This window comes from Stenella coeruleoalba (genome assembly GCF_951394435.1).
Source record: "Stenella coeruleoalba genome assembly, chromosome: 1".
In the NCBI taxonomy this organism is placed as follows: domain Eukaryota; kingdom Metazoa; phylum Chordata; class Mammalia; order Artiodactyla; family Delphinidae; genus Stenella; species Stenella coeruleoalba.
Window position 1 is genome coordinate 78315501 of NC_137169.1, and position 288358 is coordinate 78603858.

The 288358-nt window shown below is 41.7% G+C and overlaps 4 protein-coding genes and 1 long non-coding RNA gene across 9 annotated transcripts in view; 3 read left to right on the forward strand and 2 right to left on the reverse strand.

The window, feature by feature from the left end:
- The first annotated feature begins 2006 nt into the window (after nucleotides 1–2006).
- On the forward strand, nucleotides 2007–76237 carry LRRC8B (leucine rich repeat containing 8 VRAC subunit B). 2 transcript variants are annotated; one of them, XM_079904310.1, is made up of 6 exons: nucleotides 2007–2146; nucleotides 36848–36956; nucleotides 41892–41947; nucleotides 52420–52522; nucleotides 55023–57187; nucleotides 72723–76237. In XM_079904310.1, the coding sequence occupies exons 5-6, from the start codon at nucleotides 55049–55051 to the stop codon at nucleotides 72993–72995; spliced, it is 2412 nt and encodes an 803-aa protein (XP_079760436.1). In that variant the 5' UTR covers nucleotides 2007–2146; nucleotides 36848–36956; nucleotides 41892–41947; nucleotides 52420–52522; nucleotides 55023–55048; the 3' UTR covers nucleotides 72996–76237. The 2 variants fall into 2 exon arrangements, with proteins under 2 accessions (XP_079760436.1, XP_079760437.1); XM_079904311.1 differs by lacking the exon at nucleotides 36848–36956.
- A 27466-nt stretch (nucleotides 76238–103703) lies between these two features.
- Nucleotides 103704–104166, reverse strand: LOC307177291 (small ribosomal subunit protein uS8-like). Its single transcript, XM_079904343.1, has one exon. It carries the CDS (start codon nucleotides 104132–104134, stop codon nucleotides 103781–103783), a length of 354 nt encoding a protein of 117 aa, XP_079760469.1. The 5' UTR covers nucleotides 104135–104166; the 3' UTR covers nucleotides 103704–103780.
- A 3712-nt stretch (nucleotides 104167–107878) lies between these two features.
- On the forward strand, nucleotides 107879–200311 carry LRRC8C (leucine rich repeat containing 8 VRAC subunit C). Its single transcript, XM_079904331.1, has 3 exons — nucleotides 107879–108875; nucleotides 166342–166483; nucleotides 193796–200311. The coding sequence occupies exons 2-3, from the start codon at nucleotides 166346–166348 to the stop codon at nucleotides 196064–196066; spliced, it is 2409 nt and encodes an 802-aa protein (XP_079760457.1). The 5' UTR covers nucleotides 107879–108875; nucleotides 166342–166345; the 3' UTR covers nucleotides 196067–200311.
- A 13040-nt stretch (nucleotides 200312–213351) lies between these two features.
- LOC307177299 lies at nucleotides 213352–253653 on the reverse strand. The gene is made up of 3 exons (XR_013825017.1): nucleotides 253597–253653; nucleotides 220267–220370; nucleotides 213352–213551 (listed from the first exon to the last, which is right to left on the reverse strand). It is a non-coding gene; the product is annotated as an uncharacterized lncRNA (long non-coding RNA).
- A 30592-nt stretch (nucleotides 253654–284245) lies between these two features.
- The window catches only part of LRRC8D (leucine rich repeat containing 8 VRAC subunit D), a 114182-nt gene continuing 110069 nt past the window's right edge, over nucleotides 284246–288358 (forward strand). Inside the window, exon 1 of one of the 4 annotated variants that reach the window (XM_079904257.1) lies at nucleotides 284246–284384. The gene's annotated coding sequence lies outside the window, so the exon portion shown is untranslated. Of the gene's footprint in view, nucleotides 284385–284694; nucleotides 284827–285186; nucleotides 285263–288358 lie in introns of those variants that run through there. The other 3 variants (XM_079904258.1, XM_079904260.1, XM_079904261.1) reach the window with 3 other exon arrangements.

Below are 288358 nucleotides of genomic sequence, written 5' to 3' on the forward strand. Positions count from 1 at the left end.
TGCTACAGTTTCAGAGGAGGATTCCCAGAAGCAATATATCACAAAATCAGAAGCCCAATTTCTTCAGTGTCAGTAATAAATGTTGTCACCATGGAGAGTGATTTTGTTAATGAGAATTGGAATAAATACATTCATAAGCCACATATCTGAGATGAACCCAGAGCTAATACAGTTTTAATGAACTTGAGCACTTTAACTTCCTGCTAATGGTGACTTGGGTTACCAAGCATGGGAGTCACTTTTTTATTCATACCCTCATGGCAATTGGAATCTTAACAGATCATCTAGTTTTTAATCTCTTATTTTATAGAGGAAGAGGCTGAGTCCCAAGGAGGTTAAGTTACTACTCCAAGTCACACAAGTAGTGATATTGCTGTGATAGAAGAATGGATTCTCTGTTCGCGGTTTTGGAAGGGGAGACAATATGCCTTTCTAAACATTCAAAGACACATATGGAAAATTAGACATTTAAAAATTTTAATGCCATGACTTTACAACCAATCAGTATTTCTCATAGCACTCATTTTCCTCATTTCATATTTAATTCTGAATACTTTCTATCTTCCTCTCCAGGTTGTAAGCAGTTTGAGGACCAAATTCAAATCTAAATTAGCTTAACAGATCTGTACATACACAGTGTCTCACCCTCAGAAGTTCGATAAAGACTCTATCAATGACTAAATGAAGAAATGCTCTTTCAGCCTTTCCTCCAAGACAGCCGCCAACCCAGAATGGAGTGGACAAGGAGGGAATAGAGCAGTGGTGTCACGAAGACAACCCTCTTATTCCCTTTTGGGGTAATTTAAATTGTAGTCCTAATCTCAACAGTCTCTGTCTGACACCACTTGGTCTCATATAACTCAGTTGTTCCATTTTCTTTACTCCCATTTATACAAAACGATCAGATATGCTCCAAATGCTGAGCCTTTTATAGTCTTTATTTTATTCCTTTTGGAGGTTCCCATACATTTGTTTTTAATGGTAATGTGATTGCCATAGCAACTCAAAGATATAAATGTTGCCTAATTGAATCGCAGTGTTGAGGATGATAGTCTGCAAAAAGACTGACTTAAATCTGGGGTGGGGATGAGAGTAGGGGGTGAATGAGGATGATAAAAATTTTGTCCCCCGAATTCCTGGGTTTGGATTACTTTTTCGTTTGTTCTGTAAGGCACATTGTAACTTTTCCCACTTAACTGTAGAGGGAGAAGAGCGGGTCAGTAGATAGGGTAGACCGGCAGTTTCTTAGCAGTAAAAGCCTAGTTATGAGTAAAGCGAGACCCCTCTATCACGTTGTTCCCTCCGCATCCCGAGGATAACGACATATTGAGAGAGACGGATGCTATTGGAGGCCCAGAATCTTAAGCCGCTTAGTTTGGTACAACTGTAAACTGCCAGACAGGGGCTCGGCCCTGCATCTTAAGTACGCAGTATAAGGAAAGGTAAAGGGATTTCCCGCAGCTCCACCCGAGCCTTCCCTTCAGGTTCAAAACACGTTATGTAAATAACAAGTTACTCTGGGTGCACATGTGAGAAGGCAGTGGTCCGACACATAAATGTACTTCCAAAGTCCCTTGCATGTGCACCTGGATAGCCCTAAGCTCCTCTGCCGTCTCTTGAAAACAGCCCCCCGCTTTTCTAGCCCCAGCCGAGCGGGCCGGGCGGCCACATGGCGCGCTCCCGGGGTGATGGCAGCCGCGCTTTGTTTCCATCAGCAAGGGGTGAGTCACAGGCCCCCGCAGTCCCTAAGCTGGGCAAACACTCGGGCCGAGGCTGCTGCAAATTTAACAGCAGGAGCAACTACCGAAGCAGCTGCTGCCCTCTTCTCCCCTTCCTCCTTCTCCTCAGCCGCCACCGCCGCCGCACGGCCAACGCCTCCGCCTCCTGCCTCCGCCCAGTCCCCTCCTTCTCCCCCCGCGAACTTAGTCAGCGGTTCGCGCCGCCGCGCCCCGATTGGCCGGCGGAACACGCCGCGTCACAATGGAGCCGGTTGGAGGCGGTGAGCCTGGCAGCGCTGGGGCTTCCCGCTGAGCCCGCAGCAGCCGGCAGCAAGGAAGTGCGGGCGCGGGGCCGCCGCCGGCGCGCCCGGAGCGGCGCGGGGCGCACCCCGCGAGGAGCGCCGGATCCCGGGGCCGGAGGCACGCAGGTAGGTCGGGGCGAGACGCCCCTGGTCACCGAGGAGGAGCCGAGCCGACCCAGTCGGTGGGGGCGGAGGACCGGGTGAGGGGACGCAGCAGGTGGGGGTGGCCGAGCAGGTGCGGTTACCTGTCCGCGCCTCACCTGCGAGCCGGGCCTGCGGGCAGGTGGCTGGACTAGAGAGATGAGGCGCGGTTTTGCCACTCCCTCGTCTCTGGGCTAGAAGTGATACCCCCGAGGGACTTCTGGGTGCTGGGATCATTCGGGGCAGGAGGAGTGGGCGGCGCGACGGTGCGGTCGCATGTCTCCCCCAGCAGTCACGGCGCCGCACCTGAGTGTGAGTCCTCAGGGTGGTGCGGAAACCGGGTTCTGGTTTCCTGGGCTGGAGTCTCGCCCTCCCTAGATGAGCAGACCTCTCCGGAGGGCGTCCGCGCTTGGGTCGCTCTCCTTTGCCCCCTGCCCTGGCGCTGTTGGTTGGCAAACATTTTCTGCGCGTGGGAAATCTACAATTGTTCGCCTACAGTTTAACGGTGGTGTTGGCATTCGTTTGTTTGAAGGAGAAGGGAGCAACCTATACCCATTTCGAGGGAGTAGCTAAGAGTTTCCCCTTACTGGGCTGCAGTTGAGCAGGTGCTGAGAGGTCAGAAGGGGGGAGGCTGGGTGTTGGCTCATCACTCTGTGTCCTCACCTGACTTCCCAAAGTCCATAGGTTGCCTTTAGTCAGATGACATTTGTGGAAGACTTCTTTGTGGTCAGAAAGACTCCCTCTCAGCAGCCCCCTTCCCACCCCCCCCAAAAAAAGGATAAACCTGATTTAAAAACGAAAACCTACCTGTGAACTTCCTTGAATAAATTCGCCTTGCCAAAAACTGTTTTTTTAAGTCCGTAAAAAGATATCGGTATGAAAATTTTATTTATTTATTTTTATTGATTTTTTTTGCGGTACGCGGGCCTCTCACTGCCGTGGCCTCTCCCGTTGCGGAGCGCAGGCTCCGGACGCGCAGGCCCAGAGGCCATGGCTCACGGGCCCAGCCGCTCCGCGGCATGTGGGATCTTCCCAGACCGGGGCACGAACCCGTGTCCCCTGCATCGGCAGGCGGACTCTCAACCACTGCGCCACCAGGGAAGCCCTGAAATTTTTAAATTGCAAATAGTTAACCAACTTAAAATAGGCAAAGTGTACACTGCTTTCTAAGAGGAAATGAAATGGTATGTGCCTTTATCAGACTGTTAGGTCTCCTAAAACCTAAGTGTCAGGTTGTAGTACACAGAAGCAATCAAACTGCAGTATAATTGTTTAAAAATTCCAGTACCCTCCACTTGCTGAGTTTCCACCTCCTGAGAACCGAAAGTGCTCTTTGATTTGTGAGTGCCAAGGTGACTTTCTTTTGCCCCTGGCTTCCCTAGTCAACAGCTTCACCCTTGAAGGAATATAAAATGTCAGCCAATCCTACAAGTGCCTGGGCCCCTAACATATCAGACGTTACTCTTAGTTCAGGTAATGAGGGGGACAGTGTTGTTGCTGAGTGTACAGTTGAGTCATGATACCTACTATCCATCTACTACATGTTAGAATTAAATTTACTATTCTTTGAAACGTTCTTTTTTTCTTAAATTGGAAAAGTGTTCCAACATGTCCAGCCTAACAGGAAGATTCTCACATTGGGAGTGTTTTCATTTGACTAGTTAAGATTTGCTTTTTAAAGACCATTCCCCTCCCCATTGCTGTTTCATTCCTCCGAATCCTCAGAATGAAAGCACCAACGTTAATTAAAATGAAAAGGGCCCTAATCAATATCACTGGAAAAGAGTACCAGGTCTTTCAAGTTTTTTTTTTTTAAATAGAATTTATTTTTTAGAGCAGTTTTAGGTCCGCAGCAGAATTGAGAATAACTGAGTTCCCATGTACCCCCTGCTCCCATTCATGCATAGCCTCCCCCATTATCAACATCCCCCACCAGAGTCAGTACACTTGATACAATAGATAAACCTACACTGAGACATCATTATCACCCAAAGACCATAGTTTAGATTAGTGTTCACTCTTGGTGTTGTACATGCTATGGGTTTGGCCAAATATATAACAACATGTATCCACCATTATAATATCATCAGAGTATGATACTATATCATATTATCACTGCCCTAAAACTCCTCTGTGATCTTCCTATTCATCCCTCCTGCCCCCCCAACCCCTGGCAACCACTGATATTTTCACTGTGTCCACAGTTTTCCCTTTTCCAAAATGTCTTATAGTTGGAATCAGTCTGTAGCCTTTTCACATTGGCTTCTTGCACTTAGTGTTATGCATTTAAGTTTCCTCCATGTCTTTTCATGGCTTGATAATTTTTCTTTTTAGTACTGAATAATATTCCGTTATCCCTCCACATTTTTTTAGGCTGTGTGGGTATTTTCCTGCAGTGGTTTGAAATTTGTGATTTTTTGTTTTGTTTTCTGGAGTTGAAGGTTGGAAATAATATGTAGAAGATTCTTGCTTGAGCCAAAATTTTTATTTATAAAAAAGTTTTTGTAATTTTAAAATCTTTTTTGATGGTATCCAAGTATTTTTATGTTCCTTTTTGATTTTTTACTGCCCATAAAAAATAGCCTATTTAATATCTGATGTTCATTTAGTGTTTCTCAAGTTGAATTTCCAAATTTATTTTTTGCTTCTCTTTCCAGCATCCTTCTAGCTTACACTGATATTATCAGAAACAAATGTATGCTGAATCTGTCGTGTTAACTCCAGACTCGGTGGCATGGTTTTCATTGCCTCCTATATAGCATGTCCCTCGCTGCTCTCCTGACGCAGGGAGTATTGCTTACTCTGCAAACAGTACAGACCTGCGACCACTCATAGGAATTTGGGAGGCCCAATTATAGTATAGAATTTCTTTAACCAGTTGTAAAATGCATTCTAATTTCTGTCATGTCTGTTTTCATATTGCTGCCTTTTCTTTTATTGCTATTGCCCACTTGCATTTTATTCCCTATCTATATTTTCGAAACTTCCTACACGCCTTTATTATGACTTAGGTTTTCTTCTCGTGTTTAAAATAATGTCTTTGGCAGACATAACAACTTATTTTTCCTTTTCTGGATCATTAAGATTGATCTTAAATAAAATTAGACCTAACTCCAATCACTGTATCTCTCTGCTAAGTTCTTTTCAGTGCTGTTCATTTAGAAATTGAACAAAGGGTGATAATAAACTCCCTGTTCTATGACTTCCTCTTATTTAGGATTCTACTCAATTGCAACACAATTTAAATTCACTTCTGCAATGCTGTTGTGAACCCATGTAAAGGAAATGAATTAAAATGAGTTGTCAGAGCTTCAACCTTGACCTTTACTTTGGCCTTTTTGGTCTTGATATGGGTCATGTGATTCTGCTTGATATGGATCATATGATTCTGCTTGTTTCTTTCCAGACTGTGTATCTTTGAACTTCATCTCCTGCTTCTTCAATTTCAGGATTCCTTGTAATTCTTTGTTGTTTGTTTCATCCTGTGGCCATTTTCAGGGCTGTATTCTTCAATGCCCACTCCTCGGTCAACAGCATCTTTCAGAGACATTATCAGCTACACAGCTTCTATTTCTCTTCTCTTTCCAGCTCCATGCAGGTGACTGAGATCTTCCTCAGTCCATCTACGATGGAGACTAAATTTTTTACTGTCGAGTAGCATATTCCCTTTGATTGTCTCAGGTGTGCAGATTTGAAAGCATATTCAAACCTTCCTTCTTATTTCTTTCAAATTTTTTTCAGCATTTTTACATCTCCCCCTCAAGTCTATTGCAGATTATAATCAGGAGTTCTTCAGGCTTCTGCCTAAGAGCGTGAACTGTGCAGACTGATGAGCCTGGGTCTGAACCCTACGCTATCACTTTGGATGGGTTGCTGGATTAGTTAAGATTAGCTGTCAGTTACAGAGACCTCAAAGAAAAATTGCTTAAACAAAGTGATGTTTGTTTCTCTTTTACATTAAAAAAAAAAAGCTTATGGAGAGACAGTCCAGAGCTGGTATTATGACTTTACAGGTCCTCTGAGACCTAGGCTGGTTCCACCTTTTAGAACTACCAAACATCAAATGAGGCCCTCAATCTCATGGTCCTAAGCGGAACTTCAGCCATCACATCCAGGTTCCAAGTGTAGAAGGGAAGATGAAAGGAAGGGAAGAAGATGGGAAAAAGCAAGAGCCCAGGGTCTCTTAAGGAAATTTCCTGGAGGCTGTCATACATTTCTTGTTAAATCTCATTGACCAGACTTTAGCAATATGACCTCATCTAGCTGGAATAGAGACTGGAGAATATTGTCCTTACTGGAGACAACCTTATGCCCAGCTAAAAGGTGGGATTTTCGCATCCTTAGTGAGATGGGGGAAAGGAACATTGGAGTAGTCGAACACCACTGTTATTCTACACCTTTTTTTTTTCTTGACTATTGTTATCCATCTCACAGGATTCTTAGGATTAAAAGAACTCTTAACATGAAAGCATCTAATCCAGTATCCAGTATCTGGCATAAAACAAGCTTTCAGTAAATGTTAGTTCATATTCCTCCTTATTCCTTGTTCATGAATTGTCTCATTTCTCTACTACCACATCGTTGGCATCCAAATCCTATTTTAAATACTGGCCCCAATCGATGGTACTAGACTGTAGTCTTGTACCTTATCATGGGAGGGAGCAACGCCTTATTACTCAATGTCACACCTATTTCTTAGCTTATAGTGTGGCTTAGATTTAAGATATAGCTCTTGGAATCAAAACGATCTGGGTATGAATCCTGGCTCTCCCACTTACTCAGTATGCCTCTTGCATCCTCAATTTCCTAATCTGTAACCTGGGGGTAAGATTCAGATATGAGGAGTAAATGAAAAAAATGTATGTAGATTACCTAATAAACTGTGCCTGATGAAGTAAGTGGTAGCTTTTCTTTTTTAATTTGGCCTAATCTAGATGAACCTTTTTGAAAATGAGCTCTTATTCCATTAAAAAAAAGTTTTAAAATTGGTCACCTCCATACATATCCAAATGAGTATTGTTAAATTGTTAGTCAGACTTTTTGAGAATTGTCCCCAAAATCAGTTTAAACCTAGCAAAGTCTTTCCTGTATGTGTGTGTGTGTATATATATGTGTGTATATATATATATATATATACATATATATATATGTATATATATATATATATATACACATATATATATATATAAACCAGAATAGCTCAGCTTTAACCTTTTCCAGCGTTGATTTGAATGATTTTTTGCCACATGCACTCTCAGAAGCAGAAACGTTCCACCAATGAGTATATTTCATAGTATTTTTTTCCAGCAGCTATTTGTTAAGCACCTACTGTGTGCCAGACACCGTGCCGGGTTCTAGGGACACAACAGTAAGCAAAAATGCACGTGGTCCATACCACCATGGAGGTTACAGGTTACTGGGGGAGACAGGAGAATCAATCACTGCAAATACATGAAAAATTGCTACTACCAACATTATTAGGAAGGAGATATACAGGTGTCGTGAAAGTATGTGCAAGCGTCTTATGGTTGGAGGTTGTATGGTGACTTTAGGAACAAAAATTGGCCAGGGAGCGGGAGCAGAGATGTTGTGGAAGTGTGGCTTGAAATGAGCTTGGACGTGAGATGAGCCTGCCTTAAGCAGGGATCAGAGTGTGCCACAGGTTTCCAGCACCGTTCCAAAGCGGCCGTAATGTTTGGAGTCATCTTTAAGTGTTCATAATATATAACTTCTCCATGTGATCCTCTGAAAGGGGTCACCTAATTCAGGAACAATTTAATTCTTTTCTAATTTATTCATGCTATATTGACAGACTTTAAATTCAGCTACTTTTTTCTTTTGGATACACCAAGCAGATGCATCTGAGAAAACTGGCTGTAAAGTAGGATCTTTTCAAAGAGGGTCAGAGGGTTGATCTGCATCACCCTTAGCGAGGGGAATTTGAAGGCATTTGGCTGAATGGGGGCACATGAAGGAATGTTGGCAGAATAGGTAGACCACAAAGCAGCAGTGGAAGATGACCACAGGAGGGGAGGCGTAGGCAGTGTGTGCCAGAGAGCTGGCTGGACTGCTGTGCTTGGGATGCGCGTCTCAGAGCCAGCAGGCAGCCGAACATCCGGTCTCTCCAAGGCTTTCAGGCTCTCATTGACAGGACCCAGCTTGGCACCTTGGCACTGGGGTACCATTTCTCCTTATCCTCTCCAGCTGAGCTCATGGGGCATCCTTTGGGGAAAATGTTACCTCTCTAGTCCCTTTGAGGGCCTTGGAGGGTGGCTGGGAGGCTCTGCTCCCGTGTAACATGTGAGGACATGACGGAGCCTTGGGGGCAGAATCGCCTGCCATTGGACTGCAGGTTATTTCTTGCTCTGAGCAGATGAATTCTGTTCATCTGAAGATTTTAAAGTTCATCTCTCTAGGCAAAACTAAGTGAGTTTGTTCCTGGCCCTATTTCAATGCCGAAATAGGCAACTGAGCAATGACTTGTCTTCGAAAAGTGTGAGTCATGATGCAGTTTCTGGATGCACAATGCTGTGCTTGGTGGGCAGGTTCCCAGAGTATTTATGCTCTGCTAGCACTGCCCTAAGGGGGCTCAAGGCTTTCACCTCCGCCCTCCCAGGAATGCCTTTGGAGCTGGGGCTTCCTGTCGCTCACCACTTGCCAGTATTTGGAATTCCTCCTCCAGGGCACACCAACCTTGTTCCTACCTCTGGGGCTTCTCAGTTGCTGCTCTCTGCCTGGACGCTCTTCTCTTATGAATCTGCGTAGCTGCTTCCTTCTCAATGGAAGGCCAGCTCCAATGACCTCAGGTATAGTTTCCCTGATCACCTCAGATAAAGTACCCTTGCCATTCTCCGTCCTAGCCTTTCAGGCTTTGGTTTATTGTTTGCTGGCTTGTTTATCTTCTGTTTCCCTCCCCGCCCACGCCAGAATACAAGTTACGGGAAAGCATGGATCTTGGCTCGCTTGTATATCTGCCCTTAAGCCTGGTGTGTCCTGGACTCCCCAAACTGCTACATGTGATTTGGGGCAAAAAAAAAAATTACCCCTTTGAACTTAAAATGGGGATGATATCACCGGTGCTACCTGCCTTATAGAACAGGAAGGGCCTGGAGTTAGTGTACCAAAGATACCTTTTCCCCCACCAAAACTTGCTAATCATCTTTAGATTCCATATTTTTGCAAATAGCAATACCATTTACCCAATTACATAACCCTAAAATGCGTAGAACTCACTCTGGGCTTCTCTTTGCTTTGTTCCCCCCTTAACTGCTCCTTAAAGGATGGTGACCAGTTTGTCCAGAGGCCACACCCTTAAGGTACCTCCCAACAGTGCCCTTCCTTTACAGTCTCTTGACTGCCTTGAGTCTTTTCCAGGACTGCTGCTAATTGCCTCCAAATGGTAGTTCAGTTTGTAGTCTTTCCTATCTTCCCCCCACAAAATTGGCTGTTCACACAACAGGAAAATAATCATTGTGAAAGGCAAATTTCATACCACGACTACCTGGTTTAATAATCCTTTAATGACTTGCTTTGCCAAAGGATGGATTCCAAATGCCTTGGAGAGCCATATAATACAGTCTTCCTCCGTCTGCTTCTACAACTCTCCAGCTTCACCTCTCACTGCCCCCCGCTCCCCCCACCCCCGTCATTTCTAAATCACCAACGCGTGCACCATGGACACAGCGTGCACAGTAACACCCCCATGCACCAGCCATCCTAAACTGTCTGCAGTGCAGAGGAAGGTACAAGGTAGCCAGATGGCTTCACTCTGTGGCTTTTTTTTCCTTTTCTCTCTCTGTGTTCATATCCCCTTGTCAAACACCTGCCCATCTTTCAAGAGTCAGTTCAAGCATACCTATTGTGAAAGACCATTCCAGACCCTTCCCTCTGCCTACCACTCGTAGGAGCTCCTGAATCCCTTCCCTGTGTTGCCTCTGATGCTTGTGCATCTGTTATATTCCCTCTGCCAGAGAATGCCTCTGCCTTCTCCTAGGTGCTCCTTCATGATAAAGGATGAATTTTGTTCATCTCCCGAGTGAGCTTCCTGAGCCAGGCATTATACCTGGCATGTAAACTGATATGTGGGAAAGAATTAGGCAATAAAATTCAGTATACTTATTATCTAGTCCAGGGCTTTGTTTCAATAATGTACTTTTGACTGGTATTTGGAAATCTGAAAGATTTCCTTGAAGGTTAGAAGTAGGAAGAAGAGTTATTGTATATATGCTGTTAATAGATATCAGTTGAATGACCAAAATATTTTGTTAATGAGCTAGTGTTTACTGAACGTTTACTGTGTTTAGAGTTCTGGATTTGGCCATTTGCAGGGGATGCTTGACTCAGGGGTTGGACTTTACTGAAATAATTATGGCTCTTTCTATTAGAAGTCAAAAGTTTAGATGGTCAACACAGGTTCTTGGCTTACAGGCAGTTTAGGATCCCCAAGGGTGCTTTCAATTCCAGGCTTTGGGGACTAAACTTGGGCACAGAGGACAGCAAGATAGAAGCAACTTTTTTTTTTTTCGGTACGCGGGGCTCTCACTGTTGTGGCCTCTCCCGTTGTGGAGCACAGGCTCCGGACGCGCAGGCTCAGCGGCCATGGCTCACGGACCCAGCCACTCCGCGGCATGTGGGATCTTCCCGGACCGGGGCACGAACCCATGTCCCCTGCATTGGCAGGCGGACTCTCAACCACTGCGCCACCAGGGAAGCCCCCTTTTTTTTTTTTAATCTGGCTGCATGGGGTCTTAGTTGTGATATGTGGGCTCTAGTTCCCTGACCAGGGATTGAACCCAGGCCCCCTGCATTGGGACCGTGGTGTCTTAACTGCTGGACCACCAGGGAAGTTCTTAGAATAAAGGAATTTAGAATAAAGTGTCTGATAATGATTTTTGTCCAGTACCCCCTAAAAGGATTTTGAAACACTGTGTCCTCTCCTCATACATTTTAGAAGTTAATGTCTAAATTTTTTTATAGTTGTAAAAAATGGCACTTCTGATATTATAAATATTGATTTAAAAAAACACTCTTTTTAATGTACCCAGTGGAAGCTAAATTAAATACCACAGTGATTTCATATCTACCGTGTCATCCATTTAAAAAACACACAAACAAGCTGGTCTAGAAAAGCTGGGAATTTTTACATAGTTGTTTCCCTTGTGGAACTCATTTCATTCTTCTTCTATATAAGCTAATCCCCATTTGACAGTCTTATGTTTGAAAATCTTTCATTGATTACCTTATCATACTCTTGTGATGCACATATATACACACTATATTTTTTTTAAGTTCTTGTGACAATAAGCCTCTAAATGTTAAACAAAATTTCACTTGGATTGAGTTTTTATGATTTTGACTAATATACGATTGACCAGAACAAGTATATTAGAATTTTGGTGAATAAGTATTAAGCATAGGTAAAATTTTATGGAAAATAACTTCTCAGTGAGATGCCTGGGGCTTAAAAAGAGTTTACTTATGCATAAGTAAACTTATTGCTAAAATAAGATAGGCTTCATAATCAAGGCTTCTTTTTAAGTGTCAATGCTTAAGACACCTTACCACATATATAAGTGCATGGGAATGAAGGCAGTATAATTCCACTCTATTTTTTAAACTCCTGAGGTGTATGACAAAAGTTACCTAGTGATTGATCACAAAAATGATTTTCCATGTTCTGTTGTCTTAACAACTTGATTGGGTCTCCGTCCAGTGTTGTTTGAAGCAAAGAAATGGATACGTTCCCCAACTCCCAAAAGGATTTCTCAGTCTTGAAAGTCAATCACTTTCTTAACATCTAGAACCCTACAGGTATTTCAAATGACCCTCAGCTTGGAGCCCTGGAGATTTTTACTCCCCAAGGCAATGCACCACAAGCAGACTCCTGAGAAATGAGATGTTTACCTTTCTTGTGGAACGTGGGGAGCGGATGACTGTGAAAAGGGAAAAAAGGGAGATGGCCAGAAGGAACCAGCTGGACATCAGGTGTTCTGAAGCACATACTTTTAGACGAGGGTTAATTGGTGATCTGGAAGTAGATTCTACCAGAGTGCTCCTCCTTTCCAAAAACAAAAAGCCCCCAAACCCCTTACCCCACTTTGAAGATCAGCTGGTTTGGGTGCTAAAGAAAACTTTTCAGTCAAATTCGCTTGTCAACTCTAAGGAAAAAGGCCCCAATAGGCCAATTTAAAGATTTCTTCTTGGTGGACAAAAACATTCAAAAGGGAAAGAACATGGTTAGAGCTTATCACTCTTTAAAGATTTGATGGAAGCTAATTTGATACCAAAGTGATAGAATCACCATTATCCATTTTAGGGATGTACACTCAAACTCTCCTAGAATATTTAGAAATAATACATAATTTTTTATACGCATTGTTAGACTATATACAAATAGAATGTTGGTAAGGATCACCAGGTGCTTGACTGACAGTCACCTAGGTCAGTGGGTGACTGATTTCTAAGAGCAAGTCTTAATCCCATTGAAAAAAAGTTTTCTGCAGTGTTTTATCAGGAATGCTAATTTCTTTCCAAGAGGAGGTTGTGAATTACATGCAAAAAAGTTTGGTCCCAGGCTAGGTTTGGGACATTTTTTTCTTTACAGAGTAATGCATTCTGAAGGGAGAGGAGTTGAGCCTGGCTATCATTCCCATTGATTAGTAAGTCTTTATTGGGTCCTCCTGGATCCTGGATGCTCTTGACACCCTGTATGTAAGGACACTGTACAGATGTCCCCTGTGCTCTTGCCTTCTCCCAGCAGCTTGTAGCAGATCCTACTGAAACACCTTACAGGGACCCCCCACCACATTGCTTGCTCTATTATACATTTGTACATCACTTCTAACATACTGAAGCATTTATACGCACGTTTATTCTCCTGATGACCTGTGGGAGATGGGGCAAGTGTTATTCCCAGGGTACAAATGTGGATACTGAGTTTATAAGGGGATTGTGGCTTGTCTCAGCAGCCTCTGCAAGTTAGCTGTAGATCTGGTACCTGATGAAACAACTTTTTCTACAGTATGTTGCCTGCCTCCTTTTCCCAGATGTGTTACTTTATAGAAGGCTCTAAAAATTGAAAAGCTTGCCTTAATGTGATCATATGAAGATTAAGGAAGACAGATACGCTCACAAAATGCTTAGTAGAGTACATTGCTCTTAGCAGGCCCCCAGATTTTTTTTTTTTTTTGCGGTACGCGGGCCTCTCACTGTCGTGGCCTCTCCCGTTACGGAGCACAGGCTCCGGACGCGCAGGCTCAGCGGCCATGGCTCACAGGCCCAGCCGCTCTTGCAGCATGTGGGATCTTCCCGGACCGGGGCACGAACCCGCATCCCCTGCATCGGCAGGTGGACTCTCAACCACTGCGCCACCAGGGAAGCTCCCCCCCGCCAGATTTTTTAAAAGAAAAAAAATGTATTTGAATTTTGGGTCTGCCATGCTTCATTTTGTGGATTAAGAAAAAACTTATTCAATATTTTTTGAGCACTTAATATTTGCCAGGCACTGAGAATAAATCCAACAATGAAGAAAACAGCATGGAGCGTACATCCTAGAGGAGGGAAGATAGACGATAAGCAAATCCAACATATAATATCATGTACTGAGTGCTCTGATGAACAGTGAAGCAGCGTACAGGGCTAGAGAGCGGTTGGCGGCTGGTAGTGGTTGGTGACACAGGGTGGTCAGGGAGAGCGTCCCTTGGGTGAGGACTTTTGAGAAGACCTGAGTATTACACTCACCTGAGTCTGAGCTCAAAGCCTTGAGTTTATTTGGGTAAGTTGATTCAAGTCATGGTATTGTAGAGTTGTGTGGAAGAGATCTTACAGAGTATCGATTTTTAACCTTTTTATATTATAGGTATCCTTGAGGGTCTTTCCCAGAATACTACACACATATGCATAACATTTTAACATGCCTTGAAATCATCCTTAGAACACCTCAAGTTCATATCCCTGTTCCATCTCAGTTTTTCTTTTTACTGATAACACATTAAGGTTGAAAAAGGCAAAGTAAAAATCATCCAGTGTCACAGCTAGTTAGCGGCTGAGTCAAGGACCTAAGATTCCCATAAAGTTGTCCATTGCTTTTTCTGCTAAACTCTCTAAGTTGCTAGTGTTAAACTCTCTCAATTTGGTCCATAAAGCATCTCTTGTTTTTTCATACATACACCATTTTTATTTACGTAGAAAACCTCCCCAAGTAGCTTATGTGGCCAGTGTGGCTCCTTGTTCTATTTCCTGACCAGTAACAATATAAATAATATCCCAAGCATTCCAAATGTCCTAGAAAATTATGAACAAGGAGGACTCAGGCTGGCAGTAGAAAAGGAAAAGACAAACAAAAACCAAAATAGAGACCTTGGAGTGTGAAGATGTTCTTACAGACAGCAGAGGGCCTGGAGGTGGGAAAGGCCTTGTCCCAGTTTTGACGGGACGGGGACAGGGACTCCCTAGGGTGAAACAACAGTCACCCTCACCGCTCCACCCAGTGATTTCCTCTGGGGATATTTTGTACAAAAACTTGGAAGATAAACTTGTCACTTTCAGGAAAATGTTCATTGTATCAACTTATCTTCCCAGCCACACTTCCTTAACAGATGTCTCAACTTTTAGTACAACAAAATAACCAAAAATTTTAAGTAGTAATCATACACGCTGTGGAACTAATGTGTAATTTCCAAAATTGGATGCTGTGTAAAGATTTTGATTTGCACACAAGATTTTCTAATAAAATAGACCTGGCTTTAAAACCTCCAAAAGTTAGCCACTCTACCTCCTACAAGCACTGATATTTATTGAGTTTTTAGGCTGCTTTCTGTTGTTGCAAAGAAAACCTACTTTTTCCATTAGAAGTGCCCCGTAGTGTTGTGTTGATAGAAGAACTCTAGCCTTTTTCTCTCTTAACCAGTGAAAGGCCCTTTCTTCCATAGTCCCCATCCCCACCCCCATTTCTAGGTATTTCTAGCCTACTTTTCCATCTGTGTGCCTTGTTGCTATGGTGATGGGCACCGTAGAAATAGAGAACAAAGCAGATATAATAAGCATCTCCTACATGGTTCACAATGCTAAAAAGGGATCTGGGTTTTTTCAGGCATGGGTGGTTCTTTATTGGTGGTAGAACTGGACCAACCCAACTGGGAGGGGGCACTGGGGTTATGAGCTGATTCAGGCCCTACTTTTCCCATTGTTCTACACTTCACCAGACCTTTCTTTACCCATAATCATGAAGGTGAGCAAAGGGCATTAGAAGCCTGTGGAGGGGATGTAGTACAGAAATAAATGCCACAGAGTCACCCCACTGCAAAAGACAAATCTACTGGAGCATATTACATGGGAGGAATCTTGGTCTGGTTTTATGGTTTACCAGTTGTTAATCCTATGCTTGAGTTAGTATTGTTCAACTTAATCATTCAGTAGAGGAGATTTGCCAGCTTAGGTTTTCCTCCCTTCAAAGTATTTATCAGTATTAGACTTTTTAAAAAATTAAATACAAATCTGTCTTGATTACTGATAGCTTGCAGTATTTGCTCCCATCCATTGAATTTTTAAAAATAAGTGGTTAAACTAATGTGCACTTATTTTGTGCTTGTTTTAGAATTACAATTAAATATTCTCTCTATATTATGGAAATTAGTGTTTTCCATAAGATCTGGGAGAAGTTTTTAACCTTCCCACATGTATGTTCATTCTTTCATATATTACATCTTCAAGTATCAGGTTCTTAGACACCCATAATGAAATACCCAAAGATTAAATAAAATATTCCAATTAACCAATTCCAATTTCCAGACACTTATTTTTAAATTGAATATTATTATTATTAATTTATTTTTCTTTTGCGGTACGTGGGCCTCTCACTGTTGTGGCCTCTCCCGTTGCGGAGCACAGGCTCCGGACGCGCAGGCTCAGTGGCCATGGCTTACGGGCCCAGCCGCTCTGCGGCATGTGGGATCCTCCCGGACTGGGACACGAACCCGCGTTCCCTGCATTGGCAGGCGGACTCTCAACCACTGCGCCACCAGGGAAGCCCCGAATATTATGTTTTATAATCACTTATAAAACACTTACGCATCACTTATGTTTTATGTTTGTGTTTTATGTAGAGGGAAAATAGTTTTTAGCACAATGTTTTAGTATGTAAAGTCATGGGATGTGAATCAAATTTTTGGAGCTAAAGTAGGTGAACATTCTATGTGTCTGTTGCATTGTGGCATGAGGGCCTGAAGTTCTTTTTGGCTCTAAATTCTTGTTTCTTTGGCCATGTGGCTCCTTTCTTTTTGCCTGATGAAATAGTATTTTGCCAGTTTTATCTGCTATAATGTCTCTTACACTGATGTGAAAATATGCTTGGAATCAATCTCACACTTTGAGTTTTTTAAATATATACCCAGTGTAGCCCTCGCTGCCAAAGTCAGCTATTCCCCTTTGTGTCATGAATGCAAGAATGAGAACGCTGGAGACTAGAGTGGGAGTTGGAACTCCCAGTGCTGATTCTGGCTCAGCCTCTGCCTGGGGTGGCCTTAGAGATACATTTTTAACCCCGTAAGCAGCACTCAGCTTCATCAGGAGGAGCCCAGGAGCCACAAGGAAGGTTTTGAAGCAGAAGGTAACATCAGATTTGTTTTGGGAAGTGATGCTGGCCGTTATGTGGAGGATGTGTTGGAGATGTGAGAGGTCATGTTGGGAGACCCAGTAGGGCAGTGGGGATGGAGCAGAGGAGGCTCTTATGAAAGAAACTTGAGGAAGAGGTCATAGGAGTACATATTCTCATTTTCTTTCATCACAAGCATCCCATGGTAATTACATAAGTCCATCTATGCTTACTGAAGTTTTACTAGTTTTACTATAATTTATAACTTTTCAGTTTTTTGTAGAAGGAAGGGACTAAGTTCCTTCTGATTATTTATGGAGTCCCCCAAATCCTCAAATTTCAGGTTACCAGTGAATGTACTTATATTAGCACAACTTTAAAAATCATAGCTTTGCTATAGGCTGAGTATGTCCCCCGCAAAATTCATATGTTAAAACCTAACCCTTAAGGTGACGGTATTGTGGGGGGGGTGTCTTTGGGAGGTAATTAAGTCATGGGGGTAGAGCCTTCAAGAATAGGATTAGTGCCCTTATGAAAGAGACTCCGAGAGCTCCTTGCCCTTCCAACCATGTGTGGACACAACGAGAAGAGGTCCTTCTGTGAACCAGCAAGTGAGCTCTCACCAGACACTGAATCTTCTGGCACCTTGGTACTGGACTTCTCAGGTTCTAGAACTGTGAGAAATAAATGTTGTTGATTGAGCCACCCAGTCTATGGGAGTTTGTGATAGCAGCCCGAATGGATTAAGACAGCTTCTAAACATGAGTGTCTTACTAGAAATGAGAGAAGACTTGGGAGAAGTAGTGTGTGTTCTGTGGGAAGAATAATGACTCTTTTTGCACAGGAGAAGTCTGTGGAAAGCAGGTAATCACTCCACACAGGACAGTTCCTTGTTTCCCAGAAGGCTTGAAAACTGTGGGCACGTTGGGTAGGTTTTATGGGGGGAGCAGGGCTTGTATTTGCCAGGAGTTTCCTCCTTCATGGGCAGTTGTTTTCTGAAGCCTCCTGGGCGAAAGGAGTATCCATTGCATTTGATGTTATCATCAATGTGAAGGGAGAAAGGCCAGGTAGAGCTATGTCTATTTTTACGATTAAGCTGGTGTTCTGAGAGACTGTGTAGCTTAGCTCGCAAATAAGGTAGATGTTAGTCAGGATAAGAGTTCACTCTCCTTAGTCATTTTGCTGACTCCTCCTGCTACACCCATGACTGAAGGAAGGGGTGAATGAACGAATGTACGTTTAGTGTGCTGTTCATTTTATTGAGCTGAGCTACTTTTTATTCCCCTCAGAGATGTCTTTGAAGATTATTCACATTCTTGCCAGTCTTACGAGTTTACTGGTTGTGCAGGCATAGATAAATCCCATAACTCTGTCTCAGTTGCCTCATCTGTAAAGTGGAGATAACCTCATGGAGTTGTTGGGAGCATAAATTAGTTAATGGATATAAAGGGCTTAGAAGAATATTTACATGTGGTTGGTTATCTTGTGGTGAGTGAGCATTAGCTTCCACAACTGAGTGTTACAATATACTGAGCGAACTTGACTACTTCATCCTCACATCAGCTACTTGTAAGGGCCTCACAAAACACTGGGCTTGTTTTGTCTTATCTACCTAGGAAGAACTATTAGGGTAGGTTCCACTTGATTTGTCTTTTGATGATTTATAATTTGTTGTTTCAGTTAACTAGACTTAAATGGACTTTTTCCTGGTTATTTTTAGAGTCAAAGTACCTAATGCTGGAAAATTAGGCTTTTATATAGTTATTGATTGTACAGGAACACTACAAATTAGAAGAAATTATAGCTGTCCCAGGACCAGATTGGAAAAGCCTCTAAGTTTTTGTTATAGCCTGAAATTTGTTCAATCTTCACATTCTCTGAAATTCAACCTTGAATTATTCAGCAAATGAACAAGTAAAAAACGTATGGTCCTTCACATTTTTAATGCATATTTTGCGATGTGTAGACTTTAACTTTGAAAAGTCTTTCATGATAATTGATCGGCATGGGTAACAATACTCAGAAGCCACATAAATCTAGAGAGCATAAAATTCTCATTTTTATCTGTTAGAAGCCTTGGAGCTCCTTTGTTTCTTTTCCTGTTCTGCATGAAGGTGACTGAATCAGTGACTGGTAGTTTCCTTATCTTAAAGTGATCTAGACGAGAGAAAGTTTATTCTAACAATATGATCTCATTTTTGAAAAATGATGATTTTTTTTTAAAATCTCTGTATCAGTGTTTTTGTGAATGGAGAATGAGTTGTAAGGATGCAGAGAGTTGCCTGGTGTGTGCATTGGAGAATGATGAGAGGGGAAAGGGAACAGAGGAAGGAAGCTGTTCTGTAGTTCACTCTTGATTCTGTGTTTTTCCTCTCTAGTGAAGTCCTCAGAGATGTTACACATGGTGCAGCAGTCTTATAAAAAAAAAAGTTCTTTCTAAAACCATTTCCTTTCCTAATGAGATTTCACTTTGGTGCTTTGTTGTCAGTGTGCTGGGAGTTTTGAAATGTTCTCTGTATTTCTGTGATTTTTGACCTAATAATCTCATGTGGGTTTACCAGGCTTAGCAGCTGTTGTTTTTACCAACTATTGCTAAATTCTGTTAATGTCCAAAGTTGAAAAACCCTTTTTTCTACATTGGCCTAGATTATCCAGAGTTTTAAAAAATTTAAGCCTTTTCCTCACCCCTTGTAATTTTCGTTTACTTGCAAGAAAACGTATAATATTAATATTCTAATGGATGGTTTAGATAGGCTGAACCTGTCTCTCACAGGACTCCAATGACAGCTAGCAGCGTCAGTTGCAGAACAGCATTTTTTTGATAAAGCCATCTATCCTCTTTTCTGCTGGAGGAAGGAGAGACCTCAATTCTATTGTAATTTAAGTAGTGTTTAGTATAATATGATAAATGTTTGCAGAGTGATAGTAATGATTGTTCTTTGACAAAGCAAAAGGAAAAGTTGAGAAGTCAAAGACTTTGAAAATGTCCTAGGAGAAAATAAATTCAGAATTATAGCCATTTTGGGGGATAATTCTGCAGTTTTATTTGAAGGAGGGCATCAGATGTTGAATTTTGCCTTTTCATTTAAGTAACGTAACAGGAATTTTTCTTAAATAGCTGACGGTATATCTTGCTTCCTTTGCAGTCTCTTTTTCGGGGTCCCTTAATTGATCTGTTTTAATTATAAGGCAGTGGTGTTTGAACTAGAATCCAGGTATGTTCCTGAATTCCTCTAGGGTTAATTTTGTTGGTTCTAAATCCCATCTGATCTCTGTACTATCTTTCACATTCCCATTTTCCCTGTTGAGAGCTTAAATTTATTCTCATATATGCAGGATCCAAAGCAATAGTTTTTCTTATTATCAAATCAGATGGCCAGCCGTTTCTGCATTTACCGGTAATGATGTGTATCAACAACATGCTTTGTAATTACAAGGCCATCTTTACATACATAATCGCATTTGACTCTGACAGTCCAGTGAGAGAGAGAGAGATAGAGAATGGCTACAGTTAATTCCTATTTTATAGGTGAACTTTGAGCAGTCACTCAATATAACCCAACATGACACACAAACAGAAGGACTAGGAGAAAAGCTAGTTCTTTTAGCTTCATGTCTAGTGTTCTTTCTGGCCTGTCATACTTTGTGGGCACACCCTGTTCTATGCCATGAGACATTTGCCATATAAGCAATTGAGTCAATATGCTGTGTGAAATTGGTGTACCAAATTTTAATAAACTTTCTAAAACCAGGTTGTTATTCTTTAGTACTCTTCCTACTAAGCATTATCATTGCACTGTCTGTGTAGTGAGAGCAGTTTCCTGCTTTCCAGGCTAATGACATTGTGAGTATACAGCTTAGGAGGTACAGAACAGCAGGACAGCAATAAGAGAGATGCCCAAGGAGACATATAACTAAGTGACAAGTTCAGTGGAAACAATGTAGGAAGTGAGACCCAAACTGAGCCTGGCAGGATGAGATAGAATTTGGAAAGGTGAAGGGGGTGGAAGGGAAATATCTGAGCAGAGACGTACGGGACAGAATGTATGCAGTACTGAAATAATTGTGAAATGATACGTCCAGGATTTGCTTCAAAGTAATCCTGGGCATGGGTGTGATATGAGTTGATAATTGTTGAAGCTGAGTGAAGGGTACATGGGGCTTCCTTATACTATTATTTATACTTTTGTATTAGGGAGTTTTCATAATAAAAAGTTTAAAATATAAAAATGGTACGTAATATTTTTGGACGGTGGGTAGGCTGGCCTATCTGGAATAAAGGGTTTGTTCAAAGGCGCAGTGGGAAATGATGTTGGAAAGATAGTTTGGAAACGCATTTGGTGGTGGGAGGGAGTTCATGAATGTACACTCTGGAGTCTGGGTGAGTGCCGGTAGACACTAGTTCATTTACGAGACTTAAGTTGGACTTGACTATGAGCTGAAGGTGGGGTCACAGTGCAGCCTGGCATCCTCATCAGGGATGACAGCAGACCCACTTAGGGGGTGTCTTAGCCGCCACCACACCTGACATGACGTATTCAGTTCTGGAAGGCACATTTAAAGAGGGCTTTTACAAACTGAGTTTCAACAGTGGTGTGACAGAAGGTGTCACATCTTAGGAATCTTTCTTGTAGAACACTCCATCATTTTATGGTTGTTTACCTGGAAAGGACTTATTTTCCCATCTGCCAAGTTCCTTCTCTACTCCTTTTTAAACTCTCTCTCTCGTGTGCCTGAGAATGGGCAGTAAAAGCGAAATAAAAACACTGCTGATTGCCCAGTAATATAGAGGCACATATGCATGACGGCACCTAATTTAACCACCTGGAAACAGCCTTTAACAGCAGACAGTTACACACAGAAGCACCCAACCGTTTAGAAAGCCTAACTCTTTGCTGTAGCTTTCTGAAGCAAAGTTCCCTCTTCCTTCCTGCTTAAAATGTTTCTCTATTGCTGAGGAAAAATAGGAGAGAAATTTGGATAGTTGGTAATATTAAGGAATTATTAATTATTTGGATGTGATTCAGTGGTATGCTAGAGTTGACGAGAGACGATTGTTATGTTTTCAGGAATTTTGCAAGCCAGTTGTTAAACACAAGCATTAAAAAATTACACAAACTTGAAGTATTAAAATAAAAGTAACACCCAAAATTTATCACTTCCTACTAATTTTTCTATAATTTGCTGTTATCTGTGCTCTTAAGGTTATTTATAGCTAATGTCTGCATAGTCGAGGTACTGAATGTGTGCTGCACGTTTATTATCAACCCCACGGAAATTGGCAAAGACTACAAATCAGGGCCATCCCCCTCCTCCCTCCCCGCCCCCCTGGCCAGAGAACTGGTTGTAAAATACCTATCAGCACACTACTGGGTATGATTATGATATTGTGGTTATATTTTTTAAACTCTTTACCTTTTGGAGATGCATACTGAAATAAGCCAGATAAAATATAATGTCTAGAAATTGTTTCAAATAATCCAGTTAGAGTGGGTATCAGGACTGTTGTATCAGAGTGATGGGCACATGGGCTTCATTATACTACTACTCTCTCTACTTTTGTGTATGTTTTAAATTTTCCATAATAAAAAGTTAATAATGAAGGAATGTTACAATATAAATAAATAAGTTGCCTATACCCAGGAGGCAATCTGGTACCTGTCTGTCCCTCAGACTTTGATGCTAACATTGATAAAATATTATTGTCTAATTTTAGAGACCTTATTTGTAACTGGTTGACATAGATCATTGAGCTTAAATGTCTGTTTCTCATTAAATAAAATCAAGGAATCACTATGTGCAGTTTACCATACCTGTAAGTATAAAGGAATCCAACACGGGCACTGAAAAGCTCTCTCTTCACAGTGGGGCAAAAATGCATTGTTGGATTGCAATCCTGTTTGCAGAACCAGTTGTACAGTTAGGGAAAAATGAATCAAGTTATTGCTCAGAGGACTACTTTGGGCTGTATGACAGCTGTGTACCCTCTAGATTTATTTTCAGTCTAACTGATTTGAGTCATTTCTCAAGAAAGGAGTGCTGTCAAGTGAATTGTCTTCTCTGCAGATGAAGAGAGCCTTTCTAAACATTGGCTTGCTGGTAGAATTGATGCGTTTGGAATTGTTGGCCTATGAATTAAATTAGACCCAATCCAATGACTTAAAGCACATAGCCTAGGTTGTATACTGACTACATCTCACAAAAAAGTGCAGAAGTACAGTATTTTTTCTAGTATATATCTAGACATCAAATGGATAGTTTGTAGCATAAATTTGTAGCTTAGAACACATCTCTTTTTTTCTAAGTTTGAAGTCCTTCTAAATTTCATTCGTAATATGCATCTGGAGAATGGTAGTGGTTTTCTTCGTGTCTTTGATTGTATAATAATTCCTACTTACCAAATGTAATTGACCAGAAAAAAAATTTATATAGAATAAGGAATGCAAGTGGTCACGGTGATTAGCCCATCAGACAGAGTGGTGCGGAAATTATTAGATTTATAAGGGGGACAGGGAAGGGCAATAAGAACCTTGAGGGGAAAGTAGTCTATAATATCTTATAATTTTAAGTTATGTGAGTTTCTAGGCTGTGTAAGAAATACAGGCTTAGACCATTCTCTAGGTTTAACCCCCCCGCCCCCCCCCCCCCACAAAATCAAAATGTCAAGCAATGAAAATAACAGATGTCAAACTCAGGTAAGCTGGGGTCAGAATACCAAAGGGAAGTCTAGCTTGAAGCAGATGCTGAAAACAGGAATTGAGATCAGGAAACCAGAAGTCAGGGTAGGAGGGTAGAAGAATCATAACTCTTCCTTATAAGACAGAACTACGCAGAGGAATCACCTGGAGAACCTAGGAGGTTTTGACACTTGGCTACAGTTTTCCCCATGTTCATTTCTTTGTACCAATAACCTTCAATGCCCTGCAGGATCCCACCATGATACAGGTCCTAAAAGAATTTCTCTGGAGTATGTAAATAGAAAGCATGGTTCAAGAAGAAGTTAGAACATGGAGATTGAGTCATGATTGCTAAGGAAAAACACGTCAAGTTCTTGAAGTACAGTAATCACAGGACTGTGATTTATTCACTCAGCAGTTATTTATTGAGCTCCTATTATCTGCGTTAAAAGCTGGGGATACATCATTGAACCTTACAGATAAAAGGTCTGTGCTCTTGGAGCTTACCGCCTAGACACAGAAAATAGACAAAATAATTATATAGTACATTAAACAGAGATAAATTACATAGAGAAGAACAAAACAAGAAGTATTCTTCAGAATTAGATTCCCCAAGGATACATTTCCCAATTCTAACAAAGCTAGCAAAGGAAAGATTGATATTTATAAAAATACAAAACATACCACATCTGAAATTCCTTCCTGTTTCTATTAACTCTGTTGATGAGCTAAATATATTCACTGTTCCTACAACCAACCAGCAGGTTTAAAGCACAAAATGAAGTTTAACTAGCATGGGAGAGCAGCTTTTTTACACTGAAGTACAATGAAAAATATGCCCTTACACATTTTGTTAGAGAGTTGGCCATTCATGATCAGGATGGTAGTGAGCACCTACAACAGGGAGCCTGGAAGTTATTTAAAATCTTCCAGTCCTGGGCTTCCCTGGTGGTGCAGTGGTTGAGAGTCCGCCTGCCGATGCAGGGGACACGGGTTCGTGTCTCGGTCCGGGAGGATCCCACATGCCGCGGAGCGGCTGGGCCTGTGAGCCATGACCGCTGAGCCTGCGCGTCCAGAGCCTGTGCTCCGCAACGGGAGAGGCCACAACAGCGAGAGGCCCGCGTAGTGGAAAAAAAAAATCTTCGAGTCCTATTTACCTCCAGTTGGGCAGACAAGTAGAAGCCACACAAAGAGATGTGTGTGTGTGTGTGTGTGTGTGTGTGTGTTTTATAACATATAGACATGTTTTAGTCAACTTGATTGCCTTCATAAAAAATTAAATTGTCTCATCTTTAAATAGAAATATTCACAAAGGCAAGTATTAAGTGAACTAACTCCTTTATGCAGGAGATGGACTCAGTCTACGTTTACTTCTCTATTCCAAATTACCAAGTGCAAGCCTTGAAATCCAACATTGGCCAAGGTCAGCAGCAAAAACGAACAGTCTAACAAACACATATGTTCTCCTCTCCCCAGGCTCCAGTTTATTTCCAGCTGCCTACTAGACCTCACCACCTAAATGACCCACAGGTACTGCAAACTCAGTGTTTTTAAAAACCACATTCATCAGCCTCCACTGACCAATTTTCACCATTGACCTTGTGGCCAAAACCAGGGTGGTCTTTTGTCCTTCAGCCTTGGCTTAATATCTAGTCTGCCACCAGTCCTGATCAACACCTGAGTAACTCTAGAATCCATGCCCATAAACTATTTAGCAGAGTACCTGCTTGAAAGTACTAAAGAATGATGGTACTTAAAAGTGCTTAAAAGTATTTGCTTTTATCCCCCCTTCTCCTCATGCTTAGTCACATCTTAGTTCAAGCCTTCTTTCTTGTTTTTATCCCTTGGACTATTGATCTGGTCTCTTAACTTATATCGTACATTCCCCCTTCTAATGAACCCTCCATGCTGCTATCAAAGCAGCAAATACTAAACTTCTAAATTTGAAATTTGACACTGACCAGATCATTTCACTTCCTTGTATAAAAACCTTCATGGATTCCATAGCATGGTACCCAAGTCTCTTTATGATCTGAACCTAAATGGCCTTTTTACCTCACCTTCTTCAACTTTTCCATGGGGTTCACTCCCAAGAGCAGTACTTGGTCAAAACTTAGCTACACCAAATCCCTAATAAAGGTATAAAACCTTAATTATGTTAGTAAATTATCCTTGATTCATAGTGAAAGAGCAAATTCACCAGATTGCTCATTGATCTTCCAATGAATATTGGAATATTAACTCACACTTTATGATCAAGCCTTTCACCCAACTTTATTCCTATTTCCTTTCCTCATCTCTCCCATCAGCCAATAGTGTCCGATTTTTTCTGTTACTGCTACTTAAATTCACTCCTGTCATTTTCACTGACACTCCCCTGTTCAGGCCCTGACTACTCAGTTATTGAATTACTGCAGTAGGATCCTACCTGGTACCCTTGCCTCCATTCTGCCTCCCCTCCCTTCTCCTGCCCCAGTGTATCTCCCATGCCCCACTAGGTTACTTCTCCTAAAACATTGCTTGCATTCTGTTTTAGAATCTATAATGGTTCTCTTTTGTGAGTCAGGTCAAGCCATACTCTTCATTCTGGAATCTTAAGTCCTAACTGTCCTAAGTGCCTCACTTATTTGTGAAGTCATCTCTGGCTATGAAGATTCCCTCCCCAGTGGGACCTGCTGCCTCATTGCTCTTCCCCACTCAAGACTCCCTGCTCTTGCCCTTCCTGATCTAGCTCCTGCATATCCCGAAAGGCTCAGACGTACATCAGCTGTGCTGCTTTCTCCATTCCCTGAACTATAATTGTTGGGCTTTGTGAGAGGCAGCTTCTGATGGTGAGAACAACACGACATTTGGTGTCAGTTATGGGATCAAGCTCTTGTTCACCAGACATCTGACATAGGCAGCTTATTTTTTTCTCTCTGAGCTGGTATCCTTATCGTAAAGTCAGGTGAGTGATTTAAATGACTTATGGGAAAAAAATGCTCCATAAACTTGAAAGCATTATGCAGAGGTATCTCACTGTTGTCTCAACTATGCTGTTTAATTCTTGATTATATGTATTCCTGTTCCCTATTCATTTTGTGTATGTTTCCCGTCTCCCTAACTTTGAGTATTTTAAGGGTAGATATGAGGTGAAATGCAGAAGTAAAATAAATTGTCATTTAGTGACTGTCATTCCTTCTTGTCCTATTTAGCCCACACCACAGCAAATGTTCAACAAATTCTCCCCCGTCAAGAGAATCCAGTAATTACAAGCATAAAGTATCAGGCACTAGAGTGAAAGTACAGGGAGTGAGAGGGTAACCAGGAGAAAAGGAGGTGAGCAGAGGGAAGGAGACGGCCTAGGCAGCTGGCCTGCCTCCATACTGACTTATGGGTTCATAGCCGAGCTCGTTAGACCCAGAGGCAGTCTCTTCAATCTGTTTACGCGATGGCAATATTGCCTCATCTTCTTAGGAGTAATACACTTCTTGCACAGAGTAGGCTAGCAAATGTTTATCGAATTCCCTACCCGCATGATTATGTATACTATTATGCACACACACGTGTTTATACAGGCACATGTACATGCCAATGGATGTCACTACTTACATAGGTTTTTTTCCCTTTAAATTTCATCCTCGTGTGTAGCAGCAGTGTGTCTGCTTTGTTTGCAGAGTAGCACTGATGTTCGCATTTGCGTTGTGTTTGTGCAGTGTCTGACAGGGGGTACCTGATTACTTGCTGAAGTCATAAGTAGTTTAGGAACTACCTTATTTAGATTGCTAAGAAATACCCGTACAAATATTGCATTATTTCTCATATTAAGCTTACTCAAATCCTGCTTAAAATCAAAAATAAGAATAAAAAATAATAGTGAGACTTCATTCTGTTTTTGCACAGGTATCTTCTAGCTGCCTCTTCCCCAGGCATCCTTCTAGGAATGAGGGATATGGTGGTGGAGTGCAGGGATTTATGATTCTGACTAGAAGGAAAATATGAACTGTGACGAGTCTTGTTTGATGACACTATCCTTGAACAATAAGAATAAGAATAATAATAAGAATAATCGTTATATATTTATAACTCTTGCTATGTCTGGGTCACTGAGTCTTCATACTCAGTTAAAAAACAATCTAATCCAACTGTAAAATATGGTTCCTGTTTTTAAGGAGTTTATAATTTAAAGTAAAATACAGGAAATGACAGTAATCCCAGCAAAACAATTAGGAGAAGTGGGATTTGCTTGTTACCTTAGAAGCAAAAGGTACATTTCTCCAAAGTAAGTCATTAAAGACTGTGATTGTTTTGTTGCAGGGCTGACTTAGTAGCATGAAAATGATAGCTTAACCCTGTTCTGCATTCACCAGGTAAGCGCTAGCATTTCAGATGAGCCAACCTGGCCACAGGAAAAGGCATTCGCATTGAGGGAAATGGCCAGACAACAAAATGAAGACTTCTGCTTTTGCAATTCCTCTTATTACTGCTTTAATTAAATTGATGTTTCCAAGGGATGAGTTTTTAAATGAAATCTTAATAGTGCTTCAGCTAATTCCAAATGTACTCTTTCATTTTACTCTGCTTTCACAATATGATCATATTTGGTTTCACTTCCCGGTTTGTCCACACAAGGTTGTTGCTGGGAAATATTTAAACAAAGTGTTTATGAGACATGAGTATTGTTTTTTAATAGATGCATTTTGGTTTGATTTAGATTTAGTTCATGTAGTAATTTTTATAGAAATAAGATTTCTGATACCTAAATTGGTAAGTCAGTTGCTCAAAGAAAACTTAAGGGGAAAAAAAAAAACTTTTTCCACTGAATTTAATTAAGTTACCTTGTGTTGAAGCCTACAGAACTGTTTGATTAGGCACCAGCTGTGAATCAAGTGAAATGTAGGCCCATAATTAGAGTAACTGTAACTTGATTTTAAACAGAGATTTGATTGGATGGTGAGTGACATAATGCCTAATGATTTTTCCAAAAGAAAGGCCCGGTATACTCTTGGGCTGATGGCTTGCATAGGGTGTATCTAACATGGCCACTAGTGTATCAGGCACCATTGTGTGTGTGTGTGTGTGTGTGTGTGTGTGTGTGTGTGTGTTTTAAATGACTGTTCTTATGTGTTATAACATTGCATGAAATATTTGGCTACTAATTCTAAAACTGATATTTTTATCCCAATGCATCTAATTTCTACCAAAGTTTTCAAGTACCATCTAGTGTAGAAAACCTAATCAAATCCACTTCTCTTTTGAAAACATCAATTAAGACTTTTAGGAAAAGTCTGCTCCCTCAAAATCTAATTGTTTTGTCCAGTTGCATCATTTTACTGGCTAATCTGAAAGCGTAATTTTTTTAAGCATAACTACTTTTCTACTTGATATTTTAATTATGAAGTCCTTTATGTTTTATTTCACAAGGTGATCTGATATATACCCTAATTCTATATATATATTCTATATATTCTATATAGAATTCTATATTCTATATATTCTATATAGAATATATTCTATATTCTATATATTCTATATAGAATATATTCTATATTCTATATGTTCTATATTCTATATTCTATATTCTATATAATTCTATATATAGAATTAGGCTTCCTGCTCTCATTCTCAAATCCCTTCCAATGAATTCTTCCTGATGCTTACAAATTAATTTCCCTAATATACACTAATATGTCCTTACATGTATTTTTTTCCATCATTCCTCTGCTCAGATACCATCAGTGATTCCCTACTGCTTGTATGATCAAATCTAAATTCCTTTCTGCTCTCATAAAAATATATGACTGTTAATTCAACAAGTGATATTTTTATTTCAAAACAGTTATTTCTCAGGTGCCTGTTATATGCTAAGGGCTGAGCTGTGTCTTGAAAACTTCTTAGCCTGACATTCTAGACTTCATTTGACCCAAATCTACTTTCCACTCTTATCTCCATTATTACTGTCTCAAAACTTCCATTCCACCCACACATGTCTCTTCACTAACTCCTTAAATTCACCCTGGCTTCCTCCTACCTTCTTTATTTGTTCCTCATTCCTTCACAAAAAATATTAATCCTCCCTTCTACCCCTCATCCCTTCACCTTCCATTTATATAAATCCTATGCATTTTTCTTGGTCCAACTCGTAACACCTGTGCAATGACTATTATTTCTTTGGCATATATTGCCTTAAAACATAACTGTGTAATCCATTTGTTTGATCTTTCTTGTATTCACGCTTTATTTACCAAAGCATAAGATCTTTTTGAAGTTCATGTTTGAGTTTGACACCTTTCTGTCCCTTTCAAAATCTGGGATGATGATGCTTCGCACCCAGCAGAAGCTAGGTCATGATTGTTGAGGACACTTAGTGGATGCAAGATGTGACAGTCCTCCTATACTCTCTCGGTACCCCATCTCTGGCCATGACACAAGTTGGTGGCACATAGGGCCCTCTTCATTTCTATCTCTGTTCAACTAACAGTGACTAAGTTGTTGCCTTCCTTCAGTGAATAAGACTTCCCACAATGGAAACACAAGATGTTGTCAAATGTAAATAGAAAAATGTTATTTCTTGTGTAGGGGTTGGGGGAAAAAAATGGAGACAGGAAGAAAAGACACCATTAGCTTTCTTGCTGCAATCCTTCTACCTTCAAGTCTGTTGCTAAGAAATAACCGTAGATTCATTTGCTGTGCACAAAGGAGAAAACTCGGTCACTGACAGGAGAGGATGCAGGCTGTGCAGCTGGATTTGTCCCTGAGCCACACCAAGCCCCACCCTCGTTTAGAAGTCATGTGTTAAACTTCCAGACTGGGAATGTGGCTTTTGTTTCCTGGGAAGCCATCACAGTTCCAGAGAGAACATGGCTTCTCTTCTTTGCTAACACCAAGTGAAGCTGCAGAGTCCTCTGAATTCTAAAGCCCAAGGCCAACCCAATGTGCAGAAACCCTACCACTCACCTTCTTTGGAATGTGGACAATCTACCTGATTCCTATTAGTTCTTTGTGGGTTCTTTTAGAAGGCTGACCTTACTCTTATCACTTCAGTATCCCCAGAGCTGCCTCAAATTATTCGTAAGGCCATGGCTAAGCTAAATCTCTTTTCTCTTTTTGATAGGGCTGGAATAGAGACTTTATCTCCTAAAGGATTCAGGGGCCTTTGCATGTCTTGTGGAATTAGGTGATTTGAAGATAAGATACTGTGGTCACTATAGGAAGTTGTTCTGGTCTTTGCTCCAAGCAAGGGGGGGGAGGGGGTTCTAATTTTAATTCTTTTAATGTTCATTTAATATTTACTAGCAGCTTCTGCCTACTAAGCCCTGGGGATACAATGATGAGCATGAGACATGTATATGTCTCTAAAGTATAGAGCTTATACTTTAGTGGGAGAGAAGTAAACCTTAATCGAACAATTACACGAAGGTGTGTGCTAAGTGCTGTGAAAACAAGGAATAGAGAACTAAAAGAACACATTGTGAAGGGCCTGGTCAGAGAAGGGGTCCCTTAAGAAGTAACTTCTCTAAGTCATTAACTCAGGACATCCGTGGCTTAAATGACTGCCTGCTCTATTTGGCCCTTGCAGGTGAGCTTGGCCTTCTAAGTGGACTGCTTGGCACTGTTGCAAATTGCAGCTAGTTTGAATAAGAATTAGCCCTCCTGTAAGACTATTCTCATGCAGTGGGAGTCTATGAGTGGTATAATAAGAAATACATATATATTTGGTCTTTGCCCTCAGTTTCTGGCACAGAGCTCCTAACACCCTTGGAATTTCCTGGCACGAGCATCTTTTATTACTCATGATGAGCCCCTCTCAGCCCTACCTGGCTTTATGCTAATGGGGTGACTCTGGATGGGCCCCTAGGGAGCTTCAGGATGAGGACTGGTTGCCAGAGGGACCAGCCAGGTGACTAGAGGGTTAGAACTTTCAGTCTACCCCCTGACCTCTGAGGACGGGGGAAGGGCTAGAGATTTTCAGTCTCCAATGGCCTGTGATTTAATCAATGATGCCTATGTAATGAAACCTCCAGAAACACCCCTAAATGACAGAGTGTGGGAGCTTCCAGGTGAATGAACATATCGAGGTTCTGGGAGGGTGGCGTACTCAGACGGCGCATGAAAGCTCCACACCCACCACTCACCCTCCCCACACACACCACCAAATACCTTTCCCTGTGCATCTCTTCCGTTTGACGGGTGCAGAGTTGTATCCTTTACAATAAACCTGTAAACCTAAAGTGTTTTCTGAGTTCTGTGAGTCATTCTAGTGAATTATCAACCTTGAGGAGGGGGTTGTGGGAGCCCCTGAATTTGTAATTAAGTTGAACAAAAGTGTGGGTAATCTGAGTAACTGGGACTTGAGACTGGCATCTAAAGTGGGGGCAGTCTTGTGGGACTGAGCACTTAGACCTGTGGAATCTTGCACTAACTTAAGTATCAGGATAGGATTGCATCGCAGGACACCCAGGTGGTGTCAGAGAAGGTAATGTCGGAAAAAGAGACAACTCACTATGTTTATCCTAAATGGAGACCAGACATTTTTCTGCTCCAGCAGAGGAGCAAATGAAAACCAATGTTTTTGACCACCAGCAGCCATTAACCAAGTTGCAAACGTGAAGCACTGATTTAACACCGAGGTGAAAGTGGACTTTTTACCTGAAACACCGATGACACAAGAGCTGGTTTTTTCGAAACTGACCTATTTCTCTCTTAATTCTCTTGCTCAATCCTTTACTTCCCACACCTTCTTCCAGCGAAAATAGGAGCTGCAAGAGATAAGCAGTCTTGGCTGACCGTGATGTTTTCAAAGTCTTCTCTGGGTTGGGCAGACAGGCATGGCTGCAGTTCATTGGCACTGTGAGCCAGAGCTTGCAGGTGTTGTTTTTTTCTTTCTTTTTTAAATCCCTAGTTGATAGTGTGAATGGTCCATTTTCAGTCCATCATTGCAAGGTGGATTTGGAGAAGAACTTTCTGCTCGCGTTATTATCTTCTCACAGTGAGGAGACTACTGCCAGTTTTGTGTTTTGGTCACATATTTCTACCTGGACCCCTGTGCCTTTTAAAAAAATTCTTTCTGACTTTGTAGTAGGACTTAAGTGTGAGGGGGTGTCAGTGACCTTGTAACACTTGCCGTTTTGTTTCCTTGGAACCAAGATGGTGTAAATAAGACTCACTTCATGGGTTGTTTTTCTTTGTTTTGTTTTTTGTTTTGTTTTGTTTTGTTTTGCGGTACGCGGGCCTCTCACTGTTGTGGCCTCTCCCGTTGCGGAGCACAGGCTCCGGACGCGCAGGCCCAGCGGCCATGGCTCACGGGCCCAGCCGCTCCGCGGCATGTGGGATCCTCCCGGACCGGGGCACGAACCCGTGTCCCCTGCATTGGCAGGCGGACTCGCAATCGCTGCGCCACCAGGGAGTCCCCCATGGGTTGTTTTGTTTCAGTTTAGGATAATGCCCCAAGGCCAAAAACATCCTCTTCTAAAATTACTGGCAAAAAAAAAAAAAAAAAGGTTTTCTCTAATGAGTTCCCCTTTACATTTATGTGCACCTTTAATGATTTCAGAATGCTTCCACAGTATTTCTTTTACCACTACTGTCAGCTTAGGGCCAGTATGATTGGACACGTTTTGAAGTCGAGGACATGGCGGTCTGGACTTGGGCGAGTGGTTTGCTTTAGCCCATGCAGATGGCGGTGGAGACGGGCCTGGGAATCGTTCCAGTGCATATTTTCCACACCGGGAGCAGAGAAAACCAGCCCCTACCTCTTACCCTCACTTGTGGGGGGAGTGGAGAGTTAGGGGAACAAAAGATATGAAGATAAATAAAAAGTGGGCAGTTTGCAGTTACCTAAAGCAGCTCCAGGACATCCACAGAGCAACATCTCAGCAGGAGGAGTGATCACGGCTCTATGCTTCCAGAATTGACTGCCCTAGCAATGACTGCTGCTGTCCAGGAAGCAGAATAAAACTTCTGTAAAAATGCCTGATCTCTGGGAGCATAGACACCAGTAACATGTAGATGAAAACAGAGCCAGAGGCTTTAAAAATTCCTTCCTCTCACAGCAGTAGTCCAAACTGTATCAGAATCCATGACGCGGGCAGCATGAGCTGAAGTTAAAGGCAGCCATATCCAACTTGTGAGGTTGTGTGCGTGCCCAGGGTGAGCCATGTGGCCATGTGGTTCTTCCTATTCCAGCTGTCCTCAAGTGAGTGATCACAGAATATGTCCAGTTTGCCCAGCCTTTTGCGGTCAGACACTAGCATTCCTGGGAAGGAAATAGCAAGAGCTAATAAAACCACAAGAGAAGCTGGATAGCACTCGTTTCCGTCGTGTTCCAGTGCCAGCTGCTGCCCCCCACCACCTCCCTGAGACATTGTCCTTATAATAACAAATAACCACATCAGGAGGTGATGTGTTTTAGAAAGAGCTCTCTGGCTGCAACATGGAAATGGGACGAAGGAAGGGAAGAGAGGAGAATATTTCAGCTGTCTTCCTCAAAGATGAGGCAGCCTCCACCCAAGGCAGTGGTAGCAGGGATGCAAAAGAAGGGAGTAGTTTAAGAAAAGAACCAATTGATTTCAGAAAATAGAGGAAAAGAAGGTTTGGGGTTAGGTGCCTGAGCTCTTGATGTTGCTGTCAACCTTCAACATCATTCAGCTCTCAGTGTTAATGTTGCTTCCAATACTCAGGCACTCAGGAAGAGCAGGTTTGGTGTGGGTGTGAGAAGAAATGGCAGGTTCAGTTTGGGACATGCTGAGTTTGTTTTCTACACATCTCAGTGTATAGCTGGGAAGATAGCGGGGAGATGATTCTGCAGTTTAGGATCAGGGAGCTGGGCTTGTCATATAATTTTGGGGAATCATCTACAGGGAGGTGGTGGATAATTCCTTTATCTTCTTTTTTGTTAAATTTATTTATTTTTGGCTGCGTTGGGTCTTCGTTGCCGCGCATGGGCTTACTCTAGTTGCAGGGAGCGGGGCCTACTCTTCGTTGGGGTGCACAGGATTCTCATTGCAGTGCTTCTCTTGTTGCAGAGCACGGGCTCTAGGTGTGAGGGCTTCAGTAATTGTGGCTTGCGAGCTCTAGAGCGCAGGCTCGGTAGTTGTGGCGCATGGACTTAGTTGCTCCGAGGCATGTGGGATCTTCCCGGACCAGGGCTTGAACCCATGTCCCCTGCATTGCCAGTCAGATTCTTAACCACTGCGCCACCAGGGAAGCCCTGGATAATTCTTAAGAATAGAGGATGTCATCCCAGGAGAGCATGTGCATGAGCAGAGAAACTACTGGTCAGTGACTGAATCCTGGCGAATCCCGCTGCCTGAGAGATGGTAGTATTAGGACCCTTCCAAGGTTCCCTCTTATCTTTTTCCCTTCAATTAAAATCAATGCTTTCCTCATATGCTTGACCTGATGACCTTCTTTTCTTGCTATGACCCACTTTTACTCTTTTTGGCAAGCCCAATTTATTAGTTTCCAATTGCAGATCATTCAGTGTGCTCTCTTTCTAAGGAAACATGCAGCAGCCATCTTCGGGTTAATGCTTTTCCTGGTGCTGTCACCTTCTTCTTTCAAAGCCCTTCTTGATTCGCACCACTCCGTAGGAGTTTCTTCAGATTGGGTCTCCCTTAGCTCCAGCAGCAATTAATCAACTCGCGGGATAGTGGATTGCAGGAAGTGGAGGGTCCAGCTATCATTTGTCTGTCTCTCGAACACGACAAGTGAGGGAAGTCAGGTCAGATGATGTGAGATGACTTGCCCAACACTATACTGTCAGTTAGATGTAAAGTAGAGAGTAGAAATCGGGTCTCCTGACACTTAGTCAGGGTTCTTTCTGTTAGGGTGTGATGCCTCATAGTCGTCTTCTGTGTGCCATGGTGATGGTTACTTTCCTTCATTTAAACATCCTGTTTCATTACTACATTCCCTCATCCTTCTTCAGTATAGCCCTACAGAGAGGCAGAGCAGCTATTGCTATTAAATTGTCTCTCATTTGATATGGATCACTACCTTTATTCACTCGTGCCTTGAATGGACATTTCTACCACACATAATCCAGAGACCAAGGAAGTAACAAGGCAGTCCTACAAAAATACGTGTTATTGTGAAAGCCTCAGGGATTGATTGATTGACTAGTGTAAGTGCCTGATAAGTATGTCTGCTATGACTAAGGTAAAGGATTATGCTGGCTCTTCTCTAACCACTTACACACACACACACACACACACACACACACACACACACACACACACACACACACACACACACACACCCACAATCTCTCTGCCTTACCACCAACCTCTCCCTCACCCCAACTCGCACCCTGTAAGGCTGTCCTAGATGCTTTCTGCTGAATTGACCTCTAAATAAAAGATTAACAAGAGGATCAAATATTTTGCAAATTCATCTCAAGTTATTATTGATTGCTGTAAACATGTGGGTGCTTCAGTGGTTATTTTAGGAGGAAAAAAAGATCTCGTGTGTGTTTACCTAGCTAGTCACTAGAAGATATTTGAATGTGTTAGCTTCATATATGGCTGTTTATCTAGTATAAAAGAGACCCACACCTTTTCTAGGCAAATTAGTGAGAACATATCTCCCCCACCCAAATCCTTCCAATTAAAGGTAAAAAAAATTGATAGTGAAATATTTAGTATTTATTCTAATAACCTATGAATTATGGACAAAGCAAATTGGACACAGTAAAATAATATTTGTATGTGTTGGTATGTTTTCTAGTACATGGGGGCCCACTGTATATTTATTTTGTGTAATCCATTTGTGTTCATTTTAAAGCAGTCAGAACAGTCTTCCTGTTTTACATGATAGATTTTTTTTGTGTGGTAAAATATATGTAATATAAAATTTACGATTTTAACCATTTTGAAGTGTACAGTTCTGTGGCATGAAGCACGTTCACATTGTTGTGCATCTGTGATTATAGATTTTAAAATATGGCCTTGGGTGATACTGGCTATATCGGACTTGTCTGCAGCATGAATCTTGATTGGGAAGACAGGCATTGCATCAAAAAGTAGAGGGTACTTGCACAGGTTAACTTTTTAAAAATGTTGCATCGCCTTGTATTGTTTTGGCTTCACGATACTTGGTCTTCCCTGTGTGTCATATATTAAATAATTGAGGTAAATTACATTTATATTTATATTGCACAACACTTTCTAGTAACTGGAGTCATGTGACACATTGCAAAACATGGCATGGAAATCTCTAGCTTGGGTGGAAAACCAAACCCCCTAATATCCAGTCTGGTTTCTCTTTACAGGATAATTTAAAGCCAACCTTTAAAGAATTCACTTTAAATAAACCTACTACTCAGTTAATAAATTGTCATTTTTGAGCATTTACTTTGTACCTCCTGCTGTGCTAAACATTAGATTTATAATTATCTCATTTAATTCTTGAAACAACTCCATTATTATCTCTATTTTACAGATGAGAAAATTGATACTGAGTTTACCTAAGATCAAGCAGATGGTAAATGACACAGTCAGAACTTGATCTTAACCATCCTGCTATACTCCCTTCCTCCTAAGAGTGTCAGGTAAGAACTAAGCCTAACAAAGTAACTAACAGATTGAAGACATGCGATACTTCTTTATTAAGTCATTCAGAAAGAAGGTCCTATTTAGGTGATGTGGCATAAATTTAGTTTAACCACATTTTAATAGGAAGGCCAGGAAGAAAACCCATGGAAAAGATCATTTAAATACAGATTAAACTTGGGTTATTCCTCTTGTCGTTACGGGGTGGGTGAATGTTTCTCTGTAAGAGGTTGTGCCAGTAGGATGCACTCCTGTTCACGCTGATCTTCATTACTTAATAGAGGCAAGCAGGATGGAGGGAGCAGTTGCTGATTCTGTTTCACTAGATGGAATACTGAGTAATGAACAGGGAAACTATATAGATCTGATTTTTAGATTGTGCCTTTCAGTTTCTCTAAAAGATATTGTCGGTGTTTTTTTAAGCGATGTCACATTCTATGTAAAACTCCTTTTAACATAGCTTATTGGAGAGGTGGTGTAGCAGATGGTGTGAATTCTTCTCCTTTGTGAGCTTGAGCCTGAGCAAGCTTCTTAGTTCCTCCCATCCTCACCCTTCCTACCGTTGAGTTGAGGTCATAATATGTACCTCACTAAGTGCACAGTAAAATGGTAGCTTTCCCCTTTCCACCTCCCACCACCTTTCTCCATTCAACAGACAATTACTGAGAACTTCTTGTGTGTTAGCTCCTGTCTTGCACACTGAACTCTTCTAAGAGCTCATAGTGAGAGGCAGGGAGGCATCTGACCAGCTATTTGTGATGCAGTTTAATAGAAATGGTAGAGCACTCACCATTCCCTCGATGCCAAAGAAGCACCAGGTACGGAATAACTACTTGTTGGGGGTGGGGGGAGGGGGTTGAGTGAGTAGCAGTGTTTATTTTAAACATCTTTTGTGTTTAACGGTCATTCAGTACTTGGTGAACCTTAAACTTTTGTGTTTTGTGGTTAGAAATGAGCTTGATGTAAACACTAGTCTGATTTGCAATGCATGGCAATTTGATTTTTGTCGTTGGGTTAGCAATGTGGTAGAGCAGATATAGCATTCCTTATAGTGATCACGATCAGAAGTTACTGGTTTTATGAGACTGAAACCATCCCTGTACCTGAAATATTGTTAGCTTGATAATAGCATACAGGGTTGCAGAACTACGACACTTAGGGAGCATCTCATATGTGGCAGGCCCTGGGTGACAAAGTCCTTACCTTCCCAGAGCCTGTGGTCTTGGGGGAAGGTGGACTGGGCAAGAAATGGGCACAGAACAGCATGGTACACAGTATCCTTGTTGGGTGGTATCTTGACGCTTCTGCCGGTCCCAGCTTTATTCCTGTTGCATTATACTGTTAATTTGTACAAAAGAAGAATTTTGAAATCATAATTTGATATGATATTAAGGTCATTTAAGACTGCTGTGGCATTTATGCGTTGGTCCGTCACTGATTCACGTTGACTCACTGTCATTATAATGTAGCCGGTCAGGCTGGGTTTGGCAGCGCTTCTGCATTCAGACTTGTGAGATGTCATGTTTGGTGAGTAAGCTGGCACATATGAAATTTTCTCCTTTCTTTCTGAAGGGTGAAGGCTTAGCCTCTGCCTCTGAATCTCAGCAGGTGGCAACGCCCGAGGCTCTGTCCCCACTGCTTTGCTTATCACCCTTCCAGGCCCACCGTGTCTGTACAGCAGATGTGTGCACAGGTCTTCCAGAGAGCCAGGCCTGCTCCTCCATACCCTTGGTTCCTAACTGGGTGGGGAAACCTGATCTGGTATTATTGGTTCACTCAATAATTGCTTACTCAATATTCACGATGAGCGCAGGGGCAGGACTGAGACATGGGAGCCCCCTAGGTGGGCTATTAACTTGTCACTCTGGGCAGGCTAACGATTTGATGTCACTTCAGACTGCTATTCTTTAAATATTTGTTCACAACATTTTTTGTGTTTTTTTTTTTTTTTTTTTTTGCAGTACGCGGGCCTCTCACTCTTGTGGCCTCTCCCGTTGCAGAGCCCAGGCTCCGGACGCGCAGGCTCAGCGGCCATGGCTCACAGGCCCAGCCGCTCCGTGGCATGTGGGATCTTCCCGGACCGGGGCACGAACCCATGTCCCCTGCATTGGCAGGCGGACTCTCAACCACTGCGCCACCAGGGAAGCCCCACAACATTTTGAAGAGAAGCCAGGAGCTGTATGAGAGGGAGGAGGGTAGCCAAAGAGCCCCTCTAGTTCCCCCTTCTGCCAGTTCCCAGGATCTCAACTGACCAGAAGTCTCTTTGTCTTTCCTTCCAACCACATTCTGAACAACCCCTGAGAAAAGTCTGGTAGATACTATTTTAGTTTAATTTAGCTAACTTTCCAAAGATGTTTCAACACCCCATTGATGAATTGGTACAGGGAAGCTGCCGTAATATCGAGGCGCTTAACCTAGCCTCGGAAAGAGATACTGGGATAGATCCTGAGAATATAGGTAAATAAGATTCTGCCCCAGTCCTCAAGGAACTTGAGGCAGTAGCTTATTACATGTCATAAAACAGTGTGAGAGAACTATTGATAAAGTATTCCAAGAAAGCAGATGGAAGAGCAGTGAACGCAGCCTGTGGAGGTCAGCGTGGCTTATGGCGGTGATTCATGGAGTGATCCTAGGGTGGGACGGATGGTGAAGTGAAATGTCCCTCTCTTAAGTAAATCTGGTATTCAGAGTTTGAACCTTTCAAATTGATGAAAATAGGATACTTTAATTTTACGCAACCTAAAGCCTTAATCTTATGGAATTGCACAAGGCAGGTTGAATAAGTGTGACATTGCAGGGATTCTTGCCATATTGATCTGCAAAGATTCTTGACTTCTTGCTAAATCTTAAAAGGAATCTAGGGCTTCCCTGGTGGCGCAGTGGTTGAGAGTCCGCCTGCCGATGCAGGGTACAGGGGTTCGTGCCCCGGTCCGGGAAGATCCCGCATGCCGCGGAGTGGCTGGGCCCCTGAGCCATGACCGCTGAGCCTGCGCATCTGGAGCCTGTGCTCCGCAACGGGAGAGGCCACAACAGCGAGAGGCCCGCGTACCGCAAAAATAAAAATAAAAATAAAAAAGGAATCTATCACTGAAAGACAAATTCTCCCAAATGGAAAGCCTTTCTCAGATTCTAAAATTTTATAGTAGGCCTTTGCTTTTACTACAAAGGAGTTTGTTTTGTCAGTCTCCACTGTCTCCACTGACCAGAAGGAAATAAGAGCACCCAGACTTCTCAGTTTTCAAAGTAAAAGCCTTTTGGCCTTTTGTTTTTCTATCAGAAAGCTGATTATCCCCTATTGCTCCTTAATCCACAGTCACTTGGGAGCATTCCCTTCTGTGTCCCTCACTGGGAACCTTCTGAAAGGAGCTCTTATTTGAGAAAGGGAGCTCTCAGTGCTAGGCTTGTCATCTCCAAATCTTCCAGGATATATTTTTTTAGGTTATCTTGGAATTGAATTTTTCAGTGAAAATACACATCTTGTGTCTTGCCCCTGGGGAGAGTAAATGTTTTTCAGAGGGTAGGTAAAGCCGGTTTTATAACACCCACCCAGCATAGCTAGCTGGGGAGCCCACTGATGCTTCCTCAGCAGCTGGGTCTGTCACAAGTACTGTGACAGTCCAAGTCCTGTTTTGATCTTGCCTAATATGGACTGTTTATTTCTATTCTTAGAAGCGTTGCCATTTAGTACTTTCACATTTCATTCTTGCAACTTATACTTTGGTTCGCTGCTGGGGAGGAAGAAAGGTGATAATGTTTGCTGTTGTTTCTAAAATTAGTTTGAGTGATTTTAAGCTGGATACAGAAACTGAGCTACATTTTGTTTTTTTACTTGGCAGCAATGGCTGCACTCTGAGATGACAAGTTGTCATTATGAGAGAGCGTTCATTAAGTTCTGCATTTATATCTTCTCAGCAAAATATTACTCTGGTTTAGGTAAATGTGAAACAGAAAGGAGGAATGAAACTCATTGTTAAAACATGTTGGGAAGCATTCAACCCAATTCAAAGAAATGCACAATAAAGCAACAAGATCCTTTTCATGTGTGGAATTAGCAAAGACTTTTATTTTTAATGATGATTCCCACATCTGGTGAGAGTCCTCCTCATATTGTTTATAGGAGAGAAAATTAGTATAATCCTCTTGGGAAGTAATTTGATGTTATATATCAGAAGCCTTAAACTGTTCATGCTCTTTGATCTATTACTCTTACTTTTGGAGGTCTATGCAAAGGAAATCATATGAACAGAGTTAGAGATGTTTACAGCATTATTACTAATAAAGAGGGAAAACATAAGGTTCAGTAGGGAAATGATTTTGTAACCTATGACATAGCCATGTATGAACTACTATGCTTCAGAAATGATGTTTCAAGAAACTACAACAACATCGAGAAAGCCTATGAGAAATGATGAGGCAAAAAGAGATCTCAATATCATAACACTGAACTTTATAATGGCATAGTTGTGTAAAACTAGCAGGCCAGCAAAAACAAAAACAAAACTGGAAGGGGAAAACGATCCTAAACATTAAGTTGTTTTTTCCCCATGTTTCCCTATTTTCTGTAAGAAGCGTAGATATTTTCCATGAGTTTTTCTATCTTTTATTTATAAAATGAGTGGTGCCTCATAATGCTTACCTCTTTCTTCATTAAAAGTTTAAAGGTCATATTTTATGCCTTGTAAATTGCCATGGTGATGGGAATGTGTAGCTTGTGACAGTGATTTTGTTTGTCTCCCTGGGTTTTAGTTGACACCTTTTGTAAGAGGTCAGAAAGTCATCTCTTTAACAGCAGTGGCTTTTTAAAAAAGTTATCTTTTATATGTTTCATAAAGTTATTATAGATGTTTGAAACTTTAGAACCACATAAGTGGATAAATTGTCTTGCAGTCCTATGATGCATAAAATATAACAATATGTTTATGATTTCTCTTTAGGAATTTTTCAAATAGAAACTAATTGCAGAGTTTCCGGTTGACCAGGCATTCATAGGGTAAGATTAATATTCTGAATTGTGAACACATGGTAAAGATAATTACTATTACACTGGTAGCTTGGGGCAAATAAGTACTGAATACTTAGTGTGTAAAAAGAGATTACTATTCTTACAGATGTTTTGAGTAAAGTCCTTTTGATGTTTTTAAACCAATTAAACAGAAAATTAAATCTGTATACATTTTGGTAAAATGTCATCTTCCTATCCTTTGTTAGTTTTGTATGTAGGAAAGGATATGTGTACGTGTTTGATATTTGTCATTTTTTAACATTAAAGATCTAAGGAATATAATAAATGTCTATGAGAGACTTAGACTCCATGACTCCATGTCTATATTTTTCTGATCTTTGTTTAAGGTAACATTTTTAAAAATTAATTAATTAATTAATTTGGCTGCATTGGGTCTTCATTGCTGCGCATGGGCTTCCTCTAGTTGCGGCGGGCGGGGGTTACTCTTCGTTGCGGTGCACGCTTCTCATTGCAGTGGCGTCCCTTGTTGCGGAGCATGGGCTCTGGGCTCGTGGGCTTCAGTAGTTGTGGCATGCAGGCTCAGTAGTTGTGGTGCACGGGCTTATTTGCTCCGTGGCATGTGGGATCTTCCCAGACCAGGGCTCGAACCCATGTCCCCTGCATTGGCAGGCGGATTCTTAACCACTGCGCCACCAGGGAAGTCCCTAGGGTAGCATTTTTAATGTATAGAATTGGTTTGCCATGTTTCGGTAATGAAAACATGGCCATGCTTTCCTAGAGTAGGTAAGTCAGAAATAAACAAGTTCTATATCCCGTTGCTTCCTGCAAACATCATTCATCTTTTACAGTTGTGGAAGTTTAATCTTGAATTAGCTCTGTGGCAGAGCTTTTGACTTTGACATGATGAATGATTAATCTGTACACTGTATTAAATTGCATGGCTCTCCAGTGTTGTGAATATGACATATGTCTTAAAGCTGTGTCACCCAGCTCTGAACATATAGTCCAGGTAAAGCAGTGGTGAGGACAGTAGATCTATCCCCTGCCGTATTCTGAACACCATTCTTTTTACAGATGAAGGTAGATACTTGGACTTCTCGAGTATATCCGCATTTCCCTGCTGATTCATTGAGTTGACTGTGAATTCTTAAAAGCTAGTAACAGATCAGCTACTTTTCTCCTTATGACTCTTCAGTGGCTCTTCCACCACTCCTATACTACTTACTATCCAAACTCTTTATCTTGACTGCAGGCCCTCTGTTACTGTACTTTCCCCAGGCTTCTGACATTCCAGCCAGGTGTCCTCCCTTCTGATCTGCACGCATCCTAAGCTTCTTGCTCCTTCTCCCTGGAATGATCTTCCCCCGTATCATCATCTGGTAGGCTCCATTTAGATCTGTGTTCTAATGGTAGTCCCTCTAAAGAGGGCTTTCCTCACTCCCCAGTCTGAAGTAGCTATGTATTCTTCATAACATTTCTGATTTTATCATGTGTGTGGATTTGATTTTCTCTCTTTCCTTACTACGCAGTAAGGTCCCTGAGAGCAGGGATCTTGTGTCTTGCACATCTATATTTCCCTAACACTTAGAACTCTGCCTGGCACATAGTAAACATTCTAAATATTTGTTGCATGAACAGACTAAATCCTGACCTTTGTTTGACAAGTACTGCTTTACCATTCTCAGTAATGTTTCACCCATTCTCTTTGGATATTTTGTTTGTGTAGAACCGAATGCACTGCTTACTTTTGGCCATCATCCCACTCATTTTGGCACTGAAATGACAGTGTAAGATGGTGCTGCTAACTCTCAACTATGTATGTCTTCTCTCCACAATAGGATTGTAAATCCCATGAAAGCAGAAACAAGGCCTCATATTTCCTTGGTATGCCTTTGTAGTCCTAACCTCCATAATTGAATGTATATAAATGTTAACTTTAGAGAAAGGGTTAAGACTAGTGGCTTAATCATATGTTTAAGTATTTCTAGAATACACTGGTTTGTGTGTCCCAGAGCTAAAAAAAAATCTCATTTTGATTTATAGTTTTAAAAAATTATAACACAGAAATGTTCTGGACTATTTTTGCAACTTCATGTTCCAAAACCCTGTTTTATTTGGCCTATTATTACTTAGGGTAGGTGACCAGAAGCAATGCTTTCAGCCTCCCAGTTCTTTTCAAATTAGGCAAGGTGGCCTTGAGCCCATGTTCTACTACCCTGTGACCCTAGAGAAGCTGCTTGAACATCTTTGAAATTTAGTTTCCTTATTTGTGAAGAGTTAGACTCTGATCTCTGCGGTTTCTTCTTGGGTTAAATAGTCCATATGATTCTGCTCCTGTGAAAGGTAGGTCACCTATGGAAGAATTACTGTAGAAGCAAATGGGCTGATGATCAGTGCTATCAGCTAGTCATTTGAAAGGAGAGCAGGTGTGATGCCCCAGGGACTGCACAGGGACTGGGTTTGGCTCGACTTTATGGCTTGCGACTCTGGGGTGATGGGAGGGGGTCAGGAAAACGGTTTTATAAACAATGAAGATGGCGGAGAAGGGTTTGAGATTGCTGTCTGTTTACACATTCTAGGAATTATGTAGCCACTGGTGGCTTATGCTCTAGTGTTAATATTACAGTAATGGGACTGCAGCTTCTCTTCATTTTAAATGTATTCTAGATAATTTGGTAGCTTACTTAAAGCATCAAAGAATTGAGAGGTCTTTTTCTAAAAACACAATTACCATCTAAATTAAATGCACGATGTATTTCGTAACCATCAGAAACAAGGAATAGTGAAACAATGTTCCTTAAAGTTCAACAACTCCGATTAATTAGGATTTCTAGAGCTGTTCACATGCTCTTAATTGTCGTATTCAGTAACTTTCTCCTGGGACTTCAGATGATATGGGTAATTTTTCTAATATTTAGCATATTATTTGATTGTTTCACAGATCCATTTCCACTCTACGGCTTTGTGTTAGAAGCTGCAGAATGATAGTTACATCACTATTCTCCTTTGGTTTCTCTGTTTTGACTATGATGTCAAACCCTTTGACTTCTGTGCTCCAGAAACACTGTGCTGCTTTTTCACCTCACTGACCCTGCTATTCTATCCCCCTTTACTGTTCCTTGTCTGATAGTCCTTCCTCATCTGATATGTTATAAAGGGGAGAGAGATTCTATTCTTCACTCACTAAATGCTTTCAAAGAATTAATTCATTTCTGTGGCACCATCTACTACTTAAATGCTCTCAACTTCCTATAGTGGATTAAAGATGGCTGCAAATACTTTGTGATTTTTCCCATCAAGAGATGGAGTCTATTTCCCTTCCTTTTGAATCTGGGCTGGATCTGTTTCCTTTTCTCCCCATCAAAAGGAAGAAATGGTGTGGAGTAATTTCTAAGGCTGGACCTTGAGGAGATTTGTAGCTTCTGCTTTTGTGTGCTTGTAACGTTCCTACTTAGAACTTAGTCACCTTGCTCCAAGGCAGCCTAAACAGCCATGTGGAGGAGTGGCAAAGCCCCTGGTCATTAGCTCAAGCTGAGCTCCAGACCAGCAGCCAGCCAAAATGCCAGCCCTGTGACTGAGGCATTTTGGACCTTCTAGCCATCACAGCGTTCCAGCCAACACCATGTGAAACAGAACTGCCTCATTATCCCACAGATTCATCAGAAATGATGAATGGTTATTTCAGCTGCTAAGTTTGGGGATGGTTTGTTACATAGCAGTAAGGAACCAAAACAAAAATTGGTACCTAGAAGGAAGGTGTTGCCACAAGAAAACATCTGGCATTGGCTTTGAGGCCAGGTAGCAGTGAACCTGAAGGGGAAGTAAGAAGATTATTGGACTTCCCTGGTGGCGCAATGGTTAAGAATCCACCTGCCAATGCAGGGAACACGGGTTCGAGCCCTGGTCTGGGATGATCCCACATGCCGTGGAGCAACTAAGCCCGTGCGCCACAACTACTGAGCCTGTGCTCTAGAGCCCGTGAGCCACAACTACTGAGCCCGCGTGCCACAACTACTGAAGCCCGTGTGCCTAGAGCCTGTGCTCCAAAATAAGAGAAGCCACTGCAAAGAGAAACCTGTGCACTGCAATGAAGAGTAGCCCCCACTCACCGCAACTAGAGAAAGGCTGCACGCAGCAATGAAGACCCAACGCAGCCATAAATAAATAAATAAATAAAAGTTTTAAAAAAAGAAGATTCTTAATGGTGGCTCGAAGAGCAGTGAGGAAATTGCTATTGGAGGATATAAAACGGTACCTTTGTTATGTATTGACAAAAAAATTAACAAGATTGACACAGTAACATGGAAGATAAAAAATGAACCTAACTGATTTGTGGATCTAGCTTAGATTTCCCATATTGGAAGTACCAGTTGACTTTTTTAAACCACTTATGACCAAAGTATTGTAAGAGAGAGATTAATTGTAGAAGAAATGGTTCAGATTTTAAGTAGACTTTAGAGGACATATTTCCAATCCAGAATTTTCTGGGGTCGTGAATAAAACTGTTTCTTTCAAAGTAAGAAATGGCCTCAGGTTGAAAGATCAGATCCAGAGTGGCACTAGTGCAGTAAAACTTGGTCTTAAGGTGCAAATAAAAGCCAGGGCACAGGTATAGGACCCTGTATTAGGACTTCAAAAAGATTTAAGGCAGTGCGTCTTCTCAGCTAGATAGAAAGGCTTCTAAGAATCTTAAGGGTGTTGTCCCATAGCATCCTGGACATGATTTAGAGGACAAGATCCTAGACTTCAAGCCTGAACTTGATGCCGTAGCAGAATAAAACTTCTGGGGGACTTGGCAGAGGGTGAGGCTTTCATGTGGGAGGAATGTGAATCATTTGTGGGCAGAGAGTAGACTGCAGTGGATTAAGCACGGCTGCACATTCTTTGCCACTTTTCCCACTGAGAGGAGGCATTTGCCTCCTTGAATCTGGGCTGGTACCTGACTCCTCTGACCAACAGAATATAGTGGACATGACACCGTGTAGCTTTGAGAGCTATCCCATAAAAGAACTGCAGGTTTTATCTCTTTGCTTGGAATGCACTATTTTAGAACCCAACCACCAAGCTATGCGAGGACACTCAAACAGCCACAAGAAGTCTCACACAAAGTACCAGCCAGCAGTCAGCACCAACTACCAACCTGATGAATGAGGACATTTTGGACCTTCCAGCCATCTTTGTGCCAGCCAACACCAGGAAATAAAAGAACCACCCACAGAATCACAAGAAATAAAACTATTTTAAGCTATTAAGGTTTGGAATATGCAGAATAGTTAGCCAAATCCTTCCCATCTATATGCTTCCAAGTTCTAGCCTCTCTGTGGAAAGGCTTAATCACCTTAGATACACCCTGCCTAACATGTGAACGTAATATTCTTCGGCCTTCTGCATTTTTGTACGTTCAGTTATTTATTGTACAAATACTTACTGTACACTATGTGCTATAAACTGTGGAAGATCCTATAATACCACAGGATCAGAATCGGAATCCTTTGACCCCGTTTCTCCATGGACCTCTCTTAGGACATTTGATGTTGCTAAGTGGCATTGAATTTTCATTTACAGTGACTATTTCATTCACTGCCTTCTTTTCAAATATATTACAAAAGTTTTCCATATTATTTCTGGCCCACGTGATTGAAATAGCCTTTCAAGCCCCTTGTTTCTAATCCTTCTCGTCAAATCCATCCTGCAAATCTCTCTAGTTCAGTGACTCAGTATTCCCCCACCTTACACCTGAATCTCTGAAGGTTCCTGTAGTTGATGGTAGCTGTTACTTTGTAGTTTGTGGGGAGCACTCTAGACATCTGAAACTTCAGGAAGACTTAAAAGGTAGGCATTTTCCCCAGATATTTCATTGCCAATCTATCTTGTGAGTTTTCTCCTCCTGGGAGATTTGAAAAAAAAAAAAAAAATTGCTGGCCTCACCTAGACCAACTAAAGTGTTCTTTAAGAGTGGCCCTGGGTTTAAGTTTCTTATAAAAGTACCCCAGGTGATTCTAATGTGAAGCCAAAGTTGAGAACCACTGTCTTAGATTTGTGATTCTCAAAAAGTGGTCTCTGCACCAGCAACATCAACTAGGAATTTGTTAGAAATACACATTCTTGCGGCCTAATGCAGACCTAATGAATCAGAAACTCCGAGGGTGGGACCTATCACATTGTGATTTCATAAGCTCTCCAGTGATTTATGAACATTGATGTTAGAGAAACACTTTACTAGATGAATCCTAGTTCCCTTCTAGATCTCAAAACTAGTGTCTGGCTAGTGATCATTTAAGTGCTTGCAAAATGCTAAGTAATTGTCATCAGTTCTCTGAAGAGTGGTTCAGGGGGTTATTTATAATAGTATAAAGCAAAGGAGCAAATTAATCCTGGATACTGATGCATCGTTTCTCAGAGAGAGAACTCAAAGAGCTCGGTGCTTTGTGACCACCTAGAGGGGTGGGATGGGGAGGGTGGGAGGGAGACGCAAGAGGGAGGAGATATGGAGATATATATGTATGTATAGCTGATTTATTTTGTTATAAAGCAGAAACTAAGACACCATTGTAAAGCAATTATACTCCAATAAAGATGTTAAACAAAAAAAAGAAAGACAAAAAAAATTGCAGTTAGATATATGTTAGAACCAAGAAACATCTTTTTTTTTCAATAAATTTATTTTTATTTATTTAATTTTGGCTGCATTGGGTCTTTTGTTGCTGCGTGCGGCCTTTCTCTAGTTGCGGCGAGCAGGGGCTACTCTTTGTTGTGGTGCACGGGCTTCTCATTGCAGTGGCTTCTCTTGTTGCAGAGCACAGGCTCTAGGCACACGGGCGTCAGTAGTTGTGGCACGCGGGCTCAGTAGTTGTGGCTCGTGGGCTCTAGAGCACAGGCTCAGTAGTTGTGGTGCACGGGCTTAGTTGCTCTGCGTCATGTGGGATCTTCCCGGACCAGGGCTCGAACCTGTGTCCTCTGCTTTGGCAGGTGGATTCTTAACCACTACGCCACCAGGGAAGCCCAGAGCCAAGAAACATCTTGATGAGAAGTAGGACTAAGCATTTTGAAAGGATGTAAGGCGATTTTAAAATCAATTTTCAGTGAGAGTAGTATAGAGAAACCCCATTCTGTATTGTTTGGCTGTGTCCCTGCCTGGGGCCAGAGACAGAGAGCTTTGAAGTAGCATCCAGTTCTCATCATACAATGACTCTAAATACCATCTGATCATCATTTGTTTATTTTTTCACTGGTTGTTTTGGAAATGCTTTCAAAGTAAAACAAGGACTAGTGGGAAGTAAAGACTGGCTAACTTGAGTGTTGTTGTTCCAGTCTTAGAGACTTTGGGGTGAGATTGTCAGATGAATTCATGTGCTTTGAGAAGCTTTTATGATTTTTTTAACGAGGTTTAAAAGCTAAAGGAATGGGATTAGGACCATAAAATCCTTTACTTTTAACATTGTTTCTTTGAACTGATTTAGTGCATTTGTATATTAGAAATAGAGATCTGATTTGGATTGGATCCTCATTGTTTGCAAAAATCCGGTCTGGAAAAAATTTCCTGGACACACAAACAGTATTAAATTTTGTAACGACAAAGGGCAGCTATGCTCTAACTCTCCAGTTAAGCACTTCAATTAGAAAAATTAACATCATTTAACATATAGGAATGCTTGAGACTTTTCATACATCATTAAATCCAGATGCTATATATTTATATAAAGTCTTAAATTGTTCAGTGGAAAATGTTCAGTAGAAAAAGTCTAGCTGAGAAAGCAGATTATATAGTATGTAAATGGAGACATTGTGGAAAGCTATATCCTTTGTATCCTTGTCTTTCAAAGATTAAAATGGAACCCAGTTATAATGCAGATGTTGGGGTAAGTTGATGTCTTAGTCCCTTCAGGCTGCTATAGCAAACTACCACAGACTGGATAACTTAAACAACAAACATTTATTTCTCACAGTTTCTGGAGGCTGGGAAGTCTAAGATCATGGCACCAGCAGATTGTGTCTGATGAGAACTCACTTCCTAGTTCATAGATGGCCACGTTCTTGCTGTTTCCTCACATAGTGGAAGGGGCAGGAGAGCTCTCTGGGGTCCCCTTTATAAGGGCACTAATCCCATTCACGAGGGCTCCACCCTCATGACCTAATCACCTCCCAAGGCCCCACCTCCTCATACTATGACATTGAGGGATTAGGATTGGATTTCAAAATATGTATTTTTCAGGGACACAAACATTCAGTCCGTCGCAGTTAGGTAAGGGAGTTAAATATTCAACTTTTTTTTAGCTTTTGAAAAAACTCAGACTGGCTTAATTGGATTAAATGGTCTGGACAGTGTGGTCTGGTGTGGACAAGCCCTAAGATTTTAGCCTGAGGACCTGGGTTCTAGTTGTTACTATTTCTTGCCAGTTTCGTCACCTTGGACGAGATAACTCCTTTGGGCCTGCCTTATTTTCCATGTTAATAAAATGTGAAGAAAAATATTTATCTTAATGGTTTGTTGTAGGTATGAAACAAATTAATGTAAATGAAAGTGCTTTGAAAGTAGGAAAACAGATATTAGATTATTAATAACAGATTTTTATTTGTTCTCTGATTGACGAGGAAGTCATCAAAGGAAATCTGAATTAGATGATTAGAGGAAAAGTTTATAATTCTTAAAAAGATGAACAGGAAAAATTCTTTACAAATAGTTCTCAGTTAGAATAAATATGGCAGGGCTTCCTGGTGGTGCAGTGGTTAAGAATCCACCTGCCAATGCAGGGGACACGGGTTCAAGCCCTGGTCCAAGGAAGATCCCACGTGCCGTGGAGCAACTAAGCCCATGCGCCACAACTACTGAGCCAGTGCTCTAGAGCCCATGAGCCACAACTATTGAGCCTGCGTACCACAACTACTGAAGCCCGCACGCCTAGAGCCCGTGCTCCACAACAGGAGAAGCCCCTGCAATGCAGTGAAGAGTAGGCCCTGCTTGCCGCAACCAGAGAAAAGCCCACACACAGCAACGAAGACCCAACGCAGCCAAATAAAAAATAATAATAATTAAATAAATAAAATAAGAACAAGAATAAATATGGCGAACTTGTCGTCAGTTGTGGTTTGCTAACAGGTTAGTTATAGTAGTTTCTCATTCTGATTATTTAAAAATATTACTGTAGTTGGAGGTTTGTGACTCTTCTTTCTTTTTGTGCTTAAAGTAGAAAATATATTTGCAACATCTAAAGGAAACTGTATTGTGCAGGAAGTATCATGACAGCTGGGTAGCATTCTGGAGTTATGCAATAAATTCTTTCCTGGCACATTACAGATGCAATGCAGTAGAAGAATATGTAAAGTGTTTCAAAGATCAAATGTCTTTATTGTGCTTAACTACACATAAATGCAGTTGTGTATCGTATGTTGTCAGTCTTTTAAAAATGAATTGTGAATAAGAAACTCATATTCCAGTGGTGCTAAGTATGAATTAATACATGCTGAGTTGTCACACACTAACTGTGCTTTCTGGCCTGCAAAATAATTTGATCTTCAGTAGTAATTATAAAGAAGGCTTTACACATGGATTGGTAAAACCAAAGTAAATTTCAGACATGCTAACTCTTTGATCTTTGAAAATGACAAGGTTGCAAGAGTATTGCTAAAAATACCTTAAATACAATTTGGGGTCAGTACTCTGAGCCGGATTTTGAGTACTTAATAAACCAAAAAAGGATTGTGTTTTCCAGGCAAATATATAAACCTTCTCAACAAGTTTTCAGAGGATACATAGGCACTAAAAAATGCAATTTTCACACCCAACTAAAAAAATTTTGTGTGTTTTAGAATGTTCTCACATTTCAAACTAATCAGTATATATGTAATTTAAGCTATTGCAAATGATTGAAGTAGATGCTAAAAATGACTTATATTAATCTATAAGGTGAGAAACAAAAACCAATAGGTTTTAATATAAAAGGTAGCTACATTTAATAATGTCATAATTTCAGAGAATTTCAGTCATATTTCTGAGCTGTGTCTTAAAAAGTTATTGACTTGTAACTGTATTTAATGAATCAGTAGGCTAAATTTTAAGAGCACTGAGTCTCATTTGGATAGATGTATCATAAAGTGCAGAAATTATATGGTTTGACAGGCCATCTGATGAATGCAAATAAGACCAACTGTGTATGAGGATTGAATGAGCGAAATTAGCATATGCAGACTGCTTGGAAGAAGCTAAGTGTTCATCTAAGTGTTGTAGATACAGCATTTTAAAATATGTTAACATCTAAATTTCTGTAGAAACTTCTCTGTAAGTTAAGGAAGGTCAGAGGCTGAGTGCAATCTGGTATGTGGATGGGGTCTTATATAAATAGCTTTGCCAGAATGTCTCCCAGTGTGAAAAGTAAACTGGTCTATGAAAATCCACTTGCCATGTAATGTTTTATGATGGAGAAGGTCTCTAACGACAGTATCTCCAAGTTTGTTTGTTTGTATGACCACAGCTATTTCAAGATATCTATACTTTCTCACAGAATGAAGACAATCACAGAGATGGTGTGTCTAAGAAATTTCAAAAGGTGTAGGCCTCCTGACTGAAGCACAGTCAACTTATTGGATTTATTTTTTTTCATTATAGTAAGTATAAATATTTAAAGTATATTGTTTTGGCCAATGTTGACTTGTGCTCTTTGTTGAATAAATATTTGCTGTCTGTCAAATACCCTCATCGTTAGAGCTGTTTGTGTTTACATTCTTCTACAATTTCAGTTGTGTATCTGAAATGAATATAACTCCCAGCATCTTTGAGGGGACAAACAAAGCCATAGACTTTGAGCTGGCAGAGCCCTTAGAGATGATCTCATTCACTTTCTTTATCCATTACAAGAAATTCCTTTGCAACATCCTTGACGGATGGTCATCTTATTCAGGTCAGCCCAGGTAGGAGAAGGGCCCGAACTATTTCACAGAACTATTTCTATGGATGTTCTACTACAGATTAAATCAAAATGTCACTTTCTAAAATGTGCACCCACCTAGTTCTGCCTCTGGAACAAATCCACTTATTCTTTAATCCAAGAGGTAGTCCTGCAAAAATGTAAAGATAAATTCTCAGGTTCCCCTAGTCATCTTTTATCTCAGCTGAGTATCATCAGTTACCTGTGTTCCTCCATAGGAAATGGTCCATAGACAAGTAGCTCCTGATTATTTTGTTGCCCAATTAGTTTTTAACCTATGACTGAATGTTGGGTTCCAGGTGTGATCTTACCAGGCAGACACAGAAGGATTGTTGCGCCTTTATCTGGGTTCATGATTTAATATGGCCGCAGATTATAGTCATATTATGGCTATATTTAGCATAAAGATAGCATATAGCTATATTTTGCATAATAGCTATGACACAATTAGCTTAATGCGTGCATTCATGTCAACTAAAATCCTTAGGTATTTTTCACATGTTCATCCAGCAATGATTTCTGCCCTCCTTTCCTCCCATCATGTTGATGCTATTTTGGGGTCTAAGCCCAGACTTTCTGTCGCATATAATCCTCTTGTTTTTGGTTTTTGTCTTGTCTTGACACACAGTTATGATTAACTGCAGTGGATTGAAGCAGAAGGGGAGGAGTTGAGAGTTAGAAATAGACCCACTAAACTAGAGTAAGGGAGGGAAACTCTGGAAAATTATTTAATCAAGCCATAGGTCCTAAGAGAAAGTTGAATCCATATAATATGATGATGGCCAGAGAGGACGCAGGTGGAAAGTGGTGCTCCAGATTAGTAGTTAAAATCAAGGATCCTGGGATACCTTAGCAAGGGGGAGAGCATGAAGGTATAGGGTTCAGAGTCAGATGGTCAGGAATATGTTAGGGCTGACCAGCAAAAGAAAAGACAGTTATTCATAGGTATCAGAGCCTCTGTAATGGGATTCTAGGGTTCAAGGCAGGGTACCAGTCCCTTGAAGGAAGACTAATGAGAGCAAAACAGTTTTTCTTGGGGGTGCTACCAGTACTAGGGTATCTAGAAAGAAACTCAGACCCAGAAAAGATAAGACTTAAGACTCAAAAAAGTGTAAGAGAAGTCCATGGATGAAGGTTGCAGCTGAACCACCAGCAAAGATGCTACTGTGATTTTTTTTAACCAGAATTGTTATAAATCCAAATATTTCCTTTATCTGTCTTACTCTGTGCCGTCCTATAGGTGGTCTGGATTTTACTAGTTAACAATTTTTTAAATGATTTAGGTAAGGCTGAATACTACATAAATCATTTCTGTAAAGAGCATTGTCTGAATACTTTAAATACGAAAATGCAAAATCCACCTTGTTTTTGAAAGCAAAAATAATAATAGCATGTGCCCTTAATCATTTATACTATTAGTACTTTGCCATCAAAACATTAAACATGAGAGAGAGTCCCTTCCGCAGTGTTGTAACTGGGGCTTCCTTCCCCATCCATTTTTTAAGCCATTACCATTTTGTGCCAGCTTTTAAGTATTCTAAGTTGGATGCAAACGTAAGTTACAAAGCAAGAGCTTGGGGGGAAAGGAGATAATGTATTAAATCACAGTTTGTTCTGAACATAGAACTGGTACATCCCTCTAATCCTAAGGGATAATTTTATAAAGCAGTGCTTGCTCAAAGGAAGTTCCTTGTCATGGTTGAAACACAACTCTTAGGTTGTACCCGACGCTCCAGACTTGGGAGTGGAATGTGAAAGAGAGCTTATTCAGACCATTTGGAAGGTACAAAATGTGGCTGTTAGAAATTAGTAGCATAAGAACAAGTTTTCCTAATGTTGATTGAAGAAAATTCGGCTTCTGGTTTTTAGTAGCTTAGCATGAAGTGAAGATGCAGGAGGAAACTAGATAGTTGCTTCACGTCCTGCACCAAATAAATACCTTTACAGATCCAATCTGGCTGTCACCAAATGGTCTCTCATCTAAGGGAATTTACAGTGCTCAGTTGGCATAGCCTAAGGTTTCGAATGAAACCAGGAAACTTTGATACCTTTTGATCATCAGCCCTGCTTCCCAGGTTTTGCCCCTGAGTTAAATCCTACTTGGTTATGTACAAGCCTTAGAGTTTAAGCTTATTTGGGGTACTTGCTTCAGTGGTTTTTCTTTTATTTTCCTCCTCCAGTTTCTGTCCTCCTACAAGGGAAAGTCATGATTACACTAACAGAGCTAAAATGTTTAGCAGACGCCCAGTCGTCTTATCACATCCTAAAACCGTGGTGGGACGTCTTTTGGTATTACATCACCCTGATCATGCTGCTGGTGGCCGTGCTGGCTGGAGCCCTCCAGCTCACACAGAGCAGGGTTCTGTGCTGTCTTCCGTGTAAGGTGGAATTCGACAATCACTGCGCCGTGCCTTGGGACATCCTGAAAGCCAGCGTGAACACGTCTTCCGATCCCGGGACGCCGCTTCCGCTCCCCCTCAGAATCCAGAACGACCTCCACCGACAGCAGTACTCCTACATCGACGCCGTCTGTTATGAGAAGCAGCTCCACTGGTTCGCAAAGTTCTTTCCCTACCTGGTGCTCTTGCACACGCTCATCTTCGCAGCCTGCAGCAACTTTTGGCTGCACTACCCCAGTACCAGTTCCAGGCTCGAGCATTTTGTGGCCATCCTTCACAAGTGCTTCGATTCTCCGTGGACCACCCGTGCCCTGTCAGAGACGGTGGCTGAGCAGTCAGTGAGGCCCCTGACACTCTCCAAGTCCAAGGTTTTGCTTTCTTCCTCAGGGTGCTCAGCTGAGGTTGATTCCAACAAGCAGTCATTGCCCTACCCGCAGCCTGGCTTAGAGTCAGCTGGCATAGAAAGCCCAACTTCTAGCGTCCTGGACAAGAAGGAGGGCGAACAGGCCAAAGCCATCTTTGAAAAAGTGAAAAGGTTCCGCATGCACGTGGAACAGAAGGATATCATTTATAGAGTGTATCTGAAGCAGATAATAGTCAAAGTCATTTTGTTTGTCCTCATCATAACTTACGTTCCGTATTTTTTAACCTACATTACTCTTGAAATTGACTGTTCAGTGGATGTGCAGGCTTTTACTGGATATAAGCGCTACCAGTGTGTCTACTCCTTGGCAGAAATATTTAAGGTCCTGGCTTCATTTTATGTCATCTTGGTTATACTTTATGGTCTTACCTCCTCCTACAGCTTGTGGTGGATGCTGCGGAGTTCTCTGAAGCAATATTCTTTTGAGGCGCTGAGAGAAAAAAGCAACTACAGTGACATCCCGGATGTCAAGAATGACTTCGCCTTCATTCTGCATCTGGCTGATCAGTACGATCCCCTTTACTCCAAACGCTTCTCCATATTCCTGTCGGAGGTCAGTGAGAACAAACTGAAACAGATCAACCTCAACAACGAATGGACGGTCGAGAAACTGAAAAGCAAGCTTGTGAAAAATTCCCAGGACAAGATAGAACTGCATCTTTTCATGCTAAACGGTCTTCCAGACAATGTCTTTGAGCTGACAGAAATTGAAGTGCTAAGCCTGGAGCTGATCCCTGAGGTCAAGCTGCCTTCTGCGGTCTCGCAGCTGGTCAACCTCAAGGAGCTCCACGTGTACCATTCATCTCTGGTGGTCGACCATCCTGCCCTGGCCTTTCTAGAGGAGAATTTAAAAATCCTCCGCCTGAAATTTACTGAAATGGGGAAAATTCCACGCTGGGTATTTCATCTGAAGAATCTCAAGGAGCTTTACCTGTCAGGCTGTGTTCTACCTGAGCAGGTGAGTACCATGCAGTTGGAGGGCTTTCAGGACTTGAAAAACCTGAGGACCCTCTACTTGAAGAGCAGCATCTCCCGGATCCCACAAGTCATTACAGACCTCCTGCCTTCGCTGCAGAAGTTGTCCCTCGATAACGAGGGGAGCAAGCTGGTTGTATTGAACAACTTGAAAAAGATGGTCAATCTGAAAAGCCTGGAGCTGATCAGCTGCGACCTGGAACGCATTCCGCACTCCATTTTCAGTCTGAACAATTTGCATGAGTTAAACCTCAAAGAAAATAACCTTAAAACTGTGGAAGAGATCATTAGCTTTCAGCATCTCCAGAATCTTTCCTGCTTAAAGTTGTGGCACAATAACATAGCTTATATTCCGGCCCAGATTGGGGCATTATCTAATCTAGAGCAACTCTCTTTGGACCATAATAACATTGAGAATCTGCCCCTGCAGCTTTTCCTATGCACCAAACTACATTATTTGGATCTAAGCTATAACCACCTGACCTTCATTCCAGAAGAAATCCAGTATCTGAGTAATTTGCAGTACTTTGCTGTGACCAACAACAATGTAAGTAAATCCGTTCTGCCCTTTATTTGGCCAGTCATTTGAGCATCTGCTGTTGCAGTGTGTGATGTAGTTAAAGATAATGGACTTTAAGTCATACTAAGCATCCTGAGCTCGGCCTGACTACCACTTCTAGACATGTGACCATGGACCAATTATCAAAACACTGAGCATCAGTTTTTCATCTAATTTACAAGTTGTCATGGAGATTTTATGAAAAAATATATAAACATTTGGCACAGTTCATGGCACATAGTAGGTACTCAACAAGTGTTCTCTTTATCCTCTTTCTCTGTGTTTTACATAAACGTTACAATTGAAGTGTTTTAAACTAATTAATTAGTTACGGCAGGGCTTGCTTTCATTTCGGAAAAGTCTTAAGTATTTAGAAAGTTTCATAAAACTTTTCAGCTTTCCAAATCTGTCATAGGAGGACTTTTTGTTAAAAATACTGTGATCATGAATTATTCATAAGTCTTTTTTGTGATACAGTAAGAAAGACTTGAAATGTCCATGCATGTCTAGAAAGACAATTCAAAATGAAAGGCCTGGTTCTATAATGCAACACTAGGGCTCCTTAGAAGCTTTTTCCAGCATCTGTGCTTTAAAAATGAACCATAATTTGCAACAGTAAAGCCAAGTTAAGGAAAAGTTAACTTTGCTGAAACAAGAAAAAACAAAATAAATGAGCAGTTTCCTAGGTTAAAATGTGAAGGAGGAGGAAAAAGACAAAAAATCATGCGGGCTGAAAGGGCAAGAGAATGACGGTAATATCCATACGGGAAAAAGAAAAAAAAATCTGTCAGAAATCAGGTCTGCCAAAAGATGAAAGTGATCCTCCTCTAGTTAAAAATGGGAACCGTTTTCTTCTGCTCTACCCAAAAAGGTACTATCTCCTGGACTTTTTATAATTCATATTTCATGCTAAATATAGCTACCAGCATAGTGTTGGCTAGTAAACATGTTAATCACCAGACAGTATTTTCAGAAACCATGGATTGTTGGAAAAATACCAGAGAGGTGGGGAATGAGGCACAATTCATACTGACTTTTAGAATGCTATGATTTTACTCATACGTAAAAGGATAGAACCCACTATACAATAAACAAAACATCTTCATGTCTTAAAGGATCAGGAGGTTTTAAAACCCCTTTAAGGTTGATCTAGATTAGCAGTTTACATCAGAATTACCTGAAGGGCCTGTTAAAACACAGATTGCTGAGCCCCACCCCACAGTTCTGATTCAGTAAGTAGGTCTGCAGTTTGCAGTTCTAAAAATCTCAGGTGAAGTTGGTGCTGCTGCTCTGGTGACCATACTTTGAAAACTACAGGTCTAGAGATTTATCAGAAGTGTTGTTTAATTATGCAGTTGATTAGTATTAGTATTTTGGTTATACTTTTTCTGTTGTTAAACCTATAATAAAAAGTATAAATAATTCTTTTGAAAGGCATTGGTTTCACCAAGTTGCTATACAGTTAAATCACTCCATAATTTTTTTTTTCTTCCAGTGTGAACAGATTAACACGCTTTTATTAAGCAATCTCTGAATATATGTAGGAAGAATAATACCCCAAGACCCTTCAGTTCTGCTGCTTAGGGTTACTCCATGAGACAACAACCCATTCTTTTTTTATAACAAAGTGAATCAGTTATACATGTACATATATCCCCATATCTCCTCCCTCGTGCGTCTCCCTCCCTCCCACCCTCCCTATCCCACCCCTCTAGTTGGTCACAGAGCACCCAGCTGATCTCCCTGTGCTATGCGGCTGCTTCCCACTAGCTATCTGTTTTACATTGGATAGTGTATATATGTCCATGCCACTCTCTCACTTCGTCCCATCTTACCCTTCCCACTCCAAGTCCTCAAGTCCATTCTCTACATCTGTGTCTTTATTCCTGTCCTGCCCCTAGATTTGTCAGAACCTTTTTTTTTTTTTTTAGATTCCATATATATGTGTGAGCATATGGTATTTATTTTTCTCTTTCTGACTTACTTCACTCTGTATGACACATTCTACGTCCACCCACCTCACTACAAATAACTCAATTTCATTTTTTTTATGGCTGAGTGATATTCCATTGTATATATGTGCCACATCTTCTTTATCCATTCATCTGTCGATGGACACTTAGGTTGCTTCCATGTCCTGGCTATTGTAAATAGAGCTGCAATGAACATTGTGGTACATGACTCTTTTTGAATTATGGTTTTCTCAGGGTATATGCCCAGTAGTGGGATTGCTGGGTCGTATCGTAGTTCTATTTTCAGTTTTTTAAGGAACCTCCATACTGTTCTCCAAAGTGGCTGTATGAATTAACATTCCCACCAACAGTGCAAGAGGGTTCCTTTTCCTCCACACCCTCTTCAGCATTTATTGTTTGTAGATTTTTTGATGATGGCAATTCTGACTGGTGTTAGGTGATACCTCGTAGTTTTGATTTGCGTTTCTCTAATGATTAGTGATTTTGAGCATCCTTTCATGTGTTTCTTGGCAATCTGTGTATCTTCTTTGGAGAAATGTCTATTAAGACCTTCTGCCCATTTTTGGATTTGTTTGTTTGTTTTTTTGATATTGAGTTGCATGAGCTGCTTGTAAATTTTGGAGGTTAATCCTTTGTCAGTTGCTTCATTTGCAAATATTTTCTCCCATTCCAAGCGTTGTCTTTTCGTCTTGGTGATGGTTTCCTTTGCTATGCAGACTTTTAAGTTTCATTAGGTCCCATTTGTTTATTTTTGTTTTTATTTCCATTTCTCTAGGAGGTGGGTCAAAAAGGATATTGCTGTGATTTATGTCATAGAGTGTTCTGCCTATGTTTTCCTCTAAAAGTTTGATAGTGTCTGGCCTTACCTTTAGATCTTTAATCCATTTTGAGTTTATTTTTGTGTATGGTGTTAGGGAATGTTCTAATTTCATTCTTGTACATGTAGCTGTCCAGTTTTTCCAGCACCACTTAGTGAAGAGGCTGTCTTTTCTCCACTGTATATTCTGGCCTCCTTTATCAAATATAAGGTAACCATATGTGCGTGGGTTAATCTCTGGGCTTTCTAACCTGTTCCATTGATCTATATTTCTGTTTTTGTGCCAGTACCATACTGTCTTGATTACTGTAGCTTTGTAGTATAGTCTGAAGTCCAGGAGCCTGATTCCTCCAGCTCCATTTTTCTTTCTCAAGATTGCTTTCGCTATTCGGGGTCTTCTGTGTTTCCATATGAATTTTGAAATTTTTTGTTCTAGTTCTGTGAAAAATGCCATTGGTAGTTTGATAGAGATTGCATGGAATCTGTAGATTGCTTTGGGTAGTATAGTCATTTTCACAGTGTTGATTCTTCCAATCCAAGAACATGGTATATCTCTCCATCTGTTTTTGTTGTCTTTAATTTCTTTCATCAGGGTCTTATAGTTTTCTGTATACAGGTAGTTTGTCTCCTTAGGTAGGTTTATTCCTAGGTATTTTATTCTTTTTGTTGTAGTGGTAAATGGGAGTGTTTCCTTAATTTCTCTTTCAGGTTCTTCATCAATAATGTATAGGAATGCAAGAGATTTCCGTGCATTAATTTTGTATCCTGCTACTTTACCAAATTCGTTGATTAGCTCTAGTAGTTTTCTGGTAGCATCTTTAAGATTCTCTATGTATAGTATCATGTCATCTGCAAACAGTGACAGCTTTACTTCTTCTTTTCTGTTTTGGATTCATTTCTTTTTCTTCTCTGATTGCTGTGGCTAAAACTTCCAAAACTATGTTGAATAATAGTGGTGACAGTGGACAACCTTTTCTTTTTCCTGATCTTATTGGAAATGGTTTCAGTTTTTCACCATTGAAGACGATGTTGGCTGTGGGTTTGTCATATATGGCCTTTATTATGTTGAGGTAAGTTCCCTCAGTGCCTACTTTCTAGAGGCTTTTTATCACAAATCGGTGTTGAATTTTGTCAAAAGCTTTCTCTGCATCTATTGAGATGATCATATGGTTTTTCTCCTTCACTTTGTTAATATGTTATATCACATTGGTTGATTTGCGTATATTGAAGAATCCTTGCATTCCTGGGATAAACCCCACTTGATCATGGTTTATGATCCTTTTAATGTGCTGTTGGATTCTTTTTGCTAGTATTTTTTTGAGGATTTTTGCATCTATGTTCATCAGTGATATTGGCCTGTAGTTTTCTTTCTTTGTGACATCTTTGTCTGATTTTGGTATCAGGGTGATGGTGGCCTCGTAGAATGAGTTTGGGAGTGTTCCTCCCTCTGCTATATTTTGGAAGAGTTTGAGAAGGATAGGTGTTAGCTCTTCTCTAAATGTTTCATAGAATTTGCCTCTGAATCCATCTGGTCCTTGGCTTTTGTTTGTTGGAAGATTTTTAATCACAGTTTCAATTTCAGTGCTTTTGATTGATCTGTTTGTATTTTCTATTTCTTCCCGGTTCAATCTGAGAAGGTTGTGCATTTCTAAGGATTTGTCCATTTCTTCCAGGTTATCCATTTTATTGGCATATAGTTGCTTGTAGTAATCTCTCATGATCCTTTGTATTTCTGCAGTGTCAGTTGTTACTTCTTTTTCTTTTCTAATTCTATTGATTTGAGTCTTCTCCCTTTTTTTCTTGATGAGTCTGGCTGATGGTTTATCAGTTTTGTTTATCTTCTCAAAGAACCAGCTTTTAGTTTTATTTATCTTTGCTATAGTTTCCTTCATTTCTTTTTCATTTATTTCTGATCTGATCTTTATGATTTCTTTCCTTCTGCTATCTTTGGGGGTTTTTTGTTCTTCTTTCCATGATTGCTTTAGATGTAAGGTTACATTGTTTATTTGAGATTTTTTTTGTTTCTTAAGATAGGATTGTATTGCTATAAACTTCCCTCTTAGAACTGCTTTTGCTGCATCCCATAGGTTTTGGGTCGTCGTGTTTTCATTGTCATTTGTTTCTAGGTATTTTTTGATTTTCTCTTTGAATTCTTCAGTGATCTCTTGGTTATTAAGTAGCGTATTGTTTATCCTCCATGTGTTTGTATTTTTTACAGATTTTTTCCTGTAATTGATATCTAGTCTCATAGCATTGTGGTCAGAAAAGATACTTGATACGATTTCAATTTTCTTAACTTTACCAAGGCTTGATTTGTGACCCAAGATATGATCTATCCTGCAGAATGTTCCATGAGCACTTGAGAAGAAAGTGTATTCTGTTGTTTTGGATGGAATGTCCTATAAATATCAATTAAGTCCATCTTGTTTAATGTATCATTTAAAGTTTGTGTTTCCTTATTTATTTTCATGTTGTATGATCTGTCCATTGGTGAAAGTGTGGTGTTAAAATCCCCTACTATGATTGTGTTACTGTCAGTCTCCCCTTTTATGGCTGTATTTGCCTTATGTATTGAGGTGCTTCTATGTTGGGTACATAAATATTTACAATTGCTATATCTTCTTGGATTGATCCCTTGATCCTTATGTAGTGTCCTTTTTTGTCTCTTGTAATAGTCTTTGTTTCAAAGTCTATTTTGTCTGATATGAGAATTGCTGCTCCAGCTTTCTTTTGACTTTCATTTGCATGGAATATCTTTTTCCGTACCCTCACTTTCAGTCTGTATGTGTCCCTAGGTCTGAAGTGGGTTTCTTTAGACAGCATGTATACAGGTCTTTTTTTTTTATCCATTCAGCCAGTCTGTGTCTTTTGGTTGGAGCATTTAATCCATTTACATTTAAGGTAATTATTGATATGTATGTTCATATTAAGACATATGTTCATATTAAGACAATATTACCATTGTCTTAATTGTTTTGGGTTTGTTATTGTAGGTCTTTTCCTTCTCTTGTGTTTCCTGCCTAGAGAAGTTCCTTTAGCATTTGTTGTAAAGCTGGTTTGGTGGTGCTGAATTCTCTTAGCTTTTGCTTGTCTGTAATGGTTTTAATTTCTCCGCCAAATCTGAATGAGATCCTTGCTGGGTAGAGTAATCTTGGTTGTAGGTTTTTCCCCTTCATCACTTTAAATATGTCCTGCCACTCCCTTCTGGCTTGCAGAGTTTCTGCTGAAAGATCAGCTGTTAACCTTATGGCGATTCCCTTGTGTGTTATTTGTTGTTTTTCCCTTGCTGCTTTTAATATTTTTTCCTTGTATTTAATTTTTGATAGTTTTATTAATATGTGTCTTGGTGTGTTTCTCATTGGATTTATCCTGTATGGGACTCTGTGCTTCCTGGACTTGATTAACTATTTCCTTTCTCATATTAGGGAAGTTTTCAACTATAATCTCTTCAAATATTTTCTCAGTCCCTTTCTTTTTCTCTTCTTCTTCTGGGACCCCTATAATTCGAATGTTGGTGCGTTTAATGTTGTCCCAGAGGTCCCTGAGACTGTCCTCAATTCTTTTCATTCTTCTTTCTTTATTCTGCTCTGCAGTAGTTATTTCCACTATTTTATCTTCCAGGTCACTTACCTGTTTTTCTGCCTCAGTTATTCTGCTATTGATCCCTTCTAGAGAATTTTTAATTTTATTTATTGTGTTGTTCATCATTGTTTATTGGCTCTTTAGTTCTTCTAGGTCCTTATTAACCATTTTTTGGTATTTTCTCCATTTTATTTCCAAGATTTTGGATCATCTTTACTATCATTACTGTGAATTCTTTTTCAGGTAGACTGTCTATTTCCCCTTCATTTGTTAGGTCTGGTGGGTTTTTTTGCTCCTTTATCTGCTGTGTGTTTCTCTGTCTTCTCATTTTGCTTAACTTACTGTGTTTGGGGTCTCCTTTTCACAGGCTGCAGGTTTGTAGTTCCCGTTGTTTTTGGTGTCTGGCCCCAGTGGCTAAGGTTGGTTCAGTGGGTTGTGTAGGCTTCCTTGGGGAGGGGACTAGTGCCTGTGTTCTAGTGGATGAGGCTGGATCTTGTCTTTCTGGTGGGCAGGTCCATGTCCAGTGGTGTGTTTTGGGGTGTCTGTGACCGTATTATGATTTTAGGCAGCCTCTCTGCTAATGGGTGGGGTTGTGTTCCTGTCTTGCTAGTCGTTTGGCATAAGGTGTCCAGCACTGGAACTTGCTGGTCGTTGAGTGGAGCTGGGTCTTGGCGTTGAGATGGAGATCTCTGGGAGATTTCCCCCGTTTGATATTACGTGGAGCTGAGAGGTCTCTTGTGGACCAATGTCCTGAAGTTGGCTCTCCCACCTCAGAGGCACAGCCCTGACTCCTGGCTGGACCACCAAGAGCCTGTCATCCACCCGGCTCAGGAAAAAGGGAGGAAAAAAAAGAAGGAAAGAAAGAAAGAAGAAGATAAAATAAAGTTATAAAAATAATAATTAATAAAAAAATTTTAAGTAATCAAAAAAAAAGAAAGAAAAAGAGAGCAACCAAACCAAAAAACAAATCCACCAAGGATAATAAGCACTAAAAACTATACTAAAGGGCTTCCCTGGTGGCGCACTGGTTGAGAGTCCGCCTGCCAATCCAGGGGACATGGGTTCGTGCCCCGGTCCGGGAAGATCCCACATGCCATGCAGCGGCTACGCCCGTGAGCCATGGCCGCTGAGCCTGCGCGTCCAGAGCCTGTGCTCTGAAACGGGAGAGGCCACAACAGTGAGAGGCCTGTGTACCGCAGAAAAAAAATATATACTAAAAAAAAAACGGACAGACAGAACCCTAGGACAAATGGTAAAAGCAAAGCTATACAGACAAAATCACACACAGAAGCATATACATACACACACACAAAAAGGGGGGAAAATATATATATATGTATACATATTGCTCCCAAAGTCCACCTCCTCAATTTGGGATGATTCATTGTCTAATCCGGTATTCCACAGATGCAGGGTACATGAAGTTGATTGTGGAGATTTAATCTGCTGCTTCTGAGGCTGCCAGGAGAGATTTCCCTTTCTCTTTTTGGTTCACACAGCTCCTGGGGTTCAGCTTTGGATTTGGACCTGATTCTTCATGTAGGTCACCTGAGGGTGTCTGTTCTTCGCTCAGACAGGATGGGGTTAAAGTAGCAGCTGATTTGGGGGCTCTGGCTCACTCAGGCCGGGGGGAGGGAGGGGTACGGATGCGGGGCGAGCCTGCGGTGGCAGAGGCCACTGTGACGTTGCACCAGCCTGAGGCGTGCCGTGCGTTCTCCTGGGAAAGTTGTCCCTGGATCACAGGATCCTGGCAGTGGCGGGCTGCACAGGCTCCCCGGAAGGGGGGTGTGGATAGTGACCTGTGCTCGCACACAGGCGTCTTAGTGGCGACCGCAGCAGCCTTAGCATCTCATGCCCATCTATGGGGTCTGTGCTGATAGCCGCGGCTCGTGCCCGTCTCTGGAGCTCTCGGCAGGTCCAGACTTTTTCCCGGACTCCCTCCCAGCTAGCCACGGTGCACTAGCCCCCTGCAGGCTGTGTTCACGCCGCCAACCCCAGTCCTCTCCCGGCGCTCCGACCGAAGCCAGAGCCTCAGCTCCCAGCCCCGCCCGCCCGGCGGGTGAGCAGACAAGCCTCTCGGGCTGGTGAGTGCCGGTCGGCACAGATCCTCTGTGCGGGAATCTCTCCGCTTTGCGCTCCGCACCTCTGTTGCTGTGCTCTCCTCCGCGGCTCCGAAGCTTTCCCCCTCTGCCACCCGCAGTCTCCGCCCGCGAAGGGGCTTCTAGTGTGTGGAAACCCTTCCTCCTTCACAGCTTCCTCTCACTGGTGCAGATCCCGTCCCTATTCTTTTGTCTCTGTTTATCCTTTTTTCTTTTGCCCTACCCAGGTACGTGGGGAGTTTCTTGCCTTTTGGGAGGTCTGAGGTCTTCTGCCAGCGTTCAGTAGGTGTTCTGTAGGAGTTGTTCCACGTGTAGATGTATTTCTGATGTATGTGTGGGGAGGAAGGCGATCTCCGCGTCTTACTCTTCCACCATCTTGAAGCTCCTCCTGACCACTCCATACATTTTTGAAAGTTGTGGCTGGTTAAATTGTCAGCGGGCCATGAATTATCTAAATGTACAAGCAGGTTAACGGCTTTCTGTAGTTCAATGTTAACTTTAAGATCATTGGTACCTTTGACCCCAAGTTTACTGACTTCTTGATTGTGGCTAAAAGGGAGACTAGGTGTTAGTATCAGACACATTTTGTCTTGAAGGGTACTTTGTAGCATATGAAAAGTCTTATGCTGAAGAAAGTTTATGGCCAAAGTACAACGGTGTCTTTGGCTGTGTTGTCTCAGAAGTGGGCTAGCCAGCAGTTGTGGAGCGCCCTCCAGGCCATAATGATGACTGTGACACCTTCGAATGGGTTAGGATCACTTCATCAGAGCTATGAAGAGACTTACCTGCTAAGGATGTGGAGAAACTGGAACTCAGAAGACAGTGACCAGACAGATGAAACGTTCCTCTCTGATGGTATAGTGTATCCTAATTATAGGAAGTACTGGGGAGGGAAGGGAGAGAGAATAGTCCACAATATTGGTCTTCGAATATTTGGAAGACCTTACATAGGAAAGAAAGCTTATTGGGAGTAGCTGTAAGTGTTAGAGCTTGGACAAGCAGGAGATTTCTCATCTTTCCCCAGAAAGCTGTCCAAAGACTGAATGAACATTTGAGAAGGGAGAAGTGATTTTCTTATTAATAAAACTGTCCAGATATAAATTGTCAACCACTTGGTAGGAATATTGTTAAAGGGATTTAAGGATTCATGTTTCATATAGGGATTTAACTCATTTCAAGGTTCCTTCTTGAAACCTTGAGGTTCTCATGAGTCTATGAAGTAGACCAAAATATGTATAAAAATTAGAAAATAAAACATCAAACCTGCTGCATAAATACTTAGATGTGCATATACTCAGAAACGTGAGTTGATTCCTCCACTTGGAATGGAAGTTGGTAAAGATTCCTGAAAGAACAGTTTTTAAAGACTTCTTTTTTTTTTTAAACAGCTTTATTGTAGTATAATTGCTTTACAATGGTGTGTTATTTTCTGCTGTATAACAAAGTGAATCAGCTATACATATACATATATCCCCATATCTTCTCCCTCTTGCGTCTCCCTCCCACCCTCCCTATCCCACCCCTCTAGGTGGACACAAAGCACGGAGCTGATCTCTCTGTGCTATGCGGCTGCTTCCCACTAGCTATCTATTTTACATTTGGTAGTGTATATATAAGACTCTTCTTTTTTAAAGACTTGGGCAGTGTGTTAGGTTTATAGTTGGAGGTAACAAATACTAACTCTGGGGCTACGCAGAAAAGACATTTATTGAAAGGCTGTCATGTATCTCATCACTGAAAAGGCTGAAGAATGAAGCTTGGAAAACAATCAAGCACAAAGTTAGATAGCGAAAGAAATGCAGCCCAAATCATAGTACAAAAGTCAAATGAGGAAGATACCTTGACACTGACCATACCAGCACTGCACACCAATGCTATCCTGAAAACGATGCTGCTGCTACTGTGGCCGTTGCCCTCCCACAAAATCGGTTCTTCATGGTTTCTGCTGCTTTGTGACACAAGGCCCACCTCTGAGCACCTGATAGAGCTTAAGAATGCTCACACTTGAGCTGTAAGTTATCTGGGAACACAAGGATCTTGTGTTTGCAGTTCCTCTAGTTGGAAGTGGGCTCTGCTTCCCACCAAGAGTCCCACCAAGATAAGGTAGGGAATTCTCAGGACATAGAAGATGTGGGGCAGCCCCCCAAATGACAGACATTCACTGAGAGGGCACTCCAGAGTTTACTCCACTGAATAGTAATAAGTTTTATCACAAAAAAACATTAAACATTTTTGAGCATATTTTTGCTGCAGGATTCCTCAGAGACGTTAACATATGAACATGCATCGTGCTTCTCCAAGAGGGAGATACGGTGTGCGACGTTTGCCGCACATAGTTGAGCAAGGCGTTCTTTTCCATGGTAATTCTTGAGAAGAGTGTTCCTGAGAACATTGACTGGGGAAATGTGAAAGGACTATAGAGATCATGCCCAGAGGATTGCAACAGGCATCGGCAGATGTAATAAGAGATGGAGCCTTTAGAAGGTGGGTCAGGGTGGAGAGTGCCTTGAATTCTACCAGTCTAGTTCAGGTTTGAGTCACTGGATAGTAGCTGAGGTGAGGCTTGAGCCTGAAAGTGCCAGTTAGCCTGAATCAGTACCTTCAAAGGAGGCTCTGGTTGTAGCATACACAAGGGTTGGGAGAGGACAATCAAGAAACAAAACCCAGTGGAAAGGTTTAATCATTATGATTTAGAAGTAGGAATATAGATTAAGAGACTCTTGTATCTGAAAGGAACACTGTGGGTCATTGGTCCTGAGGTCAGCAAGCTACAGCCTGGGAGCCAGATCCTCCCACAGCCTGACCTAAGAATGGTTTTTAAATTTTTAAGTGGTTGGGGGAAAAAATCAAAAGAATAATAATAATATTTCATCACATATGAAAATTATATGAAATTCAAATTTCAGTGTCCATGAATAAGTTGCATTGTTCTCCTTAGTGGGCCTGTATTACAAAGAAATTGTACTCAATTGTGTTATTGTATTTTTAATTACATCACTTAAATGTATGAAATGTTTTCTCTTTTGTTATTGTAAGTACCTACAGAATATTTTCAGTTTTGCCACTTGCCCTGCAAAACCTAAAATATTTACTGTTCTGCTCCTTTAGAGAAAAACTTTGCCAATCTCTGTTCTAGTCCACCGCTTTCACTTTACTGATACTGAAACTGAGGCTCAGAGCAATTTGACTGAGGTCCGAAGCTTCCCAGCGATGGATCTGGGATGGAACCCATGTTCCAGCTCCTGCTCTAGTGCTCTTTCTCCTACAGCTCAGATGCATCAGTCCACATGATGTTCCACGGGAAGCAGTGGTGTGTGTAGATGATGGGAGAGGAAGAGGCAGCATCCACCTCTATCCAGTGCCAAAGTGTAACTGGATTATGATGGTGTTGAATGTGATGGAGAAGCACAGGAAAGGGGGAGGATTTAATAACCTCCCTCAAATCTTAAAAACCACTCCAATTTGCACCTAGGTCTTCCAGTTTCTCCATTTCAGCATTTAATGCAACTCAAAGACTTTAGCCAGAAGGTGAATAATGTAGAAATTCCTTCTGCAGATCATTTATGTAGCAGTGCTCCTTGTTGGTTTTGATATTACCACTTAGATATGGAAGTATTCAGCTTTGCTTCTTGAAATGATTGGATTTTATAGATTCAGGTTGACATGTTCTGAGATAGCATGTGTCAATGGGCAGAAAAATAGGAAATCTGACACTGAAAAGAATTCTGAAATGAGGTCCCAGCCTCAGAGAAACAGTGGAATATTTAATTATCAATGTCAGCCATGAATGTAGGATGAGAACCATCCTTCCTTTGATGTTCTGGGGGCTTCAACACATTTTGTTGAAAGTATTTGGTTGCCAGAAAATTCTAGGATATAGAGTGATAATGTAACCATAGTGAGTTTTTTTTCAGTTTATTTCATAGTTTGTTAAATATATGTAATACAGTTTATTCTATAAAACCATTCTGTTTATATAGTTTATCATCTGATAGTCTGTAAACATTTCTTTTGATTTTTGAGAAGAAATCAGTGGTCCACTGGGGAATTTTTTTCCTTTCTGGCTCATGTATTATATGGTTTAAGAAAGAGCATGCTAAATGAATTCAGTATAAATAAATGCTATCTAGACATTTTTTTTTAATTTATTGGCTCAGGTAAAATTTGTAAGTCGATTTTTCAAGATAAAACTGCTGACTTGAAAGAAAGTCTTGAGTCTCTAACACAGCTCCCCAGCCTCGTGAGTTAAGGCCCTGTGCTTGAGCTGCGTGATGATGCTGGGAGAAAGCCCCTGAGACGGATACTTACCGCTCAGGAAGTGTGCTGCTGACCACAGTCCTTAACTCACTTTTACGACACAACTGAGGGGCCAACCCCAGAGGCTCGCTCTCATTGCCTGGTGAAATCCCTCGCCTGTACTCTGGGGGCTGAGAAGAAGCTAAAATCACAAATTGAGAGAGATGAAAGAAGATGGGTGAGACATGGTAGTGTTGACAGCCAGACAGAAGGAGAATGAGGACAACGGCTTTAGGGTCTTCATTCAGTAGGAAATCAGTACAATCAAACAAGGCACCTGCTGGGGGCCTGGAAGCTGAATGAGGAAGGGAGATTGGGATTCCTTGATGCAGCCCTGGTTAAGGCACTCTTCTTCCTAGCAGCCGTTGTAGACTAATGATTTCTATAATTGTTTCATATTTCTCTCCCCCTTTAGACCGGTGCTTCTCAAATGGGGGCAGTTTTACGCTGTGGAAGACATTAGTCAAGAGACATTTTTAGTCGTCACAACTAGAGAGGGGAGTGGTGCTGGCATCTAGTAGGTAGAGGCCAGGGATGCTGCTAAAACATTCCACAATGCACAGGACAGCCCCACAAAAAGAATTATCCCACCCCAAATGTCAACAATGCCAAGGTTGAGAGACCCGTCTGTCTTGCTCACTACTTTATCCCCAACACCTAGCTGGGAACCTGGCACAAAATGAGGCTCCCAGCAGGCATTCACTGAATACAGGTGAGCCAAGTCTTCCCTCTTCCCAGCCTCTTTGCCTAAGTCACTCCTTTCGCACCAGCAGGTACTCTCAACCCTGAGCACATTGCACAGGACTGATCATTCCCTCTACTTGTACGTCACTGACACTACTTTTGAGCTGCAGACAATCTCTAATCAGAAGGAGGTTACATTTCTTCTGTCTCTCATCTCTCTCATAGCTCTATACTGAAATTGACATATCTATGGTTTTTCATCTGCATTCTTAAGAAGGAGTGAAATAAAAGGGTAGATATTTTCCTTTGCTTATACCTAGTATTTTGGTGTAGAATGATGAGCTATAATGCATGGCTGACTTAGCAACAGTGATCATTAGATTTATTTTCAAGGATAGCCATCACTGAGAGTATATGTGGGTGATGGAGGAGAAGGCAATTTCCAACATAATGAGCATTTTTGAATGCAATCTGACCAATTTTTTATGCTGTATAGGGAATGTTTATCCTTTGGAAGAGACAGTTCTGGAAGGCCCCGGAAGTTCCAGCAGAGAACTGGCTCCGTGGGGCTACACTAGCCCATCAGAGGAACAGATTGAAATGTGCAGCGCCCCTTTCATCCCTGTTTCTAACAAAGCCGCTTCTGGAACAAAGGAGCCTACATTGTTTCATAGTTGCAAAGATGCCTGGTCCAGGCCTGTATAAATATGGGGAACGTTACAGGGTGGGGTGCATGCAATCCACCTCTTCCTGGAGCGCGCTTGCCCCTCAGTGGCAGGATGAGAGCTGAGGACATTGAGTGTGCTCAGCCCTTCTCTGGGTGTCTTTCCCCAATAAACCCTATTTCCTATACATACTGTGGCTCCATTAGAAACTCCAGTGCAACCTTCCCACCAAATAGGGGAGCAGTTCAGTTGAGCAGTTGTAGGAGTTGACCTAATTGCAGGCTCTTCATCGTATTTTAAATGATTTCTCTGTGTCGTATGACTTAATCGAAACTCTCAGAGAGCAGGAAGAAGAGTAGATACTCGTGAGTGTGTATGTAGAGGGGAGTGAAATGTGCATGTATAGATTGTCATATCTTGCATGGATTGTATATCTATAGATTGTGTATCTATATCTATTGTATATCTATAGATTGTATATCTATATCTATAGATTGTCATATCCTGTATAGATTGTCTGTCATATCTTCTTGTCTCTACTCCTGTCAGCTTTTTTTTTTTTAACAGAATAAAGTTTTCAGTCTCTACTGTGAAACCCTAAAAAATAGCCTTGTGTCTGTTGTCGGGATGTTTTTGAGAGTATAGCTCATTATCCCACACAGTAAACTCGTTATGAGGACTCTTGAGATCCCTGATTTCTGACTAGGACTCAAGAATAATTACACTTCTCCTCAGTCACTGTTTTGTTTTGTTTTTTTTAGATGTTGGGGGTAGGAGTTTATTAAATAATTTATTTATTTTTGCTGTGTTGGGTCTTCGTTTCTGTGCGAGGGCTTTCTCTAGTTGCGGCAAGCGGGGGCCACTCTTCGTCGCGGTGCGCAGGCCACTCACTATCGCGGCCTCTCTTGTTGCGGAGCACAGGCTCCAGACGCGCAGGCTCAATAGTTGTGGCTCACGGGCCCAGTTGCTCCGCGGCATGTGGGATCCTCCCGTACCAGGGCTTGAACCCGTGTTCCCTGCATTGGCAGGCAGATTCTCAACCACTGCACCACCAGGGAAGCCCACTGATTTGTTTTTTATCTCAGGGACAATGAGTATGTAACCGATTAGGTTTCCTTTGAGAATTGAGAGTTGCTTGTTAGAATGTTCAGAGCCAAATCTGTTGCCCACGCATATGCAGCAGGGGTTTATAGAAGTTCAAGGTAGCCTCAATCCTGACTCCATGTCAGGATGTCCGTATTTTTCCTTTATCTTTCCCATCTACTTCAAGTGTATCATCATTATTATATGTACCTCTGTAAAATGTCTAGAAATGTTTTTGGGAAAAGGTAGGGGTATAGATAAATAGATGTATTATGGTAGGCCATCAAAAAACAGTTTTACTGGCTTCTTTTTTTCCCTTTCCAGATTGAGATGCTACCAGATGGGCTGTTTCAGTGCAAAAAGCTGCAGTGTTTACTTTTGGGGAAAAATAGCCTGATGAGCTTGTCCCCTCACGTGGGTGAGCTGTCGAACCTTACTCATCTGGAGCTCATTGGTAATTACCTGGAAACACTTCCTCCTGAACTGGAAGGATGTCAGTCCCTCAAACGGAGCTGTCTGATTGTTGAGGAGAATTTGCTCAATACTCTTCCTCCCCCTGTAACAGAACGTTTGCAGACATGCTTAGATAAATGTTGACCTAAAGAGGAAAATAATTTTTAAAAGTACACTCCAGGGCTTTATCTGAGAACTCAATTTACCTAAGTTATAAAGATGAACAATGGATAATTATGACTAACTATAACCAAATGTCTTATTAAAGCAACTCAGTGTCTATCCCTAAATTAAACAGGTAAAAAGTATTAACACTGAACTAAAGTTTTGTGAATAATTGATCTTTAACTTATGGAAATATAAGAAGTACGCTTGGAGGGTGGAATGGGGACAAGAAATTATTGAATCTCTACATTGCAGTTTGTATCTTTTGAAGATTAGGTATTACTTATTTGCATACTTGTTTTAACTGACTTCCTGTTTTGATATTTATCACCTAGACCATAAACTCATCAACATAAATTCCCTTGATGTGTACACTGAGCACTGTCTTTGATTTATGGTCTTAAATATTTTTAGGCAGGGTACATTGTGCTAGGCAGAATTCCTTCTGGCTTAATTTTTACTTCCTGTCCCAGCTTGTTTTGAGTCTTCCTCCATCTGATTTTCTCTTAACAACAATGATGAACCCTGAGAAAGTGCCTGCCTTTGGCCTTTGCATAGAACAGGAGCAGGGTACTTAGGACATGTCACCCTCGGGGCATCCTAAAAATTAATGTATACTCAAATTTTTTCTTGTATATCATCAAAGCCTTTTTTATTTGCTAATCATTTTTATATTAAATGTAAACATACAAATATTTTTATTGTATAATCTTGGATTCAAAATCTGTGAGAATAATTTTTGTAAGGTACAGAGAAACACATCCTTTTCTTTAAGAATTTACTATTAATATACTTGGTTTTGGCTGCGTATGATTCTCATATTTGTGCACATTCTGTTCCAAAATGTTTTTGTACTCTGCAACTAATTACTTTTGGATAACAAAAGCCTTGTGTTTCATGCCCTAAAATATTTGGGGGGTTTCCTTTGTAAGAGGATGGCCACATCATCTACCTCTCTCTTCCCTAGTGCTGTGCTATTGTACGGGTACAATTCTTAATTACTTCAAAAACTGTGATGGAGGGGAGAGGTGCAGATTTGAATCTTTAAAACTGATTTTAAAGCATTCTGTAGAAATTAAGTAAGAGTTAAGCAAAATACTTTCTTCTCCATCTGCATGATCTCTAGATAGGATTATAATGTAAAACACTCAGCTTAAAATTCAGCGCTTAAAATGAGTTCTCAGAGCTCACAAAGAAATAGATCTGGTTAACTGAAATTCATCTCATGCCTTTGTCTAACTTTTCTGGAATACATTTTGCTCTTTTTTATAAAGAGCTTTGTGTTTGGCTTTTTATTATCATACATATTGTAAAATGAATAAAATCGACTGACTCGTTTTGGGGAAACGTACATTTTCAATGTGTTTTTCTCTAATGGGTCTAGGCATTGTGATGCTGTCTCATTTTGGATGTAACTATGAAGTAATCTATTAACTGCACCTAGACAAAACTGGAAAACACTATGGGTAAAGAGTACTGTAAACATGGAATTGTGTTGTATGGTATGTTTTTTCTTGCTTTGTCCCTTCCAGAAAGATGAAAGTCTAAATGATGGCAAAATGTAGCTTCCCTCACCTGCCACACACCCCTGGACTAACATTCAGAGAAAAGAGTTGTTCACATCAAATGAAATTTGAGTAATAGCTATAAAAAATAGAAAACACCAAAGGCTGCCTAAAACATTATTGTTTATTCTGAATGACAAAGAACAGTGTAAAAATGCAATTCTTACCAAAACTTGCCTTTAGTCAGAACATTCAAGTTCTCAGGGAGCCAGGCATAACTGATGAAACTTTCTTGTAGGATTTCAGAAAACAGGTTCTGACCATATCTAGGGTTTTATGTTATTTTCAATCTTTTGAATGTTGAGTTCTTTGTCATTTTAATGTTTCACATCTCTGTTGCACAATAGAATTGTCATGTGTACCGATTCCAGTGTTGGATAGGATTATCTTACGTTTGGAACATGAATATGATACATGGAAATATGTTTAAATGTTTTGGGCCATATAATTAGCCATAATGTGTATGAAAGATCTTACCCCCTTCTATAAGGAAGAATTTTTAAAACAAATTTCAGATTTGCTACTATTCCCCTGACAAACTACAACTCCTCCCGGCTAGTCACCAGTTCTGTTCACCTGCAGAAGTCACTAGCCAAACCTTCCTTATCACCCTTCTAAATTTCTGGAAGCAAGTTACTATCAGGATCAATAATGAGTTTTGTAAGCTTCTTTCCAAACACTAGGGTTTGGTTACTAATGCAAACTCTGTTGTTCTTCATGCCATAGTTTTTAGGTTTACTTTTTTATTTCAATCCTACACTCCAGTGTTTAGGTAACTTTTGAAATGATGCAGCACTGAGGCCATGAACTCTGAGACCACCACTTAACACACAAAATTGTGATGTTTGATGCCACCTTTACTGCAGTGTTGGAGCAGATATTCAATTTGGAAGAGGATTTTAAATGAAGAAAATTAAGTTTATTCAATTATAATTTTAAGACTTTAGTTGATTTCCAAGAATGTGTAGTGCATTTTCCAAAAAATAAATATGGATGTTATTCAGAACAAAGTTGAAGGCTTATGCTAGCATTGGTTCATTTTATTTACATACACACACACAGATACACAATGATGAGCTTGCACACACACACAGACACACACACGCCCCATGTATACAAAATGTAATTTATTAGTTTTGGATATGTTTAATATTTCTCCAAAGTTGTAAGAGGTTGTAGGTTAATGCTAGGATATTAATTCTTTTTTATTCCTTACTTGTAATCATGGAGTATTCTGTTCTCTTAGTTGTAATGTTAAAACTAAATGCTCAAACTTGGTCAGCGACCTAAGTGGTTTTGAGCATTCCTTGTAAGGTGTGGTGTTCCTTCACTAACATACATCAGGGTATATCTGTGTGGCACATAGATACAGTGTTTTCATTCTTCATCCTCAGTCTTCATTGTTCCTCTGATATCACCATGTTTCACTGTCACTTAGCAAATGTTTGTGTTAAACAGGGTAAATAGAGATCCTCAAGGTCTCATTGTTGTGGCATAGCTCCAATGTGTGTGCTGTGGTGAGCTGCAGTGAGTTATCTGCATAACATTATTGTTTGATAGTGAAAATATTTGTTTCTGTTCTTCAGTGTCTCATGATTCAAATTTTGTATGTTGAATTAAAGTATTGCATAATATTGATGGGTTCAGAAACCATTAAAATAATCAAACAATTATTCTGTGGACTTATAGCTTTATTTCCTTGTATTTTCAAGCAAATGCTCTTTCCATCGTCACTTTCTCTTAGCATTGTCCCATCCACATAAGGTATTTTGTTTTCCCTCTCCACTCACCCATCTCCTTAAATTTATATAGTAACAAAATATATTTGTGCTAGAGAACTTGCGATACTACTTGAGCGTGTATTTATTTGGGGGGAAGCCAGAGCCTGTAATTATGCCTAATTGAATAGTTCTCCTTGACCCATCCCTGCAGTGTTTAGAGCTGATCCAATGATCCCTCATCTGTACCAGCAGCATGAGCATATAACTGTAAATCCACTTTGTTTTCAGGAACTGTATATTGCATCAGAATCTGTGTTTATTTCTTTCTGGAAACAAGAGGAAGGCTGGTGGGAGAGGGGAGGAGTTATTTTGCATCCTGGTTTGAATTATGAAGACATTATATACATGAAATGGCCTAAACTAGTAACTGTTGCAAAATGCCCTGGATATAATTATTTCTTATCTTCAGCTGGATATGAAAGCTGAAGCAGTGAAAAAACTGCAGTCCTATTTAATTGGTTTCTTCCTGTTTTTGGTCCATCACTTCTACATCCACTGGGAACTATCTACTAAGTACCTTTGGTAATGGACTACATTCTCTTCAACTTTTTTTTTTTATATGAACAATTTCATCAACCCTAAAGCATTAACATAGAACATATGAACCAAAGTACTGAGTCGAGCTGGCTTCTGGTTGAAATTAATTCATATTTAAATTTTGCATTTGTCTTGTATAGAACACTGCTGCTGAGAAAAAACAATTAGGAATGCCTCCTGCATGTTATATATTATCTCTAACAGAGACGGTGCAATTTAAAAAATACAAAGGGGCATGGAATTAGAATGCATGTGTTTGTGTATATATGTGTTGTATATAAACCTAAATATTTATGCTTAAATATTTTAAAACTCTTCAAATGTTTCACTCTCAGCAAAATAATGGGCCAATCCTGAGTAGAGACATTTTCTTTGATTAGCTTCACAGTGAAGGCTAGCATTTGTTTTTTTGTCTTTGCCACATGTTCTGAAACATGTACATAATTGGTTTTCGCTTCTGATAATGGATTACTAGAAAATGTGAGATTGTTTTGAGTTGAATGATTTTGGCCCTCAGGTTTACCATGTAAATCTGCATTTTGGTGGTAAATCCCTCTGCCTGAGATTCAGTAGGTTTTGGTAAACTTTACTGTTTTTAAAATAACTTTTGTGTAAAATAAAGATTCAATTTTTATAGTAAATGGCAAATAAAAACAGATTCAGTGTTGGAAGAAGTCGACTGGACTAATTTTACCTGTATACACGTATCAGTGCCCAAGTTTCCAGAAGTGATTCCCTCCCCTTCTCAGGGTTTCCTGTGCAGTTGTACTGTTATATTGTTCACCAAATGATGGAGTTTAGATTTACATACGAATCTCATAACAGTAGTAGGAGTTTTCAATGTACACTACAATGGCCACAAATTATCGAGTCCCTGAAAACTGTTGAATTGATCCTAGAATGCACTGTGGGGGAGCGTTGAGGGTGTGGAATCTGTCACTCCTAATAAGTCCATCTGTCGAATAGTGTTCATCCTTGGGGACTGATGTTCACAAACCAACCCATCTCTTTCCCTCTCTTCCTGGCTCCTGTTTCTCTATCTACTGTTAGTTTCGCACTAACATTGAATAGTGGACCAGGTAAATAAAAAGTAAAAAACTACAAGACAAGAAATGTTGTGAAGGTTTAGTAAAGGGAGAAAACACTCGAATTATCGAGTAAATTAGGCACCTAATAGTTTGAACTTTTGGATAGAAGACTCTCTCAACCACATACACAGTTTCGGAAACACATTAGAAAGCAGATAGTAAGAACTTTTCTCTGCTGGAGGACAGAACTCGTTATAGACTGAACCAGATGATGAAGGAAACCAGATGGTCCTATTCTTCCCAGGAAATGCATACCTCAGGCAAGGCTTTCCCTCACCCTAAATGCCTCAGGAATGGGAATATGTTGAGGGAACGAAGCCAGTGCCTGACCTAAGGCGTCACTGCAAGGTGCTTTGGGCGCTGGGTCCTGTCTAACAGGCCACGGGGCAGTCACCTGCCCCCACGAGCATGGGGACAAGGGTGGCTCCACGTTGTTCAGCACTCGCCTCCACTTTCCAAAATCACTCTTCAAACATGCGGTGAAGGGGGCCTGGCTGTGCAGACAGAGGCTGTGTCGGTACTGTTGAGGCCACCGTTTGATGCTCTGGAGATGCAGCTCGTGTTTGAGTTTCTGACATGAGTGGATTCTCTGAAATCCAGGTTCCTAGCTTGTTTTCTGTGTCCCTCTCATCTCCGAGGTCAGAGGAAAGCAGTTTATCCAAAAGCGCAAAGCCAGACCTTGAACTCAGCCCCATATTTACAGAGGAATATGTATCTACTATGCCAACGAAGGATCAGAAAAAAGTCATTTTTCAACATGCGAAAAATGCAGTCATTTTTCGACTTGGAAAATACAAGTCTCTCTTCACCCTGTGTTGTCTCATCATGATTTAGACAAGAGTTCTAAGTCTTGCCTCCTAAATACCAATGATTCTATAGAACTGCCTGTGTGCTGCTGAGAAGCTTTTCAAATTATTTCTTGTAACAAATACCTTAAATTTTGTTTGCCTTTTTACACAGGCCTGTTGTTTATTCATTTAGGGCTCAGGCACAACGTTTTTTACTCTCTGCCTCCCTCTGCCGCTGAGATGAGAAGAAATCAAATAGAAGTTCGCCTGGTTCCTATTTCCTCCCCTTTTATTCAGTTTGTCCTTGCCCTGCCTTTATAAAATGCAGCCCCCAGCCCCCGCAAGGTAAGATCTTGAGAATTCAGTGGCCCTCACTGAATCTCAGTGACTCCATCTCAAATGAGATGCACTTAGAAAACCCCATGCAGTGCCCGGCACCAGGACCAGACCAGACATGCAGGTGCCCTGGGCAGGTAACAATTTGTCACCCCTTTAAACATGCTTTGAATATTCATTCAATATGTACTTGGTAGAGATGCGGGAAGCTGCTTTTCTATTAGTAAAAATCATGAACCTTTATGTCAGCTGTCTATATCCTTCTCCAAAAGCAAAACTCTCACAAGAGTAAGGTAGAGCTTAAAGATGATTGAGCAGAGAGACAGGTGGAGGTAGGGGGTCCTCATAGCATTTCTGTCAAACACTCCCAGTAGACAGTCTCATTTCCCAGGCCTCATGAGCAGGCCTCTCAGCTGCTGGGTCTCCCCTCTCTTTTTCCCCCTCAGAGCGTCCTACTCTTTTGGCCCTTCCCAGATCTGAGGCCCTACACCCTCCAGTCTCTCTCTCTGACTGGGCTGTTTAGCATTGTCCTAACCACATATTCCAAGCCTACACAAATCACCCTTTACTAAATCCCAACTTTGAGAGTATTAAATGCCCATCATATCAAGGGAGATGTTTTAGTTTGTACTCATCAAAATAGATGTCTTTCAAGGGGACTGCCCTGGCAGTCCAGTCGTTAAGACTTCACCTTCCAGTGCAGGGGGTGCTTCCAGTGCAGGGGGTACGGGTTCGATCCCTGGTCAGGGAGCTAAGATCCCACACGCCTCGTGGCCAAAAAACCAAAACATAAAACAGAAGCAATACTGTAACAGATTCAATAAAGACTTTTAAAAAGTGGTCCACATCAAAAAATATCTTAAAAAAAATAAAAACTAAATGTCTTACAAATCACAGTGTCCAGGGGAATGTGATTGTCAGCTGGCGAGGTGTGCTTGCAACCTTAGGACCTGAGGCAATGGGATTCTAGTAGGGAAAGGATGGTTTCTCAGTTACCTCAGGTTGTGGTAACTTTATCAGAAGAGGAATAATCGATTTGGACCATTGCATATAACATGCTGAATAAAGTCAGAATGTATTTGGAAAAATAAATGTCTTTCAGTTATCAAGATTCTCCCTTCAAGGTGGTTTCCTGTCACAATTTTCAAATTCCAAATAACAGACTTATTCACTATGCTGAATGGAAGTAGGACCAATTTGCATTCCTTAGGCTGGTAACCTAATGAATGGCATGTGAAAACCCGCATTAACTGGTCCTGACCTATTACCACTTATTCCGATAATATTTGGTGCTCCTTGTAAATTAGTACCCAGGCAAATGTTTAAACACTGCGGGGGACCACCTATGTGAAGAGAGTTTCCTTCTAGTCTTTCCTTGAACTGGATTAGGATTCACATCCTTGTCTTATTGCCTCTATAGTATTTCATAAAGAAACTACTCAGATCATTATGAGGAGAAAAGAGCCATTCTGTCACTCTTTTCGTAATAGTCTGAACCAGTCTCAGGCAACTGCTCTGTGAAAAGGGAAATCCTGAAGAAGTAGCCAAGTGAAGGAGCATTGATTCAGTCTGCATTAAGAGGCCTGAGGGAAATTTGCTGGACCTGTGATACCTGGGCAGAACAATACATCATAAGCCTCATTAATGGCTTCAAACTGAGGAAAGATAAAAATCTAATCATTTCATCCCTGCTGCTTCAGCTTGGAGTCTGTCACCTCGGGAGAAACGTCATATCGGGGGAAATCCATTACAACAGCAACATTATTTACCTCCTGCTACGGGCCAGGTGCTCCCCCAGGTTATTCATGCGTGCTGTCTCAATCCATCCAACAAGGTTTTATTTGGTGTGTTATTCCCATTTTACAGATGAGAAAACAAATGAAAAAATAACTTTCTCAGGCTTCCCTGGTGGTGTAGTGGTTGAAAGTGCGCCTGCAGATGCGGGGGACACGGGTTCATGCCCCGGTCCGGGAGGATCCCACGTGCCGCGGAGCGGCTGGGCCCGTGAGCCATGGCTGCTGAGCCTGAGCGTCTGGTCCGGCGGAGCCTGTGCTCCACAGCGGGAGAGGCCGCAACAGTGAGAGGCCCACGTAACGCAAAAAAAAAAAAATTAAAATAATTAAAAAAAAATAACTTTCTCAACATCTCATGACTGTTCAGAGAGGAATCCTGTTTAACCTACAGGTCTGCAAAGCCGTTTCTTCGGAGGTTTAGGTAAACAGCACCCAAGATTAGCACTTTACCCCCTCTCACCCACCTGGGTGTTTGAAGGCTCACAGATCATGCTCTGGTTTTCAGAGCTCACTGATCTCCTATCACCTTTACGCCCAGCGCTTCCTCCTATTCCATATCTATCCTAGTTTGCCTTCTCCTGAGCCAAAGAGTCACCTCCTATCCTTTTTATTTTCCCCCTTCATCTCCTAATGTAATTCTAGAATTGTGGGACTTTCCAATTGGAAGAAACCATGGAGACTTTTTCCGAAGAGGAAAGCCTAAATGGCTTGTCCGAGATCACAAACCCACTGTCTGAGGGAGGTGGTACCTAAGTCTGCATGTCCCCCTGTTTAGTGCTCTTTCCACTCTCTGGTCTGGCTCTCAGGAGCACGGATAGTCTATAAGCAAAGCCTAGTGGAAGAGCCCAGGCCTTCTCCCTAACTGCAGGTCCTGTGCCTTCTCTAACAAGGTGCATTCATTTTAGTTACGTCCTGCATCCTGATAATAACCCTTCCTGTGCCCATGCAGTACTGGGCTCAAAGCAAGTGAGGCTTCTTTCCCCATTTCACTTGTAAGAAAACTAGACTCTGAAAGGAACCATCGGTAGTTACCATTACTGAGAACTACAAAAGCATTTGTCATAGTAACAATCACGAATGTTTAAAATGCTCCATTTTATAGAAAAAAGAAATTGGTCCAGGATGGTTAAATGACATATTGGGTTATATGTTAGATTATATAGCTAGGATGTGGCAGACCCAGGTTTGAACTGGAGACCCTGTACCACCAAGTTTCTGCTTTTTGTATAGTGTACGCTCCCAAGGTCATATGACAAGCAAATGATGGTGGCGTGAGAACAGCCTAGGGTTTCCACATCTAATGCAGTATTCTGCCCTTTAGACTGTGCAAGGCATTCTGGGAAAAGATTGATATGCATGCAGATACATACATATACACAAACACACAGTTTTAAACACCCTTTAGTATAAATATAACAATTTCATCCAAAGGACTAATGTAATTTTAAACTTCATGGTTATTTTTGAAGCAGCAGAGTTTTTATTTCAATGTCCTAACCTAAACTATGAGCACATGTGCTCTCATTAGAAGAACAGAGTGCCATTCTGAACTTCAGACCCTGTGGGAGACGATGGATGAAGAAGGTACAAATGGGGCTCCCAGTCGGTTTGGGTTTTATGCAGAATTGCAGTTCTCGTTTAACTCCCTGAGAGTCTTGATCTATTATAGGGAGAGGCTGGCAGACATTTTAGACTTGCAAAATGACTACCAATCACAGTTCAGGCTGAATTGGTTCTAAATTCGTTCTGCTGATGTAGACGTTTGGAGAGTGAGGAGGAGGGACGGGTGATGCTGTCCTTATTGAATTCCTCCTGTGCTACAGATAAGAAGCTGTGCTCCTCACCCTAAGCAGATGGTGTGTCCCTCCCTGGCTCTGCCTATTAGCTGAACACACACTGCTAAGCATGGAGAAAGCCTCACCTCAAGCTCTAAGAACCCACTCCCTGAAGCACTGGTTCACTTGGCATTTCCCCTTGGTTTTTACAGAATGCCTGCCCTTCAAGACAAGGGGCATGTCAGACCCACTGTGAGCTGCCCAGATCAGCCGCCTCCAAGGCCCTTCACACAGTGGGACTGCAGCTCTCACATGACACTCCACCCCTTCACCAAGCTTGTCTCAGGAAGAAAAGATGACTTACCAAGTGACTTTGCACCATTACATTAGCTGCTTTTTATATTCTTCTAGAAGATGAAAGAAACTGGCCCGCCTCCCTTTTTCTTTCTGGTGGTGAGTCTAACTCCTCCAGCTTAGAAAAGACCGCCCACAGAAAATTATTTTTGTAAGACTGGAAATGAGCCAGATGGCTGGGGTGCTGCCTCAGATAATCAGCAGAGGCCCCAGCTGAGCTCCTGACCGGAGGGGCTGCAGGAAATCAGCTTCTCGGGGTGAGCTGTGGCTCGGGAGTTTGGAGATGCTGATGATGCCAGAGGCCAGCTCATAATGGGAGAGAATATGGGGTCCTTGTGACTTCTAGGATTTGGCATTGGCCCTTGCTGCTGCCGTTTCCAGTGTGATCTGAAGACGCCAGTGTGCTCAGGGTCCCCGTCTAACAGAGGCTAATGAGAGGATGAGCTTAGGTGTTCCCTGGTGTGCCTTCCAACTCCAGTATTCGGATCTATATAAGATGCTCAGTGAGTGGGAAGTGTTGATGAGGGTTAATAATGAGTAATTTTCTTAAGAGCTTGAGCATGTCCTACATTTATTTTTTAGCTTTGTAAATGACTCAGTTTTATGACATATGAACAAGTCTTTTATTAGCTGAAGAACTTAAAGCATAATAGCCAGTGAAGGAGGATGGGATGGTTTTCAAGTGTTGCTCTGCCAAGCACCCCACCAGGAGAGCCAGGTGTGCGGTGAAGAGGAGCCACGTAGGGCAGGGCAGATAGGAGCATTCCCAGGAGGGCCTTCATCAACTCTGGCTACATTTCCCTTACTAGGAGAAACGGCCTCAGGTTGCACAGGTACAAAGGTGACCTGGGAGGTTCTCTTGGGCTTTAACACCAAAGTGTGAAATCTGAGGCTGATCTGGGACCAACAGATGCCTCCAAGTTTTCAGTTTTGGGTTTCTGTTTCATGGGACTCTGGGCCTAAGTGTTTGGTCAGCTAATAGGTTCCCAGTTGGAGAGACACACCTCCAGGCTTGGGTGTACTGAGAGATGTCAGCTCCTCCCTGAATTTAGGGTAAAGCCCCAATTGGGTACCAGCTCAAGGGCAGACTGTGTGCCCATCAGGCACCAGACCCATGGTGGGCTGTCCTGGAGCTGTGTGCTGTGTACCTGTTCTGTGCTCTGGCGCCCAGCTCAGGACTTCTCCAGGCTTCGACCTGGCTCTGCTGTGTCTAGAAGAAGAGGAGAAAGCAAGTCCATTGTCTTAGAGCTGGGCTGTCAGCCAGCTGCCAGGAAGGCTCTCAGCTGCATCCTGGGCTGGTGTCTCATCTCTACCAGTAAGATTTGGGTAACCTTATCTCTCTGAGCTTCAGTTTCCTCATCTGTAAAATGTAGACCCTATTCTACAAATATTTAGTGTCTGCTCCTAACCAGGGCCTGCCTTAGGTATTGAGGATACAGTGGGATCAATGGGAACAAGACAAACAGGGTCCCACCATCATGGAAACAAACCTCTCGGTCTCAGGAGTATCCCAGGAAATTATGTACATGCTTAGCATTTTGTCTGATCCCCAGTGGGTGCTCACTTCGTGTTAGCTCTAATGAGTTTTCCTCCAAAGGTGGTAAAAAATCTTTTAAAATACGCTCTTTTCCACCTTGCTCTTTACACATGTATTTCTTACTGCCTGGAAGGCTCTTCCATGCTCCATTTGTCGCACTAACTCGGGTTCACCCACTTCTCCAGTTAAATGCTCACTTCCTCACGGTAGCACCTGCCTGACCAGATTTACATTCCCCCATTGTGCGTTCTCATGGCAACTGGCACTCTACTTTGAGACAGTATTACCTTGGTAATACTAGATACCATTACCTTGGTAACTACTACTTGTTTAACATCTGTGTTCCTGACTAGACTGTAAACCTGGTGTAGACAGCGTCCATGGCTACCTGAGCCTCAGCACAGGGCTTTGAGGTTCTCTGTGAATGTCTGACCATCCTACTGGCTGACATGTGTGAAGGGCGTGTTCTCCTCCAAATGAGAAAAGTACACCAGACCAGGACAAGAAGAATCTGACCCATCAGGAGCACATGGGCCCTTTCTTTCCTCCCTTTCTTCTCTCTTCTAATATGAAGAGGAGGGGCAACCAAGAGATGGCTGAGAAAACCATGCCCTGGGAAGCATCCTAATCTCCGGGGGAACAAACAGGTGAACAAGTTACGGTGCAAAGGAAGGCATGTTGGGTTTCCCATTGGTAAGAAGCATTTATCCGCCAGCACTGAGGGCACTGCTGAGAACAGGGCAGTCAGAATCTTCTTTGAGAAGTCAAGTCACACTCTTTTTTTTTTTTTTTTTTTTTGACATGAAAGTGTTTTACTGTACCAGGAGTTCACAAATCTGTGGACAGCACACCCCAGTGAGGATTCCACATCATTGGGGAGGGCAGATGCAGTGGTGCTCAGCACCTGGACAGAGACACAGACAGAGCCCTTGGACCCACTGTTCACACAGCTTCACATGGGGAAGGGTAGGGGGAGAAGGAACAGGCAGGGTCGGGTGTAGCCCAGCTGTGGGTTTTGGAGAAAGATTGCATAGCTCGTTAAACCTTGTCCTTTTTTTTTTTTTTTTTCACTTTGCCCTGGGCAACCAGGGTGCCTGGCCAGCACTTGGACAAGTCAGCACCCCTGCCCTGTTAGGGGTTCTGTCTTCCCCTCCCAGTAGGGCCATTTCTGATGGGGAGAGGACCAGGGTGGGGGGAAGCTTGGGGGGGGATAGAGGGAAGGCCTGTGGACAGACCACAGGGGGACAGGGAAAGGCCCTGCTCCTCACATATCCCCCCCTCCCTGGTTAAGTCACACTCTTGTCTGTTCTCTCACTGCCAGGCAGCGCGATTAAAAGAAGTCTTGGGGCTTCCCTGGTGGCGCGGTGGTTGGGAGTCCGTCTGCCGATGCAGGAGACACGAGTTCGTGCCCCGGTCTGGGAAGATCCCACATGCTGCAGAGCGGATGGGCAGTGAGCCATGGCCGCTGAGCCTGCGCATCCGGAGCCTGTGCTCCGCAGCGGGAGAGGCCACAACAGTGAGAGGCCCGCCTACCGCAAAAAAAAAAAAAAAACACGAAGTCTTGCCTCTTGTAACTGTAGAGAGAAGAAGGTTGAGAAAATGAAATCCAAGGCCACATGACGGGAATGACGTCAGCATCAGAGATGTAACTGTGTTGACCCTTTACTCTGTAGCCCAGTATGGAAGAAGCCCCCCATCCCCACTTAAGTACCTTGAGAAAGAGGCAGTCATTTACATGTGACTCACTGGAAATATTAATGTTCTTGCCCTTTGGTGCACTGTGGGATTTAACAAAGCAGCCATGTGACCTGACCCCAGTGGTTTGCTTTTGGCCAGATTCCAAATCCTCGGGGCAGTGCTGGACTTCCCATGTGCATTCCTACAGGCCCAGCGCAGGGAACGGCGTGGCAGTCCTCTGTGCCAGGCCTTTCCAAACCTCCATGCCTTTGCCCATGCTGCTCTCTAAATCAGAGGTCCCTTCCTTCAGTATAAATTTGGAAGACTGTCTATCATCTATCTATCTACCTACCTACCTACCTATCTACCTGTCAAACTTCCATTCATTCTTTAAGACTAAGACAAAATATTTTGTCTCTGACCACCTTCCTTCCCCCAAGCTGAAGTTCAGTGCTTTTATTCCTGAACTTTATAATAACGTAGTGAAGTTATTTATAGATTTCTTCCTCAGTAAATTGACAACAGAAACCAAATCTTGTTCGTCTTTGTATCCCCTTCAACTAGTACAGCGCCTAGCACATTGTAGGTACAGAATGAATGAAAAGCAGAAAGCCAGGCATTGGCAAACCTCATCCCAGGGCCAGTGGGTCAGCCAGAAAGCTTAAGGACAAGTGTATGTGCCAGAAACTGCTAGTGGGTACTTCTGTGGACAGACTGTGAAAGAATAAGTTGTCGGAGGCTTGTGGGCAAGCTTGAGGAAGTTTCAATAGAACTTGGGGTACATGATTTGAGGGTATAATGGGTATGATGAGGTTATAGCATAAAAATCTTATGTTCATTCTACAGATGAGAGAACTGAGGCTTTGTTAAATGTTTCACAAAAACACACACAGTTAGTAAACAAAAAAATCTGGTTTAGAATCCAGATCTGATTTCAGAGTTTGTGTTCTTAGATACTATGCAAAAACTCAACCAAGGCTACAACCACAACCTGGACCTAGTGTCCTTGAGGTCTTCAGGGAACATTCCCCCAGCTTGTTAAGTGACTCCAGAATGTCACTAACCCTGACTAGGCCCACTTCGGTTTCCTCTTCGGTAAAATGAGGAGCATTGAGCTAGGTGACTGTTAAGGCCAATTTTAGTCTCTGAAATGTCATGATTCTCTGTGGAATACAAATGGACTTCCTACCCTGGAAATCAGCATGGTCAAAATGTAAGTGCAGGGCTTCCCTGGTGGCGCAGTGGTTGAGAATCTGCCTACCAATGCAGGGGACACTGGTTCGAGCTCTGGTCAGGGAAGATCCCACATGCCGCGGAGCAACTAGGCCCGTGAGCCACAACTACTGAGCCTGCGCGTCTGGAGCCTGTGCTCTGCAATGAGAGGCCACGACGGTGAGAGGCCCGCGCACCGCGATGAAGAGTGGCCCCCCACTCGCCGCAACTAGAGAAAGCCCTCACACAGAAACGAAGACCCAACACAGCAAAAATAAATAAATTAATTAAATTAAATAAAAATTTAAAAAAACCCATAAGTGCACTCATTTATTGGCCCTGAAAGACTTTCACAGTTTGCAATCGTGACTCCAAAACACAACAAAGGCTATAACATATTACCCTAAGTATTATCTTAAAGGTTTAATTATTCTTCCCGAGTGGGCATTTAAAATATGCCCAGGCACTGAAGTATGACTCTTGAATTCACAGAAAGCATCCATTTCCATGAATAGTCATACTTAACTCACAGCAAAGTTTTCACTCACTCTCCACGGCTTAGGGCCTTTATTCTACCTGTAATTCTGTATCATACTGAAAGAAAGTTCAGCATCACACTACCCGGACCTGCGGCACCCCGCCCCATCACATAAGTCTCCATCAGACATACGTGCACTTCTCTGCCTTCAGGCTGAATTTTAGGGTAGAGCGCCTCTGAAAATGTCTGCGTGGTTCAGAATGAACTCTGAAATGAAAAGTTCCCACCCAAACCACTGAATAACATTGTGTTGTTGTTTTCATCAAATCTATGCCGTCGCTCCTTTGATTTGGCTTTCATTTGGAATGATCTGTCCGATGCCATTTTTTCTGAAACATTCAGAACAAGATACAATCTCATTATGGTCAGCTACATAGAGTGGACCTTTCAGAGCATAAAGAAACATCTGTCCTCCATCTGTGGTGTCTAAAAAATAGGACTTTCAATAGAGTACATTGTAGGACTCTAATGTTTTTAAAGGGCAAGAAATCCATTTTTGACTAAAATCTCCATAAATATGTCTAACAGAATATTTTCATCTTACATACTGTTTTTCAAAGAGCATTTCAAAGGCCACTAGTGCAGAGCATTTAGTAAGAACATAATCTTTAGGTTCAACCAGATCTGGTTCAAATACTTGTTCTGTCATGCAGTAGCTATGTGATCTTGGAAAGTGACTTAATCTTGATAATTTTAGGTTTTCTCATGGGTGTAAAATAGAATAATTGTACCTGTCCTAGGAGATCATGTTTTCAAAGAGAATGACACTTAGTAGGGCACTAAATAAATGTCAGTTGTTGTTCCTGCTTCACTGTTGCTGTTGTTAATACTTGAGGCAGAGTGGCCTGATTCCTCATGCAGCTGAAAGAACACGGGATTTGGAATTAGAAGACCTGAGTTTGCACCCCACTGCTGCCACTTACTAGTTGGGTGACCTTGGGGAAATCACTGAATCCTTCTCAACTCAGCTTCCTCATCCCTAAAACAAGGAAAATAAAAACTAACTTACCAACAACATATGTGAGGTGTAAATGAGGTGATATATGTGAAATTTCTGTGCCAACTGCCAAACTCTGTATGCATGCATTATTGTGTCATTGTTAATATTATGGACTCAGTGTAAGCGTCCCCTCCAGAATGCAGATGTTGAAACCCTAACCCCCAATGGGATGATGTCAGGAGGTGGGGCCTTGGGCAGTAATTAGATTTAGATGAGGTCATGAGGGTGGAGCCTCCACAATGGGATTAGTGTCCTTATAAGATGAGAGAGTGTGGAGCTCCCTTTCCCTCTCCCCATCTTAATTCAGCTGTTACAAGCCAGGAAGAGGACCCTTAACGAGAACTGAATTGGCGACATGTTGACCTTGGACTTCTGGCCTCTGGTACTGTGAGAAATAAATGTCTGTTGTTTAAGCCACCCAGTCCGTGACATTTTGTTATAGCAGCACCACCACCAGAACTGAAGAACAGATATTTTTTTTCAGGAATTTTCACTTACAGAAATCTTGGTTATGTGCTCAAGTGATGATAACTGATTTCCACTTAGCCTCTGAAGTGAAGATTCTGGGGATGGAGTAAGGCAGCACCGAGGATAGACCGTCTATCTTCCCCAACAAAATGTCACCATTATTGGGTGCTTGTCTTAGAGCTGACCTCTGTGAACATTTAAAGTCCACAGGTCTGAAGAGGTGCTGAGACAGAGAAGGGTTGTTGACTATGGTCTCTTCCTATTGTCTGTTGTTTTGATGTTATAATTGTTAGTTTCTCAGATCTCACCTCCCAACCCCTCCCTGCATTTATTTTATTTTACTTTTATTTATTTATTTTTGGCTATGTTGGGTCTTCATTGCTGCACGGTGGCTTTCTCTAGTTGCGGCGAGCGGGGGCTACTCTTCGTTGCGGTGCGTGGGCTTCTCGTTGCAGTGACTTCTCTTGTTGCACAGCGCAGGCTCTAGGCACGCAGGCTTCAGTAGTTGTGGCACATGGGCTCAGTAGTTGTGGCTCGCGGGCTCTAGAGCGCAGGCTCAGTAGTTGTGGCGCACAGGCTTAGTTGCGCCACGGCATGTGGGATCTTCCCAGATCAGGGCTCGAACCCATGTCCCCTGCATTGGCAGGTGGATTCTTAACCACTGTACCATCAGGGAAGTCCCCCTCCCTGCATTTAAAACAATTGGCAATCCAGCCCCTCTCCAACCTCCTGGGTACCTGATCCCTTTGTCCTCCCCCTAGGGTGGAAGTCCTTGGGCTTGGGGCTTTGAAACCTGCCAGACTTAAGTCTGAATCTTGCCTTCCCAACTTTCTAGCTGTGTTACCTTGGTCAAGTCACTTAACCTTTCCACACCTCCATTTTCTCCTCTGCAAAATGGGAGAGAATAACTGGTTGGGAAAATTCAGTAAGACAGTACATTTAAAATTCTTAGAGCCACGTCTGTCAGCCAGGGTCACTCACCAGCTTCACCCTCTTCCCTTGAGCTCTCATCTTACCCCCTGCTTGCTTCTTTTACCTGATTACTGACACCTCTCTGGGGCCTTTGCTGAGACTGATCACCAAGAGTCAGTAGCTATTGTGCACCTGTAAGAAAGTGTCCTTGGGAAACACTAATCAATACTGTATCTCAGTAAAAACAATAGACTCAGTTGAATGCATTTGCTGATTGAATGTTTGAAAGAGAGAGTGTGTAAGCTTGGATATTCACAGTATCTCTGGTGGATACACACACACAAAAATGATAACACTGTATACCCTTTTCTCTGCATATCTTCTTGTATTTTCTTTGAATTTTGCATCATGTACATGTAATACCTATTTAAAATTACTTTTAAAATGTCAGTGATGTTGGAATACATTCTTGGCTTAGAAACTCTAGAAAGAGTTCTCCAATGCCTTGAATGTTAGCATAGACTCCAAAACTTTCTAATATATGGACAGGGGAAATTGTGGTTCTTGAAGCTGAAAACCACTGTCTAATAATAGCTTGTTAAAGGCTAGAAGAAGAGAGTCTAATCCTGCGGCCTCTTTGCCTTAGAACATCTGTAACCTCTCTCCTCAAGATTTGTAATCATTTGTCACCAATAATAGTAGTAATGTTTATTGAGACCTTACACTGTCAAGCACTGTTCTGCGTACATTTCACACACTACCTCACAACAATCTTGTTAATCTGTGTGAATCTGCACAACAGTCTTGTGAATTGAGACATTGTTATTCATATTTTACAAAGTAGAAAGTTGAGTCTCAGAGAGTTTGCTAACTAGCAAGTGACAGAGCTGAGATTCAAACCTGTTAGAGGTTTTCTAATGTTTCTTTTTTTTATTATTATTTACTGGATAAATTTGACAGATAACATTTTGTAAATTTAAGGTGATATTTATTTATCACATTACATACTTATAGTACAGTATTACTGTCTCTATTCATGAACTGTACATTAGATCTCTATGGCAAATCCACTGCTCATTACAAGTCTGTACCCTGAAACACCATCAATCTTATCCCCCCACCCCTGATCCTCTAACCACCATTTTATTTTGGTTTTTGTTTGTTTGTATAGGTCAAACCTGTTGTAGCTTTATAATAAGGGGCATTGGACTGTTATAAGGATTAAATTAATTAATACATTCAAAGTGCTTAGAACAGGATTCCTCGTAGTATTCCTCCCCATTAAGCGCCAATATTAACATTCTGGAGTCAGGGAGGAATTCTGTAAGTTAGAAACATGAACAAGTCAGCAAAAGTACATGAGGTCGTTTTTATAAACTGAAATGTAAGTTAAAGTCCCATTTATTCTGTGAGCTCTATGTTATTCAGGATAGTTTTCCCTTTGTTTTTATTTCCTATGTATGCCATTGCCTAGAAGATCTCCTGCCATAAATTTTAAGTTATTTGTGCCCCCCTCCAGCATTTTTATGTTTTTCATCACAGAGATTTTTAACATAAAATCAGAGAAAGGCAGTATTTTTAAATGTAGCCATTAGGATGACCACCCACACCAGCAGAAGCTTTGTGATTGGATCTTCCTTCGTGGTTTTGATTGGGGTGTGTTCCTACCTGTGGGAGGTAAGAACAAGTGAAGCAGGAGACTTGCAGGGCAATTTGCTGTTCCAAGTGGTTAAGGCATAAAGACACTTTGAGATCCTGTTTGCAACATGTACAGGAGAGGGAACCACATAACTGCCTGCTATATAAAGCAAAGGAACAAGTAATATCTGAGTCTGACTGACAAAATACACCACATTTCTACAGTCAAACGCCAGGCTCATAAAAATATAAAGCAAGAGAGGAAAATCCCTCCATTTTGCCACCAGAACTACCCTGTCCACCAGCCACATGTGGCCACTAAGCTCTTGAAATGGGGCTACTTTGAATTGAAATGTTCTCTAGGTATAAAATATATGCTGGATTTCAAAATATTAGTGAAAAACAATAAAACATACCAATAGTTTTATATTGATTACATGTTGAAAGGCTATAAGTTGAGTGTTTAGGGTTAAATAATGTAATTAAAATCAACTTCATTGCTTTCTTTTTATTTTGTAAAACGTGGATACTAGAAAACTTAAAAGTACCTGTGTGGCTCACATTACGTTTCTACTCGGTAGAACTGCTCTAGACAGAAGTCTGAACTTTACGCTGACCTGACCCTTAAGTCTCCAGTACCTTAGTACCTTAGAACTATATAAAGTGACTAAATTCAAATCTAGAAACAAGTAAATTTATTGTGCACATATTAAGAATACAAAGATTAACAATACAGAGTTCTTGTCCTTAAGATAAAGGAAGTAAGTTTCACTGGGTCCTACTTGAGGTCCTGGGCACCCTTGCAAGCTAGATATAATTTCCACTGCACAACTCAACTCTAGCTTCACAGTCTTCTCTGTTTGGAGGCCCAGAAAGCTTCTCCAAACCGATACGTGCACAGATATTCTCTTCCCCATGATCTTTCTTGACACCCTTAGTCACAAATACCCTCTTTCCAACTCTAGCCTATGTGTCAGTCCACTCAGGCTGCTATAACAAAACACCATAGGCTGGGTGGCCACCCTGGACTTCTTGCTACTCCTCAACAACAGCAGGTAATCTCCTTCTCAAGGCCTCCACCCAAGTGCTCCGATATCAATGTGGCTCATTCTCACTCCTCCTTCAAGCCTTTCCTCAGCTGCTTCCTCTCCAGTGAGCACTTCCTTGACCCACATACTTTAAACTGGTAATTGCTCAGCCCAGATACTCCCTTCCCCTGCTTTATTATAACCCTTATCACCCTTATATTATGCCTCCTACTCTTTTATTGTTTATCTCGCCACAATAGAATCTAAACTCCACAAAGGTGGGGACACTATTTTGTTCACTGCTGTCTTCCCAGTTCTTAGAACAGTACCTGCCACAGATGTTCAATAAGTATTCAGTATTTGCTAATGATTGAATGAAATTCTCAGAGCAGGATAACGAGGCACAGAGAAGCTCAGTTTTAAGGTCACAGGACTAGTCTGTGCCAGGGTCAGAATTAGAATTCAGCCAGCGCTCATTTCACCCTCTCAATCTGGTTCAGCAACTGAAAGGGGGCTCCCCATCGAACCGCAAGAGCTGGCCGGCTGTGCTGTGCTGCAGGGGAAGCACACACCAAGGTTCAAACGCAAATCCTGCTGGAAGGACTGAGCTGAAACAGAACCAAGTCTTTTGGCAGCACCGTTGACAGTCTCTGAGATTAAGGAAAGTCATTTGAAGGCATATGCTGAAGCTTTCCAGTTTTAAGACTGGCTTTAACTGCTTTTCTTTCAGCTGTAGCTTTCTGGGATGATGAATGTACCATATGTCTGTATCTCCAGGTTCCCATACAAATTAGGAAACTAAAAATGCCCGATGATTACAACAGATTTCTGCTTGTTTCCATGGGAAATCAACTGCTGTGAAACCTTAGGAAACGGGAGGGAGACTGTTCAGCTCTAGGTGCTGTCTGGGAGTGGCTACACTCTGCCTAGGCTCCAGTCCAGTCTGTTCACAATTTTGGACAGGTGAGATGCTGTCCTAGGCTACTTGCCCTGATTGTGGCCAAGTGCCACCGTGAAGATCAGTGTGTCTTGTCTGACTCCTTTGAGCCTCTGCCACCAGTGGACTGGGCACTCTACTCCAGGCCCTGCAGTGTTAGATCCTGAGCCAACCATACTAGGTAGGGCCCCTTCCTAACGACAAATAGACACTGAACAGTGCCGAAACCTTAGCCTCATCCTCCCACTGTGGTTTCAGCATGTGTTGAGCCCACTAGCAGCTCTTCTGGTGGACAGAGGGATGCACCCTCAAGGATTCTTGCTTGCAGACTCACTGCTGGCTACTCACAAGTAGGCAGAGTTAATCTGGGGAAGAGCGGGGTGTGTTCTAAACACAAGAAGGGGTCCCTGGGCAGCTGCACCAAGGACGTCTCTAGGAGGCTGTGATGGTTGCTTGTTGCCACCTGTCCCAGAATTAGCACCAATTTGCCTAAAAGAGAGAATGCTGAGAGAAAAGTTTGCTAAAAGAGTTCAGTGTTGCTTACCAGCGGCAATCTTTGACTTATCTGGGGAAAACTGGCTCAGGTGCTTACTATAGCCTAAGTTGAGGATTGATTAAACCACCTCCACTCTCCTCTAACCTCCAGGCAAGTTGAGGGTGAAAAGATAACCTTTCTCTGCTTTCCTAAACCATAGTGTAACTCAGGCTGCCAAGGTGAGGCCCAAAGCTGGAAACTTGGCAGTAGAGTTGAGTGTAGAGTTTAAATTTGCATCCAGTCGGCTTACTAACTCACTAGCTGGGAGACCTCAGGGAGCTCAGAGCCATAGTTTGAGAGTCTGTAGAGTGGAGATGACGATACCTCCTCCTCAGCGAGGTTACCAGGATGAAATAAGCTAACTTAAGTGAAAGCACTCATCCTGAGCCTGGTAGGCGATAGGTGCTCAGTGCCTGTGGCTTCTCTTTTTCTTTCCCTTTGTTGCTATATTTTACTGGCAAAATTGGAAACAGATAGCTTGTTGAACAATAAATAGGCAATGCCTTCCCTCCTCCCATAACTATTACTACCAGCAGTAGCAGCTCGATTCTTCTCAGAATTACTACTGGGGATGCAGACAGTACAGAGAATTCCAAGTCCTGGTACATAACACCCCTATTTACTTGTAACTCATCAGCCAGGCTTGGTTGTCTTGCCTAGGTGGAATATTTCTCAGAGACACTAAGTGGAAAAGGACACTTATGTTGTCTTCTGCCAAAATAAACCATTGGTAGGACCTTGTGGAATTAAGACCATAGATCACAATGCATTCCAAATGCCTTGCCCTAGGCTGGTCAAAATATTTGGACTCCTCTTTAAATGACTCACAGGCATGATTCTTTACCATGAGGCCATCCTAACAGGTTCCAGGTAAGCCAGATTAGAGGAAGCAGAGTTATCATTTTGTGGTCCTGGGGAGGCCTTTAGTAAATCAGTCTTTCCATTACACCTAGGATGTACAAAATCATGCTCTGGTAACTTGATCTGTTTCCATAGATTTCCAGGAATAGCTTCTCAGTACTGTAGGCTCTCTTTCTACCCCAACCCAGTCCTGACACTGACCACCCAGAGTTGGTACAGACTCCACAGGTTAAGGGCAAAGTCCCCCGCAGGACCGCCCTCACTTCAGATGCCAGCCGTGAGTCTTGGGAGCTCGCGAGGCCACCCACTCTTCTACCCAACTGGCTACAAATTTGGGGGTTCCATGACTCCCTTCATTTTGAAAATTCACTAGAATGACCCACTGAGCTCAATGATTACAACTTTATTGGATACAACCAAGAGCAGCCAAATGAGATGCGTAGGATGAGGTCTAGGAGAGAGCACACAGCTTCAGCGTCCTCTCCCCATGGAGTCAGGGCATGTCACTCTCCAGGCACATCTGTGAGTTCATTAACTGGGAAGCTCCACTGAGCTCCAGTGTCCAGGGTTTTTATTGGGGTTTCATTGCATAGACATAATTGATTAAATCATCAGACTCATGATTGAACTCAATCTCCAGGCACCCCCAATCCCAGAGGTCAGCCTGGCCCAAAGTTCCAACACTCGAATTACATGGTTGGTCCTTCGGACGTCCAGCCCCTATCCTGAAACTATCTAGAGGCCCAGATGAGTCACCTCATTAACTTCACAAAGGCACTTCATCACTCAGGGAATTCCAAAAGTTTCAGAAGCTCTGTACCAGGAATAGACAAACACCAAATATATTCTTTATTATACCACAGTCTTTTATTATTTACAAACCATCAGGGCTTTGAGTTTAAACTTTTTCCTTTGTGCAGTGGGGACTTACTTAAAGCAAGTTGAAGTTATCATGTATTGAGCAGCTACTATGTCCAGCCATTCATAGTATTTGGGCAATAAATTGGGCGATTGCATGGACAGTGGTCTGGCTGAAGCTAAGACGGGAAAACTGGGAAAGAGGTAGTAGCCGCTGTGTAGCCACGAAGTGGTGAGAGCTAAACTGGCAGAGCAGAACTGCAAATGGAAATGGAGGAAAGGGAGGAGTTGAGAGAGATTTTGAAGGAAGCTTTCGACTTATCATTTAAAGTTTTGTCTCCATTATAAGAGGCCACACAATGGACTGAGAAGTTAGAACTACTTGAAGAGTTAAACTATCTTCTAAAGATATCCAAGTAATATTGACCAAGTGGGTCCCCTGTGATTAACAGAACTTTGTATTCTAAACATTAAAAATTCAACTGTACACACTGCTATATTTAAAAAGGATAACCAACAAGGACCTACTGTACAGCACAGGGAACTCTTCTCAATGTTATGTGGCAGCATGGATGGAAAGGGAGTCTGGGAGAGAATAGATACGTGCATATGCGTGGCTGAGTTGCTTTGCTGTGTACCTGAAACAATCACAACATTGTTACTCGGCTATACTCCAATATAAAATAAAAAGTTAAAAGAAATTCAACTAACATTAAAGATCTTAATCTTCACTTCTTGAACAAGTTTCAGGCCCCCTGTCCTGATCTTTAACGCCATATTCCCATTCATTCTTCTGAACAAAATATGTGGACTCCTCTTGTCTTCAAATGGAAGACTGTTTCTGTTCTAAAATGAATACTGTCAGTTTTTACCTTTCAAACAACTTTCTGAAATGTGTTCACTTCTGAGTTCAAGGTCCTTCCTCTCCTGTAGATCACAAATTCATGATGTATCCCTGTATAAATCATGTATAAAAGAGAACCTGTAATATTGTTGTGTGAAAAACCAGCTATTTCTTCCCGCATACAGATTTAAGTAAACAATAAAAGTAATATTTCAAAATTCTCAGTGTGTATTTTCTTTCCACACTAATTATTAAAACAGTGAATCGCTCATATCAGAGGAAGTACTGCAATATGACAAATATTTCAGATAAGAATTTTTCCAAAAAAAATTTAATGGATTTAAATTTGGGGGTGAAGAGATATGATGATTATTTTAATGTATCATGGGTGATATGTTACACTGAAATAGAAATGAAATAGTCAAAATTATATATAGTTTACTCAGGCAGTAAGCACTCATTATGCTTACTTTAAAATTTTTTTATTATATATCAAGTTAACAAGTTGACTTTTAAGAAAATTGGCAACTGGCAACTCTTCATGTTTGTCAATATACTTAAAAAACAAGCTTGATAGAAAGACTCCTCCTTTGACATTTTATTAAAATAATTAAGTGAACAAGTAATTTTTGAACATCAACTATGTGGGAAACAGAAAAAAATGTAAAGTGTCAAAAAAGAAGATGTAATTAGCTGTTGAATATTAATGAAAGTTAACATTTATTGAATGTTTACAATGTGTCAGGCACTGTGCTAATCTAATCATCACAGACACACTATAAATTAAATACTATAACTATCCCTGTTAAACTATGCCTGAAGCTCAGAGAGGTTAAGCAGCTTATCCAAGTTCTCACAGCTATGGAAGATAAAAAGATGATTCATTACTGTAAGAGTTTACAGAAAAAGTGTTTTTTAAAAAAAACTTTATGGAGAGAGAATTTGAATAGGACATTTTAAAAGGCTGACAAAATTTGGAGGAGAGTGGAGAGATGAGAAAAGAGAAATGAGAGAAAGCAGAAGGTAGTGTGAAGACCTGTACAAAATCAAGGTGGTAGTAAAGAGTTACAAAGGCATGTGCCAATGGGATGAGAGTGTCCCCTCAGAGCAAACAACTGCAACACTTCCGAAGGTGATTTGGCCAAAAAATGTTGGATCCATAGACATTCAGTTATCATATTAGTTACAAAAACACACAATGCAGATTAAAATCCAGATAAATCCAAATCCTTTTAGTTAAGGGATTACACTATTTCTGTGCAGCTACTTGAGGTCTCACAGAGGTCAGGAGATGGAACCACACTTGTGTTGGGGGAGGTCACTGAGAAGACGTGACCACTGGTTTGACCTGCAAGCTGGACCCGAGCAGTTGGAGGAATCCCACCGCTCCCCTGTCCTTGGAATATGTGCTCCACTTGCTTCCGCCATTCCCAGAAGCTGCCCCAAGAATGAAGCCTTCAAATAATAACGTGGTAATGAGACTATCTAGACTGTGTACGCGACTGAACCCAGTTAAGACCTCAATATAAACTCTTAGATTCCAGCGGGCAGGTGCAGAAATCTACTTGTCCTGCATCTGCACAAGACAAGCCTTGTAAGTAAATCTCCGTATGAAGCCTTGCACCTACCAATCTGGAGTGGTCTGCTTCTTTCTTCTGTCTCTCCCTGCCCTCCCAGTAAGGAAGCCAGCAGCAGATCACAACCAGGAAGCTCCCAAGGAGCTTTGTGAACCATCAACTCACTCCTCTTAAACTTCTAGATTCACTCCAGATTTGAAACTTCTTCCAGTCCTCGACAGAAAGAAAAATACCGACCAATCTCCACAAAAGTCGTTCCACAAAGACCATGATGACTCCTGCATTTTCTTCTGAAAATGGTGGCAGGAGATGCAGAAGTGGATCTTGTTCTTGCGGCTGAAATTTGTGCCACACCATTTGTCTTCATTAGCCAGACACTGAACAGATCTAACCTTGCAGAGAGTTTCACGTGAAACCTTCCTATCACAAATTTTCAGAAATCATTTTGGAGTTCCAGAGGCTGGCCAGCAATCTACAAATGCTGTATATTAAATGATCTCATCAACCTAAGTAGTAGTCAGCCAAGATTTTAAAAATTCCTTTCCCCTTAAAGCACTTAGAAGTCCCCTATTATTGCCCACCTCCATTCTCCTTGGTAGATTAGCTGGGATAAGCCGCCAGTCTGATTTGAAGAAAAGTACTGTGATGTGATGTGATTGTTAGCCTAGACAGGGTCACAATGTGTCCATCTGGGGACTGTGGCAACCGTGGGTGATTTGGGGACTGGTAGTAGCACCACTCCTGATCATGAAAAATTAAAGTTTGCCCAAGTAAAGAACTGGTAACTTTAAAAGTATTGCTACTTTTTCTTCCTTCTCTGGATACAGACTGAAAGACAAACACTCAAAATTTTGTATTTGTTTTAGATTATTAAAAGATTTTTCGAATGCTTCTTGTATCAGGAGTTTAAGGTGCATCAAAATAGAACATTTCAAGGTGGCTTAATTGGAGTGTGTCCCTGCTCAAAATGAGCTACACAATATCTCTCTTCTCAGTCAACATGGGCTGATGTTGGACATAATTCATCCTTAATGGTGGTCCTGACATATATTCATTACGGAGAAATGAAGGACAAAACATTATATCTGGGAAGATAATCTACAGATAAAACTCCAAAGAAGCAAGGAAATTGATGTTTATTTCCCTTAAGCATTACAGGAAAAAAAATCACATTTTCTAGAAGTTTAAAAAATTCTGATGTTATAAGGCAGAAAGGAAGTACAAGAGTAGAGTAAGAGTGTAGGCTTGATTCCATTGTAGGCGCCTTGATTCTATTCCTGGCTCTGCCACCTACTAGCAGCATGACCTTGGGCAAGTCACATTACCTACTTGTGCCCCCAGGTTCCCCATCTGTGAAATGGGGACAGTGATAGTACCTACTTCATAGTGTTGTTACATGGAGTAAATGAAATCATACATGTAAAATGCTTTAGACCCTGCCTGGCAGAGAGCACTTAACAAATGTTAATTTACTACCCTATTTGTGGCATTCAAATCACTGTAGCAAGTTATCAGACTACCTCTTAAAAATTCCAGACCAGGTTGCTCACAAACCTATTATTGTTATGTTCTAAAGTTCCTGAAACCCTTTTGATCAGAAAATATTTGTTTCAAAGCAACTGGTCAAAAGCATAATTACAGAACTCATAATTTTGAGTTCTGGTTTAGCCAATGAAATCAACAGTTAATATGAAATGACATCAGATAAGGTGTAAATAGACTGTTGTAGGGAGTATCTTACAAACTGAAGAATGTTGTTGACATTCAAGAAATCTGGATGTTTTCAGTTTCTTAAACTTGGTCACTGTTATTTTCATGTTATGGTAAAATCATGCTGCCTTTGGCCACGTGAAGCAATTTATCTTATCCAAACTCTAGTCTTTTTTTTTTAATAAATTTATTTATTTATTTATGGCTGCATTGGGTCTTCGTTGCTGCGCACGCTTTCCCCAGTCGTGGCGAGCAGGGGCTACTCATCGCTGCGGTGCGTGCGGTCTCATTGCAGTGGCTTCTTTTGTTGTGGGGCACGGGCTCTAGGCATGCGAGCTTCAGTAGTTGTGGCACGCGGGCTCAGTAGCTGTGGCTCGAGGGCTCTAGAGCGCAGGCTCAGTAGTTGTGGTGCACGAGCTTAGTTGCTCTGCAGCATGTGGGATCCTCCCAGACCAGGGCTCGAACCCGTGTCCCCTGCATTGGCAGGCGGATTCATAATCACTGCGCCACCAGGGAAGTCCCAAACTCTAGTCTTTTCCTTTATCTACATTGCTTTTGGAAGAAGTCAGTGCAGTTAACTCAGAAGTATCCACCCCTCCCGCCCTCAGACACATACTTATCCATTCTTTACTGTAAGATGGTACTTCCTTTTCACTGAGGATTAATTTTTAAATTCCTTTAAAATAAGATAGAAAGCAAGATAGTTTCTAATCATTTTAATGAAATATTATCATGCCGGACAGAAATTCATTGTGCCTTTCCTTGATATCCCATAATCAGAGCACATCACTTCTATCAGCCCTCTACTGAATGTTCCTCAGAAAGTGGGCTGGACAGCTATTAATGTTACAACAGGCCTACAGAAGCACTCATAGGAGAGTATGTTCACAGCACCAGGGAGGGAGAACACCTAAGGACATGAAGTTATTCCACCACTGTCCAATTCATAAGAAGGAAAAAGCCAGTTACTGTTAAGGACTGTGAAAAGCCTGAGACTTTTATTATTTGCAAGCTAAAAAATCAGCCTGCTCCAGTTTCTTGGATTCTGGTAGAAGACATGAAGCTCCTGGATCAGAGATGGAAACATGTTCATCCCTCACAGCAACAGCAGTAGCCAGAAGTATCAGCATTTTTTATGTGTCCATTCCTTGAGCTCTAACACATTAACAGTAGGTTGTGTTATAAGAGAGGGGACCATGAGCTCAGAGAATGTGAACCCTTTATAACGAGTGTGTCTGCCTGTCCTTTGCTCTGGAGAGAGACATTACCTTTATTATACTGGACAGTAAGTATGCATGCCCTTTGCTCTAGAGGCAGACATTATCACCATCTTTAAAGGCTGTTCACTATACAAATATCTTTGAAAATCTAGTCTGGAAGAAAGGGCAGTGAGTGTCTTGCTCATAAGATGTACAGAAATACTAGAGACCCATGGAGAGCTGTCTCCCAGTGGTCATTGATAAACTATTCTATGATACCTCTTCGAGTGCACAGAATGAATGTGTTTGTCTTATACCACTTTCAACTATTTCTAAAAGAATGTCAAAGAACCTGGAGGCCAGTACAAACGTATAAAGGCAAGGGAATATTCCTCAGTGTAAAGGAGCAAGGTTACACTATTACCAGTGAGAATGGGGGCTCTTTGTCCTATTGAAGACAACAGGCACTTTATTGTGGCTGTTTGTAAGGAAAATGCCTGCAGATCGCATCTATCAAGAGGGCTCATCTTTGTAGGCATTCATTAAATTAGTTAACACGGCCTATAATTCCCTTCTCTTTCCAAAGGGAGAAAACCTTACGACTGTTCTGAAGTCTTTAACTCTAGAATAACAATTCAAACATTCTATTCTGAGAGAGTTTATTCTTCTTGGAATGTTGATAGATATGACCAAGGAAATAGTTCCACGGTAAATGAAGTTAGAGACATGCTAGGTTCAGCAAAGTCAACAAGTATTTTTAATGCAGGACTTCTCAGAGCCCTAAGCATGTTAATATGCATTGTGAATCTCCAAGAGGAATATAGTGTTGCCCAAACGACTTTGACCACAGACGCCTATTTCTCAGGGTACTCAAAGGTTCTACAGAATGCTACTTGGAAATGCCTCAGTAGAGGAATGGCTCTGTCTCACTGGTAATGGATAGTGGAAGACAGAGGTGCTTTGAGAAGATGTTGCCTGATTGGTCTGCCCTGCTCTAGACATATTTCCTATAGATAACAGCACTGGATGCCTTCTTGGATTTTTGGTTACATATTGGTGATTATATGCATTACTGACTGAAATCTAGGGAGGATAAATATGTACCATTTTAAGATCAATGTGAAAAGTTCTAGCACTGAATAAATCCTAAAAAATCACCTATTCCAACCCCTTCACTTCAGATCAAGAGAGCAAAGATCCAAAGATATTAATAGGCTTGTCCTAAGTCACACAGTTAGTCAATGACAGAACCACACCTGGACTCCAGTCTCTTAATCTCGGTTTACGCTCTTTTCACTACTAGCAATAAACGTGATCATAAATGATCATTATCATTGATACTGAGAAAGCTAACCAGGCTTTCTTGTTGATTTTTTCCCAGAGAGGTAAACAACATGAGTAAATTCAGGAAATTAATAAATGAACTGAAAAAAGGCTCAAGAAAATGTGTCTTGTGTCAGTATGGGTGGAAGCTTTAAGAAGAGAGCATCCAGGCACGCTTGTAGCATCTTCTAAGTAAACAAAGCACAGTCCATGATACTTTTCCAAAGAGAGAGTCATGTTTATGTGAGTAACAAGGGCATCTTCAATTTCACTACCCTGATAAGGTGTCTTGAGCCATGGATCTTCATGCCTCAGAGAGAGAGAGAGAGAAAGAGAGGCTTTTTTAGTCAAAGGAAAGAAGCAATTCCTTAGGCCTGAAATTAGGCGCTTTGTCAGGGCTGATGTCACTGAAATTTGAAGCAAGTTGATGTTAAAATGTGATCTGAGATGTTCTAAGGTACATTCTACGTGCATAATGTGATACGGTATTGAGAAAAGGCTGAAAATGTTGAGTCCTGGGGAAAAAATGAGTTTCCTTCCATAAGAGGTAAATCCTAATGTATTTTGTTTAATAACTACGGAAGTTCTAAACCCCTTAAGAATGTTTCATTATCTTTAAATAATTTACTTCATGGACAGAGCCAGTCATTTGTAGATTTAATTAATGAGTTAATACATATAAGGTTCTTAGATCAGTGGCTGTACATGATTAATAAACAGGAGCAAGCAAATATTATTTAGTAATGCAGTGATAGCAGTGATATTTGGGTACAAAAAAGTCACTCCTGAGAATGTCAAACTCATTTTTTTTTCCCCCCTCTGAGGCATTTTATTTGCACGTATGTATTACATCCCTAGAAAAAGAATCCAAGGATTTTCCCTCCTGTGTGTTTTCATCTTGCTTCTTCATGGTCCATGATGCCAGCTGAGGTTGTCAGTACAATGAAACCAAACTGACGGGACGGGAGCAGGTTATTCTGCCATTTTTCTAGATCTTTCAGTTGCACATCAAACCTGGGGCTGATCACTCCACACTTATTTAGCCTGCCTGTGAGGTTCACAACAATTTTCCCAGCCCTGTGATCATCGATGATTTCAAATTCGCCAATGTAACCATGCTTCATCATCACGGTGAGAAACCTGACGATGACTTTGGAGCACGGCCTAATAAGAACCTGGCGTTTGCCTCTCTTTTCGGCATTGTTGATACTCTTGAGAGCATCAGCCAGGACATTCATGCGCACCATTATGGCGGCACGGAAAGATGGCGGAAAGAAAGCAAACTCACTTTTTACTTTAAACTTCTACTACATATCTATCACGTGAAAGTTATTCATCATTGGCCCATATAAACAATAATTCTAAGAATGAGGCTCTCTGCCTGGTATCTTTCATATTGCCTAAACTCAGAACCACAGACACTTCATGATCTTTCATTAAGTTTGCTTTCAGTCATAAAATGCTTTTCAATTAAAGAGTAAGCTGTGAAATCACCCCAGGAAGGCACATTTAGGATATGAATACATGATTGAGAAAAGTACAAATGAATGCAATTTCATAAACTACTGAAAAACTACATTGTTAACCTTACTGAATATACTTCATGGATTCACTTTAAAAATAAATATTCCTTTTCCATGGATTGAGTAGTGGTTAAGCCTGAGAACTCTGCAATTAGACTCACCTGGGTCCAAATCCTAACTCTTCCACTCATTGGTCATGTGACCTTTGGCTAGTTACTTGATTACAAAGTGCCTCAGTTTTCCCCTCTCTCAATAGCAGAAAATAACACTGCCTACTAGTGGATGACGACAGCGACTAAATGAGACAATATATATAAAGTTAGTACTTAGCACATACCATGTACCTAGTAAGTGCTTATTCATTATTATTATTTCCAAAGAATATCCCACAAGTTAGTGGTACCAACCACTTCCAACGCGTGTGCATGTGTGTGGAGGGAGGTGTATAAATTATACAGGGCTGATTTTAGAAGAATTTGACCCAAAGTTTTCTAGAATTCTATTTTTAAGTCCTCAATGACACCACCCTCGCCTCAGGCACAAGTTCTTCTGCCTTTTTAGGGTCAAGACCACATTTGACCACATTACCTCTTGGGCAACTTCCTGCTCACACGACTTTTTCTAGGGAAGGTTTCCCTAGCATTTTTATTGGCATGGAGTCAAGGATTTCAAAACTGTTGCTAAAGGTGGGTTTTATCTTGCAGCTATTAATTCAGAAAGTGGTAATGGTTGCAACAATGTTAACAGCTGAAACTTAAAACAACCATGTTTCCTGTTAGCTCAGGATCTTTCCCACAAAGCTCAGAAAAGGTCTGGGGAGCAGATGTGCACAGAGTGGGTAGAGAATGCTGAGTAAAATCCTGCTGGTGGTTTTGGTTTAGAATTTAGATTTTACTTTCACTATTACTGGAAGGATCAACTGACATCACAAAACAAAACAAGCATAGCAGGTTGGTCTTAAAGAATAAGCCCAGCATTGAAAAATCAAGGTTTAAGCAGATACATGTTCAAAATACATAATTTTAGTATAAACTATGAGCAAAAGGGTTCAGGTTTTAGAGCCTGCAGTTTAATACAAATTATAGTGAAAGTCAGAACCCATACAAGAAATTGAAACATTTTTAAACTTGTTCTTTCAAAATTTAATGCCAGGCTCTCTGCTAGGTGTTGATGTAGAGATGAATATACAGTAGAGAAGCAAAACATAAAGAAATAAATGGCAGGACACCAGTTAAGTTCTGAAACAGAGGTTCAAAAATAAGTGCTGTGGGAGCATAAGGAAGTGAGAATTACACTTGGCTGGAGCCTGCAGAGCTCCACAGAGAAGGCGGCTTTTGAAATGTGATTTAAGGAATGATATAGTCCAGCCTGCTTTTTCTTGTAGCTAACAAGACAATGTAATATAATCACCATTTCCATACAATCCACCGGAGCGATTGCAGATATTCTAAGCCTCACTAGAACCTTCAAAAGAAGGTATTGCTATTCTAAGAGACAGATGGGGAAACTGGGCTTCAAAGATTATGAAGCTCAGGGTCACATAGCTGGTTAGTGGTGGACACAGGATTTGAGCCCAGATCTACATCATTCCAAATTTCTTATCATGGTCATGCATTGCTCAGAAAGGTCTACTTCTGCTCCCTATTTGTCAACCAGTACATAGTTAACTTCTGTGTGGAGTCTAAGTATGGAAACTCACTCTGGAAGCCCATTTGGAATGTCAAATTTTGGCCTAAAGAATTGGGTATTCAGTGAAAGATCAAGATGGTGGCTCTGGCCCACAGTTCCCTCTCCTTTCTCTGAACTCCAAACACATTTAGTTAAAAATGGTTTATTTTGACTTATATGCATGCCAGATTCCCTCTCATGCTCTGTGAACACCTTGAAGTCAGGGAATAAGACTTACACTTCTTTGAGACCCTCAGGGTTCAGCCTTCACAAAAGTTGGCTGATTGCTGATTCATCTAGTGTTTTACAGAAGGCTTGATAAGTGTGTGTGTTGACTTACAGTAGGTTGACTGAAGTGAGGTGACTAGACTTACAGCTTACATTCTGTAAAATAAGGACACCTAAGCAGTACAACATAGCGGCTTTCAGACTAGCGCCTCTCAGACTTTAGTGTGCACAGGAATCACCTGACTACACGCAGAACTGTCCAGTTCACCCTACTAGAAAGCAGGCACAGAGTAGACAAAAGTATCACAATTAAGCAACTGTCGGGGATGGGGTGGGAGAACTCAACTTGCAGGGATTCAAATCCATCTCCAAACCTCCTTTCTGTTTCTGGTCCTTTTGTTCTCAGGGCAATGAACTATAGTAAATACAACAGCTACCATTTACTGAGTACTTATAAAGTGCTTGGCCCTGTTCTTGGTGATTTAAGCATGTTATTTAATTCTCACAGCACTCTATAGTACTAATATTGTTGATGGAAAAAAAAATGTAGCAGTAACTTCCTTACATTTACACAAGAAGAGTAGGGACTTCCTCCTGGTTCACCTGTGTCCAAAGTCTAGAATTGTGGTTCCTTGACACTGGGTAGTGTGGGAGCATTTCAGGGATGACTAAGCTTGAGTCTAGGGTGCCAGTGGCACAAGGAAGATAGAGGTGCACTCAGAAAGCCCTTGGAGAATAAAGCCCTCCACAGGACATTAGTGCCCTTAGTACTCACCTCACTGTGCATTTAAATCCCGGCAAGGCATTGAAGAGCTGGAACTACCTCAGCTAGTACCTGGTGGCCTGCAAGGTACTCAGTACTTTTTAGCAAATTGCTAATCAGTCTCTGTCTTTTCCCCAGGAAACTTCCAGGAATTTTTCTGCCTGCTACCTAGGAGAATGGCTCCACTCTAGAATTTTGTGTTGATCTAGGTTAATTAAGGCTAGTATTCAGGTCATCTCCTAAGGCCTGAGAGGGTTTCAGGTTGTCTTCTGGGGAAGACACCCAACCACAGTACTGGAATTGGAAAAAATGTAGGAGTTTGCCAGAGGAACATGGAGAAATCAGTAAAAAGCCTAAAAGGACAACTTTTGGACACATTTTAATTTTGGCATGGGGTAAAAGGAGGTGCCTGCTTTCTTAAGAACCAACCAACCAACTGTGTAAAAACCAACCAACTAGTGAAAGAGGACTAGTTGTCTATGAATTCCTCTTTCGGCATACACCTGTCTTTCCCTGAATGCCAGGACAAAGCAATAGTTTAATTTTTGGTGCTCTTAGAAAAGCTCGTATTGGTAATGCATCCCAGAAGACCCTATATTACTTAGTAATCTTTTCTGGACACTTTTCCACTGGGCAGATTTTCCATACAGATAACTGTCAGCTTTCAAGAAGGCAGAGTTCGCTTTTCATCCTGAAATTGGGTAGGGAAAGGTGGAGAAAAAAATTGTTCAGATCAATTTAAAAGAAAAAAAAAAGGGAAAACCTCTCCCCCATACTCTTTAGACAACAGGTGGTTTTGACGTGCCTGGTCAACTCCTTCATGCACAGCACGAAACTGTAGGCAGAGCGTTCAATTCCAGCGTCCCTGGAACCTGCGGCTGAGAGATCCAGGCGCCCTGTTGTTAAGGTCCGGGAACTTGGGGGTTCCTGCTGGACAGGAAGCTCAGGTGTCAAGCGACCGGCTCATGGGCTTTATGGTCCAGAAAAACTGGTTTTTGCCTTTGTCCTCTGTCTCCTTCGGTGCGTCCCACCACCCCTTCCCACCGTTCTGTTCTTCTGTGCGGGGAGGATGATAATGAAGAGGGATTATCTCTATCCTGACCCCGGTCCTTCCGAGGAGTTCCCAGAGGGCTATTTTTAGGGGTAGCTGCTCCCCTCTAACTTACCCAGGGGAGGAGCTGCGGTTGTGGAGCGAGCGCCGAGCGCAGGGAAGCCTCGGGTTTTCCGCGGATTGTTAGGGATGGCGGAAGGTATTAGCCCCAGCCGATTCCCCCGGCACTGGCCGCAAGGTGGGCGTCATAAAGGCCGCAGTGGCCCCGCCGGGAAGCGGCGGGAGATTTTCTTCCGTGTTCTGAAGGAAGTCCCCTTGGCGGCTGGCCCGGGCTTGGGGTGGTCTCCGCGGGGGAGGAAGTTCCCGGGCCCGGTGGCCTGCGTCACAGCGGGCTGGGACGGCGGAGCCGACCGGTGGGCGGCGCGGCGACCCCGTGGCCGGGCGCTGGGGGGCGCTGGCTGCCGCTGGCCCGGCTGCTTGCAGGGCGGCGCTGGAGGCGGCTCCATCCGCGGCCGGGGAGGCGGAGGGGCGGAGGGCTGCGAGGCTGGGGCGTTAGCTGCGTCCCGGCTCGGAGCCCGCGAAGAGGACTAGGAGGAAGGCGCCTCCGTGGCCGCAGCCGCAGTGCTCCGAGCGCGACGAGCCATGAGCAGCGGCCCCGCGAGCGACCCCGCTGTCGCTGGCCGCCGCTGAGCCCGGCCGGGGGACGGCTCGCCGCTCCCCAGCACCCTTTGCAGACGGCACCCTCTCGCCTAGAGGTAAGGGCGGGGACCGCCGAGGGATGGGATGGAGAGGGACGGCCCGCCGAGGACCGGCGGCTCAGTCCGCTAGGTGCGCTGGGGCCACGACTCGCCCCGCTTCGCTCGCGTCCCTGCCTTTCCCCGGCTCTCCGGAGGGCAGACTGTAGTCTCCTGCCCAGCGTGTGGTCCCTGGAGCCATACGCTGCTGGGGCTCGGGGACCCGCCAACCCCTTCCCCACCCTTCCCCACGCCAGCCCCAGCGTCGGGCGAGAGACCCCAGCCTGGCGCCAAGCGCAGCGCGGCAGGTTCTGCGGACTTGGGGGGATGGGGCCAGGGGACCAGGAGAAAACGGGGCCACGCTGGGAGCGATCGTCGTTCTACCTTAAAAACTCCTGAGACCCCAGGGCCTGCCCCTTCTGGTCTGCTCTTCCCTTGCCGCCCCCGAACCCTGAAGTTAGCACTTTCGGAGAGAGAGAGGAATTAGAAGGTCTCCGAAGGGAACGAGAGCGTGATGTCTGCTCCCCAGCAGGACCCTAGGGGAGAGAGGGTTTCGCCGGATGGCGCGGGCCCCAGAAGCCAGGTGTCTAGGCCGGCGGTCGAGGCCAGGACCGCTGCCTTCGACCCAAACCCAGGCTCGCCGGTCTTGCCCTTTCCAGCTGGTTCTCAACGACGAGATGGTGAGGGATGGAGTTAGCAACTCAGCAACCTTAGGATGTGCTCTGTAGACCCTAATTCCTTCTTCTCTCCCTCCGCCAGTTCTTCCCTCCCCCACCCACGCCTGCCGGGGTACATCAGATTCCGGTCCCTTCAAAACCTCGCTCTGTACCTAGCTTTGAATGCCACGGACACCTAGCCCACATCCCAGGACGGATATTTCAGAGGGTTAGGGCCAAACTTCACTTTCGAATTCTTTTTAAGCATTTTAAACTCCCAGCAAACCAGTTAGGAAACACTTTCAAGTCCCCATCCACCTTCAAGTAAAAAGTAAGACCCGATCAACCTGTGTGGGAGTGCCGGTGTTGGGCAGAGGGAGACTTGAATGACTATTTCATGCAGCCTTATGGGGGAGGAATAGGTAAAGGAAATGGCAGCCCTATTTTAGTCACACGCTTCTTACAAGCCATCGGTAGTGTAAGAAATGTAGCCTTAACCAACGGTCACATTTCCGGACAGGTATGTAGTGGTTTCCTAAGGCATACCTGAGGTTTCTTCATGGACAAGTCATTAAAATGCCATCAAGATGAGAGATGAGGACAAGTGGTCTTAACCCTGTCGGCACAATACTGCAGAATCGTCAGAGCCAATCAGCTTTATGTGTTTTTCTTTCTATTTTTTAATGATTTATGTAAGCCCCAAAGGTAAGCCGAACTTCCCAAAATTTGCTCAGATTCATAAACCATGTGTTGGGTGTGTGGACATAGATAACAGATTAGATGTATACAACTCTTATCTGTGATATTTGCATTTCTTGTGACTTGCTTAAATAGGGAAGACCCTGGATGTGACCCTGATTTGCTTTACTTTCGAGTGATTATATACTCTTTAGGTCAGTGTGTTTGCTTTTGAGGGAGAGGTGGGAAGCAGCTTTGCAAGGATGGATGTTTTTCATGGTTCACATAATAGACTGACCACAGATAAGGCCCACTAACCCAACAACCATATCAGAGATAGCAACCATGTTTAACAACTTTCTTATTAATAAAATTATCAAAGCCTTTGTTAATGGTACTAGTCTCTTATTTCTCAGATTGACTAGGCACTTACCTAATGAAGTGTGTGTTTAGAAGGGAATGCTTTTAGTAAAAGTAAAAAGTATGAGGAACTGTAAGAGAAAAGAATGAATAGTTTTCCACTTATAGGAAGTTTATCTTTTAAAAAACTACAAAGTTAGCAATATTTTTAATTTCTAAGGTATCTAATTTTTACCAAATTTTTAATGATTCTTAATAGTCTGTAGTATTTTTAAGTTGTAGTCATCAATGACTTTATAATAAAGCCCAAGTTTAAAAAGAAATAGAGTGGAAACACACACTTATTTTGCCAAGTGTTGTGTTAATAATTTAATATGGAGCACCACTATAATACGGTCTAGTTGCTGTAGGTGTCTGACACATTATCTCAGAATCTGACAACAAACCCTTAAGGTAGATGGCCATTCACATTTCACAGAAGAAAAAGGCTCAGAGTTTGTGACTTACCCAAGACTCTACAGCTAAGTTAATGCTTGAACGAAGCCAAGCCTCTAGTATATTTTTTAAAAGTTTTATTGGGGTATAATTGATTTACAATGTTGTGTTAGTTTCAGGTGTACAGCAAAGTAAATCTGTTATACGAATACGTATATCCAAAGCCTCTAGTCTTAATGATTTACTTTTTTTATCCAAAGCTGCCTCTTTTTCTTTTTCCTACATAAATTTTTGTTAACTTACCATAATGACTGTATGAGGAAATGGAGATCAAGGAAGTTTAAGTCACCTGTCCAGAGTTTTCCATGTAACTTGTATACAGCAGAATTCGAATTTGGAATCAGGGCCGTTTCCCAAATTCCTGTTCTTGCCACTGATTTCTATTAAATGACTGATTTAGAGCTTAACCTAATGAACATTTCACTCCTGCTCATCAGCTCTTCTCATCCACATGATAATGATGGCCTCATGGGCTGCAACACACTCCCAAAGACTTTATACTCAGTCCCTGGAGTGCTGGCTATATCTCTAGCCCCAGAACACTCATGAAAGCATATTGCAACCAATATGTGAGGTGACATCACTATGCACCTCGAATTCACTTAATTTCTCTTAAAATGTAAATCATTCTAGACTGGCATAGGGTAAAGGGCATGGCCTCAAGATAGGAAAAGCTGATACAAATTCTGGCGCTATTGCACAATACAAGTGCCAACTAACTCACATTATTGAGCTTCTCTGAGCCCCATATTCTTTGTGTGTAATGGGGTTATTAATAAAACCTACCTAGCTGGGTCACTGTGTAGATTAAATGTAACAATACCTGTGAAGGACAGCTCCTGTCCACCTAGTAGATGCTTAATAAATAGTAGGGGTTACTGTATTCTAGCATGGATCGAAATTTCTGCTTTATTTTACATTTGTGTATTTTATGTGCATATAGCGATTAGTCGATGTTGTCAGTCGATGTTGTCAGTCGATTAGTCGATGATTCACTCTTTTGTATAAAGACCTTATCTGGTTTTTAGCATCTTTACCTTTTGTATCATGTCCTTTTTTTGTAATCTTGACTTATAAACATTTACTCACCTTATGTAGTTTTTCTTTTGCTCACTCTGCACATTTTTTGGAACATTACTAGCCATATTTCAATGGGATGGAATTTGTATTTTTTGGCAAATGCACTATCCTGTTTTCTGCCTCTCCTGTGTGGCCTTGAACATCTAGAACATTAATATACTCCCATTTGCTCCCAGTGCTGGCACAGAAGGGCAAGAGGGTAATCTCAGAGCTTTTCTTAAAGTAGATGGTTTGGCAGGTATATTGAAAATTTCCTAAACATATTAAAAGATAGAGAATAACTGAACTCATTTCCAATATCAGGCATGAAACAAAAAATAACTTGGGCTCTTTACTTAGAACTGTAACACACTGTCACAAGTTCTGGGAGTGAATTTAGGATCCCTTTCTAGTGTTGGATGGGTGTCCTTTTAAAATATTCTATAGTCTGTGAGTGGCAGTTGGTAGAGACATGGTAATATTTAGAAAATGAACAGAGTTAAGAAAAGAAAAGAGGAAATCGGCGAAATTCAAAAAACAATTTTAAGAAAAATGCTGTAAAGCTTAGAGAAACAACTGAAAGTGTTCCAGATGACTGAAGTATTTGGGGTCAAAGGCATCCAGGAGAACTATATGTTCTTTAAAGAACCCTTCTAAGAACTCAGAAGAACCCAAGCTCTGCCCATACTGGAGAGGGGTCCGTCGGAAGAGCAAGGAAGAAAATTAGTTTGGCTAAACCCAAACACTGCCCGAGGGCTGGAATCACAAGAGAGAATAAGGAAGCTCTTAGGGAAGCATTTCTCAATCTTTAGTTCATTACTACCCTCCCTCCAGAGTTTTTTTTTAGATACATTGTAATGCCACAGATACACTGGTATACCCATTTATGTACTGTGGCCTGTTGGCAGGCTACAAACCTGAAGATTGGTTTACCCTGCCCCACAGACCCAATTTTTGACAGGGACAGGATTGCCCCCCTGTTGAGAACACATGGTAGAGCATGATTCTGGATTATGTTTGAAAACCATAAAAGAGCCATATGGAACTAAAAGACATGAAGAATAGTATATACGTATACATTTTTTTTTCCTTTATAAAGAGGTATACTTTATTGGCTCTCAAGCTGAAATATGTTTGTAAAAATATGTCTTCCAATTGTCCCAGTTTCATCTTGGCAAAATTATTAAATTCATTAAGTTATCTTCCAAAACCACCTCTACCTGTGTTGTTTTGTTTCTGGGTGGGAAGCCCTCCCCAAACTTTAAATACTCAGCATCTTTTATTTACTTACTTCTATTATGCCGGGAAGGCTCTGATACTAAACATTCATTCTTGTGACTGGTCAATTACACATGAGTATAAATTAGTTTGTATTTATTAGAGCATTTGCATTTTACAGTAGTTATTTATTATTATGAAATACTATGTTCTCTATCTAAGAGATTTTAACTCATAACAAGTAGCTATTTGGGGGTAGGGGTGGGGCTTCTGAAGTCACTCAGCTTTTTCATGTTCGGTTCCTTGCTTTGGTTCCCTGGGGACCATGAGCCTGGGCTTTTGATGTGGAACCTCAGAACTGTTAGGGTTAGAGGAGCTTGGCTTCTTTCAACATTTGGAGGCTCTCAGCCTTTGCATGCTCCTTCCCCGACAACAGCTGATCCTCTTCTTCAGCTTCCATTTTAACCATATTGTTCTTTTCCCTCTCCTTTCCCCTCAAACCTCCAGAAACATCCTTGTTTTTCAACATCTTTTCTCTGTTTGATTTTTGGAGCTGCACTGAAAGTCCCACGGGGGCAGAGGCCATATAGGCCATTTCTGTCTTGCTCACTTCTGTATCCACAGCACCTGTACAGTGCCTGGGACAGAGCTGCTCAAGAAACAGTTGTGGAATAAATATTTAATGGTACATTTTACAGTAAAGTTTCTAACATCTTAGAGTGTATCCATTTCCCTTTCTATTATTTTAAATTCTAGAAATGAAATTTGAGAGTGTAATTAGAAGTTATTCTTCTCAATAGGGTCATGAAATATGTATACAGAAATATTTCTATATGTAATTGGAAATTTGGAGTACTATATAAAATATGAAGTCAGAACATCAAAACCAATCCTAGATAAAAGTCACTAAATAAGCTAAATAGATGAAAGCTTTTGGGTCCTGTGTTCTCCCTGTATATATGACGAACTTGTCAAATCAATAAAAATTACTAACTACTCTTCCTCATATACCTTAGAGATTTATAAAAATTAGAAACAGGTTCAAATATCTTTTTTTTTTTAAATGGGAAAGATATAACCTATAAATCCAACTCCTGGAAAAATACAATAGGGGAATTTTTAGCTAATAACACCTTGATTTTTAAAAATAACTATGAGGATAGCTTCGCTAGGAAAAACCAGCAAGCTAATTTGTATTATCGCCCTTGAAATTAGCAAGGTCCAGGATAATGTTCTTAAAGTCAGCAAAGTTAGGAAATACTGTACAGAAATTAGCAAGGTCCAGGATAATGTTCTTAAAGTCAGCAAAGTTAGGAAATACTGTACAGCATACAAAAAACCTTTCTAGTTAATGCACAGCTATGTGGATCCCTGTAACCAGAAAATGGTTAAAGTTGAGGAGGTAGCAGCTGGAGGTGTGTCTAGGGTTTGGATGTGTGTTGAGTGTTTAAGCATTTTATCTAAGGATCTGGATAACATAACGTGTTATATTTCTGTGAGTGGCTCCACAGTGGATAGAGAAGTACAGTGTTGAAGGAAAGACTGGAAATGAGCTTGGCAAAATAAAATAAAAATGAAAGGAAACAGTCAAAACTGAGCAGTGAAATTCATTTAAGGGAAGTATAGAATTGTAACTTGAAGAAAACTAAATAAACCAACCATACAAATATACTAGATTTTTGTTTGTTTTGTTATGTTCATTTTTGTATCACCAGTATTTAGAGCAGTATATGTTAGCAAAGGACCAGTAAATATTTGTTGAATGACTACATGAATGAAATGCAAGATGGAGAAAGACTAGCTACATGCCATTAGGGCAAAAGTAAAATTAATCCTAAGGAGATGGTGATAGATAACTGTGCGACTGAATAGACTGTTAGAAAACACTTTTTGGACAAATCATTTATGACTATGTGTTAAAGTTTTACTTTAGTCTTACATATAAGAGAAAAGATTTCTGGTAGGTCAGTTTTAAAATTCATCCTGACTAGGGACATTTTATAAGCATATGACTGGTTAGGTATCATTGTTAGGTTAAATAAAAAAAATGTGGGTTCAAGGTCATTAGACTCTTGCCTAACAGTTGACAGTTAACTGATTACCTCTTTAGCTGGTTTCCAAGGACAAGTCTTATCCCCATTCAAGATCATGCAGGAGGCTAGCCAGTGCAATAAGGATGAAAAAACTAAAGACATAAAGATTGGAAAGGAAGAAGTAAAAGTATCTCTCCTTACAGACTTTGTGTTTGAAATCAGGATTCCATATCCCAAGGAATCTACAAAGCAGCAAATAAAGATAAATGCCACACTAATCTCTAACGGACATGTGGGTATTTAAAATTTACAAACAAAATCTTTGAAGTAAATCTGTTGACAGTGACTGTTTCAGTCAGCCCTTGTACCTGAACTTGAAGAAGATTTTACTTATCCTGAAAGGGTATCTGATAACATAATCACATCACTAACATTTTATCTAACTTTTTTTTTACTTGACAGCTTTCCCCTAATGTACTTCAATAAGCAGAACAGCCTACTGTTGACCTAATTAAGGAATTTAAGGAGCAAATCAATTACAACGAATTATTTCCAGCATCTTTTTTACTTATGAGTGCCACATCCTGGATTATAGGAGAGGGAGCACACCTTTGGTGCTCCCTAGAGGCTGTCTAGTGTGTCTCAAACATGTTTTGAATATTAAAAAACTGCTCCTTTTTCTATTGCTCCAAATTTGAAACAATCTCAAAGCAACATTTTAAAATGTTGCCAGATAAGAATGTAGATGCCCAATGATAAAAGAAGGCCATATTGATGGCTGGCTTATTAACTACAACTAAGAAAGTGTTTAAGAAATCTCAGAATTTTAATTTCTCTAGAGGCCAGGAATCTCTTTATTATTCCTCTTGTTTGTTTTCAGTTATTTATAATTTTGAATTATCAAAAATCAGCACAAAAGCAGGAAAGCTAATTGCCCCTTCTGAAAGAACACATTTGGTTTGGGTGAGTGAAAAAATATCTTTTAGCAACTAGGTAGACTATATGGTAAGTAAATAATTTTACAGCTTCATATTGAGAAATTTTTTTTTCCTCAGTTACCAGTTACCTATTCTATTAAGCTAATTAAAAATAATTTTATCTCAATATGTGTTATTTATCATATAAATCACATAAACTAAAAACATGGTGGATGACAGCATTTAATGTGTTATGCTTTGGTTTTTAAGATAAAATTAATTTTATAAAGCATGTTATATAAGACAATTATCGTATTATTATTTAAATGTTATGAAGAACAAATTATATTTATGTATAGATATGATACATAGGTTAAAACCATCATATGATAGTATTTGCCAAAGGTTATTCATTATCTAATTATAATATTAGTCCCAGGTCTTAATATTAATTATGTTTAATTACAATTTACATTGCCACTTAAAAATGATATAATCACAGTTCATATTAAAAATGTATCAGGGAAATATGACATTTCATGGTTTCATATTACTGCAGGAGTATAACAAACATTAAATAAATTGGCACTAGTTATAATTCAGTGTTGTTGAACATATATACAAAGACTTAAATCTTTAGTGTAAATAATGATCTAGGGAGCAGTCTCTTAGAACTATCTGAGATGCTGTGTCCTCAGTTTTATCTGCCAGATAAAACATAATTCAACAACAACAACAAAATGATCTGACCTATGAGACAAATATCAAGAAGTTAGTAACTTCCAATTAAATAGGCATCCTATCAGAGGACAGATCAGTCATGCATGAACTAAAATACATTTTAACAGCTTTATTGAGGTATAACCTACCTTCTATAAAATTTATTTGTTTAAAGTATACAATTCAGTGGTTTTTAGACTAATTACAGAATTGTACAACCATTACCGTAATCTATCTTAGAACATTCTCATCACCCCACAAAAAAGCCTGTAAGCATTAGCTATTACTCCCCACCATACCCCTACTTCTTCTCCCAAGCTCTAGGCAGCCCCTAATCTATCCTCTGTCTCTATGGATTTACCTATTCTGGACATTTCATGTAGATGGTATCACACAATATGTAGTCTTTTGTGACTGGCTTCTTTTACTTAGAATATATTTAAGATTCATCCGAGTTGTAGCATGTATCATTACACCATTACTTTGAGTTGCCAAATAATATTCCATTATATGGGTATACTGTATTTTCTTTTTCCATTCATCAATTGATAGACATTCAGGTTGTTTCTACTTTGGAGTTATGAGGAGTAATGCTTCTGTGAACATTCATATACAAGGTTTTGTGTGGGCATTTGTTTTCATTTCTCTTGGATAGATATGTGCAGAAGTGGAATTGCTGGGTCATATGGTGTCTCTGTGTTTAACATTTTGATATAAATGAAGTATAATTTTTTCATCATCTCCCAAACTAGAATAAAATCAGGGCTAAGACATTTAACTGTCTTCTAAATGAAATTTAACAAAATAGTTTAACTTGTCCAAGTACTCATTATCAGGAATATCAATTGAACTTTGAATTTTATATAATTCAGTCATAGTTTGTGAAGTACTGTTAAAGTACTACTGAATCTCTTTGAATTAAAAGTTCTGATTGAGAAATATAGAAAGAGCTACTGAAGGCTGACCAGAAAACTATTTGCATATTTTTTTAGTTCCTTATCATTAGTGACCTGGATACCACCACTACCTCCAAACTTCCCTTTTGTGCATTTTTCTTCTTTTTGTTGTGGGACAGTGGTGAATATTTTTCATATTCTCTTATTCTAGATATACATATTTATTATCTCCTGCTTGGAATATGTGAATTCATTCCTTTGAGTCTTTACAGTCTTGTTAATTTCCCTCTGGAAAGAGGTAAAGGCACTTTTAAAAGTAAAACACCTTTCATTGGCTAACATTCTTTCAGGCACTACTCGTTTGCCCAGGATGGTGATAGAGGGACTATCTTTTTAAACTGTAGATTCTATCTGTTTTGGTCTATTAGAACTACTCTTTTAATTCACTATCAGACCTAGGAGAAATTTCCCTTAACTCTTTCCTACACACTCTTATGAAATCACCCAGGCAGATTTCCCCTTCTCCCTTCATTTCAAAGTGAATCTATTTGTTAAGGAGGTGTTTTCCTAGCACACACAGGACAAACTTCTGTGACCACTTAACTTTCATTCTTAGAGGTATTCGAAGCAAGGGAGAAGCTATACGTCTAGTAGGTGCCCGAAGAAATCACTGACCACAAAAAAACAGAGCACTATAAATAACCACTTACAGAAACAGGCAAATATACAGAAAACCTCTGAACCAATTCCTACGTACATTTTTAAGTTAGACAAATGCAAATACAAGTGCAAGTATATACACAAACCTACTATAAGCAAAACACAATAAGACTTCTGTGAATGTTGTCAATGGGTAATTTTCGAAAAGTTAAACATGACTCAAATATAGAACGAACATGTCAAAGATTTATTCAACTCCTTAATGAAGGAGCTGGCAAGATGGCAAACCGTTTGGTTTAAAGAGCATTCCAGGAACTATTTTAAAAAGGAATGTTAGGGCTTCTCTGGTGGCGCAGTGGTTGAGAGTCTGCCTGCCGATGCAGGGGACACGGGTTCGTGCCCCGGGCCGGGAAGATCCCACATGCCACGGAGCGGCTGGGCCCGTGAGCCATGGCCGCTGAGCCTGCGCGTCCGGAGCCTGTGCTCCGCAGCGGGAGAGGCCACGGCAGTGAGAGGCCCGCGTACCGCAAAAAACAAACAAAACAACAACAACAAAAAAAAGGAATGTTAGAATAACATTGCTAGGTTAGATACAAAACTAGGTAACATCCTTCAGGGCAATAAAAAACATATGTTTTGGGTTTTCTTCTCTACCGAACAAAAATCTGCAAGTCTGGAATGTAATGAGTAGTAATTAGCAAGTCAAAAAAAAAAGATATTTCCCTAAATTATCCTTGCGTAGGCCAGTTAAACAGTTCTTCAAGATAATAATAAAAGGATATTCTGCCCTCCCTTTGCCTCACTTCCAAGTTTTAGATACCTTTTTCCCTAAAAATGCATAGTTGCTCATCCTAAACTTACTTTATAAGGGCTTTGGTTTTTCTTAGTACAATAACAGACATTTGGCCATTGAATGAGTCAAATTCAAAACACTGGCCATGGAAGTTCTCAAATTTAAAATATGGGTTGGAAACTTTGGGTTCTACACTTGACTTCCCTTCTTGGGAGTTCTTTATTTCATTCAGATATCAAAATACCTCTCTGATCTCATCCTGGGGAGGAGTTCTGCTTTAACTCCAACCCCAAGTTTAACCAATTCTTATGGCCCAGCCTACTCTCCAAGCTCTCAACTTAGATAGTAAATCACCATAAGCCCAGTAGAACAGGAGTGCTTTCAGATAGCCACTAGACTTTGACATTCAAGGGCTCAAATTGCCGTAGATCAGCAAAACATCCCAGGCTCAGGAAGAGAAGCAAGGGATCTCAATAGCGTACATGTCATGAAGTTCCTTGATCCAGCGGCTGCTCTGTTGAGATGAGCAAATCTCCATGGGACCTCCAAGAACCATTACAACAGAAGTCAGCAAACTGTGGCCTGCATAGTTTGGGTCTGCAAGCTGTTTTTGTATGGCCCACTTGCTGAGATTGGTTTTTACATTTTTGAAGGGTTGTTTAAAAAATTTAAAGAATATGCAACATAGACCAGATGTGACCTATAAGGCCTAAATATTTACTGTCTCTCCTTCTATGGAATAAGTTTATTGATCCCTGCATTTGAAAAACAAAAAACAAAAAACTTTGTACTTAGCATGTATCAAAGAATTACAATCGATTTCCTGTTTAAAAAAAAAAAGCTCTCTAGTAGGCTAATTCAAAGATTTGCACTTGGTAGGGACATTTTATAGGAAAAGAAAATGGTTAGAAAAGTGTTAGATTCAACATCAAAAGAAAATAGTATTTGGTTAAAGGCTACTAAACTCTTGGTTGACAGTTTATCAACTGCTTGGGTGGTAACTAAATTCCCAGAATTTCTTAATGTCATTAAAGTTCATGAGAATCAATTAATTAAGCATTGTATCAGGAACATTAATTTCTAGAAGGAGGTTGCAAGTTCTATTACACAAACAGATTTGGAAATTTGTTTTTTATAAGGCAACGTATTAGTATGTATTAAAAGCATACAGTACGTTATAATAAAAGAAAAGTAGATTTGGGTTCTTTTGATGTCACACTAATACACTTTAATTTACGACTACACAAATAAATAGGAAGATGAAAAACTTGGAAAAGAGTCAAAAGACCATGACAAAGAGGGTTACAGCATTGAAAAACTGATTCTATGTGGAATAAATGAAAGGAACTGGGATATTTCAGCTAAGACAAGGAAGACAAGCAAAAATTTAATTACTTCCAGTGATGTGAAGGGATCTCCAATGGAATCTAAAGAGTGATTGTATATATCTTCTGAAAGGAGATAGAAGTTTAACTTACAGCATATGAATTTTTTTTTTTTTTAGATTCTATATATATGTATTAGCATATGGTATTTGTTTTCCTCTTTCTGACTTACATCACTCTGTATGACAGACTCTAGGTCCATCCACCTCACTACAAATAGCTCAATTTCATTTCTTTTTATGGCTGAGTAATATTCCATTGTATATATGTGCCACATCTTCATTATCCATTCATCTGTCAATGGACACTTAAGTTGCTTCCATATCCTGGCTATTGTAAATAGAGCTGCAATGAACATTTTGGTACATGACTCTTTTTGAATTATGGTTTTCTCAGGGTATATGCCCAGTAGTGGGATTGCTGGGTCGTATGGTAGTTCTATTTTTAGTTTTTTAAGGAGCCTCCATACTGTTCTCCATAGTGGCTGTTATCAATTTACATTCCCACCAACAGTGCAAGAGGGTTCCCTTTTCTCTACACCCTCTCCAGCATTTATTGTTTCTAGATTTTTTGATGATGGCAATTCTGACTGGTGTTAGGTGATACCTCGTAGTTTTGATTTGCGTTTCTCTAATGATTAGTGATGTTGAGCATCCTTTCATGTGTTTCTTGGCAATCTGTATATCTTTGGAGAAATGTCTATTAAGGTCTCTGCCCATATTTGGATTGGGTTGTTTGTTTTTTTGATATTGAGTAGCATGAGCTGCTTGTAAATTTTGGAGGTTAATCCTTTGTCAGTTGCTTCATTTGCAAATATTTTCTTGCATTCTGAGGGTTGTCTTTTCATCTTGGTTATGGTTTCCTTTGCTCTGCAAACTTTTAAGTTTCATTAGGTCCCATTTGTTTATTTTTGTTTTTATTTCCATTTCTCTGGGGGGGGGGGTCAAAAAGGATATTGCTGTGATTTATGTCATAGGGTGTTCTGACTATGTTTTCCTCTAAGAGTTTGATAGTGTCTGGCCTTACATTTAGGTCTTTAATCCATTTTGAGTTTATTTTTGTGTATGGTGTTAGGGAGCGTTCTAATTTCATTCTTTTACATGTAGCTGTCCAGTTTTCCCAGCAACACTTAGTGAAGAGGCTGTCTTTTCTCCATTGTATATTCTTGTCTCCTTTATCAAAAATAAGGTGACCATATATGCATGGGTTAATCTCTGGGCTTTCTATCCTGTTCCATTGATCTATATTTCTGTTTTTGTGCCAGTACCATACTGTCTTGATTACTGTAGCTTTGTAGTATAGTCTGAAGTCCAGGAGCCTGATTCCTCCAGCTCCGTTTTTCTTTCTCAAGATTGCTTTGGCTCTTCGCGGTCTTCTGTGTTTCCATATGAATTTTGAAATTTTTTGTTCTAGTTCTGTGAAAAATGCCATTGGTAGTTTGATAGGGATTGCATGGAATCTGTAGATTGCTTTGGGTAGTATAGTCATTTTCACAATGTTGATTCTTCCAATCCAAGAACGTGGTATATCTCTCCATCTGTTTGTGTCGTCTTTAATTTCTTTCATCACTGTCTTATAGTTTTCTGTATACAGGTAGTTTGTCTCCTTAGGTAGGTTTATTCCTAGGTATTTTATTCTTTTTGTTGCAGTGGTAAATGGGAGTGTTTCCTTAATTTCTCTTTCAGATTCTTCATCATTAATGCAGAGGAATGCAAGAGATTTCTGTGCATTAATTTTGTATCCTGCTACTTTACCAAATTCGTTGATTAGCTCTAGTAGTTTACTGGTAGCATCTTTAGGATTCTCTATGTATAGTATCATGTCATCTGCAAACAGTGACAGCTTTACTTCTTCTTTTCCGATTTGGATTCCTTTTATTTCCTTTTCTTCTCTGATTGCTGTGGCTAAAACTTCCAAAACCATATTGAATAATAGTGGTGACAGTGGAAAACCTTGTCTCATTCCTGATCTTAGAGGAAATGGTTTCAGTTTTTCACCATTGAGGACGATGTTGGCTGTGGGTTTGTCATATATGGCCTTTATTATGTTGAGGTAAGTTCCCTCCATGCCTACTTTCTGGAGGGTTTTTATCATAAATGTGTGTTGAACTTTGTCGAAAGCTTTTTCTGCATCTATTCAGATAATCATATGGTTTTTCTCCTTCAATTTGTTAAGATGGTTTATCACGTTGATTGATTTGCGTATATTGAAGAATCCTTGCATCCCTGGGACAAACCCCACTTGATCATGGTATATGATCCTTTTAATGTGCTGTTGGTTTCTGTTTGCTAGTAATTTGTTGGGGATTTTTACATCTGTGTTCATCAGTGATATTGGCCTGTAGTTTTCTTTCTTTGTGACATCTTTGTCTGGTTTTGATATCAGGGTGATCGTGGCCTTGTAGAATGAGTTTGGGAATGTTCCTCCCTCTGCTATATTTTGGAAGAGTTTGAGAAGGATAGGTGTTAGCTCTTCTCTAAATGTTTGATAGAATTCGCCTGTGAAGCCATCTGGTCCTGTGCTTTTGTTTGTTGGAAGGTTTTTAATCACAGTTTCAATTTCAGTGCTTGTGATTGGTCTGTTTATATTTTCTATTTCTTCCTGGTTCAGTCTCACAAGGATGTGCTTTCCTAAGAATTTGTGATTTTCTGCCAGATTGTCCATTTTATTGGCATATAGTTGCTTGTAGTAATATCTCATGATCCTTTGTATTTCTGCAGTGTCTGTTTTTACTTCTCCTTTTTCATTTCTACTTCAACTGATTTGAGACTTCCCCCTTTTTTTCTTGATGAGTCTGGCTAATGGTTTATCAATTTTGTTTATCTTCACAAAAACCAGATTTTAGTTTTATTGATCTTTGCTATTGTTTCCTTTATTTCTTTTTCATTTATTGCTGATCTCATTTGATGATTTCTTTCCTTCTGCTAACTTTGGGTTTTATTTATTTATTTATTTATTTATTTTTTGCGTTATGCGGGCCTCTCACTGTTGTGGCCTCTCCCGTTGCGGAGCACAGGCTCTGGACGCACAGGCTCAGCGGCCATGGCTCACGGGCCCAGCTGCTCCGCGGCATGTGGGATCTTCCCAGACCGGGGCACGAACCCATGTCCCCTGCATCGGCAGGCAGACTCTCAACCACTGCGCCACCAGGGAAGCCCAACTTTGGGGGTTTTTTTGTTCTTCTTTCTCTAATTGCTTTCGGTGTAAGGTTAGGTTGTTTATTTGAATTGTTTCTTGTTTCTTGAGGTTGGAGTGTATTGCTATAAACTTCCCTCTTAGAATTGCTTTTGCTGCAACCCATAGGTTTCAGGTCGTCATGTTTTCATTGTCATTTGTTTCTCGGTATTTTTTGATTTCCTGTTTAATTTCTTCAGTGATCCCTTGGTTATTTAGTAGTGTATTGCTTAGCCTCCACGTGCTTGTATTTTTAAAAGATTTTTTCCTGTAATTGATATCTAGTCTCACAGCATTGTGGTCAGAAAAGATACTTGATACGATTTCAATTTTCTTAAATTTACCAAGGCTTGATTTGTGACTCAGGATATGATCTGTCCTGGAGAATGTTCCATGAGCACTTGAGAAGAAAATTTATTCTGTTGTTTTTGGATGGAATGTCCTATAAATATCAATTAAGTCCATCTTGTTTAATGTATCATTTAAAGCTTGTGTTTCCTTATTTATTTTCATTTTGGATGATCTGTCCATTGGTGAAAGTGGGGTGTTAAAGTCCCCTACTATGATTGTGTTACTGTCGATTTCCCCTTTTATGTCTTTTAGCATTTGCCTTATGTGTTGAGGTGCTCCTATGTTGGTTGCATAAATATTTACAATTGTTATATCTACTTCTTGGATTGATCCCTTAATCATTACGTAGTGTCCTTCTTTGTCTCTTGTAATAGTCTTTATTTTAAAGTCTGTTTTGTCTGATATGAGAATTGCTACTCCAGCTTTCTTCTGATTTCCATTTGCATGGAATATCTTTTTCCATCCCCTCACTTTCAGTCTGTATGTGTCCCTAGGTCTGAAATGGGTCTCTTGTAGACAGCATATATAGGGTCCTGTTTTTGTATCCATTCAGCCAGTCTATGTCTTTTGGTGGGAGCATTTAATCCATTTACATTTAAGTAATTATCAATTTGTATGTTCCTATTACCATTTTCTTAATTGTTTTGGGTTTGTTATTGTAGGTCTTTTCCTTCTCTTGTGTTTCCTGCCTAGAGAAGTTCCTTTAGCATTTGTTGTAAAGCTGGTTTGGTGGTGCTGAATTCTCTTAGCTTTTGCTTGTCTGTAAAGGTTTTAATTTCTCCATCAGATCTGAATGAGATCCTTGCTGGGTAATCTTGGTTGTAGGTTTTTCCCCTTCATCATTTTAAATATGTCCTGCCACTCCCTTCTGGCTTGCAGAGTTTCTGCTGAAAGGTCAGCTGTTAACCTTATGGCGATTCCCTGGTATGTTATTTGTTGTTTTTCCCTTGCTGCTTTTAATATTTTTTCTTTGTATTTAATTTTTGATAGTTTTATTAATATGGGTCTTGGCGTATTTCTCATTGGATTTATCCTGTATGGGACTCTCTGCGCTTCCTGGATTTGACTGACTATTTCCTTTCCCATATTAGGGAAGTTTTCAACTATAATCTCTTCAAATATTTTCTTAGTCCCTTTCTTTTTCTCTTCTTCTTCTGGGACCCCCTATAATTTGAAGGTTGATGCGTTTAATGTTGTTCCAGAGGTCTCTAGGACTGTCCTGAATTCTTTTCATTCTTTTTTCTTTATTCTGCTCTGGAGTAGTTATTTCCACTATTTTATCTTCCAGGTCAGTTATGCGGTCTTCTGCCTCAGTTATTCTGCTATTGATTCCTTCTAGAGAACTTTTAATTTCATTTATTGTGCTGTTCATGATTGTTTGTTTGCTCTTTAGTTCTTCTAGGTCCTTGTTAAACGTTTCTTGTATTTTCTCCATTCTACTTGCAAGGTTTAGGAACATCTTTACTATCATTACTCTGAATGCCTTTTCAGGTAGACTGCCTATTTCCTCTTCATTTGTTTGGCCTGGTGGGTTTTTACCTTGCTCCTTCATCTGCTGTGTGTTTCTCTGTCCTCTCATTTTGCTTAACTTACTGTGTTTGGAGTCTCCTTTTTGCAGGCTGCAGGTTCGTAGTTCCCGTTGTTTTTGGTATCTAACCCTGGTGGTTAAGGTTGGTTTAGTGGGCTGTGTAGGCTTCCTGGTGGAGGGGACTAGTGCCTGTGGTCTAGTGGATGAGTCTGGATCTTGTCTTTCTTGTGGGTAGGACCGCCTCCGGTGGTGAGTTTTGGGGTGTCTGTGACCTTATTATAATTTTAGGCAGCCTCTCTGCTAATGGGTGGGATAGTGTTCCTGTCTTGCTAGTTGATTGGCATAGGATGTCTAACACTGTAGCTTGCTGGTCGTTGAGTGGAGCTGTGTCTTAGCATTGAGATGGAGATCTCTGGGAGAGCTTTCACCGTTTGATATTACATGCAGCCGTGAGGTCTCCCGTGGACCAGTGTGCTGAACTCAGCTTTCCCACCTCAGCGGCACAGGCCTGACACCCGGCCAGAGCACCAAGACCCTGTCAGCCACACGGCTCAGAAGAAAAGGGAGAGAAAAAGAAATAAAGAAAAAAATAAAATAGTTATTAAAAAGTAATTATTAAAAATAAAAATATTAAAAAGTAATTTAAAAAGAAAAAAGAAAGAGAGAAAGAAGATAGTAACCACACCAAAAAACAAATCCACCAATGTTAACAAGCGCTAAAAACTATAGTAAAAAAAAAAAAAAAACCGGACAGACAGAACCCTAGAACAAATGGTAAAAGGAAAGGTCTACAGACAAAATCATAGAAAGAGGCATACACATATACACTCATAAAAAGAGAAAAAGGAAAAAAATATATATATATATATTTAAAAAAGGAGGATGAAAACAACCAAATCAATAAACAAATCTACCAATGATAACAAACTCTAAATACTAAACTAAGATAAACATAAAGCCAGGAACAACTTAGATGCAGCAAGCAAACCCCAAGTCTACAGTTGCTCCCAAAGTTCACCGCCTCAATTTTGGGATGATTTTTCGTCTATTCAGGTATTCCACAGATGCAGGGTACATGAAGTTGATTGTGGAGATTTAATCCGCTGCTCCTGAGGCTGCTGGGAGAGATTTCCCTTTCTCTTCTTTGTTCACACAGCTCCCAGGGGCTCAGCTTTGGATTTGGCCCTGCCCCTGCGTGTAGGTCATCTGAGGGCGTCTGTTCTTCGCTCAGACAGGACGGGGTTAAAGGAGCCGCTGATTCGGGGACTCTGGCTCACTCAGGCCGGGGGGAGGGAGGGGCACGGATGCGGGGCGGGCCTGCGGCGGCAGAGGCCCACGTGACATTGCACCAGCCTGAGGCACGCCGTGCGTTCTCCCGGGGAAGTTGTCCCTGGATCACAGGACTCTGGCAGTGGTGGGCTGCACAGGCTCCCCGGAAGCGGGGTGTGGAGAGTGACCTGTGCTTGCACACAGGCTGCTTGGTGGCGGCAGCAGCAGCCTTAACGTCCCATGCCCGTCTCTGGGGTCCGCGCTGATAGCCGCGGCTCGCTCCCGTCTCTGGAGCTTGTAAGCGGTGCTCTGAATCCCCTCTCCTCGCGCACCCCAAAGCAGTGGTCTCTTGCCTCTTCGGCAGCTCCAGAGTTTTTCCGGACTCCCTCCCAGCTAGCCGTGGTGCACTAGCCTCCTTCAGGCTGTGTTCACGCCGCCAACCCCAGTCCTCTCCCTGCGCTCCGACCGAAGCCCGAGCCTCAGCTCCCAGCCCCCGCCTGCCCCGGCAGGAGAGCAGACAAGCCTCTCGGGCTGGTGAGTGCCGGTCGGCACCGATCCTCTGTGCAGGAATCTCTCCGCTTTGCCCTCTGCCCCACTGTTGCTGCACTCTCTTCTGTGGCTCCGAAGCTTTCCCTCTCCGCCATCCGCAGTCTCCGCCCACGAAGGGGCTTCCTAGTGTGTGGAAACCTTTCCTTCTTCACGGCTCCCTCCCACTGGTGCAGGTCCCATCGCTATTCTTTTGTCTCTGATTTTTCTTTTTTCTTTTGCCCCACCCAGGTACGTGGGGAGTTTCTTGCCTTTTGGGAAGTCTGAGGTCTTTTGCCAGCGTTCAGCAGGTGTTCTGTAGGAGTTGTTCCACGTGTAGATGTATTTCTGATGTATTTGTGGGGAGGAAGGTGATCTCCACATCTAACTCCTCTGCCATCTTGAAGGTCTCTCCTGCAGCATATGAATTTAAAAAGAATTTTTTGACACCAAGTCATCAGACTTTCCACAAATGTTCACAGAGACTGGGTCTTTGTTTTCAAAATTTGAATAGAGTTGGGGCTCTCTGCCCTGCGTTGAGTATATTCTTTTCTGAAGGTCTAGCCGGATAATCCCTTGAGTTCAGCCCTGTGTTTTCAGTTCAGGACCATAACTGGGTGCAAACCACCACCAGATCTGCTCTCCTTTGAGGAGATTAAAACCCAGCCACTGTCCTCGGGACATACTCTGGGACAGGTGGGGTAGGGTAAACAAATATATGTGTGGCAAAGATAAGAGGTAGCACTACCATAGAAGAACAGGGAAATATTTGCAAGTATTTAAATATCTGGAAAGAGAAACAACAAAAAATATGGCTCATAAGGCAAAGACCTGGAGGAAGGGAGGGAGCCATCCATATCTGAGGAGAGAACAGCAAATACAAAGGCATATCCCTGGCATGATGGGGCAACAGCAAGAAGGCCAACGAGGGTGGAAGGCACTGAGCGAGGGGAGAATAGTAGTTATTAGGAGAAGGTACTGTAGGCTCATGAAGTGTCTTGTCCTCCTCTACTCCGACTGGAGCCATTAGAAGGTTTTAAGCAAATGAGGGTCATAGTATGACTTGAGTTTTAAAAGGATCACTCTGGCTGCAGTATAGAGAAGCCATTAGCCAAACTTTTTGGCCTCAGGGCCTTTGTAATCTTAAAAAATTATTGAAGACTCCCAAAGAGCTTTATGTGGGTTATATTTGTAGATATTGACCATATTAGAAATTTTAAACTGTTAAGTATTAACTTATTTTAAAATAATAAGAAAACATGTTAACACAAATAATATATTTTTTATGAAAATAACTATATTTTCCCCCAAAGAAAGACAATGACATTGTTTTAAATTTTTACATATTTCTTTAATGCCTGGCATTCAGTCTGTTCACTAACATCATGTAACCTCCAGAAAATTCCTCTGTCCATTCACCAGAGAATGTGAGTTAAAAAGGCAAATCATGTGTAGTATTCTTATGAAAATAGTTTTGACCTCACTGACTTTCTAAAACAGGCACACTTTGAGGAAAAAAATGGTAGAGACTAGACTGTAGGTGAGAAGGATGGAAGCATGGAGACTAGTTATGAACCTGTTGCAGTAAACCACATGCGACATGCTGGTGGTTGGGATGTAGCAGTATAATTAATTAGAAATGGTCAGATTCTAGGTATATTTTAAAAGTTAAGCCACTAGGCTTTGCTGACAGAATAGACCTGGGTGCAAGATAAAGAGGTCAAAATGAACTCCAAAGTTTTAAACCAGAGGAACTGTAATGTAGAATATTGTGGGAATAGCAGATTTGGGGTTGAAATAAAGAATTGTGTTTTGGACTCACTACTTTTGAAATGCCTATTCAACATCTAATTGTAAATGTCAAGTCAGCAGCTGGACGTGTGTCTGGATTTCCAGGGAGGAACTTTTTATTGCCTTTACATCCCTCAGTAGTTTTAAAAGAAAGAATGCATAAAGGTGAGTTTTCTGAGTCTTTCAGTGTCTGAAATATATTATTCATTCTACTCTCAGATTTAAAAGTTATTTTGGCTGGGTATTGAACTCTAAATTGACAACGACTTTCACTAAGAATTTTAAAGGCTTTTTTTTTTTTTTTTTTTTTGCGGTACGCGAGCCTCTCACTGTTGTGGCCTCTCCCGTTGCGGAGCACAGGCTCCGGACGCGCAGGCTCAGTGTCCATGGCTCACGGGCCCAGCCGCTCCGCGGCATGTGGGATCTTCCCGGACCGGGGCACGAACCCATGTCCCCTGCATCGGCAGGCGGACTCTCAACCACTGCGCCACCAAGGAAGCCCAAAAGGCCTTTTTTTTAAACAATTTTTTTTAGCATCCAGTAAGTACTGTTATTGAGAAGTCTAACAATATCAGTGGTTCTGAATTTTGTTTCTTCATATATGCCCTCTAACCCCCTTTATCTCCCAGAAGCTTTCAGGATCTTCTCTTTATCCTTGACGGTCCAACACCTCATGATGATTTGGGGCTTTAGTTATTCCTCATGCTGGACACTTTGGTCATCCTTTTTAAAAATATTGAGTCTAATATTCTGCAATTTGAGAAGATTTTCTTGCAGTATTTTCTGTGTAATTTCTCTACTCACTTTCTCTTTACAATCTTTATGAAATTTTTGTTTTTCAGATATTGGATCTGTAATCTATATATCTATTGTTTCTTCCCCATTTGCCTTTTTGTTTACTTCAAGATGAATTTTCTCAACATTATAATCTAACCCTGATGTTGACATTTTAATTATCTTATTTTTAATTTCCAAGCTTTTTCTGATATGTTTATGGACACAATATCTTCTGCTAGCTCCCTGAAAAGACTAATTATAGTTTAGAGTTTTTTTAAAGTGATTTGCTCTTTGCTTTGCATGTTTCTCCTGCTTTAGGCTTTTGTCTGTGTTCATTTGCTCCTTTCATTGTGTATTTGTCTTCTTTATATCTCTCTTATAAAGGCATTTATATGTGGAGGCATTCCCTAAGTAGCAGGTAATTTATAATTGTCTTCTCATTTAATAGTGAACCATAGAAAGTTGTTTGGGAGTTCTGTGCAAATTGTAGAATTTTTCCACTAAACAACTTCACAATAGGTTGCCCAGGTAGTGAGTGGCCTTTTTTGGGAAGGCTTCCACTTGGATGTCATTATTCCTGGATTACAACTCCTAGCATCTCATTGCCTTCCAAGATCATGTCTAAGTCATCTTTATCCCCCATGCAACCCAAGAGTGTGTGTGTGTATGGATATATATATATATATATATATATGGCAGTGTGTTGACTGGACACATAGACATGTGTCTCTGTTTCATAAACCTAAAAGCACAGAGCAGCAGCAGGACTTGTCTCATATAGTATAGTCAGAAGTGGAGTTGAGTCTAGAACCTTGGACTTGTAGTTAAATATCCTTTCTACAACTAATACACCTCCTACTTTCCATCAGAGCCTCCCTCAGGATAGAAGAGATTTTCTGCTTATTTCAGGAACCTGGAATAGAGCTAGAAATATTCTGTCTGCAGCACCAAATTTCATTTATTATCTTGTATTTTAACTTTCAAAAACATATGAAACCATGTCCCCGTTGGTTTCAGTATAACACTTTTAATCCAGAATCTTTGAGTAAAGTCTATGTACCTAGAGAATACACATGTATATCTTATGGCTTCTCACACTCCCCACGTGGATGCATTCACCTACCCCAGTGTGAGCACTGCCACATGTGGCTAAGAGTTATGAGTTCAAATGATGTCAGAGATACCCACCCCCTCCTCCTAATAGTGGCTTAAACAAGAAAGTCATTCTTTCTTTCCCATACCAGTAGGAACGTGATCATGGGGGTATATAATGGCAAGGGTTCCACCGTTGCTATCGTGTATCCCTTGTTGGTCTGATTGAAGTGACATACCCTCCTCAGAAGTGAGGATGAGGGTATGTTGAGGGCAAGCTCCTTTCCTTTAAGGACACAACTCAGAATCAAAGATATCTTTTCTATTTCACTGGCTAAGACTAAGTCACATGGTCACACCTGCCTGCAAGGGGGCTGGAACAGGCACATAAAAATCATCTTGTAAAAAGGAGACACTGGATACCAGGAGACAGTAAGTGATCTTTCCTACCGTGGTGTTGCCATCTTATAGCTCAGGCCACAAAGAGCACAGGGCCATGGTAGCACCTTGCAAGGAAGATTCAACATGAAGGCTCTTTCAGTGACTACTCCTGGAAATAGTGACTCAGCTTCCAGGAAGTCTCCTGTAAGGGGACGGATCAGTCCTGCAGCTGCAGCTGCTGGCCATCCTGTACACCCCAGAAAGGCAGCGGTGTTCTTGGATGGCAGCAGTCAGAGGAACTGCCTTTCCACGGTGGTGTGATTTTCATGCTGGCAGGTCTAACCACCTGAAGGTGGGGGGTAGGGATGGGTACTTGTTCTTAGGAACTGCTCCATTGGCCTTATCTTTACTAGTCTTAGCTATTGAGGTTTCCTTAAAGCTTTGGGTCATGCTCCAGGGATGCTAGGTGCCGAGGAAGCTTCAGGAACCACATAGTCAGGAATGGGGTGGGGAGGATCTAACAGATTTGCATATCTGGGACCTCTAAATTTCCAGATATCTAGTTCAAGAGTTGGGGTAGGTTGGCATGTTCATGGGTTTTTGTTTCAGTATATCCATGCAGCAAAGACAGGTAAAACAGGTAAATTAGAGGTGGTTGATTTGAAGAAACTGGCCTATCTTGAGGTAAGTGGAAAAAATTACCAGATGTTTTAGAGGACACCACAGTTTGGGGGTACTTTTAGGCATATTCCATGAACAGTAGATATAGAGAAACATACAGTAAGTGGGATTTTCAGAATTCAGAAGCTTCCCAGGAGAGAAGCCTAGCTAATATTTTCTTAATTAAATAATGAGGTTGATAATTGTCATATTTACTGCCAAGCATTTTTCTAAGTGTGCATAATTTAAAGAGATTGCCACAGACCTAGATTTCAAACCTAGGTCTTTCTGGCTGTAACATTTGCATTTTAACCACTGCATTATGTTATGTTGAACAAAATGGTAAGTAGAGATAACTTACTTCCATTTTTAGTTTAATGTGGCTGCTTATGACTAAACTTAGAGTTCTCAGAATACAGATGTTCAATGACGTAACATATACCCGTAAGGCAATAACAGGAATACTTTTATTAGTTTTACTGTTGGCATATATTGCTTTGGACTAAGGATTTCATATCAGCCTAAATGTACAAAACTAGAATCACTTCATAGAGAAAAGAATTTGCACAAATTACCCTGAGGTTTTGTATTAAAATGCTATTAATATCTCACTGAGGCCATAAGAAGGAACATAGCCCACCTTTATGAATGATTTTGCCTAGTAAGCTCAGTCAGCAGTGGCCATTGTGGTTTGGAAGAAAGATGCTTAGGATGACGACAGTCTGTTTCTACAAAATTTTCAGGAGACCTATTCTTCAATAGAAGGGAAGAGAATATTAGACCCAAACTGGAGCCGTGCACAAAGGACCGGATCACATTAGAATATTTGATGTGCAAAACCAAGAATGTTTTAGGTGAGGCAACAAGGTGTGTTATTGATGTTAAGCGGCAGACATATTTATAGAGACTGAGGAATGTGAGTGTCTGACTGCGAGCAACTTTACGTTCACTCAGCTGTATTGAGATTTTTTTTATTAGGTTGAAATATACCATGCTTTCAAAAAGCCCCCTTGTGCCACATCCAAATAAGAGCAGAATAGGTCCCTTATATGAGGAAACCACAAGTCTTGAAAACAGTGGTGTTCCTTGATGTTCTTTGGCCGCACTACTGTTTGGTTTAACTAGCATTTCTGGTAATGGAATTGCTTGAGTCTCATAATTAGTTTGCTTAGAATTTTGTTTCTGCCAGACCTCTTCCTGTTGACACATTCAAACTGAACCAAAATTATTTGTATGACATCATAAGCAGTGTAGGTATAGCATTTGAGAACAGTCTAAGGCTCTGATATATTAGTTAATCTATTTGGGTGTGTTTGCTTGGAAACCTGGAATGAAGCCTGTTTTAAAATATGTTTGTTTTTAGACTATAATCTGAGAAAGAGAAAATTTTTCATCCCTATGACATTTTAAGAGAGTCATTCCCAATCTCTCAGCATCGCATACTCCAACTAATTTATTTAGTGAAAGTGGGGAGAGTAGCAGAAACGCTACCTAAGCATCGTCAGTATTTTTATATCAGAATCACCTATGAAGAAGGTTAAAGAAATCTTCATTATCTTTCCTAAACTAAGTATTTGACATAAAAATTGAAACTGTGTATTATCTTTCATTATCAAGTAATAAACTATAAATTTTTATTAAAAATATGGATGTACAACAGGAAAATAGACTAGCTGTACTCTCATTTAGCTATGCGATGAGATTAGATTCTACTCTTAAAATTCTTTAAAATTATTAAGTGCTTGACCAAGAGACTGAAGAGCTAAGAGATTTAAAGCCAAAAAGTTAGGAGTCAGCACCAATGGAAAAGCAAACAGAAAGTTTAAAGATAACATCTCTTAATATGTTATACTCTGAATATAATATGAATTTAAAAGAAAGCATCTCTGATATTATAATGTAAGTTAATAGGACATGTTAAGTAGTAGCACTCCCAGTTTTTAAGAAATCCTTCTTTAGAGTAAGGGAAAACACCCTTTCCTGCCAACTAATTCCTAAATTAAATCAGGAAGAAATTCAATTTTCAATTCTGTTATCCATGAAATGTTAGGTTTAGTGACTTACTTAGAATAATTGGCTCTAAAACCAGATCACCTTGGTTGCATCCAGGCTCTTCTACTTACTGCTGTGTAACCCCTAGGCAGGACGTTTAACCTTCCAAGGTCTCCGTTTCTTCCGTAAGGGTACCTAGAGCCTAGGGATGTTCGGGGATTAAATAATATGATACATGTGATGTGCCTGACACTGTCTAGGCACATAGTAAACCTTAGCTCCTGTTGTGGTGGAGATGGGATTTTTCTTTATCCATAAAGAGATCTTTGCTGGTAAGACCCACACTCACTGTTATTCTAAAATAAAACACCTGTAAAGTAAAAATGGACCCCATCAAAACTACAGTTCTAGTGTTCGATGCATCATCCACATTAGAAAATGTCCTGGAGGGGTAAATCATCGCCATGCCTGTGGAGCTCCTTGTCATTATTCCTCAGACAACGAGGTCAGAGGCTGGGAGTGCCAAAATGCGCAAGGCAGCGTCTGCCCTTACAGAATTTATAGTGTGGGCGGGGAGATGGATTCATATATAAATAACCCCGGGGAGTGAAGGAGTGAACAGAGCAGGTAGGGAGAGTGTTGATCTTGGACTGCCTATGAAGACACCCAGCCACAGCCTTCCAAAATAGGACACTGCAGTTATGGTCATGACCCCGTCAAACGTTACCCTCTTCCCACAGGAGGGTGGGCCACCTGGGGAAGCCTGTCATTCTGATGTGGTGATCGGGGGAGAGGTGAGGTACCTATTAACTACAGACATGATACGAAAATGTGAGTTCATAGAGTACTGAAAGCATTTTAAGTAAGTGAACTCTGCTTTGGTAGGCACAGATAAAGCTCCAGTTTTTCCTTAAGACATCACCTGGTTCATAGGGTTACTTTTTAATCACAAAAAGAGGAAGTACGAGGTTTCTAGGGAAATAGATATCAACCTCAGCTGCATGTTGGAATCACCTGGGCACCTTTAAAGAAGAAACTTCATGCCTGGGGTATGTTCTGATTTAACTGGACCCGGGTATTAGTATTTTTTGAAACTTTCCAGCTGATTCCACACATTGAGAGCCACCACTCTATGTCCCCTGCGTTTTGTTTCCCCCAAGATTTTCTAATAAATTTCAGGAGCCCGGCTCAGCCCAGATTCTGTCAACAGGTTTTGCAGTGGGTAATTCCTGATTGAACACCAGTACATGTGTTTCCCCTTTGGAAGCACATGGCACTCTGCTGTTTCAGTAAGTGATGTTGGCTCCTGGGGAAATACTCACCTTAGGCTCCGAGCAGAGCAGCGGTGGGCTTTCCCACCCCCAGAGAGCAAGTCGCACCCATTTTTCACATCTCAGTGGCATGACCAACCCACAGGTTTTGTTCTAGAACCGTCTATTGAATAATGTAACAACAGGTTCTTCCTGTCTACCCTGAACCTCTCATGCCGCCGTTTGAGGGCCTGTTTTTACATCTGAAATTGAAGCACTTTGTAGTCGGTACCTTAGTCTATCCATATACTTCTAGGTTCTTGAATCATCTGTTAGACTTATATATTCCTTTGCTTGTCTCGATTTAGGTAACCTGTCTCCTTAAATTCTGTTTCTCTTGCTTTATTCTTTCAATCAAAAAATACCTACTGAATGACAAATATGGGTCAGACACTCTCCTGGACATTAGGGACAAAATAGTGTCCAAATCTGACAAAAATTCCTGCCTCCATGGGACTTACGGTCAAGGGGGAGGAGACAAGAGAAACACGTAAGTAACTAAAATGTGTAGCGTGTTCAAAGGTGCCAAATACTATGGAGAAAAGTAAGGCAGGGCAGGAAGAAAGGGAGTGCCGGGGCTGCGGTTGTAATACATGAAATCAGCTTTGCTGTATTATCCACACGAGAGCTGGTGAAGGCTTGGCCCAGAGTGGTAGTGACAGAAATGGTGAAAAGTGGTTGGAATGCAGATAAGTGCTGGTATCAGGAAGAGGAGAATTCCAGGCAGCGGGTACAGCACATGCAAAGGCCCTGGGACAGGAGTGAACCTGGGATGTTGAAAAAACTGCAGGAAAGACCAGTGTGGCTGGAGCTAGCAAGAGTGAAGGAGGCTATGACACTGGTGCTGAGCGTGGGAAGAGTGCAGACTACATAGGGCCTAGTAGGATTTTTGTAAACATTTTGGCTTTTTCTGAGTGAGACGGAGTTGTCAGAAGGTTTTGAGCACAGGAGAAACCCAATATTTTAATAGGATCATTCTGCCGCTCAGTTGAGACAAATGTATATGGGTCAGTGGTAGAAGCAGGGAGACCAGTTGTGAGGCTATTGCAGTAATCTAGCTGAGAGATGATGATGGCTTGGACCAGGGTAATAGCAATAGAGCTGAGTTGGAAATATTGAAATCTGGATATATTTTTGCAGGTGGAACTTGCTCTTAAATAACTGTCTATGTAATATTTTTCCACATTCCTCTTGAAAGATGGAACTCAGACTCCAGTAAGGGACTGAATAATGCTAGTTATAGCAAAAGGCTGACTTACAGGCTCTTCTTATCACCAGTTTAGTATCATGTTTTTTGCAGAATGATGGTAGATTCACCATGGCTTCCCACAGTCCTGACTCTCCCATCCTCCTGCACTTGTGCTTTGCCAGTCATTTACCATTGAGAATTCTGACCCAAACTATCAATGATCACTCTTGCCTGCCGTTGCTTAGTAAGTACCTGTCCTTCCCTTCTTGCAGTCTTTACCTTATTCTATGGTAGGTCCCTGGAAGGTGATTTAGACAGGCAATGGAAGTAGAGGAAAGAATATGATACTGCTACAGTTATTATCTAGGAGCCCAAGTTCAAAATAAATCAGGCCGAGAACCTCTCTTCTCCCACTCCTCTCCTATCTTCCCTCTCCCAACTCCCTGAACAAGGCAGAGAAAGATTTTCCTTTTCAACCTCCGCATAAATCTCGCAGGTGGCCTTTCATACCTTCTTTGCTTCTCCTCTGCCCTGAAGCAGAGTGTGGGTATCATGAGAAGATGCAGAGTGTTGCAAAAACAAATCTGGTGGTTCTCTTCTTCAAAACTAAGTGCACCTAACTCTAAATTCTGGTATTTACAGAAATATTTCTGTTATACAGGCATACCTCACAGGTGTTGTGTGTTTGATTCCAGACCACTACAATAAAGCAAATATTTCAATAAATCAAATCACACCAAATTTTGGTTTCCCAGTGCATATAGAAGTTATGTTTATAGTACACTGTAGTCTATTGTGTGCAATAATAGCATTATATCTAAAAAACAATGTACATACCTTCATTTTAAAGGACTTTATTGCTAAAAAATGTTAACCATTATCTCACAATGTAGGGTGGCCACAAACCTTCAATTTGTGAAGAGCAATAAAACAGGTATAATAGTTATTCATTTTTAACAACTGAGAGAATTTCAGAATACGTGTATACTCATTCTTCATCATTCATTCATCCAGCAACTATTTACCGAGTCCTTTTTATGTGCCAGGCACTGTTCTGCACACTGGGAGGTACGAGTGAACAAAACAAAGTCCCTGTTTCTTATGTGTACCTTATAATGCAGGAGACAGACAAAAACACTAGTAGACACGTATGTAGTACATCTGATAAAGATAATGCTGTTGATAAAAGTCACTTAGGAGAATGAAAAACTGGCATGCTTGGATAGTGTGCCACTGGTGGTGACAAGTTAGTATTAATATTTTAAAGAGGGTCACCAGAGACAGTGTTCCATTATCATGTTAATGATAATATGACATTTTCACGGTAACCTAAACAAGTGAGAAAGTAATTCAATCCCACATCTGGTGGCAAAATGCTCCTTGCTGTAGAAGTCCTTAGGTAGTTTTCTTCTCTCTGTATACTTCCAAAGTGACTTCATACTGTCCCATGGCTTTAATCACTTCCTATACCCTGATGACCCCCAAATTTATATCTCCAGCCCAGATCTTTCCTAACTCTAGCCTAGTATATCCAACTGTTTCTGGAGTCCCTCCACTTGTTCGTCTTAATAGATGTCTCATATTTAACATGTCTCTAACCAAATTCCTCATCCCCCCCTCCCCAAATTTACTCTTTCTGTCGTTTCCTTCTCCCTTCAGAAAATGTCACCTCTATCCTTTCTGTTCCTCAAGTCAAAAATCTTGGTGTCATCTTCTTCTCTCTCAAACCATACATCTGATCCATTAGATACATCATGAGTCACTTATATTGGGGAAAACAAGAAAAGGAGGAAACTTGGGGAGTTGGGATGAAAACATTAAGGTTAAATATAAATAGAAAGCAGAGCACTAATAGAAGTATATGCAGGTTGTATTTGATGATATGAAGAAAAATTGAAGCTAAGGGAACATGTACCCTAGAATTCAGGTTGACATGAAATCATATCGTAAGTCAGATTCCCCTAAAAGAGCTACAATTTCAGAATGGTCTACATGTTTGGGTATGTCTTAACATCAAGAATTAGTTGTTTGTCTTTTTCGTATTGAGCTGCATGAGCTGAAGACCTAAATAGACATTTCTCCAAAGAAGATACACAGATTGCCAGCAAACACATGAAAGGTTGCTCAACATCACTAATCATTAGAGAAATGCAAATCAAAACTACAATGAGGTATCACCTCACACCAGTCAGAATGGCCATCATCAAAAAATCTACAAACAGGGCTTCCCTGGTGGCGCAGTGGTTATGAGTCCGCCTGCCGATGCAGGGGACACAGGTTCGTGCCCCTGTTTGGGAAGATCCCACATGCCGAGGAGCGGCTGGGCCCGTGAGCCATGGCCGCTGAGCCTACACGTCCAGAGCCTGTGCTCCGCAACGGGAGAGGCCACAACAGTGAGAGGCCCGCGTACCGAAAAAAAAAAAAAAAAAAGTCTACAAACAATAAATGCTGGAGAGGGTGTGGAGAAAAGGGAGCCCTCTTGCACTGTTGGTGGGAATGTAAACTGATACAGCCACTATGGAGAACAGTATGGAGGTTCCTTAAAAAACTAAAAATAGAACCACCATATTGACCCAGCTATCCCACTGATGGGCATATACCCTGAGAAAACCATCATTCAAAAAGAGTCATGTACCACAATGTTCATTGCAGCTCTAATTACAATAACCAGGACATGGAAGCAACCTAAGTGTCCATCAACAGATGAATGGATAAAGATGTGGCATATATATGCAATGGAATATCACTCAGCCATATAAAGAAACAAAATTGAGTTATTTGTAGTGAGATGGGTGGACCTAGAGTCTGTCATACAGAGTGAAGTAAGTCAGAAAGAGAAAAACAAATACCGTATGCTAACACATATACATGGAATCTAAAAAAAAAAAAAAAATGGTTCTGAAGAACCTAGGGGCAGGACAGGAATAAAGATGCAAATGTAGAGAATGTACTTGAGGACACGGGGATGGGGAAGGGTAAACTGGGACGAAGTGAGAGAGTGGCATGGACATATGTACACTACCAAATGTAAAATAGATAGCTAGTGGGAAGCAGCTGCATAGCACAAGGAGATCAGCTCGGTGCTTTGTGACCACCTAGAGGGGTGGGATAGGGAGGGTGGGAGGGAGACGCAAGAGGGAGGAGATATGGGGATATATGTATATGTATAGCAGATTCACTTTGATATAAAGCAGAAACTAACACACCATTGTAAAGCAATTATACTCCAATAAAGATTAAAAAAAAAAAGAATTAGTTGGCAGAACTAAGGCTGCCAACCTTAGTTCTTCCCAATCAACCCAGGGATTGGGAAGAGACTTCAGGTACCTATGGGAATTTTTTACGTAAAGTGCACCTGAAGCATTTTCTGTCCCCTGCTTCTGGAAACATTGTGTGATCTGAAACTGGAAGCAAGAAATTGAGAATCATAATTTTAAAATGACAATGGGGCTTCCTTGATGGTGCAGTGGTTGAGAATCTGCCTGCCAATGCAGGGGACACGGGTTCGAGCCCTGGTCTGGGAAGATCCCACATGCCGCGGAGCAACTAGGCCCGTGAGCCACAACTACTGAGCCTGCACGTCTGGAGCCTGTGCTCTGCAGCAAGAGAGGCCGCGATAGTGAGAGGCCTGCGCACCGCGATGAAGAGTGGCCCCCGCTTGCCGCAACTAGAGAAAGCCCTCCCACAGAAACGAAGACCCAACACAGCCCCCCCCCAAAATTAATTAATTAATTAATTAATTAATTAGAAAAAAAAGACAATGAACATTTGAACCATGTTTTAGAAAAACAAATCCTCTGTAGACATATCTGCAATAAAGCAAAACACTGCTGAAACATCAAGAAAGGGAGGATCTGATAATTTTCTAGGGGCAAGAGATGGTTAATAGTTAAGTTTCTTGACCAAATTAACTTGAATAAGAACAATGAAAAGGAAGTAAGTAGTCACTGTCCTTCTATTTTCATTTGGTATATGCTTCCCAGTATTCAAATTCTCAGTACAGAAGGTTCTTGCTGTTTTGCTGCACTGAGTTCCTGAAAGTCACATGCAGGTCCCCCTAAAGGAGATTGGAACAGTGTGAAATTGGGGGATTGCATTCTCCACCCAAGGGTTTACCATCAAACGAAAAATAGGTGTAACCAAGAGTATAACATAAAAGATATTCTGTGGTTCTGGTAAAATTGTGTTTTTCTCTCTACGTACGACAGAAGTGTAAGTGCGATACCAGTTACCCCCTCATGGAGAGAAGCTGAGTCCTTTATAAACTTTTAAAAGATCTTTCCTCAGACTGGATTTCTCTCTCAGTGCCAGACTTTAGGCTAGAGTTTTGATTGCCCTGCATTCAGTCCTCAGATAGCTAACTCCCCAAATAGGCTTTTTGGCCAATGGATAACAAGGCTGAATTTCCCATAAAGGAGGTTGTTAGAGACTAAAATAATTTCTCTCATGAAGTAGAATGAGTTTGAGCATTGGAATCTGACAGAGTGGAGTGGGAAGTTTTGGTGTGCCAGTCACAGGCTTTGTAACCTTGGAGAAATCATTCGTCTCTCTTGTACATTTCTTCTTCTGAAGAGCTAAGATCATACCTGCCTCATGGGTTTCATGTGGAAGCTCAACAGATAACTTGTTTAATGCCTGGTATTTAGTAGGTATAATAATATTAACTATTCATTGTTAGATCTTTCCTCTCCCTTTTAACAAAAACGATCTTTCAAACCTTGTTTCTTTTGTTTTATAAAGAATTGTTTTTAGTTTGATACCTCAAGTTAGAGCTGAAGGCCCTAAACACCAAGAAATTCTTATTCTTAATAGTAAACTCCCTATCATACTTATCAAACTGGATTGTTAGCTCTATTGATAATATTAGTAGTTGTCATATATGAGTGCTAATTTCCTGCCTAGTACAGCAATTAGTGTTTGCCAGAATTACCTCTTATACACTTCCCAGAAACCCAGTGAAGGAAGATACCATCCTTTTCCCCATTTTAAAAATGAGGAAACAGAAGGATTGAGTAACCTGTTCATGGTCACCCAGCTCACAAGTGGCAGAGCCAGGATTCAGACCTGGACGCTTTGACTTCAGTGCCGTGTCCTGAATACTATAATACTAGAGTAATCCTTTAATACTGCAGTAGTACATTAATATGAATGTCTCTTCTTGCCTTAATCGCCAGGGACATAACTCCTCCAAAAAAGTAGAGATTGGGCATGGAAAATTTAACCTATTCCTTCTGTTTTTATTTCTTTTGCCTTTTCCTATAATAAAACCAGAGGTCTAGACTGAGTAGAGATTCTATACCATTTGGGGAAAAATAAGTGTGTGAAAATAATACATTAAGCTGAACTTTTAAAATCATTTAAGACCACATGTCACTGAGGAAAGTCTCATTTGATCCCTGCAGACCCTTTGCCTTCCCCCTATTTAATGCTGTGAATTAAAAGAAAAGAAAGGTACAGTTTATTTATTAGATCAGCTTTGTCTTTATTACCGTGCTTCCACTCCCTTGGATATTTTTTCTTTAATCCGTTTACATGTTTTTTGCCTGTTGCCATGGTAAAGCTCATTCCATGATAGGAGAGATCTTGGTGCCAAAGGTTTTCCTAGTGTTAAATCCTGCATTTTCACTTCCACATTTTTATCTTGGTGTTACTAGGGCAACCCAAATAATTTCATTTTCTCTTTGAAGTTGATACCTTTTAAAGCTCTTATACCCTTATGCTGACTCATTCATGTTCTTACCACTTTTTTCTAGTTTAATTCCTGCAGCTACTTTCTTTCCACACACGTTTTTCTGCTCTTCTGTAGTCATAACAGCTGATGTACTGCAGTGTAGTGGTTAAGTATTTGGGGGATTACAAATCCCACTGAGGATTAGAAAAGCGCTATGGACTTTCTCACCAGAAAGAAGCACCAGTTTAAGAAAAAAGGATGAATAGACAATGGGGAAAGGATTGTCTCTTTAATAAATGGTGCTGGGAAAACTGGACAACCACATGCAAAAGAATGAAACTGGAACACTATCATATACCATACACAAAAATCAATTCAAAATGAGTTAAAGACCTGAAACCATAAAACTCCTAGAAGAAAACATAGAGGGTAAGATCATTGACAGTGTTCTTAGCAGTGAGCTCTTGAGACCCAAAACAAAGGCAACAAAATCAAAAATAAACAAGTGGGATTACATCAAACTAAAAAGCTTCTGTACAGGAAGGGAAACCATCAAGGAAATGAAAAGGCAACATATGGTATGGGAGAAATTATTTGCAAGTCATATATCTGATAAATGGTTAATATCGAAAAAATATGAAGAACTCATGCAACTCAATAGGAAAATAAAAAACCCAAACAATCCAATTTTTAAAAATAGGCAGAGGATTTGAATAGATATTTTTCCAAAGAAGACATACAAATCGCCAACAAGCACATGAAAATGTGCTCAATGTCGCTAATCATCAGGGAAATGCAAATCAATGTCTGTCATCAAAAAGAAGAAATAACAAGTGTTGGTGAGGATATGGAAAAAGGGGAACCCTTGTGCACTGTTGGTAGGAATGTAAATTGGTGTAGCCACTATAGAAAACAGTGTGGTGTTTCCTCAAAAAATTAAAAATAGAACTACCATATGATCTAGCAATTCCACTTCTGTGCATTTATCCAAAGGAAACAAAAACACTAACTGGAAAAGATGTGTGCACCCCCATGTTCATTGCAGCATTATTTACAACAGCCAAAACATAGAAACAACTGAAGTGTCCTTTGATGGATGAATGAATAAAGTAAGCGTGGTGTCTATATACAATGGAATATTACTGAGTCATGAAAAAGGAGGAAATCCTGCCATTTTCAACAACGTGGATGGACTTTGAGGGCATTATACTAGGTAAAATAAGTGAGACAGAGAAAGACAAATACTATGTGATCTCACTTGTATGTGGAATCTTAAAACAAACAAAACAACTCATAGATACAGAGAAGAGACTGGTGGTTACCAGAGGCTGGGCGGGGGGTGGGCATGGGGGTCGTGGCTGAAATGGGTGAAGGCGGTTGAAAGGTACAAACTTCCAGTTATAAGATAAATGAATTCTGGGGATGTAATGGACAACATGATGACTATAGTTAACAATGCTGTATTGTATATTAGAAAGTTGCTAAGAGAGTAGATCTTAAAAGTTCTCATCATAAGAAAAAAAATTTGTAACTGTGTGGTGATGGATATTAACTAAACTTGTTCTGGTAATCATTTCACAATATATAGTATGTCAAATCATTATGTTGTACAGTTAAAAATAATACAATGTTATATGTCAGTTATATCTCAATTACAAAAAGAAATAATGGATGGAAATACTGAATAAATAGTCTCTCTTGTCCAAATTTATTTGGTTCTTGGGTTTTGAATAGCAAGTTGCAAGAGTTTGTGTAACAAAAAATCTATCCCAGTCTATTCCAGTTCAGATTGTGAAAGTTAAGGTACCTATTTATTTCTATTTTTTATTTTATTTTATTTATTTATTTTTGGCTGCATTTGGGTCTTTGTTGCTGCGCACAAGCTTTCTCTAGTTGCGGTGAGCAGGGGCTACTCTTCGTTGCGGTGCACAGGCTCTAGGTGCACAGGCTCAGTAGTCATGGCGCATGGGCTTAGTTGCTCTGAAGCATGTGGGATCTTCCCAGATGAGGGCTCGAACCCGTGTCCACTGCATTGGCAGGCAGATTCTTAACCACTGCGCCACCAAGGAAGCCCCTATTTCCATTTTTAGTTTTACTTCATCCCAGGACAATTTCATGCTTGCTTTTATATCTCTGTCCTTCTCTGACAGGGCTCTTGACAAACTGCCTGCAGAGGTTAAAGGCTAGTGGTGTGCTTCTTTCCTAGTGCTGGTCTGGCTCACATAAACCCTTTGGGTTTGAATCCATACAAATAGATGAGGAGCAAAAAGAAGGGATAACACATTTTGAGTCTCCTTGCTTATAGATCTGTTGCCCACATAGTCAACTATCGCTTTTTATTTATCTTTTATCCCCAGTACTTGACACAGAGTGGTTGGATAACAAATGTTGAAAGAGGAAGAATGGGAGGGATGGAGGAAAAAGGAAGGGAAAGAGGAAGAAAGAAATGGAAGGAAGAAGGTTCTACCCAAGGGAGGAAAAGAAAAAAACATAAATAAAACAGACTAAAGGAGACTGTCCTCTGACCAAAGACTGAATTTCCTGTGTGTAACTCAGAAGTCAGTTGCGAAGGAGGAATTCTAGACAGATTCTGAGTGAGATGACTACTCCGCAGGCTGGTACACATTTGGACGGATGCAGGAGAGAAGAGCAGCCTTTGGCCCTCATAGCTGCCACCTTAGAAAAAGACTGCTGGTGAGTCCCGGTGACTTTTTGTCCTTTCAGTCTAAGAACATGTAACTTGGGGCACCCTCTGTCTCATGGAATCTGAACGAGCTCAGGCTACCCCTTCCCTCATGTCTCCAGAGACAGAAGATATCAAGTCCAACCTTATTCGAATAAACAGAACCAAAACCTTTCTAATGAGTGATGGAGGGCAAAATGATATGTCTCAAAGGGGGAACCAAAAGCCGTCACATTTCAGCCCTTTCATTCTGCCCAGAATGTTCTCCTGGTCCTGGGCTCCAACTTTATCAAAGTAACTATTCCTACCTATACTTCCTATTTTCATGTAGGCATCACTTCCTAAACCCCCTGTAGCTCAGGTACCTCAGTATAGTAAGTCCCCTACATACGAACGAGTTCTGTTCTGAGAGCACATTCATAAGTCCAGTTTGTTGGTAAGTCCAACAAAGTGAGCCAGGGTCCCCAACTAACACAATCGGCTATATGGTACTGTGCTGTAATAGGTTTATAATACTTTTCACACAAATAATACATAAAAAAACAAACACAAAAAATAAAACATTTTTAATCTTACAGTACAGTTCCTTGAAAAGTACAGTAGTACAGTACAGCATCTGGCATCGAGTGAACAGGCAAGAAGAGTTACTGACTGGAGGAGGGAGAGGAGGTGGGAGGTGGTAGAGCTGAAGGATCGTCAGCAATAGGGGACGGAGGGCAAGCTGCAATTTCACTCATGCCTGACGTTGATGGCGCAGGTTCTGGTTCCTTGCTGGATTCAGTTCTATCTACCCTCTTGAAAAAACGACCCAGTGATATCTGGGTAGGAGCTCTTTTTATCTCATCATGGATGACACGGTAGCACTGGATTGCATTCCGAACGGCTGCCGCAACCTTCGTGTACCGTTCTACGTTCGGGTCCTGTGCCTCAAAAACTAACAGTACCTTCTCAAATAAAGAAAATCCCCTTGCCATCTCCTGCATCGTGAACCTCTTCAGTTCTTCAGTTACTACTTCTGCCTCTTGTCTCTCTTCGTCCTTTTTCTGGGCTTCCAATTCCATCAGGTCTTCATCAGTAAGCTACACAATGTAAGTACACAAAAACACAACCACTTGTAGAGGATGCACGCACGTGACAGTGTACGCCAGACACGTGAACTAACTTACGTGATTGGACATGCAAACACGTTTGTATCTTTGAAAGTTTGCAGCCTGAAGGTTCGTATGTAGGGGACTTACAGTATACTACCAGAGTACCCAAAACTTCCACTTCATCACACCTGTCACAATTGTGATTAAATGGTTGTGTGTCGTTATTTACTATGTCTTTTCATCATGATATAAGGTTCATAAGGACAGGAGTTATATCTGTCTTAATCATTGGTATATCCACATTAGTGAGCTCAATACCTTGCAGATAAAAGCTACTCTAGTACTTGCAGAAAGAATGAATAAAGCTGCCAGGCACCGTGGTAGGTGCTAGGAATATAGAGCTTTTCAATGGCACCGAATCTATCCTTGAAAAACTTTGTGCCTCTAGAGTAGCTATCTCTAATGATAATATATCCCTCTCTCAGCCTCCAGAAAGGAAAGACCAAGGATGAATCAAAATCCTGGCCTTCTAGACCTCATTTCCCTAGGTTACACTTCTTTCCCACAAGAATACCAACACTTTTCATATCTGAGAACATTGAGTAGAAATGAACCAACTTATCTCTTACCAATTTCTATTCCTTTGTTGAGTAGACATTTACTTTGTTTTTCCAGAAACAATTTTAACTTATGTCTGTATAACCATTTTTTAGGGCCCTACAACATTGGTCTGTTAAGTTTTTAACATGGGTCATCTGAAATAGGATTAAACATTACAGGATAAGTAAAAACAAATAAATCCCCACAGTTGTTCCGTAAACCTTGTCTTTTCCCTTGGCCCTAAGCCACCCAAAAGATTATTCACTCATTCCTAAATCCCATTTTACTTCAGAACTTCCAAGGATCTCTCAGCTTTGAAATGTTCGACTTTTAAAAAGACATTTTACTTGTTTCTTCCTCACTTTTTCCTTCTAAATCTGTTTTTAAATGTCTGTGACCTTTCTGCATAGTTTTTCAGTATTTGTGATTAATAATTAAAACCTCCCAATTTAACAACTCTTGAATCAGTTTTATTCCTTTCAAGCATCCTCAATCTGCCTTTTCATCCTACTGATGAAGCTGTTGAATAAAACTGGTTTAGATAACTGGATGTCACCATGCAAGTTGATAATATTACTGGGCTTTAGTATCTTGTCTTCTAGGTCTTTGAACCATTTAAAAATACATTTGGCAGAGCTCAATATCTTTGAAATAGTTTTCTCAGGAAGACCTCATCTGGCCCCAAGCCATCTTTCTTACTAATAATAGCAACTGCAAGTAAACAGTTTCAAAATATTGCTATACAGTTTGTCTATAAAGATGGCACTGTTTGGGGTCTTATTCCAAGTTAGCTGATGGGCTCTAAATTTTTCCCTCTATTTTCTTTTTGCTGACAAAGTATTCAAATTAATAAGTCTGAGATCTCACACTTGGAACTGTTTTTGGAACTGTTCTTGGAACTTTGTTTTGAATGAATTATTAATTTGTTCGATTAATATATATTGAGCACCTGTTATGTGCCAAGACTGTTAGGTGTTGGGAAGACAATGGAGGCCAACATTCACCCAGAACCACACAAATGAATGGAAAATGGTGTCTATGACAGGGACAACCAAGAGAGGTCCACAGTGCTGTGAGAGCCTGCAGTGTTGGATTTGCCCTAGTCAGTGAGATCAAGGACAGCTTCTCTGAGTAAGTGGTACTAAAGCCAAGCTCTGCAGGGTACATAGGAGTCTGAAAAGTGAGGAGAGATTGAAAGAACATTCCTATCGTAGGGTTAGCACCACAAGGACCTGCTACTATTGCTTGTATCTCCTTTGTAGTGACTTTATGAGAGCCCCAGAGATCACTCAACCTTTGCAATCATGTGCATCACCTAGTTTCTTTCCTTTTTCTGGAGGGCGGGAAATAGGGTCTTATTATGTGTTTTTGGAAAAGAATAATTATCTTCAGAAACAGATGTATTTTAATGAATTGATTTATATTTTCCAAGGATTTTTTCATTTAGATTCTTGGCACAGTCTAGGTGTGAGAGGCAAGTAGCCTTTGACCATATTCTCCTGGCGCCTTCATATACAGAAGCTTCTTATGCCCTTTGCCAGCCTTTAGGATGTGAGACTCTAGGAGAACTGAATATCACCATGTTAGATTTTATTTAGCTTTGCTGTGAGAGAATAAGAGTTGGAAGAGGGAACTCATATAATGTCTAACTTGGAAAAGATGGGCCATTAAATCAACGTGTTAACTTTACAGCCAAACCCAACAAATATTTTTCTTTTAGGCACAAAGCCTTGCGTTAAATATTTATTGGTTGGATGGACAAAAACCTAATATTCCAATTTTCAGGTACATTCATGTCAGTTTTAATATGCTGACAGTAAAATTCTGGTCGTTGTTGATTTTCTCCTGTAGTTTTTTTTTTTTTCTTGGAGACTGGAGGATCTGAACTTCTTCCTGCCATCATGGATTTTACCGAGCACAGCCAACAGAAAAGACAGACCAAGAGCTAACTTCTTGAGAATAACCTTCTTGAAAAGCCCCAAAGAAATTTATTCAGCATTTAATATTTTTCTGCTATTAACAACCCTACCATGGTCCCTGATCTTAAAAAAGAAATTGTGAATGTCAGATTCTTATAAAGATGAGTTAAAGGATGATAAAAATGGTCATACTATAAATCCATTAGTCTTTCAATCTCTCACTTCAACCGCCAATCTCTTGTTTCCTGAGGAGGGTTACTTTTGTCTCCTACTGTATTTAACATGGCTGGAAATTTGAAATTTTACCCCATTGAAAAAGAAAGCTTAGTAGCAAAGTTTTGATAACAAGTTGCTTTAACTTCCCTGTCACTCTTTTGGTTGGTGCTCTGTTTTCATACATACCAGTCTACTTATGTGTATGAAAAGGTGTTTGTAAAACACACCAAACTTTCTGTTGGAACAGAAAAGGCAACATTCCCCCCACAGAATCATTAGGAATTCGATTCAACAAACTATTGAGCATTTTAGGCCCCATAGCATGCAATATGAAAGAAAAGGTGATCCCTGCCTTTTCAGACTGCTCTATTTTGTGAAAAATAAACAAAAAACTTTTTAGGGCTTCCCTGATGGCGCAGTGGTTGAGAGTCCGCCTGCCGATGCAGGGGACACGGGTTCTTCCCCTGGTCCAGGATGATCCCACATGCCGCGGAGCGGCTGGGCCCGTGAGCCATGGCTGCTGAGCCTGCGCGTCCGGAGCCTGTGCTCCGCAACGGGAGAGGCCACAACAGTGAGAGACCTGCGTACCGCAAAAAAAAAAAACACAAAAACTTTTTAGTTTTAATGTTCTAGAGAGCAGGAATTTTCCCGTCTTCTCCACCTACCTCTCCTCCCTGTCCCTTCCTCAGAGAGAAAGTTGCCTTCCAGGTAGATGGCTTCCTGCACTTGTTTAAATCTTCCGGCCTGCACTGTATATTCATGGTGTGTCAGCTGCTTAGAACTATTATGCTCTCTTTGTTCAAGGGGGAAAACTGGACTAAAGATAAGCCTCAGTCTTTTTTTGTCCATTAAAGGAAGAAATAAATCATCTTCAAAACAATCATTACAGATTTACTAAATTGAAATCTAGACTTAGTTTTTGGATGTGAAGACTGGTAAGAACCGAAACCTCGTCTAAATCACATACGGGGAAACACACAGTCTTTTCAAGAGTTTAGAATCTTATGGGGTTGGGGGGCGGGGGGTTGAGTATACACTAATTCCTGGAAGATTGTTCCCGGTTTAAAGGAGGTAGAAACAGTGTGGAATGAAGAGGTGACCAAGAAGACCAGTGGGGTGCAGAGAGCTGAGGGAATGAGTAACATTTTATGATTTTATGATAATCTTTTATGGTCAGGGTTTAAAAAACGATTAGATCACAATTTAGCCTCATTCTCAAAAAGATTTCTGAGTTGAAATTTACTTAAAATGTATAGATTAAGCATTACATAATTATTAGTGTCATATACATGTAGCTGAAGCTCTTTGACAAAAATTCTAAAGAAATCAAGATCTCACTAAGATTTATAAATGCAGTATTCCAGACCATTATATTATAAATAACACTTCTTTGTTTGGATCTGTTTTCTGCCACTTGTTTCTTAATAGGGTAATGTTTTGATAAGGGAGTCACAAAATGTGGCCATTGGGTACAGGTTGGTGCCTAAGAAGTCGTCATCGAATGACACACCCTTTTTATAACTGGTGACAGACATTGTACATTAAAATTTCAGTGACCCGGGCTTCCCTGGTTGTGCAGTGGTTGAGAGTCCACCTGCCGATGCAGGGGACACGGGTTCGTGCCCCAGTCCGGGAAGATCCCACGTGCCACGGAGCGGCTGGGCCCGTGAGCCATGGCCACTGAGCCTGCGCGTCTGCAGCCTGTGCTCCGCAACGGGAGAGGCCACAACGGTGAGAGGCCCGCATACCGCAAAAAAAAAAAAAAAAAAAAAAAAATTTCAATGACCCTTAACTTTGAAATTATAAATTATTCCTGACTCTTGTCCTCTTCTCAAACTGTCTCTTCAGTAGTGGATGTACTTTGAATAGTCACTATTTACAGTGTGAAGCTGTGTGATAATAGTTACTCTCTTATTTATTGTAGTATCAAACTATAACAGAGGATAATAACATAATAGAAGAATTTGGTCTTTACTACAAAATGCTCAATTGGGTGTGTATATGTTTAGGCCTCTTTGAATTTAACAAATATGTATTGAGGGTCTATGCTAAGGCACTGTGCTATTTTCTAGAAGATACAAAGTTAAACAAGATATAAACCTTGTCCTCAATGAAATGAAAACAACCACCTCTTTAAATGCACCATTGGCACCAGAAACAATAATCAATCACATGTACAAAGAAGAGCAGTTACAATTCATGCTTTCATAGGAATTTCTTTCAAGCACATTCTCCTAGTAGAGTACACAGGGGTGAGGCAGGCACTTTGTCTATTTTGTTCACTTCCATTCCACCAGCACCTAGCACGGTGCGTGGCATATCTTAAAATTTATATTTTTAATGTACATTTTAATATACATTTTAATACATATTTATTATAATGCTATAATTATTTATAGCAAGTGCATGAGTAAATGAATTATGCTTGTGAGAGAGAAAAATCAGCTACTGATAATAGTACATAACAAATTTTTGGTGGTGGTGGGATGAATTGGGAGATTGGGATTGACATCTATACACTAATATGTATAAAATAGATAACTAATAAGAACCTGCCGTATAAAAAATTAAATTAATTTTTTAAAAAAAGCTTATGACTGTGTTAAAGATAACTGTGGAAACTAGTATGTAAAGCAGCAGCCTTGAGATGTGTGACCTGAAGCACGGTGACTAAAGGGGTTTTCTTTAAATATGGGAAGGGTATAATGAGAAAGAGGTATTCTATCTTTACTGATTAAAAGATAACTAAAATTGCCAGGTAGGCATAATTTTTGTTCCCCACCTGTCTTAGAAAAACAGGTTAAGCTCATTTTGAATACTTTTCAAATAATGTGATTGGGCCATTAATTTAACACACGGCATAGCAGAAATATTCAAGGAGATGATAGTACAGAAGTATCCACTGGGTTGCAAGTTCAACTTGCCTCGTGATTCCTTCTGAATCTAAAGTTCTCATTTATGGGACTATAAGAGCACTATAGCTTAAGAATCATTTAAATGTATTAATAATAGTTTATTTTTCATTTTATTTTCAAAGAGGGACATGAAAAGAGAAATTCTATTTAAACCATTTGTTTCCTAGTATATTTTAGATTCTGTACATTCAGATCAGCATGATGTAGTTAACTAGGAGCTGTATAGTAAGAGGTAAGATTTGACCAGAAGTCAAGGCTCACCGCTAGCTGTGTTCCTTGGGTAAGTCACATAATCTCTCTTGGTTCAGGTTGTTCACTCATAAAATGACAGTTATGGAGTGGATGACTTCTGAAAGTGCCTTTCGGGTTCTGAACTGTTATAACCCATTTATGAGTTTCTTTAAATTAAGTATATGTCTATAGACCCATATAATTATGGTCTTCTCTAGTGGATTTTTCTAAAAAAAATTTTGTCACATATACCACAACTACAGAGTAAAACACAATCCAGAGTCACACTCTCCTAAGAAAGAAAGATATTTCTATAAAATTAGAAACTTCGGCTTTTGTCCTGTTTTTTATTTCCATCTTTGCACTGCTAGAGGAAACGTAATTTGTTTTATAATTGATGTTTGGAGCATGTTCTGATGACTTTATTTTGATTGGTACCACTGAGAAGGACCCATAAATAAATCATGGTATTTCTGTGCCCTTCCTCTTTTACACTGCTTTTCTGCACTGGCCTTGGCTCTGCCAATGTCCCGGCCCTGCACTGTGGGATCTTCCTCCCATGACATTACTCAGACACACGCTTTGCTTTCATAATCATTCTTTCCAAAACGAAAGGCAATTGCACCCCCTATCTTTATTAAAATTACTAGTTATTCACTGATTTATTCAGCAAATATTGAGTGCCTACTATATGCCAAGCATTATTTTCTAGGTACAGGGACACGTCAAAATACAAAATAGAATTGAAAAGAAAGTTCCTGTCCTCAAGAAACTTTCATTCTTTTAGGGGGGACAGACAATAAGGAATATAAGTATTTTTTGACAGATGGGATGTGGGATGTAAGAGACAAAGAAGACTCACGGATAACTCCAGAAACGTTGGTCTGAGCACCTGGAAAGATGGAGTTGCCATCAAGGGGGAAAAGCTGCAAGAGCAACAGGGCTTTGCCAGGGATGGGAGAGGTGGAGATAAGGGAATGGAACTGGAGTTAGTGTGGCACGTAGTGAGTTTCATGTGTCTACTGGATGTCCAGATGGAGATACCGAGTAGGCAGTTGGGTCTGCCATTTAAAGCACTATGCTCACAGGGGAGTGAGTTAGGGGAGAGAACTGCATCGAAGACTAAGCATTGGGCACACCAAAGTCAGAGGTCGGGCGAAGATGAGGTAACAGACAAGTAGTTAAAGAAGGAACAGCATGGAAAACAGGAGGAAAACCTAAAGGCTGTGACATCCTGAAAGCCAAGTAGAGAATGGTCACTTTATGCCAAATGCTGAAGATAGAGCAGGTAAGGTGAGGGCTGAGAATTGACCATTAGATTTAGCCACGTAGATGAATAATATATGTGGGTTTCTTTCCTGTAGAATTCACACTTGATGCTCAGGAATTACTGAATTTTTAAAATTCATTTTTGTAAGGGGACACTCACTATGTTACTGATATGATTACTATTATCACTTGGAATTGGCCCTTGTTTCCTTGAGTGGTATATGATTGTACTGTCTAAAGGTGATGCCATTCTCCATCTGCCAGAAAAATGTGGAACAAAGCACTGTTAGCCATATATACCCACCTGATAGCTGTTGGAAAACAGTGTTAGCAATCAGATTTGAATCAAAGTAGAATATGTTTGGTATTCTTAAAGTCATGGGTTAACAAATAGAGTAGAATTTGTTCTGTAATTAATTCTGGAGAAGATATTAAACTTCTCCTGAGAGGGAGGAAGACAGATTGTTTCAGGAAGAACCAGATAAATGAAAGAAATAAAAAACTCTGAGTTTGCAACTAACTTTACCAATATTCTTTACCTAAGGATTATGTTATGTGATATTTTTGAGAGGTAAAATTTTATAGACAATGAGGCCATTAAAATGACTTTTGGTAATAAGTATTTTTAATAAAAGTAATGCAAATAGATTTCTGCAAAAGGATACAGAGGCAAATATATAACATAATATAAAAGTTTATATATTTTTAATTAGGATACCAGAATTTCTTTTTTAAAAATTTTTTTAAAAATTTTTATTGGAGTATAGTTGCTTTACAATGTTGTCTTAGTTTCTACTGTACAGCAAAGTGAATCAGCTATACGTATACATATATCCCCTCTTTTTTGGATTTCCTTCCCATTTAGGTCACCACAGAGTGTTGAGTTCCCTGTGATATACAGTAGGTTCTCATTAGTTTTCAATTTTATACAGAGTATCAATAGTGTATATATGTCAATCCCAATCTACCAATTCATCTTAGCCCCCCCTCACCTTGGTATAGGATACCAGAATCTCTTGATTGAATGTGAAATGCCATGTTTCCAAAGACATTATTAGGTAAGCTAAAATCTTACATAATGGTTGGAAATTAGAGCTGGAAGAAATATAAAGATAACCATTTATATTTCTAAAATAGAAAAAAAAATTAAATATAAGTATAATTATCCTAATTGATCTTTAGGGGAAAAAACTATAAACTCAGCAGTTTATTCAGAAGTGGCTTCTTCAGCTTGAAATGGTCACAAATCATGTGGAAACCACAATGATAGTGAAAGAGAAATTGTGTCATCACTGTAATACACAACTTTAAGAGATGCTGAAATTTGTGAAAGAATACAAAATTGTTTTTCAATTAAGCAAGCACAAGGTTCATCAACCCTCTGTTTAGTTTTGGCGTTTTTAAGTCAACTTCTCCTTTACTTCCTCCTTGCATCAAAAATAATTCCAAGGATTAAATCTGTGATGGATATTGGCTTTGAGCCTTGTGATATGTAAAAACAATAAAGTCTATGTTTATGTGTATTATACATCTGTGTGTGTATTATACGTATGTCTGCATACATTTATATGTATTATATATGTACGTACATATAAGGGCATGTACATACACGAGCACATACACACACTTACCCAAAAGAGGTTAAGTACATTGAGTAGAGTTATAATGCTGAAAGTCTGTTTCATCTTGACTGTTTGTTTCTCTGACAGTCCGTCTTAACTAGGCTGTACCAGTATTAGGAAGCAGTAGATAATACTTAAGTTTCTTAGATTCCTCAGTTTGTCTTTATTTTCCCTATTAAGAGAATGATGCCAATGAAACAACTCAGCCAAGGACTCGGAGAATCTCATGATTAAGTGCCCAGGCCTTTGCTTTTTCAAGGTGAGCCATAGATAAAGGAAGGAACAGTGAGCCTCTACCTCAGTGGTTCTCAAAGTGTGACTCATGGAACACCAGTCACCTAAACATTTTCAGGGGGTCCACAAGATCAAAACTAATTTTTAATGCTAAGATATTTTTTTGCCTTTTTCACTGATGGTACAAAAGCAATGGTGGGTAAGTCATCTTAGCATGAATCATAATAGAGGCACCAAATTCTACTGTACAGTATTCTTCATTGGCACACTTTTACAACTTAAAGGAAGAAAAAAGCCAGTTTCATCTAATGTCCTCATTGAATCAGTAAAAATTATTATTTTAATAGCTCTCGACCTTTGACTACGTATTGTAATAATATACAGTGTGATGAAAGGGAAGAATACATAAAGCACTTCTGCTGAATTCAAAGTACAGTGGGTGTCTCAAGGGAAATCCTTATTGGAGTTGAATTAGCCACTTTATCATAACGTACCATTTTTAATTGAATAAAACAACTGATTATTCAGACTTGACTATGTGGAAGATACTTTCTCAAAATGATTGAAGCGAACTTGACATCTCAAGGCAAACAACTGATAATATTTGCTGCCACAAATAAAATTCAAACTTTCAAGTGATGAATAGAATTTTGGAAAATTTGTTTCCACCACCATGAGTTGGATAGCCTCCAATTACTTAAAAAATTTTCTGATGAAAGCAGTAGTGATATTAATGAATGTGATTTTTAGGTATGATTTGTAACATTTGGAAGATCTCCATAACTAAGTGATCCAGTATTTTCCAGATGACCAACACATGTTTTTACCAAATCGTGTACAGATAAAAGATCCATTCAAAGTGAAAGATAGACGAATGAGTTGTTTTTTTTTTTTAACATCTTTATTGGAGTATCATTGCTTTACAATGTTCTGTTAGCTTCTGCTGTATAACAGTGAATCAGCCATATGTATACATATATCCCCATATCCCCTCCCTCTTGCATCTCCCTCCCACTCTCCCTATCCCACCCCTCTAGGTGGTCACAAAGCACCGAACTGATCTCCCTGTGCTATGCAGCTGCTTCCCACTAGCTATTTGTTTTACATTTGGTAGTGTATATGTGTCAATGCTACTCTCTCACTTCATCCCAGCTTACCCTTCCCTCTCCCTGTGTCCTCAAGTCCATTTTCTAGGTCTCCGTCTTTCTTACTGTCCTGCCCCTAGGTTCAAGAGAACCATTTTTTTTTTTTTAGATTCCATATATAGGTGTTAGCATATGGTATTTGTTTTTCTGACTTACTTCACCCTGTATGACAGACTCTAGGTCCTTCCACCTCACTGCAAATAGTTCAATTTCGGTTTTTTTTATGGCTAAGTAATATTCCATGTATATATGTGACACATCTTCTTTATCCATTCATCTGTCGAGGGACACTTAGGTTGCTTCCATATCCTGGCTACTGTAAATAGAGCTGCAATGAACATTGTGGTACATGATTCCTTTTGAATTATGGTTTTCTCAGAGTATATACCCAGTAGTGGGATTGCTGGGTCGTATGGTAGTTCTATTTTTAGTTTTTTAAGGAACCTCTATACTGTTCTCCATAGTGGCTGTATCAATTAACATTCCCACCAACAGTGCCAGAGTGTTCCCTTTTCTCCACACCCTCTCCAGCATTTATTGTTTGTAGACTTTTTTTTTTTTTTTTTTTGCGGTACGCGGGCCTCTCACTGTTGTGGGCTCTCCCGTTGCAGAGCACAGGCTCCGGACGCACAGGCTCAGCGGCCATGGCTCACGGGCCTAGCCGCTCCACGGCATGTGGGATCTTCCCGGACCGGGACACGAACCATGTCCCCTGCATCGGGAGGCAGACTCTCAACCACTGCGCCACCAGGGAAGCCCCCTGATTGTAGATTTTTTGATGATGGCCATACTGATTGGTGTGAGGTGATACCTCATTGTAGTTTTGATTTGCATTTCTCTAATGATTAGTGATGTTGAACATCCTTTCATATGTTTGTTGGCAATCTGTATATCTTCTTTGGAGAAATGTCTATTTAGGTCTTCTGCCCATTTTTGGATTGGGTTATTTGTTTTTTTTATATTGAGCTGCATGAGCTGCTTGTATATTTTGGAGATTAATCCTTTGGCAGTTGCTTCATTTGCAAATATTTTCTCACATTCTGAAGGTTGTCTTTCCATCTTGTTTATGGTTTCCTTTGCTGTGCAAAGGCTTTTAAGTTTCATTAGGTACCATTTGTTTATTTTTGTTGTTATTTCCATTACTCTAGGAGGTGGGTAAAAGGGATTTTGCTGTGACTTATGTAATAAAGTGTTCTGCCTATGTTTTCCTCTAAGAGTTTGATAGTGTCTGGCCTTACATTTAGGTCTTTATCCATTTTGAGTTTATTTTTGTATACTGTGTTAGGGAGTGTTCTAATTTCATTCTTTTACAGGTAGCTGTCCAGTTTTCCCAGCACCACTTATTGAAGAGGCTGTCTTTTCTCCATTGTATATTCTTGCATCGTTTATCGAAGATACGGTGACCATATGTGTGTGGGTTTATCTGGGCTTTCTATCCTGTTCCATTGATCTATATTTCTGTTTTTGTGCCAGTACCATACTGTCTTGATTACTGTAGCTTTGTAGTATAGTCTGAAGTCTGGGAGCCTGATTCCTCCAGCTCCGTTTTTCTTTCTCAAGATTGCTTTGGCTATTCGGGGTCTTTTGTGTTTCCATACAAATTGTGCAATTTTTTGTTCTAGTTCTGTGAAGAATGCCATTGGTAGTTTGATAGAGATTGCATTGAATATGTAGATTGTTTTGTGTAGTATAATCATTTTCACAATATTGAGTCTTCCAATCCAAGAACATGGTATATCTCTCCATTTGTTTGTGTCGTTTCTAATTTCTTTCATCACTGTCTTATAGTTTTCTGTATACAGGTAGTTTGTCTCCTTAGGTAGGTTTATTCCTAGGTATTTTATTCTTTTTGTTGCAGTGGTAAATGGGAGTGTTTCCTTAATTTCTCTTTCAAATTTTTCATCATTAGTGTATAGGAATGCAAGACATTTCTGTGCATTAATTTAGTATGCTGCTACTTTACCAAATACATTGATTAGCTCTAGTATTTTTCTGGTAGCATCTTTAGCATTCTCTATGTATAGTATCATGTCATCTGCAAACAATGACAATTTTACTTCCTCTTTTCTGATTTGGATTCCTTTTATTTCTCTTTCTCCTTTGATTGCTGTGGCTAAAACTTCCAGAAATATTTTGAATAACAGCGGTGAGAGTGGGCAACCTTGTCTTTTCCTTGATCTTAGAGGAAATGGTTTCAGTTTTTCACCATTGAGGACGATGTTGGCTGTGGGTTTCTCATATATAGTCTTTATTATGTTGAGGTAAGTTCCCTCTATGCCTACTTTCTGGAGGGTTTTTATCATAAATGGCTGTTGAACTTTGTCAAAAGCTTTTTCTGCATCTATTCAGATTATCATACGGTTTCTATCCTTCAATTTGTTAATATGGTGTATCTCATTGATTGACTTGCATATCTTGAAGAAACCTTGCATTCCTGGGATAAACCCCACTTGATCATGGTGTAGGATCCTTTTAATGTGCTGTTGGATTCTGTTTTCTAGTATTTTGTGGAGGATTTTTACATCTATGTTCATCAGTGATATTGGCCTGTAATTTTCTTTTTTTGTGACATCTTAGTCTGGTTTTGATATCAGGGTGATGGTGACCTCATAGAATGAGTTTGGGAATGTTCCTCCCTCTGCTATATTTTGCACGAGTTTGAGAAGGATAGGTGTTAGCTCCTCTCTAAATGTTTGATAGAATTCGCCTGTGAATCTGTCTGCTCCTGGGCTTTTGTTTGTTGGAAGATTTTTAATCACAGTTTCAACTTCAGTGCTTGTGATTTGTCTGTTTATATTTTCTATATCTTCTTGGTTCAGTCTTGGAAGGTTTTGATTTTCTAAGAATTTGTCCATTTCTTCCACGTTGTCCATTTTATTGGCATATAGTTGCTTATAGTAATATCTCATGATCCTTTGTATTTCTGCAGTGTCAATTTTTACTTCTTTTTCATTTCTAATTCTGTTGATTTGAGTTTTCTTGCTTTTATTTCTTGGTAAGTCTGGCTAATGGTTTATCAATTTTGTTTAACTTCTCAAAGAACCAGCTTTTAGTTTTACAGATCTTTGCTATTGCTTCCTTCATTTCTGTTTCATTTATTTCTGATCTGATCTTTATGATTTCTTTCCTTCTGCTAACTACGGGTTTTTTCTGTTCTTCTTTCTCTGATTGCTTTAGGTGTAAGGTTAGGTTGTTGATTTGAGATGTTTCTTGTTTCTTGAGGTAGGATTGTTTTGCTCTAAACTTCCCTCCTAGAACTGCTTTTGCTGCATCGCATAGGTTTTGGGTCATCGTGTTTTCATTGTCATTTGTTTTGAGGTGTTTTTTGATTTCCTCTTTAATTTCTTCAGTGATCTCTTGGTTATTTAGTAGCATATTGTTTAGCCTCCATGTGTTTGTATTTTTTACAGTTTTTTCCTGTAATTGATATCTAGTCTCACAGCGTTGTGGTCAGAAAAGATACTTGATACCATTTCAATTTTCTTCAATTTACCAAAGCTTGATTTGTGACTCAAGATATGATCTATCCTGGAGAATGTTCCATGAGCACTTGAGAAGAAAGTTTATTCTGTTGTTTTTGGATGGAATGTCCTATAAATATCAATTAAGTCCATCTTGTTTAATGTATCATTTAAAGCTTGTGTTTCCTTATTTATTTCCATTTTGGATGATCTGTCCATTGGTGAAAGTGGGGTGTTAAAGTCCCCTATTATGATTGTGTTACTGTCGATTTCCCCTTTTATGGCTGTTAGCATTTGCCTTATGTATTGTGGTGCTCCTATGTTGGTTGCATAAATATTTACCATTGTTCTATCTTCTTCTGGTTTGATCCCTTGATCATTATGTAGTGTCCTTGTCTCTTGTAATAGTCTTTATCTTAAAGTATATTTTGTCTGATACGAGAATTGCTACTCCAGCTTTCTTCTGATTTCCATTTGCATGGAATATCTTTTTCCATCCCATCACTTTCAGTCTGTATGTGTCCCTAGGTCTGAAGTGGGTCTCTTGTAGACAGCATATATATGGGTCTTGTTTGGTATCCATTCAGCCAGTCTGTGTCATGTGGTTGCAGCATTTAATCCATTCACGTTTAAGGTAATTATCAATTTGTATGTTCCTATTACCATTTTCTTAATTGTTTTGAGTTTGTTTTTGTATGTCTCTTCCTTCTCTTGTGTTTCCCGCTTAGAGAAGTTCCTTTAGCATTTGTTGTAAAGCTGGTTTGGTGGTGCTGAATTCTCTTAGCTTTTGCTTGTCTGTAAAGGTTTTAATTTCTCCATCGAATCTGAATGAGATCCTTGCTGGGTAGAGTAATCTTGGTTGTATGTTTTTCCCTTTCATCACTTTAAATATGTCCTGCCACTCCCTTCTAGCTTGCGGAGTTTCTGCTGAAAGATCAGCTGTTAACCTTATGGGGTTTCCCCTGTATGTTATTTGTTGCTTTTCCTTTGCTGCTTTTAATATTTTTTCTTTTACTTAAGTTTTGATAGTTTGATTAATATGTGTCTTGTTATATTTCTCTTTGTGTTTATCCTGTATGGGACTCTCTGCCCTTCTTGGGCTTGATTGACTATTTCCTTTCCCATGTTAGGGAAGTTTTCAACCATAATCTCTTCAAATATTTTCTCAAATATCTTCAAATATTTTCTTCAAATATTTTGTTTCTTTTTCTCTTCTTCTTCTGGGACCCCTATAATTTGAATGTTGGTGCATTTAATGTTGTCCCAGAGTTCTGAGACTGTTCTCAATTCTTTTCATTCTTTTTTCTTTATTCTGCTCTGCAGTAGTTATTTCCATTATTTTATCTTCCAGGTCACTTATCCGTTCTTCTGCCTCAGTTATTCTGGTATTGATCCCATCTAGAGTATTTTTAATTTCATTTATTGTGTTGTTCGTTGTTGCTTGTTTCCTCTTTAGCTCTTCTAAGTCCTTGTTAAATGTTTCTTGCATTTTGTCTATTCTATTTCCAAGAATTTGGATCATCTTTACTACCATTATTCTGAATTCTTTTTCAGGTAGACTGCCTATTTCCTCTTTATTTGTTTGGTCTGGTGGGTTTTTACCTTGCTCCTTCGTCTGCTGCATATTTCTCTGTTTTCTCATTTTGTTTAATTTCCTGTGTTTGGGGTCTCCTTTTCGCAGGCTGCAGGTTCCTAGTTTCCGTTGTTTTTGGTGTCTGCCCCCCAGTGGCTGAGGTTGGTTCAGTGGCTTGTGTAGACTTCCTGGTAGAGGGGACTGGTGCCTCTGTTCTAGTGGGTGGGGCTGGATCTTGTCTTTCTTGTGAGCAGGGCCGCATCCGGTGGTGTGTTTCGGGGTGTCTGTGAACTGAGTATGGCTTTAGGCAGCCTCTCTGCTAATGGGCAGGGTTGTGCTCCTGTCTTGCTAGTTGATTGGCGTGGGGCGTCCAGCACTGGAGCTTGCTGGCAGTTGGGTGGAGCTGGGTCTTAGCATTGAGATGGAGATCTGTGGAGAGCTCTCGCTGATTTATATTACGTGGCGCTGGGAGGTCACTGGTGGTCCAATGTCATTAACTCAGCTCTCCCACCTCAAGAGGCTCAGGCCTGACACCAGGTCAGAGCACCAAGACCCTGTCAGCCACACGGCTCAGAAAAAAGGGAGAAAAAAAGAATGAAAAAGAGAATAATAATAGATGAAAAAAATATTTAAATAAATAATAAAAAAAAGAAGAGAGCAACCAAACCAATAAACAAATCCACCAATGATAACAAGTGCTAAAATCTATACTGAGATAAACATAAAAATTAGAAACAAATAAGTCGCAGACAGCAAACCCCAAGTCTACAGTTGCTCCCAAAGTCCACCTCCTCAATTTGGGATGATTCGTTGTCTATTCAGGTATTCCACAGATGCAGGGTACATGAAGCTGATTGTGGAGATTTAATCCGCTGCTCCTGAGGCTGCTGGGAGAGATTTCCCTTTCTCTTCTTTTTCGCACAGCTCCTGGGGCTCAGCTTTGGATTTGGCCCCACCTCTGCGTGTAGGTCGCCTGAGGGCATCTGTTCTTCGCTCAGACAGGACGGAGTTAAAGGAGCCGCTGATTCGGGGGCTCTGGCTCACTCAGACCAGGGGGGAGGGAGGGGCACGGATTGCGGGGCGAGCCTGCGGCGGCAGAGGCCACTGTGACGTTGCACCAGCCTGAGGCGCGCCGTGCGTTCTCCCGGGGAAGTTGTCCCTGGATCACGGGACCCTGCAGTGGCGGGCTGCACAGGCTCCCAGGAGGGGAGGTGTGGATAGTGATCTGTGCTCGCACACAGGCTTCTTGGTGGCGGCAGCAGCAGCCTTAGCATCTCATGCTCGTCTGTGGGGTCGCGGCTGCTAGCGGCGGCTCGCACCCGTTTCTGTTGCGCCTTCAAGTGGCGCTTTTAATCCCCTCTCCTCGCGAACCCGGAAACAATGGTCTCTTGCCTCTTCTGTAAGTCCAGACTTTCTCCCGGACTCCCTCCCTGCTAGCTGTAGTGCACTAGCCCCCTGCAGGCTGTGTTTACGCTGCCAACCCCAGCCCTCTCCCTGCGCTCCAACCGAAGCCCGAGCCTCAGCTCCCAGCCCCGCCCGCCCTGGCGGGTGAGCAGACAAGCCTCTCAGGCTGGTGAGTGCCGGTCGGCACCGATCCTCTGTGCGGGAATGTCTTCGCTTTGCCCTCCGCACCCCTGTTGCTGTGCTCTCCTCCGTGGCTCCGAAGCTGTCCCCCTCCGCCACCCGCAGTCTCCGCCCGCGAAGGAGCTTCCTAGTGTGTGGAAACCTTTCCTCCTTCACAGCTCCTTCCCACTGGTGCAGGTCCTGTCCCTATTCTTTTGTCTCTGTTTTTCCTTTTTTCTTTTTCCGTACCCAGGTACTTGTGGAGTTTCTTGCCTTTTGGGAAGTCTGAGGTCTTCTGCCAGCGTTCAGTAGGTGTTCTATAGGAGTGGTTCCACATGTAGATGTATTTTTGATGTAGTTGTGGGGGGGAAGGTGATCTCCATGTCTTACTTCTCCACCATCTTGAAGGTCCTCCCTGACGAATGAGTTTTAACATCAAGGAGTTTGAAAAGTTCATTGATATAGTTTTCAGATTCCGTATTGCAACTAACCAAGTTAGTTTGATATATTATCAAAAGTTAATATCCCCAATTATATAAAAAGTCTGTTAAGAAAGTCCTCCTTTTGCTAACTGCACATATATTTGATTCATAAATTTCAATCAAAACAACATATCTCGGGCTTCCCTGGTGACGCAGTGGTTGAGAGTCCACCTGCTGATACAGAGGACACGGGTTCGTGCCTCGGTCCGGGAAGATCCCACATGCCGCGGAGCGGCTGGGCCCGTGAGCCATGGCCGCTGAGCCTGCGCGTCCGGATCCTGTGCTGCACAACGGGAGAAGCCACAACAGTGAGAGGCCTGCGTACAGCAAAAAAAAAAAAAAAAAAAAAAATCTCAGCAGATTGAATAAGCAGATATGAGAATCCAGCTATATTCTATTAAGCCAGCTTTTAAAGAGATTTACAAAAATATAAAACAATGCTATTATTCTCATTAATTGTTTTTGTGTTGGAGAATATAGTTATTTTTTATAATAACAATTTATGTTAACTTGTAATGGTTTTGTTATTTTTAAGTGAGTTAATATATATTTTTGAAATTTCTTGGTTTTAATTTCTCATGTGGCCAGTATTGATAGGTATCACCCACCTAAAAAGTGCTCTTTGAGGTCCTCCTCACTACATTTTAGAACACGAAAGGATCCTGAGGTCAAAAAGTTTGAGAACACAGCTCTCAATAAAATACACATTGGTATATTTTATTCCTGAAATTGTTCCTTGCTTCAAAGAACAAGCCCAATTCCCTCCAAGATGTACAGGAAGTTATCATGAAGGAGACAATAACTAAATCTATCAAAGGATGCAGACTACAGCACAGGCACCATACTTGTTAGTGCTGTCACTGTAGCTGGCTAGGGTGCCCCCCAATCTGACTGAGTGAGCATTGCTCCACGAACAAGCATCCGAATTCACCCATCAATTTAACAGACAGTTGTTCAGGGCCTCTTGTTTTCCAGGCACTGTGGTAAGTGGTAGAGGTGCAAAATAGAACAAGACAGTAGCTTTTAGGCAGAATGTGGAAGTTAAGATGAGTTCGTGCCTGTCTGTGACCGCCACTGGATAGCTGTGACGAGAAAACATTTGGGGCCATGAGATTATAATGATCCATTGAGAAGAAAAAGGTCGTGAAAGGTCAGGAAAATCAAACTTTGGACTAGTCTGAAATGCTAATAACACTAGGAATAAGTGAAGTTTTTCATTTAGCTTGGGTGGCTTGCCTGCAACATATGTTTTGAGAACACACATATGCATAACATATAGGTTTTCCCCCTTCAAGAAACTTCCAGCCCAGTGGTGGTAACAAAGTAGAGTTAAGAAAGTTGTGTTTTGGGACTTTTCATGGTGGTCCAGTGGGTAGGACTCTGCACTCCCAATGCAGGGGACCCTGGTTCCATCCCTGGTTGGAGAACTAGATCCCGCGTGCATGCTGCAACTAAGAGTTTGCGTGCCACAACTAAGAAGTCCTCATGCCACAACAACGAAAAGCCCGAGTGCCACAACTAAGACCTGGCGCAGCCAAAAATAAATAAACATTAAAAAAAAAAAGAAGAAAAGGAAAGTTGTGTTTCAATAAAATGAGGCAATCATATCAAATGCTGCAAAGATGTCGAGTAGGTAGGTCATAGGTGAAAGCAGCATGAAGCGGTTGAATTTTCAACGTCATGTTAAGGAAGACTGCTTAAGAAAAAGTCAGATAAAGCAGTGAGATGGAATGGAACACATTATAATAGTTTCCAAAGATAAACAGCAGTGAACTCAAAGAAGAGGCTCTGGTTTTCTTTAGGCTGTTTATTGTACAGCCTTTAATTCACTATTAGGGAAGAGAAGATCCAGGAAACAAAAAGGCTTGGAAGAATGAGCACCAATGTAGCTTTTCCCTGCCTTTAATCAGACTAAATAACAAGGGCAGGTGGAAAGAGCAAGATTATTGGATCCAAAGATGGCAAAAGGGAGAGAAACTGTCTTTTTGGCCCTCACTGGCCACCCTTATTCCTTGCCATGAGATAAGGAAAGAATATTCCTTCTCCCTGTAGCTGGATGGTTACCTTCAGGTCTTAGATCATAATACAGGCAGTGGGACTGAGCGATAAGAAAGGACAATGCAGGCTAAGAAAAGGATGTGTCTCTTTTCCCCTTTTCCCAGAGCCTCAGTGCGCCCTATTCATTTATCCTCTGTCATTTAGATAGAGTTAGGTGTTTCCAGAGAAAACTGTCAGAGGATAAGTTTGAGGTTCACAGTGAAATTTAGGAAATAGAGAAAAAAATCAAGTCAAAAGCACAGGAACCAAAAAAAGAGGGAGGGCAAAAAAAAAAAATTGAAGTTCTCCCCAACACCTCCTCCCCACAATGAGATTGTCCCTTTTACAAGAAGAGGACCAGTGGCAAAGTCGTTTGCCTTCCCCAGGGAGCAAGCAAAAGGCTTTACAAACAGGGCTTAGTAAATAATTAATACAAACCAATGCTGAGGATACACTTAAAAAAATAGTTTGAAGCAAAAACCCAAGATGATAAGATAAATAGCAAAAACATTTTAAAGGATGGGCTCTACTCTTTCTGGCATCTTTGTGCTCTGTTAAGGGGAAGGGAGACCAGGAAATAACGGGTGGCTCTGGTCATGCTCTCTCTGGTCCATGTGGAGCTAAAGGGCACCCACTGGCTAGACAAGAGTTAGCAAAGGTACTTGATTTTTCGACATGGGGCTCCTTATTTCCTCAATTGGTGGATTTCTCAATGGCTTGTTCAAACTCTGAGGTGCTGTGACAGCTCCTGGACTGATTCCGACCACTGAATCCGACGAGTTGAAGCAGAATTTCAAATGCTGTTAACAATGCAGTATGTTGTGCATAAAGATAAATTAATTCACCAGTAATCTCTCTTTTCTCAGAAACATGATTCCGGTGACAGAGTTCCGGCAGTTCTCTGAGCAGCAGCCTGCCTTCCGGGTTCTGAAGCCATGGTGGGACGTATTTACCGATTACTTGTCCGTGGCCATGCTGATGATCGGTGTGTTCGGATGCACTTTGCAGGTAGGTCCCTAGACTCATGTCAAAACAGAGCCAGGGGCTTCCCTGGTGGCGCAGTGGTTGAGAGTCCGCCTGCCGATGCAGGGGATGCGAGTTCGTGCCCCGGTCCGGGAAGATCCCACGTGCCGCGGATTGGCTGGGCCCGTGAGCCATGGCCGCTGAGCCTGCGTGTCCGGAGCCTGTGCTCCGCAACGGGAGAGGCCACAACAGTGAGAGGCCCGCGTACCGAAAAAAAAAAAAAAAAAAAAAAAAAAAACAGAGCCAGAGCAAGTCACTAAGCCGTTGAAACCCCTTTAAAAAGAGTGTGTGATTTTTAACCATGTATATATTAGTTGCTCTTCTGTACTTATGCATGGTGTTTGTAATCATGGCAGGGAGCCTGAAGCCTGATTTCCCAAACTTTCCTAATTAGGTAAATACGGTACTTGTAAGATTTAACAGAGCTCAAAGAGCAGTTGACTATAGTCAAGTAATATTTGATGTCACAAACATCAAAGGGAGCCCTTTATCTCTCAAAGTTGGTTTTATACCCACAGCAAAATATAGAATATAGAAAAATATATTATGTATAGCCAGAGTGCCATTTATATTGTTAAAATGGAATGTTTTTCTTTATCTCTTATATTTACCCCCGATAAGATTTTCTGGGAGGACTGACATTTTGATGAGATATTATCTTACCCAATGCTTAGTTCTGAGTTAAATTGTAACTGAATCATAATTTGTTCTATATAGATACTGTATATTCATATACTGAATCCAGATTTTTTGCAAACCTATGTATCAGGCACCATACTTTTAGGACATATATACCTGTAAGCAGTTCATTTCTAGGGGGAAACTAAATAAACAAACAACAGAAAAGTATTTTTTTTTTCTGAAAAGCTCTATGCAAGTCCAAACGAGACGAACAAGAGAAATGGTGTATTAAAACTTGAGAACCAGTCAGGAAAAGGGAGCTGGGGATGAAGAAAGTGCCAGGAAGAGGAAGGAAAGCTCCAAGTCATGGATATGAGAAAGGACATGACATCACTAGGAAACAGTCATTAGGATTGACACCCTTTGGGTGTCATCAGCATGAGAGTTGAAGCCATGCCCGGGAATGGAGTCACCCCAGGAGAATGTGGTTGGTGAGATGATGTCAGGAATAACAGTAAAGAGTGAATGAATGAAAAGGAGACTCCTCTGGAGAAGGCTGAGTAGGGGCAGCCATAAGGATGGGGGGGAACCAAGAGAGAGGAGGGGCTCAGGTGTGGTCAGTGATGGCAGGTGGTTCAACTAACTCACGGGCTAAGGGGAGAAAAGCAGTAACTAGGGCATTAGAAATCTTAGTGTCACTGGTTGGAAATGTGAATGGGAGTTAAAGGCTTATGGAACTTTCAAGTAGATCATCTGAGAGAAAGGAGAGCCAGGAGAGAGCGAAATAGCTAGAAGTGGTGCAGAGGAGAAATAAAGACCTTTTTAATGTTGATTTTAATAATAGTTAACATCTAGTGCTTCCTACGTGTCAGACACTCTTCTGAACACTTTACACATGTTTTAAATCATTTCATCCTCATGCCAACCCTAGGATATACTATTATCATCCCCGTTTATAGATGCAAAACTAAGGCACAGAGAGATTAGAGAAACTTCCAAGGTGAGTAGCAAAACCCTTATTGAAGTCCAAGCAGTTTGGCCCCAAAGTCCCTATCCTTAATCCCTAACACCATGCTGCTTTTTATTTGTGGGCTGAAAATATCTCGCCCTCCTCCCCCCACCAAAAAAAAGGATGCCAATGAAAAACTAGAGTTTGAAAGAGAGAAAGGGCATTAATTCATTCATAAATAAAACAAATAGTTGTTGAAGAATCTACTGTGTGCCAGGCACTGTTCTAGGGGCCAAGCATTATCAGTGCAGGAGGAAAGAAATAAAAGACAAATATCCCAGCCTTAAAGAACTTAAATTCTGTGGGGGAAAAAACAAGCAAAATAAGCAAAATCAGTTGGTAAATTATATATGTTAGAAGGTAATAAGGACAATGAAAAAGAAAATAAAGCATACGAGGATGGTAGGAGATCACAGCAGGTGAGATTAAGAGTTGTGGTTCTCAAATAGGGTGGCCTCACTGGGAGGTGACTTTTGAGGAGGGAACTGAAGTCGGTGCGGGAGTGGGCCTTGCAGATGTCGTGGAAGCGGGCCTTGCAGATGTCCCGGGAGGAGCCATCCAGACAGAGGGAACAGAAAGAGTAAGAGACACGATGAACAAAGCAGTCACAGGACCCCTCCCCTTCTGCAGGAGAATTTGACATTTGGCTTTCTCAGCTTTCTAGCTCAGCTTCCCTGGGAGCCTGATAGAGGTAGAATGTTAACTGTGTTACTAGGCAACATTGCTTATGGCATAAATGGCTGCTGATTGGTCAACTGCATCTGGGCTGGGAGAATGATAAGCGCCTGGTAGGAAGCCATAGATGGGATTTCTGTGACTGTGGTGACACTTGTAACTGGGCATGTCCCTTGATACATGGAAGGTGTATCTACTGAGTTACAAGAGCTATTGGCTCCTTTGGAGCGTAAGGCATCAAAGCCAGAGTAACTCCGGAATCTGCCTACAGTGGATCTCTTTTTCTTGCATCTGAGATAATCGTGGAGAAGCTTAGGGAGAGACTAGCTCCTGGGCAGCGGTGTGGACCACCACACAGGCAGTTGTGAAGATTTCCCCCAAAGGGAGAGAGTCTGATGCTGCCTGGCTGACAAGCTGTGACTCCAATCCTGTTTCTTTCCAATGATTCTCGTACCAAATGAGGTTTATGATAATACTATAAGTTTGAATGTTGAGATGATCCTAGGAAGACCCCTGGTGATGTCGCAGGCCTGAAGCATGGGTATTCCTCGCATGTTGAGGGAAAAGCCAGGTGGCCAGTGGGCTATAGCAGAGTGAGGAGAAGAGTGGTAGAAGAATGAGGCCTGAGAGGTAACAGCTGCCGGATCATGTAGGGCCTGGAGGCCACTGTAAAAGTTCTGTCCTTGCTCTGACAGAGGTGGGACATGTTTGGAGGGTTGGCATTATCTGACTTAGGTTTTGACAAGACCACTCTAGGTGTTGAGAATACAGTATGGGGGGGGCGGGCAAGAGCTGAAGCAGGGAGATTACTGAGAAGGCTAGTGCAATAATCCAGGGAAGATATGAATCAGATGGCTTGGACCAGGACTGAAGCCGTGGTTCTGGATATATTTTGAAGGAAAAAACATTAAGACTTGCTAGAAAATTGAACTGAGCGTGAGTGATGTGTATGAGAGAAAAAGAGAAATCAAGAATGACTCTTAAGATTTTGGGGCCTGAGCCACTTGGAAAAAGTTTGTTTTTGAGCATGTTGAGTTTGAAATATGTTAGATATCCAAGTGGAGAAGTAAGCAGTTGGATATAAGACCCGGTAGTTCAGGGTAAGAGAAGAATGGTCAGGAGGAAGGATGTGATGGATCCAGGATCCAGGTGGGATTATCCTTGATTTGGGTGGAGGGCGTACCTTCCACAAGATGCATTTTATTGCAGGAGAGGAGAGGCACAGTAAGATGGGAGTGTGTGCCTTGTAGCTTCTGTGAAATAGTAAGTGACACATCTGCTGAGCGATTGTGAGGTAAGGGAGGTAGCAGGATGTGGCAACAAGGTAGGTAGTAGAGAAGGGCGAATTTTGGAGTGGCAAGTTTGGGAAATAGCAGAGGGAGGTGACATAGATCTGCAGGAGGACTCTGTGTCTGTCTTTATTACTGTGCCACGCGCAGCACCAGCACTGCCACAGGACCTGCTTATGAACAAGCACAGGAGTCGTTTCTCCTTTTTTTTTTTTAATTTTTAATTTTATATTGGAGTATGTAGTCGTTTCTCTTGTTTACTTATTTCATAGCAGGATGAAATGCAGAAAAGAGAAACCACACAGAGTATCTATAAGAACTAGTAGCTAACTTGGAACAAAATAAATGAAAATGGTAGTGTGGACCTATGGAAATGTCTATGATGAACATCATTTAGGGATGTGGCCACAGTGAGTTCAGAAGGGGATTCAAGAACAACTTAAGCATCTCTTCCTGAGCCCTGGTCAGAACCCTCTTCCTGGAGCACAGCCCCCGTCATGTCTCTCTGCTGCACAGAAGCATCCCACTTAGCACCCTGCCCAGCACGCTGAGTACCTGCTCCTCAGATGGGTGACCTAATCTGGACACTTCACACACAGGCCTGTTTTATCCTTACAGCCTTTAAGAAGAATATGGACGCCAATTGGGTACAGGAAGTGTAGTCTGAGATGTCAAGATTCTAAAAAATGTGGAATACCCCAAAGGAAGATTCCATCAGAACATGAAGGTTACCAGGCTCAGAATTCATATGGGATGGACCATTTGTTCAACAAACATCCCTAAGCACCCGAGATATGTCAGGCATTATGTGGGGTGCTCGAAACACTGAAAGAGAAATACAGTACAGCCCCTGCCGTCAGACTGCTAATAGTCTACAGACTGTACAAATACAGAAGCGGTGCCATTTGGTGTGTAAGCGCCTTTATGGTGATAGATTTCAAGAGCATTAAATATGATGTCATCTCAGCTACTGGAAGTTAGGGACTTGAGGAGGTGAATTTGAGCTAATTCTCAAAGAATGAGTATACAACTCCAAAATATACATTTTTAAAAAAGAGGAATGGAAGAAAAAATCAGCATAAGCAATAGATTTAGTGTGATCATTTCACAAAGCCCTCATTATGGGTCCTCATGGCATTTTCGGGGGCATCCTGCACTGGGTGGGGCATTCCCACAGAATCCAGGATGCTAATAGCACTCGCATCGAGTGATACTGGTAAGGAACCTGTGCTACCTGTGTGTAGAATCCTTATGTACTTTATTTAGCTCCCAGAAGGACCCTTGGGGAGTAGATTAGTCCCATCTTTCAGGTGAGAATTCTCGTCTGAAAGGTTACGTAATGCCCCCAAAGCCAAGAGGGATGCAGCGAGGGTTCAGATCTCAGGTCAGTTCTCCAGCATGTGGCTTTCACCCCTGTACACCCTGCTGTGGGATATTATGGAATCATTGCAGTTGCACAGATCCTGTGGCCAAATTTTGGCTCGTAAAACAGGATTTTAAGTATAAAAACAAGTGCAAAATGACTAAAAGAGAAAATAGAAAGTTATAAAAAGAATTGATTTTCTGAATTACAGCTTAGATTCTCTAAAAGATTATTCACTATACACCTGCTATTAAAAAAAAAAACTTCCAACCTATAGTGAACATTGAAGAGAAAAGAAATAAGATATAAATTACTGAAGAAAGTAAAACCACTCAGTATTCATATTACAAATGAAAGTAATGTTTCCAAGGGGGAGAATTTAATCTCTTATTTTAGCTCTCTTATGATAATCCTCTGAAATTGGTTTAATGACTGATAACTTCATAAACAAAAGGTTCTCTGTGAAGCTCAAAATCCTTTCCCATTTCCAAGGTGATCTTACAATAATCAAAATATGTTTTTATGCCTTGATTTTCCTTTTGTGAAATGAAAGTGCAGTCATTCTGATCTTACTTACAAAACAAGTTAACGCTTGGGGTTTGAAAACACGACAAAGCAAAATCTAAGTAGGGTTAGAAGAGCACTCTGGTGGTAAACTAGGAATCCAATTATTTTGGACTATTTTCTAAATGGCTTCTTCCAATGGCAAACACTATTTCATTATCTCTTTATTCCTAAAAGATTGTGTGCCTATAGGTTTAACACTATGTAGCTTTAAAGATACTGGGGGAAGGAGGAAGTCATCGACTATCAATGGGATGTTGATTCTTTCTTGCCCTGATGTAAAAGGATTAAAGTCAACACTTGTCTTACTCATCTGACAAATATTTATTCGTTTCTGAGCAAGTAGCTATTTTCAAGGCTGCCATGGGATAAGAGCATGCATAAAGAGCATTCCTTAGATTACATCAGAAAGAAACAAAGAAACAAATATAAACTCATTGTAAACCAGGAGAGTGTACGCATCCTATTTCTGTACAGTCACAGACCCTCAAGGACCCATAGCGTAAACACCCAATCTTGTGCTATAAATAAACAACATTATTCAACTACTCAAAACACTCAATAAAATAGACGAAATCCTGAAAGGTCAACACGTTGCTTCCTGGAAAAATAAGATTGCTTTAGATCTCTGCTCCGTGACTCCAGGTTATCTTATGATGACCAAATCCACAACAGCCCATCGTCAGGCCATTACCAAATATAGAGTTAACAGTTAGAAACCAGAAGCAGGAACTGGAAGACAAGCCCCCTGAAAACCCTAGGGGACTGCTCTGTGACTGCTACACAGGAAAGACATTTCCTGCTTTCTGAATTGGGTGGGGGGGGGGGGGGGAAGCCAAGGGAATGATTTCAATGACTTGAAACCATCTACCAAAAAAAAAATTCCTTGTGGACTAAGCCAGTCGCCAGGAGCAAACTGGCTGGCACCAGCAGGATCACACTGGACAAGAGTTGGTGCATCTGAGCTGCTTGGTTGGAGTTAATCCCCACTTTTATTTTTGGTACATACTCAACTGCTTCTCTGATTTAGAACCATCAGCATCAACGCCATGGCACATGGCCTTCAGCCGATAATGCTCACAGGCAGTTCACTGGAAAGCACGGGTGGTAAAAATTATAGACCGCAGAGGGATTTCAGAGTAGTTCATTTTGATAATGTGCCCTGAATCCTTGCTTCTATAATACCTCTCTCCCCCAGTCCTCTGTCCCATACTAACCGGGATCTCTAGTAGATCTTTTTCTTTTGCCAGATCTGAATTTACAGATGGAGACTCAGAAATTCGTACTTAGATTAGCCTATTGTTTAAGGTGAAATTCAGAATGCTAATGAAACAGCAGATAGCACCAATGGGTAGGCTTAAAATGAAGACCTCGTCTACGATATGTTTTATAAAGTTTCTGTGTACCCACGACATGTCAATATTCTACTTCAGTCTTTGGAGAATATGAAACAAAAATCATTTGATGGTGAACATAATTTTAAAGAAAACCTTTCGCATCTCTGTAGGGATGGCGGTAGATGCTGTGAGAGAAACACTACTTCAGAATCCCTGTTACATCTAGTAACAAAAATATGCCTCAGTTAGGACTTCCTTGTTATGGTGGTTTATTCAAACTGATACTTTTTTCTTCCCTAGAACTTTATTTCTTGTCATCTATCACCTTGACAACTTAATGTGCAGTGAATTCCTGGCCACAAGAATAATATATGAGTGCCTTTCACCTCACTTGCTTGGGTTTAACACAGGGCATGAATCTAAATGCTTTTCTTAGATCATCGGATGCCGTCCAATGCCAGTCAGTGAATGGGGAACATTTCCTTTTATTTCACTGTTATGGATTGTTATGACCATGTTGCCATTGATTGTTTAATATTACATCTTTTCCCTCAAATAATAAAGCACTGACAGAGTACTGGATTTTTTTCCTATGTGAAGCAAATGAGATTTACTGTATATTTAGTCTCTGTTGTGGATCCTGTACTGTAAATCACCAAAATGCATGTTTAAAAATCTCTGTTAAGTGGGTTTATCATGATATGGAGGGAGATAATCTTGTATTTCTAATCAGGACCCCTGATTTGGAGACCCTCCCCGATCCTCTCATCCTATCAGGCGAACAGATCCACTTGAATTCTTCTGTCCTCGCTTGGTTCCTCTCCAAGGCCCTTCTTTCCCATTTCGCTGAGAACACTGACCACATCTGGATCCTCCCAGCCATACAGTGACCCTGTGCTAAGGCTTAGGCCAACACTGGACTACATTTTAATTACAAGGCTAGTAAGTTTCTAGGTTATATCTGGAGTCTTCTATTTAATATAAATAATGAGCGCTGCTCCTTTGTCCCCTATACTACTGTTTTCTTGTAAAATCCTGCATTTTTATTATTTTATAATCCCTATTGTTTTGGGACATCTGGCCTTCATATAGTTTTTCTTTAAATCTAGTGTTATTGTTTTGTGTCTAATTTTTAAACTATGAAATAAAACACTCCCAACTAGAAAGATACATACCAACTAAAAGATTTAACAAAAAATAAGATACCACTCAGAATGGCAACAAAAACTATCAGATATCTAGGAATTAAGCTAATCAAGAATACACAGAGACTTCCCTGGTGGCACAGTGGTTAAGAATCCGCCTGCCAATGCAGGGGACGCAGGTTCGAGCCCTGGTCTGAGAAGATCCCACATGCCGTGGAGCAACTAAGCCTGTGCGCCACAGCTACTGAGCCTGCGCTCTAGAGCCCACGGGCCACAACTGCTGAGCCTGTGCACCCCAACTACTGAAGCCCACGCACCTAGAGCCCACGCTCCGCAACAAGAGAAGCCACGGCAGTGAGAAGCCCGCGCACATAACGAAGAGTAGCCCCCGCTCACCGCAAGTAGAGAAAGCCCGCGCGCAGCAACAAAGACCCAACGCAGCCAAAAATAAATAAATAAATAAGTTTATAAAGTAAAAAAAAAAAAAGAATACACAAGAACTTAAAAACTTTTAAATGCCTAGTCAATGACATATAAGACAATTTGAATAAATGGAAAGACATTGTATGTCTTTGGATGGCACAAACTTGATATTACAAAGATGTTCAGTCCTCACAAATTAGTTTATAAATTCAAAGCAATATTAAGAAAAGTCTAGTTAGATTTTTTTTTAAGAAAAAGCAACTTGGTGAACATATACCAAAATTTATTTGAAGAGTGCTCACTTATGGTGGTGAAGAGGAATAGAATGGTGTAAGGTGATAAAAGGAAAGAAAAGAAACAGAGGAGGAAGAGGAGATGAAGGAGATGGGGAGGGAGGGGTTTTGCAGGACCTGATAACATACTGTACCTTGAGAAATATGGAGAGTTCAGCCCTCTGCCCCGAGGGTCCCCAATCCCACCGCACACACAACAAAACACTTTGACTATATGAACTAATTTCTTCAGAAGCTCCATCTAATTCTCATCCCTTTTCCAGTTGTAAATTTATAAATCTCTGTGCAAATATTCTATTTCACAAGCAGGAAATTTCCTAACTCTAGATTTCACAAGTGGGTAAATTGTTAGCTCTAAGATTTAGCATCCCTCTGTTTCAAAAACAAAACTCTAGTTGGAAGAATTACCTCTAATTGTTAGGAATAGAAACTTTATAAGGCCAGGCCTCGTCTGTAGGGTTCATTCCCACATCCCCAGAATGAAAGACAATAGCAGTCCTGTGGGTCATGTGTAAGCGCTCACCAGAGTTCATTCTGTGGAATGAAGGGACGAGTGAGTGAGGAAAAGTGGATGAGACATTTTTGGCATGTGCTAATGTACAGTGAGCATTTAACGGCTGTGGAAAGGGACTGAGACCTTTGAATTACAGAGATACTGCGCTAATTTCTGGGTATTTTACACCATAACTTAAGAGATTGTGACCAGCATAAAAGAGAGACCAAAAACCCTTATATGAGACCTGGCTGAAGGTATATATAGCCTAAAGTTGAGAAGATTGATGGGACTATGAAAACAGACAGGAGATGCTCAGAGAGCTGCCATGTGGAAAGTGTAGATGTTTTAAACTGATTCCACGTGTCCTAGAACACCAAATAGAACCAACAGCAGAAGTTTTAGGAAAGAAGATTTTCGCTCAATACAAACTCAACTTTCAAAAAGTTAACAACTTTCTGAAAATGTCATGTTAGGTAGTGAGATTCCTATTATTGCAGATGCCCATTGTAGAGAGTGAATAGCCTGGTGGAGGGGAGGCTACAAGGAGAGTCCACGTGTCCTCAGACAGAACCATGCGCATTTGTCTTTAACATATAATAAATAGTTCCAGGCAATGGGGTTAGGCAGTGATAAAAATGACAAGGCCCTGCCAAAAAAATAAAGATACATTTAAAATATAATGTCAGATGTAAGTGCTTTGTAAGGAAAAAGCAGTGTAAGGAGAGAGAGGGACAGGGGTCCTACTTTAAGTAGGGTTGTCCTCTCTGAAAAAGTCACATTGGAGCAGAACTAAAGGAACTGAGAGAGGGAGGTATGTGGGTATCTGGGAGAAGAACATTCCAGGCAAAGGAATCACAAGAGGCCAGTGTGGCAGATATAGAGACAGCACGGGGGAGTGTAGCCCCTTGCAGTGTTTTCTTGCTAGGATCCACTGTGTAAGACTTGAAGTCAGTATTGACCTAAATTGAGCATTACTGCAAATGTCAGCCTTCTGAGATTTAAGCTTCAGACTTGCCAGAGTTAAGAAAAAGCATTTAATCCTGCGGTATCTGGAACCTGGGACCTTATGAACTACCAAAACAATTAGTATTACCTCTTTGTTGACACTTAACTAACCACAGTGTGTGGAAGCAAATGTTAAGAACATATCTCATGGCCCATTCAAGACTTCAGGTTGCTAAAAGGCAGGATCTGTGTGTGAGACATCTTTGTACCCACCTTTGTGTCTTAGACCTAACGCTCAAGAAATGTGTGTTGAGTGAATGCATCAATGTGCTTCAGCAGCTCTAAGAATTCATTGACTCTTTTAATAATAAAAACAATTGTACAAACTGTCATTTAAAACTGGATCATAAACTGATGGAGGAAAGCTTTGTGTGGGATAATTAACGACAAGGTGATAAAAATCAGATCTCCCCTGCAAAAAGTAGAAAAAGCGGCCAGCAGCAAATGATCTCTCTTTAGTAGCATCAGAGATTAACCACAGCACTCTGCAGAGCTGGACAGGAATACTAGGAGCATCTTCTCTAGAGTAATTAGCATAAACCTAGTGCCAGAGAAGGGAGACAGGCCCTTATGCTTGAGCAATAAACCTGAAAGAAAAAGTCCTTTGAGGATGTACCGCAAAAATGTGCTAATAATAGATCAACAATTCCGACTTGTATATGTTATATGCCCTCACATGTTAGAAAACTACAGCCAAAGTCTGTGTATAAAAAAAAATCATGCTGTTGTGACAGAGAAACTTAAGAAACGATAGACATTGAGGCACCTCAGTAGAGCAAGTTACAGAATCATTTCAGTGAGACCAATGAAGTATATTTTTACAGAACTGAGAATTTATGTTTTGGCCATATGTGGTTGTTTTATAATAAAGTTGAATGCCATGGTGAAAACCAGGTTTTTCTTACCCGGATGATTGCCCATTCATACAGATGTCGTATGGAGAAGAATATTTCGGGCATCCCCAAATAAACCACATTATGAGTGTTGATTGAGTTCTGTAACAGTATTAGTACTTGATCTTGTACCCATGGAATAGATTTTATGAACTGCCCTGAGAGCCTAAAAACCTCCATGTTGTTTTGTGGGAAAATGGTTTCTTCTTTCTAAACAACGAGTTTTCAAATGAACTTTTGAGGGCTTGCTAATGTTCATTAACTATTTAGTATACTTTAGTCTTTTGGAGATTTTTTAAAATTCGTTTAAAATTTAGTGGTTTCTGAGTCATGGTGATATTTTCATGATATTTGTTTATTCTAATCTAAGAAGGTTATAATCCTGCACTAGTTAAATGTCTTTTAAAAATAAAAATAATAGAATTTCAGAATTGGAAAAGAATTTAGAGGTGATTTAGTATAAGTTCTCATCCAGTATAGAAATCTTTTATAGTTCCTTGATGGATTAATATCTAGTTTCTACTTGAGTGTATTTGGTGATAGCAAGAAGTGTTCTGTTTAATGAAATTTTTGCTATGAAACTGCAGATAAATCAGTGCATATTTATTGAATGTTGACTAGGTTCCCAGCACTGTTAGGTATTATTGGGAATAAAAAATAATTTAAGGCTCCATCTCTGCCCCAAAGGAGCTTAAGGAAGAAGCAAAATAACACATTCATTCATTGTACCAGTTTATTCAGTATGCGATGTTATAGGCACTGTGCTAAGTTCTGACAACACAAAACTTGGTCTTGGACCTGAAGTTGTTTAAACTGTTGCAAAGATGGACATTCACATACATCCTTCTAAAACAGAAGATAATTGCTGCGGGGTGTGTGTGTGTGTGTGTGTGTGTGTGTGTGTGTGTGTGTGTTCATATTGCAATGACCATATATTGCAATAGCTGCAAAAGAGGAAGGATAGTTAAGTCTACCTGGGGAAATCACGTTTCTTGATATTCTAGGTAGGATGGTTTAAATTATATTCCTGAAAAAAAAAATGTGTTGTGGTGTGTTACAAAGAATAAGACTTGTGGGGCAAATGTCCACATGGACGTGTCTAGCAAATAAGACTTTCAGCTTTTTAGATGTAACAGCACTTTATTTCTAAGAATAAAGGAGTAAAGGCTTTTAAATGTACACATGACTGTTCATCATGTAATAGCAAGTTTAAATCTTTAGCCCTCCCAAGAAATAAACTATGCTAACTGGCAATATTAGAGTTAGCTACTTTAAATTTGAGTTGGCATCTCCCTACTCAAGGTATATTAGTCTTAAGAGCTAGTGAGATTCTTTGCACCGATACCTAAAGCTAAGGCTGTGTAATCTTAAATTCCAATACATTAGCTTATGTTTTGGGATGTTGATGTTAAGTTTTAAAATGTTGCTGCTGGATACTGGACTCAGAAAATACCTAATGCATGATGAGACAATGTTGTAGAGATCCCTTTCTGAATCACTTTTGTGTATCATTGTACTGGTCAGTTTCTTAACTTAATATTTTTAGAAATTCTGCAGTATCCGCCACAAATCTTTTGTCTAATAAGCAGGCCATCAGCTACATCATCATTTTACCTTGTAAGGAACCTCATATGCTCAGCGGAAATATAAAATCTTGGTTAATTTTTATAACTTCAGCTAGGTCAAGTAAATTAAAGAGAAGAGTTAAATCTTTCCCCAGAGCTTCAAGCAGAAAGCATGGACTCTGCCATGTGATTTTGGGTAAAATACATGGCCTTTCTGAGCCAGTTTTATTAAAGGAGCAGGCTTGGCATCATTTCCACTTCACAGATAAGAAAAAAAAATGATGGTAAAATAGAAATTTATTATTTTTAGTCTTTTAAACTACAGACTTCAAATGCCTTCTCTTCATCTGGGGCATTTCCATATGTCACAGGTGTGATGAGTTGGGCCTCTGATTGAGAGAAGTCTGAGATCAAGGTCCACATGCCCAATTCTTCCCTCCCACAGCTATCTGCCTTCCTCTCCCAGAGGATCTGCAGGAGCTATATAGACAGAGGACAAGACAGGCAAAAGCACATTTAATGAAAACTAAGCTCTGGCCCCAAACCTCACCGTCACTCTCCTGGTGAGCTAGGCTAGAACTCGGTTAAGTCACAAGGACTTCCTTTGCCTAAGTGCTGAAGACCTGGACCAGAAGCTGGAGGAAGCACAGGAAGCCTCCTTACCCTCTTTCCCTGTACTTTAATCTCTGTTTGCCCAGATGAAGAAAAGGGGAACCTGGGCAAGGAGGAGACAGGGTGAGGAAGGGGTGGGGAGGAGGAAATTGACTATTGATTCTCCCTAAAGCCAAGAGGAGAGCTTATGTGAGCTATCCTCCCCTGGCCCTCCTAGGGTATAATCCACTTCCAAGAGAGAGCAGCTCCAGACCCACCCTATCACATCAACTTCAAGGAAGAAGAGAGACTTCAAAGTGATGGCTTCTAAGAGGAGCTCTAAAAAGAGACTCCAAACAAACTAATTCCAAGAGATCCCCTGCTTGAACTCAGAGCCTTAACCCCTTATGAGCACCAAGGTTTAATACTACTCCTGAAATGTTGCCATGTCTACTTGCCCTCCTTCTAGAAAGAAGTAAGGAGGAACAAAGAAGAGTCTTGAGTCCTGCCCAGAGATCAGCCATCTAGATGAGTCAGAAAAAAGGAAAAATCCATAACTGAAATTCACCTTATATGGTAAAAGATCTATTCGCTTGGAATGTGTGGAACCAAATTAATGGTATTTCTGCAGTCCAGGATAGCTTAACTTCCAAAAAGCATAATGGCTGGGAAAAAAATTCTCCTACCGTCCACCACACCTAAATGATAAATTGTCATGACTCTTACCTTACCTACAAGTCTTCTTGTCATAACAAGGTACAGCTACCACAGCCTGGCAGTTGACATCATTCACTTGCCGAGTACTAGAGCAAATTATTCTTTGATTACTATAGAAAATTTCTAAAATAAATGATCTTTTTTTAAAAAGATTCTTTTAATAGTTTTTTGTTTATTTGTATGATTCCAGTGTTAGAATTCTGTATCTTTGTGCTGTTTGTACATTGGTGTGGATAGTCCAGAGGATTTATGTTTCTCCGGGACTCTCCCAATTTCATTTATCTTACTACTGCTCACAGATTTATCAGTGAACTGCAGGGTGTCCAGAGATAAGTCAGTTGAGTACAGAACTATGGTTTCAGTCCCTGGGGGTCGCTTCAGAGCTTTTTCTTATTTCAAGAGCATAATTATAAATATTTCAAAATTTTAAGCACCAGAAACAAATTGTCTTGGTTATGAATCACTAACAATATGTTCCTAATGTTTATCCATAGTTTTTGTAGATGCACTGAATTTTCTCGCATGGTTTGACTTTGAAATGGATGCTTTCCACTTAGATCTTATATTGCCATGGATCGGGCTTCCCTGATGGCGCAGTGGTTGAGAGTCCGCCTGCTGATGCAGGGGACACGGGTTCGTGCCCCGGTCCGGGAAGATCCCACATGCCGCAGAGCGGCTGGGCCCGTGAGCCATGGCCGCTGAGCCTGCGCATCCAGAGCGTGTGCTCCGCAACGGGAGAGGCCGCAACGGTGAGAGGCCCGCGTACCGCAAAAAAAAAAAAAAAAAAAAAAAAAAAATTGCCATGGATTAAATAATTCATTAGTCTACTTGGCTTATGGGAAAATGCCATGAAGCAAAATGAAAACAGTTTTGAATCTCGTCCACTCCCTCATTTTTCTTTTCTTTTTTTGTGTCCTGGAGAAGCTTTTCTCAAAAGAAAGGAGACGAAAACATAACATAGATACAACTAAAATACAAGCTACAGGAAACGAAAGCATCCTTGATGGCTGGAAAGTCTCAGGCTGACCAAGGGTTTAAAAAAAATTCACATTCATAGTATGTATAGTCATCCTTACCCTCTAAAAGTCAGTGTCTGTATATTCATAGTGGTAGGAGAATTGCCTTTATTAAGAGAGGTATCAAAATGCATACAGGATCCTAAAGTAGGTGTGATGGTTTCTTCTTTCACTTGGAAATGAAATGAATAGGTTGTGCCTCCCAAATCTGGCACTCTCTTTGTGTACCTTCAATGAGTCAGCACTTAGCTCCGGCTTTAGGAATCACTAGGCTGACATCACTTGGCAATTTGGAGGTTGTGTGAAGTGAGCTGTTTCATCTCAGAGGAAGGTAGCTAAGGCAAATTTTTCCAGATGTCCACTGGCATCTGATTTTATACATGTGTGTACTTGCCGTTGTTGTGGTTTGTTTTCCTTTGGGGAGGGGGCACAGTGTGTGTTTATTCACCTCATATTTAGTACATACTTACTTTGTGCCAGGCAACGTCAACAAGGTTGGAGCTTGCCTTTAGAGAGCTTATTGGTCTAGGAGGTAAAATGATAATAGCCAATTACACTGTGTTTCCACAGGTACTACGATAGAGGGAAAATCAGTACTTAAAAACTGCTCCAGTTAACTGTATACTTTTGTTCTGTTAATGTATAGTAATGACTCGGGTAATTATGCTTTAACTTTTTCAATGTTTAATTCTTCCACCAGACTGGTGGCATTTTATGTTCCTCAAGCAGAGAAATTTCTGATGATGCTTCACTAGAGAAGATTTGCTTGATGTCTGGTTTTTAATCATGTACAGATGAATCCTATAGCAAGTGTAGTGTTGTTATACCTTATCACCAAGAGAATTCGTTAATTCAAAAATCTAAGTTTTAGGGCTTCCCTGGTGGCGCAGTGGTTGGGAGTCCGCCTGCCGATGCAGGGGACGCGGGTTCGCGCCCCGGTCCGGGAGGATCCCACGTGCCGCGGAGCGGCTGGGCCCGTGAGCCACGGCCGCTGAGCCTGTGCTCCGCAACGGGAGAGGCCACGAGGGTGGGGCCCGCGTACCACAAAGAGAATAAAATATAAAAAAAAAAAAAAAAAAAAATCTAAGTTTTAATCAGCTCACCCCTCCAACCCCTTCGATTTTTTTCCCTAGGACATTGCCTTCATGCCCCAGAGGTGCCAGGGTATGATCTTGTGCCTCTCCTTTTCCTGTTGCTATTGAGGAAATGAGCAACCAATAAAAACAGACTTTTTACTCAACCCTTGTGTTTATTAATAAACATCTGAAAGTTTGTCAATTATCTCTAGACTGCTCGCTCTCTTTCTCTCTTTACTCTCTGGGTCTAAACTTCCTCCATACGCAGGGTGTTATTTCCTGACCAACACATGAGTTTTAAACATTGTCATTAAAGAAGAAAGATACCATATGCACAGCAGGCAGGAAATGATGCCACACCCTTGCAGTTATGCTTTTCCATTTCCCCTGGAGACAAGGACTCGTTTGTGTTAGTGAGAGTGATGCAGTGTGTGTGGTGATCATGGATGCCTGTTTTTGTGCTCCAGGGGTGATTGCCCCCAAATACACATGTATTGGACTTGGAGAATAGTAAGCCTTTTGAATATGACATTTGCTGAGAATGAAATCACTTAAACCTTCGCCCTTTTAAAACCATCTTCCCTGCCTTTTCAGTTCCTTCTTTCTCAACAAGATTTCTTGGTACTTAAAATATTTTCAGTAGTTAGCCTTAAAACAGATTCTGCATTCTCAGAGTTAATCCTATCACTGATGAAGGTAAATCTCACATCTCTTGAGGGTAGATGCTTTGTCTTCTAGCATCTTATTTCTGAGAGAACATAATTAGTTTGTACATTAACTGATAACTTAGTGACATGAAAGTTAATTCCCTTCCCTTGTATCTCCATCTCTTTTCCCAGGAGAAATGGGTCTACCTCAGAAAGGAAGAGCAACAGTCCACCTTTTTATTTATTTATTTAAAAAAAATTTTTTTTGGCCACGCCGTGCGGTATGCAGGATCCTAGTTCCCCTTCCAAGGGTCGAACCTGCACCCGCTGCAGTGGAAGCTCGGAATCCTAACCACTGGACCGCCAGGGAGGTCCCATCTTTTTAATCTTATTCCTTGTTCTTCCCAAATGCAGCCCTTTGCCTCCTGTCTCTGGAACCCACAAGGTTCTGACCTTACCCTCCCCGCAAAACCTATCCAAGTCCAGCAGCTTCAAGGCCCAAATGAAGTTGCTCCTACTGCATGAATCCTTCTCTGCTCACTGCAAGCCTTAGCTTTTATTTCATTTACCACATCATTCACATGGTATATATACAGCCTTGCATGCACTGTTGTTTGACTTTTCATGTGGCTATTTATGTCTCTCCAATGAGACTGTAAGTGCTTTTAGTTATGCCGCCCTGATTTTCCTATAATGGTTAGCATAAAGTAAATATTCAATAAGTTTTAGTAGATATTCAATAAAGTAGATATTCAGTAAGTTTTAGAACGTTAGTTATGCCTCCTTGATTTTCCTATAATGGTTAGCATAAAGTAAATATTCAATAAGTTTTAGTAGATATTCAATGAAGTAGATATTCAGTAAGTTTTAGAACGTTAGTTATGCCTCCTTGATTTTCCTATAATGGTTAGCATAAAGTAGATATTCAATAAGTTATAAACTGTCCTTATAGTTTTAGACTATATGGATAGTCTGTCCTTAGTATCTCTCCGAACAAGCCCTGGGGAATAGGTCTTTGGGATCTGTTTCTTGCTAGGTCACTCTCAGATCAGCAGAGATAGCTTGTTTTGTTCTATCAGACTGGGGACAAATCTGGACAATCAGCTTCAGGGTGCAACCCTTTGGAACCAGTTGTATTTGAATCTATGGAGTGGAGGGAGGGTAAAAGATAATCACCTTTCTGTTGGCCCACCTGCCACTTTGTGGCTCCAGTCTACATGTCTGTATCCAACTTGCCATAACCAAGTTAAAGCACCATCTTTTAAACGAACAGATCACAACCTAGAGAATACCCCCGGGTCACACATTAACATATTGGAATGACGCCTGCTGTTTCACCATATGCAGCAAGTTTTCTCACTCCTTTCAGTGATAATAGAGTCATAACTAAGATTTAAAGTCTAAACCAGAGAAATAATTTGGGGGTTACAGTTCATAGAAAAAATATTGTACTTAATTGTTGAGGTTGTAGGAAAGTAAGTACTCTCATATGCTGTTAGGGGGAGATGTATAAAGGAATCCAGCCTTTTCTTGTGGGGAGAGGAATTTGACATTGCAGGTTTACCTTGTTTGGCGCTACCCAAGCAATGTTGATTCTTCATAATGGCAGTCTTGAGACTAATTTTATATTACAGCACACTGTCTCTCTCTTATGAAAAGATAGTAAAGCAAGAGTTATGCTTGAAAACACTCCCTGTGTTCAACGGGTATAGCCATGATAAAATATAAAAGGAGGTACCAAAAATGCATACATGGACTCAAAAACAAGATAAACACTTCTGTGGAGCACAAATGGAATACTGAGTGGGGCTGAAGCAACAGCTGGGCTGTCATCCAAACGCAGGCAGTAGCGGCCAGGAGCTCAGCTCCTGCCAGTAAAGGAACTAAAAATGCACCAAGCAAGATAAGAGACCGGAGCCTGGTCACTGTTTGGAGCCAAAGGTCCTCACTCCCAAAAGGAAGCTGAAAAGAATGGCAATTAACTGGCCGCTGGAGCTGGTACTTCAGAGGAAACCGTGCATCTGGGGTGCCTCCCAACCAGGAACTGAGTCAGCCTGCCCATGTCTCCCTGACTGGAACTGTGAGATCCTGACATCACAGTAGAACATCAAAACACCATGACGAGCCCTAATGGTGGACTGGGGAGCTGGGTGCAGGAAACCACAAAAGAGTGCGCAAGAGAAAACAATCTCAGAACAAGCCTACCACCCAGAACACGTGAAGAAAATTATGTTAAGAAACTCTCTCAGCAAAACTGAGTTGGAATATTGATACTCTCCACTTGAGATGAAACTAAGTTTTAAAACAAGCAGTGAAGTTAAAATAAATACATTTACTTTAAAAAGTTCAGAAAAGGGCTTCCCTGGTGGGGCAGTGGTTGAGAGTCCGCCTGCCGATGCAGGGGACACGGGTTCGTGCCCCGGTCTGGGAAGATCCCACATGCCGCGGAGCGGCTGGGCCCGTGAGCCATGGCCGCTGGGCCTGCGCGTCCGGAGCCTGTGCTCCGCAACGGGAGAGGCCACAACAGCGAGAGGCCCGCGTGCCAAAAAAAAAAAAGTTCAAAAAAAATGAAATAAAAAGCAGAAAAAATAGATTTAGAGTGGTCAAAGAAATAACATTAAAAAGTAGGTAGATATGACATAAGATCAAATGGATATAAAAAATTTAGAGATCATGGAAATTAAAAAGCCACTGAACTTTAAAATATCAATAGGTAGAATAATGACACTGTACTCAGTTGTAGAAAGATGTAATGAATTAGATAAGAGTTCTGAGTTACCCAGAGGCCAGCACAGAGAGAGACAGGTATTAAAAAGCACAAACACACACCCGTGGAAGATCAGTTGAGAGACTCTAACGTACATCTAATAGGAATTGCAGAAAAAAATGGAAGAAATGATGAAGCAAGTTTTGAAGCAATTATTTAAGGAGATTTTGCTAAAGTTTTCCAAAATTGAAGAAAGTCAAATCCTTAGCTACAGATACCAAGCAGTGTTCATCTACATACACTTAAAATTAAAGTGAAACTATAGAAGATCTGGGGTTAAAGGTAAAATCTTCAAAGCTACCCTAGAGAATTATTAAGGGAGATACTTTAATCAAAAGGAAAAGGAACCCAGGGGCAAGATAAAGGATCTAAGAAAATTGGTGAGCACATGATAAATATGTAAATAATCACAAGCAACTACAGATTATTTTTTTTTAATTGTGTGTTTCAAAGGAAAGCTAAAACAAACTCTGGGAGCAACAAAACGGGATGGTTCAGCGGCTAGTTAAAACATGCTTGGAAGGGGAGGTAGGGATTCTGAAAAGCTTTAAGTGTATATGTTTTGAGAAATTATAGATAACCTTTATTACAGAAATTTAATCTTCACCTTCCCAACCAGCTGAAGCAGGATGGAAAACAGGAGATGTGGAAGATGTTATCAATGCAACAGAAAACAGGAAGAAGGAAGAAATGGTATATATAGAAATAAAAATGTGGAGAGGGAGGCGCAAGAGGGAGGGGATATGGGGATATATGTATATGTATAGCTGATTCACTTTGTTATACAGCACACCATGGTAAAGCAATTACACTCCAATGAACATGTTAAAAAAACAAAATAAAATTATGGAAATAAATCCAAATATCAGTAAATATCCCAATATGAGTGAGGTTAGCAAAATAATGTAATAGATTAAATTCAGTTGTAAGAGAAAGAGGTGATTAGTTTAGATTTTTTTAAAAATACATAAAACAGACACCTAAAAAAATAAAACAAAATCACAGACAAAGGTGCAAAATAGAGATTAAAGAAGGATATTTAAAAAACAGAAAAAAGCCAGTGGAGCTCTGTTAATATTAGACAGCATTTCTAAAATGCACTCTTTATCAAAACAAGGTATCTATTTAAATTTTAAAACATGCATAAATTCTTGTAACACCACGCAGGATAAAAAGAATCTCAACACCCCAAGGAATTCCCTGGTTCTGAACCTTTGCAGTGAACCTCTGGCAACCGCTGATCTGTTCTCTGGCCTGATTTGCAGAATGCCATGTAAAATCAGGCAGCATGTACTTTTTTGAGACTGGCACTGTCGTTGGAATGTTTTTAATAAATTGCCTAAATGCACATCGTCATTGGAATGTTTTTAATAAATTATAGCACATCCACACCATGTAATAATGTGGCCCTTAGAATGAAGTAGATCCCTATGTGCCGATGTGTTAAGGTCTCCAAGACATACTATGAGAGTGAAAAACTCAAGGTGCAAGAACAACTCATGTAGGAAGATCCCATGTGTTTATATGTCATGTTTCTGTAAATGCACAGATATAGATCTAGAAGAGTGCACACCAAGCTTATCAGGGCTTCCTAAGGAACGGCAAGGGAGTAGGAAAGGTGAAGGGAGGATGCTCCCTTCTGTGCTTAATGTGTGTTTTTTAAAAAAGATTTATAATAGCAAAAAATAAAATGTTTAAGCATAACTTAACAATAAATGTCCAAAATCTATTTGGGGAAAGCTATGAAACACTCTTGGGAGACAGAAAATTAGATTGAACAAGTGGAAACACACACCATGGAGAGGAAGAATCAACACCATAAAGATGTCAGTGCTTCTTAAATTAATTTATAAATGTAATGTAATCCCAATAAAAATACCACCAAGTTGTTTTTTTTTTTTTCTGGATCTAGACTATAAAGTTGATTATAAAGTTCATTGTGAAAGACGAGCATGAATTTGAGCACTTGCAACACTCATGACTGATTCAGTTGTCTTTCTCCTGTGCTTGACCTGGAAGGGCACATTGCTCTTGGTATCTCTAACATATCTGACGTACAGCAGAGCCTCCACAATGGTTGACTTTTCCTGAGGCACACGCAGAACTACTCAGCACTTGTGTTCTACACATCCTACACCACCGCCATCGATGTCATTTATGTCTCCCTCATGTAACAGATAAGCTGGCCTTTATTTATGTTGCTCTATTTTTGTTATATCAAGCCGTTTCTCTGAAGCTAAGTGGTTTGGTTTGGTTTGGTTTGGTTTGAACCTCAGCCCTTTGGTGTCTCATTCATGCAAATGTGAAACTGTTTCAACATGGTACCACTGTTCCCTGCTGCTTCTCACCGCAGTCCTTTTCTGGAAACTGCCTAAATTAAGTAGATCTTAGTTTTACATTATAATAATGGGTGTTATGATTCTAACAAAGGGACTGAGAATCAAATAACCATCATCAAAGATAAACAATCAAAGATGTAGATGAACATTAATGATTTAAAACTGTGATGATTACTATTAAAAGGCCCTAAGTTTACATTGACCATGCGAGGTATTTCAATATGTGATCTAGAGTGTACATACTCTACTTAAAAATGCATCTCTTTGCTAGTATAAATGTGATAATTACAATTTTAAATATTTGATTTCTTTTCCTAGATCTGAGCAGCGTTTCAGGGCATAGTTTGGATGGGTTGCTTCCTTTTTTAAAGAAGTTTGAATTTTACTTCGTTTCTCTTGAAAGACATCCCCCTGTAGAAAGTAAAAGCAAGAAATTCAGTTGATTTCATTGACCTTAGAATTTTTTTTCAAAAACAGCTGTGGTGTTATCTCAAAATAATTTGCAAATGGGAATTCATGAATCCAACTTTAGTGAGCCCATTTCTCCAATCACTGCAACCCTTGTGTTTCTTTTCCAGAGATATTACCTAGATATTATGACATCCATGGAACAATTTTACATGTATATTTTTTATTCCTCTAGGAACTTTCACTGTAAAGTCTTGAGGAGCATTTTATATACTTATGTTACTGGATGTCAGCTGCTCCGTAGGACCTAGAGGATATTGGATCAAATTCCAGTCCGTGGCCTAAGTTCTGACGGACTCATAGAAGAATTAGGTTCTCATGGTCCCAGTTCCTGCTTCCATGGAAACAGTTTATAGATTTTTAGCATCCCAGGCAAACTCTCCTTGTCTGTTCAGTTTTGATCCAAGCATGAAATTTAGTCCTTTTTTTGCTGTGATTTCCACAAAATTCATTCATAATAGGGGTGTATGTGTGCATTTAGCAGATTTTACCAAAGGTTTAGGGAAGAGTGAAAGGTATTTACTTCTCAAAATAGAAATAATGAGTGTACACCCTAGCCTCCTACCATGTTGCTTGAGCTATTTCCTTCGATTCTAGCCCCTCTCTGCTCTGCTGACTCACTCCTCCTACCTCCAAGCCTGTTCATCCCAATACAGCGCGGGGTGGGGGTGGGGGGCGGTTAGCATCTTTGTTGCCTGGCTTCACCTGACCTTTGCCCTCAGTGACTCACCTCCTTCTATATCCCTATCTTCCTCATTCCCAAACTGAGATATTTTCTTTAAAGTAGATGATTTCGTTCAAGAATTATTCTCATGGAGGACCTCCCTGGTGGTCCAGTGGTTAAGACTTCGCCTTCCAATGCAGGGGCTGTGGGTTTGACACCTGGTTGGGGAGCTAAGATCCCACATGCCTCAGTGGCCAAAAAACCAAAACATAAAACAGAAGCAATATTGTAACAAATTCAATAAAGACTTAAAAAATGGTCCACATCAAAAAAAAAAAATTTTTTTTAAAGAATTATTCTCGTATCTGCTTTTAGGAGAGTAACGTTCTCACCTTGCTATATTGTGGATCAGATTCTCTTGTTCATCTTGCTTTTTAAATTTTTTTCTCTTCCCCCTACCCTCATTTCTTTCCCCTCTTTCTCGCCCTCCCCCTATATAAAGACTCTGTGTATCTCTAGTCTCAATGCTTTTTCGTCCAAAGGCAGTCTGAGGGCTGTCCCTAGAAGAAAAGGATGAGATTCCTCGTCATAATGACATGTGTGTGTATGAGCTGGTGGTGATGGTCTGAGCCTCGATGGTTTGTAGGATGGGATGTGGGCGGTGGCTTTCTCCCTGGTCTTACCCCAAGCACTCTCCTTTAGCCCTGCACCGGCAGCCTGGAACCCTACCATTATGCCTTTGCAATTTGTTTTGCAGCCTTTCCTTAAGGCTTGTTTTGTACTTTAATCTTTAAATTTCTGGGTAAAGGCAAAAAGAAGTGAGGTATAGGTTTAATTAGACAAGCTTCTCAAAAGAGCAGAAAAGGTGAAGCAGAAACTTTCAAGTTCTTACAAGCTGCTATTTACAGATATCCCCCAGAAACACCCTTTACCCTTTTCTTTTTTTAAAAGAAACCTATCTGCCTTATTTTTTTCTGTCTTCTTTCTCTTTTTTACTCTACCTTTGAAAATATTGATGTTTCTCCCAATTCTTCTCAGTGTTGCAAAGTTTCTATTAACCATGGAAGATAACTTCCTTCCTCTCTCCTGTGGCTATTTCACTGTTTAAGTCCTCACACTCTTTACTGTTGGACTCCATAACCTGCCCTCTTCCTTTTCGTAGTCCTGGATAGACAACCGGCCATCACATTCTTTGGGACTTCAACTATGAGCTGTGTCTCTGCTGGAGTCTTCTTAGGATGTGTTCTCTTGGCAGCATGAGCAGCAATTGTTCGTGGTGACTAAATTCCAGCATCTTTTTCTACTCTGTGCTCATTTCTGAGTAGTTAACAGCTTCTGGAAAATAGAGCACTGTCTCTACCTTCCTGGGATTTAAATAGGCACATTTTAAAAATTACATCTTTGTGAAGATTGAAAGAAATATGACATCAGAAGGCGGAGAGGAACTTCTGGAGATTGTCTACGTGTTCCCCTCCTACGTTGGGCTGTTCTCTTAAAGCCATCGTAGCAGAAACTCGGAGGAATGCGGAGACTATCTGGAATGGTGGAAATATACTAGTCTGCTCTGCTGTTTCCTAGCTACGTGAACGTGGGCAAGTGATTGAACTTCTCTGAACTTTAGTTGGGTTCTTCTGTAGAATGGGGAGAAAATGACCTACCTCTCTAGCGTGGCAGATGCGAGCCAGTCAGGTACCTTTGTGCAGAATATAAAAAGGCATCCCATGAGGGTGAACAGCTGACCGAGGGGGGCAGAAGCAGGATTTCAGCCCACACTTGCCCCTCAGCTGGGCACCCTGGTGCAGGACATAACCTGAAATCCTCTGTAGCAGCCAAGCTCCAGAGGTTTATCGTCTTTCCCCATGAGGAGCAAGCCTGGAGAAGGGCTGGGCAGGGGGCAGTAATGGGGCCACCTGGTTGCTTGGCAGGGACGTAGCACCTCCAGAAGGTGCCTGCCTTTTTACCTTCTAGCTCGTCTCTATTTTCATCACAGCATTAACAATGTCATATTAACATACTAGCTCAAAGGTGTCACTCTTGGAGAAGGTGCTGGGGAAGCATTTCTTTCCATGCTGGTCTCTAGCCCCTACCTTATGCCTACTTCACAGATTATTGGGGGCATTAAATGAGACCACGAATGAGAAAAAATCTAGAATATGGCCCCACTGAAACACTGACTTTCTTACTTTTTCTCTTTGATATTTCTTCAGGATAATTCGGCATCTGTCAAAACTTTCTCTTACTATTTTCTGTTCCAGAGGTTTCCAAGGTAGAGTGCTTGACCTCCAAGAAATATAAAGGATGCCCCATTGAGATGAGATTAAAATGAAAGCTTTATGTTTATTTTAAACTTAAAGGAAAAATAATTAAGTTTTCTAATATTTGACATATGGATTGGCAATACTTTATGGGTATAATTATAAGTAGACATATATATGCCCACAAACGTGGGCATGTTTAACATCAGGTAAGTGATTAAAATGTTTGAAGGCATTCTCAAACATTCTCACACCTCTGTAGCCACTGAACCCTCTGAATGCAATTGCATTTGTTTTTCTTCCCTGCCTTCTTTTGATTTACATAGTAAGTAGTAGCCCCCTGCTATATCTTTTAGGCTGGAGCCTTTATAAATCTTTATAAATGAAACTTCCTCTCTTCCCCTAACCTCATTCTTTCATTGTTATCTGCATAGGATATGGGGAGAGATAAGCTTTTCCCTACAATATGTATAATTTATATAAGGTAATTTGTTACTTAGGATAAAGTTAAATTGAGATCTTTTTGGTTTAATCCTAGAAATTCAATAAAATAAAATAAGAATGTGGGCTCTGGGTCCAGGTGGCCTGGGCTTGATAACATTAAGCAAGTTACTTAACCTTTCTGTGGTTTGGTCTCCTCATCTGTGAAATTGGGATAAAAGGAGTGCCTGCCTTATCAGGTGAAGGTGACAATTAAAATAATTAATACCCATGACATTATTGGAACAGGATTGCATATTAAATACAACAGAAAGTTTGTTGCTGTCATCACTATAATCACCATCCTTATCTTCATCCCTAGGAGACGTGTGGTCTACACCCAGACCTATGCAACTCTGAATTGGAAGGACTAGTGTCAGTTCTAGATTCATTCACTTTCTCAGCAAATACTGATGGTCTCCTATGTATCAGACACTCAACTAAGGGTTGGGTGCTCCACTGCATTGTCAAACCTTGTAAATACTCTTCTCTATGGGGCTATATCTCCCATGTCACCAGGTTATGGTCATATTCTCATGCCATAGCAGTCTACTTTGTAATAGAGTCAGTTTCTACTTCTAGAATCAACATAAAGAGCTTTGCTGTTGCAAAATCATGATACTTTATGGATTTTCAGCCATTTGACCTAATAAGGTACAAATAGACTTCCCCTGCATTATCAATTCCATGTTATTACCATCAATTTCTTGGTTATTATTCTTTCTCTGAACTGTTTGCTTATTGTCCAGATGATTCCACTTACGTGTACTTCTTCCTGGGGATGATTCCTCCAGGTTGATTCAAGGAGTATTTTGCCTCATCCTCCCTCATCTTCAGAAAGAATGTGTTCTCTCTTACCCAAACTGCAATCTTATGAGACTGCTGGACATTCTTAGGGCTTAATATTCTTTTCAACAAATTGAAGCATTGGTAGAGGGATAGAAGTTGATGTAATATTTTGTGTGAAAAGCAGCAAGTTTAGACATAACTATTTTACTATCGAACATTTCTGTATTTTTTCATCTCTCTCTGAAGAAATAGTTTTTACAAAAGCTTAGTAAATTCCCATTTTATTAAAGCCATTCACGTTCATCTACGCATGTCTAAGATATGGATAGAAAGAAAAGAGGATACAATAAAGACGGGAATTTCTCCCGTATTTCCTCCTTTTAATGCTTCTCGTACAGAAACTAATACCAGTCTTGGGAGCCATCCAATTCAAGACTGAGTCTGATAAGAAGATGTATTTCCCAGACCAATGACTGATTCTCCCAGGCTTCAGTGAGAGAAGAAATGCAAATTTTTTTAAATACATGAATGTTCTTTAACTATTTATTTTGTTGTGAATCGTTCTGTGTCCTAAAAAACTGCTGCGTTTTGTGTCCTGAGTTAGACATGGTGAACAAAGATATATTGATACAATTCATTTTTCCAACATGTGGGCTAAGAATAAAAATCTCGTTGCTGGAATTGAACATTGTATTCTCCAGGCAAAGGAAATGGACATTTATTGGATGGTATTGCTGCTTTCTTCACACTAATGACATTATGAAAGCTCTTTGAGTAATATAATTTGAAAATATTCTTTCTTTGTTTCAGGTCATGCAAGACAAGATAATCTGCCTTCCAAAAAGAGTGCAGGCTTCTCAGAACCAGTCTTCCGTTTCGAATGTCTCTCAAGCAGTGGCCAGTACCACCCCACTGCCTCCACCGAAACCGTCTCCCACTAACCCAGTCACTGTGGAAATGAAAGGACTGAAGACGGATTTGGACCTTCAGCAGTACAGCTTCATTAACCAGATGTGCTATGAGCGAGCCCTCCACTGGTACGCCAAGTATTTCCCTTACCTTGTCCTCATCCATACCCTGGTCTTCATGCTCTGTAGCAACTTTTGGTTCAAATTCCCCGGTTCCAGCTCCAAAATAGAACATTTCATCTCGATCCTGGGGAAGTGTTTTGACTCTCCCTGGACCACACGGGCTTTATCTGAAGTGTCTGGGGAGGACTCAGAAGAAAAGGACAACAGGAAGAACGTGAGCAGGTCCAACGCCACCCCGTCTGGTCCAGAAGGCGGCCTGGTCAACTCTCAGTCTTTAAAGTCAATTCCTGAGAAGTTTGTGGTTGACAAATCCACTGCAGGGGCTCTAGATAAGAAGGAGGGTGAGCAAGCGAAGGCTTTATTTGAGAAGGTGAAGAAGTTCAGGCTGCACGTAGAAGAAGGTGATATATTATACGCCATGTATGTTCGTCAGACTGTACTTAAGGTTATAAAATTCCTAATCATCATTGCATATAATAGCGCCCTGGTTTCCAAAGTCCAATTTACAGTGGACTGCAATGTTGACATTCAGGACATGACTGGATATAAGAACTTTTCCTGCAATCACACCATGGCACACTTGTTCTCGAAACTCTCCTTTTGCTACTTGTGCTTTGTAAGTATCTACGGATTGACGTGCCTTTATACCTTATACTGGCTGTTCTACCGTTCTCTGAGGGAGTACTCTTTTGAGTACGTCCGGCAGGAAACTGGAATTGATGATATTCCAGACGTGAAAAATGACTTTGCTTTTATGCTTCATATGATAGATCAGTACGACCCTCTGTATTCCAAGAGATTTGCAGTGTTCCTATCTGAAGTGAGTGAAAACAAATTAAAGCAGCTGAACTTAAACAACGAGTGGACTCCGGATAAACTGAGGCAGAAGCTGCAGACGAATGCCCATAACCGCCTGGAATTGCCTCTCATCATGCTCTCTGGCCTTCCAGACACTGTTTTTGAAATCACGGAGTTGCAGTCTCTAAAACTTGAAATCATTAAGAATGTCATGATACCAGCCACCATCGCACAGCTAGACAATCTCCAGGAGCTCTCTCTGCACCAGTGCTCGGTCAAAATCCACAGCGCGGCGCTCTCCTTCCTGAAGGAGAACCTCAAGGTCTTGAGCGTCAAGTTTGATGATATGAGGGAGCTGCCCCCCTGGATGTATGGCCTCCGGAACCTGGAGGAGCTCTACCTGGTTGGCTCTCTAAGTCACGATATTTCCAAAAATATCACCCTTGAGTCTCTGCGGGATCTCAAAAGCCTTAAAATTCTCTCTATCAAAAGCAACGTTTCCAAAATCCCACAGGCAGTGGTTGACGTTTCCAGCCATCTCCAGAAGATGTGCATACACAACGATGGCACCAAGCTGGTGATGCTTAACAATCTGAAGAAGATGACCAACCTGACAGAGCTGGAGCTGGTCCACTGTGACCTGGAGCGCATTCCTCACGCCGTGTTCAGCCTGCTGAGCCTCCAGGAATTGGACCTCAAGGAAAATAATCTGAAGTCTATAGAGGAGATCGTTAGCTTCCAGCACTTGAGAAAGTTGACAGTGCTAAAACTGTGGCATAACAGCATCACCTACATCCCAGAGCACATAAAGAAACTCACCAGCCTGGAGCGCCTCTTCTTTAGTCACAACAAAATAGAGGTGCTGCCTTCCCACCTCTTCCTATGCAACAAGATCCGATACCTGGACTTGTCCTACAACGACATTAGATTTATCCCGCCTGAGATCGGAGTTCTACAAAGTTTACAGTATTTTTCCATCACTTGTAACAAAGTGGAGAGCCTTCCAGATGAACTCTATTTCTGTAAGAAACTCAAAACTCTGAAGATTGGGAAAAACAGCCTATCAGTACTTTCACCAAAAATTGGAAATTTACTATTTCTCTCCTATTTAGATGTCAAAGGCAATCACTTTGAAATCCTCCCTCCCGAACTGGGCGACTGTCGGGCTCTGAAGCGAGCTGGCTTAGTTGTAGAAGATGCTCTGTTTGAAACCCTGCCTTCTGATGTCCGGGAGCAAATGAAAACAGAATAACTTATTTTTGTTTAAAGTTTGACTGAAACATGCTTCTACCAAATACAGTATAAATAATTAGGTAGTCTTAATGCCTTTCCTATTTTATTATTTTTTTCTTTTTCACACAAAACAAAATGTACACAAAGACTGAGTAAGGAGTATGTATTTTTAATAAAAAGTTAATTGTATTTTTTCAATATTAATATTTTAAAGTTTTATTTGTCCTGGAACCTAATGTATCTATTACTGTTTTCTACTGACAGAAACAGATGGTTCCGTCTGTTTTTTTGTTTTGGTTGTTTTGTTTGTTTTGGTTTTTCAGTTCATTCTTGTGAAGGGAAGGGAACGTTAAGTTGCATGCTTTTGGTGTTTTTTAAATCCATGAAGATATTTTGCCAAGGTCATTTTTAGCTTGTTTACACCTGTACAGGGTCCTTATTTTTGTTTTCATTGTATGTGTACCAAGGAATCTGTGCTAGTTATTTTAATTCCAGCTGCCTTCTCCATTGGCCAAGTATTTCATTCTATAGAAAACACTTCTCTGGAGTGTAAACTCACATAAGGGCATTGTCATAGACTATTATTTGCGAAATTTCCCCTTGCCTCCAACAGAACCCTAAATTCTATTCTTTCACATACCTGACAGTTATTTATCCTTAGGCAAGGATTTTGTAAGTGAGTAAAGACAATAATCTCCCGTGGTCAGCTTGCTTGAATTGGTCATTTATAATTTAACTGATTTACATTTTTACCAACATTTAAAAAATATCACTGAAAAGGAAATACAGAGGTTCTTCCCATTTACTATCAATATTGTATGTAGTACTGGTGAACAACCTTAGAAATGCTAATTTATTTTAATTATAATAGTTAATTAAATTTAAAAATCAGAAGCCTGTTTGTTAGTAACTTAATCATCTTTGATATCTTGATATGGGAATACATCCGATGGAAGAAAAAAACATGTGCTACTAAGGCACTCTGCTAAAGAGCTGATGCACTCCAGGTAGGCACACTGGCTCCTCTGGGTAGTGTGGAAGTGGCGATCTCTATTCAAATTCTGCCTGTTACACGAAATAATCCACGTATATGTACGTATATAAATCTGTCTCCCTCAAGCCTGTCCTTGCTGCAAATGCTAGTGATGCAAGCACAGAAAGTCTGCTCTCTTTGGCTTAAAAAAAAGCATCTCATCTAAAATGGTTCTGTTCCTTTTTTCTTTCTTTTTTAAGTGTGAATAAATTGCTAAGTAGATAGAAATAATTTTTGCCTGGTGGTTAGCCAAGTTTTATTTATCTCTGTACTTAAACATCCAACATAGTATGGGTCTTGGGCACAAGTTTTCACTGACTATTAAGCTGTATAGAACAGGAAAATGAAAGCACTATTTGTGCCCTCAATCCAGGACCAGTGCTACCTATCATGGGAATTTTGTTTTATGCTCCAAATTCACACTGTTTTCGGAACCCTAGTCTGACCTAAGGAAGTTTTGTGACTTAACGAAGAAAAATAGAAAGATGGTTTGGGGTTTCAAGATGCTGCTTTTAAAATCTACCCCTTGATCCTGGTGACTTTGTTTAATGCTACTTTGAGTCATACATGGAACACAGCTATGGGAACTACTCAGCAGATATATGTACCTCAACTGTGTTTTAAATGTTATGATACTTCGTGGGGTAAAGGATTTGGGGAAGAGATGCTTTTCATTTATTTAATAATTGAATCATGTAGACCAAAATGCTTTGCTGTCTCTGCTCTGTGTTTAAGTGTTACAATGGTGATTTTGTATAGCTGGTTTATTTTGCCCTGGAATTGAAACAAAATGTTTAAAATAGTAACATGGTTATATTTCTTGTAGGATAAAATATTCAATTCTAGAATGTTGTTAGGATCCTGATTATGAACGATGTGTTATATTTAGAAACATAGCGCTACCTGTTTTAAACAAACAAACAAACCTGGAAGGTTGTCCATGGCTGAGCATGACCCTGTTGCAAGGTGAGCTTTGATAACTACTGGTAAAACACTAGGTGCACTATTTTTCTGGATAAAATTTATAGTTGTTTTCTGTATCCCCCTTAAAAGGGACCTATTCAGGTTAAAAATCATATTTATGCTGAAATCTTTATCTGGTGTTAACGCATAATCTCATATGTGTTCATAACTGAAGTAACTAATAATTAGTCTTTGTGACAATTTGCTCAAAATGCCAAAAGAATTTGATTCGCTTTCTTAATGATTTCACAGGCTGACCCCTAACCTAAGTTCTAAATAACATCCAGTAAATCAGTATAGTTCTATGACTTTATGGTTTAACTAGGAAGGAAAATTCATAGATGTTTCTGTTAGATTTTATAAAAATTCAAAATGTTCAAACTTCATCTTGAGTCTAAATTTTCTGACCCTGACCCTTTTTAATATTGTATATTTTTGTTCACATTCTTAAGTGAAAAGCATTAAATTACTCTTTAGCCTTTAACTGGGAAACTCAGGTAAATGAACTGCTGACTTTTCTAAAGTTCTTTAATGAATCAACTCAGTGTTAAAAGGGGTATTAACCCAATCCTTTTCGTATTTTTACAAGTGCTCTTGCTAAAAAGGAACAACTAGCTCTATTTCTCCAACTTCTATAAGACTCATGGGAAACAGCTTATGTAAATATAAAAGCATCATATGTACTCTTAAATCCTACGGCTATTGGACACCCATAGTGAGTATGCTTTTTGGTCAGTTTTAATGGTTAAGTGTAGAACAGACAGTTGTCCGGAGATGGTCTGGTTGAAACAGAGCATCTAAGTATATCCCAATGGAACTCACCTAAGAAGACCACATCTCAGAAAACTAGTTCTATGTTGGGTTTTCACTTTGTTTTGTTTTTAATACAACACTTTTAATATAAATGTTCTTGATACAGTGAAACCTGTTATTTACACTGGTAATTTTCTGATTGTTCATTCACCCACCTTTCTCTGCCTTAGGTTTCCAATGTAGCTATTGTAATGCGTTCTAACAATTTCCATGGCATCCTGTGTGCAGGCACTGCTTTTTCAGACAGGCTCGGGACATGAGCCTGCTGTGAATACTTTGGTCATTTAGAGGTGCCTCCTTATCTCCCTCTGAAGCCATCTTTATAGAGAGGGGCTTAAGCAACCTGGAATCTTCCTTGGGTTACTTGGGATGAGGAAAGTCCACATTTCTGCAATATGCTATCTTATGATTTCTGTTATAAGAAAGAGAAGAAAAAATCTTTACATCTCTTGTTATCATTTCCCCCAAGGGTTTTGCTGTTGTTTATGTTCCTAATTCTAAGAAAAGTCCATTTTTTAAGGCGTATTTTACTCTCTAATCTAATTTCATACCAAACACCTGATCAGTAGTAATGATATATTTACTAAAACAGTGAACACTCATGATCCATCTTTATGAAAACTGTCAGCAATATGCAGTAGTGAATAGATAAGATAAACCTCAAAACAATTTCCATTTGTGTTTAGAGACTAAAGTAAGATTCAATTTACATTCTCCTATAAATCCTGCATGTGATAATGCTATGCAAGCAATTCACATATTTGGTAGGATCTCAAGAACTCAGGGTACGTAGGGTTCCATAGCAAAACAGCACAGTTATTAGTGAGGGGAATGCCTCAAGGGTCGGTAAGACTTTCTCACTTTTTTTCTTGTCCATTCAGATACATTGTAAGAAAGCCTGGACAGTCTCGACCAGACGTGCCATTGATTTTTCAGATTTAGGCCTCAGTGACATGCTTCTAACACAATTACATCCTTCCAAACTAGCTGTCCACTCTTACTCCATCTTCCCAGAGCCTTTCACTGATAAAGGTAACATCCTTGAATTCCTTTTGGGGTGAGGGAAGAGGGTCTCCTCCCACCCCAAGGAGGTATATATAAAAAGGGGTATATAACTTCGAACAACTTAATTTCTCGGCCATGTTAAATAACAGCCCCTATGTGTGGTTTCGGATGTGGAATAAATTTGCTTTCTGCTGAATACCATTCCCTCTCCCATACGATTCTGCCTGTTTAATGAACATTTTTACTAGGGTTGAAACTCAATGCCTTACATGGTCACTTAGTTTTCCTTCTGCTGCTTGTTTTCTCTCGCTTTATGTGTTCAGATTGTGTCAAATGCTGGCAAAACCTCTAAGACTGTCAAGAAAATGCTTGAAAGTTGATTTGTCACAGTGTAAACTCATGATACAATGTCTTAAGGTTATTTGGCTATGTAGTACATAGGAACAGAAAATAAAGTCATTTTTGTAATTTAAAATTGAGATTGGTCCCTTTCTTATTCATTTGTAGAAATCATGTTTCTCTTTTGGATTTCTCTTGTATTTTTGCATATTCTGTTATTAAGGCTTCCTGTACTCTGCAGGAAATAGGCTGCATGCATTCTTTCACTTTGTATTTAGCTAGTTTCTGCAATTGTGACTAATTATTTCCTTCCTTAATTCTCTGTACTGCATCTCCCCAAGGTGCCCCTGGAGTTTCATTTGGGTAATTAGTGCCTGACTGTGTAATCTGGAGCGCAGTTTCTGTGCGTTTGCCAGATCACATTGTACCATGGCTGTCCAGCCCAGCTTTCGGTAAATACTTTTATGGTAATGATTGTCATTAAAGAAATCAGAATGGTTCTGTACAACCAGAAGGCCTCCCCTAGTTAAACACATACACCCCAGGCTTAGGGAAGCCCTTTATAAGAAAACTTTATGTACCACTTATGCATAAGAAAATTGTGATGGGTAAATTTCGAAGCTAAATTGTCACTTTACATATTTTTCCATAGTTATTTATGACTCAGTTATTTTACTGATAATCCTTTGGAGAAGAACTGTGGAGATGAGGAAAGATTGTGAGTGTGGTGAGAGAGGCCTTGCGAATGTGTGTATCAGAGTATGTGAGAGCTCTGGAGAAACTATGGAGACAAGAACTGAGATGGGCAGCAGATTAGAGACATCTGGTGATTTCAGTGTACTATGCACATAAGAAAAAGTCTCTTGTCCACTGCCACCTTCCACTGCCCCATCTTCCAGTCCTTTCATTTGTACAGAATATTGAGATAAACACTGAAATTAACTAGATTGATTCAGTTGTTCGTTATTGTTGCCTAGCAAGATATAAGATAAGCACTTTGATTTGGATGGAGAAGTATATGAAGAGAGTAGTCACTAAAACCAATTTTAGACTCAGTGGGCTACTTAAATAGCCATAGCATAAGGCGTGCGTATTTCTGAATGTACATTTGAATGTCATCCTAAATATCCAAGTAGGAAAAAGTGAAAAGCTCTTCATAAGCTACATTATTTTTGTGTGTAAATCTTTGAATACAGGCTATCCTTTAGATTTCATATTTAAACATTTTTGAACAAAGCAAGGTACAAGTAAACATTTATGTGATCAGGCATACCATAAGTGATGAAGTATCTTCAGAGTTTGGAGATTTTGCATAAAAAACACAACATTAGGCAAAGATTTGATTACCAAACATCTGAACGGAAATGACCATTCTGATTATTTTGATTCAGGGATTCTTCTTTTGTAAAGTTTGGGAACAATTAGAAGATGGACTTTATTTTTTTAAACACTTAAGGAATTAATTTTTTTAATTGAAGAATAGTTAATATACAATGTTGTGATAGTTTCAGGTATATAGCAAAGTGATTCAGATATATAGATATAAATATACACAGATATATTCTTTTTCAGATTCTTTTATGTTATAGGTTATTACAAGATATTGAATATAATTCTCTGTGCTATACAGTAGGTCCTTGTTGTGGAATTAATTTTATTTCAACTCAGGTTACATTTAGACAGCACCATTAAAAAAATATTTAGTTCCATTCTTATTAGTTTCATGTAATACAGATCTTGGGGAAAGTGACACAAAGAGGCAACATGCAAGTTTTGCATTTTATATCTCCTCCATAGTTCTTCTAAGAAAAAAAAATCAACTATTCAGCAGAGATTTTGGTATAGGAAAAAATTGCATTTCTTCAATCTGAATTACGAGGTTCTTGGGATTCCATTTTAATTTCACATAGATTATGTGGAATAATTTTGTTAAAATCATACTCTAGGGGCTTCCCTGGTGGCGCAGTGGTTGAGAGTCCGCCTGCTGATGCAGGGGACATGTGTTAATGCCCCGATCCGGGAAGATCCCACATGCCGCGGAGCGGCTGGGCCCGTGAGCCATGGCCGCTGAGCCTGTGCGTCCGGAGCCCGTGCTCCGCAACAGGAGAGGCCACAACAGTGAGAGGCCCGCATACCGCAAAAAAAAAAAAAAAAAAAAAAATACTCTAAGTAACATTTGAACAGCTTTCAACATCTCAGGCTGATTCAGTCCAAGTATAGATAAAATCAATGCAAAATGTGAAGCTACAATCATTGTAAGTTTGAGAAATAAATGTCCACAAGTTTATGAAATAGTTGATGTGTTCCATTTATGCCCATTGAGTTGTATGTATAAATTATATTTCTTAATGATTTAAATTGCTTTATGAAAAATACTTTAATGTAGCCAATCTCAACAAAAACCTGAGGCCATGTACATTAATGACCTCTAAGTGGTGTTAAAGAAAAAATTAATCTGATACTTGTTAGAATGGTAAGGAAGATTTTATTCAGGACTTATTATTTATTCAGGGTTTCTTCTTAATTCTCCCCAGGTTCTAGCCTCTGGTGATGCAACTTGCGTATTTTCTTGGGAGTCACATTCTAAGCCTTAACAGTATCAGCAGGCTAACAGGTTTAGTTGTTTTATGCATCCAGAAACAAAGACAGGATGTTGACTGCCCTAACTTTAGTATTTTTCCCCTTTGCTTTTTTTTTAATTGAAGTATAGTTGATTTACGTTGTAGTGTTAGCTTCATGTGTACAGGAAAGTACTTCATATATATATATATATATATATATATATATATATATATATATATAATTTTAAGATTATTTTCCATTCTAGGTTATTACGAGAAGTGAGGAAGTGTTTAAAATGAGTTTCTGCTTGTGAAATTGAAAACTAGAGATTCAGCTTCAGTCAAAACTACTCAGTCAAAACATTTAGCTACATAAATAGTTTAAGTCCAGATAACCTCTTAAAGAAACTGAATTGGTTTCAAATGGGAAATATGAAAAATGTCAGAGGGATTAAATACCTGATTTATATTACATAAGGCTTTTGTTTGTTGTGGGGTAGTATGGGGAGTAGAGGTGTGAGTCAACGGGGAACCTCCTGATAAAGGATGCTCAGTGCACTTTCTAAACTTCAGGCTGATTTGTTGCCCTTCAGTTCTACCAACAATGTGAAAACAATCAAAGCTCAAGTATGGAAAACTAACTAGACCATTATTTTCAGATAACTTTTCCTAACTCAGAAACTGATATAATAAAACAAATAAAAATAATTTTTTAAAAAGACACTACTCGTGACTATTGAGAGCTTTAATTATAAATCTGATCAAGAACTTGCATCAGGGGATAGATGGAGGAAGGGATAACTTGGGAGATTGGGGTTGACATATACACACTGTTATATATAAAATAGATAACTAATAAGAACCTACTGTACAGCACAGGGAACTCAACTCAGTACTCTGTAATGACCTATATGGGAAAAGAATCTAAATAAAAGAGTGGATATATGTATACGTATAACTGAGTCACTTTGCTGTACACTTGAAACTAACACAACATTGTAAATCAACTATACTCCAATAAAAACTAAAAAAAAAAAAAAAAAAAAAAAAAGAACTTGCATCAAAAATGCCTGAAAGTTGACTCTAAAACCTTGTAGTAAATGCTTGTAAGACAGAAGTTGCATTCTAGGTTGTTTTAAAATGTTTAGACTCATACACATTTTTTTCTTATGTGTACAGGGAGGAAACAATCATTATGCAAAAATGTATCTAGGACTCTATAAATGCTTTAAATAGACCTGACAATAAAGGAGTTATACTTTACCTATGTACTTTAATCGATTAGCCAGGGACCCACTGAGTGTTAGACATTCATAGAAATGCCCCTTCTACCTTCAACTCTGTCCATCCAAATCTAATTTTGGCTCTACTTATACTAAGATCACTGAGACTTTTTAAAAGAATTTTAAGGCTTATTTAGAATTTCTCTTAACACTTTCTACATGCCTCATTATCTAGGGCCCTTATCACTTGTACTATGGTTATTTTAGGACTTATCATATCTCTCCTTCCAGAGTTGGTGTTCCAATGATTGTGGAAACCAAGACTTAATTTATCTTTGTATTTTTCTAAAGTGCTTCCCATTGTGACTTCTATGAGATGGACCTTGAAAAGATATTGCTGAATGAATCAAGAGGCCTAACTTGCATTAGCTGAGGACCTTGGAGCTATAAAGGGCTATCACTCCTGTTCAAACTGGTTCTCGAATGTATTATTTTCCCAGAGCTGCCGTGACAAACTACCACATACTGGGTGGCTTAAACAAACAAAATTATTGTCTCACAGTTCTAGATCAAAGTGAAAGCAGGGTTGGTTCCTTCTGAGGGCTGTGAGGGAGAATCTGTTCCATAAGTCTATGGTTTGTTGGCAATCTTTGGTAATCGTTGGCTGATAGATGCAGCACCCAATCTCTACCTTCATCTTCATATGGCGTTATCTCTGTGTGTGTTGTCTCTGTGTCCAAACTTCTCCTTTTTATAAGGATACAGAATATTGGATCAGAGCTCACCCTGATGCTGCCATCTTAAGTCGATAGTCTGCAAATACCTTATTTCCAAATAAGTTCACATTCACAGGTACCGGGGGTTAGGACTTCATCTTTTGGGGGGACACAATTCAGTTCATAACACTGAACGAGACAATTCTCTTTCTTGATAAAGCTATTAAATTCCAGGTTTCTTAGAAACACAGAATTTGGAGCCCTTGGTTAGTCCAGAGGTTTTCAAATAGTATTCCAAGAAGCTCTAACTCTTCCACAAAGTAGCCACTCCCAGATCTCTATCTCAGGAGGACTTGGGGACCACATAGGGCTCCTGGTTTCATATCTGTACCAATTACTATTGCCTTGTAACAAACCACCCCAAAACTTAATAGGGTGAAACAATTATTTTATTACACTCCCAGATTCTGTGGATAGGGAATTCGGAAAGGGCACAGCAAAGGCAGCTTATCTCTGCTCCATGATGTCTGGGACCTCAGTTGGGAAGACTCGGTGACTGGAAGCTAGAATCTTCTGGAGACATCTTCACTCCCATGTCTGGCATTTGATTCTCGCTGTTGGCTGGAACCTCAGATGGGCCTCTCCATACGGCCTGGGCTTCCTCACAGGATGTCAGCTTCAGGGTAGTCAGAGATCTTAGATGATAGCTTAGGGTTCCGAGGCGACTATTCCAACAGCCAGAAAGTACACTGCCTCACACTTTATGATATCACTTCTGCCATTGGTTGAAATAGCCATAAATCTTGTCCAGTTCAAGGGCAGAGGAGAGGGGACACGGACCCCCACCTTTCAATGGGAGGAGTGTCCGTGTCACATTGTAAGAAGCATATGTGGAGCCGGAGATAGTGTTGAGGCACCTGTGAAAAATATCATCTGTCACACTATATACACCATCCTCTTCAACCACTGGGCAGCACCTCTCCATAACTGATGTTCACGAGCAATTGTAGCTAAGAAACACAAAATCCATAAAGGCCAAGTACACTCACAAACTTCATACAATCTTTCAGCATATCTGGTGATTACTGTAAAAAACCAGAGAATTGAGAAAGCTAGTCTTTTCTTCACTCCTTTTGTTCCTAATTTCTTTGGGCAAGCTGGGAGAGCCTGGTAGAATAACTATTATGAAATAACTGGAAGAAAGCCATCATATCATTTTATTGAATCACATCTTAAAAATCGTCAACTTTTTGACAGGGTATAAGTAAGGTGCTTTCAGAAATTTTATTTGATTATCATATGTTTCTCCCAGTGTTAGCCAAAATTTCCTCAGTTGCTCAGGGATGCATGTGGACACAAACATGCATACACCCTGGGTCTGTTACTTACACAGATTAATAAGAGGAAAAGTCTTATCAGTGTCTGTGGGGAAAAGTGCAGAGCCCTGCGTGGTCCCTTAGCCAAGTTCCTCAGCTTCCGTTTTTTCCAGGCACAGAAGCTGTCTCCTTCCCTAGCTCCCTTCCTGACAAACCCTCACAGTGACTGCAGGACAGGCAGCAAGAACAGATCTCTGAAGCCTCTGACCCCTCGCTTGCAGCAGCCTTATCTGTTAGGTCCTATCCTTCTAGCTCAGGAAGAACATTTGGGGGCTGGAAAAGTTTTCTAGGAAACAATTACTCATGAGCAAATGGACCAGAAAAGTCCCAGAGATGTTCTCCAGCAGACAATTTAAACTAATGACTCACAGCTGGGCAGCCTGCCTGCTACAGCTGATGTGAGCTGTCTATGTAATGCTGCCTTAAGATCTGTGTTCTCCCTGCAACCTACTTAATCTCCAAACCAGTTCCCTGAGGGCTCTCCTTGCTCATGTTCACTCTCTAAAATCCACCAGCATATTTAGTTCATTCAGAAGGAATAACTATTGAAGGGCATGTCTTCCACCATAAGGTTGTACCACAGGTGTCAGCTGGAGTCTGAATGTCTCAAGATTTAGATGAAATTGGCTATTCCCCCATTCCATGCCCTTTGGAAGTCCAGTGTCCTCCCCAAAGTTCACAAATTTCTGGTATGGTTATGGATTCAGGCCACTGGCTCTGAACCTCTGTTTCTATAGAATGTCTTCCACTCATACTCACTGTTCCCCGTTTGATCCCTGTTCTACACCTGAAAGACAATCTGCACTTTCCTTTATTTCCCCCAGTGCACACACCAGGCTTCGGTGCATTTCAGATTTTAACGAAGGTTTGGAGAGATGCAGAGCATTCATGAAAGCCACTTTAGGGCCCTAATTTTGTAACAGCCCTTCAGCCGGTCTACGAAGAGATTTGGCCATCCCCTCTACCTCCCTTATCACCCCTCCCCCTCCCCCCCTCCCCACACCCATCGTTCCCTCTCCCCAGCCCTCTGGTCTTTGCTCCACCACAGCCCTAATCTCAAGTTCCTCACTTCCAGCACCGGGTAGTTTAACGTTCTCCCGCTATCTACATCGCTCTCACCCCTGTCACCCTGGCAGCTTATCACAGTTTTTCTCAACACACTTCCATCCCATAAGAGGAGTTCTCATGTCTGTTGTTAAGTTGTCTTATCAGCCAGTTTGTTACAAGTCGTTGCTCTGAGCTGCACCTCTCTGACTATTCCTCCTGTCTTCAAAATGTCCTGCCTTTCTCCTTCCTTCTGAAAATGCCAAATCTCCAAGCTTAATCCTCACTCCTCTGGCCCCCTTCCTTCTCAGCCCAGCCACGAGTGACCTCATTCACTTTCAGGGCTTTGTCTGCAGCCTTTCTGTAGCCACTCCCAGATCTCTGCCTCTGATTACCACTTCTCTTCTGCCTCTCACCTCCAGCTAGCTTCTGGGCATTTCCACTTGTCCTGTCATCTCAAGACACACCTTAATGTGTCTGAGAGCAAAGCTCATCTAAGCATAACTAGTCGTGGCAACAGCCTCCTAAACGGTCTCCCCACAGACCTCTGGTCCCTCCACCCTCACTTTCTCTTCTCCATTACTAAACTAGTTTTCCAAAGTGTAGCTCTGATCTTATTGCTCCTCTGTTCAAAAACCTTCTCGCTGTCTTCTTAATACAGTCTTAGACTTCAAGATCTACCACAATCTAGGCCTGACCTGCATTTCCAATACAGGCCCTGGAATCCAACGTGAATTCAAATCCTCACTCACCATTTACCTGATGTATGACTTTGGGAAAGTTAATGTAAACTCTCTGGCCTCTGTGTATGTTAAAGTTATCCGTATTTTGGCCCTTCTCAGGAAGTACTAAGATGTTATATATCCTAATGCTGGTACCAAGTCTGTCCTTACTAGTTGTAAATTTCTTCTTTTTCTTTATTTTATTGAAGTATAGCTGATTTATAATGTTTTGTTAATTTCTGCTATACAGCAAAGTGATTCACTTATGCATATATATACATTCTTTTTCATGTTCTTTCATCACAGGATGGTTTATCACAAGATATTGAATATAGTTCCCTGTGCTGTACGGTAGGACCTTGTTGTTTATCCATTCTGTATATAGTAATTTGCATCTGCTCATCCCAAACTCCCAATTCATCCCTCCCCAACTCCCCCTCCCCCTTGGCAACCACAAGTCTGTTCTCTATATCTGCGAGCCTGTTTCTGTTTTGTAAATATGTTCATTTGTGTCATATTTTAGATTCCACATATAAGTGATATCATATGGTATTTGTCTTTCTCTGGCTGACTTACTTCACTTCGTGTGATAATCTCTAGGTCCAACCATGTTGCTGCAAATGGCATTATTTCATTCCTTTTTATGGCTGCATAGTATTCCATTCTTGCACCCTCAGCCACAAGTCATAGCTATTTTCAACGTCTCTATGATACAACCTAAAGTTTGATAGCCAGAAAGTAAAATGGAATGCCAATGTAGTAATAATGCAATCAACCAAGTATCTGGTTAGCTATATGGAGAGCAGTTAGTGGGGGCTGTGAGGAGAAGTGGGTAGAGTTTGGGAAGGAAGGCTTGTTCCCTTTTCTTGGAAGTTCAGATGCTGAAACGTAACTGGAGATATGGGGAGGAAGGGCTAGAGCCCAAATGCTGGCTGCCTCATAGCATCTGAATTCAGACCAGAGTTTACATCTCATCTCTGCCACTGTCCGGATGTGTATATTAGAGCAAATCACTTAGTTCCTTGAGTCATAGTCTCCTCATCATACAATGGAGGGTGATGGGGGAGGGGTACCCATCTTAAAGGCTGTTGTGATGATTAGTTGTGTAATGTGTAAGACGTGCTTAGCTCAATGCTTGCACTCAAGAGATTTGCTTGTGTTATTATGACTATGTACTGAGCTCTGGATAATGTAAAAAGTAGCCTACAATACTGCACATTTTCCTAAAGTCAACACTTATTTAGCACCTAGAATGTGCTAGGCATCGTCTCAAAGGCATTGTCTTTGCCCTCAAGGAGCTGAAACATCCCAGGAGAGCCACAGGTAAGCAGTTACCACTGGGCAGCATGATGAGTGGTGTAGCAGACATGTAAATGCAGTTAAGTCGTCCCTAGATATCTGTAGGGGACTGGTTCTGTGGACCAAAAACGCCCAGAAGGCTACAAATAGGAAAAATGTTTATTTGGGGTCTGAAAAATTGCATTTTGGGAGACAGATTCAGGTAAAGCCAAAAGAGTGTTCCAGGGAAAAGAAAGAGTCAGGGGCTTATAAAGGCAAAAGCCATGAGGCTGTACTCTGACAAAAGAAAAGAAATATTTGTCCTTAAGGGATAGGCTGTCACCAGTTGTTTTAAGGTAAGGGTCGGGTAAGCATCTTGAGTTTCTGGCAGTTGTTCTGGGTGCCTGCATTTAAGACAATAAGTGGTCAAAAGTTCAGATTCTATGCGGGCGAGATGTGTACAAGTCACACTTCCTCAGTGGCCTTCCAGCTCCACTTAGAGAGCTCTCTTAGCAACACTGGTGCCATTTTGATTTTCCTTTCACAGCTCCAGGACTCCTGTGCAGATACCAAAATCCGTGGATGCTCAAGTCCCTTATATAAAATAGTGTAGAACAGTCAGCCCTCTGTATCCACAGGACCAACTGTACTACGCTGGAAACACAGGCGCTTTCTCCACCAACCAGCATTTTCTGAGCACATTCCAGGTGCCAGACACTGTTCTAGATGCTGAAAGTTCAAAAATGAATATGATCCCTGTGTTTAAATTGTTCATAATGTAGTAGGAAATGACAGCCGTGTCTTCAATAGCTACAGTGTGTTCCAAGAGCTCACCTAGATGTCCATTCACACTACACATGGGCACAGGGAGGATGCAGTCAGATTCACCTGATGACAGGAAGGGTTTCAGGAGGTGAACCTGAGCCGAGTCCTGATGCAGGTGATGCCCAGGAAGAATTGAGAGCACTGTGGGGAAAGAGATTTTTTGAGTGGGCACAGAGGCCTGAGAGGCCCATGTTGTCATTGGAGGTCTTAGGGGCAGGGAAGGATCAAGAGCCATTGAAATGCGTGGGAAGTGAGGATGGATAGATCAGCTTGAGGGTGCCTTGGATATGCCACCAACACCAGAGAGCTCTTTGGTTTATCCTTCAGGCAGTGGGAAACAGGAAGGAATTTAAGCCTATCCTCAGTTACTTTCCAAGCCTGGATAATCTTACAGAGGCTGTCTGAGACCTTCCTCTCTGTTTTCAAATCCTTGTAAAAAGAAAAAACTACCATCTGGTTGGTCTTGAAGAAAACCAAAGGCTGCAAGGAGAAGCCAAGTGTGGGCAGACTGACAATGCCCAGAGCAAACTTGGCCTTGCATAATGAGACTCATAAACAGTAATGTGTTGCTTTAACTTGTCCTTGGCGTGGGAGACCTCAGGGAAACCACCCAGACTCATTCTCCTTTGTCCCTGCCTCTTCCTCTTCTTTCACACCCTAGTTTCTTCCTTTGCTGCCATTTTTTTAATAGACCAGCTGATTGTGGGAAACTTGCCTTGTTTAGAGTCTAGAAAGTCATAAAGGAAACCACTCAAACTGAACTCTTAGTGTCATTCTCGAGTCAAAACCTCCCCCCTCTGCCTCTGCCCCTTGTGGTTTGGGGTTGCTCATTTGGAGGTGCTGTGGGTCTCAGGGCACAACAAGGTGTACAGTTTGCATCTGCCCACCCTCTCCGAAGCCGGCTCCTGGCTGAGCCCGGCTGCTGGCTTGAGTCACGTGGGCTGGATGGTCCAGACCAGAAGATGCAGAGGAGGACGTGGTTGGACTCAGCCGAGTGTCCCCGTCTGACCTCTTGCTCTTTTTCTGTCCCCAGAGGAAAGGTGGAGCTTTCCTGCCCACAGAATTGAATTTCCTTTCCCCATTCTTCACAATGCTGCATTCCTGTCCTACCTCCTGGGGGGAATGGGACTTGGTGTTTCACGTGGCTAGCTCTCTGCAGAATCCCTTTTTTTCTCAAAACCATAGGCCTACTGGGAAAGCTACAGGTTGAAAAGCCAGAGGTTATCCGCCTCCTCTGCTGGTACCACTTCTTAGTTTATTTGCACTTCCTGCCTCTCTCAGGGTGAGGCTCAGGTTCTGCCAGGACCCCGTGAGCCTGCCATGGTGGAAGCATCTCTGTAACCCATGCTCACCCTGACTACACCCAGGGAGTCCCTTGCTCTTCCAACCACTTTCAGACCTAGAGGAAACACCGCCCCATAGTGACCGCTGTCCAGAGCTGACCAGGTGACACAACCTGGAAGTGAGGGGCAGTTCATGCCGGCGGGGTTTACTTGAACCAAAGAGAGAAAGGAGACCCAGGGATCCTCCCTGCTATGGACCATTCCGAGGCTCGGTTGTTTGTTATGCCCTGCCAGAGCTGTCCCATGTCACCAAGAAGCCAGCTGTGCTTTACCATGAAGCTGTGACCAACTCGTTAGCAAGTACTTGCTTTCCTCCTTCCCTGCCTTGCTTTTCTTTTTCCCTCATTTTCACGACCTTGCCATTGCACCTCCCAGAGAAGCATTAGCAGGTAAGCTTTACCTCAGACGGTTTTCTAGGGAATCCACCAGCAGTGGTCCACTGACCCATTAATTTGGTTGGTTTGTTTCTGGGTTGGCCTGGGCAGGTTTGTAATCACCTCTTCTCTCTACAGCCCCAAAAGAAGGTCCTTCCTCGTTTCTGCCTTGGAGGAGAACACATTCAGATCTATAGATCCCTGGAAAGCATTTAGTCAGAAGGAGAGCCGTCACAGCACTATTAACAAGAAGAAAAAAAAAAAGATTGGAAACGATCTAAGCTTCCCAAAAGCGGACAGTGTTATTTTAAACACTAGATAGACATTTAAAATAATGTTACAGACATATTTTTTGATAAATAAACTTATTTATGATGTGTTAATTGAAAAAATTAAAATCTAAGGTCAGTATGATCTCACTTTTGCAAGAAACAAAAAAAAATCTGTTCATAGAGAAAAATCAAAGGAAATTATATGTCAGATGCAAGCAGAGGTTGTCATCTGGTGATGGGATTATGAGTGAGTTATCCTTTAGTTTTTACCTGTATCAGTATTTTATTTTTTTCTCTAAGAAATATATATGAATTGTGATTTTTTAAATTAAAAGATTAAAAAGTACACTGGACCTGGTGCTCACAAATGCACATTCTCAAGCAATATTCTGTCACTTTAGAAGGAACAGGAGATGAAGAACCCAGAGAGATTCGGGAAGACTAAGGATAACAGAAAAGCTTTTCTTTTTTATGAGAATTATTAAGAGGAAATGGTTTGTAATTATTCCAATGATGTATATTTGTTGAAGTATAAAGGTAATATGTCTATATCTCTATCAGGAGAAAGGTTATAGTATTGGTATTGTAACTATCTTTTATGAAGCGGTTCATAAAGCATGCCCATGGATTTCATTACTTTATTACAGTTAATAACTGTATTCCTAAAATAAATACATTGTTCCTTAACTACTTCTTTTGGTATACATTTTAGTTCTTGAGAATTTTTAAGAATAAACCACTGCATTTGTACAGGATGGGGGCAAATGATGGGCAGACCATTTATTCAACCTACACTAAGCTTTGTCCATTTTTCAGAAACAAAGCTGGGTCCTGGGGAATCAGAAGTTGAAGACATACTCTTCCTTCAGCGAGCTGGTAGAGGACAAGGACCAGTGAACCGACATCTGCAGTTGACTGTAGTGGGCATTCTATGCCCAGGGCTCCAATGGGCCACAGAAGGGCATGCAATCCAGGCTGGAGACATGAGTGGTTAGGAGACACTTCTCCAGAGTAGGTGAAAGTTGATCTGCAGGGTATGTGGGAATCAGCCAAAGAAAAGGAGAAGGGCATTCTACGTAGAGGCTAGGAGGTATAGAAGAGAGCAGATACAGGAACTGGAAAAAGCTAAAACTGTTGATCAGTTGTGTCCAGAACCATTTGTGGTGATGGAAAAGTTTTATATCGGCGCTATTCAAAAAGTTAGCCACTCACTATGTGTGGCTGTCGAGCAGGTGAGGAACAGAAATTTTAATTTTCTTTCATTTTTAAAATTTAAGTAGCCACATGTGGCTAGTGGCTACTGTGTTTTTGAACCACTTTATTAAGGTGTGATTGACATACAAAAAGCTGTGCATAATTGATGTATACAGCTTGATAAGTTTGGAGATAAGTGTATAGCTGTGAACTCATCACCACAGTCTATGCCACAGACATATCAATCATCTCTAACAGTTTCCTCCTGCACTCTGTTATTCTTTTTTGTGTGTGATGAGAATGCTTAACATCAGATCTAGTGTGTATTGAACAGCACAGCTCCAGAAGAAATCTGCTGCTAGATCAGGTATGTTGCTTTTTTCTGGTGAGTTTCATTTTCATCCTGAAGGTGAGAAGGAGTCACTGCAAAATTTCAAAACAGAATAATTATATGCGTAGACTTAGGAGAAACATTACTTGCAAATTTGGAAGCAAAGTAATCTGGCGGTTTTTAACATGCATTCACTTTCCATAACCTTCTTAGAGAAGGTGACAAAAAAGAAGTGTATAAAACAAACATTGCCATAAAATTTATTTTTGGAAATGATCTGACAGTGGAAACTACATAACAATTAGCTCACCTACAAACCAATAAGTAAAAGATAGCCATCACATTAGGAAATTGAGTAGAAGGCATTAATGAACCATTCCCTAAGGCTCGCATACAAATGGCCAATTAAACATGTAAAACAGTGTTCAGCCTCACTAGTATTGGTACATTCTTTCTGGAGACAAGGTTGGCAGTATTTTAGCAAAAGACTTGAAAATGTTTAAGCCCTGTCAGCCAACTCTTCCATTTCTGGGAATTTGCCATAAGGAAGTAATTGGGATTTCTTGCAAAGATCTACGTACAAGGCTGTCTATGTCTCTATTACATACAACAGTGAAAAAAAAAAATGACAACAACCTAATTGTGGTTCCCAATAGATTTATTAACTAAATCATGATACATCTACACAACTGGACACTACGTAGCCATTAAACGTCACGTTGTATATGAATACTTACCTGCATGGAACAAATATCTGTTAATATATAAAAATATATTTTTTATATATTTTATATATTTTTATATATATTTTATATATTTTTGTATATATTTTATATATTTATATATATATTTTTATATATATTATATATATTATATATATATATAAATATATAATATAAAAAATATATTTTTTAGTGGAAAAACAACAAATCCCTATTAAAAATGTAAGATTTAAGTTGAATATAAAAAATTGTGTCAATAAAAAAAATACTTGAGGGGTATTCACCAAAATGTTGATGTTTATCACTTAGTAGTATGATTAAGGGCAATCTTTGTACTTTTCTTTATGTTTCTCTGTATTTTATAATTTTCTACAATGAAAATATATGGAATTTAAAACAGAAAAGCATTTTTTAAAAGTTGAGGTTGTTAATTATGTGGGTAGAGTTCAACTGTGACAGAAGCAATTGAAAGTATGTAATTGCCACAATTCTGCTATGCTAGATAAAATAGTAAAGTGGTGGTAGACACGTGCTTGTCTAGACTTGTGGACAGTAGAGGTTTTAGAGAGGCCAAGTGACTTTGTAGTCCTTTCCAGAGACTCTTCCCTGCTGTTGGTAGCAGCAGAAGTGCTTTAATTAATCAAGATAAAATGTTTTCAACTAGAGATAATTATGAACATGAAGATGATCTTGCAGACAAATATGTGGATGGTTTATAAAGAGCAGGGCTTTTCCTTTGTTAGGGTCTTCCTAATATTTTAACCCAGATGTATCAGGAAAAGACGAGAAGAAAGTGGCAAAGAAAGCTTTAACCAGAGACCAAATAACCAGAAACTTCAGTTAATCAGAAATTCTTCTGCCTTTGATTTTTAGGAGGAAATGGGAAATCACAAAAAAAGTGACTCTAAATTGAGGATTGCTCATCACCAACTTTCAGGACATTTCTCAAGGATTTATCAATTCAGACTAGTCTATAGGCTTCATACATGAATATTCACCATTCTATCCAATGAAAATAATTCCTAATGGTGAATCTGAATTTCCAGAAGGATTTTCGTTATCAACTAAAACAGATTAAATTACGTTCTATGTACTCTACTTACTACTCAGAAGGAAGGGAGGAAAGGAGGGAAGGAAGGAAGGAAGGGGGGAAGGGAGGGAGGGAGGGAGGAAGGAAGGAAGGAGGAATGAAGGGAGGGAGAGAGGGAGGGAGGGAAGACCATACAGATTGGGAAGACTGGATCTCATCCAAAGACTCACATGCTCTTGGTTTGGTCAGATACTTAGAGGGGAAAGAAGAAAAAATAATCTATTTCTAAAGTGACTTGGGTGGGTAATGGGGTTTGGGCTTAGAAGCAGAAATAGAGGTTAGTTAATGGACAGATGATGGGTCTCAGCATATTATTCTGTTGAGTTACTATTATGTGACCAAGCCTAGGTGGGGCAGGACTGGGTTATACGTGAGTCTCAGTATATAAGAGAAAAACAAGGACAGTATAAGAAGACTGTGAAGGAAAATACCTGTTTGTATTATTTTTAAGTACGTTTTCGATCATTTCAATCAGTAGATGCTATGGCAGTGTAAAACGAACGAGCAATTTCACATTTTTGAGAGGTCAACACAATAATCTAACCCTGCCTCAGGAGGCAACAGGGTTCATCCAGAAACGGCTAGATTCCTGGCTCCTGTGAGTACCTGGAATCCAGTTCCCTGTGCCCCAGTTGATGTTCTCACAAACACACACACACACACACACACACACCAGCACATGGCAAAAACAAATCAGGAGCAGACAGCTCCCTCTGTAGGACTGGTGTTCACCTCGCTTGGGTCCAGGCCTCCAGGGCCGTGGTTTCTGACTCCCTGCTTACGGAACTGCGTGTGCCCAGATCGTTGGTGCCCGCCTGAAGGAGACTGGCTGATCTGAGATTCCTGTTCTGTACATCCCAGGATTTTGACCCCAGCTAGGTTTGCTCCTTGAAACTTGATTTCCATTTGCAGAACTTTCCTGCCCAGCAGACCTCTCATTCCATGTTCTACTGGCTGCCGTGCCCAGTTGCTGAGTGTGTCTGGGGCAGGCAATCACACTTCAGGTGTGGCACCCATAGTGACGCTGCACGTACCTCAACCAGAGGCATGCACGTACCTTTACATCTGTGCTTCATGGGGTGGTGAGGAGGATCAAGTGACAACACACATCAGGCCGCTGGCAGGTCGTAGGTGACGTGGCTTCTCACAACTTAATGGTTTTCTCCCTCCCCTTTTTCCCAACTTATCTGTGGCTATAAATAGATGCCTTGGAGAATGGACAGGGTATAATATTTATGGAAGTTCCACGAATGTCAGAACTTGTAACCCCCAAGGCCTGGTGCTTAGCACATAGCTGATGTTCAATAAATATTTGTTGAATGAATGAATGTGAATACAGTATGTGATCATTCTTACCTTACATGGCTTCCTCAACACTGATCACCTGACATGAATTTCCAAATCCTGCCCCCGTGGATCTCTGCCTTTGCCTGAGGAGATGACTAGTATCTGCTCTTGGATGAATCATGTACTTAGCGTAAGGGCAGTTCGCTGGACATCAGTCCTCTTAAGCAAGCCTGTTGCCTGGTGGACCGCTCTGCTTCTGCTCAGTCCCTGTCTGCACAAGAAGACAGGCTGCGTTCTGTGCGGTCTCATAGCCCAGGTCCCGGCAGAGCATCTCAGTCAGGCAAAGTGAGGGTGGGGAGCTGACGGTGCCCTGTGTGTTTTGCTCCAGCCCCAGATTCCTTTCTGAAGAAGAGGAGACCCCTAACCTCAGGGCTAATTTATCCATTAGGCAGAGAGAGCCTAAGGCCCATGAAACCTTTTAGAGACCCACGAGAATGTTTTCATTTTCTTTTAAAATCAGAAGAAAATGAATATAAGGCATATGTGATAATGATTCCAGTCTGGATTCTATTCATCTCTACACCAACACACTCATAAAAGAAAATTCTTAATTTCTTTTTCATGGAGGAAGGGGCCTATGAAAATCATAGTGTGGCCTTGGGTGTTCCCGAGCAGAACAGCAGAGCTCTCCAACACTGTGCTGCCCCAGAGGGCTGCTTCCTCAGGCACCTTCCCAGAGAGAAGCAAGCTCTTCCCTGTGAAGGCACTGCAGCTTCCTAACCTCCCCAGCCTCTTAAAGAAGGCAAATCCTAGCACAGTGTACCCTGTCTCCTCACTCCAGGACCCAAAATAGGGGAAACAGCAGCATGACCTCCCTCTTCCAAAGAAGACAAACCCAGATGCGACCTCATCCCTTGACTCTCAAGTACAGAAACTCATCAGTGACTCCACCTCCTTTTCCCTCAAAAGTCAAGCTTACGCATGACCTCCCCTCCAATCTGGCAGGAAAGATCGGGCATGATGTCACCCCCGACGCCAGCCCACGCAACTCTCCCACCTGCCTGGCTGATGACACATTTTCACCCGGAGGATGGAGGACGGCTTCTCAGAAGTGCCTCTGCCTGAAGGTGTGGTTATCCGGCTGCCCGCTGCTTCCTCTCAGCCCTAGGGCAAGCCCCCCAGCCCAAAAGGCAGCCAGGAGTCAGTGAGGAGTCCCTGGTGGCTCAGCACGTGGCAGCAGACAGGAATTTATTCACCGCTCAACATCCAATATGGAGTTTTTAGGCAAGTCTGGAGGGCAAGATGAGCTGACTCACAATGAGAAACTGAAAAGCAAAAGGGGAAACCCAGGGCTGAGAAATTCCTAGAAAATTGCACAACCTTGGCCGGGAGGAGAAGGTTGGTGGAACTGACAGGGCTATGAGGCGGGGATGGCCTCAGACCTGCAGCAGCTCGCGGCCCTGCAAGCACTCAGGAACGCAGCCATCTGTCCGTCCGCGTTTCCTGCATGTCCTTCTGACCTCCTCTGCCTGCACTGCGTCCTCCTTGCGAAGAGAGAGAACAGCTGGCCCCTGTTGGATGGGGCAGCCCAGGTGTGAGTTGGGGCCTCGGCACCCAGTGAGTGATAGTATTTGAACCTGCAGCCAAGATTCAATACATGAGAAAGGAACAGGACAGGGAAGAAGTTACCCTTGTAAATAAAAGACTAGGCAGATGTCAATAGTGGGGGAGGCTGGCAGGGTGGGAATGGGGGCAGGGTGTGGGAACTCTCCGTACTTTCCGCTCAATTTTGCTGCAAACCTAAAACTGCTCTAAATAATAAAGTCTATTTTTTAAAATTGGCTGAGATTTTTTTGTTTTTGAAGTCTTAGTTCTATGGCCGTAGAACCCGAGCATCACGCAGAGAGGTCTGTTCTATCTCAAGAGGGAGACAAGGTAAGCAAGTCAGCTAAACCATCGTGATTGTAGGAGCCACAAGAAACGGAACATCTCCTCTTTCTCACGCTTTTGGCATAGCCGCTGCTGATATAATTCCTCAACTGTGTACAATTGCTTTGCATTCTACAGCTAGGAAGGAAGTTATAGCAAATGCTTCTGGGAGAGATAGACTCTGGCGGAAGAAGAGCGGGTAGATCTACTCTTGAGAAAAAGTTTTTATATTCTAAGCCTCAGTGTCATCTGTGAAATGAGGATAGCAGTATTATCTGTCTTACAGAGCTGTCACGCAGATCAGCTTTCAGTGTTGCCATCCGCCCTACTTAAAATAGCCACACTGTCTGCTCCCCAACGCTCACCGGCACTTCTTAGTACGCTTCCTCATTTTATTTTTCTACAATGCATTTATCATCACCTTTATCATATAGTTTCCTCTTTAAATTCTCTTTATCTCCCTTTGGAATGTAAATTCCATACAGAAGGGATTTTTTTTTTTTTTTTTTTTTTTGCGGTACACGGGCCTCTCACTGCTGTGGCCTCTCCCGTTGCAGAGCACACACTCCGGATGCGCAGGCTCAGCGGCCATGGCTCACGGGCCCAGCCGCTCCGCGGCATGTGGGATCTTCCCGGACCGGGGCATGAACCTGTGTCCCCTGCATCGGCAGGTGGACTCTCAACCACTGCGCCACCAGGGAAGCCCCAGAAGGGATTTTTGTCTGCTTTATTCCATATCCCCAGCACCTGGAACATCTTCTAATATATAATAAGTCCTATATAAATATTTATTGGATAATAGCATTCAATTTATGTAAAGTGCTCAGAACAATGCCTTGTACATGCCAAGTATGTAATACACATTAACTAACTATGATTATTTGTATTTTTCCACATTGCAAAAACGAGTAAAGAATTAGGAAGTTCCAGAGAGGATAGAAAGGGATGCAGATAAAAGAATTAGTAAGGATCCAGGAACAGAAGAACAGACTTCCTAAATGGCATAGTTTTACTTGGGGTTGGGTCTACAGATGCGGGTATGTGAATGGCTCCAGACCTGGACCCCTAAATAGCACAAAGTGCCCACCACGTAATGATGATTCATTGTGTCTACATCAGAAAGCCTCGAAAACAATGTACGTCTGCTCTTTAGCCAACTACTTTATCTCGTTTAGATTCTTAGAGCAGAATCTGCTGTGGGCCAGTTGTACTTTCCACTACAATTTTAATCACAAGCATTACATACTTTCAGTATTTCATTTGATGCTTAAAAGGAAATATGAAAACTTGTCCAAAACCAGCTCCAGTTAGCCATCCCATAATAGCACCACCAGGAGTGTGCCAGGCTATAAGGGCCAAAGCAAAAGCTCAGAGGGACATCAGAGCAAAAGGCTGGAAGTGCTAAAGCAGGTGGGTCTGAGCCATGACAGGCAGCAGGAAAGAAAGAAGCATCCTCAGTAGATACTAAGCTATCAGGTACTAAGCTATCCTGATAAGGCACATTCCTATTCTATGAGCTCACAGACTGTATGTAGCTAAAATCAGTCAACAGTCTGCCTCTCATCTTGACGGGAAGTTGGTTCTTTGAAAATGCGCTTCTATCGCCTCACTTCCTACAACACACACACACACACACCCCAAATCCTCCTCTATCAAGCTCAGTTTCTGATTGAAATGCGCTGCTGATCCTCAAAAAGATAAGGAGAAACTCTTCAAAATCATAATGAAGGTATCATTGTACCGATGCTTTGGGAGAACTTTCCTCCTCTCAGCTCTTACCTTCCTCACCTGGAGGTGCACTCAGGCTCCAGACAGGAAGGCCAGGAGCTGAGCTCATTGGATGAGGGCGATCTGTGAAGTCCAGGCGCACCACACTGGCTCGGCTTTCCCAAATGAAAAGAAAAAAAAAAAAAAAATGTGAGACAGCTACAGGCAGGTGACTCAAGGGGCGCAGCTACACATCCAGTGCCTTTGTGCAAACTGTAAAAATGTGCCTCCTTCAGGGCCCTGGATCGGAAACATTTTTTATCCCTCAAGGCTGAAGCACTTGTGAGCCCAATGAGAGAAGTAGGGCTATATTCCTGCTTGGCTGGACATTTTTGTGCAGGACAGAAACTGCATAAGTGCACCTGGTGGCTGGCTATGTGAGAAGGAGGTATTGGAGGGCTAGGGGTAATGAAAAACAAAATGCCTGACCCCTACTCTATGCACCCCAAGGATGAGACCCTTTTCCTTTGCAGCTGGAGTTTCATCTGTGCTTGGATCTCCCCGAGAAGACACTAACCTCCGAGTCTTTCGCCTCCATGCTGCCCCCAGCACTAACCCTGCTCGAGGCCTGTGGGATCAATACTTAAACCAGGCTGAACTAGGAAGAATGAACAAATAACTGAGAAGGCCATTTGGAGAGGGGCGATGTGGTGTCATGGAAAGTCTGCAGGATGTGGAAGCAGCTGGCCTGGCAGGCTGGCTTGATAAGTGTCCACTTGGTGAGGCAGAACTGCATTTCCCAGAGTTCCCTTCCCTGCACGTGTCCCATCAGAGTGGCCACAGGAGATATTCTTGTGGGAGATCTGAAGGGGAGAAGCAAAGCAATGGTCCTCTTGTAGCTCACACCTGTTGCCACTAATCTTCTGACTCACCTTGTTGGCCCCAAACAGGTGTCTTTTATTGTTGCTCTTGCCACCCCAGAGCTCTCCAGTGTGAAAGCAATTGCAGCTGCCACCCCACCTCCCCGCCCCCATTCCAAACTCTCTAGCTACAATCTCTTGAATTCTTAGCTGACAGCCAAATAAAACGACCCCATTCCAGTCAGCTGACCTCCCTCCCCTCCCAGGAAAAATGCCAGCATTTTCACAGGGGCTTTGAGGAAGAGGGCTTTTGCGCAAAGAAAGGATGGGAGCAGAGCTTGTAGGCACCAGACCAGGCTGGTAGGGGAGGTGTTTTGGGGTGTTTTCCTCCAAACCCCACCATGACTGGCATTACATACTCTATTTAGTTTCACGATAAAGGTGATTATTTATGACCTTATTAGCAAAGACTATAAATACCTCAGAGAAGGCCTCCACTGTTCAAGTTCTTTTCCAGTTTTAGGGACATGCCGGAATATGGAGCAGTTCAGACAAGGAGGTCGCTCAGCCCTCCCTGCTGTTTTGCCCTCTGCCCCATCCGCACCCTCCACTGCCGACGTCCGTGTCTACACCCTTCATCCCGCCACTCTCTCCCTTTCATCCTGCTGTGTTACTGCCCTGTCCTCCATCTGTCTTGCCAAAAATGAACAAAGGAGTATAAACTACCCTAGGATGGCTTGACACAGAAAAGATGTCTTTTCAAAATCCCAGAATGTCACGGTAAACTCGCTGAGAAACAGTATGATGGACTGTATCAGCTTTTCCAAACTCAGTCTCTGTGAAAAAAAACGTTGAACGCTTGACTCATTTGCTGACAATTTGGGACAGTTAAACAGGGGAGTAAGAAGAGAGAAAGAAGAAAGGAATAAATAAATGGTTTCTTTTTATCCATAGGTATCTGATTCAGGTGCCAAGGCTCACGAATCTTGGAATACAGTCAGCTACAATCATGGGTGATTCTCCAGATGAAGAGACCGAATACTGGCAAAACAAGAAGCAGATTTGGACCATCACATTCCTACTCTAATAGATGCTGAGAAATGGACGCAGGACAACCACCCCCAAGTTTCCTGGTACTGCCGCTGTCATTACAGAATCCTGGCTCCTTCAAGGTATCATCTCTTGCCCCTGCCAGAGAAAACCAGTCTTTAAAAGAAACTAAATCCAAGGTCACTTACTTCCACATAAAGAGAATATATTGTTGGCTGCCAAAATTCATCTTTCTAATGTACTCTTATCCAATAACTTAAGCCTGGTGCACTGGGCACAGTCCAACTTGGGTAATTCCATCCTCCCAACCAAATTCCCCCAAGGAGTTTGAACTGGACATGATATTCAATATTATTCTTCACTCCTTCAGCTATCCCCTCATTAATTAAACTAATGCTTTTCATTTCCAAAGCATGATGCAGATATGGGGATGGAATTTCTAAAACAGGATTATTCTTAAGAATTTAGTGATGAGAGGTTCCATTACATGAATTCAGTCAAGTTCTTTGGAAGTCAAATCTGGATTCATTTATTTAACAGATAGTTATTAAAGTATATGCCAAGTACTGTTCTCAACATTGTCGATGCAACAGGGCACAAGAAAAGGTTTCTACCCTCAAGAAATAAATATTAGAACAAGTATATGAGATGAAGTTGGAGTGAGGGGCAAGAATCAGACCATTTAAGCCATGATCTAGAGTTTGGATATTATTATAAGGACAGTTGGAGAGTATTGGTGGAGTGATGTGGTCAGATATGGGTTTTTTTTAAAAAATAAGATCACCATGGAGGAATCTCTGTGGGCCAGGGTCCTAGTCTTCTGCTATTTTCCACTGGAATTGAATTATTTGGGGGTCAACACAACTGTGGCCCTATTCTCCTCCCTGCAAGCCCTCAAACAGCATTGAATCTTGGTTCACTCAGAGGGCCAAAGAGCCATCAGCACATGGGCCATCAGCACTGCATCATTGCATGATGAATGCTGCTTCCCTCTTCCTCTCTATATCTGGCTGTATACTTCACAGGCTCCCTTTGGTCATATGGGACACCAGACAAAAGAAGGTAAATGAAGAAGCATTAGTTCATCTCCACTGCTCCAAGAGCCGCCCATGCTCTGCTGAAGGTAGTTCAGGGACAAAATCAAGGAGCAGAAACATCGATACATACATGTGGCTTATTGAATGGTGGCATTCTTAGATGAGCATTACCATTGAAAAGAACCATTTAAAACTTTCTAGTTATTGCCCATCCTGTGAACAGTGACATAAATGAGACAGTCATAGAATCTGGACATAGAAGGGGATATTAGTGGTCATCAAGTCCAACCTTTCACCTAGGTATAAGATTATATATTGAATCCTCCTAAATATCTTTTTGTTAGTTTAGATTTATCCTTCTATCCAGTTGAGATATTTTTGAATATTAATTCTCTTATCAGGCATGTTACCTAACCATCCATGTTTTATGACAGATATAAACTCAATAACACACTGTGGCAAAGACAGTTCTCACCAAATATGCCATGTACTCCCCTGCTTTTCCCAGACTCTTGTAATTGGGTTGGGGCCATGTGACTTCCTGTGGCCAATGGACTGTGAATGAAGGTGATGTCACTTCTGGGCCAAGTCATTTAAGAGCCAGTATGATTCTTTTATTCTTACGTTCCCCTGACACAGAGACCTTGTAGGCCACAAGTTCTAGATGTCATAACTACAGGGGGAGCTTACATGAATTCCATTAAAGACTCTACATCCAGCTACAAATTGAATTTATCACCCAAAGACATTAAAAAGAGTAAATTAAATGTCATTAAAATCCATCTACACTGAAGTCCCAGGGACCATGGTAGTTAATCCACTGAAGGTTTTTAAGCGTGGCTGTGATATAATCAGATTTGAATTTTAGAGATGTATCTAATGGGGAGCGAACTGGAGGGAACTGAGACCGGAAGTGGGAAGAACAGCTAAGAGGCTGGCTCAAGGGCATCTGGAAAGGGGGTGATGATTTTGGGAGCCACTATGAGCTGAAGAAAAGCACAGTTCTGTCAGAATCACTTCATTTCCACATTTGCCAGTGTTGCTAGACTAGCGTACCAGGGAAATGACCAAATCCATAGCCCTGAACCTGCTCTTGCGCACCACTCTGGCTGGTCCTGCCCATTCTCTCTCATCGGTCCTCTGGCCACTTGTACCCCTTTTGGTTTCCTTCACTGCCTTGAGGACTCTTTCCAAAGCTGGGCTTTTGCACAAGCTCCTTCTTATGTTTAGAATGCTTTCTTACTTTGTCCCCTTTTCCTGGCTAATTCCTCAAACTTTAAATTTCAATTTTCTCAGGGAGGCCTCCCCTGACCCCCTAAACCAAGTTAGATCCCCTCACTTAAACCATTTGCCCTTTGCTCTTCCCCTTTCAGGACATTCAATACCCCGGCAATCACTTCTTACAAAAGCACTTTCTCTCTTTTTGAGACTAAAAAAATTCTTTGAGGGCAAAAACCATGCCTGTTGTGTTTATCCCTGAGAACTTAGAACAGTGCAAAGTAGGTGTTCAAATAACATTTGTTGAATAGGATTATCTAATAATTTGTTCTGAAAATGTGTCAGAAGTAAGTGTGACGCTAAGTGGATTGCAGGTTTTAAATCTCCCCTTAACCCTCCTACACTGTTGGTGTGGGAATGTAAGTTGGTGCAGCCACTATGGAAAACAGTATGGGGGTTCCTCAAAAAACCTAAAAATAGAATTATCATATGATTCAGCAATCCCACTCCTGGGCATATATCCAGACAGAACTCTAATTCAAAAAGATACATGCACCCCTGTGTTCACAGCAGTGGTATTCACAATAGCCAAGACATGGAAATAACCCAAATGTCCATCAACAGAGGAATGCATAAAGAAGATGTGGTACATATATACAATGGAATATTACTCAGCCATAAAAAAAGAAAGAAAGAATGCCATTTGCAGCAACATGGATGGGACTAGAGATTATCATACTACGTGAAGTAAGTCAGAAAGAGAAACATAAATACCATATGATATCACATATATGTGGAATCTAAAATATGACACAAATGAAGCTACCTATGAAACAGAAAAAGACTCACAGAAATAGAGAACAGACATGTGGTGGCCAAGGGGGAGTGCGGGTGGGGGAGGGATGGACTGGGAGTTTGGGGTCAGCAGATGCAAACTATTATATACAGGATGGACAAACAACAAAGTCCTACTGTACAGCACAGGGAACTATATTCAATATCCTGTGATAAACAATAATGGGAAAGAGTATTAAAAAGAGTGTGGGGCTTCCCTGGTGGTGCAGTGGTTGAGAATCTGCCTGCCAATGCAGGGGACATGGGTTCGAGCTCTGGTCTGGGAAGATCTCACATGCCGCGGAGCAGCTAGCCCCGTGAGCCACAATTACTGAGCCTGTGCGTCTGGAGCCTGTGCTCCGCAACAAGAGAGGTCGCGATAGTGAGAGGCCCGTGCACCGCGATGAGGCGTGGCCCCCACTTGCCCCAACTAGAGAAAACCCATGCACAGAAATGAAGACCCAACACAGCAAAAATAAATTAATTAATTAATTAAAATTTTTTTTAAAAATGTGTGTGTGTGTGTATATATATATATATATATATCACTGAATCGCTTTTCTGTACAGCGGAAATTAACACAACATTATAAATCAACTATACTTCAATTAAAAAGAAAAATAATCTCCCCTTTTTGTTTTCGGCCCTTCTCCAGATTCTGGATGATTCCTCTTTCCTTAAGCTTCCTCAGAGATGACCTACAATAATTCTTTTCATTTTCTGGGGTTGTCATTGCTTCAGTGCAGGGATCTACAAACTACAGCCCAGCCCAATTCTGGCTAGCTGCCTGTTTTTATAAATAAAGTCTCATTAGAACACAGCCACACCTATTCATTTCCAAATTATCGGTGGCTGCTTTCACACTACAAAAGCAGACTTGAGTAATTGCAACCTAGACCACACGGCCCACGAAGCCTAAAATATCACATTTACAGAAAAAAATTTGCCAACCCCTAGTCTAGGGTAAATTTTTGAACTCATTTAAGACAGCTATGTGATTTCTTTCTGTCAGCTCATCTATATTTGGATGTTTCCTTTTGCCCATCTTTGAACTGCCTTTACAATTTCAGATGTATTCTTTCTATTAAAGAATTCAGAACAAAATAGACACCTGCCTATTATCATCTGCTGACATATATCCTCTGCCCCATGCAGTGTCTCTTCTACATTTGGTACTTTTTGTGATAAAGTTCATTTATTGAAAACAAAAATCACTTTCTCATTTTTTAAGTTACTCAATTAACATTTTCTTTTCTTTTCCAGTTTTATTGATACACTTGACATAGAACATTATATAAGTTTAAGGTACACAACACAATAATTGGATATATATATATGTAGTGAAATGATCACAGTAAGTTTAGTTACCATCCATCACCTCTGCCTCATTTGTTCTCCTTGCTCTACACCTGTGTAACAAAGTCCATTTTAACACCCTAAGTATTTTTGTAAGATGCATTTCACTCTCAGGTTTCTTTTGCGGGTTATATCTGTTCTCGATTATGTGCTCCTCTGCCCACGACCCTTTACGATAAGAACTCACCAAAGAGCTCTCTTTGCAGACACAATCATTCCTTTCTTCAGGATCACCTCCACTTGTGTTATCAGAATTTTTTTTGAAAGTTACTTATCTCTCAAGATTGGATCTCTTGATATAACTGTGAGTTTTTCTTTCTCTTTTTCAAAAATTTTCAAGTGTTATTTTGAGTTTTGAAAGCATGTCAGAAGGAGCCAAGATGTCCTTCCTGAGCAATTTTGGGCTCTCAGATGATTCCCACTCACCTTCTACTATCCTCCATCCAGTTCCCACCTGGTCAGTATCATGGGTTGAATTCTTTCTCCCCCAAAAAAGATGTGCTGAAGCCCTAAGCCCCAGTACCTGAGAATGTAATATTTTTTGGAAATAAGGTCTTTATAGAGAAAATCAAGTTAAAATGAGGTCATATGGGACTTCCTTGGAGGTCCAGTGGTTGGGACTCCATGCTCTCAATGCAGGGGGCAAGGGTTCCGCTGGTCGGGGAGCTAAGATCCCACACACCGCATGCTGCGGCCAAAAAAAAAGGAGGTCATAATCTATAATGATGGCATCTTTAACTCCAATAAAGAGGAGAAGTTTGGACCCAGAGACAGACACACAACAGAGAGAACACTACGTGAACATGAAAGCAGAGATGGGGCGATATATCACAAGCCCATGAACACCAAAGATTGGGAGCAAAGCACCAGGATCAAGGAAGAGGCATGAGACAGAGTCTTCCTCCCAGGCCTCAGGAGGAACCAAGCCTGTCCACACCTTGATCGTAGACTTCTAGCCTCCAGAACCGTTAGACAACAAATTTCTACTGTGTTAAGTCACCCAGTTGGTGCGAATTTGTTACAGCAGCCCTAGCAAACGAATACAGTCAGAATCAGTCCAGAGATGTGAGAGTTTGCAGGCTGATTCCAACGTGAGCTCCACCTCATTTCCCCTGGTTCTGCTGACTCTAGCTCCTCCCATCAGAGCCTGTGGTCATCCCAGTAAAGATCTTCAGATTGAAGGTTAACCTCCAGATATGTTCATCTCAGTAACTCCAAGATGGGGCCTCAGATCTGACTTTCATGAAGCCATAGAGGTAATCCTGAGGCATGAGAAGCAGGGAGGGCCTAACTCACTTTGTATAGTTTAGTCTCCTTCCTGGCCCCAGGGCCTTAGCACAACACTCGAGAACTGACAGACCCACATCTGCTGCTAACCTCAGCCAGGATCCAGGGCCCCCAGTGGGCTCCTGTGCTGCCTGGTGTCCCCAGGTGCCCCTTCCCTGAACAGATCTAGGTGGGGGCCTGCTCTTCCCTCACACCTTTGCCAGTCCTTCCCCTCTCCAGGCCCTAGTCCAGTGACAGATCTCCCAAATTATTATCCTTCATTCATATGGGGGGAAACTGAGGCACATAAAGGTTACGACCCTTGTCCAGGATCACAGAGCTAAGTGGCGCTCCTGGGACTTGAACTTGGGCAGTCTGCCTCCAGAGCTGCTCTTTTCTCCCACCCTTTCTCACAAGGATAAGAAGTTTGCCCACCATGCCGGGCAGCTTTGTAACAGGTTTCCTATCAACCATCACCCTACCTACCTGCTTCAAGCAGATGGTCACCAGCAAGCCCCTCTTCTAGAGAAATCCTAGAATACCCTTGGGGATGAGTCAAACAAAGGGAGGGAGTGCTAAGGGTGGGCAGGGGTCAAGGGCTCCAGCCCTGATCCTGTCCCACTAAGCGAGTCTTTCTCAGAAAAGCAGAAAGACCAACAGATTACTAATGTCAGTCATTTAAGGACACATCCCCTGTCCAGTGAAGCAGCCCAAGGTGCGCTTCAGGGGAAAGTCTGGGTGGATGGGACTCAGTTGACCCTCAGCCCATCTGTCCTTCACTCAGTTGACTATCTGCCCTCACCTGCCCCAGTTTCTCTTCCGCTTGACTCAGCCAGCTTCACGAGCCACAAGAATAATCTCCTTGCTATTGGCCTACAGTTTTTCAGACTTTATCAGGCAGCCTCTATAACCGGGTATAGCTCAAGTCTTAGGGACAGAACACCTAGACACGGCTCCACCATCCTTCCCCCACCTCTAAGGATTCAGGATGGTCCTGACAGGCAGCCTGCAAGGAAAATGATTCCTGGCTGGAATTAAATAATAGAAAGCTTCTAGAAATCTAGATTTGACACTGATAACTGAAAGATTTAAGGCATGAGCCATAAGACTGGTTAGGAAAGACTCTACTCCATTCCCAGGCATCTGAACCTGCTGTGATGTAAGTCTGACCTAGCTTTGGACAAATGTGCCCTTGAACTGGCAGGATATACCTTCATACTTAAGGGACTGTTAATCAGCACAATATGGCAGCTAATATGTAAAACGAATGGTGAAAAGGAAAAAGGCAATAAGTTCCTCACTAAATGAAAGAGATACAAACCTGAGAAACGCAATCTGGCACTGATTGAAAGTAAATTACCAGCTGATCAGACAGCTGTAAATACAGGGAGAGAAGCCTCAACAGGCAGCAGGATTTTATAAGGAAGAGGGAAATTAGAGAGGGCACAGGAGGCGCTGAGCAGAGACAGTGCTTGGCAAAGAGCAATGGTGGCAGCTCTGTCCTGCCAAGATTACAAAAGCAGGAAGGGAGTTATAGGAAGTGCTCTGTAGATGGAGCCTACTTGAAAGGGTAGCACCCCAGCTCCCACTCTCCGAGCCCCACCTGCGTGGTGAGCCTGAAGGGGTTAAACAGTCAAATCCATTTCCGGGAGCAGCTAGGAGGGCTGTTTGTTATTGCAAACACAGGAAGTATCAAGGATCTCAGTTCAGAGGGGGAAAACCTGTTTTAGCTTATACTCAATGTGAAAGCGTCTCACTTCCTACCAAAAAGCCAAGGACTTAAAAACCACTCTCAAACGTAAAATAGATAGCTAGCGGGAAGCAGCCGCACAGCACAGGGAGGTCAGCTCGGTGCTTTGTGACCACCTGGAGGGGTGGGATAGGGAGGGTGGGAGGGAGGGAGATGCAAGAGGGAAGAGATATGGGGACATATGTATATGTATAACCGATTCACTTTGTTATAAAGCAGAAACCGACACACCATTGTAAAGCAATTATACTCCAATAAAGATGTTAAAAAAAAAAAAAATCACTCTCATCCCTGTAGCCTACAGGGACAGAGTCCATGCAGACCTCAGCGGGAGATACCATCCCCCAAATAGCAGCTGGGCCAGTTTCTGCAGAGAGCAGAACTGAAAGAAACAGCCCCTGCAAACTGAGAACTCTCTGCAATCAGCAGAAGGAGCTTGGGGCAAGGAAGGACAGAGTAGTGTCACTAGAAACTCAGGACCCTCTGTGCATCCCAACAGAGACTCCCTCTTCCTTGGGCAAGTAAGGAGAGAGAGTGTGGTGAGCCTAGGAAGAGGTGACTGATTGGGCAGAAATGGTGGGGGAAGAGGATGACTGTGGTTTTTGCTCTGGTGATGGAAGTGAATGTAGCAAAGAAAAGAAGTGATGGCTTAGTCCCGTGGGTGTTATTGTTTCCATAGCCCCAGGCCCTGCCCCACAGCTTGTAGTCCCAAGCAAGGCAGCTGTGTGCTCTCACGGTCCAAGGAGAGAAAATAGAGAGGACATAGATGCTTGGTTAGCTCAGCAACACTCCACCCTTGTCTCCTTTGGGTTCCAGCCCTCAGGCCCTGGACATGCCTGTCACCATGAGTGAGCTCTTGGGGGACAATGGACCCAATGACCACATCAGCTACAGTTTGCATCCAAAAAGAACCATTCCAATAGAACATGGCAGAGGACATACGAGAGGATGGGTAAGCAATATAGAATAAAGATAATGGGGGAAGGAGTGGGGAAAGAGGTCTTCGAGTTCGGATAAAGTCATTTCTTTAGCCAGATCTAAAGCTGTCATTAATTCCCTAAGATAGAGGCATTTTAAGTTACAACATACCTGATGCCACTTGAAGCTTATTGTGTTGATACCACATTTAAATATTAACTGATATAATTAACTGTTCAGTTAACTGGATACAGTTCTCATTTCACATGTAAGGTTAGTCATTCTCAACAAATCTTTTGATTGCCTCTATAAAATTCAGAGTTAAAGAACCCCTTAAAGCATCTGCGGATGCCCCAAAACCGTCATCCGTAGTCATTCCCACAATCTGAGGGCAAATTTTGAATAAGTTGTCATTCTTATCAAATGCTTCCCTAGCAATGCTTGCAGCTATGTGATGTGGTGCCCATCACAGAGCCAGTATAAATCATATCACGAAAGGAGCACACATTGCTTAGCCCAGCCCAGAAAGACATCAGAGATTTTTGTTGAACTAGTTTGGGGCCAACTTTTGGATGAGGACAGAAGGGGAACTGAGATTGCTTCATCTGGTGTTAACTAAAATGAAGGTTAACATGCCAAGTATCTGGGTCACTGCCTAAAAATAAGACAACAGATTGGAGAACTAAAGTTGTGACTAGGAGGATGTGTTAACACTGAAGAAAAGGGTGTAAAGACAGGAGGATCTGATGCTGAGAGCTGGTTCCCTCATGGATAAGAAGTATGAAGAAAACACAAGAGGAGACAAGAGCAGTGAGGGGAGGTTGGAAGGCCTTCAACAAAGCTTCCCTTTAGTGCACCACCACGACTTCTTCCCCTGCCCTCAGAACAGCTCCTGATGGTGCTGGTAGGAGGTTTACTTCCAATAATCCCTCAAGTCCACTCAATCTTCCTTCTCTGGCAAAGTAGAGAGGAGGATCAATTTTGCGGAAGGAAACACTTGGTTCTCACAGACTCAAGAAGTATAACCCACTTCTCTTCAGACATCTCTATTCTGTTTTCCTAAGACAATATATGAATTAAGCTACAATGGGCCCTGAAGAAGCCAATTGAAAGCATTGAGTCTGTTGAGGAGGAAGAAATCTTCCCTCTACCCTTCTAGGTTCTTCTGGCTGGTCTAAGAATTAAAGTGACATGAGACAGATTAACAAGAGAAAAACTTAATTTCATATGTATGGGAACCCCACCTACATGGCAGGGTCAGAAACCTCACGTACTTTAAGAGGTTCGAAGACAGAAAGATAAAATGAGGTATGTATGTCATCCTGAGCTAAGGAATGGGATAGGGGCCTGGTGCTTCCAAGGACAGGAAGGTCATTCAAAGGACAATAGGAAGAAGAGCAGATGTTTGGTAATTAGATATTTGCTCTGCCTCACAGATGGCGCCACGTCAATAAAATTTATCTCTGGTAATGACTCTTTTCTGGGGAACATCCCCAATTTAAATTCTTCTAGGTAGCTAAGGGAGGGGTAGTGGTTTCTCTTGAACTACCAGGGTCTCAATTGCCTTGAGCACAAAATGATTCACATAAAAGTGACACATTTCGGGGAAGCTCATTCTGAACACTTACTAGTCTGCTTAGCTTCCAGGATTCTAGGATAGAACACCGTTTACTAGCAAATCTTATACCAACTACAGCCCCCCAACTTTTCCACATAGAGTTTCTTCTCTGTAACCAAAACAATAGATTGTATTGCCTGGAAGTAAAAATATAACTTTAACCAGGTAAGACTTTAGAGCTGCTTTTTAAAAATCTTCTGCTGCAAGAAAAAAAATAGTCCCATTTTAAAACTGATCGATATTAATGCAATTCCTATCTAAATCTCAGCAAGTTTCCTTATGGGCCTAGATGAGTTTCTTCTAAAATTTATATAGGAAAGAAAAAGAGAAAGGCCCTAGAATAGCCAAAGCAATTTTGAAAAACAAGAATAAAGTGGGAGAATCACTCTTCTCAATGTTAGGGTCTGATATATAACTGCAGTATGGAGACAATGTATTGCTAGTGGAAGGAAGAGGCACATACATCAGTGGAACAGAATAGAGAATCCAGATATAGATCCACACAAATATCCCCCATTAATTTTTGACAAAGGAGTAAAAGCGATCCATTGGAGGAGAAATAGCCTTTTCAGTAAGCAGTGCAGGAGCGATTGGGCTTAAACCTCACACCTTATACAAAATTAACTCAAAATTGATCATGGTCTTAAATATAAACCCAAAACTATAAGACTTCTAGAAAAGAACACAGGAGAATATCTTCTTGACCTAGGACTAGGCAGAATTTTTAGACTTGACACCAAAGAATGATCCATAATAGGAAAAATGTATAAATTGGACTTAATAAAAATTTTAAATTTTGTTCTGCGAAAGATCCTATAAAAAGAATGAAAAGACAAATTATGGCCTGGGAAAAAATATATCTGACAAAGGCTTTGGGTCTAGAATATATGTAGAACTCTCAAAACTCAACATTTTAAAAAAAAAAGGTACATCCTTCAGCACCATGTTTTTTTGTTGTTGTTTTGTTTTGTTTTAATTAATTTATTAATTTATTTATTTTTGGCTGTGTTGGATCTTCACTGCTGCGTGCGGGCCTTCTCTAGCTAGCTACGGTGAGCAGGGGCTACTCTTCATTGCGGTGCATGGGCTTCTCACTGCGGTGGCTTCTCTTCTTGTGGAGCACAGGCTCTAGGAGCATGGGCTTCAGTAGCTGTGGCAGGTGGGCTCAGTAGTTGTGGCTCGTGGGCTCAGTAGTTGTGGCTTGCGGGCTCAGTAGTTGTGGCTCGTGGGCTCAGTAGTTGTGGCTCGTGGGCTCAGTAGTTGTGGCTCGTGAGCTCTAGAGTGCAGGCTCAGTAGTTGTGGCACATGAGCTTAGTTGCTCTGCAGCATGTGGGATCTTCCCAGACCAGGGCTCAAACCTGTGTCCCCTGCATTGGCAGGCGGATTCTTAACCACTGGGCCACCAGGGAAGCCCCAGCATCATGTTTTACAGCATATGTTCTGTGGACCACCTGACTTTGGATCTTGGGGTAGGGAGTAACAGGGGAGAGCTTGGTAAAATGCAAATTCCTGAGCCTGATTCTATAGATTTGGACAGGGCCTGAGAAAGCTGCATTTAAAGCAATCTCTTCAGGAGATTTTTTTTTTCTTACTATAATTTGAGAATTGCCACTGCTGTTCGTTCTAGCAAACTATAAAGGAAGAATCACATTAGAAAGAAAACCGCCTGGGACTGGGCCACTTGTGCCCTGAAGAGGCCAAACAAAGAACAGGGAATATTTGAAGACAAACAACGAACAGGAGGTGTTATGAATAATTTCTAAGAAGCAGCGAGCTCTCTAGGTTTATTAGGGTGTGAATGAAATGATGATGTATACCCTCCCAGTCACCCCTTCCTCACCACCACACACACACTCAAGTGTACAAGTGTGAGGAGAACTTGCCGTGTATGGAGAGATTTGGAAAAATGTCTCGTAGTCCCGCTCAAGGGGCCTGGTATCCCCTGAGACATGTTCACAAGGCTTGTGAGGGCCCAGGAGAGACCTTGTTCTCTGAAGGCAGGGCCGGCACTTTGGCAACCTGGGGGACACTCATCCCCCAGCTGAACCCGTGTCTTTGAAGCCCATGGGAGTTGGGCCTGTGGGAAACCCACGGACAGGGCCCCCAGCTATTGCTGACGAGTGAAAACTCGCCTGTGGGGTGGGGGTCTGACGTCACCTTCTACCACCGTTTTTCCCACCCACTTGCACATAAGCACATACGCAGGTCTAGAAATTAAGGAGCAATCGACTTCTCAGCAATCGACTAAATAGTCTGCGCTTCTGCCTTTACCATTCTGCTTCCAACCCTCCACAGGGAGCCTAAGGACAAAACAACATGACTAGGTGCAGACACAGGTCAAAGCCAGGGCCATCTAAGCAGCTGGTGAGTAAGAAGGCTGTGACCACATCTCTGGGAAATGTGGACAGGGGCCAGCTTGACAAAGAGAAGGAGAAAACCGCCCAGGGGAGGGTGACGTGGGTAACTGTCAGCCCATCAGAAAGTGAAGTGGCACTTAGTAAGAGCAAGACCAGCCGGAAGAGATGCTGGGGTCACGCACTTAACTGCACCGAAGGGCAGGAAGGATCCACCCGCCTGACCCAGGCACCTGGCCTTCTGAGACGGCCTTGCCTGCGCAAGGAGACTGCTGGGTGGCCTCCCAGCCCCCTGTACAACCCTGGTCCCTGCGTTTTCCATCCTTTGCTCATGTGTGGCTATTGTCTGCCCTCTTTGTCAAAACTGATAGCAGCTAATTAGTGCTGAAGCCCAGACTCCAGCTTACTTCCATTCATCTCATTATTTGTCTCTCTTTTGGGCTAAAGCCAAGCAACGGACATTAACATTCCGCCTGCAGGGCAGGCACACACGCAAGCACGCTCACAGGCACCCACTCTCACAAGCATACACACACGTACACTCACATATCTGCACCCACATGTGTACACACATGCACACACCTACTCACTTATATACACACACGCATGCATATGCATCCACACGTGTACACACTCACACACACTTCAAACCTGGGATAAGGAGAGGAACATAACAACTGCTGGCCCAGTTGAGAGACCACGGCAGGCAGGGATTCAGAATCTCTGGAGCCTCAGGCCCCTGGGGCCAGGACAAGCCAAGGGCTGCGGCCCAGCCGGGGTTTTGTAGGCAGCTGTTTCCTCCTCCCCGCCTCCAGGTCCCGAAGAGCCTGCGCTCTGTAATTCATCGCTACATCTTAGGCCCAGTTTCCAGCCATTGTCAATCGAGTGGGAGACCTTCCAAGTTTCTGTGTCAATGGAGATCAACTGCTCTAAACCCCAGCTCCCCCGAAGCATTCTGGGGCCAGCCTAGCTTGGATTTTAAACAGCAGAGCTGCCCTCCCTGGGTGCAAGCAGACGAGGCCGGGTAGCCCTCTAGTGGCCATGGCCGATGTGGCAATAGTCTTTGAGGGCCCAGGGACTCTGTGCCGAGGCTAGTCAGCTCTCCTGGAAGACACAGGAAGGAAGCACAGTAATACAATGTTTAGAGCCTACCTCCTCCCTCTCCATCGCCCTCAAATCCCCCTGGGCACCAAGTCCTATCAGTCTGCCCTTCCCAACAGCTCTCCCGTGCCTCCAGCCCAGCTGTGGCCTCATCACTCAGGCTGAATCATGCTGCAGTAGTCTCTTCCCTGGATTCTCTGCCTCCGTCGCTCGTGTCTAATTCTTTACACACCTTGCTGCCAAATTCTTTTTCCAGACGTTCACTGTTACCTTCTGTGTTCTGTGTTTGAGAGTCTTCCTCGCCTCCCCATTGTCTAAAGCGCTGATCCTCAAAAGGGAGATGCCCTTCCTGGAGAGGCATCTCACCCTCTCAGGACAGGTGAGTAGCAAGTCCACACGGAGGCTGGCGACGTGGATGTTCTTCCCCCAAACCGTGCTCATACTGAACCACTTACTGAGGAGCAGTTCCTCCAGGTGTCCTATCCCTCAAATGTAGAGAAGTGGCGAAAAGATGGAGAATCACAAGTCCTCCGGGTATAAAGTTCCAACATCTCAGCCCCCCATAATCTGGCCTCGACTTTCCTTTCTAGCCTTAAGCTACAGCATAATGTCAAGGTGAAGAATTAGAATCAGACTATCTGGGTTAGAGCCCCAAGTCTACAACTTATTAGCTTTGTAACTGTATAGAAGGATCTAAATTCTTTGTTTCTTTACGAAGCTGTTGAGGAGCTATTTAAGTGAGATAGCCCGTGTATCAGACTTAGCCCAGTGCTTGGCACATAGTCAGTGTTCAATTACCGCTCACCTGTTAACAAGCCAACTGGTTCACTTACAGGGCCCGCACATGCCTTGCACTTTTTAACTCTGCACTTTGGCTCTTGACACTCGATTTGTCTGGAATGTCCTCTCCCTCCTCTCTAATACCAAGACTCCACTGTTCTCCCAAACCCAGCTCAAATCTCCTCACCTGCTTAGGTACGGATATAATAGTATTGGACCTGTCAACCTCACACAATATGTACTGTAAGAGGAAACTTATATACTTTGCAACGGTTCACCATATACATAAATATACATATGGATGTTTAATAGATAAGTATGATATTTTTATTGTCTGTACAACCATTTTGAAAAGTTAAATAAATCCTTGTAATGCATACTCTTGTGTTACTGGAATCAGTTATTTAAAATTCTTTTACATTTTACTTGTCTCCTTAACCAGATTATAAATGCCATGAGGATAAGACCTCTGTTTTATACTTATATTCTCCATAGACCATTTCTAACATAATACCTTCACTATATTAGCTACTTAGTAAACACTGCCTTCATTTAATTAATGAGTGACGGCATCTTTAGGAATAATATTAATGTATGTTCTTATACCTTGAGGCAATTTTCCATTCATCATCTCATGATGATTGTCTAACTTCTACAACATCCCTGAAAGAAAAGCAAAGCTTAGGCCTCTTTCATAAGGAATTCCTTCTTGGCCACAAAATCCTGCAAGCAAGTTTTGTTATTTATATTTAAGTTACATCACAATAACACAGTCTCCAAACGTAAAGATATCTGGGTCTAGAAGGGCAGGGGGTAAATTTTTTTTAAGTATGCTTATGCCGTGTTTATTCACAACTAAAATGCTGGTACAGCCACTTTAGAAAACAGTTTGGCGGTTTCTTATAAAGTTAAACAAACAGGGCTTCCCTGGTGGCGCAGTGGTTGAGAGTCCACCTGCCGATGCAGGGGACACGGGTTCGTGTCCCGGTCTGGGAGGATCCCACATGCCACGGAGCGGCTGGGCCCGTGAGCCATGGCCGCTGAGCCTGCGCATCCGGAGCCTGTGCTCCGCAACGGGAGAGGCCACAACAGTGAGAGGTCCACATACCGCAAAAAAAAAAAAAAAAGTTAAACAAACAATAAGAATATGAACCAACAAACCCAGCCTAGGTTGTTTGTTTGTTTGTTTGCTTTGCGGTACACGGGCAATGGTGTATGGTGTCATTAATTAATTCAATATAAAGATACTGATCACCTATTATGTATAAGGCACTGTATAAGGCACTGAGTGGGCTAGGCAGAAAGGAAACCAGAAACAGGTGATAAAGCAGTTTTAAGAGCTTTGAAATCTGCTAGAGCTAAGACTGAACCCCTGGACTATCTCTTATGAAATGTGTGTTCTTAGGGGTGTTGCTTAATGTCTTCGAGCTTTAGTTTATGAGGATAATAAAACAGAGAGCAGGGACATAGTAAGAGGCTGAAAATGATTATTATTATTATCATAGCCTTGCTAATACTAAAGCTGGTGATGCCAAGAATAACAATGGCTCTACCTTCAAAATATATCCAGAAGGTGACCAGTTTTGACATCTTTGTCACCATCTGGTCCAGGCCACTGTCACCTCCTGCAACAGCTTACTGCTCCCACCCTACAGTCTATTCTCAACCCAGCAGTCAGAACAATCTCTTCAAAATGTAAGTCAGTTATGTCACTCATCTGCTCAAAACCCTGTTGTGACTCCCCATTTCACTCAGAGTAAAAGCCCAAGTCCTCCCTATTCCTACAAGACCCTGCCGGCTCTGGCTCTATCCGCCTCGCTTATATTACCTTCTACTGCTTTCCCCCTCACTCACTTGGCTTCTTCCACATTGACCCGTTGCTTTGACTTGCAGGCACCAGGCATTTATTTATAGCCTTTGCACTTGCTCTTCCCTCTGTCCAGGACATTTTCCATATGCCTGCATTGATCACTCCCTTACCTCCTTTGTGACTTTTCTTGAACATCACCTTCTCAAAAAGGAAAGAAAAAGAAAAAAGAAAGCTTATCCTAACCACTGTATTTAAAATTTCAAACTGCCCCACTTCCCCCAGTGCTAACAATCCCCTTTATCTTGCCCAACTTTTCCTCTTACCACCTTCTATATAATGAAACCAAACAAACACTGGTAGATGGTTCTCTCATCAATTGCTGTGGGAGTGTAACCTGGTATAACCACTTTGGAAATCTTTTAAAGATTTAAAGAGTATCTACTAAAGCTAAAAATACCCTGTGCTACTCCTGGATATAAATCCAACAGAAAGGAGGGCTTTCCAAAAGACACACATTAAGAACATTAATAGCAACTTTATTCAGAATATCTCCAAACTAGAAACAACCCAAATATCTATCTACAGTACAATGGGTAAATAAATTGTGATATTTTCAAATAATGGAATAATACACAGTAATAAAAAAATGAATTACTGATACCCTTTCCAACATGAATGAATTGCAAGCCTAATATTGAGCAGGAGAAGTCAGAAACAAAAGAGAACATTTTATATGATTTAATTCGTTTGAAGTTCAAGAAAGGCAAGGACTTTAATGATAGAGGTCAAATAGAGCTACTTATTTCCCCAATGGGGAGGTAACCTAATCTCTCTGAAAATAATAATAAAAATATTCATCTTGCAGGGCTGGGCTAGTTGCAGATAACATATATCTAACAGCTAGCGCCCATTCCTGGCACAGAGTATTGACTAAATAACTGATAGTTTGTATTCATGTTACGTTCTCAATTCATGTTAGTTTAATAATTATTAAGCAAAGGATAGTTTTATGATACTCAACACAAAAGTTCCAACTGCATGTAACATTAATTTTCTCCAAATAGAAATTCCCATTTTCTTCCTACTAGAATCCATATTTTTGTTCAGGGAAACCATATGTTCAGCCCAGAAAGATGAAGCATGACTAAGCCAAACATGGAACTCCCATGACCCTTTGCCAGACACCCACTTTCCCAATTCCCTCTTCTCCCAGAGGTGCCCATGTGCCCAGTTTTGGCCAATGAGACCTAAAGAGGAATTCTGATGGGAAACTCTTTAGAAAGATTTTTCCTCTTTGCTAAAAGGAGAAACGCACACACTCTCTCTCGCTGTCCCCTGTTTTCTGCCTTTGGATGAATGATTCATGGAGCTGTGACAACCATATTTTGACCATGAGAATCACAGAGACAATGACCCAGAGTCCCAAATAGCAGAATTATAAGGTCACCTATCTTCAGATTTTTTAGTCTAAGAGTTAATTAAGCATCTTGATTATTTAAGCCGCTGTTAGTTTATTCTGTTACTTCCAGCTGAAATCATTCCTGACTATTCCCTTATAAAGGGTACAAAAGAGAGTCCTTAAACCGATCATCAAGGCATCTTCCCACGCTCTCTTTAATTTTCCCAGTGTCTGAGCACAACCCACCCCTTTCATGGTCCTTCCATGAGCCTCCTTCTTGCTAGTCTACCAAAATATCAGTACCTTCATTTTCTAAGTCAAACACCTTTCAATGGTATATGATCACCATAATAAGGTCAGTAACTTTCCTCAGCCCTTGAGGCTAGGAAATAAAGACTTAGGAAAATTCTACTCAATTGCTGACTCTTGTCGGAGGTTAGCCAACTGTAAACCTAACTGACCTGCATTTGCGACAAACACCCTGGTGCACCAACCTTGTAAATTGAAGTGTGCTGTGAATAGAAGGCTCATCCAAAAAGGGTAACTTCCTGGTTGGCAAGGCAGATTGACCTTGAAGTTAACGACATCTAGGCCCCTCATGTGCTCAGGCCCCTTTCTAGGCCCTGTTTGGGGCCCAAGCAATGTGTTCCCATGATCACATGCTTTTGTAAAATGTGAAAGTTATTTTAGCCACAGTCATTTAGGGCCTCAGTCTCTTTCCTCTCCAACTTACCCTGTGTTACACTCGCTCTTCTGTAGGTTGGTGTTAGAGAGACCACGGGCTGCTTGGGATTCAGCTAAGGGGAAGTTGAGTTGAAGACACATAGGGTTTATGTTAAGAAGGTTATATGTATGCGGTTCACTTTCATATCTAGTTAAGTTATTGCTAGCTATTCTGGTGCAGGGATGGCTTCAGGCAATATCCCCACTGCCTACTTTGGCAATGCCAGAGGCCATACTGGGACATGCATGTGATCTATTCACCAGGCATTGGAAGTATGTAGGTATTGATGGAGAAACGAGTTTTCAAAAGTGTGAAGCAGAAGCTAGTCTGAGAAAGTTCTGCCAATCTTCAGATATGTACAATTATAAGCAGAGTATTTGATTCTCACAGATGCCTAGGCAAAAGTTCTGTCCTGCCATGAATATACTTGATAAGCAATTATAAACCCACAATATATTTTTTCTTTTTTGGTGTAAATCTTATAAAATAGAAGTTATCAGAATTCCTGGGTTTGTAGGGTACAAACCAGTGCAAATCCCATGATGACCATGTCTATTTGTTTGGTTACATATTTTATACATCCAACATATTGGATCACATCACATCCTGAAGAGAATCAGCACTTTTAGACAAAAAGAGATGAAAAATTATCCATTGATGGAGCATAAGAACTTAAAGAGACAACCCAGGGACAAAATCACTATACACATTTATAAACAAATCAATGTATGTAATATAAAAATAATGTGATTATATAATCAAGTAGCATAATGCAATGTAGAAGTGTTTTAACACATTTTAATTATTCCTGTGCATGCCTTAATTTCAGATCATTTTCTATATTTATTCAGAATTCTTGAATCATATCAAAATTCAAAAGAAATTCTAGAAGTATATGTATAAGATAATTTATTCACAAAAGCGTCATGTAATTTTTCTGGATTTTTTTGTTTCTGGTATCAGCATTTTAAAATTTGTAATTCGTTGTAAATTTTTTTTGCATTCTAACTAAATATATGCTTTCATATCCAATTTTGTATTCCTAATTTTTCATTCTCTTTCTTAAAGAGTGCCCCTCAAACTGTAAAATCTTCTACACAACCCAGAGCTGTCTCTGAAGGTCAGGCAATGGTTGCAATCAATAGAGATTGCATTTTAAATTTGGATGTATGTTAATAAATTACCTTCCAAAATTTTGCGTTAGTGTTTACTTCCACTAACAGTTTGTGAAAGTTTTTTCACATCATTACTAAGTTTTACCATACTTTTTAATATTTATTAACCTATTAGGTGAAAAGTAGCAGCCCACCCTGCTTTTAATTTTTATGTTTAATAAATTAACGAATTACAAATGAAAAAAGATTGCAGATATCATTTACCAGTTTGAGTACTCTGGAAGTTCTTTCAACTTCAGACTTTGAAAGGACAAGAATATTAAGTGAGTGGAATTTAAGCTGCTGTATAGAATGCCCTACTTGATATTAAATAGAACAATTCTCACCTCAATTTCTCCAGCAGGACTGATGTTATAGCTCTCAGGTACCAAGGTATATATGACACAGACTGCCACAAAAAGACTCTTAAAAGAAATCTGAGGTTTGATTTAAAAATTCAGGATATTTATGCAGGGGCTTCTTTTGCATTTCAAAAGTATAAAAGGTTTTGGGAGAATGGGAAGCAAGAGGAAAGATTCTAGAGAGAAGGATTACTTTGGAGAAATTTGTCCTAAGAACCTCAAAACCTCTCATCCCCTGGAGAAATAAAGGAGGTCAAGCCTTGGAGGTGTTCAGCATAGCCACTTTGAGAGTCTGGCAGGTGTTGTCTGAAGCTTGGGAGACACAGTGAGCTGAGGGCTAACTTCTGCCCCAGAAAATATGAAGGGTAGGAGAGAAAGTGTGTTGGGGATGATGGCGTCAAGGCAACTAGCCACTTTGTCTGGGAAATTACTTCAACCCCCTCCAGCAGTAGTACAAGTGTTTTCCCAGTGCAGAGTCCCCAGGATCAAGAGTCTGCCATCCTAGAAAGGGCAATGGGACCCCAGCAGTGTGTGGATGGGTCCTCAGAGAAGAGGGTGGGCATCCAGCTGAAAAAGGGGCATCAACAAACACATCTCCAGAGAATCCGAAAGTGCCCTCAAGAGAATGTCAGCTTTAAACGTGAGCCTAACTCAGCACAAAGCCAAGGAACGGCAGATACAGCAGAAGATCATTTCCTGTTCTCATCTTCCCTTTCTCTGTGTTCCAACCCTAGGAGCATGCCTAATGAGGAAGGAGAAGAAAGAAAAGAGAAATAAAGGGGAAATGTGGGCTGCCAGCCAAATGTGGGCCAGGGAAAGCAAGATTTGACATTAAATAGAATTCAGGGTTTTAATTATTCCCAGAGCTGTGTGTTCTAATGTGTCTTAGGCCGTGTTTGTGACTTAAAATGACCACAGGACTGACAGTCTATTACCTATAGGTGAATCGTGTTTATCCAGGACAGGAAAAGAGGGCCACACCAAGTAAACGCCATCAGTAAAAGCAAAAGCAGAGCTGCATGTTAGCACCTCCACAAGTCAGATCTGTTTTAACACCTTTGTTACATTAACCTAAGAATAAGCAGATAGAAAGCTACAAGTAACCTAAAACTATAATTATGGTATTGATTGGATAGTATTTTCTAATCCTTTTTTCTAAATTCTTTATTAAAATCCATATTCAGAAGTAGCCAAATTCATGTCTCTGTCTTGCCCTTAATCTGAATCATTCATTCATTCAACTAATATTTACTCAGCTTCCTAAATGCTACTTTGGTCCTGCCACTCGCCTACTCAAGAATCTTCTGTCGCTCCCCATTGCTTACAGCAGTGATTTTCCAAGGGAAGAACAACTCCTCTGCGGAGGAATATCAGTAGGGCAGGGCTTCAATCCACCCTCACCTCCCTCTCTTTTCAGACATTCAGAGACTTCCCTTTGGGGAGGGGGTGTGACCTTCCTTCCCTCTAAAAGCCACTGTGATGTATCCCAGGACTCATTTAATTTGCTCTCAGCAGAGCCCCTACTCTCTGTCCACCGAAATCACTTGGATAAAAAGCAGATAGAATTATATTTCATTTGGATTCAACTTACATTTTCTTTTTTGTATTATTATTAAGCTGGGAATACAATATTCTCTGTTGGCAGTAGCCCAGTGATAATTGTTTTAGCTGAGATCACTTCTCTAATGCCATGTCCTGGGGAAGGAAAGCTGATGGGGTTTTCATGACAGTTTATCTCTAGAGATTCCCCGGTCTCAGGGGGCTTTCGGGGAGTCAATCGGTTTGGGTGGGAGAGGGAGGATTGGGACAGTAGGTATAAATGTCTGACGTGCGTCCAGCCGGTAGGGTATCTTTGTTGTTCACACACTTAAATGAATATTTAAATGTTCTAAGACAATATGCCTCTCTACTCTCCCCTGTGGTCTCCAGTACACCCTGTTGGAGACGGCATGAGATGATTTTTTTTGAATTCAGTATGATTATCCTGTTGCAGCTTCTTGTAGATCACATTGGGAATGCCAAAAATAACTAATGATGGGAAACACATTCAAATACAAGTATTGAGGAATAAGATTAACACTTGTATAACTATGTTTCCTTTTTTTAAAATTACTTCTTTATTCTCTCTTCTTTTTTCTGTTTAAGCTCAATGCAACAATTATTTACTATATGCTAAACATTGGGGATTTAAGAAATCAACAAGAAAAAGACTTGCGGGGGGCTTCCCTGGTGGCGCAGTGGTTAAGAATCCGCTTGCCAATGCAGGGGACACAGGTTCGAGCCCTGGTCCAGAAAGATGCCACATGCTGCGGAGCAACTAAGCCTGTGTGCCACAACTACTGAGCCTGTGCTCTAGAGCCCGCGAGCCACAACTACTGAAGCCTGGGCGCCTAGAGCCCGTGCTCGGCAACAAGGGAAGCCACCGCAATGAGAAGTCCGCGCACCACAACGAAGAGTAGCCCCCGCTCGCCACAACTAGAGAAAGCCCGCGTGCAGCAACGAAGACCCAACGCAGCCAAAAATAAATAAATAAATAAATAAAATAAGTTATACGTAGGGGGCAGCAGGAGTTGGCCTGACCATGATGTTCAGCAGCCACCTCAAAGCTACCCAGTCACACGATGATGATGATAGTAAAAAAAAGTGTGAAATCTAATGAAAAGAGTGAAAATGCTATTTTTATTCATGTAAAACCTGTCATCTCAAAACACATGCTTATTATGAAAATACAGCTTCAAGACAAGACTTGACCCCTTCTTCCTGTCAGACTTTTTAGGTTGCCACAAGAGAAGTTTATGGTCTATTGGAGTGAGAAAGTGATGTGTGCACAATTAAATAAATTACTAGAGGGTAAATGCTATAATTGGGTATTGTGTTTTCCTAATGAACCCTTCCCAGAGTGGGCCAAGAGTGTTCATTTTCTTCTGGTAAATAGCAATCTGGTCCCAAGAGATAATCCTTATCCAAACATCCAATCTGCCAGCATCAATGTCTTGATAATTCCAGGAGGTGTCCTCCTATGGTTTGACCTCCTGTATGAGGCTGTGAAGAAAGTTCTCCATGCATCCCTGAACATATGGTACTTTTTACTAAGTGCCTTCCCAGAAGGTCCTGCCTAAAGCCATCAAAGTCTGCCTTGTATGGAAAGGTGTCTGGAAATCACTCAAGACTGATGGATTTCCTTCTACCTAGGACAAAAGAAAGAACTGGTCTTATAAACATATGTTTTGCAGGGTCGGTTGGTTTTTCCACCAATTATTACTTTTTTGGAGCATTTTCTGTATGCCAGCATGCTGTTGTACACTGGACACACTATGATAAACAAGATGGATGTCCCTTACTCTCTGAGTTCCTCACAAGATGAATTGCCCTGGCCTTTTAAGTTTTCATTTTCTTCCTTTACCAGGAGGACTAACCTAAGCTTTCTCCTCTAGGAGCTGCCACAAAAAGGCTGGTTCAGTGTTATTCACACACTTGCAGACAATTGTCTATTTACACACATTTCAATACATAAGAAAGAACACACTTTCCCCACATGATTCTCTATCACAGCACCCTCTTTAACTGCCTTCCTAATACCTATAATCTGAGCATATTTCATTCATTAATTAATCAGTTCCCTTGTTCATGACCCCACCCTCTCACTAGTACATTAAAACCATGAAAGCAAAGACCATTGTCTTATTCCCAGCTGAATCTTCAGTTCCTAATCAGCCCCTTGCACACTGTAGGTGCTCAATAATAGTTGTTGAATTAATAAATACATGGAAGGAAGGAGATAGAAGAAAAAAAGAAAGAGAAAGTGACATAAAAGGTTATGCCAGAGCTAAACAAAGATGGGGCATCTGATTTCCTGAGGACTTCACGCATCCTTGAATACATTCCAGTTATAAGGGGATCATGAGACTGGGGTGGCACCTTGGCCGTGTCTAGAGATACACAAGCAACTCTCCCAAACATCCTCTCACGGTAAACAGTGAAATACTCTGGGCCTTGCAGACCTTGAGCCACACAGATGAAACAGGTTATTATTATTCCTTGATGTCATTGAGTAGAGGAGAGAAAGGGCAAAAACTCCTGGGCCCTGGGCAGCCAGCTTCATCTGGTGGGTCAGATGTGCCCTTGGAGGTAGGATACAAGCAAGGCTGCAGAGGTCCAACAATGTTTTCCTTTAACCAAGGCAAAGACGCTAATGACAATTTTCTTGTTTTTATAAGACAAACTTTAAATACATTTTTTTCTAATATCCTTAAATGTGATTTTCTAATTGGAGTTCACACAGACGGGCAACAAGTCTGTTAAACTGACTAAACAACGATGTGTGTAGACATGAGGTCATTGCAAGGAAATGGGTATGATCACAGAGGTGTGATCCTTCAGAACCACAACCTAGATCTGGGTTAAGAATTTTAGGTACTTGAAGTCACTTGCTTATTCCCATTTCATGCATTTATTAAACATTTATTGAGCACATATTATGCCTCCGGTGGATTAATTTATTCCCTGACAAACATGGAGGACAAAACCGAAGCACACTGGTTGGGAAGGGATCCTGTAGTGGCCACAGCTCTATATGCCTGTATGTTTAGTAGAGTTGTTCTGTGATGCTGTGTCTTGGGGGCACAGAATGCGTCACTTTTGCACCTGGAGAGAGAAGTGTTTCCCAGCCCACCTCCCTGTGAGTTTAAAGTGCTTTTTGGGTGCTACTGTGAGGATACAAAGATGTCATTTTTAAGAAAAATCCTACATCAAAAGATACAGTGGGGCTTCCCTGGTGGCGCAGTGGTTGAGAGCCCGCCTGCCGCTGCAGGGGACACGGGTTCGTGCCCCGGTCCGGGAAGATCCCACATGCCGCAGAGTGGCTGGGCCCATGAGCCATGGCCGCTGGGCCCGCGTGTCGGAGCCTGTGCTCCGCAACTGGAGAGGCCACAACAGTGAGAGGCCCGCATACAGCAAAAACAAACAAACAAACAAAAAGATACATTGGGTCTTGCTGACTTCTATTAGCAGCCATTTATATGAAAATGCTGGTGAGGTCACTTCGTGGCTAATCCGGAGCAAATGCAAACACTGGTATGCAACCCAAATTGTAGCCACACTGTGTGGAAGAGAATCACAGGGCCAGGCTGCCGTTTATTTCTAGGTCTCTCACATTGATTTTTTTTTTTTTTTGAGATATAAAAGCATTTGGTTAGATTGGCCCACCTAACCTAGCCATATTTTTTTTAATTAAAGTATAGGTTTACAATGTTGTGTTAATTTCTGCTGTATAGAAAAGTCATTCAGTTATACATATATATATATATATATATACATTTTATAAAATCTTTTCCATTATGGTTTATCACAGGATATTGAATATAGTTCCCTGTGCTATATAGTAGGACCTTGTTATTTATCCATTCTGTATATAATAGCTTGCATCTGCTGATCCCAAACTCCCACTCCATCCCTCCCCAACCCTCTCCCCCTTGGCAACCACAAGTCTGTTCTCTCTGTCTGTCTCACACTTACTTTTGATGCTAGTGCCAGAATTCCCATTTCTCTGAGTTTCTGGCTTACCAGCAGGTACCATGGGCAAGAGTCACTTGTGGATCACACTGAGACTTAATGGTCCCGGCAGCCTTGCTTGTCAAGCAGCGGCAACACAGCTGTCCTGTCCCCCAGCTGACCCACCTGAATCCTGCCGCTGGGTGGCCACTGCGGATCACCCTTCCGCATTGACTGACCAGCTGCTTTCTTATGATCGTGCCTGGCCGTTAGATGTGAAATGTAGCTCACATATGCCACGAAGCTGTGCGAACCCCAAAGTCCTTGACATAGAGGGCACCCTTGTATCATTTCTATATAGTCTCTAAGAAGAGTTTATAGATTCTCTCTCTCAGCTGGAATAATCTTTCTCACCCTAAATTCAGAGCACTTCGGCTGCACCATTCATGACTTATTTTACTGTTGTATCTCCCCTGCTAATCTTTGAAGTCAGGAAGGTATGTACGGTGAGCAGAATAACGACCCCCCAAAGATGACAATCCCAGTCCCCCATCCCTGTAATCTACGAATACGATAGGCTACATGGAAAGGGAGAATTAAAGCTGCACATGGAACTAAGGTTGCTCAGCAGCTGTAGAGACGGAGAGATTATCTGGATCACCTAGATGGGCCCAATGTAATCACAAGATCCACATAAATGAAAGAGGGAGGCAGGACGGTCAGAGACAGAGAAGGTGTGATAACAAAAGCAGCGTTAAAGTGCTGCAATTGCTTTTCATTGAAGCTGGAAGGGGAGCCGTAAGCCAAGGAACACAGGCAGCCTCCAGTAGTTGGAAACAGCAAGGAAACTGGTTCTCCACTAGAGCCTTCAGAAGGAACGCAGCTCTGCTGTACCTTGATTTTATTCCCACTGAGACTCATTTTGAGTTTCTGACCTACAGAACTGTAAGATAATAAATGTATGCTGCTTTAAGCCACTAAGTTTGTGGCAATTTGCTACAACAGCAATAGGAAGCTAATACATTGTCTGATTCATCTTTCTTTCTGCAAGTGCCTGACACTAATACTCTCTAATAAGAATGTGTCGAATGATTGAATACCAAAGAAATACTGTTTATACTTACAGTTGATTTATTTATTGTGGTAAAATATACGTAATGTATTATTTATCATTTTAACGATTTTTAAGTATACAGTTGGGTGGAGTTAAATTCATTCACAATGTTGAATAAGCATCCACTATCTACACCCAAGAGTTTCTAATCATCCCCCCTCCAAAAACATCTCTCTACTCAGTAAACAATAACTTCTCCTTCCTGCCTAACCTGTTAGAGGTTGTTAGTAACCTCTAATAATACTTTCTGTCTCTGTGAATTTGTCCATTCTAAGTACCTCATAAGTGGAATCATACAATAGATGTCCTTCTGTGTCTGGCTTATTTCATTAATCATAATGTTTTCAAGTTTCATCCATGTTGTAGTATATATCAAAATTCAATTCTTTTTATGGCTGAGCAATATTCCATTTTATGTATATACCATATGTGTTTAGCCATTCATCTGTCGATGGACACTTTGGTTGTTTTCACCTTTTGCTTATTGTCAATAACACTCTTATGAACATTGTTGTACAAATAGCTGTGCAAGTCCCTGCTTTAAATTCTTTGGGGTATTTTACCTAGGACTGAAATTGCTGGGTCATATGATAGTTCTATGTTCATCCTTTTAAGAAACTGCCAAAGTGTTTGCCACAGCAGCTGCATCATTTTTACATTTGTACCAGTAGTGCCTGAGGTTTCCAATTTCTCCAATTTCTTTTCCTTTTTTTTCTTTTCTTTTTAAATAAAATTATAGCTATCCAAGTAGTTGTGAAGCGGTATCTCAGTGGGGTTTTGATTTGCATTTCTCTGATGTCTAATGATGTTGAACATTTTTTCATGGGCTTATTGGCCATTTGTGTATCTTCTTTGGAGAAATGTCTATTCAAATATTTTTGCTCATTTTTTGAATTGAGTTATTTATTTGTTGTTGAGATTTTGGTATTCTTTATATATTCTAGATATTAATCTCACCTGATAAATGATTTGCAAATATTTTACTCCCATTCAGTAGGCTGCATTTTTGCTTTCTTGATAGTATCTTTTGGTGCACAAATGTCCATGAAGCTGATAGAGTCCAATTTATCTTTTTTTTCCTTTTGTTGCCTGCACTGTTGATTTCAACCTGAATGACACATAGATTTTCAGTGTCTTACAAAAAGCATCCTAGGGTTCTTGATCTGGTTTCCTACTCAATGTCTATCATCACATAAAGGAGTGTCCAAATACCAGAATTTGTGTGTGGCTAAGTGTTCTTTTACATGTAAAAATCTCTGACTAAGCAGCTTTTTTTTTGTTGTTTGTTTTTTTGTTTTTGCGGTATGCGGGTCTCTCACTTTGTGGCCTCTCCCATTGCGGAGCACAGGCTCCGGACACGCAGGCTCAGTGGCCATGGCTCACGGGCCCAGCCGCTCCGCGGCATGTGGGATCTTCCCGGACCAGGGCACGAACCCATGTCCCCTGCATCGGCAGGCGGACTCTCAACCACCAGGGAAGCCCGACTAAGCAGCTTTATTCACAATCATCCAAAGCTGTAAACAATCCAAATGTCCATCAGTAGTAGAATGGACAAACTGTGGAACATTGATACAGCAGAATAAGACACAGCAATAGGAAAAAAAAGGAAGAAAGAAAAATGCAGTCCCACTGCAGATATGAACATGAATGATCTCACTGACATCCTGATGAGGAAGAAGCCAGACACTAAAGCACACATGCCGTGTGGCTCCATTTGTTATGCAGTTAGAGAACAGACAAAACTAATCTATGGTGATGGAAGTCAGATGCATGGTTACCCGGAGTGGGGTATTAACTGGGAAGAGGGAGGGCTGAAGAAGACAAGAAAACCTCCTGGGATGTTGGAAAAAATCTATGTCTTGATCTAGGCAGTGGCTACATCGGGTGTGAGCGTGTATAATTCATCAACTTTATACAAGATTCTTGCACTTTACTGTTTGTATGTTATACCTCAATTTAAAAAATTCAGTCTCTGGCTAATAGGTTCACAGGGTTCATGTTAGTACATGATCTTGGTGGTGTTTCCCATCAGGACATGGTCTGAGTTAACTCTCAGAAATGCTCTGCCTTCTTTGGGAAGCTTAAAAACAATAGCTGAGAGCTCCCCTGGTGGCGCAGTGGTTGAGAGTCCGCCTGCCGATGCAGGGGACACGGGTTCGTGCCCCGGTCCGGGAAGATCCCACATGCCGCGGAGCGGCTGGGCCCGTGAGCCATGGCCGCTGAGCCTGCGCGTCCGGAGCCTGTGCTCCTCAACGGGAGAGGCCACAACAGTGGGAGGCCCACGTACCGAAAAAATAAATAAATAAATAAAAATTTAAAAAAATAATAGAATAAAATAAAAAGACGTTGCCTGGAAAAAATCAGCCAACAATCAAGCAGCATGCTTTGAATGCTATAGTTTTGGGAAACTATGCCCTTGATTATTGCTTGAAGATGTTGCTGAGACACTTTAGATACCAAGAAGCAGGATTGAAAAGGATGATGCAGAATTTTTTAAAAACGCAAGTGGAAGTTCAAGCATGCGTCACAGTAACGCGGACTCGGGGGTGAACTTGAGAAGGCAGGAAGGGAGAGCACTTGACTGCAATTTGTTCACTGACTATTCCTTTCAGCAAAGTATCTGAAGATGTGGACACAGCCCTATAATACATGACGTTTGAAGAAATTAGATTTAAAAAATCATTTAGATGTGGACTCAGATGGCTAGAAATATCAATCATCTGTCCATGTCAACAGAGCAGGGACATAATGAGCCATGACTACAAGGGTGAAGTGTGACAGGCAGGTGGGATGGGCAGGCAGCCCAGGACAGGACCATCACACCTTAGAAGATTAGGCTTTCATTCAAAATTAGGTTAATAATGTGGCCTACCAAAACCAAGATGAAATACATACAGTAAGAATGGAGGTATGAGGTTGCATATTTGGTCCAATTCATCTTGTCCTGAGACAAGATGGAAAATAAATCACTAAATAAAAGTGCAATGAAAAAAGAACTATAACTTTCTAAGTGAAAACCTTACCTCAACAATGTGTGTTATTTCAAAAGTTTTCAAGACACAAGGATGTGAGATAGAGCTCATACTTCCCATCAACAGAAATACAACAAAGATGTATGTTATTCAAGGGCTAAAAGGAATCCTCTATGTGCATATTATTGTCTATATCATGTTTTGTCCTCTGAATATTTAGAAGAGATATTTAAAGATGGGTTAATTTTTAAAGGAATTAGGAATTCAACTTTTAATAAGCAAGCACTGTGTGATAGGTGTGGAAACCTGAAGCACTTTGACATGATTTGAACATGATACGAATATCAGGAAAGCTCCCCCATCCCATCTCTTTAAAAAACAACTATTAAAGAATTAGGAATTAACCTTATTTTGGAAAAAAAAATTACAGGAGTTCCTTCATATATATCTCAAACATGCAATTTCCAGGGTTAGCAACTGATTAGGTGCTAATATGATCAATAGGGATCAAAATAGCATTTAAATGAGCTTCAATGCTATTAAGACATTCCAAGACATTGTCTAATTTGAGATTGAACCAGCAACAAAAGTTATAGCGTCTATCACACAAGATCTTTAAAATAGGACAAATCCCCTCCTGCCCCTGAGAGTTTAGGCATTATCTGTATTTTGGAGTCAAGGACTCAATGATTTTAAGTACCTCATACACAAGAGCTTTTCTTCGAAATGCTCAACCAACAGATGGCAGAATTAACTATGTCGTTCTTCTATAGTTTAATACAAATCTATATATGAAGCAGAATAGATATTTTTTAAAGATGAGTGTGTATTTCCCTAGGATTCAGGATATCTTACAAATTTACAGGCATATACTCTGGCTCCTTCCCATCTCAAAGTACATTTCTGGGCCTCTTTCCCCAAAACCTACGAAAAGAAAGGACCTCACCTTTGGCTAGTACCTTGGGCTGACAGCACACAGTTCAAGAAAGGATAAGGCTCATGAACAAGGATATGAAATAGACCTTTGGACTCTTTCTTCACAGAAATCTCATTAAAACAGGGCAGTCCTTCCAATAAATAGTTTAGAATCAGTATAAACTGCCGTCAGCCTTCCTGTCTCAGTATAACTGCGGAACTTTCACCATTTCCCAAAGAGGTCCTGGGATGGATCAGGCCTGACCTCAAGCCAGATCAGACTTCTCCTGACCTCTGTTCCCTGGGCCCAAATTGTGTTTCCAAAAAGAACTCCAGCCCACACCTTCTTCTCGCATCCTTGGTCACCTCCTCCGTCCATGTGAGAGACTCAGACTTTTGCTTTCAAGTCTATTCTAAAGAGACTACAGCTCATCCCGGGGTTAGATCACACACACAGAAGCAAGGAAATGGAGGTCCTGATCAACATGTGTATGTGATTTATCTTCCTCTTCCTGCAGGATCATAGGATCAAATACCAGTATAAGTTGTCTCTGAAATGCCAGGAATCTCATGACCCCTTCTCTACCAGCAAAAAGTAATAGCTAATACTTATTAAGCATTTACTATGTGCCAGACACTGTTCTAAATACTGTACCTGCATTTATTCATTTATTCATCAAACAGATTTTTATGAGTGACCGCTATTTGCCAGCCACAGTCCTGAGCACTGGGGACATAGCAGTAAATAAACAAAATACTCGTCTTCATAGATGGTATAGTCTAGCGGGAGGACAAAAACAATAAACAAAAATAAATAAATTATATAGTATATTAGAAAGTTCTAGGGCCCAGAGAGAAAATAATGCAGGTAAGAGGGATAGGGAGTACCAGAGTAGGATGAAGGGCAACTGCTATTTTAAATAGAGTGATCAGGGACCCCACTGGAAAAGTGGCATTGAGCAGAGAAAAGAGTTAATGCAGAAGTCCTAGGGCAGGAGTTTGCCCAGCAAGTTCAAAAAGAGCAAGGATGCCCGTGTGGCTGGAGTGGAGTGAACAAGGGGGAGAGTCATGGGAGATGACGCAGAGGAGGAATTGTCAGGGTGGTTGGGAAGATTATGAAAGGACCTTTCGGTTACTTTACGGGATCTGACCTCTACTCCGAGTGAAAAGGAAAGCCATGGAGTGTCTTGATCTAATTTATGTTTTCACAGAGTCATTGTGTCTACTATGTTGAGAAGAGCCTGCAGCAGAGAGTTGAGGGTATAAGCATGGAGACCATGCAGGGGGCATTACAACAATTCATGTGAGAGACTGTCTTACCTTGGGTTCCTTGGAAACAAATCTGAGATGGAGAATTGCATGCAGAAGGCTTTCGGGGTGTGTGCTTGGGAAATACACCTGTAAAGACACAAAGAAGGCAGATAAGGGCAGAGGGAGAAGCCAGCCTGCAAGATGGTGGCAACTGAGGCTTCAGCCACTCCTAGGGGAAGCTCTTGGAGCTGGGATGGCCCTTCAGAGTTGTCCAAAATCACATGGATTTCCTGTGCCTGCGGTAACATAGTACTACAAACACAGTGACTTAAGACAAGACCAATTTATTATCTCACAGCCTGCCACCCTTCTGGAGGCTCTAGGGGAGAATCCAATTCCAGCAATCCCATCACTCCTACCTCTATTCCTGTTGTCACATCTCCTTCAATGACTGACTTCTCCCCCTCTTTCATTTATGGGGACCCTTGTGATTACACTGGGTCCACCTGAATGATCAGGGTAATCTCCCCGTCTGAAGGTCAGTTGATTAGTGACCCGCCTTCCCCCTTGCCATGTAACACTCATGTATTCACAGTGCTGCCCCTTGGAAGAGTGTGTAAGTTTTGAGTGAAGCAGGTTGTGCTTTCAACAACCAATAACCAGCGGGTGGAGGATGGGCACACTAGTCCTAAAGAGGACATCTGGAAAGAACTGGCACCAAGTAACCACTGCAGAGATGAAGGCGGCCACGACCAGGTGCTAGCAGTGAACGTGCTACAACACAATGGGATTCTGGAGATATTTTGAAGTTAAATCCAACAGAATTTGCTGATGCAAGAAGAGGAGTCAGGGATGCTCCATGACTGGGGGACTGAACAATGGGAAGCTAGGACAGCCTTTAGACAGGGAGCACTGAGTCAGTCCTGCCTCATGGAATCCTCAAAATTAAGCAAAGTGGCAAGTACTTTTATTAGATGCATAATGCAGCTGAGGAAACTGAGGCACAGAGCTGTCAAGTGACAAAGCCAGGATTTGAACTCAGCCAGTCCCACTCAAAACACTCCATGTTTTATCATTTTAAGAAGGAATGATGGTAACGCATATATGTGGAACCTAGAAAATGGTACAGATGAACCAGTTTGCAGAGCAGAAATTGAGACACAGAAGTAGAGAACAAATGTACGGACACCAAGAGGGGAAAGCGGCGGGGGGTGGGGGTGGTGGTGTGATGAATTGGGCGATTGGGATTGACATGTATACACTGATGTGTATAAAATGGATGACTAATAAGAAAAAATTTAATTAATTAAAACAAAACAAACAAAAAAAAGGAATAATGGGACCCGTTTTCTAAAATATTTGTTTAGGGACCCAGAAATTGAACTTACATCATCTTACAGAATCTTGACCTCTCACCCTGGGCTTAGAACAGTGACTGGCACATAGTAGAATGCTCAAAACTATTTGTGGACTGACTGTGTGAAGATCCAATAGCATTTATAGAACACCTGTATGCAGGCTCTTCAATATCATATCCCTGCCCCAAACTCTGATGCTTCCCACTTCTGTATTCATAAGGTCCAAACTCTTAGTTCCAAATCCATGATGTGGCCCAACGCTCATCTCTCACTGAGTCTCAGTCCCTTCCATGCTATTTCATACATCAGCGCCTTTACCATTCTTGATCTTCTTCAGGTGCTACAGAGATGTGTTAGCCATGCTCTTCCCAGACCTGCTGGTTTCCCACCTTCCCCTGAACCCACTGTGCTGGTTCTGCTTCCTTGTCATTGGGTAGGACACACTCCACACCTGGTACGCTTCTTTTTTTCCCCCAACCTAGCTGAATATTCCTGACCGTCAAAGCTTAAATGGATACTCTTCTACTCCTGAAGTTTTCTGTATAAGTTAGGATTTTGTTCAATTGCTTGTAACAGAAACTCGATTACATTGCTTTAACCATATAAGGGTTTATTTTTTTCTCACACATCAAGAAGTCCAGGACTGCTACAGCTGCTTAAAGAAATCAAGGACCAAGCTGCTTCTAACTTCCTTGTCTGCCATCCTTAGCACTTGGCTTTAGTCCTCATGGTTGTAGGATAGCTGCTCCACTCCAGGTATTGTATTTGGGTCCCAGGGAAAAAGAAACGGCAAGGACAAGGGCAAAAAGTCAAAGGTGCATGTCAACTGAATCTGAACCTTTGTATCAGGAAAATAATAGCTTTCCAGGAAGCCCCACCCAGCAGACTTCCTCTGTCATCTCATTGGCCAGAACTTGATTGCTTGGCCACCTCTTACTGGGCACATTGTTATCCTAAACAAAACTGGCCTTTGGTTAGAAAGGAAGAGGAAGAGCCTGAAGATAACATAGACAATAGCAGCGTCTGCCATACATTCAGAGCCTGCTCTAGCCTGCCTGAACTTTACCCTTCTCTGAACAACTATTTATTATTGTAATTTGTGTGCAACTGAAGGGTAAAGTCTTTGTCTATATCTCCCTAATTGAGTGCTGAGCATATGAGAAGTGTTCCATTGACTGTTATCGCAAATGTAGAGGCAATGTGGCATAATGGTTACTAGCCACGTGGCCTGGGTTTGAATCCCAGCTCTACCATTTACTATTTATTAGTTCTGCAACCTCGCTTAAGTTGCTTAACCTCTCTGTTCTTCAACTGCCTCATGTATAAAATGGAGGTGACATGGTAATAGCTTATACAGCTGTGATAAGGATTAAGTTAATTTTAATAGAGCGGTTAGACTAGTAAGCACAACGTAAGTGTCTGTTCAATAAACACGTGGTTGCCACCTATGTTAAAATTTTACCAGAATATGGAACACACAGTTTGACAAGTTAGAGCATCATCATGAACTAAAGAGACAGAGTAGTTGAAGCCGGGGCTTCTGAAGACACTTCGGATTCATGGTGATCACTGTGGCTAAGACATCAATTAGGAGACTGGGTAGTGTGCTGGTCAGAGTTCAGGCTTTAAGGTCAGGCTGCCCAGATTTGGCTACTAACTTTCTCCCACTTATTAATTGTGTGCCCTTGGACAAATCACTGAATCTGACTCATTTTGCCTGTGGTGTTGCCATTACATTGCTGCAAGAACAAAATAAAATTCTCAATTGTTTATTTTAAAACTTGGCTACATACTAAGTTGATTCTGTGTAAGAAAATGTCCCTCGGGCTTCCCTGGTGGAGCAGTGGTTGAGAGTCCGCCTGCCGATGCAGGGGACACGGGTTCGTGCCCCGGTCCGGGAAGATCCCACATGCCGCGGAGCAGCTGGGCCCGTGAGCCATGGCCGCTGAGCCTGCGCGTCCGGAGCCTGTGCTCTGCAACGGGAGAGGCCACAACAGTGAGAGGCCCGCGAACCGCAAAAAAAAAAAAAAAAAGAAAAAGAAAAAAAAGAAAATGTCCCTCAATGAGAATAATAGAGAAAACTAGGTTAAAATCACTAATATCTATTTGTAGAATGAAAGCACAAAATGTGGGAAATATTTTTGTGAAGTGTTTTTAATCCTTTTAGGTAAAATATGCATAATTAGCATCAACATAATGTAATAAATTAAATGAGACTAATTAAATGACAAAAGCTATAGTTCAAAATAGTAGTGTGTCAGAACCATACAAGTCTTTGAATGTAAGAAGTAATTGCTGGGACCTCCCTGGTGGCACAGTGGTTGAGAGTCCGTCTGCCGATGCAGGCGACGCGGGCTCGTGCCCCGGTCCGGGAAGATCCCACATGCCGCGGAGCGGCTGGGCCCGTGGGCCATGGCCACTGGGCCTGCGCGTCCGGAGTATAGCCACTGGGTCTGCGCGTCCGGAGCCTGTGCTCCGCAAGGGGAGAGGCCACAGCGGTGAGAGGCCCGCATACCGCAAGAAAAAAAAAAAAGAAGTAATTGCTGATTCCCAAAATAGACTGCATATTGAGAAGCATAAGTTTTTTATCCCTTGCTTTGAAAATAAAAGAATGCTATGAATTTAGCAAGTAAGTCTTTGAAAACACTCAGAAGAAATAATCTCAAAATTTTAAATTCAGTAAAATGTATTTGAACTATCACAGAAATTCAAGAAGTGTTTACCAAGCATCTACTACTATTTGTGTAACATATATATGATAGCCCATTCACTCCTAACTCTCCTATAAGTTGTATATGTAACACACACACTTCCAAGAAAACAGAGGCTAAATATCTTAGCCAATAGGATGTAGTGGGGTTTGAACCCCAGTGTTCTAACTTTAAATTTGTGGTTTGTTACATTTCAGAACAACCTCCTGTATTATAAACGCAAAGTCAGAACAGTCTGAATTAATGTCCATTTCCCATGTTCTCTACCTAAAATTCTCCTCTTAAATAACATGACATATTGTTGTAAACAAAAACAGACGGCCTGGAGAGAAGATCAGAACACTTCGATCTCATCCTCTGCTTGTTGCTAACCCTGTGAGAAGTTCTGGAGGCCGACACGTACATGGCTTGGAAACTCGGCTTTGTACTCCGCTAACAGGCTGGGCGGAGCCAGGTCAAGTGGCCCAGAGCCTAGAAATAAAACTGGTCCCCTCCTAGTCTAGGCACCACCCGAGCCTCAGCCCCTTCATCCCAGCACTGGGTGGTAGGGCAAAACTAAGCCACGACAATCAGGAAAGAGGGCCAAGAAGCAGAAAGCTGTGAGCCTGCGTGGGTACCAATGCCGGAACCGAGCCGTTCCGGGCAGCCAGCCCCAGCCCGCAGATGAACTCAGCCCTGCCCTTCTGACTTACCCAGACAGAGGGGAAAGACGGAGAGGGAAGAAACAACAGAGAATGATATGAAGCAGCCACAACACCTCCTTCTTCTTTTCCCCTCCGGAGGAAAACCATCCCCAAAGACGGAAGTCTTACTTAAGCTCCGCCTCCCATGCCCTGAGCCTTCGAAAACGTGGCTCAAGAATATCTCTGCAAGTTGGACAGGAACGTGACCATTCTATAGAAACATCCCTCCTCCTGGGACTGATCTCAGATGGGTGAGGGGAGCACCAGAAGCTTCTTTACCCTACCAGCAACATATTTTGTTTCATATTTTTGATAAAAAATTTTAGAACTTAATAACCTTATACAGCATAAAATAATAAAGGTTGGGGGGTTTGTGAAGAACCTTGGAAATCCCCACCCCCCTTCTGGGGATGTGCCACATTGTCTCCTAATTTTACCCTCACAAGCATACATAATCCGTGTTCCTGAATGAATTTATAATGCAAAACCTTCAAAGGGTAGAGTGTAAATTCCACCTACTTCATTTATACAAAAGGGGAAGATTATTTCCAGTAAGGGATTTTGAAGATATGAATACTAAGAGGGCAGTGCCATTATGTGTATGTGAAACAGAAAGTCTCCCAGTATTTAGGAAATGATGTGGTGGGCCAGAGCCGGTTTTAATTATGTAGGGGTGATTGGTTACAGTAAAACTCAAACTGGTAAATTGCCTCAGAGTTAAAGTAAAGAATTCATAAGATTTTAGAGTGGGCAGAGACCAAACTGATCATCTCATTCGGTGGTGCCCTACATTTGATTTAATCCGGTCAAACAAATATTTAGCGAGCATCTATTATGTGCCAGGAACTTCAGTACAAAAATTCTTTTTTAATGTTAAAAAATGTCACAGTCTCCCCTATGACAGTAATTTTAGACTTTAGGAAAGAGAAGTACCTAGTGGGATAAAATTATCTACAAATATAATAAAACTGTAAATATTACATTTTGATCATTACAAAGGGCCTCCAGTCAGTAGCCAGCTGGCAACCGAGGTGAGCATGCAAGTAAATCCTCCAGCCTCAGTTAGACCTCCAGGTAACCGCAGCCCTGGTAGTCATCAGGTCTGCCTCATAAGACATGACATGTGCCAGAACCCCCTTGGTAAGTCACTCCCAGTTTGCGACCTATGGAAACTGAGATAATAAACGCTCGCTGTTTTGAGCCACTAAATTTTGGGTTTGCAGCACAAATAGCTGATAGAAATAGCTGGATACGATAGGTATGTTACCTATAAAGGGCTTGGTAGGTGTTACAGTATGCTAGAACAGTCGGCCAATCTCCCCTGGTGAGTAGGTTAATTCCATGGAAATTAGTTAATTCTCCCTAGTTTTTTACAGGGTTAGAGTCGGTGATGCCTATAAACACATCTCTTCTTTTTTTTTGCGATACGCAGGCCTCTCACTGCTGTGGCCTCTCCCGCTGCGGAGCACAGGCTCCGGACGCGCAGGCTCAGCGGCCATGGCTCACGGGCCCAGCCGCTCCGCGGCATGTGGGATCTTCCCGGACCGGGGCACGAACCCGTGTCCCCTGCATCGGCAGGTGGACTCTCAAGCACTGTGCCACCAGGGAAGCCCCCCAGCACTGTTTTGTTTTTTTTGTTTTTGGGGTTTTTTGCGGTACGCGGGCCTCTCACTGCTGTGGCCTCTCCTGTTGCGGAGCACAGGCTCCGGACGTGCAGGCCCAGCGGCCATGGCTCACGGGCTCAGCCGCTCCGCAGCACGTGGGATCTTCCCGGACCGGGGCACGAACCCGTGTCCCCTGCATCGGCAGGCGGACTCTCAACCACTGCGCCACCAGGGAAGCCCGACACATCTCTTCTTAATGAATTTTGGATGCGTGATTTCTGGGGGTGAGGGGGGAAATAGGTAATCTCACCAAGCATTCATTATCCCAGACCCCAGACAAAAGAGGCAAATTGGCATCAAGTCATACAACTGACTTTTAGATTTTTCCTGATATTTTGGTGAAATAAATTTATAAATGTAGAAGCCGGTCCTTTCATTAATCATTTCAAAAGCCATCAAAATGCATTGGGACTAATACCTGGTACAGTTTACAAAATAATTATAATAGTCATGGACTCCGCCCTCTGTTTCACTCAACACCCATTCAGCCACTGTGTCCAGTAGAGACCAACTTCTGAATGTCCCCAGAGCCCCTCCTGCTGTCTAAGGCCCAGGGCTTCCTGGGCTACACTGCCTTCCAGGGGGGTGGAGTGGTACCTTCATAGGAGGGCTCAAAGAGGATCCAAGCTGAACATGTCCCTTCCTGAAATAGTCACCATAATTTCCAAATCCCAAATTTGGACATATTTTAATTAGGAACTGCTCTAAAAAATCCAGGACCCAGGAAGGACCATCATCACAGAGAAATGGGTTGACCTGGCCACCAACATTCCTAGTGACCAGTCATTCATTCCCCAGATATTCCATGAGCACCCGTATGTGCCAGACAGGGCACTGGCACCATGAAGGGGACAGATGAGTCCCTGCCCTTGGGGCTCTTATAGTCTAACTTTCAGAGATGCTGCCCACTGCCCCCCCCCCCCACCAGGGCTCCCTCAGCTTCTCCCAAGCTGGGAAGTGAGTGGAGTGACCCAGTCAAGCTATGTCAAATAGCTTGGAGAAGAACTTGAACAGATAATTTTCAAACACCTATGGAGCTTAGGGAGCAAGGACTGCATTTTATTCTGTCAAAAACAACGCTTTGGGGTCCCAAACCCTCCTTCCATGACTGTCAGAGTATCAAAGGCCACAGTCGCAGAGAGTCCTGGGCTGGCCTTTGAGGACACAGGAGAGTAGGTGGCAAGTGCTCCCCTTTTCCAGAGTGGGTTGCTAGCTCCAGACTGGTTTGAGACCTTAGCTGACTACCCAGCCTCAGCCTGAGAGAGGCTGGGGGGTCTGAGAGCGAAGCTGGGAAGTGCAGGAGGAGGATTTGGTCAGTGGATGGTGTGTGGTTCACCCCAAATCCCCACAATGCAGAAGAGATGGCGGGCTTCAGGGAGACCTTCTGAAGCAATTGAAATGTGTCCCTGGAGGTGGGGCGTGGACGGGTAACTGCCCCAGGCCTGAGAAATCTAAAAGGAAGGGCAGGCGTCTGAGGGAGGCTGCCTGTGGCAACAGTGCAGAGGGTGCCGTCTGGGCAGCAAGTTCACTCCACGGACAACAGGGCAAAGGTGCGTGTTTACCTTGAAAGAGAAGTGCAGTTTGGGAGTGTGCATTGTGAGCTGACCTGGAACCTCCTTAAAGAGATTTTGCCCCAAAGGGCCATTCCTAAAGGAATTCCAACAGAGTTCAACTCCCAAGAACAGAGGCTAAAAGGGGAGCTTCAAGCAGCCAATCTGTGAGTAGGTCATGGAATTCAGAAAGTGCAAGTGAGAGAACCCAGGAACTGGGTCTCCAAAGAGTCTCAGAGCAGCCCATATGAGAAAGAGTCCATGGGCAAGAGAACACCTGCCCATGACAGAGGGCACTGGCCACTGAGCTGGAGGAGAGGAAGCCCCACGTCTTATTGGGGTTGAATTCAAGAGGGTAGGCTTACAACTGTGGGTCAACCGCAGCAAACAGGGTTGTGAGGCAGAGATGATTCTGTCCTTGATAGTCCTCTACGTCCTCGACAGTCCAAGTCTGCTCTGAGGGCTACCAGCACCAGCACCCCCTGAGGGCTGATTGGCAGTTCCCGCTCCAGACCGTCTGGATCAGATTCACATTGTGCAAGCTCCCCAGGTGTTTCCATGCACATCTGAGCAGCTCTACTCGAGTTCGGTAAACGTAATCCAGCTGTGGCCCAGAAGGGACCCAGTGAGGTGATTATATGCACCTGGATATTCTTTTCCTTTAGGTCTATAGGAGGCTGTTGCACTGGCCTCCTCGTATATGAAAATAGATGTTGAGTGGCATTACAAACGAGCCATGGGGCACATGGTCAGTCACATGTGGATGGGCCCAGGCTGCTGCGATGGGATTGGAGAATCAGGTCCACTGTGTACCATTTGTGGATAGCTGTTTGGTGGGGATAGTACGGCTGAAGGGAGTTGAAGCCATTTTCATGTGTGGACAGACTAAATAAAGGACTGAAGGGAGTAAGCCCAGACAAAGCCCCAAATACCTCCCCCCATCAGTGTTGCTTGCTTCATACCTGACATCCCACATATCTCCCTCTAGCAGCCAATTCCACAGATATTTTTTGAGTATGAACCAGGGGCCAGGCAGGCACACCTAAATATCCCTTTCAGTTGCCAAATCCTTTGTGTAAACCTTATCAGGTTTTTCTTTTTTTTTTTTTTTTTTTCTGTACGTGGGCCTCTCACTACTGTGGCCTCTCCCATTGTGGAGCACAGGCTCTGGACACGCAGGCTCAGCGGCCATGGCTCACGGGCCCAGCCGCTCCGCAGCATGTGGGATCTTCCCGGACCGGGGCACGAACCCGTGTCCCCTGCATCGGCAGGCGGACTCTCAACCACTGTGCCACCAGGGAAGCCCTCACGTTTTAATTTTCATTCTTATAACCACTCTCTGAGCTCAATGGTGAAGATAGGATATATTTTCCTTATTTATAGCCCTTGAGGATTTGCCCCAGCTTGCACAGCTAATAAGTGACTGAGGTGGGCTTTAATCTAGGTTTTCTGATTTCAGTCTGTCTCTGCAGAAAAGATGGACTCTTTAATGAAGGGGCTTCTTTCTTATTTTTGAGAAATAAGACTTTGGTAGGCACTGAATTGTTATAAAGTGTTTGATTTCCTAATCATATGAGCAAGGGACTTAGAAATGCAGAACGAGGGCCCTTTCAGTGACAATCTCCTTTCCCCATTCTCTCCAACCCATCTCCTGGGATACTGCAAACAAAGCGAGGAGCGTTGCAGAAAGCAGACGTGCCCACTTCAATTGACTTATCTGGGGCAGTGTGCAAAGAAGCCCTGATTTCCTTTGTGAAGGGAAGGCACTGGGGGAAAGCCTAGCCATGGCTTTTCCGCTTCCTCATCCCACGGGGTGTCAACTTTACAGCTGCGTGGCTATGCACATCATGCTAAATATATTGCTGGCAGGAGTCTCAATTTTTAAAACAAGAGCAATGTGGGAGGAACGAGCCAGCTCCCTCAGCACTAGCAGACTCTCCGCACCTGTCTGCCCACGTGCTCCCCGCTGCCTTCCTGGGACTCCTCCAGGGAGGCGATTGTGCCCCAGAGGAAGTGGAGGGAGGCACGGAGCCTCTCTTATCAGAATTGTTTTGCAACCTGGCTTCTCCCTTTCAGTCACACAGCCTGAAGACAGAAGCTGTTTTTCAAAATTCAGGGAAATAATGCTGACATGAAGCTGCCTCGTTGATGTGGAAGGCGCCTCTCCCTTCAGCCCTCTGAATACTGTTGACAAATAAGGCCAGCTAGCTCCCACGAGGCATTTTCCTAGGTGGTTTACATAAATCTCCTCTACCCAAGATGGCTGGAGAAATCAGAGAACAAGCCTATTTAAAGCATCATCCTTTGTTATAAAGCAGAAACTAACACACCACTGTAAAGCAATTATACTCTGATAAAGATGTTTAAAAAAATAAAAAAGTTGGGCTTCCCTGGTGGCGCAGTGGTTGAGAGTCCGCCTGCCGATGCAGGGGACACGGGTTCGTGCCCCGGTCTGGGAAGATCCCACATGCCGCGGAGCGGCTGGGCCCGTGAGCCATGGCCGCTGAGCCTGCGCATCCGGAGCCTGTGCTCCGCAACGGGAGTAGGCCACAACAGTGAGAGGCCCGCGTACCGCAAAAAAAAAAAAAAAATTAAGCATCATCACTTGGCCCCAGAAGTACCTGCCAGAGCCCACAGCTTTTTGTCCTGGCGGTGGGCTTATAGTCTTTCACTGGGATTCCAGTTTTGTCTTTGTTTTGTTAAAGGACACAATATGGTGACCACAGTCTGGGCCAAGGACCCCATGATAAGGAGTATCTGTCCTGCCACTAGTCCTAACATTTTGCTTTTCAGTGCTGGGCAAACTGGTGCCAGCTCTGGGAGCAACAGGGTCCAGTGTGGTAAAGAGGTCCAGACAGGTTAAATGGTTGGCCCAGGTCCTAGAGCTGGTAAATCCTGGAACAGGGATAGAACGTAAGTCTCTGTCTCCTAGCCTGCGCGATATCCACTCCCTGCACAGCCTCTCTACATAGGCAAAGAGCCACATGCTAGGAGAGCCCTGAGGGATAGTGGAGTCTACATCTCTCATTTTACATTTGCAGAAGCTAAGATCCAGAGAAGGAGAGTTGCTTAGCCAAGGTCACCCAGTTAGCCAATAACAGAATCGGCATGACACGTCAGACTGCTGATGTCCCCAAGTTAGTGATATTTCCACTCTTTCAAAAAAGGAAACTTTTTAAGTAAAATAATCAGTAGAAGACATATTTGAAGGAAAGGTTTTTCCGTTGCTTTGGAAGCATGAAGGGGAAGCCTCAGGATGGAGAAATTTTGTATCTTTGGTTCTATCTTCAACTTCGCAGTATTTGCTAAGAGATTTTGTTTTGAGCAGAAAATCCTTAATCGGTCGTTGATATTACAGCCATAAAATTACAAAGTAATTTTACTTTGGCGTCAGTGCGAAGCATCCTACTAAAGATGTATTTTTATGTAGGTTATATTAGCTTTAAGGAACACTTTATTGTAAGATTAGAAGACTTTATCCTCAGTTCTAAGACTGTCATTACAGAATCCAGCACTAGAGGGCGCACCACGAGAAGGCTAGCTATATGGATTCCCAGAAAGCCCTGAGCAGCTAGAGACGAGCATACAACACACAAGAAGAGAGGAAATAAACAGTGAACAGGTACAGTAATTATCATGGGATCAGACATCATAAGCGACAACAATGGATTAATAAGAGTTGTGTGTGTTTGGTTTTAGTTTTTGTTATTGTTTCAATATAGCCTTGGTCCAGAATAGGATTGATTTGTCACATACATACCATTCAATCCTCACAACCCTGAAAGGTAGGTATTACTATCTCTACTTTATAGATGAAGAAATCGAGTTTCAGTGAAAGTAAGTGAGATGTCCAAAGTCATAAATGCAAAAGTATTTTACTATTAACCATCCTTGCAGAAGCATTTCCACCGCAGTGGGGCGTTTCCTGCTGAAGACCATTTAATGATAATGTCCTATTGTTTAATTAAATGTCTTTCATTTGCAGAATTCCTTAGAAATTGTTTAGCTAAATCTTTGTTATTCTACAATCTTGCCCTTCCATTCCAGCCAGTCCAGTATTTTTGCTGTCCCCCCCACACATCTTTTTGGACTCCCTAGTGACTTTATTCCAACCTCATCTACTGGAAACAGCCTCCCTTTTCTTTATCCACCTCTGAGACCACCATGCCTTCATGCCCCAGGGTCTGTGTGGCCATCTCCTCCGGACCTTAGACCACTCCTCTCTGATCCTGAATGTTGGTACTTGTTGAGGCCTAGGAAGTGCTCAGCAGATACTGGTTCACAGTCATTCTCAAACCTTAATAGGCACCATGGTGCTTGCTGAACTTGCAGAGACCCGGCCCTTACCTCAGACATGGTGATTCCTGAGGTCTGAGATAATGTCCTTGCGTAGCTAACTAGCATCCCAAGTAACCCTGATGCAGGTAGTCTGTGAATTTCACTTTGACACAATACCTCTTACTGCATTCTTCCGGATGAATTCACACCCATATATTCATCATCTGATGTGATTTTCCATTTGTTGCTATTACTTTAAACATTTTCCCAGGTTGCCCCATTTCTACACATTTTGTTTCTCAAGAGTAAAGGCTCTATTCCCCCCTTTCGTACCCACTAGGTCCCTATTGGGTTAGCAGGTTCCTAGCACTTCTCTCTGCTGAAAACACAACTTCCCCCTATTTCCCTTACCTGTGTAGCACCCACTCCCCTTCAATACTCAGTTCCCACTGACCCTTGTGAACTGATCCCATGAGTCAATGTGAGGCACTCCTGCCACACTCTCCCAGGGCAGCCCACAGCTCTCCCACCAGAGCATGGGACACGGGACACACAACTTTCTGTTTCACGTACACGACATTCTGTATTTCCTTACTGACTTTATTCCAACCTCACCTACTAAATACTTGCTGGATCCCTTTGTGAGGGGAGGAACTTTGGTTTTCTTGCCCATTATTATATCTCAGCACCAAGCACAGAGCCTGATACATCCTAGACACTTAACGATTACTTAGAATAGGTGAATGAATAAACTGAGAAGAATGACTAAGAAGAAAGAAACATAGGAGAAACTTAAAAAAAAAAAAGCCCCTTAATTCACAGTAGGCTGGGAAGTAAGGCAACAACGACCTTTGGGGCCAAATGGGGCACCCAGGGGATGGCCAAGGGGTGATGTGAATCCCTAGTTACTTCACCAGCTTCATTTTCCCTCTGGATCCAAGTCAGTTCAACTCGATACATATGTAATCAGTGCCTTCGATGTGACAGGCACTCTGCTAGACACTGGCGAAACAAAAATGTGTGAGACACAGCCCCTGAACCTGCAAGTGTGATTTTTAAAGTGAAACCATCTTGTGATCTATATGTCAGTGTGTTTAACTATTTAATAGGAAATGAGAAATGACACTATTCCACTCTCAGGAGAGTTCAAATGATTCTGAGTCTTATAATTGCCACATCATTTAAGAGAAGCCTTGGGTTTCCCTGGTGGTGCAGTGGTTAAGAATCCACCTGCCAGTGCAGGGGACACAGGTTCGAGCCCTGGTCCGGGAAGATCCCACATGCCGTGGAGCAACTAAGCCCGTGCGCCACAACTACTGAGCCCACATGCCACAACTACTGAAGCCCATGCTCCTAGAGCCCATGCTCCGCAACAAGAGAAGCCACCACAATGAGAAGCTCGTGCACCGCAATGAAGAGTAGACCCCGCTTGCCGCAACTAGAGAAAATCCACACGCAGCAATGAAGACCCAACGCAGCCAAAAATTAATTAATTAATTGATTGATTTAAAAAAAGAGAGAAGCCTTAAAAAGCAATGAGGCATAATGGGGGGGAAAAAACCAAGCTTTAAAGTCCAGTGAACCCAGGTTGGAGAGCATTGGCTGCATGTATAAAATAGATCTGATAATAATAATGACACTCCTGGCATATAATAGCAATGCTTAACATTACTGAGTACTGTGCCAGGCACTCTGCTAAGCTCCTTTCATGCATTAACTTATTTAACCCTCTTTTCATGCATTAATTTATTTAAGTAATTTGCCTAAAGTGACCCCTGGTAACACATGGCACAGCTGGGAGTTGAACCTGGGACTGGCTGACGAATAAACGAGATAATAATGTAGGAACAATCCTGGTGTGGTTCTTGGCAGACGATAAGCCTTCAGCAGAAGGCTTCCAATATTCTTATTACACTCAAGAAGGCTGGGCCCACAGAATTATTGCCTCTGGGGTGAGTTACTATGTGGACGGTTCAGCAGATAGGGAGGAGGCCTGGGTTCCTGAGTCCGTGGCACAAACTGGAGGAAGGAAAGGAGCCAACTGGCCACCAGGGCTGCTACAACTCCAGACTCAGGAGCCATCCCCCAACCCCATTCCTCGGGAACCATAGCATCTTAGGGTTACAGGGGCCTCACGGGTCACCCAGTCAGGGTCCCAATCTGGTACATGTCCCCTCTACCATGCACCTGCCTAGTGGCTGTCTCTGTTTCCATTGGTCTTAGCCTTACCCACCTTCTTTCTTTTTTCTCTTTTTTTATTTTGCGGTATGCGGGCCTCTCACTGTTGTGGCCTCTCCCGTGGCGGAGCACAGGCTCCGGACGTGCAGGCTCAGCGGCCATGGCTCACGGGCCCAGCCGCTCCGCGGCATGTGGGATCTTCCAGGACCGGGGCACGAACCCGTGTTCCCTGCATCGGCAGGCCGGACTCTCAACCACTGCGCCACCAGGGAAGCCCCTTACGCACCTTCTGAATGCCATCTTTTCATTGTTCTCCAGCAGAGACAACAGGGCACCGAGCTCAAGCCCCAGAAGTCATCACCGGACAACACCTTAAAGATCTTCTAAGTCAACCCCATGTGTTTCGCCTGTGGCCTGCTGAAAGTGGGGACCAGCAGTGACCTAACCTTAAGAGAGGCTAGAGCTCTTCCCTCCCTCCTACAGAATGAGTCATTCTTTGCCATCCCCCCTTTTCCCTCCTTGTCCGTCCAGGAGGCAATGAGAAGCAGGAAGGGCTCTTGTGTTCATGAATCCATTTAACGTTGGTACAAGTCAATGACAGGTCCTACTGTACAGCACAGGGAACTATATTCAAAATCCTGTGATAAGCCATAACGGAAAAGAATATGAAGAAGAATAATATATATGTGTAACCGAATCACTTTGCTGTACAGCAGAAATTAACACAACATTGTAAATCAACTATACTTCAATCAAAAAATATTATTAAAAGAAATTGGTACAGGCTAGAGAAGTCCTCAGTCCTGGGGAACCAGGCGGTGGGCACCACGGCCGAGAGCCAGGAGGCATGATCAGGAGAGAGCATCTCAGGCTCAGGTGCTCCGAAGGCCAGGGATCCACAACCCTGCAAGTGCTGGGTCTAGAAGCCGGCACACACAAGCCCTTGTTAAAGCTCGTGGGCTACAGAGTGCTCACTGATGACTAATTTTCATCTGCAAAGCTCTCCTTGGCCTTGCTTTCACCAACAGTAGAACCTGGGGAGGGAGGTGTCAGAATAGAATGTGCTGCCCCTGGAAGCCTCCTCACTTAACTATCAGCACCGGGGCTCATTAGTGAGGGGCAGTGACTAAAACCCCACTTCCGGCTATATTTCTTTCTCTCAGCACACAGCAGGCAAGGCTAGGCCTTGTCGGCCCTTGATGAGTCAGGACAGCTGTCTTCTTCACAGTGCTGGTACCTCACAATGGGGCAGGCCTTCAGATTTTCCAGTCCCAACTCTCTCTTGAAACTGTACCAGGATCCTGACCTCCTAGGCAGGCATGAGTCAGGAAATTTTGTTATTACTATTTGGTAGCTTGTATGTTAATAGGTGCTTGAAAAAGCAAAACTGAGTTGAATCTGAGTGTGAGTCTATTCTTGGAACCGGTGCCCTGCCCCCGAGGCCTCCCTCACTCAGCTCCAGCCTTCCCTTCCTGTGTGGGTCCCACAGCCGCTGCAGAAATTTGAATTTCAAGTGTGAACACCCTCCCTGGACCTCATCACCAGTTCTTCCTAAGAACCAAAGCTTTCATGGCCCCTAAGACTTGTTCGTAGGCTATTTTTAATCTGTCCTTTCTTTTTAAAAAAAATTACACCAAGAGGAGCTTAACAAGCCCCATTTAGCTTTTTGTCGAAAAAGAAAATTTGCAGACATTAACCAATAAGCGCTGCTGAACACCGTGGCGGGCTGGCATGCCTCTTGAAACCAGCCTCTCCTCTCCTCAATACAAGAGCTTATTTTTGGACAGCGGCCTCTGCACGACATCACAAACATGCCACACAGGGTTTATCGTGAACTTAAAAGAAGGTGGAGATTTAGGTGAGGGGTTCAGGAAAAGAACTCAGGGCTGCAGAGGGCAGGCTCAGGGAAGGAAGGCAGAGCTCCTGAGGGATGGAAGTCCTGCTGCCTCAAGCAGCTTTGAGCACCTCTTGCCTGCGTGACCCTGTGCTTCTAACGGGCCAGCAGGACGAAGGATAGGAAACACAGTGAGATTTCAGATATCTGTTCATTAACATGTAGAACTAATTTTACACACACACACACACACACACACACACACACACTCCACATCACCAGCACCAACAACAACTAAAACAACAAAAAACAAACAAAAAAGAGCCCGAGTGTTCTCGCAGAGCATAAGATACCACGGCAATACACATCTTAGCTGTCCATCCACCTAAACCCAAGAGTCCATCTGGGTCAAAGCTGATTCCAGAAAAAAGGTTCTCAGCTGTTCTGCAGGGCAAGATTACAACTTACTCACAAATGAAAGTACTACCCACAGCGGGATCAAAGCAGTCAGAGCATGGCCATTTGCTCCCTGGACTTTCGAGTTCAAGTATCATGGAGAGCTCTCCAGGCATGAAAGAACAGCTCCCACCTCCTGGCTGCTCACACCTAGCCATGCGGTGGTTCCGAAGGCCACTGACGACCTTCCCAGTCACGGCACTGGCATTCTTAATTGGGGCTCAGCCGTGGCTTTACCTAGTGGACTCACAGTAAGTGCTCCCTGGCCAGAAGTTTCCACATGCTGTGAGAGGCACGTAAGTTGAGTCCGTAACTGCTACTGGTGTGTTGAAGGCTTGGGGATAAGAGAGGGAAATACTTGACTTCAGCAGAGAAAAAAACTTCCTCTTTGGATAAATAGTCCACCCTCTCTGAACTGTGTTAGTGTTACAATGTACCAGTCTTTAGAATCCATGTTATTTCAAGCATTCCCTAATATCTCAGAAGATAAAAGTGCTCACTCAGAGCTGGATAAAGTACGGTTGGACCATGTTAGCTAAATGAAAAGATTTTTAGGTTGCTGAGAAATAAAGGAGAAATTTGTAGATAACAGGAATCACTTTTAAATTTATTATTGCAAAACAGAATTTTTTTGTGGTCAGAGTGAATGTGGAGTATTTATTCATGCTGCACACAACATCAGTTAATTAATCAAAAGCAGACAAGATGAGAAGAGTAGCTCTTCTGCGTTGCCACTCAAGTCTAGTGCTCATAATGAAAAGGGCAAAGAATCTTGTGTTTAGACTCTCGATGAGCAATTTTCAAAACTCAACAGCCCCATCAAAAAAGCAATTGGCTGAGGGCTTTACTTGCATGTTTGCTAGTGAGATGAAAGAACAAAGCCACAGTATTCACTTCATGCATAGTATAAAAAGAAATTGCGTATTTGTTCTTATTCAAGACTTGAATTTAGGTGTAGAAGAGGCCTTATCCCTTGTTCTATGGCTACAGGATAGAGTGGAGATGAAGAATCAACCTCTGTGTCGGTGTTCATACTGTTCCCTGTGCCCATGGAAGTCTCCCTGCCCTGTCTACCAGGAGAACTCTTATCCATCCTTTGGGACCCGGCAAAATGATCACCTCTACTATGAAGTCTCCCTTGATATACTAGACAGGGTAAAATCTTTCTGTTTTTATTTCTGTCTCTCCCCCACCAGACTGTGAGCTCTTCAGGGATCCGGAAAAGGTTTCATTGATGTATGTGTATGAGCACAATGTTTGACTCACAGCTAATAAGTACTCAGTAAATGTTGTTATTATTTATAATGTATAAAAATAAATTCTTGTTGAATGAATGCATGTTTGGCAATGGCAAGAAGAACACAGAATAAAAAGGATTGACGGTGGGCATTAATTCATAAGTTAGTAACAATTGCGCAAGACAAGGGGAGAGACTGAAGAATCAGAAGACAGAGTCTAGATCCTGGTTGGGAGAGTCAGAGAAACACACGTGAAACAGCAGGGGAAACGTGAAACAATCTATGATTACATCTTACAGTCAATGGTTCAGAGCAGTAGGAAGGGGGTGTCAGAGCTTGATATTTAAGTTCTACTCCCTGCCCAGGAGAATTACCCCAAACCAATGCTTAAAAGTCAAATAGCTGTCAGAATCCCTTTTCTGGGTTGTTCCTGACCCCACTTAGCGCTCAGACCTTGTTCTACTTTGCTTATTTTCTGAACAGTCCAGCCCCTTTCTCGTCTCCCCAGCCTCCACCCTACTTCCTGCTTTTGCCCTTGAATTCTCTGCAAATCCAACCCCAATCCCCTCTCACCAACTCCTAGCCTGTGACTTCTCTCCTCCTTCCTGGCTGCCCTTGCTGAGACTGACACCCAGCAGGTGTCCTCCTTGGGAGGATCTCAGAACTCTCACTCATAAGCCAGGGCAGACCTGGAGGGTTTGGTCCAGTGGCTAGTGTTCACCCTTTTCTTGGCATTAGAGGGTTTTCTATGAGGACTAATGTGGTTACAGAAGATCCTTGAAGGAGGAACTGCCTCACCCTGCCACACCCTCTAGGCTCCACACGAAGAGAGGTTCTGCCTCAAACCCAGTATTTGCAGAACTGGTGTCTCAGTTGCTAATCCTCACTTCATACTTGCTCTCACCTTTCTTTTATCCTTTTCTGGCCAATGATTCTGCTTGCTGTCTATAGCTTAATGCCACTGTTGGCTTTCTGATGCCCAGTTCTGTGTCCCTGGCTTCTGATCCTAATTTGCTTCTGAAAACTTCTGAAGATCCCCTTGCCTCCTTGGTGCAGCCTGTGGCTAGAGCACTCGTGAGACAGTTACTTTAGTGTTTAACCAGGCCCCTGGTACCACATTGCTGTATTATGTCTCCCTGGACCCTTTCTCAACATCTATCCAGGTATCCTGAAAAGTGAGAGGCTTCATGAGGAAGGCATGACTGGGTCTGATTCAGAAGGGCTTCCCTGGTGGCGCAGTGGTTAAGAATCCACCTGCCAATGCAGGGAGCACGGGTTCGAGCCCTGGTCCAGGAAGACCCCACATGCCGCAGAGCAACTAAGCCCGCGTGCCACAACTACTAAGCCTGTGCTCTAGAGCCCGCAAGCCACAGCTATTGAAGGCCTCAGGCCTAGAGCCCATGCTCCGCAACAAGAGAAGCCACTGCAACGAGAAGCCCACACACTGCAACGGAGAGTAGCCCCCGCTCACCGCAACTAGAAAAAGCCTGCGCGCAGCAACAAAGACGCAACTCAGCCAAAAATAAAATAAGTAAATAGATAAATAACCACTTGGTATTAAGGGTCAGACTGTATGATCATTCTATTGTGCATACTAACAGAATATCTACAAGGTTCTGATTTCCTATTGCCCTACTCTAGAGAACTTGGGCAGAGCCAGCAATCTCTATCTTAAGCACATCTTTTGGGACTAAGTTGATACCAAGGAAAATGATAGGTTCAAGTTAAGTGGCTCTAATTCAGTGAGGACTAGAAAAGCTATGGACAACAGATACCCCAGTAAGAGCCCTGGGAAAGGAGCACAGTGTGTGGAGTCAAGAAAACAGACTGCTTCTGGAGGCTGTGCCGTATTCTTTCTCTGGCTACCCTATGATAAACAACTTAAGACTCTCAGTGGCTGCAACAGCAGAGGTTGATTTCTTGATCGTGTTATGTGAACATGTTATATGAACAGGAGTCGTCCTATAAGTCTGCATTGAATTGCATAGCATAGGCTCAGCCCTCATGCTGGCTGTATCTCTGTACCATATTTTCTTTAGTCCAAGGTCCGGGCTGAAGGAGCAGCTCTAATGGGGCACATTAATATTACCCAGGAGGGGACTGGTGGCACAGTGGTTAAGAATCTGCCTGCCGGGATTCCCTGGTGGCGCAGTGGTTGAGAATCTGCCTGCCAGTGCAGGGGACACGGGTTCGAGCCCTGGTCTGGGAAGATCCCACATGCCACGGAGCAACTGGGCCCGTAAGCCACAGCTACTGAGCCTGCGCGTCTGGAGCCTGTGCTCCGCAACAAGAGAGGACGCGATAGTGAGAGGCCCGCGCACCGCGATGAAGAGTGGCCCCCGCTCGCCGCAACTAGAGAAAGCCCTTGCACAGAAACGAAGACCCAACACAGCCAAATAAATAAATTTATTAAAAAAAAAAAAAGAAAGAAAGAAACTGCCTGCCAATGCAGGGGACACGGGTTCGAGCCCTGCTCTGGGAAGATCCCACATGTCACGGAGCAACTAAGCCCGTGCGCCACAACTACTAAGCCTAGCTTTAGAGCCCGCGAGCCACAACTACTGAAGCCCAGGTGCCTAGAGCCCATGATACGCAACAAGAGAAGACACCGTGATGAGAAGCCCGCAACTGCAACAAAGAGTAGTCCCTGCTCGCCGCAACTAGAGAAAGCCCGTGTGCAGCAACGAAGACCCAAACGCAGCCAAAATAAATAAATAAAATAAAGAGTAGTAATTAAAAAAAAAAATTCCCCATGAAGAGGGAAAAGAGAGGTGGTGAAAAGCCATAACAGCTCTTAGAGCTCTTCCTTTAAAAAGAAATGGTCCATGTCACTTTCACTCACGTTTCATTGGCAAAGCAAGTCATGCGGCCAAGACTGAGGTTGCTGTTTGGGAAAGTATAAATCTCCCGCAGAGGAGAACAGTAGACATTGGAAACAATATCACAGCTGCCATAGGATGGACCTTGAACATCAGACCCAGTGGTTTATAGCTAATGCATAGGAAACCACTGTAAGTTTCTGAGGCAAGCAATGGCACCAGAAAGTTGTATCACAAAGCCATCTACTTTGCTTGTAAATATAGATTGGGGTTTGGGGGGGAGAAGAGCATGCTGGGTAAGGGCCTCGGCTGGAGGCCATTACATTAATTCAAGAATGAGTCAATGGATTTGGGTTGGGGTTTATGCAGAGGGAATGGAGAGAAACATTTGGGTAGAATAGTTATTTTAAAAGCAAAATAGACAGGACCATTTACCTGGATAGATATGGGAGCTGGAGGGGTGTGGGTCAAAGATGATTCCAAGATTTCTCCTCACTAGCTGAGCTGTGAGGCATTGAAACATGTTATTGAGTTGATGGTAAAGAGCATTCTAAAGATTTCTCAGAATCACAGCACACTGACTTTCAAGGTCAATATGCAGCAGCTATGATGCGGTAGCTATAAAGAGCACTGAACTTGGCCTCAAAAATCTGGGCTGGGTTCCTGCGTCCAGCGTTTATGAGCTGTGTGGTTATGGGAAAATCCCTTTACTTTTCTGTGCCTCGGTTTTTGCATTTGTACAAAGGGAGACAGCGATCCATACCTCACAGAATTGCTTGAGAACCACGTTTCCTGTAAAAATTCTTTATAGTGATTTATAAGGTATGAATATCAGAGCCCTGGTTGGAAGTGTGTCCTCAGTCTAGCCACCCGATGATTATATACTGTCTCGGATTGTTTGGGGCTTAAGGCATGCCACCGCCTCATTCTTGAATTCTATTTTGAGGTTTCCTTGTTGAAACCCTGGGCGTATAGCCAGATAATGTAAACTAAGGATCACAGCCTCAAGAGACTAGAGGAGCCAGATAGGTAGTTTAAAGGTAGGTCATGTATAGGGAACGTGAAGCACTTTTGGAGGAAACGTTAAGACGTGGTACAGAGAACGCTCCCTGTTACAGATAAAACAACACGCACAAAATAATAAAGGGCAGCAGGCACCCCTACCCCCGCCCCCTCCAGACCATCAGGAGTCGCCTGGGTGCTTGTGAACTGCAGAGTGAGAAGCAGCTGAAAGGGGGCAGCAGCGGCTCAGCCCCAGCACGAGCTTGCTGTGCAGGAATACTCAAGGTTTGCCAGATGTTCTGGTTGTTAAAAGGGCTGGAAATCTGGATATTTATGTGACGTTTCCTGATTATTAAATATTGGCAGCTAATTGCAAAAGATTTTTAGAAAACACTCTGCAGCTAAAACACATCTGCAGGCCGTGGGTGCCCAGGTTGTCACCCAGGTATCACAAAAAGAGAAGGGGGACGAACATGGTTACTCACAGAACTCTTACTGAGTGAGAAAGAGAGAAAAGAGTAGAGATTTTAGGAGATGAGGCAAAAATCAGGGAGGGAAGTGGCAAGAGGCAGTATCCATTAGCACGCTGGAGATGAACTTCCAGGGGATGTCAGGGAATGGGAGGCCCCTGGTCACCTGGTCTCAGGAACTCAGATTTAGATTGAGACTTAGCTGCCCTTTGGCTCCGGTGCCCTGCCTGGGCTGGGAGAGTGATCAGAAACAGGAGCCAGGATGGTTACCTCCTCCTCTGTGTCCCCACTGCCTATGCCAGGGAGCCGCTCACCCTAGGACAAAGCAGACTTTTAGTTCCATGACTACTCTCCACCCTCAACTTTATTTTCAAGTCATCTCCAGGCCACACTGCTTTTTTGTTTGTTTGTTTGTTTGTTTTGTTTTTTGGTGTTTTGTTCTGGGGTTTTTTTTGGCAGTGCTGTGTGGCTTGTGGGATCTTAGTTCCCCAACCAGGGATTGAACCCGGTCCCTTGGCAGTGAAAGCTGGGAGTCCTAACCACTGGGCCACCAGGGAACTCCCACGGGCCACACTGTTTTAAAGAGCTATCAGATAAAGTTTCAGACAGTAATTAGACATAATAATCTTTCAAACCCAGAATGCTAGCATTTCATCCTTGAGTAAGAAAACCCTCCAGGCTGGCTTTTCTCTTCCTGTGTTCACATTCCTCTCTCCAGCCCAAGCCCTGCTCAGCCTCATCTTGACAGGTCAGGTTTCCGGCTGTGCTCATCTTCCCTTCCCACAGACAAAGCTCTAAGGAGACATCCCAAACGGGGGCGGTGGTGTGGGTTCCGTGTGGATTTTTAAACATTCATCTCACCATTTGGAAATGGCAATCACTCTTCCTTCCTCTTTTCAAACGACCGTATAAATCAGTTTGCTCTGGGAGCTGGCTCTGTTTTGTTTTGTTTTGTTTTAAAGTCTAGCCCGATTCCTTTTCACAGTGCTTTTTCTTAGGATTTCTGTGTCATTTCAACTTTCAACTGCCAAAACTGTAATTAAGGTCCCCACTTGCTATTCTATGTCACATCTATGTTCTTTTATTTCATTTAAACCTTTTCTTTTAGCCAGACTAGATGACATAGCCACTTTACTACACAACATGACAGTTTTAAAGTAATACGTTACGAGGAAGTGAATGTTTAATCTTCTCTAACTTACTCTTTTCACTACTGTGTTACTTTGCTTAAATATTTTCCTTAGTAAGAATATAATTTAGGACTTTGGAATTATTATTTTGCAATTGTTTTGTTAACTCAGATCAGCTTGTTTTCCTGTTTGCTAGAGAACTAACAAAAAGGTAATATTTTCTACTAAGTTTCTTCTTTTGCCACACAAACTACCAAGTTTTTGTTAACTCAGATCAGCTTGTTTTCCTGTTTGCTAGAGAACTAACAAAAAGGTAATATTTTCTACTAAGTTTCTGCTTTTGCCACACAAACTACCAGGTACTGTTTTAATAAAAGACTTGGAGACTGAATATGAATGCCTTTTCTCAATTAACAACTACTTAGAGAACAGCATGATATGAAAAAATCTCTTCCTAGGAAAAAATTTCCTTATTTGTATTGATTAAAAATCTGTAATAAATCCATTCATTTATTAAAACATAATTATTGAGGGCCTACTATGTGTCAGACACTATTCTAAATACCTGGGATACATTAATGAGCAAGATAGATAAAATTTCCTGTCTTTAAAGGGCTTATATTCTAGGGACTTCCCTGGTGGCCCAGTGGTTAGGACTCCAAGCTTCCACTGCAGGGGGCACCAGTTCGATCCCTTGTCGGGGAACTAAGATCCTGCATGCCGTGCAGCACAGCCAAATAAAAATTTTAAAATAAAAAAGTTTATTATTTAAAAAAGGGCTTATTTTCTAGCAGGGAGAGATAGATATTAAACTGTATATATATCTATATAAAATAAGTAAATGATGAGTGCTCAGAGGAAAATAATAAAGCAAGGTAAGAGGAATGGGAGTAGGAAGGGTGTTTCAATTTTAGATATGGTTGTGCTTAGGGGATACAGATCAGGTAAGGACCTTGCAAACCAATGTAAGGATTTGGGCTTTAGTCTGAGTAAAATGCGAAGCTATCACAGGGCTTGGACAAAGGAATGAGATGAATGGACTTACATGTTAAAAGGATTACTTTGTCTGCTGTTGAGAATACACTGTAAGGGAGGGATGGGACAAAAGCGTGAAATGGAAGCACATAGACTAGTGAAGTGGCTCGTGAGTTAGCCCAGGGGAGAGATGACAGTGGATGGAACCTAGGTATAGCATTGGAGGGTGTGTATTTGGAAGGTAGAGCCAATAGGATTTATTACAGTTTTGACGTAGGTTCTGAGAGAAGAGACAAGGATGATTCCAAGGCTTTTAGCCCAAGCAAGTGGAAAGGTGGACTTGCCATTTACTAAGAGTGGGAAATCTGTGTGGGTTGCACAGGTTTCTGGGGGAAATCTGTTTGGTTTTGAACTCAATTTTGAGGTATCTATTAGAGGTCTAATGGGAAAAACAAGTAAGCAGTTAGAAATGCAATTTGGTGCTCAGGAGAGAGAACTATGCTGGAGATGTAAATGTGGAGTTGTTGGCATAGAGAGGGAATCCAAAGCTCTAAGACTGGATGAGCTCCTTGGAGGGAGGGAGTGCGGTGTCTTGGAAGGGAGAAGACAGCTTACCAAAGAGGAGGGAGTAGTCAATGTGTTCAATGCCACTGAGAGGTCAATTAAGGGCCAAGAATTGATCATTGTATTTACAACAAAAAGAGATGACAGTGTCCTTGCAAGACCAATTTCAGGGACTTCCCTGGTGGTCCAGTGGTTAAGAATCCACCTGCCAATGCAGGGGACACGGGTTTGAGCCCTGGTCTGGGAAGATCCCACATGCCTCGGAGCAAGTAAGTCCGTGCGCCACGACTACTGAGCCTGTGCTCTAAAGCACGTGAGCCACAACTACTGAAGCCCGCGTGCCTAGAGCCGGTGCTCTGCAACAAGAGAAGCTACCGCAATGAGAAACCCGAGCACTGCAATGAAGAGTAGCCCCCGCTCACCGCAACTAGAGGAAGCCCGCGCACAGCAACGAAGACCCAATGCAGCCAAAAATAAATAAATTAATTAATTTTTAAAAAAAGATCAATTTCAGTGATACAATGGGAGTAAAATCCCGATTAGATGGAGTTGAAGAGAAAATGGAAAGAACTGAATTGGAGATAATAAGTATAAACAATTCTTTTGAGATGTTTAGATGCAAGGGAAAGAGAAGAAGTGGACTGGGGAAAGCAGGGTCAAGAAAAATTTTATTCCTAATGATGGGAGAATAACATTTAAAAAAATGGTGATGGCAGTCATCCAGTAGAGAGGGGAAAGTCAATCTATAGGGGACAGGGGTCAATTGCTAGAGTTATCATTTGAGATTGAATGAGATCTGGTGCAAAAGTGAAGGGGCTGGCTTTCGATAAGAAAATGGATAAGTTCATCCTTAGTAGTAGCAGGCAGGAAGGCAGAGGATATGGGTACAGACTCTCAAGTAGTTGGTTGGCTTTGGAATTTCTTTATGTTTTCTAAAAAAAAAAACTCCCCAGTGAAGGGAATAGGGTTACCAATAAAGAAGCTCTGGCTTACCAGTCAGGCAACCCTGATCTGATCTCCCTATGAGTCCATTTTAGAAGGTATAGGTCCATTTCTTTCTTCTCATTGTGGTTGATTAACACATTTACCCTTAGTTTTTCTAGTTTCAATTTCACCACATTATTTCTAACTATAGCAGTCTGGCAATTCTCCTTTCCCTTTGGACCTTATGTTACGTCAGGACGCATCGAGAGTTACCTTACGCACCCCGCTCGGTTCCTTTTCTCCACACTGTTCTCCACCCTCCACCTGTTCATTTCTAGTCTGGTCTCCAGCATTTCAGTCTCCTTAGCTGTGAAGAAGGCAGACAATTTGCTTCCTACCTCCAAGGTTGAGAGTTTAAATAGGTCCAAGAAGTGAAATGGTTTTAACCCATGTAAAGAGATAGAAGAGAACAGTGGGAGGTAGCACAGGAGAAGAAAGATAAGAGTACTGCTTACCATGTGCTTAGGTTGAACTGCGACTATGTAATTTCTAAGCCTTATGTATATGTGAGCCCCGAGGTGTTGCATGTTATGTAAGCTGCAGTATTTACAGAATAACCATAGACTAAGAAATCTGTCACACTTGTAATATGTGGATACACTTATAGTAGGTAGCATTTACTTAACAATAGCTATGTTCTAGGCACTTGGCTAAGACATTTGTGATTGAATCCTTGGTCTCACAATATCTGGAGATAGGTGCTATTATCTCCATTTCAATAACCTAGAGAGGTGAGAGAAAGAGAGAGAGGCTCATATAATTTGAAATCCTGTAGCTCTTCAGCTCATCAGCGTTACTGCCACACATTTATTTGTGTATGGTTATACAGGTGCAACCAGATTTAGCTCTGTCCCCCAGGGCTATTCTTCACTCTACGAGGAATTCATCATGATATTACTCATAAGCTACCCTTTCGGATATTTGGGATCAACTTACAAAGCTTGATTTCTGCACAACTTTTCAAAAACATGTTTACAGATTACTGAAATTCGTATCGCTTACCACATGTTGGGCACGCTACTGGGTGACAAACACAGGAACAATGCAAAATCACTCCTCCAAGGAGCTCAGATTCTTCTCTAGTAGGAGAGTCAATTATTCATTCACTCATTCAATAAGTATTACTGGGACTTCCCTGGTGGCGCAGTGGTTAAGAATCCGCCTGCCAATGCACGGGACACGGGTTTGAGTCCTGGTCCGTGGAGCAACTAAGCCCGTGCACCACAACTACTGAGCCCGCGTTCTAGAGCCCTCGAGCCACAACTACTGATGCCCGTGTGCCACAACTACTGAAGCCCGCGCACCTAGAGCCCGTGCTCTGCAACAAGAAAAGCCACCGCAATGAGAAGCCCGCGCACCACAACAAAGAGTAGGCCCCACTCGCCGCAACTAGAGAAAGCCCGCGTCAGCAACGAAGACCCAACACAGTCAAAAATAAATAAATTTATTATTTTCGTAAAGTGTTATTGAGTGCCTTAGTGCATGCCAAGTGCTACAGTTTAGGTAAACACAAATCAACTTAGAATCACAATACTTGGTAGAAAGAGATGCATGTATAAAGGTCTTTATCTTATATGGTCCTCAGTATTGTGAGTGTTTGGACCTCTAGAGCCAGGCTGCCGGGCTTAAAAGTCTAGCTCTGCCATTTAAAGGCTGTGTGATCTCCGATTGCTTATATAACCTCTCCAGGCATCTCTAAAAAATGAGGATAGTAGTAGTATTTCTCTCATAGGGTTGCCGCAAGGACTAAAAGCAGACACATGTACAGTACTTAGGGCAGTGCCTGGCCTATCACAAGCACTGTGTTAGCTGTTGTCATTATTAGTGTGATACAGATATAACAAGTGCTGGAATAGTTGCCGATTTGTGACCATAACTCAACAAAGGACAGTAAATATTCTCAAGTCTCTGCTGACTAGAACTTCCTTGAAGCCTTATTGTGTTTCCCTCACCAGATCCCTGTAGACAGGCCTAGAGTAGCCTCAGATGCCTCTTCTATCATATTTCTTCATTTTGAATCCAATGTCAAATCAGTTATCATTCTTTACTGCCTCCTACCTGTTTGTTTTCCTTGGGGAATAGGGGAAGCTGACCTTTTTTTTGCTTCCTAGACCCTCAGAGTGATCTTCATTATTTGTCATTGGTATAGCTCTTAGCAATTTTATCTTAAATTTTTTTTTTGTACTACTTTTCTTTTTTTTTTCTTTCTTTCTTTTTTTTTTTTTTTTTGCTGTACGCGGGCCTCTCACTGTTGTGGCCTCTCCTGTTGCAGAGCACAGGCTCTGGACGCGCAGACTCAGCGGCCATGGCTCACGGGCCCAGCCGCTCCGCGGCATGTGGGATCCTCCCGGACCGGGGCATGAACCCGCGTCCCCTGCATCGGCAGGCAGACTCTCAACCACTGCACCACCAGGGGACCCCCTTTTTACTACTTTTCTTATTATCAAAGTAATAGGTGCTCAACATAAAAGCAATTCAAACATACAGAAATTTGTAATGGAAAGCAAACGGCCCTAGTAATCCCACATCCAGAGATAACCACTGTTAACTGCTTGTTATATATGCTTCCAGATTTCCTCTAAGCATACATTTTATAACATGTGTATTTTTGACAAAATATGCAAATAAAATGGGATCATACTATTCATATTGTTCGGCAACTTGCTTTTTTCACTTACAGATTTTGGACATTCTTTCATGTTAGTACAAATAGGTCTCTTATTTTTATAAAACAAGTTAAATTTTCTTAACCAGTTCCCTACTGGGATTTTGTTATTAGACTTATACACCGTTATATGTTTCCTCTGTTATAAACAATGTTGTAATAAACATACCTGTACTTATATTTTTCTACATGTGTGTAAATATTTCTGAAATACATAATTTTTGCACACATATGTCCAAAGTATAAATTCCTAGATGTGGAATTGCCTGGTCAAAAGAACCTCACATATTAATTTCATCCCAAATTGCTAAATTGTCCTCCAAAGGGATTTACCCAATTTGCATTCATTTATAAGAATATGTACCTCTTTCTCTACATTTGACTGTTTTCTGAGTATTACTTTTTTCTTTTCTCAAGTTATCCCACTCCGGAAATCACATTTCTCTCAAATCTAGAATCATAGTTTAAAACTCAGGGAAGATCAAAACACAGAACAGTGTTTTTACTAACAGCAAAACATTCCAAATTAATTATAGTAGTGAGGTGTTTTCAATCCAAACATCACACCACTAGACGTTAACAGTTTGAAAACAGCTCTAACCTCCCAGATCAGCGAATCTGGTACTGTAATTAGATCACCTGCCGCAGCTCCTGCCTACACACCTCCTTGGCTGGGTGTGTGGAACAGGAGAGGCTGCTGGCACAAGGGACAGGGCAGGGAAAGTGAGAAAGCAAGAGGATGTCAAAAGGGCTCGAAATCTAGTGTCATCTTGTGAGTAGTCTAGGACTGTCCCGTGAGTGTGTCCTCGACCTCTGTTCATTCTCCTCCTCAGTGCTGCTCTACTTTACTTCCAGTGCCTGAGGAACAAGTGCTCACTCTCCAAGGGTCAGTCCTACCCCCTTCTCTCTGAAGTCTTTCCTGAAACCCTAGAAAACCACTCTCTTTACTGCCTCATTAAATCTGAACTCACACTTTCCTGAGTACCTGTAACATTTTGTGCAGCACGCTTATGAGCAACATTTAGATGCTTAGTAAATGCTGACTGAACATTCACTGACATGGAGAGATCTTGGGAGAAGAGAGATGAGATTTCCCATTGTTCACAGAAACGGGTGGATTCAGATGAAAGGAGATATTGAAGTACTGGGCTGGAACCATTTGTCATGTTAAAAACCAACAATTCCAAACATCCCTCCTGACGTTATTTCTTGACCCCTACGTTTCCCCAAACACGAAAAAGACTGCAAATATTCTTTGATCTTACCACAAAAACAAGAGGGAAAACTATCATGTTGGGAAACACTTCTTAGCGGAGGACAACCTTTCGTCTGCCTGCTTCAGATACAAGACATTTTTGGCATAAAAGAATGGGGGGGGGGAGAGTAGACTCAGAATAAAACAAGAACTGACTCTCTCGTTGTATGTTTAATAGCAGACACTGAACAAATGAGGGTGGGACGCTATTCGTGCCAAGATAAAGTTGTGTGTGCCCCAAATCCTAGGAAAGCGCGTTCACCGTAGGGTTGGAAGCCGCCGAAACGACTTTTACTCAAATTTCCCCCCACCATTTCACCGCATCCCCCACCCCACCCCCGTCTTACTATCAGAGCTTGAGTTGACAGGATAGCCCCAGGGGGGATGAAGCTTCCTGAGGTGGCCTCGCGCCCGCCTGGCGACACTGGCCGCCGGGCCCCGCGCCCTGTCCAGGGGGGCGTTTTACAGCTGAGCGATGGGGCGACTGCCAGCTACGGCGGCTGCCCCTCCCCGCCGGCTGCACCTGCGCGCAGTCCAGCAGCCTCCCGCCGCCAGCGTCAGACCCCGGGCCACCGAACTCGCCACGCCGCCCCTCCGGCCAGCACGCCCGGCGGCGGAAGCGCCCCGACCTCCGGCAGACGCGGGAGAGCCGGCGGGGGAGAGAGCTCGCCATCACATGGAGGCCCGAGCCCGCCCCATTGGCTGCGGCCGAGCCAGTCGCGGCGCTCGCTGGCTGCGGTTGGTCCCGGAGCTGCAGCGCCTGCACGGGCCCGGAGTCCATGTTACGCTTTGTTTAATTCCCCCCGCTACAGAGTCATGTGCTGCTGCTCTCGTCGCCGCCGCTGCCGCCGCCCGTGGTGCCCCGGCTCCTCCGCCGCGCTTCGAGGTGGCAGCCGCGGGCGGGGCCGCGAAAGCAGGGTCCTGGGCGCCGCGCGCCTCCGCCGCCCCGGCACGTCCGGGAGCAGCCACCGCACGCCGCAGGTGATGCCGCCACCTCCCGCCTCCGCCTAAGCCGGGGCTAGGCGGCCAAGCTGCCCCCCAAGGTTGGTGCGCGCCTCTCCGGGGCAGGGGCTGGGGGCTGCGCCGGTGGGAGCCGTGCCGGAGCCGACGCGCGCCACCCCGGCGCCGGCGACCTGCCCCGCGGCGCCGCGGCCCGAGAGGAGGCTGCGGCTGGGACCTCGCTGCCGGGGGGCCAGGAGCCCGGGGACGGGGGAGGCGGGCGGGGCCGGGCGCCCGCCTCGGCCCGCTGGGGCCCGAAGATCGTTCTGCTTTCGGCAGTTTGAGCGGCGGGCGCCGCGGCAGCCGAGTGGGCCCCGCGAGAGCACAGTGCCTGCGACCGCCTCCCTTCGGCTCCCCCCACGCGCGCTCCCTTCTCTCGCCTCCCTCCGCCCCATCGGAAGGGCGGGGAGACCCGGTTACGGCTCCACTGATTCTTCCCGGAGGTGGGTGTTTGGTGTCTGGCCTCGCTGGCCCACTGCCCAGAAGGTGAGCCCTTCAACTTCTCCAGAAACGCTTCCTCTCCGCCTCCTTCCCGCGCCGGGTGGGCTGAGCTGGGAAGTGAGGGCTCGCCCCGCCCTCAGCGCGAGAGGGAGGGAGCCGGGGGCCCGCAGGTGCACCCAGCCCGCCCCGGGCCATCTCCGGGTTGGGTACCGGTATAATCCGCTTCTAGCTTGTTTGGAAGCGTGGGCACTTGGGAGCCGGACTTCTGCTCAAATCCCGTTCAGTGGCTTGGCAAGGAGGAGGCTTGGGGGTGGTTGCTCAGGGAATCATCACCTCCGCTTACTGGAGGGTTGATAGGGGCCTTCCTCTTTCTCTCCCCTTCATTTGGGGTATCCCTTATGGATAAAGAAATGAGTTTTTTTGGTTTCTTACAAAGCCAGCCACGGTAAAGAAGAGCTGCCGCAGGTCGAGGGGAGGAGAGGTAGGTTCCTGCTGGAGAGGGAAAGGAGGGGTATGCGGCCCCATTTGGATACGCAGTTGGGGGTGTATGTGGCAGAAGGTGGGGACGTAGGGTTTCAGAAAAGAAATAGTGCAAAGGTGAGAGTGTGGGAGCACTCAGGAGGCGCAGGGGATGGGGAATGGGTATCGGGGAGTCCTTAGCCGACTGTGGGGCCCAACTTGAGCCACTTGGACTCCTGTGTGGCTCTTTCTGTTTTGCAGATTTCCTCCTTTCCGTCTCTTTGACTTTGAAAAAAATATTTCGTGTTGGGCAAGGAAAGCTTTGAGGACGTATTTTGAGAGATTCAGGAGTAAAGAGAGAGCTGACTTATGGAAACTTTCCTTAGCAGCTTTGATAATAAAATTCTAGACAGGCTGCATTTATTGAGCACCTATTATGTGTTCTGTGCCAGACGTTGGAAGAGTCTGGGCGGGCAGGCAGGGAATTCCCGTCTGCAGTACTGGTTAGGGATGTTTACTTCATAAGCAACCGAAGGGCGCTTCCAAGTGCCAAGAATGACAGTGATTCAGACCTTCCCCGCCAGAGCTTCTGGGGCCTCTGCATGGTACAGACCTGTGGGAAGAACCCTGCACCATTCCCAGTAAATGGGGTCTTCAGGCAGCATTTATTTTTACAGCCCATTAATACTGACCAGACACCTCCCATCAGCTAGGACATGGTGAGAGTTGTCTCTTTTCCTGTATTCGACATCAAGTGACTAAAACCCTGTTAAAATACAAGAACAAGATAGGAAAGATCCTGAGATGAAAATTAGGTAAACTAGGGTTCCGGCGAAGTTGTTGGTCTCTATAGGTTAGTAAGGGAGCCTCCCATGAAATGATTAGGTAATCCATAGAGCTGGGGAAAAAGCAATCCAGAATCTTAAATCGGCATGGTTTATTTATATATTTGAACATTTTATCTTAGATTTGTCTCATTTTTATTGAGGGTGTGTGAGTGTGTACTTTGTTGATTAAAACCTAACACATTACAAGGTTGGAGAGGAAACTGTCCTTACATGACCCAGCCCTCCAGTCTCTTCATGACCATGTGGAATGGTGTATGATGCAACAGTTAAAGTATTGAGCCATATTTGTATCCTTTTCTTTCTGCCAAGGTTTACAGAATTTAAAAAACTTGGTCAAAGCTTGACCTTTTTTTTCTTAATTTTTATATTGAGCAGAACTTTTTTTGATTAATTTTTTTTAAAGTGTGCTGTGTTTGTAAGGTCCCAATAGCTGAATTATTTTGGTAGCTGTATTTTGGAGATCGGACTTGGTTCAGTCTCAGTACTGTAGGTGAATTGGTACTAGCTATGAAAAAGTCAAAGTTTTGTCAAAACTGTGCTCATGATTACATATGTACTTGAAATGGCAGTTGGTAAGGGATTTCACATATTTTTCATGTATCATTGGAGCTGATGTTGACATTCTGAGAAATGCCAGCCAATATTTATTAAGTACCAGCAAGAAGCAGAGAACCAGAGTGGGTGCTGTGATGCCTTAACCAGGAAGAAGAGGATTCTTGTACGTACGAATAGAGGGCAAGTAAGACCGCCCACGTGAGGACACCACCAGAAGCAAGGGATTGCATTTGTCTAGGAGGCCAAGGAATACCGAGAGGAAAGGGTGATTGGAGCCAGCCGGGAGTGCTGTGTGTGTTGGGGAAGAGGGAAGGAGCACGTATTAGGGGAAGCGTTGAGGTGTGTCATGGGTCAAAAATAGGTTTGCCTGGCTGGAGCAGAGAACATGAAGGGAGGTAGAGGGGATCTAGTTAGTGGAAAACTTGAACCACAAGTCAGTGGTGTTAATCATTTGCCTCAAGAGTGGGTCTCCACAGGGGGTGACTTTGCCTCCCAGCAGACATTTGGGAATAATCTGGGCACGGTTTTATTTTTGCTTGTCCTAGCTAGGAGGCAGGTGCTACTGACATCTAGTGAGTAGAGGCCATGGAGCCTGCTAAACATCCTGCAATGTGCAGGGTATCCCCCATGACAAAGAATTATCCCTTCTGAAACGTCAGCAGTGCCATGGTTGAGGAACCCTGCCTAGACAGGGGAGGTAAAGGCTGCTGTGAAGTGAAGTTACATCTCAGAATAGGCCTCGAAGGAGGTGGTTTTGACATGGGAGGAAGGATGTTGAGGTTGGGAAGCCAATCTAGGAGACTTGTGCTATGCTTAGGCCAGAAGTGGTTAGGATCTGGGCATATTCTAATCAGAGAAAAAGGCATTTTTGAGAGATCGTGGCAGATGAACTAGCAGGGCAGTATAATACTGGGTAAGTGGAGAATCACAGAATTGAAATTGGTATTTTAGAGAAGTCTTGGTCCAACTTCTTTACTTTAGTAATTTCTTATACTTGTGAGGCACCACAAGTATAAGACTTGTTTAAACACCAGCAGGAACAGGGACCTCTGTACTTATGAAGACATGTCATCATATCTTTGGACTGTGTGTATGATTATTATTTGAGCTGAAGACTGCCTCCCCGAAACTTTGTTCTGTTGATTCTTGTCCTCTGGAACTACCCACTTCCCCAGGACAGCCCATCGAATGGGCAAAGACAGAATGACGTCCCCCTCCTGGCCCTCCAGCTGACTAACTTCTCTCAAAGCAAAATAGTCCCAATTCTTTTCACAGTCCTGCATGGGACATGGTTTCTGTCTTCTCAGTTTGTCCACATCTCTCATGGAAAGTTATGGCGAACTGGAATTGAATATGGTAACTGAGACCTGATCTGGTTCACAAAGAGTACAGTAGGACAGCTATTTCCTGAGACCAAGGCACAAGCATCTACTTTCTGCAGCTTAAGCTTACAAAACTGCCCATCACAGACTCATGTACAGGATTCTGGACAGTCAGAACTCCCAGATATTTGTTGTATGAACTGCTGCATCCTGTATTCATCATGCAGATTTGGGTGGGTGGGTGGGTGGGTGGGTGTGTGTGTGTGTGTGTGTGTGTGTGTGTGTGTGTGAAGTTGAATGGACGTGTTTTTGGTTTGTTTTTGTCCCTGTTCAGTTCTATCCTATTTATTTTGGTCCAGTCTTCAGGCCTTTCGGGATTTTAAAATCTTAGTT

Coding starts and splice junctions, on each gene's coding strand:
- LOC307177291 (XM_079904343.1), bottom strand. CDS start 104,134: ATGGTGCGCATGAATGTCCTGGCTGATGCTCTCAAGAGTATCAACAAT.
- LRRC8C (XM_079904331.1), top strand. CDS start 166,346: ATGATTCCGGTGACAGAGTTCCGGCAGTTCTCTGAGCAGCAGCCTGCC. Junction 166,484..193,795: donor TGTTCGGATGCACTTTGCAG/GTAGGTCCCTAG, acceptor TCTTTGTTTCAG/GTCATGCAAGACAAGATAAT.
- LRRC8B (XM_079904310.1), top strand. CDS start 55,049: ATGATTACACTAACAGAGCTAAAATGTTTAGCAGACGCCCAGTCGTCT. Junction 57,188..72,722: donor TTGCTGTGACCAACAACAAT/GTAAGTAAATCC, acceptor TTCCCTTTCCAG/ATTGAGATGCTACCAGATGG.